At 46.2% G+C, this 228,277-nt stretch overlaps 3 protein-coding genes across 7 annotated transcripts; 2 read left to right on the forward strand and 1 right to left on the reverse strand.

The window, feature by feature from the left end:
- The first annotated feature begins 7,073 nt into the window (after positions 1–7,073).
- CTDSPL (CTD small phosphatase like) lies at positions 7,074–161,563 on the forward strand. Its single transcript, XM_007517063.3, is given in 9 exon segments — positions 7,074–7,679; positions 7,682–7,783; positions 7,786–7,945; positions 120,172–120,326; positions 139,592–139,693; positions 142,447–142,503; positions 146,968–147,060; positions 151,766–151,951; positions 157,752–161,563. Coding segments are annotated over 9 exon segments (1,029 nt in total). The 5' UTR covers positions 7,074–7,631; the 3' UTR covers positions 157,878–161,563.
- A 3,449-nt stretch (positions 161,564–165,012) lies between these two features.
- Positions 165,013–191,835, forward strand: VILL (villin like). Of its 3 annotated transcripts, XM_016185545.2 has the most exons (20): positions 165,016–165,254; positions 173,667–173,733; positions 173,862–173,936; positions 174,464–174,669; positions 176,856–176,964; positions 179,885–179,995; positions 180,280–180,479; positions 181,457–181,535; positions 181,624–181,722; positions 182,265–182,406; positions 182,882–182,982; positions 185,595–185,732; positions 185,830–185,988; positions 187,540–187,719; positions 188,184–188,329; positions 189,506–189,650; positions 190,465–190,650; positions 190,805–190,876; positions 191,093–191,344; positions 191,539–191,835. In XM_016185545.2, exons 1-20 carry the CDS (start codon positions 165,199–165,201, stop codon positions 191,650–191,652), a joined length of 2,637 nt encoding a protein of 878 aa, XP_016041031.1. In that variant the 5' UTR covers positions 165,016–165,198; the 3' UTR covers positions 191,653–191,835. The 3 variants fall into 3 exon arrangements, with proteins under 3 accessions (XP_060036594.1, XP_060036593.1, XP_016041031.1); XM_060180611.1 differs by lacking the exon at positions 191,093–191,344 and having other exon boundaries at positions 165,013–165,254; XM_060180610.1 differs by lacking the exon at positions 185,595–185,732 and having other exon boundaries at positions 165,015–165,254.
- A 197-nt stretch (positions 191,836–192,032) lies between these two features.
- Positions 192,033–212,395, reverse strand: PLCD1 (phospholipase C delta 1). 3 transcript variants are annotated; one of them, XM_007517066.3, is made up of 15 exons: positions 212,085–212,395; positions 204,247–204,411; positions 198,748–198,976; positions 196,468–196,597; positions 196,138–196,369; positions 195,075–195,276; positions 194,604–194,748; positions 194,372–194,521; positions 194,128–194,283; positions 193,738–193,894; positions 193,461–193,577; positions 192,932–193,110; positions 192,707–192,839; positions 192,470–192,619; positions 192,033–192,302 (listed from the first exon to the last, which is right to left on the reverse strand). In XM_007517066.3, the coding sequence occupies exons 1-15, from the start codon at positions 212,116–212,118 to the stop codon at positions 192,217–192,219; spliced, it is 2,265 nt and encodes a 754-aa protein (XP_007517128.2). In that variant the 5' UTR covers positions 212,119–212,395; the 3' UTR covers positions 192,033–192,216. The 3 variants fall into 3 exon arrangements, with proteins under 3 accessions (XP_007517128.2, XP_060036596.1, XP_016041032.1); XM_060180613.1 differs by lacking the exon at positions 212,085–212,395 and having other exon boundaries at positions 198,748–198,869; positions 204,247–204,386; XM_016185546.2 differs by lacking the exons at positions 198,748–198,976; positions 212,085–212,395 and having other exon boundaries at positions 204,247–204,380.
- Between the last annotated feature and the right edge of the window lie 15,882 nt (positions 212,396–228,277).

Consider the following 228,277-nt stretch of genomic DNA (forward strand, 5'->3'; position numbering starts at 1 on the left):
GTTCTCACAAGTCCAAGAAAGTTTCCTTGTTTCCTTCCTTCCTTCCTTCCTTCCTTCCTTCCTTCCTTCTTTCCTTTCTTCCTTTTTTCTTCCAAGTTCATGTAGATGAGTGAAACCATCTGGGAGTTGTCGTTCATCTCTTTACTTATTTCACTAAACATAACCACCTCCAGTCCCATCCATTTGATCCCAGAGGACACAATATTGTCTTTTTAGGATGCAGAGTAGCCTTCCATGGAGAAGATCTAGTTTTCTAAATGGTGTGTAGTCATTGCTCAAGAATTATCAGAGGTGCCAGATGACCCACAGGTTCAAATCCAAGTTCAACCTGGCCTTCTAGACCTTTGCCTCTTCCTCCATCTGTCTGTCCTCCAGCTCTTCAGATGCAGCCTTTTTGGTGGATGTTATGGATAGAAAAGTTCTCTTACTTGGCAGGCTGAGGGCTTGAAAAGTAACTGTTAGGGTTATCTCCTCTGTGAGGACTTGCCAGACTACTGCGAGAAAAAAATCATTTCTACCCCGTACCACTCTCTGTTCAGTCCTCTGTCTCCTCCCTCAGGCTCTGAGTCCCTGGAGGGTGTTATGTAGCTACTGCACTTGACCCAACCCTGGCAGCCTGCAGTCACCCCATCTATACCTGGAAGATAAATAAAAGGATCTCTGTGGGTGTGGCTTGTGCTGCCTAAGCTCCAGCAGGCCTTGGAGGAGAGGACTCCAGATTCTGGGCCTGTTTCCCAATAGGAGAGAGGGGCTGCTGCTTGCTGGAACCGTAGTCAGGGGCCCAGGTGTCTTCAAGAGAGAGAGACACCTGGATGCCCTTCAGTTTGTATCCGCTTGACTCTCTGTCCAGTTCCCACCTTGACTCCTTTCCCAGGTGCATGTCTGAGGTCCTGGAAGACGGGCTTGGGAGGGCTGGGCCTGAAAGCTCAAGTCAGCAAAAGAGTGAGCTGCAGGCCAGCATGTGCTGAGGCAGAGGCTGAGTAACAGACACATAAAATCCCAAGACTCAAGTGCGGGAGAGAAGAGACAAAACAAAGCATGAACAGAGCCTGGAGGACAGAACTCCAGATGGAAGCAGGGTGGGGCAGGCTGGGGATGAAAACAGAGCAGCCCAGAGAGCCATCCACTCTGGCCTGGTGCCCCAAGCCAGTGACATGGAGGGCGTTCTTCCTTGCCCATCTCAAGCTTGGACCTCAGTGCCGGCACTATGAGTCTACTACTCCTGGTGGCCATTTCCCCCCTTTTTCTTTGATAGTACAGAGAGAAATTGAGAGGGGATGGGGAGATAGAAAAGGAGAGAGACAGACACTTGCAGTACTTATTTTACCGCTTGTAAAACATCCCCTCTGCAGGTGAGAAGCGCGGGCTCAAACCCAGGTCCTTGCTCATGGTAACATGTTTGCTAAGCCAGGTGCGCCACCACCCACCCTCCGTCCCTCATCTTTTAAGTGCAACTAACAGGCAAGGCTTCTTCCAAAGTGTACATGGGATCTGGTCTCCACCATCCCCACAGCCAGCATCCTCTCTGGATTAATGCAATATCTTCTGTGGGGTTGGTTCATGCTCCTCCTACTTTCCCTGACCTAGTCTATTAATCAAGAGTAAATTTTTATAAAATCTAATATGTCATTCTCACAGCCCCCCAGAATTACATCTATATTTTTCCTTACAAGGCTCTGCTTGATGTGAGCCCAATATGTCACTTAAGCCTTTAGTTGACATACTTCCCAAGAGTTGATTCTGCTCCCCTTCTTCTTCTCCTTCTCCTCCTCCTCCTTCTTTCTTTTTTCTTTTTTTCTTTTTTTTTGCGTCTAGTGTTATTGCTGGGGCTCGGTGCCTGCACTGCAAATCCACTGCTCCTGGAGGACATTTTCCCCATTTTTGTTGCCCGTATTGCCCTTGTTATTGTTGTTACAGCTGTTGTTGTTGGGTAGGACAGAGAGAAATTGAGAGGGAAGGGGAAGACAGAGAGGGGGAGAGAAAGAGACACCTGCAGACCTGCTTCACCGCTTCTGAAGTGACCCCCCTGCAGGTGGGGAGCCGGAAGGTCAAACCAGGATCCTTAGGCTGGTCCTTTTGCTTAGCGCCATGTGTGCTTAACCAGATGCGCCACCACCCAGCCTCCCTGCTTTACTTCTAAGCCTGGGAACATTCAACTGCCCTTGGTTTTTCCTACTAAAGAGAAATAAAACAATAATAATAATAAATTACCATGGTTCTTTTGAATGTTTATGTAATTAAAAAATATTTGATTCATCTTGATATACTACAAGGATGAAGGCAGATTTGTGTTTTATGCTCCTGTTCTAGCAGTAATTTCTCGACTGTTTCCTTCACCAGTAGAACCAAAATACTTTTATCTAGGCTTATTCAGGAAGGTATTACACAATCACATATAATGGTAATAATATTGACTATTTCACCATGAAAAATCCTCAACACAAAATTATAATCATGGTTTTCTCAAAGAGTCATAAAATTGTATCAACATATAGGCAAATACAGGGAGACTTGGAGAGAGATGGATTGGTTTAAAGAGGATAAGAGGACTATGGGGGTATTTTTGCTTTTCATTCCAATTTTTAAGATTAATTAATTAATTAACTAAAGACCCAGCGCCTCACCATTCAGACAGAGAAAGGTGTACCACAGAGCCTAAGCTTCTGTTGGTGCCTTGGTGTCTACCATGTGGTGTTGTGGCTTGAATGTAGGCATGGCACTTACCTGAAGAGCCTGCAGAAATACCTCTCTGGCCCTGGTTCCTATTTAATAGTACTGCTCTGTATAATATTTAGGAGTCTAACATTAATATCTATTCATACTTATAACATATTGAAACCTTAAATGAATGGAATGTGGAGGGGAAGGACTTAAAAAATAGTAAGCTCGGAGCTGGGTGATGGCACACCAGTTGAGAGCACACACCATAACGTGCAAGGACCTCGTCTGAGTCCCCTGTCCCCACCTGCAGAGGTGGACACTTCACGAGTGGTGAAATAGATCTTCAGGTGTCTCTCTCTTTTTCCCTTTATACCTCCCCCACCCCTCTCAATTGCTCTCTGTTTTATCTAATAAAATGAAAGAAACTAGGGGGAAAATGGCTTCTAGGAGTGATGGGTTTGTAGTGCTGGCATGAACCCCAGCAATAATCCTGGTGGCAAAAAAAAAAAAAAAGTAAGCTGTTTTCTTGCTTGAGGCTGAAACAAAGCCTCAGGTAAAGGTAGGTTTTATCTGGGGGGAAAGAGGTGACCTCCAGAAGCTGAAGACAGTGGAGAATGCAGATAAGAGAAATTGTTACTGGAGGGTTCTGAAGAGTCATTATTATAGGAAAGGCCAAAAGGTACTCTCTCTGAAAATTACTTTCTCTGGCCATGTACCCATGAGTTCTGAGCTCCTTCCCAGCCTAAGCTAAGTGATTAGAGCCTCTGGAAGACCCCTATCCAAAAGGAATCAGAATTCAAGCATATGGGTAGGTGAGCTCAAATGCAGTCATCACACTGCCCCGGCTAAAGGGGTGTTTCATCAACCAGGCATCAGGGATGCTGTTGCCTATGGTTATAAATATGAATTGTAGGGGGAAATTAGGTACGTAGCAATCACAAGACACTCCTTCTCTGACCCTGTAGAATTCAGTAGTTATTTATCCCTGGGGCTTGATGCCTATACAACTCTGCCACTCCCAGTGGTCTTCATTCCTTCCTTCCTTTTTTAAATTTTTCTTTTCTTTTCCTTTTTTAATTGCCACCAGGGTTAGCTGTGGCTCGGTGCCTGCACTGTGAATCCACTGCTCCCAGTAGCCTCTCCCCCCTTTTAATTGATAGGACAAAGAGAAATTGAATGAGGAGAGGGAGATAGAGACGAAGAGCAAAAGGCTTGATACCTGTAGACCTGCCTTTCCGTGTGTAGTGTTCCTCCTGCAAGTGGGGAGTGAGGTCTCTAACCTGGGTCCTTACACATGATAACTTGTGCATTTAACCCTGTGCCCTGTTCTTTCTTTTCTTTACTTTTTTTTTTTTTGATAGTGAGTGGCAGAGGGTGAGCAAATAAGAAAAGAGAAGCCAGTAGTACTGCTCCACTCATCATGAAGCTTCCCTCCAACAGGGAGGGACTGGGGGCTTGAACCCAGGTCCTTCTGCACTATAATGTGTGCACTCAACCAGAAGAGGACCTGTGGCTTGAACTCAGGTCCTCGAACTTGGTACCATATGCACACTAGCAGGTGCACTACCACCCAGCCCCCTTGGCAGTCTTTTAAAATTACATTCAGAGAGCATTTTAACATGCCAGTACCTGAGCCAGCCACACCCTTATAACAAATGTAGAGAACATTATAGTGGGGCTAGGAGAGGCTGAAGAAATAGCTTACTGGGTAGGGCAGGTCCCTTGCTAGGTGCCAACCCAAGCTCCACATGGGAAGTCCTATGGCACGAGAGTAATGTCTGGTGCCTTTCCCTCTATCTGACAAATAAAAGCATGCATGCAATGGGGAGATCTCTGGCTCTGTAGGGGTGGGTAGAATTGGAGCAAGGAAAGGCCTGTGCATCACAGACTGAATCTGTTCTGTGTTTGGGAGGGTTAGGTTGGGTGCACTGTGGAGACAGAGTTACACTTGGGCTTGCCTTTCTTTTTTTTTTTTTTTCCTGATTTTTTTTTATTGGGGAATTAATGTTTTACATTCAACAGTAAGTACAATAGTTTGTACATGTATAACATTCCCCAGTTTCCCATATAACAATACAACCCTCACTAGGTCCTCTGAATCCTTCTTGGACCTGTATTCTCCCCACCCACCCACCCACCCCAGAGTCTTTTACTTTAGTGCGATATGCCAATTCCATTTAAGGTTCTACTTGTGTTTTCTCTTCTGATCTTGTTTTTCAACTTCTGCCTGAGAGTGAGAGAATCCCATATTCATCCTTCTGTTTCTGACTTATTTCACTCAACATGATTTTTTCAAGGTCCATCCAAGATCGGCTGAAAACGGTGAAGTCACCATTTTTTACAGCTGAGTAGTATTCCATTGTGTATATATACCACAACTTGCTCAGCCACTCATCTGTTGTTGGACACCTGGGTTGCTTCCAGGTTTTGGCTATTACAAATTGTGCTGCCAAGAACATATGTGTACACCGATCTTTTTGGATGGATGTGTTGGGTTCCTTAGGATATATCCCCAGGAGAGGAATTGCAGGATCATAGGGTAGGTCCATTTCTAGCCTTCTGAGAGTTCTCCAGACTGTTCTCCACACAGGTTGGACCAATTTACATTCCCACCAGCAGTGTAGGAGGGTTCCTTTGATCCCACACCCTCTCCAGCATTTGCTGCTGTTCCCTTTTCTGATGTATGACATTCTCACAGGAGTGAAGTAATATCTCATTGTTGTCTTTATTTTCATTTCTCTGACAATCAGAGACTTGGAGCATTTTTTCATGTGTTTCTCGGCCTTTTGGATCTCTTCTGTGGTGAATATTCTGTCCAAGTCCTCCCCCCATTTTTGGATGGGGTTATTTGTTGTCTTGTTGTTGAGTTTGGCAAGCTCTTTATATATGTTGGTTATTAAACTCTTGTCTGATGTATGGCATGTAAAGATCTTCTCCCATTCTGTGAGGGGTCTCTTGGTTTGGGTAGTGGTTTCTTTTGCTGTGAAGAAGCTTTTTAATTTGATGTAGTCCCATAGGTTTATTCTTGTCTTAGTCTTCTTTGTAATTGGATTCGTTTCATTGAAGATGTCTTTAAAATTTATGCGGAAAAGAGTTCTGCCAATATTTTCTCCTAAGTATCTGATAGTTTGTGGTCTAACATCCAAGTCCTTGATCCACTTGGAATTTACTTTTGTATTTGGTGAAATACAGTGCCTTTCTAACCAAGAGTACTTCTTCCCAACATTCATGGTTGGGCTGCCCAGGCAAAATCCACTGGACCCCCAAAGATGCCTTTGAAGGGTAGCTACTGGTAAGTGAACATACACAAGAAAATTGCCACCAGGACCTACATACATACACACTGAGCAAGGATGCCACCAGAGGTACAGGATTTGGATTTGAGAACAAAACACCTACAGCTTGACTAAAAGCTACATTTTTTTTTAAGTCTAGGCACATCTAACAACTATATTTAGAGCAGCTCTCCTGTGCTGCTTTCCCACATCTTGGCGACAAGAGCACAGTTCCAGGGACCCACATGTGGATCCACCTGGAAGTATCATAATCAGAGTCACTTCCGGAGATGAACTTAAAACTTTGGGGAGGCTCGCTGCTTTCCCCGGAGAGCACACCAGGATGCGACTAGTTCCAGGCTCCAAGGGAAGTGGAGGAGTAAGCCCTACCCCGCTGGCCTCGCCTCCTGGAAGCCACCAAGTAGCTGGACTGTCCCAAAGGCCAGAAGTGCGCGCGCAGTCGGAGGAGGACGGCGGGCACTGTGTGCAGCGGTCCGCCCTCTCAGACCCGCCCACTACGTCACACTCTGAGGGCCCGCCCACCCACTCCTGATTGGTGCAAGGCGCGCACGAGAGCTTTAGCCCCGCCCCAGAACCGCCCCTGCGGCAATGCCCCGCCCCCTCTCTGCCAGTCCTCCTGGGTAGCCTCCAAGTCCAGCGGAGCCGGTGGGCGCGAAAAAGGCTCGCGGCCAGGAACCTGATGGGGTGCTTTCCCCGCCTGCCCGCGCTCTGGATGTCGCCCCGGGCCGGGCAATGACCGGCAGCTCTTCAGGAGTGCAGTACCTGCCTGGCTTGTCCCATCACAAGCCCCTTCCTCTCCAGTTCTCGACGGGCTTCCCCGGTCTCACTGCAGGGCACTCGGAAATGCCCATTGTCTAGGTGCCTCCCGAGAGCCGGGAGGTCGGTCCTCGAGGGCACAGGGCTGATGCCCCTCCCGCCGGCATCCCACGCCCGGGGGCCTCTGCCCACAGGCGCCCCCTCCCCTATTCATTCCTGGGTCCTCACCCCCGGGTCCCCCCAAACTCTGGGACACCCCTCTCATCCTTGCCCAGAGCACCCCTCGGGGCTCTGGGAAGTTTCCTGGAGTCCTCGCAGCAGCATCCTGGGCCCCTGTGCGGACCGCCGGGTATGTAAGGTCCCTGGCCGCTGCCCCGGGTGCTCGGCTGCTGCGCGGGGCTCCCCTTAGCATCTCCCCCAGACCCACGCCTTAGCCCCCGGGTGACCCCCCATCCCCAGGATCATCCTCGTCCCCACGACCCTTCGTGGGGCTCCGGGCCCCCACACTGTACATCCCACCCGTCTCACCCCACTCAGCTGCCAGCCTCCTCCCCGCATCCCTCATTCCACTCCTTTTCCCCGGGACCCCCGGAGCCGCTGTGCACCCCAGTCCAAGCCCTTCACCCCACTGTGCAGCCGCTAACCCCCCCAAGCCCGGCGCCTCCATCCCACACCCCGCTCCGCTCCCCTCTCCCCCCAGGGCTGCAGGCAGCGCCCGCGGCGGCGGAGGCCGGTCCCCGGGCCGGGACACACCCACCCGCCCGCCCTCCGTTTTTCCCTCGCTCCCTCCCTCACTCCCTCCCTCCGCCCGCGCTCCTCGCTCACTCCTTCCCCCTCGCCCGCTCCCGCTTCCCGCGGCGCTCGGCCTCCCGCTCCGCCTCCCAGTGCGCGGCTCTCCCGGGCGCGGCTCCGGGGTTCATGGTGACGAGGCGGCGGCCGCTCCAGCCCATCCGCGGCGGCGGCGGCGGCGGCGAGAGCGGGGGCGCGGGCCCCGGCTGCCTCTCCCGGAGCGCGGGGCCGCGCGGCGGGCGCGCCCAGGCGGCGGCGGCGAGCGCCCCCCGGGCCCGCGGCTCCGCGCGCCCCCCGCGCCGCGCCCCCGCGCGCCAGGCTTGCGGGGGGCCGGGCCGGCGATCGGCCGCCACGCCGCGCACCCATGGACTGCCCGGCCATCATCACCCAGGTGACCAACCCCAAGGAGGACGAAGGCCGGGCGCCCGGCGCGGGCGAGAAAGGTGAGGAGGGGGCGCGAGCGCCCTGGGCGGGAGGGGTGCACCCTTGGGCCGCGGGAGTTTGCTGCCCTGCGCCGCCCGGCCTGGGGGAGGGGTGCGCCGGGCCGAGGGTGCGTGGGTGTGGGGGGCTGAGCAGAGAGACTGCCTGCGCCCGCGGAGAGCGGGACCGCGAGTGGGTGCTTCTCACTGCGGGGGGGGGGCGGTGCGCGGGCCGGAGTGGGGCGTCAGGGGGCGACCCCGGGCGGGGGTGGGGGGAGACAGGCTGTGAGTTTGTGTTTGCCCCCACCCAAGCCAGCAGAGAAGTTGTGAGAGTGTGTGTGTGTTCCTGGCAGATTGTGAGTGTGTGCGCCCTGGTGAGTTTTGTGTGTGCAAGACATGTTGTCAGAGTGTGTCTGCACCTAGCAGAGGTGGTGTGTTGTGCACAGGAGGGCTTGTGTGTGCACTTAGCAGAGGTGGTGTGTTGTGCACGTGAGGGGTTGTTTGTGCATCTAGCAAAGGCGGTGTGTTGTGCACGTGACGCATTGTGTGCCTTTGCATGTTGTGTGTGCACACTCCAACCAAGAGATTGTAAGAATGTGTGTGCACCTAACTGCAGTCGTGCAGGTTGTGTGTGCGTTTTTTTTTTTTTGTTTGTTTGTTTTGCAAGTGAGGGATGCACTTGTGTGTGGACCCAACAGAAGTTGTGAGTGTATGTACCTGATGTAGTCTGGCTGGGTGGGTGGTCGTGGAGTGTGTGTGTGTGTGTGTGTGTGTGTGTGTGTGTGTGTGTCTGAGTGCACACACTTGTGTATGTGGAGAGGATTGTGTGCCTCCACCACCCTGGCAGATTGAACAGGTCGTGATCATCAGCTGGGAGACTGTTTGTGAGTGGGCACTAACACACAGGAAGACTGTATGCCTAATGGTGAAATGGTGTGTGCAGATGTGCAGCAGACAGTGGGGCTGCATGCTTGGGTGTGCTTTGCTGGTTGTATGGGTGCGGAGCCCTCCCATGATTGGCTCTGCTTCCTCAGGGCAGGCAGCCTGTTAGCAGCACCTCAGGGGCCCACCACTAATGGGCACTCCAGCAGCCCTGGGGTTCTAGGTGTGTCCTTCCCTTCCAGGAGAGCTGAACTGAGCTGACAGGTGCTGTAGCACCAGCTTTGATGTCTGTACACATTGGAGTTCCATGGCTCCCCTCTCTTCTGTTCTCTTCTTATTCGTGTTTGCTTCCTTCCCTTTCTGTGACTTAGTGTCCTCTCTCCAGTGCCCTGCTTCCTGTCATGAGGCACTGACCCAAGGAATTTGGCTTGTTTTATTCTGGTAACTAACCCTAAGTTAGCTCTCTCTCTCCTCTTACAATTCTGCAATGAGGCTCTCTCCTCTCTCCAGGCCTGGCCACAGCAGATCTGGGGGTGGGTGGGTTGATTTTTGTTACCCTGGTTGTGCCTGGAGGAGTGAGCTGTGCAGGCTGGGGGGTGGGAGGAACATGCCTCTGTCTCATCTCCAGCAGAGGCCACTTGGTAGAAACTACCAGAAGTAACTTTAGGTTGGCTCTATGACAACCCATTTGTACCTTTGTAGACCATAAACACTGGGAATCTGTCTGCAGAAATTGTGTGTGTGTGTGTGTGTGTGTGTGTGTGTTAATTGGAATTCAACTGCACGAGGGTGCTTCACACAGCACACCCCTGGGAGAGGTCTTCTTAGGGTTCAGGTGTGCAGTACTTAGGCGGCCCAACCTTCCCACCAAAGGGGCTATTGGTCTTGAGATCTTGACCTGGCTGAGCGCTGGATTTTGTCCCCTCTGGGAGAGGGGGTGGGGGGATGTTGTAAGGAGGCATCAAGGGTCTGATGTTGTGCCCCTCACTTGCAGTGGATCAGGTGTTCTGTGTGGTGTTTTGCTCCAGAGAGCACCTTCAGCTCCAGCGGCAGAGGGAAGGCTAAGGAATCGCTGCTACCCCCTCACTCTGAGCCCCAAGAGCCGCCACCTCTTCTTGCCGCTATGCTTTTAAAAACTAAGTCAAGTCAGTTTATCCAGAATCTGAACTGTGGGCTCAGGGATGGCGCTTGTTCTGTTCAGCTTGTTTACATCATTATGTTTTGCACAGCAATCTCTTATGTCTTTAACAGCTTGTTTTGTTGGTTTCCTAGTGTCAGAGTGGCGGACTGTTAACTTAGTCAGGACATTCCTAACCTGTTGCGCTGGGGTGGGGTTGCTAGCTGGCAGACCCTTCTTTGTGAAGCATTAAAATCCTATTCCACATAGTTTTCCATTTGAAAAATGGAAATGAGTTTTGGTCGACTATGGCGTGGCAATAGACATTAGAGCGCCAGTCTGGAACAGCTTCTTCAGATCCACAAGTCACAAAACAGGTTGAGCAGTGTTTCCAGCTTCAGCTTGTTGATGTCTTCAGATAGGCACAGTGCGTTTTACTTTCAGAGAAACATGTAATCATTTGTTTTAAATATTGAGTCTGGAATGTTGTGTGTTTTGTGGTGGGAGAGAGTTTCTTGTGGTTTGAAAGTTGACCTGCGTCACTTACTCTATAAAGTGGGAATCTGCCTCCTCTTGGCTCCACGTGAGGGTTTCATGAAATGGTATACATTCTGTACATTAAAAAGCCTGCCTGACTCACTAGCGTGTCACTCTTCCATAGAAGTCTCTCTTTCAGGCGTAGATTTGCAAAGGAATGGTGAAGCCTGGGCAGTGGCATTTTGCACAGTCTGGGTTCATTTTCTCTAGTTGTGTTTGAGTCCATGGATAGTGTAAATTGCCCATGAGCCTGCCTTGTGATGTGGAATTTGATTCTTCCCAATCAATAAGAAAAATTCAAACAAACAGAAAAAGCAGAAGACAAGAGATCTAAACAAAACGTAATCAGGGAGGGGGCCTGGCAGTAGTGCAGCAGGCTAAGCGCACATGGCACAAAGCGCAAGGAGTGGCTAAGGATCCTGGTTCGAGTACCCAGCTCCCCACCTGCAAGGGGGTCGCTTCACTAGTGGTGAAGCAGGTCTGCAAGTGTCTGTCTTTCTCTCTCCTTCTCTGTTTTCTCCTCCTCTCTCAATTTCTCCGTCCTATCCAACAACAACGACAATAAACAACAAGGGTAACAAAAGGGAAAAAAAAAAAAACAACCAGCCTCCAGGAGCATTGGGAGCCCCAGCGATAACCCTGGAGGCAAAAAAAAGAAAAAAGAAAGAAAAGTAATCGGATGGTCCAGGAGGTGGCACAGTGGATAAAGCATTGGTCTCTCAAGCATGAGGTCCTGAGTTCGATCCCGGGCAGCACATGTACCAGAGTGATGTCTGTCTGTCTGTCTGTCTGTCTCTCTCCTCCTACCCCTCTCATTAATAAATAAATATTTTTTAAAGTAATCAGGGCCAGGTGGTGGTACACCTAGCAGAGCTGATATGTTACGATACATGAGGATCCAGGCTTAACCCCCCTGGTCCCCACCTGCAGGGAGAACATTAGATGAGGGGTGAAGAAGTGTTGCCGATATCTCTTTTTCTCAATCCATCTCTTTCTCTCCCTTCCCCTCTTCATTTCTGTCTCCATCCAATAAATAAATAATTTAAAAAAAAACAGGAAAGTAATCACAGAGGGCATACTAATGGCCAATAAATATATTAAATGATACCACCTATGAAATAGTTTCACATGTCATCCTAGTTAGATATTAAATGGCTCGCGGTATCAAAGAAAATAAGTTTTTTCGAAAGTTGATAAATACTTAGAGACTTTTGTGAACAAGCAAGGTGAGCACAAGCGACTTTCTATGGAGTGATTTACTCCACAATCAGTTAAGAACTCACTTGAGGGCAGGGAGGTAGTGTAGGGTAAGTAGCACTCCAGAGTTTCTTGTCTGAGGACCCAGGGATTCCAGGTTCAATTCTGGTACTACCTTAAACCAGAGCAAAGAAGCCATCTCTCATGAAAATACAAACTTTATTTATTCCTCCAGAGTTATCACTGGGGCTCGGTTCCAGCACTACAAATCCACTACTCCTGGTGGCCATTTTATTTTTTTTTGGGGGGGGGGCGATAGGACAGAGAGAAATTGGGAGGGCAGAGGGAGATAGGGAGAGAGAAAGACAGACAGACACCTGCAGACCTGCTTCACCGCTGGTGAGGCTAACCCCTTGTCTGAACCCTTTTTTATTATTTAATTTTAATTTTTTTTGCCGCCAGGGTTATAACTGGGAGAGCTCTGTGCCTGCATTACGAATCCACCGTGCTACCCATGACCATTTTTTCCATTTTTTTTTTTATATTTTAATTTGACAGAACAGAGTGAAATTGAGAAGGGAAGAGGAGATAGTCAGGGAGAGAAAAAGATAAGACACCTGCAGGCCTGCTTCACCGCTCATGAAGCATCCCCCTGCAGGTAGGGAGTAGGGGCTCGAACCTAGGTTCTTGTGCACTTAACCAGATGTGCCATGAGCTCTTTTTAAAATTCATTTTTGGGGGCCGGGTGGCTGCACACCCATTTAAGCACACACTATGTGCAAAGACCCGTGCCAGGACCTGGCAGGGTTCAGACAAGGGGTAAGTAACAGAAAGTCAGACTTACACCATGGCTTAAACCATTAGGCATTTCTTCTTTCCAATAAGCAGTCTAGGGGTAGGCTGTGACTGGCTGGTACCAGAACTGACATCACTGTGGTTCTCTTGGTGTGCTTTCACATTGGAAAGTAGCCACCACCCCTCCAAACCCACTGCACCTCCAGACCAGGGAAAAAGGACAATGACTGCCATGCCTGCTACCCCTTTTCCCTGGAAAGCAGCAAACATTCCTACTGGGTTGCCCAGCAAACTTGTGCTGATATGTCATTGGCCAGAGCTGGGTCACATGGCCACTCCAACTGCAAGCAGAGTTTCTTGCCTTCTTAACCATTACTGGGGGGAGGTTGGAGAGGGAAATAGCCTAGTTTGTGCTCAGAAAAATATGTGCAAGAATTTTCACTGATGGCTACATTGCTTGCAGTAGCAAAAATTGGAACTTTCCTGTGTGTCAGCAGGCCAACAGACTATGATTCATCAATGTACGGCAGAATTCAGGGCAGTTGGAAAGAATAAGTGAAATTAGATGTAAACGTATTTAACATGTAGATTTCCGAGACATTTGAAAGGGATGGAAAGGAACCTGAAGAACAATTCAAATAAGAATGATCCTGTTTATATAAGACACACAACTGTGTGCACGTCTAGAAATACACAAAAATAATCTGTGAGGAAATGCTTCAAATGGATGACGTGATAATTATCTCAGAGGAGAAGAGACTGGAATGGGATGTGATGAAACTTTATCTTTCCGAAAATGCTTTCATGTTGTCCAGATGAGTTTTGTTTAAATAAAGAAGTTTCTCATAGCTGGAAGAGAATAAATAAGTGAATTGAACACTAATTAGAAAATCTTCCATTTTTACGCAGTATTAGCAAGAACATTTCAACTCTCACTAAACAGTTTATTTATTTTATTTTTTTGTATCTAATGCACATCCCTTGATAAGGTTTCTGTAGGGAAACCTTTGTTTGGCTAGACATTTTGGCCTCAGATGCTAGGTATGTTCCCACCAAGTGCTTGCAACACGTAAGCTCAACTCAGAAACCTTTAACCTTTGTGCTGCTAACAAAATCATGGCAAACAGAAGACCCTTGGAAGCAGTTGTCATTTTAGATGCCAAAAGCAATCTGAAGTCTAGTGAGACTAGTTCACTTTTGCAAAATGAACATTTTATTTGAAGATAAGTGTACAATGTAATGCAATTATAAGCAATCACACAAAGATCCTCTATTCCCTCTACCCAACTACCCTACACCCCCGTCTCCCATGTTAACATTTTGCAAAAACCGTGGTTCCCAGTCAGGACATTGACCTTGGTATAGTTAGAAAGACAAAGTTCCATTCCTAAGAGGACCCCTCAAAAGGCTCCTTCATACACGTATGATTTCCCTCCTGTCCTCAACCCCCTTGAGACCATGGGCAACTTCTAGTCTACTCTTAATTTCTAAACTCTTTAGCTGTTACCATTTTAGACACATATATTTATACACAGATATGTGTATATATATGAATCAATGATATATATATATATATATATATATATATATATATATATATATATTTAACACAATTCTCTGGAGCTTCTTCCATGTTGTTGCTGCCTTTAGTAGTTTGATTCTGTTTACAAAGTAGTATTCCATGGCATAAGGATACCACAGTTTGCCTAGCCCTCTCTGAAGGACATCTGGATTGTTTCTGGCTTGGGATGTTAACAAATAAAGCTGCTACAAACATCAGTGTACAGGTTTTTGTATAAACATAGCTCTTCAGGCCTCTGGATAAATACTCAGGAATGCAGTCGCTGGGTCATGTGGTAGTTACATATTTACTTTTCCAAGAAACTGCCAGTTTTCCAGAGTAAATGTGCCTTTTTACATTCCCACCAACAATGTGTGAGTGATCGAGTGTCTCCGTATCTTTGCCAGCATTCTCAATGCTGTCATTACATTTTATGTTAGCCATTTTGACAAAAGTGTGACGGCATCTCATTGTGGCTTGTATTTGCATTTCCCTGATGGTCAGTAATGTTGGACATCTTTTCATATGCTTTTTTCCCTCTCTGTTTATCTTCAGTGAGATGCTACTTCATCTCTTTTATTTTGAATGAAGGTTTACCTCTCTGTCTGATCTTTCTCGCCTATTTTTTAAAGACTCATTTGTTTATTTACATACGAAGAGCCTCAGGCTTGCACGGCATGTGCGGTACCCACGGAACCATCTCCCTAGGCTTTGAAGATTTGTTTACTGTTGAATTTTGAGAAGTCTGCATATTTTACATATTAGTCTTGGTTGATAGATATTTTCTTCTTGTCTGTAGTTTGTCTCTTCTCTCTTCTAACAGGTTCATTTACAAAGCAACCGTTTTGACCTTTTACCAAGTGTAATATATCAGTTTCTTCTGTGACTCATGTTATCAGTGTGACCCACATAGTCAACGACTGCTACCTCTCCAGATTCAAAGGAGCTCTCGAAACTTTACATCAGGCTCAACCTGACGCTGACGCTGTTGACTGGCTACGGAAGAAGGGCAAACGCTAGAGGAAGAAGTGTCAACTTGAAGAAATTATTTGCCTAACACTGGATATCAGAGATTTCCTCCTAGATTTTTTCCCAAAATGTTCTGTAGTTTTATGTTTTGCACTTAAGGTCATGATATCATTCTAAGTTAACATTTTGTAGAAAGTAAAGACTTAGGGTTTTGGGAGTCAGGCAGTAGCGCAGCGGGTTAAGTGCATGTGGTGCAAAGCGCAAGGACCAGCATAAGGATTGCTGTTCGAGCCCCGCCCCCCTGCAGGGGAGTAGCTTCACAGGTCTGCAGGTGTCTGTCTTTCTCTCCCCCTCTCTGTCTTCCCCTCCTCTCTCCATTTTTCTCTCTGTCCTATCCAACAACAGTAACAACAACAATAATAACCACAACAATAAAAGCAACAAGGGCAACAAAAGGGAATAAATAAATATTTTTTTTAAATCTTTAAAAAAAAAGACTTAGGGTTTTGTATGTGTTCTGTGTGTGTTTGTGGTTTGCCTTTCATTGTTCATTTGAAAGACCATCCTTCCTCTTGAATTGCTTTTGCATTTCTATCAAATATCAGTTTGGCATATTTATATAGATCCATTTCTGGTTCTTTATTTTATTCCATTGATCTATGTGTCTGTGCCTCTGCCTATACAATGGTCTTGATTACTGTACTTTTATATTAATCTTGAAATAGGCTGGACAAATTTCTCCAACCTTTTGTTCTTTTTCATATATATATATATATATATATATATATATATTGTTTTAGCTATTCTGGTTTTGTTGTTTACTGTATAATTTTACAGCAATCTTGGCCGCAATGGATATCCTTGCTTTGTTCCCAATGGGAGAAAAATCTTTAACAAAAAATTTAATTGTCATCTGTATGTTTTCTTTTTCTTTTTTAAATAATGTATGCATGTATGTATGTATGGTGGATAGAGACTGAGAGAAATTGAGAGAAGAGGTAAGGTGGGAGTGTGAGACACCTGCAGCCCTACTTCACCACTTGTGAAGTTTTCCTCTGCAGGTGGGGACCTGGTGCTCGAAACCAGGCCCTTGTGCATTGTGTGTGCTTAACGAAGTGCACCACCACCCAACCTCAGCTGTGATTTCTTGTAGATATCGTTATCAGATTGAGGAGATTCCCCTTAATGTTCCATTTTTTCCTAATATTTTATTAAGGATGAATGTTGAATTTCACAGCGTACTTCTGCAATTGGCTTGGTTGTGGGATTTTCTTTTCTTTAGTATGGTGGTCTGGTCAATTACATTGATGACTACATCTCCCTTGGTTAAGTCAATTCCTTTCTTTTTTTTTGAGGCAGTTATTCAACATGTCTCTGAATTCATGGGGAGAACAATGTGGAAAGGCTCCCACAGTACAGCCCCACTTCCAGACCATAGAGAAGTATGTCTTCAAAGTATGTCTTCTCTTCACTCAGGAGTGTATGTCTTCTCCTGAGTTGCCCATCAGGTCTTTCCTGCCCCAGCCCCCATGTCAGCACAGGGCCTCCTGGGGGTGCCGCTCCAGCCTCCAAGGGACAGTAGCAGTGGAGACTCACAGCTGCATTGGTGAGCCTTAGGGATCCTCTGCTCCCTTCAGCCATCTATTTGTTGCTAAAACTCTGTCTGGAGGTGTCATCTCAACTGGTAGTCGCTTCTGAGGAGGTACTGGGCTTTTAGCCTTGGGAATCTCCTTAGGCTCCTCTCTGTCTAGAGCCACACGTGTTTGCACTCACCGGTGATTTAGTGGATTCCCAAAGTAATCCTAGTTTTATTTTATTTTATTTTATTGCGTTCTCAGATGATCCTCTTTGATATTCCTAGTTGAACAGGAAAAGGAGAGGAGAGAAGGGGAGGGGAGGGGAGAGGAGGGGAGAGGAAAGAGAAGGGGAGGAAAGAAGAGGGGAGGGGAGGAGAGAGGAGAGACACAGCTGCTGCTACTCTTTTGCCCCACCTCCCAATACTTATTTTCCGTACTGGTGAATTCTGTCTACTAGTATTATGTTCAGGATTTTTTTTCCCCCTCCAGGCTTATTGCTGGGGCTCACTCAGTACCTGCACTACAAATCCACTGCTCCTGGAGGCCATCTTTTTTCCATTGTTGTTGCTGCTGTTATTGTTGCTGTTGTTGTTGGATAAGTCAGAAATCGAGAGAGGAGGGGAAGATAGAGGGGAGAGAGAAAGATAGACATCTGCAGACCTGCTTCACTGTTTTTGAGGTGACCCTCCTGCAGGTGAGGAGCGAAGGGCTCAAACTCCCATCTTTGAGCCAGTCTTTGTGTTTCGCACTATGTACCCTTAACCCAGTCTGCTACCACGCAGCCCCTATGTTCAGGACTTTTATATATTTATTCATCAGATATTAGTCTATAGTTTATCTTTCTTTTGCATTTTCTTTTTTTAAATATTTATTTTATTTATTTATTCCCTTTTGTTGCCCTTGTTGTTTTATTGTTGTAGTTATTATTGTTGTTGTCGTTGTTGGATAGGACAGAGAGAAATGGAGAGAGGAGGGGAAGACAGAGACGGAGAGAGAAAGATAGACACCTGCAGACCTGCTTGCCCGCCTGTGAAGCGACTCCCCTGCAGGTGGGGAGCTGGGGTTTGAACTGGGATCCTTATGCCGGTCCTTGTGCTTTGCGCCACCTGCGCTTAACCCGCTGCGCTACAGCCCGACGCCCTCTTTTGCATTTTCTATGTGGCTTTATATCCTCTTGATAAAAGAAATTGGGAGGTTTTCACTCATGTTTGACTGTGTAAAATTGCTGTTCATTCTCTTAGGAAACCACTTGGTTCTGGAGATTCTTTGGGGGGGGGGGGGTTATTTTAAAGTACACATTCAGTTTCCTCAAGAGTTGTAGAGTTAATCAAATTATCACTTTGGTATTTGGTAATTGATTACAGTTTTTGTTTTTCACGATTGGATCCATCAAAGTTGTCAATGTTGTGATAGGTGTATTCACAAGTATTAGTTCCTTTAATGTCTGCAGTCTTTGAAGCGATACCTGTTTCAGTCTAGATACTGATAGTTTGAGAGGTGGGAATAGTTTCAGCTCCCGCGTGGTCTCACCACCACTTGGCAATGGTGAAGACCCTGATTCTTCCATTGCCTCTTCTGATACCAGCCCAGGGTGAGGGGAGGAAGTGATTACTGTCTGGTTTAAAGAATGAGATTTAAGATGACCATGTGGTTTCCAGTGGTACAGTTGGAAGAGGAGGGGGCCCAAGGGTGGGCACACCTGGTTAAGCACACACACACATTACAGTGGATACAGATCCAGGTTCAAGTCCGTGGTCCCCCCCCCGCAGGGGGAAAGCTTCACTAGTGGTGAAACAGAGCTGCAGGGGCTTCTCTGTCTTTTTTTCCTCTCTACCTCCCTTTCTCCTGTGTTTCTCTCTGTCTCTATCCAATAGTAAATAAATAAATAAATATGTATTTAATTACAGATGGAAGAGGAGGGAACTTATTATTAACTGCCAGGGCTGAAGCGCCCTGCTCTCTACTTGGCTTTCTCTGGCACTGCCCAGCAGGAACAGTGGAGTGCCCGATGAGGATGGAATTCTCTGTGCCCGGCAGATTTTGCTGACCAGAGAGAGAGAGAGAATCTTGAGCAGAGCAGTATCATCTGAAAGTTTTCTCTCTTGCATACAGAGCTCTTTTTGCAGTTCTTTGTTAACACATATTAAGTTTTTGACAGGGACTTTTTTTTTTCTGCCTTGTATTGTTGACTTCTCCCCAGCATCTTCAGCTCCAAGTCTGGATAATAAGAGACTAAAAGAAAACTTGGAGAATTACTGCCATGCGGTTTCAGATCCCAAAGTCCCTAGCTAATCTACTTTCTTCTCTTCACCTTCCAGCAGTGTCTTCTGTTTGCTTTAGAAATAATATCCAGGGGTTTTAATGGCACTTAGTGGAAAGAATGGGAAGAAGGTCAGTGCCTCCCATCTTCCTGGAAGCCCAAGTACCCACATTAACTTCTAGACCTATTCCAACGAAATATTTTACAGAAGACTTGTAAAGTTGGCCTTTTTTTTAAGGTGGATTTCAACATTGTGCTAATGGTCAGTGTAAAAGTCAAGTTGAGTTAGCGTTTTGAGAGTTTTACTTGGCTCCTAAGGAAAGAATGATAACAAATTCAGTGTGACAGTTCGGTTTATTGACAGCTGGTCTTAACACCAACATGTAAGGTCAGAGTTCTTGAGTACCCTGATTTAAATAAATTTTAATGTAATCTTCTGTGTGACTGGCAAGCATGGTTCACCTCACATCCTTCTTTTTATTTAAAAAAGTAAATGCTTTGGGGGGGGTGACAAAAGGTGCTTATCTCTGAACGTGCTTCTTTTTAAATTTTATTATTTATTTCTTGCTACCAGAGTTCTCACTGGGGCTTGGTACCTGAACAGTTAGCTCCCTGTGGCCATTTTCCCCCATTTGCTTTATTTTATTTGATAGGAAAAAAGAGAATATGGAAGCGGGGAGAGAGAAAGAGAGACATTATTTCACTGCTCTTGAAGTATCCTCCCTGCAGGTGGGGGCTGGGGACTTGAACCTGAGTCCTTGCACATGGTAACATGCTCTCAACCGGTTGAGCCACTGCCTACCCCAGATTCAGTACTCTTGGCAGCCAGGCAGGACTCACTGAGCAGTGACAAACAGAGTCTGCTTCCACCTTGTCTACCTTGGAAATATGTCTGAGGGCTTCAGAAACCTACCCCATGCTCAGCCTGATTGCAAAGCTTCAAGCTGAAAAGGACCCTCACTGGGACTCACAGGTCAGTTTTAGGAGGGGTGCTGAAGCTTCTCGATTAAAGTGGAAGTGATATTGGGGCAGAGAAAGAAGGACACATCATGGCCTTAAGTCAGTCAGGAATGGTCCAAGGTCAGGAAACTATGGCCACAGGTGAGTCCTGATTTAAATTACACACACGTGCGCGCGTGCGCACGCGCACACACACACACACACACACACACACACACACACACACACCTTTGACATTGCTATATGATGCTGAGGTCAGCAGCATATAGCTACAAAAAAAAAAAAAAGACTGTAAGGACTGCCTTAGAATATTAAAGGTATAAGCAACACCTTGAGAACTTGTTTCTAAATCATAAAGCTTGATTTATGAGACATTTATAGTTTTTATTTTTTTTTGCTTCCAGGGTTATCTCTGGGTCTTGGTGCCTGCACTACCCCCCCCCCTTTTTGTTGTTGTTGCCCTTGTTGCTACTACTGTTGTTATTGCTGTTGCTGTTGTTGGATAGGACAGAGAGAAATGGAGAGAGGAGGGGAAAAGAGAGAGGAAGAAAGATAGACACCTGCAGACCTGCTTCACCGCTTGTGAAGCAACTCCTCTGCAGGTGGGGAGCTGAGGTCTCAAACTGGAATCCTTACACTGGTCCCTGCACTTCGTGCCATGTGCACTTAACCCACTGTGCTGCCACCTAGCCCCCTATAGTTTAGTATTTTAATGTTATCTTTAAAAAAAATCTAATTTCTAGAGGGTCAGGTGGTGGTGCACTGGGTTGAGAACACACATTATCATGTAGGGTCTTGAGTTCAAGCTCCAATCCCCACCTGCAGGGGGAAAGCTTCGTGAGTGGTAAAACAGGTTTGCAAGGGTATCTCTTTCTCTCTCTCTCTCTTCATCCCTATATCTCCTTCCCCTCTCAGTTTCTCTCTGTCCTATCAGAATAAATAAATATAAAGGAAAGTAAAGGTACCTAAAATAAAAATCAAGAAATGACTTGCCTTTATGATTCTGAAATAGCATCACATGATGGAGTAAGGGCTTAGGAACTGCTTGTAGCACTTGGCTGAGACATGAAGATGTTTGTATTTGGGATCAAGACTCAAAACACTACTGGCATAGTTCTCTGAAACCAGGGCCTAATAAACAGTGGTCTTTATGGCTATTACGGATTATGTAATCACCTCAGTAATAGCACATTTTGATTCTGAATAACTGCTTCCAAAACTCAAGAGTTTCTTTGTGATTATGATTTGTATGAAGGCTTTTTGCCAAAATGCTTTTAAAATCCTGGTACTTCATGCTTTTTAAAAAACTGAAGAGAATTGGCTTAACATTTAGATGACTGATAGTTTTCTTACCTGTCAGAATTAGTATTTAACACAGGTTCTCAGTATTCCCCAGCATCCTGAAGAAAAACTGTACCACCTTGTCAACATGGTTTGAATAAATGTAGCCTTTTAGTAGCAGAGAGAAGCCAGTAATCCAGTAAGAATTCATACTGGACTTTAACTGTATATACCGTCTTTGCATTCTGATTAGACTCAATTTTCATGCTCATCTTATCATAACCTCATTCTTAGTATTTAGCTCACTTATGTTCTAGTCTGGAACAGCCTTTAATTCCATAGACCAGTGAAAGCTGTATTTTCTTCTCCCCCTTTGAGGAAGCAATTCAGCATATTCATTTTGGTTTTGGTTAGAACGACTGCATTTCATAACGGTGTGCAGTTTGAGCTATGAACACAGTCAATTGTATAAACATTTATTTATGAGCATTAAGTTTTGTTTTGTTTTTACTCCACTATCTATCCTGTACTGCTACCCTTAGCTGATTTCTTTCCTTGACTTGTTTAAAGTTGAACTTTAGGGAGGGCAGTTTGCATACAGTAACATCTTTTTGGTGTAATCCAAAGTTAGCAAGTTCTGTGAGGCTTTGGCAAATTCATACTTCTCTGTAACCACTAGCACAGTCAAGAACATTTCTGTCATCCTTAAATATATCTTGTGCCTATTTGCAGTAAGTCCTCTCTCAACACCTCACATAACAACGACAGGCCTATTTGTTCTCTCTCCTGTGTTTTGTTTTGTTTTGTCTTTTCCGGAATGTTATATAGATGGCTTCTTTTACTTATCGTAATGTTTCTGAAATTCACCCTAATGGTTGCATGTATTAAAGCTTGTTCCTTTTTTGATGCTGAATACAGTGTTCAAGTATGTGGATGTGCTACAATTTGAAAATATGTTTAACTTTGTAAAAAAAAAAAAAAAAAGCTACCAAACCGTTTTCCAAAGTGGTGGCACCATTGTATTCTGCCATCAATATATGACCATTAGAGCTGTTCTGTATCCTTGCCAGTATTTAACAATGCCATTTTTTTTAAACCAGTCTGGTGGATACTTAGTGGACACTTAGATTATCTTCCTACTGACTGATAACACTGAGAATCAGTTATATGCTTTTTTGCCATATAAACAGTTTCTCCAGTGAAGTGTCTGTTCATATTACTGCCCAACTTATAAAAATTGGGTCTTTTGATTTCTCACTGAGTTTGATGGTTATTCTTATATTACGGATACAAGCACTTTGTTGAATATGTGTTTTGAAAACATTTTCTTTCAGTCTGTGGTTTTGTGTTTTTATCCTCCCATAACAACATCTTCTGTTTTCCAGTTTTTATTGTGAAATAAACATATCATAAAATTGACCATTTCAACCATTTTTTTTTTTTTGTCTCCAGGGTTATTGCTGGGGCTTGGTGCCAGCACTACGAATCCACTGCTCCTGGAGGCCATTTTTCCCCCTTTGTTGCACTTGTTTATTGTTGTTGTTGTTACTGTTATTGTTGTCATTGTTGTTGAATAGGAAAGAGAGAAATGGAGGGAGGAGGGGAAGACAGAGAGGGGGAGAGAAAGACAGACACCCGCAGACCTGCTTCACTGCCTGTGAAGCGACTCCCCTGCAGTTGGGGAGCCTGGGGTTTGAACTGGTATCCCTCCGCGGGTCCCTGCGCTTTGTGCCACATGAGCTTAACCCGATGCGCAACCCCCCAGCCCCCCATTTTTACCATTTTAAGTCTACTCATGGTTATTGTCTCCCATCCAAGTACTAAACAGGTCCGACCCTGCTTAGCTTCCGAGATCAGACGAGATGGGGCGTGTTCAGGGTGGTATGGCCGTAGACTCATGGTATTGTATGCTGTTGAACCTGAGTGTATAAACATGTTGGAGCCCCTGCTCTGTTTTTTTTTTTTAAAGTATATCCCAGGAGTAGAGTTGATGCATTATAGTATAATTGTATGCGATTTTATTTATTTATGTATTTATGTATTTATTTATTTATTGTTGAACAGCCACAGCCCTTTACAGTCCTATCAGTTGCACCTGGGTCCTGTGTTTTACACATTCTCACCTATACTTGCTATTTTCTGTCTTTTGATAGTAGCCTCCCCATGAGTGAGACATTAGTGATATTCTTGTAAAGAATAGAACTTGAGGTTTATTTCATTGCATCTTCATGTCCAGTTGTTTCTGTGTCATGTATTGAAAAGACTCTTCTTTCTCTATTATACTGCCTTTATACCTCTATTAAAAATCGATTGACTATATACATGTGGTCTATTTCTGTACTCTGTTCTCTCCTTAAATTTTGATCAGCTTCCTTAATATGAAGCAGCTTTGGCTTAATATAGTACCAGTCCTTCCTCAGAAGTAAAAGCTGATCATGATTTCGGCAGAACAGAGAGCCAAGACATTTTACAGTCTGCTAGGACAGATATTCTCTGTCTTTTGCAGTGAGCAGGGCTTTGAAACCCAAGACCTATTACTAGTTCTACTTTTTTTTATTATCTTTATTTATTTATTTATTGGATAAAAACAGCCAGAAATCGAGAGGGAATGGGGGGATAGAAAGAAAGAGAGACAGAGAGACACCTGCAGCACTACTTCACCATTCGTGAAGCTTTCCTCCTACAGGTGGGGACTGGGGACTCGAACCTGGGTCCTCATGCATTGTATCATGTGCAGTCAGCCAAGTGCACCACCACCCAGCCTGTAGTTCTACTCTTAAAAAAGGAAAAAAAAAACTTACTCAGATGTATTTTGTACAGCTTGTTTTAAAATTTGGCATTAAGAGTTTCTTAAAACCTTGAGTATCCTTCTGTAGAAAGTTAATATAAGGGAGTCCGGCGGTAGTGCAGCAGGTTAAATGCAGGTGGCACAAAGTGCAAGGACCAGCTAAGGATCCCAGTTCAAGCCACCTGCCGGAGAGTCGCTTCACAGGCGATGAAGCAGGTCTGTGGGTATCTATCTTTCTCTCCCCCTCTCTGTCTTCCCCTTTTCTCTCTCCATTTCTCTCTGTCCTATCCAACAACGATGACATCAATAACAACAACAGTAGTGACTACAACAATAAAACAACAAGAACAACAAGAGGGAATAAAGAAAGAAAGAAAGAAAGAAAGTTAATATAAAAGTGTGAGATAAGATAAATAAGCATTCCACTTTAAAACCTTACTTCCCAGGTATACAGTAGTATAAAAATTACAAGTAATTTGATAAAGAACAAAAGATTCAAGCTGCACTGCCTTCCAGCTAGAATAGACTATAGGCTCTGTTCTGTAGACAGGGTATGTCCTCTCGAGTGTGGGGGACAACTCCCAGGCTCTCCACAAATGCCTGCAACTGACAGGAAGTGCCACACTACCTTAAATGAGTGAGAAGAGCTGGCTTTATTTATTTCAGTGACTTGAGTTCTTCTGCTAGCAAATAAATAGAGCCGGGGAAATAATCCTGAGAATAACTGTGATCCAGTTTATATAGAGGTTACCATTCTGTTCATCGGCAGTGTTAAAGCGCCCCTTAGAAGACAGTCGGGATACTCAGAGTCCCAGATGTACGGAAGATGAAACAATGGCTGTAATTAATTTTTTAATTAATTAATTAATTAATTTTATCTACTAGGGCTTCATGGCTTTGGGCTGGCATTTTCAGATAGACACACACGCACAAACACACAGAGAGAGAAAGGAGAAAGAGAGATATACATACACACACAGAGAGACAGACGCAAAGAGAGAAACCACAGCACCAAAGCTGCCTTCAGTGTGGTAGGGGCCAGGCTCAAACCTTGGTTGCACACATGACAAAGCATGTGAGTTATTTCACCTGCTGGAGCTGTCATTCTCTTCTGTCCATACTTCTGTCTGTGTTCTATTAACTGTTCTTCTTCTTCTTCTTCTTCTTCTTCTTCTTCTTCTTCTTTTTTTTTTTTTGCCTCCAGGGTTATTGCTGGGGTTCAGTGTCACGAATCCACTGTTCCTGGAGGGCATTTCCCCCCCTTTTGTTGCCCTTGTTGTTTTATTGTTGTTGTGGTTATTATTGTTGTTGTTATTGATGTCATTGTTGTTGGATAGGGCAGAGAGAAATGGAGAGAGGACGGGAAGACAGAGAGGGAAAGAAAGATAGACACCTGCAGACCTGCTTCACTGCTTGTGAGGTGACCCCCCTGCAGGTGGGGAGTCGGGGGCTCGAATCAGGATTCTTACTTCAGTCTTTGCACTTTGTGCCATGTGCACTTAACCCGCTGGCTAGCACCTGATCCCTTCACCGTTCTTCTTTTATGGGGCTACTGGATATAAGTTTCTTTTTTGTCATTTTTATTATTTATTTTATTTATATAAAGGAAACACTGACAAAACCATAGGGTAAGAGGGGTACAACTCCACACAATTCACACCACCAGAACTCCGTATCCCATCCCCTCCCCTGATAGCTTTTCTATTCTTTATTCCTCTGGGAGTATGGACCCAACAAAGTCATTGTGGGATGCAGAAGGTGGAAGGTCTGGCTTCTGTAATTGCTTCCCTGCTGAACATGGGCATTGGCAGGTCGATCCATACTCCCAGTCTGCCTCTCTCTCTTTCCCTAGTGGGGTGGGGTTCTGGGTAATCAGAGCTCCAGGACACATTGTTGGGGTTGACTGTCCAGGAAAGTCTGGCTGGCATCCTGCTAGTGGATGTAAATTTCTTTTTTTAAATATTTATTTATTTATTTTCCCTTTTGTTGCCCTTGTTGTTTTTCATTGTTGTTACAGTTATTATTGCAGTTGTTATTGATGTTGTCATTGTTGGATAGGTCAAAGAGAAATGGAGAGAGGAGGGGAAGACAGAGAGGAGGAGAGAAAGACAGCACCTTCAGACCTGCTTCACCTCTTTTGAAAAGCAACTCCCCTGCAGGTGGGGAGCCGGGGGCTTGAATGGGGATCCTTAGGCCAGTCCTTGTGCTTTGCACCACCTGCACTTAACCCGCTGCGCTACCACCCGACTCCTGGATGTAAATTTCTAAAGCACAGCTCTGCTATCTGATATTGCAGCTGCCATATTCTTTTTTCCATTTATTTATTTAGGTTGAAATTTCCTTAAAACAACAAGAGCAAGATCAGTTTACTTGTGAAAGAAAGAAAGAGCAAGAGGAGGAGACAGAGAGAGAGAGAGATGGAGAGAACTAGAGTGCCATCTGTGGCATATGCAGAGCCAGGGATCAAACTATGGAGCTCATACTTGAGAGTCCCATGTTTTCATCCACAGGCTGCCCTGATCTGTGTTTTCAAGGTTCTCTTGTTGACCCCAAGCTAAACGCAGCTATAGCACTGCACAGACCAGCCCTCGACCACTTGTGAGTGCTGCCTGGGGATACTTTTCCCTTGGATGATCACTTGCTGAGCCCAGACTTGTGCTTTTTCTTTTTATTTTTTTTAAGTTTTTTTTTAATATTTATTTTATTTATTCCCTTTTGTTGTCCTTGTTGTTTTATTGTTGTAGTTATTATTGTTGTTGTCGTTGTTGGATAGGACAGAGAGAAATGGAGAGAGGAGGGGAAGACAGAGAGGAGGAGAGAAAGACAGACACCTGCAGACCTGCTTCACCGCCTGTGAAGCGACTCCCCTGCAGGTGGGGAGCCAGGGTTCGAACCGGGATCCTTATGCTGGTCCTTGTGCTTTGCGCCACCTGCGCTTAACCCGTTGCACTACAGCCCGACTCCCCGTCTTGTGCTTTTTCATGCCACGCTGGGCGTGCTGGTTGCTCTTGCTGGGATGCCTTTTCCCTGTGCACCTGGTGGGTTTGTAATCATCCTCTAAGTTCCAGCTCTCATGTCACCTGTCCTTGACTCCTTCCTGCAGTGCCTAAACAGGATGCAGTGTATAACAGGATGATGATTAAGCATGTAGGCTTTGGCTTCAATCCCATCTGTGAGTTGTGAATTCTGTCACGCTACTTAATTTCTCTGAACCTTGATTTCACAGTGGTGAATATTTTATAGGGTATTTATGAAGACTGAATACGTACATCAGGACAAAGTATATGTTTAGTAAAATTAATAAAAATTTCTTTTAAAAAATATTTATTTGTTCCCTTTTGTTGCCCTTATTTTATTGTAGTAGTTATTGATGTCATCGTTGTTAGATAGGACAGGGAGAAACAGAGAGAGGAGGGGAAGACAGAGAGGGGGAGAGAAAGATAGACTCCTGCAGACCTGCTTCACCGCCTGTGAAGTGACTCCCCTGCAGATGGGGAGCCGGGGGCTCGAACTGGGATCCTCATGCTGGTCTTTGTGCTTTGCACCACCTGCGCTTACCCCAAAAATTATTTTTAATAAAATTTCTTAGTGTAGTTAATATCACCTCAGTTCATGTATTCAGTGAACATGTATTGAGCACCTACTGTGTATTTTTGGTGTGTCCACACAAGGTGCTTGGTAGGCACAGATTAATGTGACCTGACCATGCAGTTGAGGCGCCAGGCCCAGTGTTTTCAGAAAAGGATATGCAGAATGGCCTAGGAGCTGCCATTTACTTAATGACCATGGTGTGTCCTTTGCATGTGAGTCTCATTGCATCTTCCAACAACCCTGGGAAGAAGGTGTTATGACCCTCTTTTTTCATCTATGGAACCTGAGTCTCAGAGAGCTGTTACCTATCTGACACAAATACATACCTATTGAATGGTAGTGTCAAGAGTTAAGTTTGTTTTTGACTTCCTTTAAAGAGAACTTGGGAAATATTTGGGAGCTATCATAAGCTCTTTGAGATTTGCATCTTGAGAGCCAGCAACCAGATTTTTCTAAAAGATGCTTTCAGCTTCTGCCAGAGGCAGCATATTTAGCAGGGTAAATTCTAGAGCTCTCCACATTTTCTTACAGTTCATGCTCTGTTATTTATATAACAAATCCTGTTTCTTGGAGCTCTGTTATTAACTCTTAACCCGCATCCTTTTCACAGCTATGCTGTGAATAGTGAAAATGAGGGTGCTTAGTCTGTGGGAAAGGTCAAGAATCCAGTAGCACCTCAAAAATTTTGGAAGAAGTGACACCCATCATTCTTGTAACTTGCACACTCTTTCTAGGTGTGGAAGAAAAGTGGGGCCTTATGGTGTTTTTAAAAGGACAGGATACCACAGAATTTCTTTTTTTCTTTTTTGCCTCCAGTGTTATTGCTGGGGCTCAGTGCCTGCACCATGAATCCACTGCTCCTGGAGGCCATTTTTCCCCCTTTTGTTGCCCTTGTTGTTGTATCATTGTTGTGGTTATTATGGTTGTTGTTATTGGATAAGACCGAAAGAAATAGAGAGAGGAGGAGAGAAAGACAGACACCTGCAGATCTGCTTTACTGCCTGTGAAGCAACCCCTCCTTGCAGGTTCGGGGGCTCGAACCGGGATCCTTACGCTGGTCTTTGTGCTTTGCGGCATGTGCAGTTAACCTGCTGTGCTACTGCCTGATCCCCCAGAATTTCTTAAAAGATGTTTGAGTACCATTGTATTAGTCAGAGTTCTTTGTTGCAAACCACTGAACACAGTTAATCTGTTGTAGACAGAAAGAGGTTTGTCAAAAGATTTCAGTTACCTATATAACGCAGGTATGTTCCTATTGAATGGTAGTGTCAAGAGTTCAGTTGGTGGTGACTTTGCTGCTCCCACTTGCCAGTGATTCAGTTAGCAGCATTACCCGAACTGTACTTGCTCTCCCTCAAACTTGGTGCTTGTTTTCTAGCAACTACTAGAAGTTAAAAATATATATGTATTTATTTACTCCCTTTTGTTGCCCTTGTTTCTTTTTATTGTTGTAGTTATTATTGTTGTAGTTATTGATGTCACTGTTGGATAGGACAGAGAGAAATAGAGAGAGGAGGGGAAGACCGAGAGGGGGAGAGAAAGATAGACACCTGCAGACCTGCTTCACTGCCTGTGAAGCGACTCCCCCTATAGGTAGGGAGCCAGAGGCTAGAACCGGGATCGTTACGCTGATCCTTGTGTTATGTGTCACCTGTGTTTAACCTGCTGTATTACCTCCCGACTACCTAGAATTTTTTTTTTAAAAAAAAGCTAGTTATTGCAGGTCTAGTTGATTCTCCTCAGGTATGCTTTTATTCGAGGAGCTGGACTGAGACCTACCAATAGTTCAAAAGATCTTGCAAAAAAAAAAATAAAATAAAAAACCTAGATAAATATATCGAAGCATATTGGATGAATGAAAACATACACAGCTGTCAAACATAATAAAGTAGAGCCACATCTTTTTTATTTTCATTACTTTTTATTATCTTTATTTATTGGATAGAAACAGCCAGAAATCAAGAGGGTGATAGAGAGGGAGAGAGACAGAGAGACACCTGCAGCCCTGCTTCACCGCTCACAAGAGCCACATCTTTTAACACAGATTAAAAATATACTGTTCAGGGGCCAGATGGTGGCGTACCTGGTTAAGCACACACATTACAGTGTGCAAGGACACAGGTTCAAGCCCCTGGTCCCCATCAGCAGGGGGAAAGCTTCACGAGTAGCGAAGCAGGGCTGCAGGTGTCTCTTTGTCTCTCTCCTTATCTCCCCTCCTCTCTCAACTTCTCTCTGTCTCTATCCAGTATTCTATAAATATATAAATAAATAAACTTAAAAAATTGTCATTTATGAGAAAAAAAGTACTGTTGAACCCAAACAGGTGGCATGATAACATATGCAATATGATGCTATGCATATACAATTTGAAAGCAGGCAAAAATTGCTTTTATGTAGTAGTATAGGGATATGTGCATATATGGTGAAATTACCAAAGCGTGGTCAGACATGTGAATAGCAAATGCATGATAGTGATTATTTCCGGAGAGGGAGAAAAGGAGTTGGGTCTCGGAAAGGCTTACAGGGAGCTTGAGTGGTATTTTTATTTTAATTAATTTATCTTTTACCACCAGGCTAATCACTGAGGCTTGATGCCTATATGAAGAATCTACTGCTTCTAGTAGCCATCGCTTTTCCTTCTTCTCTTTTTCTTCTTTATAAAAACAGGGAAATTGAGAGGGAAAGGATGGTGGGCTAGAGAGAGAGAGAGAGAGAGAAACCTTCAGCTCTATTGCACTGTCACTCTTGAAGCTTCTCTCCACAGGTGGGAACCAGAGCCTTGAACCTGGGTCTTTGCACATGGTAATGTGTACACACTACTGGGTGTGCCACTACCAAGCCCCAGTTGCATTTTTAACATCTTGATTTTTATTGACTATTTTTTGAGAAAAAATACAACAAAATATTAAGAAGTGCTAGGTTTGGAAATTTGGGTAGTCTCTCTCGTGTATATAATAATTGTCTGTAATATTTATTCTCAGTACTTCCCGGTATATTTAAATATCTTGTAAGGTAAAATAATGACATTGGACTTAAGTATAAAGATATATTTTTAAAAAACTGATGGTGCAAAGCACTAGGACCAGCTTAAGGATCCCAGTTCGAGCCCCTGGCTCCCCACCTGCAGGGGGGAGTCACTTCACAGGTGGTGAAGCAGGTCTGCAGGTGTCTGTCTTTCTCTCCCCCTCTCTGTCTCCCCTCCTCTCTCCATTTCTCTCTGTCCTATCTAACAACAACATCATCAATAGCAACAATAACAAGGACGACAACAAGGGCAACAAAATGGGGAGAAAAAGGCCTCCAGGAGCAGTGGATTCGTAGTGTAGGCACCGAGCCCCAGCAATAACCCTGGAGGCAAAAAAACCCCAAAAAACAAACAAAAAAAAAACTGATATCCTTTACATAAAGATAGACTCAAAAGCAGTGGTAAAAATGCACTCATTACTTGGACTGGAATTGGTGTATTGCACCGAAGTAGAAGATTTTGGGGTGGTTGGTGGGGGAGAGTTCAGGTGCCAGAACAGGATGGCAGAGGACCTAGAGGGGGTTGTATTGTTATGTGGAAAACTGAGAAATGTTACGCATGTACAAACTATTGTATGTACTGTCGACTGTAAAACATTAATCCCCCAATAGAGAAATAAAAAATAAATACAGTGATTGAGTTGAGATGACTCTTTTCTCAAAGGGAGAGTGTGAGGGAAGATATCCAAAAAGGTTACAATGATCCCCAGTGCTAACTAGTTCAGGCTGGGCCAGGTATACTGGCTGGAGCCTGGTCACACCCAAGCCCCATGATATTTTTCTTAAGTGGCCTCCCAAAGGGTGTGAATGCTTGGTCTGGAGCCTCCTTAACTTTGTGCAGAGTGCTGGCCACAAAAAACCATGTTGGTTTACAATGTTCTGTTTACAAATTTGTAGTCAAATGGGCCTGGGTGTCATGTCATGAAAGGGATGCTTTGCTTGATTTGCCATCTCTACTCTGTTAACAGGGGAATTATTTAGTCAAGCAAAGTAAAATCATACTACCAGAGAACAAGGAAATGTGTGAAATTCAAAATCAAGGGGAATCATCTAAAAAAAAAATCAGCAGACATGTATTTAATATATGAAGACCAGTGGTCTTTACCAAGACCCTCACTAAGATATTAAATAACTGGGATTTTAATATGTGAAGATCAGTGGTCTTTACCAAGACCCTCAGTAAGACATTAATAACTGGGATTTTAATATGTGAAGATCAGTGGTCTTTACCAAGACCCTCAGTAAGACATTAATAACTGGGATTTTAATATGTGAAGATCTGTGGTTTTTACCAAGACCCTCACTAAGACATTAATAACTGGGATTTCTCTTTGAACTAGAGTTCTGGTTGTTCAGTAGTCTACAACACTGTTATGTTAAAGCAGGGACTTAAGACTTGGAGTCTGTGGTTCCTGGGGGGAGTCCTGGAATAGAACTAAGGAATCCATCAACTTGATCAGGAAAATATGTTATACCTTAATTTTCACTGATCTTTAAAACTTAGCATTTGTGCATGTTACCATGGGTTCAAGACCCCATTGCACACCTGCAGGGAGGATGTTTCACGAATCGTGAAGCAGGTGAGAAAGTGTCTGTCTTACTCTCTCTCCCTCTCTATATCCCCTTTCTCTCTCCATTTCTCTCTGTCCTATCAAATAAAGTGGAAAGAAAAAAAAAAAAGGAAAAATTGGCCACTGGGAGCAGTTGATTCATAGTGCTGTCACCAAACCCCAGCAGTAACCCTGGTGGTAATAAAAGCAAGCAAACAAACAAATAAATAAGTTTCAGCATTTGTCTCAGTTATAAAGAGGAAAAACAGTCCCGTTACATCTATGATAACTTTGTCACTAAGTCCAGCCGTGCCTGTGACTTTCTTCTCTTTACATGTCCTTTGTGAAGTTTTGGTGTTGAAGTTATTTGAGTCTCAAAACATAAACTGAAAATTTTTACTCTTGAAGACAATTTTAAAAAATTTCTTTATTGGGGGATTAATGGTTTACAGTCACTTGAAGACTATTTATAAGGTTGGTGGTATTTCTCTCAGATATTTAGTAGAATATATTGGAGAAGACCTTTGAGGCCTGGCATTTCTTTTTTTTCTTTTTTTTTTCTTGTTGTCTTTATTTGCATTTCTCTGACAATCAAAGACTTGGAGCATTTTTTTCATGTGTTTCTCGGCCTTTTGGATTTCTTCTGTGGTGAATATTCTGTCCATGTCCTCTCCCCATTTTTGGATGGGGTTATTTGTTTTCTTGTTGTTGAGTTTGGCAAGCTCTTTATATATTTTGGTTATTAGCCTCTTGTCTGATGTATGGCATGTAAAGAGATTCTCCCATTCTGTGAGGGGGTCTCTTGGTTTGGGTAGTGGTTTCTTTTGCTGTGCAGAAGCTTTTTCATTTGATGTTGTCTCATAGGTTTATATTTGTCTTAGTGAGACCTGGCATTTCTTTGTGAAGAGGTATTTTAGTTTTTTATATATATATATATATTGAGGAAGATACATCAATCCATCTCTACATCATTTTATGTGTTTTCAGGGATTGAATCCAGGGCTTCATGCATGAAAGGCATGTAATTTACATTAAGCCAGTTTCCTGGTGGCTTTGTAGTCCCTGGACCCTAAAAATCTTTTAAAACATAGATTTATTTTAATTTTAATTTTTTTTTGGTGTATTGCACCAAAGCAAAGGACTCAGGGGTGGGGGAGAACTTTCAGGTCCTGATGCGTGATAGTGGAAGAGGTCTTAGACTGGGGGTGACAGTGTTTTGCAAAAACAGAAATGTTAACACATGTATCAACAACTATGTTTATAGTAAACTATTAATCTGCCAAGAAAAGAAAAGTAAAAACATAGATTTGATTGATTTAACAGATACAGGACTGTTGAGATACCATATTTCTTCTTGCATAATTACTAGCAAGTTTTTCCCCCTAAGAATTTGTCTGTTTCCTTTGTTGTCAAAATATAGGTATTCCTCAATTTGTACGAATAGGTTCTGAGAAAGTGCAACTTAAGTGAAGCAACATATATAACAAAACGAATTTTGATACAGGCCAATTGATATAAACAAGAATTACATTCCTGCAGCTTATTTCTGATCACAAAACATCACCAAACTTCTAAATGATGCCCCCAAACTTCTAACTGTAAACAACAATTTACATTTATCTGTTCATCTCAGCCTGTTATTCCAGAGCTCAGGGTTGCAGGTAGATGACTGATATCTGCCTTAGAAGCCAGGCAAGGACTAGTCCTGGACAGGACACTTTTTTTTTTTTGATTGTACAAGACAGAACTTTAATAATACTGTTCTAACACAAATGCCTTATTTTTTTAATGAAAGTGAGGGATTATGTACCGAACTACCATGCATGGTTTCCAGCTATGACCATGGACTCTGAATACAGACTGACAGGAATTCAGAAACTATACAGTTTCCTGTGTGAGTTATGGGTTTGGGGTCAGATTGATATGGTAAATAGTTAATTGTCTTAATATATTTTCTTGAAGTTTGAGAGCTACTCTCTGCCCTGATCCAGCTTTCTAGTCCTGTTCTCAACTCTGACACCATTTTCCCAGACAATACTCTCTAAAAGGAGGCTGGGCTACCCTACTCTGCCAGAGGAAGACGGGTCCTGAAATGAGTGCAGCCTAAAATGTTCCCAGCTGTGGCCATGAACTTCGAGCTCAGACTGACAGGGACTCAGAGATTACACAGGCTCCTGTGCTAAATATAAATAGACATGGGCCCTAGGTCAGATCGATGGGGTTTACAGTTAATTGTATTTATATATTTCCTTCAAGTTTGGGAGCTCCTCTCTGCCCTGATTCAGCTTTCTAGTCCTGTTCACAACTCTGACACCATCTTCCCAGACAGTATTTTTAGTCCACCTCCATGTTAGCTATCAAGTTCAAGCAAATATTACTAAAAGTCATGGGCCCCTGGGAACAGACCTAAAATGACTTCTTAGCTTCTTTCCACCCTAAGGTCCCTATTCTCATCTGCTCTATTCCTACTTTTCTGTACATTAACCATTTTCTCCTGCTTTATATCTTGCCACCTTTCAGCCACCGAGTTGCAGATGCTACTGTGATTCCATCCTGAACTCCCTGGATGGACAACCTCACCAATGTGTCCAGAACCTCGCCTCCCCCAGGGCCCTGCCCCACTAGGGAAAGACAGAAACAGGCTGGGGGTGTGGATCCACCTGCCAACACCCATATCCTGCAGAGAAGCAGTTACAGAACCCAGACTCCCACCTTGTACCCATAAAGAGTTTTGTCCATATTCCCAGAGGGGTAAATGTTAGGAGAAGATGACCAGAGGGCTCTGAACCCCAATTCCATCAGGAGCCAGAGAGAAAAGGGAGGACAAAGAAGAACACTCATAAGTGGCAGGTGTGACTTATAAAGGAAGAGAAGACAGAACCATAGAAAAGATAGGCAACCAGGGTTCAAGGCCCAGCTCCCTACCTGTAGTCCGCTCCATGAGAGGTGAAGCAGGTCTGCAGGGGTCTGTTTTTCCTCTCTCTCCCTATCTTCCCTTCTCAGTGTCTCTCTGGCCTGTCAAATAAAACTAGAAAGGAAAAACAAACAAAAATGAAAAATGACTGCTGGAAATGGTAGATTTATAGTGCCAGCCCTGAGCCCCAGCAATAACCTTGGTGGCAAAAATAAAGAAAAGATGGGCAAATATATATAAGTATAGATATTTATAGCAGTAAATCAGCCCATATGGTGACCTTGGGAGAACTAGTGCAGTTTCCACTGGAGAGAATGGGGACATAGAACCCTGGTGGTGGGAAAGGTGTGGAATTATAGCCCTATTAGTTTATGATTTTGTCCATCTAAATTTTATTTTCTTTATTTATTTTTTGCCTCCAGGGTTATTTGCTGGGGCTCAGTGCCTGCACCACAAATCCACTGCTCCCAGAGGCTATTTTTTACCCTTTTGTTGCCCTTGTTTTATCATTGTGTTATTATTATTGTTGTAGTTATTGCTGTCATCGTTGTTGGATAGGACAGAGAGAAATGGAGAGAGGAGGGGAAGACAGAGATGGGGAGAGAAAGAGAGACACCTGCAGACGTACTTCACCGCTTGTGAAGCCACCCCCCTGCAGGTTGGGAGCCAGGGGCTCGAACTGGGATCCTTACCCTGGTCCCTGCACTTTGCCACTTAGTGCCATGTGTGCTTAACCCGCTACACTACCACCTGACCCTTGTATAATTTTGTAAATCACTATTAAATCACTAATGAATTTTTAAAAAGAAAGACCATGCATACTTTTTAGGAGAAAAGAAGCACTCCTGTTTTGTGTAATGTTAAGAGAATAAGGAGCGGGCAGGGGTAGATAGCATATGGTTATGCAAAAAGACCCTCATAGCTGAGGCTCCAAAGTTCCAGGCTTAATCCCCCCCCCACCATAAACTAAACTAGAGCCAAGCAGTGCTCTGGCGAAAATAGATAAGTAAATAAATAACGTTAAAAATAAAAAAGAGAATAAGGAGCACAAAGGGGAGTCGGGAGGTAGTGCAACGGGTTAAGCTCACGTGGCGCGAAGTGCAAGGACCGGGAGAAGGATCCTGGTTCGAGCCCCTGGCTCCCCACCTGCAGGGGAGTTGCTTCACAGGTGGTGAAGCAGGTCTGCAGGTGTCTATCTTTCTCTCCCCCACTCTGTCTTTCCCTCCTCTCTCGATTTCTCTCTGTCCTATCCAACAATGAATGACATCAACAACAATAATAACCACAACAAGGCTACAACAACAAGGGCAACAAAAGGGAATAAATAGATAATTTTTTTTTTTAAAAAAGGAGCAAAAAGAATTTGTAGAAGGCTCAAAAGTGGGGAAGAAATTCCTAAAGGTTATCCTTTTTTTAAACTCCTGTATCTTTTTGCCAGTGTTTAATTCCCTCTTCATAAGCAGAATTCCAGTAGTTTTCACTACTCTTACCAGCCACATTTCTTTTCTTCTTTTTTTTTTAACACAATGCTACAGTGCTACTCAACTTTGGCTCTTGGTAGTTGGATGGAAGGGGTTTGAACCCGGGACCTCAAAGCCTCAGGCATAAGAGTCTGTTTTACATAGCCATTATGCTGTCTCCCCTGCCCTTTTTAAAATTATTATTTTTATTACTACTGATTTAATAATTGGTTTACAAAATGACAAGATAATAGGAATAATCCACACTCTCTTCACTGGAAACTGCAGTGGTTCTCCCAAGGTCACAGATATGGGTTAACTATTATTTCTATAACTATCTGTCTATATTTATATAAATCTGCGCCCCCCCCCCTTTTTTTCTGTGGCAGGACACCTTTTCATTATAGGATGCTTTCACACTCAGGCAGACACCCACAGTCACTCTAACCAGGATAAGTTAGACATGCCAGTGGGCCTCTTATGCACACCTTTGGGATGTGGGAAGAAACTAAAATGCCTAGGGGAAACCCACACAGATGTGGAGAGGATATACCAACACCACAGACAGTGACCTCCCGCCAAGAACTTGTGTTTTCTTATAAACGTTATAATGCTGTAACGAAGCAGTGTTGAATCAAAGTATGTTTTGTGAAGACCCACTGTAATGGATGAAGATTGTCAGGAGTATTTTCTTGTCTTTTTTTTTTTTTTATGCCTGTGGAATCTGGATGCTGTCTTCATTTTAGTTGTCATTTAGGTATTGGGTAAAAATTTTGAACACAAAAGTTGGGGTTTAGGGAAATAATCACTGGTGATAGATGTTAGTACAAACAACCTTCCTGGAGGACTATTTTCAGTACATTGTCAGATATAAAATAGAAGTATGTTTTGTCCACAACCTGTTTAAGAAATTTGCCATATGCAGCAGATGACTGGCTAAAGTTATATATCCATCCATCCATCCATCCATCCATCTATCCCATGGACATTATTTTGTAATCAAAAAAGATGAAATTATGCCCTTTGAGACAAAAGTGGATGTAACTGAAGGTGATGATGCTTAGTGAAATAAAAGTAAAGAGATGAAAGACAGCTTCCGGATGGTATCACTCAGATGTGGAATCTAAAGATACGTGATTTACATGAACTTGCCAAAAAAAAAAAAATCCAAACAAAACAGAAACATGCAAACTCTAAGACTAGTGAGAACTATGGTTCTATCTTTGGGAGGTGGGAGGGTGGGGATTTGGAACTTCTGTGATGGGTGTGGTGGGGAATTATACACTGTAATCTTACAATCTTGTAACATGCTATTAGTAGTAAAAATTATTTAAAAAAATGAAATGTGCCATAATTACTCAAGACTCAGAAAGAAAAAAAAAAAAAGAAACTAGAAACAAACCAACAGGGGGTCAGGAAAGTAATTGTTATTTATTACTCACATTCAATAGAATGTCTTTTATAGATACAGAACATAAGCTATTGGTATGGAAGGGTGCTAAGAAGGTATTGTTAGTTACAAAGAGTTAGTCACAGAAGAGTTTGTAGTTTATAGCCTCTTCCATGCTGAGTCCATGACTTTATATGTGACTGTGTATATTAAGGATAGTTGGAAACCTTGGTCACCAGCTTTCTCACCACGGTTTATCTGTGGATGGTGGGATGCTGGATAATAATTATTTTCTTATTTTCTCTTCTGTATTGTTTAAAACCATTTGCATGAGTATGCATCATTTCTACAAAAATAGCAAAACTTTCTAAAGAGCTTGCCAGTAGTGAGAAGATGAGAGGGTGGCTGGGGAGGGGAGTGTCAAAAAAAAATTTTTTTTTTTGCTCTGATGAAAAAAAACAGCCAGGGAAGAAGGAGAATGTGAATCTATAAGAAATAGGGCAGAATCAATTGAGTAAATCCCTTAGAAAGACAGGAGAATCTGAACTCAGATGCAATGTTAGCCATAAAGGGGCAGGATATTTCTGCCCAGAAAAAAAAAAAGGGGGGGGGAGAAAACTGAAAATATGGAGAAGTCCAAAGCTAAAGAGATAGAAAACTGGGAGTCGGGCGGTAGCACAGCGGGTTAAGTGCATGTTGCGCAAAGCACAAGGACCGGTGTAGGGATCCCGGTTCGAGCCCCCAGCTCCCCACCTGCAGGGGAGTCGCTTCACAGGCGGTGAAGCAGGTCTGCAGGTGTCTGTCTTTCTCTCCCCCTCTCTGTCTTCCCCTCCTCTCTCCATGTCTCTCTATCCTATCCAACAACAATGACATCAATAGCAACAACAATAAGTACAACAACAATGAGAAACAAGGGCAACAAAAGGGAAAATAAATATGAAAAAAAGAGAAAACTAGCTCATGGACACCTTTTCTTTCTTTTCTTGTTTTAAATTTTATTTATTTATTGGACAGAGACAGAGAAATTGAGAGGGAGGGAAGTTACAGAGAGGGAGAGAGAAAGACACCTACAGACCTGCCTCACTACTCCAGAAGCTTTCCCCTCTAGATGGGGACTAGGAGCTTGAACCTGCATCCTCACACACTGTAACATGTGCTCAACTGGTGTGCTGCTGCCTGGCCCCCATGGCCACTATTTAAAAAAAATAATTAATGGCTTAACTAATTAATTTAATTTTTGCCACCGGAATTATTGATGGCAACTGGTGCCTGCACCACAACTCCACCATTCCCAGTGGCATTTTTTTTTCATTTTTCTTTCCTCTTGCTTGCTTCCTCCCCACCCCCCTAGTTAAGAGACAGAATGAGAGAGGATAAGAGAGAGGGAGAGAGAAAGAGAAGCATGTGTAGCACTACTTCACCACTTGTGAAGTTTTCCTCGCTGCAGGTAGAAAGGGGGCATGGAGAAGGCTTGAACCCGTGTCCTCACACAAGGAGGAAAGTGGTGAGGGTGTCTGAACTGAGAGGGAGAGAACAGCTGAACTGACCAGAGCCCTTACTGAAACGTTCGTAAAGATGCTGCTGGGCAGTTTTTCTCTTATGCTACAGAGTAGTTGGTACCAGGTCAGAGGGTAGCTCCCTAGACTTAGCAGAGTGAATGTCTGAGGATGAGAGAATTCAAGATTCTCATGAGGGCACTTTAAATAATTTAACCTTCAATCCAGAGTGTTGGAAGTAAAGTGCATTTGTGTGTCAAGACTGGATATTTCCCTGCAACATGGAAATATTACTAAGAAGTCTGAGGACTGGTGTTTGTGGCCACAGGCGAGGGTGGGATGGGGGGTGGGCTCAGAGTGTGCTAAGTTGCAGGTATTCTGGGGGGACATGCCATTCTGCTTGGTGGCCCGGAGCATGCAGGAGTGGACACAGCAGCAGGGACAGAGACAGGGCTGGGCTCAGTGATAGCTTTCTTCACGAATGGGAGCATTTCCCGGAATTATTCTAGAGAAGAAGATTTGGAGGCTGGGTATTGGTCTCAAGTATAGAAGGAAGGCTGACTCCTCAGTGCAGGCTGAAGAAGAGGGTAGGTGGGGTCCTAATCAGGAGCCATTATGGAACAGAAGGAAGTTTTTTAAAAGCCTTCTCATTAAAAAAAGAAAGAAAAAAGAAAGAAGCCTTCTCGTTTAAACCTTATTTTTACCCCGAGGGTTATCGTGGGGCTCAGTGCCAGCACAAAGAACCCACCGCTCCAGGAGGCCATTTTCCCCCCTTTCCATTTGTTTTACTTTGATAGGACAGAGAGAAATTGAAAAGGGAGGGAAGATAGAGGGGGAGAGAGAAACAGAGACATTTGCTGACCTGCTTCACCGCTTCTGAAGTGTCCATTCTACAGTGAGGACTTGGGGCTTGAACCTGGGTCCTTGTGCATGGTAACATGCACATTCAACCAGGTGTGCTATTGCCCAGTCCCAAAACATTTATTTACCTATTGGTTTGTTTGTTTGTTTATTTTTACCAGAGTACTGCTCAGCTCTGGCTTAAAGTGATGTAGTGGCATGGGGGATTGGACCTGGGACTTTGGAGCCTCAGGCATGAGAGTCTCTTTGTTTTATTCATTTATATTTATTTTGTTGTTGTCTTTACTTATTTCTTGGCTAGAAACAGCCAGAAACCAAGAGAGAAGGGGGTGATAGGGAGGGAGAGAGACAGAGAGACACCTGCAACACTGCTTCACCACTCGCTAAAGCTTTCCCCCTGCACGTGGGAATGGGGGTTCAAACCCAGGTCCTTGTGCATTGTGACATGTGCACCACCACCCAGCACCATGAGAGTCTCTTTGCATAACCATTATGCTAGTTATCCTCTTCCACAGCTTTCCTAAGAACTAGGGCCCTGGGCTTCAGAATTGTCTTCTGGAGGCCGAGGGGCAAAGCCAGGTTTGCGGTACAGGAAGCTGGTAGGAAGGATGGTTCCGAAAAGGAGGGAGGCTTTGCCCTGGGGGGTGGCGTGTGCAGTAGAGCTCTGGTCTTGGCAACGTTAGAGGTCAAGAATGCGAACCCTGGCACAGTGTATGCCAGATGTCTCTCTGTCTTCTCCTTTCCCTTCCTATAAATAAAGTTAATCTTTTTCAAAATAAATAAATTAATTAATTAAATAAAATAAAAAGGCAAAGGAGTGCTCTGCAGAAGCCTTTGAGGAGAGGGACAAGGGATGTGAGATGCAAACGTGGGCTTAAAAAGGTGTGAGAACGAGTTCTCAGGACACACTAGTCAGAGAAAGGACTGAGTCCTAAAGGGTTGGAGGTTGGTTTGCTGGTCTCTTAGAGGAAATGCTGAACTGTCTGTTTCTTTTCTTGTATATCAGAGCATTATCTACTCACTTCAGAAAGAACAGAAACTACAGATAAGCAAAAACAGAAACAAACAAACACAAAGGGCTCCCCATGATCCCAGGGGCCAGCTTTTCCCACTGGCATGCTCTTCCTCTCTGATTCCCACTGCCACAAGTCCAGGTCAAGGCCACGTGTCCCTTAAATAAACTTGTCCTCTCGGTTACAGATGTCTTCCCCTCACTGAGCCCCTGGGCCTACCCAAGTCCCTCCTACTCTTCCCATCCGGCAAAGGTCACCACGGTCATCCTCCCAAAGCACCACTTTCCTGTGTTGCTTCTCTCCTTGGGTTCTATCATCTCTTAAACCCCATCCCTGGTTCTCAAGCTTGCTGCAACTTGGGGTGACCTTGCTCCCCATCCTGGTTTCCAAGCCTTTCCTGTAGCTTTATTTCCCTCTCAACTCACCCTTTCTCCTATCATCTCATCTGGGTCTCTGTCCCCTTCCTCTGATGCCTGCCCTGTTAGGATGGTCACCCAGTCCAGATTCGCCCAGTGTGTCATTTTTAGCCCGTACAAGCTGGCCTTTGCTCTGCCAGGTTCTCACCTGACCGACCACTCGTCTTAAGACCTCATCAGTTTAGGAAACAGCTACCGTTGTAGGAAACACAGGACTTTGTGCTGTGAGGAGCCTCTTCCCACCCTTCCTCCTCTCCCTTTCCCTTGGGTTTTACCTGTGGAACAACCCAAGATTGAGATATGCCAATGGGCAGCCCTAAAGTCAACTAGCAAGCTGTGAGGAAAGCTGAAACCAGCACCCTCATTCTCAGATATGAAAGCTGAATTGCATCGTGAAAAATAAAAACTTCTGCTGGGCTTTTACTCGGGGTTTATCAAAACTCAGGTTTTTTAGGTGCATAAAAGCCATGATGGGAAAATAGGCAGGAGCCATTAGTCCTTAAACTTAGTTCACTGGTGTTTAGCTACAACATGTGCAGGTCCTAAGAACGGCGTTGCTTGGGTCTAGGGAGAAGATCAAACAAGGATGGGAGCAGTGGAAGGGAGGTGAGAAGAGGCCGAAAAAGCTCAACTTCTGCCAGTGGCTTGCTTAAGTAAACTCCTATACCCACAGTCCCTCGTGAATTCACATACATCTGCCATATGCTCTTCATGGCAGCCGTATGCTAATTATGTTCATGTCCCATAATTCCCTTTGCTCACCGTCACTAATACAGTGTTCCCAACAGGACTGAATGTTATTTTTCTGGAAATGATTTACTTTTTTTAAAAAAATACATATATATTATCTTTTATTTATTTGATAGAGACAGCCAGAAATTGAGAGGAAGGGAAAGATAGAGAGGGAGACAGAGAGACACCTGCAGCACTGCTTCACCACTTGTGAAGCTTTCCCCCTGCAGGTGGGGACCAGGGGCTTGAACCCAGGTCCTTGTGCATTGTAACACGTGAGCTCAATCAGGTGTACCACCACCCGGCCCTTTGGAAATGATTTACTTTTAATTTGTTGATTTTTTTTTTTGTGTAGTTGGGACATTATACTTGTGTGGTTTTACCATTCCAGGATGGTGGGTTTTTTTTTTTTTTTTTTTATATCACCACCACCACCATCATTTACCAGAGCACTGCTCAATTCTGGCCTATGGTGGTGCTGTGAGTTGAGCCTGGGACTTTGAAACCTCTGTCCTGAGGGTCACACCCATTCAGCTACCCCCCACACCCATTCAGCTACCCCCCCACACACCCTCCAGGCTGTTTTTTACTCACAGAAAGGGACTGGCACCAAGCACCAGTGTTGGTATGCATGAGACCCCTTCTGTTTCATTTGGTTTAAATCTCCCCTGCTTAACACTATTCTATTTACATAACCACTTCATTCTATTTACATAACCGCTATTAACAAGCACCACCCTCCCTCCAGGGCATTGGTTCAATCCCCACTGTTTCATGATATGTTTTTGCTCCACCCCCTCTCCTTGTCACACCGTGATCCTCTCCTTGTCACACTCTGATTGTCACCGGTCACTTCTCTCCACCCTCTCTATGTCACATCCTATTTCCACCCTACTTGGCAAGTATATATAAAGACAGCATTGTGAGTTTTATAGTACCTTTAGTTTAGCTTAGCTCGGCTTAGATTGTGCTGCGTCCTGCATGAATAAAGAGATACTGCCTACAGCTCAACCATGAGTCCCTGGTCATCTGTTACCCGCCCGTGAAGCCAGCCCGGCGAAAACAACATAACCCGTCGAAAACAACACACCAGAGCTTCTTTCAGTGCCATCACTTCTCCCATATGATCCCAGGGCTCAAACCTAAGCCACATAGATCCTACCCAGTGAGATTCAATATCTTCAATACTCTCCAGCTGTCATCATTGCCTTCAAATCAACAGCGTTCCCACCTATTGACAGAATGTGAGAGCAACTTCTCAGTCAGTATAGGAACCCTGGTGCCCTCTCAGGCAACACTGGTCTAGATCCAAGCTGCTCTCGCCCTGTAGGCTTGACCATTTGACCCCAGGAGCCAAATGGATTTCCAGAACACCTTTAGGTGTACCTGAGCAAAATACTGCGTGCGGTGGAATTCTCGTTGGTCAACTACACTTGCCAAGACATGTCTGATCACTTTCTGAAGTATGGATGTCCAGTTCCAGCCAACTCTTTGTGCCATAGGACGCCCAGGTAAACCAGGCCCAAACATGTGCCTGGAACGTTACAAGTCCTACCCAGCTGCTCCAGGCTGGGGTGGCAGCAAGGAAAAGCCTTTTGTGCAGTGATGAGGGTGAGATTCTGGGCATGCTGCCTACCTGGTCGTGTGGTCTTTGGCAGCTTTGCCTCTGTTCCTCATCTATAAAGTGAAGTAAAAATTACAAAAATTATTATAATTATTTTATTAAAATAAAAACCATTCCTGTCTTGGAGGATGATTAGGATAGCAAATTAATGCATGCCAAAAAAAAAAAAAAAGCATTTGAGCTAGTGTCTGGCACACAGGAAAGGTTCAGTACGAGATTCCCATTATTCTGACTCATGAAAACTGTGAAGAAACAGTGGAAGCTCAAGGGAGAGCTCACTGCTCCGCCGTTATAAATCTTGGAATTATCTGTCCCTCCTTGTGTGTGAGTGTAGATCAGAGCAATGACAACTAGTGTGGTACTAGCAGTTCTCAACGCTTCCTGGTCCTCTGAAGACAGTCACAGTGCACTAGGCATTTCCTAACAGTGAGGCCACGTGTTGCATAATTTAAGAAATATACGCATTTCAGCACGCCGACGCTTTGATAAATTGACGGTTACACAAGCGGCTGCAAGCACACAGATGAGTAGATTCAAAGGTGAGGAAGGGGGCCGGGAAGAGATGTGTTAGTGCTGGGGTGACGGGGGTGAGAGAGAAAGGGCATGGCAGCTTTACAACATGCAGAAAGTTTGGGTCCAGGAGACGATGCATCTATTCCCATTGCTGTTCTGTGGCACATGCTGGCTTGACAAAACATGGCAGGAAAAAAACATGTCTTGACATTTACTGTGAGGCTGACACCAAAGGGAGTTCAAAAAGGTTTATCTTACATTTGCCGTATCGCCAGTGTTCTCTGGCTGTTTTGTCATTAATTTTTTTTTAAAGCTAAAAGCGAATGTTTCAAGCTAAAAGCTCCAGTGACAGAAAGCTCTCCAAACTCATGTCTTAATATATTTCTCATCTGTGATGCATCAGTAGTTCCTCCTGCTTTCCTGTAAAAATCCCAGCTTATACAATAATTCCCTGTTTCACACTGCTGTGATGTACCTTGGTGCTTCAGACTTAGTGGGTCCATGTTCAGCAGAGGCCAGGAAGGGTGCTAGAAATGAGGTTCCAAGGGCTAGGCAGTGGTGCACCCAGCAGAGAACATGTTACCAAGCACAAGGACCCAGGTTCAAGCCCCCAGTCACAAGTGGTGGAGCAGTGCTATGGGTCTCTCTCCTTTCTATCTCCCCTCCCTCAATCTCTCTTTGTTTCTATCCAATAAAATAAGAATGAGAGAGAGAGAGAGAGAGAGCAGGTTCCAGTAATTTCTGTCTGTATTGTGAGGGAGATGCTAGTTCACAGGTGTCGGGCTACGCCGCTGAGGAGAGAGAGGAGATCGGAGTGGCGCGTGAAGCAGGAACACAAATCTTTATTCATGTGGATACCTCAGAGTTGGGTGAGAGCACAGCGGTTTGGGCCACATGGAGCTAGCAGAATGGCAGCCTCCCACTATGCGCAACAACCCTTCCCTGCATCAGGTCACCCAGATGAAAAGCAGGCAAGAGAGAGAGGCAGAAGCAGGAGGGCTTTATAGGGCAAAAACCGGAAGTGACGAGTCAGGACAGGATTGGCTAGGAAACAAGGCACTCTGGGAATAGGGTTTCTTTCGGGAATTGACAATACCCTGAGGGGACAACATGGTGGATGTGACCACATCTGCACAATTTCCCAACACACAGGCAATCATTAAGGAAAGGCTCTTATGTGCTGAAGTACTTCTTAGATAGCCCTGTTGGGTCGTACAATTTTTCTTTCAAAAGGGGACCGACAGATTTAAATACCCTGCTATGGTGTCTCGCCACATAAGGATAAAATTTCTAGAGGCCAGAATTCTAGCCTGCTTGTTTCTGGAATCCCCTAGAGGCCAAGACTCCTCTTTGCAGGAGGAGCCGGGATAATTCATATGGTGCCCAGACATTCTGGAGATTTTGCTCAAACCAGGACTTATTAGACCTAGGATAGGAATGGTGCTGGGGGCAGGCTGGCAGCCAGGCCAGACCAAGAACCTTGACTGTGCCTCTGCATTGGGGAGCCTACACAGCCTTCACAAGAGGCTGCTGTGGACTGAGTCCCTGGGAACAACAAGGCCCAGGAAAGCCTTGCTGGATGTGAATCTGTAATCATACCTCAAGACCTTCTAAGATAAATGTTTAATATTTACAAATAGGGGCAAGATGAGATACGAATACATTTGTTCTCATTGCTGCCTGTCTGAGCAGTGTGGAGGGACCAGAATGTTCTGTTAGCTTTTTGGGTGGGTGGCAGTAGGTCTTAGCTAACTAGGACTTTAACTTATTCGCATAATGTCTGCTCTCTTTCTAGACTGATTGATTTATTAGCATGAGAGATAGGTAGATAGAGGAATAGATAGAAAGAAAGGGAGAAAGAAAGAAAGAAAGGATGAATGAAAGTAGAGCATCACTGTGGCAGATGCGACACTGGGATCAAACCCAGGACCTCATCTTGCAAGTGTAGCGCTCTACCCACTGTGCCACCTCCTGGGCAGCTCACATAATACCTTGTGAGTACGCTAAAGCCAGTGACTGTAAAGTCTCCCTGAGCACATATTTGGAAGATATTGTTTTACTTAGTTAGTTAGTTATGATGCTGAGGTCTCCCACACATGAAATTTTACCACCTCCTACAAGTTGACTTTTTTCATTCTTTTTATTTTAGAGTCAGAGAGAGGGAGAGACATCATGGCACTGCTCTCCCATCTATAACATCCCCTGGTGTTTCCACGTGGCACTAGGACTCAAATCCAGGGCCTGACAGACATTAAGGCAGTTGCTTTACCTGCTGAGCTGTCTGTCACCCAATCCTTATGGAAGGTGCTGCTTTGCATACAGTACTATTATGATTTTTTTTTCTAGGCAAACTAGCGTATTTGAGAATAACTAGATCTTGAAAAACAAAATCATAACTAACTTAAGCATAAAAAAAGAGCTACTAGACCAAGTTGGCAGTTTCAGAAAGGGTAAAATGAAAAGGTGAAGAGAGTAAACATAGGAGAGAAATAATAATTATATATCATTATATATAAAATGTATCATAATAACAAAAATTAAAGTGAGGAGACCATTTCTAAATGACGTGTCCAGAAATTTCAGTAAATGGGAGTTCCAGAGAACACACGAAAATAAATGGAGACTATCAAAGAAGTAATGTAAGACAGAATTGCAAAACAAATGTCAAGGTGCTCTTAGTTGAAAAGTGCTCTCTAGAGTAAAAGTATAACGAGTAAAAAACAAAACAAACAAGCAAAAATATCCATCCATGGCTTCATTGTCATTGACACTGAAAATTCCAGAAATGGTGAGTCATGAAATCTTTGAAAGGGGTAACCTTGTCACAAGTGAGTGAAAATCAGGATGCTCTCAGATTTCTTAACATCAATACTGAAAACTAGATGACAGACAGCAGAAGAAAATCAATACAGTTTAGAAGAAACATTATTTTTCATCGATGATTTTAAAGACTCATTTAGAACTTTCAGTCAAGTGTAAGGTTAAACAATGACATTTTTAAATCCGCAAAAACTCACAATTTTGCTTCCTATGGGTCCTTTCTAAGAAAGTAACCAGACTAAGTACTTCAGCAAAAATGAGGAAATAAACTGTAAAGAAAAAAAAAAAGGTAGAGAAACAGAACTGAGGAGCAGGAAACCAACACAGGAACTATGTCCAGGGAAGCCCAAAGTTTATAAAATAGGTCCAACCATTTTGAAATTCACAAATTATCTGATATACTTGATCATTTAGAAGTGTGTGTGTGTGCGCGCAGCTCAAGTAGTGTTTGAAAAAAACTGAATGTAAGTACAGGAAATCAAGCATATTAAATAGACATGTTAATGCTAAGGAGTTAAATTATACAAGGTGGGCAAATCACAATAAGCTCTTTGGCTTTTCAGTGAACAATTCTTTATCATAGTACTGTAAGGGAAAGGAAAATTATGGAAGGTAAGTAGGTGGTTTGATAGAGCCAATATGTAAACTTTTTATAATAAGAAGTTAATAGGTGAAGAATCAAAGGCATAGACAAAGAAATGGTAATAGTAGTTTATCAGACTAGACAAAGGTAAAAACCATTGAAAGTGTTTGTTTCAGGGTAGTGTTTCCTAATTCCAATATTTTTGACCAAATTGATTTAAACTCAGTTTTTTTTCTGCTCAGATAAAATGAAAAGTGGAAGCTAGGTGATGGCTCACCTAGTAGAGCCCACATACTGGCATGCGTAAGGACGCAGGTTCAAGTCCCTGCTCTCCACCTACAGTGGTGGAGCAGTGCTGCGGGTTTCTCTGCTCTTTTTATCTCTCTCCCTCACTCTATCTCTCTGCTTCTCACCCTCTATAAAGGAGAAAAATTGACCACTGGGAACAGTGGAGTCATGCAGGCATCAAGCCTAATGGTAGCCCTGGTGTGAAATAATTTAAAAATCTGAGTTATGTTTTTACCACTAGAGTTATTGCTGGAAGGAGCCAATTCTTTTCCTTTTTAAAATCTTTCATTTTATTGATAGGACAGAGAAATTGAGAGGGAAGGGGAAGATAGGGAAAGACTCACTCACTCACTCACTCACTCACTCACTCACTCACCCACTCACTCACAGCCCTGCTTTACCAATCATGAAGCTTCAACTAGGATACTACGTGGATACTAGGACCTTGAACCCAGGTCCTTGTGTATGATAATGCTTGATTAACCAAGTGTACCACCACCACACAGCCCCAATAATAATTTTGTCTTTTCATTTTAATTTTTCTTTTTGTTTAATAGAACAGAGAGAAATTGAAGGGGAGGGAGAGACTGAGAAGGGGAGAGAGAAAGCGACACCAGCAGCACTGCCCCAACACTTGTGAAGCTTCCTCCAGCAGGTGGAGACTGGGAACTTAAACCCAGGTCCTTGCGCATGGCAACATGTGACACAACCTGGTGCACCACCCCCTAGCCCCTTATTATTTCTTTTTAATTTTTAATAATTTAAAAACAATAAAAGGTCAACAGGACCATCAGTGGGAAACTCGGGCCTGCATCATCCAACAGCCTTTTGCCACCACCAGCATCAGCAGTGCAGTATGTGACAGCAGTGCAAGTCTTCGTCTGAGCTCCAAATTCTTTGTCACAGGATATCCTCCGTGCCCATTGGCAGGTGACTCCTTGTCACAGGATATCCTCCGTGCCCATTGGCAGGTGACCGGGCTGTTGCCTTCCAGAGTCATACCAAGTTTCATAAGGGGTTATAAGGTTGAATGGGGTTCTGTGCCTAATGGCAGGAAGGGAAGAAAGAGGGAGGAAGGAAGGAGACTGTCCCCTTCACAGATGGATTCAGGAAACAATCTGACACTTGCTATTGAGAGAGCTTCAGGGAAATTCTATCCAAAATGCACTAAGCAGCTGACTATGGCATCAGATGACCGTTCCCCTTCTTTACCACCTGAAGCTTACACAGCAGTGTATCTCTAGGCAAACCTCAAGGAAAAGAGTTAACCTTTAAGCCACTAGGCAACTGCATTCCCATCCCTGCTCCAGGTTGCAGCTGGAATGTTGTTCTCAAGAGTTCTAAGCTAGGCTGACTGAGAGATCTAGAAAACAGGCAGGACTACATTCCCTTCCCTCTCCATCCTTCTCCCAAGGGGAGAGTCTTTCTTTCTTCCCTTCCTTTCTTTCTTTTTCTGCTTTTTTTCCATTGAGGGAGACTAATGGTCTACAGTAAATACAGTTGTTGATACATGTGTAAAATTTTCTGCAAACACTCTGACCCTCAGTCTAAGTCTTCCTCCACCATCATGCACCAGGACCTGAAAGCCTCTCTATCTATCTCTCCCTCCTCTCTCAAATTCTCTATGTCCTACCCAATAAAGAAAAAAAAAAATGGCCACCAGGAACAGTGGATTGTTCATCATGTATATAAAATATTTTTAAATGGATTCCTCCCAGGACCCAGCAGGTGACTCAGTGGTGGAATCACGTCTTCCATGCTTGAGGCCCTAGGTTCTGTCTCTGGCACCATATAGGAACACCATGAACCACACCAAAGACAAAATTTTACAGTGGTGCTTTGTGGGTGGTGGAGTGGTGCCTTGATGTCTCTTTTCTTCTTCATTTCCCTCTCTGTCTCTCTGTTGCTAAAAATGCAGAATGAAAACTGGGCTGAGGAATTGACTCAGTGGCTTCGTCTATGAGCAAAGCCCTGGATTTGTTTGCTGGTACTACACAGAAGGAATGAAACATCCTTCGTAGACTGAAAACATCAGTAGAGAAGGATGTGTGTATATTTGTACAACTTTTTCTGACACGTATCTATGTATGAGTGTTTGAATAAATGTGCATAACATACACACAGCATACACATATCTTTACAATCCCCTATGGCTAGACACATTATGGTTCACAAAAATGATGTCTTACATAGGCAATGCACTTTGTTTTTCTTCTTTTCTTGAGAGATATCATAGATGACATAACTCTGCCTCATTCTCAGGAGTATTCTGTATAGAGATACACCTGGATTGATCTGAGTCCCCTGTGGATAACCATTTAGATTCTCCCAGATGTTTGATATTACTGTAGTATTATGATATCAAATATATACTGCTATTGCTATAACAGCACCTTTAACATTGAAGTCACACATAGTCCTAGTTCACATTCCAATAATCCACTTACTTAATAATCTTCTGATCTTGGGTAAGTGGTTTCAACCCTATCTCAATTACCTGACCTATAAAATGGGAGTTAAATTGACCTCACAATTACCTACCAAAAAAAAAAAAAGCCACAGAGGTAATGCACATTATATACCTAAGCTGTTATAACAGTGATAGCTCACATTTATTGAGTACTTACAGTCACCTGGGCACTATGTGAGTAAACAGATACCAGGGTGTTTGTTTGTTTTTCAAATCATTTTTTGGGTTAATGGTTTACAGTACAGTTGTTGACACATGGGTACAACTTCCCATCTTCCTGTGACAGGCATCTGAAAAATATCCCCACTCCCTGCCTTAAGTCCTTCTCTGACATTGTGCATTGGGCCAAAAGTCCTTCTCCACCCCCTGCCCTCCCTTCCTCTCCCAGAGTCCTTTGCTTTGGTGTAGTACGTCACCCAGTCCAAGTTTCACCTTGTTTTCCTTTTCTAGTTCTTAAGTTCCAACTGTAAGTGGTTACCATTGTTTTATATGTGATCCTTATAACATTTGTAATATCTACAGAATCAAGTTCTACATTATTATTAATAAAATGCCATTAGCTATTCCTATGCATTTACTTCTACAGGTAAGTTTTTAAATAAACTCTCCAACATTTCACCAACATGACAAGTTCCCTTGAAATAAATCCAGTTGGAATTCTGAAGGGCATCTCTACTTTTGAAGGTTGCCAGAGTAGAAAGTCCCTTGGACTTGAGTCAGAGAATTGGATGCTCTTGTGCTCACTCTCTGAAGTCTCATGGCCATGGGCAGCTTATCTAAATACTCATAGAAACTGCTGTAAAATGGGACCAGTGATCCTTTTAAAAGTGGAGAGGTGGTAAGAAGGCACTGGAACAGAGACTGACACTTAATTTAGTACATTAACAAATGTGCTGACTGTTGAAGCAGGTACCACTTTAGTACCACTTTCAGGTTCATCCTTAAGATGACGTCCATTGCAAAAACAGCTGTCCAAAGATATCTCTGTACACCTGTGTTCACAGCAGTACAAACAGTTAAGAGCCCAAACATGGAAGCAACCCAGATGCCCAACAACAGATAAGTGACTAAGAAAGTTGTGAGGTATATATATATATATGATATTACCCAGTAGTTAAAAATGATGAAGTCGTCTCCTTTGCCTTGTCTTGAATGGAATGAGAAGCAGTCATATTGAGTGAGATAAGCCAAAAAAAAAAAAAAAAAGACACAAAGGGAAAACACAATGTGAAACTAGGACTTGGTGTGGCATATTTCACCAAAGTAAAGGACTCTGGAGAAGGTGTGAATGTTCAGGCAGATGGAGAGGGCTTTGGAATCCTGCTTCATGATGGTGGAAAAGGACCTAAATGGGGGTTTTGCAGACGCTTGTCATAGGGAGGGAAGAAATTGTACCCATGTGTCAGCAAGTGTACTGTAAACCATTATCCCCCCCATAAAAGTGTGTGTGTGTGTGTGTGTGTGTGTGTGTGTGTAGATGTTCAGTGTTCAGTGAAGAATGTAAGAGCAGGATGAGGGGTAGGGCCCCCCACTTCCTGTGCAAGGTGAGCTGAACATTATGACTAGTAAAGACCAGCCAAGTGCAAGGAAAAGGCATTGGGATAAACAGAGGCTGTGCTGTGGTGCCAGCCTGTGCTACCAAGCATGGAGTGGACTTCCTGCTGACCTTTGGAGAGTCCCTGTCTGGGTGAAACTGCCCTTTAGCAGAACAGAGCCCAGCTGTTGTTTAGATGTCAGAGGCTAGTTAATAACTGTGTTTGGCAGTCACCTTGGGATGTTAACAGTTCAGAAAAACAGTCCACTTTTCGGTTTAAGGAGGCCAGCATGAAGGGCATCTTTGTGTTACCAACAGGCTGTTTGGTCATCTCTCTTTGAGCAAAAAATTAACACTCAGCAGCAGCTTTCAAAAGCATTAAGAGAACTCATAAAAGTCACAGCAGATGTGCAGAGGGTCACACTTCCAGAGCTCCATTGGGAACTTTTTCTAGACTAACAATTCCAACAAACGTGTTGATTCAGGTTGAGATTGCTAATGCAAATATTGACCCAGTCTCAAGCTTTGCAGTTAATTCTCTTAACTTGAATGAGTCTGTTCAGGATACCTCTGCCTGTCTGTTTTCGTTCCTTGTGCCTCCACGTTTGCCCACCCTTCCTTTTGAAATCCGAGGTGAGTTTTTGATAGTAGTTCTCTACATGCTGTCTCTAGGTATGAATAATGTTTAGAGGAGTCAGTGTAACTTTTCCTTCATCTCCCTAATGGTATAATTATGAGAGAAGAGGGAAGAGAGAGTTTAGACTGAGAAATGTTGGCAGAATGTTAGTGTTTACCAATCCTTGAACAGATTACATAAAGATGAGTTCTTAAGCCAAAATTCAGTATTAAAGGGAAAACTGAAAGCAGGCTGTTTTGTTGATCTCCCTGTCCCTTGGTTTACATGGCATTTAAAAAAAAAAATATTTATTTACTTATTTCCTTTTGTTGTCCTTGTTGTTTTATTGTTGTAGTTATTATTGTTGTTGATATCGTTGTTGTTGGATAGGACAGAGAGAAATGGAGAGAAGAGGGGAGACAGTGAGGGGGAGAGAAAGATAGACACCTGCAGACCTGCAGGTGGGGAGCTGGGGGCTTAAACCAGGATCCTTAGGCCAGTCCTTGTGCTTTGCACCACCTGTGCTTAATTCGATGCGCTACTGCCTGACTCCCTACATGACATTTTTAAGTATTAAGTTTTAAACCTAGATTTTATGCTTGCTTGAATCAGTATGCAAGCTGCAACGTACCTAAGCAACCTTTGGTCTTTAAAAAAAAAAGTTTTGACTACAAGAAAATCAAATTTAGTCCACTTTTAGTCTCAAAGGATGTTTGCACTGGTGTAGATCTCTGGGTTGAAGTTTTTTGTTTTTTTTTTTCCCCCTAGATGCTGTTCTTCAAACTTCCTTGCTTTCTTATTTATTTATTACTTTTTTATTGCCATCTGGGTTATTACTGGGGCTTGGTGCCTGCACGATGAATCCACCATTCACAGTAACCATGTATTCCTTTTTTTTTTTTTCCCACTTAGTAGGACAAAGAGAAATTGAGAAGAGACAGAGAGGGAGAGAGAAAGAAGGCACCTGTATCACTGCTTCACCACTTTTGAAGTTTTCCCCTGTGAGGTAGGTGGGCACCAGGGGTTGGAACCCAGGTTCTTGCACATGATAACATATATGCTCAAACCAGTGCTCCCCTGCCCAGCCCCGTTTCCTTGGTTTCTGATCAGAAAGCCACTGGTCACCAGGTCATTGTTAACTCTGTATATAGAATATGTCATTTTTCTCTGGCTGCGTCCAGGAATTTCTTCTCTTTTTCTTTGGGATTTGTTGAGTTTCTTGAATCTGTAAGTTTAATGCCAGATCTTAAAAGCATATTTAGACATTATTAATTCAAGTATTTCCTCACCCCATTATTTTTTTATCTGGACTGCAATTTCATCTATAGTATAGACTTGTTAATTTTGTACTACAGGTCTGCGATTCTGTTCATTTTACTGTCTTCTCTCTCTCTCCTACTCTGTTCTTTAAGATTTATGGAATCTTTCCTATATCATTTCCTTGCTATTAAGCTTATCCAGTGATTTGTGTTTTAAATTTTACATACTGTATTTTTTTAATCTGGAGCTTCCTGTTGACTCTCTTATCTCTTATCGTTTCTATTTCTTTGCTGAGCTTTCCTATTTATCTCATTTATGTTAATGATGATCATAATAAGTGCTTTAAAATCGTATCTGCTAATTACTGCATGCAGACCGCTTTGGGACCACTATAAGTCCTCTTTTTCTTTTTTTTCTTTTTTCTTGATCATAGGTTGCATTTCCTTTTTTTTTTGTATGATTAATTACTTTTGGGTTGTATTTTGAACATTGTGCTGTGATGTTATATTCTGGATTATATTCTTTTTTATTATATATTTTTAAAATTTCTTTATTTTGAAATTAATGCTTTACATTCAACAGTAAATACAATAGTTTGTACATGCATAACATTTCCCAGATTTCCACATAACAATACAACCCCCACTAGGTCCTCTGTTATCCTTTTTGGATCTGTACTCTCCCCCACACTCACCCCAGAGTCTTTTACCTGGATTATATTCTTATGAAGGTGTCTGTTTTGTTTTGTACCTTAGCCAGCCATTATTTTAGTTGAAAACCACAAAACTCTGTCACCTGAATGGTGCTTCAGTTCATGGCTCACTTATTTTTATCCTTAACTAAGACTCTGCTCCATGCATGAATAATTGAGGAGGGAGCAAGACATGCTAGTATACTTTGGGTCACTCTTTCTTTGCTCTTTACTTCTCAGTTCACTTCCTAGTGGTTGTGATTGTCCTAAAATCTATCCCTGAAGTTTTGCATGTTTTCTATGACGTTTCAGGAACCCAACACAGCACTGTGCCTAATGGCAACTTGAACCAGGCTGAAAGTCATAACAGCACTGAGACAGCTCCAGAGCTGCTCCTTCTCATAACAGCACTGAGACAGCTCCAGAGCTGCTCCTTCTCATAACAGCACCGAGACAGCTCCAGAGCTGCTCCTTCTCATAACAGCACTGAGACAGCTCCAGAGCTGCTCCTTCTCATAACAGCACCGAGACAGCTCCAGAGCTGCTCCTTCTCATAACAGCACTGAGACAGCTCCAGAGCTGCTCCTTCTCATAACAGCACCGAGACAGCTCTAGAGCTGCTCCTTCTCATAACAGCTCTGAGACAGCTCTAGAGCTGCTCCTTCTCATAACAGCACTGAGACAGCTCCAGAGCTGCTCCTTCTCCTTCATGCAGTGTCAGTTCTTCTTCAGAGTCCACCGGCTTTTCATCCTATAGTATCTTCAGATAGTTGTATTTTTTTTAATTATTTATTTATTTTCCCTTTTTGTTGCCCTTGTCTTTTTTTGTTTTTGTTTTAAATGCTTATTTATTTATTCCCTTTTGTTGCCCTTGTTGTTTTATTGTTGTCGTCCACCTGTGAAGAGACTCCCCTGCAGGTGGGGAGCTGGGGCTCGAACCAGGATCCTTACGCCGGTCCTTGAGCTTTGCACCACGTGTGCTTAACGTGTGTGTGTGTGTGTGTGTGTGTGTGTGTGTGTGTGTGTGTGTGTGTGTGTTTTCTTGGAGTGTCAGAGTGTCGACCCAGGATGGGGAGATAGCATGATGGCTATGCAAAAGGACTTTGTAGTCCCAGGTTCAGTCCCCAGCACCACCCCTATAAGCTAGAGCTGAGCAGTGCTCTAATTAAGAGAGGGAGGAGGGGGCAAGGGAGAATATCAATTTAGTGGGAACTTACTAAGTTATACTGGAAGCGGAAAAAAAAAAACACTTTTAAGAAAACATTTAAAATGTGATCTGTTTCTCCCTGTAAGTAATTCAGATTAGTAAATTTTTTTTCCAATTTTTTTTTTTTTTTTTTTACCAGAGCACTGCTCAGCTCAGGTTTGTGGTGGTGCAGGGGATTGAACCTGGGACTTTAGAGCCTCAGGCATGAGAGTCTCTTTGCATAGCCACTATGCTATCTACCCCTGCCCAGATTAGTAAGTTTTTAAAGTGTCTCTAGAGGTAGTAAAGATACTGAATGTGAGCGATCTAGAGGAAACTTGTTTTTAGAGTATTGGGAAATAACAATACAAGGTTCATTGTATATGTTGGATTTTAATGAGAACCTAAAAGCTTCTTTGTCAACATTTTTTATTTCTTAGGAGGCTGGTTGACATTATTCATGTAGCTATGTCTATGCCAGTTCACAGAAATAGAGGGAGACAAAAAATTGCTACATCAGAATTTGAGATTTTTCTACTCTGAGTGATTGATAGGATAATTATTTTTAAAAAGTTAATAATGCCATCAGTAAAGACATAAACCAAATTATAGAACACTACATTCAGCACAGTAGGATACACATTCTTTTTGAATGCACAGTATGCATAACACTTTAGTTCAAATGCTGGACCACAAGATAAGTCTCAGTAAGGCTTAAAAATGTGAAGTTTAGGGGCTTGGGCGGTAGCGCAGCGTGTTAAGCACACATGGTGCAAAGCACCAAGGGCCAGCGTAAGGATCCGGGTTCCAGCCTCTGGCTTCTCACCTGCGGGGGGGGGGGGGTCACTTCACAAGCAGTGAAGCAGGTCTGCAGGCGTCTATCTTTCTCTCCCCCCCCTCTGTCTTCCTCTCCTCTCTCGATTTCTCTCTGTCCTATCCAACAATAACATCAGTGGCAACAATAACAACAAAGGTAACAAAATGGGAAAAAATAGCCTCCAGGAGCAGTAGATTCATAGTGCAGGCACCAAACCCTAGCAATAATCCTGGAGGTAAAAAAAAAAAAGTGAAGTATATTAGAGAACATACGATAGTCTCTGGCCATCATGGAATTAAGTTAGAAATCAATAGAAATATATGTTGGGAAATACAAGGTTTAGAAACTGGACAGCACACAAACATGCAAATCTGTGACTCAAAGAATTCAAAAGCGACTTTAAATGTTTCTCTCTTTTTAAAAATGTTTCTCTTTTTTAATATTTTACTTATTTTACCTTACTGAGAGAGTGATATAGAAAGAGAAGGACAGAGTGAGACCAGAGCGCTGACCAGCGCTGGTGGTAAGGGCACTGAGCCTGGGCCCTCAGAACACCAGGCATGACAGCCTTTTGCATAGTCATTATGCTGTCTCCCCAGACCTATAAAGTATTTTCAAATAAGTGATCATGAAATACCATATATCAAAACAAGATGAGGTGTAGCTAAAGCAGTATTTAGTGGAAATTTTGTAGCTTTAAATGTTTGTATTGGGAGGGGGAAGAAAGTCCTTAAAAGTTCTGATGAAACCTCATGATGGCAGAAATGTTCTGTATCTGGTTTTGTCCAATGTGATAGCCAGGGGTCACTTAGTTAAAACTTAGATGCACATACATGGTTACTGGTTGTCATATCACACAACATGGGTCTAAAATAAGTGACATGGGGCTGGGCAGTGACTGGGTGCACATGTTACACAATGCACAAGGACCCAGGTTCAAGCCTTCTGTTCCCATGTTTTCTTAAAAGTGTTCTTTTTGGGGAGGAGTCGGGCGGTAGCACAGCGGGTTAAGCGCACGTGGTGCGAAGCGCACCGACTGGTTTAAGGATCCCGGTTGAAGCCCCTTGGCTCCCCACCTGCAGGGGAGTCCCTTCACAGGCGGTGAAGCAGGTCTGCAGGTGTCTACCTTTCTCTCTTCTCTGTCTTCCCCTCCTCTCTCCATTTCTCTCTGTCCTATCCAACGACGATGACAAGAATAACTACAACAATAAAATAACAAGGGCAACAAAAGGGAATAAATAAATAAATAAATAATAAATAAATAATAATAAAAAAGCCTCCGGGAGCAGTGGATTCATGGTGCAGGCACTGGGCTCCTGCAATAACCCTGGAGGCAAAAAAAAAAAAGTGTTCTTTTTGGTTCTGCTTCTAGTATAACTTAGAAGTTCCCACTGGACTGACTTTCTCCCTCGCCCCTATCTCTCTCTCTCTCTCTCTCTTTCCTTCTCTCTCTCTCTCTTCTCTCTGTCTCTCTCTGATCTCCCTCTCAATTTCTGTCTCTATCCAGTAAATAAATAAACTATAAAATAAAGAAAGTGACTAAAGGTTTCTTCTTAAGAAAATAGGAAACGAATATATAGCAAGAAAGATATGATGATAAAAACATAAGTCAGTGCCCTGGAAATCAGAGATAAACATAGAGAAAATCCATAAATTCAAATGATGGATAAATTTAATCAAGTCAATAGCACACAAATTTCCAATATTCATTATCAAAAGCGGTTACCAATCCAACAGACATTAAAAGAGTAATAGAGGGATATTATGAATAATTTTATGCATAAAAATATCAGCAACTCAGATGAAATATAAATTCCCTGAAAGATAGAATGTATTTACACGAACACATGGACATACATGTTAAGAAACATGGGAAGCTTGGATGTCCCCATCCACAGAAAGCAGATCAGCAAGCAACAGTATATTCATACAGTAGAATACTATTCAGGAATGTTAAGGAGGAAATTATTAATGCAGCAATGTGTGAAATCAAGGATGCTAAGCAAAAGAAACATTCTGTAAAGAGCATATACTAGGTGATTCTATTTATATGAAATTCTAGAACAGAGAAAACTAGTCTATCGTAGGGGGAAAATCAAAATAATGATTCTCTATTGGGAAGTAAGTGATTTTCAAAAAATATTTATTTATGGGAGAGAGACTGAGGGAAATTAAGAGGTAAGGAGGAGATAGGGAGAGAGAGACAGAGAGAGAGAGAGAGAGAGAGAGAGAGAGACTTGCAGCACTGCTTTGTCACTTGTGAAACTCCCCTTCTTCACCCACTAGTGGGGGCTGGGGGGCTTGAACCCACTTCAATGTGGTACTGTCTGGGTGCACCACCATCAGGCCCCTGTCAGTGATTTTCAAACTTAGGAGTATATATTGATCTAGTCTACTTAATACACATGTAAAATCGGGGCACCTCACTGTAAATTTTACCTTGAAAGACCATGCATGAATGAATGAACTGTATAGGTATGCTGAACTGAGAGGCAGAGTATGCTAGCAGTAGTTTAATTTGAAATAATAAAATTGATGAGATGGATTGAGAGATTGAAAAAAAAGAATTCTGAACCAACACAGTGGCTCCCGTGGATAGTGCTCTTGCTTTGCCTGGTCCCCACTGCATTGAAAGAAATTTCAGTGGGTGGGGTGATGGCACAGCAGCTCTGCAGGTGTCTCTGTTTCTTCCTCCCTCTCCATCTCCTGGTCCCCTCTCAATTTCTTTCTTTCCTGTGCAGGTGGCGGGGTGTGTGTGTGTGTGTTTGGGGAGGGCGAGTGTGGAGGAAATGGCTGCCCAAAGCAGTGGATTCCTAGTGCTGGCACAGCACTGAATTCCAGTGATAATCCTGGTAGCAATAACCTGGATTAATAATTCCAATGATAACCCTGGTGGGGGGGGGGCAGAATCGGGAGAGACAGAAAAAGAGAGAGAGAGAGAGAGACCCTCAGCACTGAAGCTTCTCCAGTACAGTGGGGGCCAGGCTTGATCTTGTCTCATGCATAATGGAGCAGGCACCCTCCTGGGTGAGCAACCTCAGCAATACCCAGATCTTGGCTTTAATTTGAAGGAGATGAGTAAGAGCTGAAAGACCTTCCAGCTCCAGCATTCTGTGATCTAAAGACTGTTTGCAAACGTCATTGCTCAAACAAATTGAATGATATCCTTTTGCAATGTTGTTTTATTGTATTAGCCAACTCTTTCTTCACTAAGCCTGGGTTGTACTGTTAGATTCCATGTTCACAGTGTCAGAGTTTCTGAGCTGCTGTGTGTGGTAATGCTACTTTGCTTATTCTTGTTGTTGTTGACAGAGTTATATATATATATATATATATAGAGAGAGAGAGAGAGAGGACATTTCGAAATACTGTATTGGTAAGCCAGATGATGGTTCTTGGGGAAGGCTTGTCATGCATCTCTCTCTCTCTCTCTCTTCCCCCCCCCTCTTTCTCTCTCGCTGGAGGGTCTACTGGTTCTGCACATGTCACTTAGGAGTCTGAGTAATCCAAATTTACAGCTCTTCAGATGATGAAAGGAAATAGGATCTTAAAGTCAAAATTTCTTTTGTTGAAAAAAAAATCTGGGGCTAGAAGGTGACACATTGGTTGAGTGCACATGCTATTATACATAAGGACCTGGGTTCAAGCCCCTGGTCCTCACCTGTAGGGGTGAAGCTTCACAGGTCTCTCTCTCTCTCTCTCTCTCCTATTTTTCCCACCCCTCTCAAGTTCTATCTCTTCCAATAAATAAATCATTGTTTTAAAAAAATTAAAAAAGGACAAAAATGTATTACCCCATGAAATTGTATTAATATTCATAATGTGGCAGAAAAAAAATTTTTTTTTATCTTGGCCCAGAAGGAAAAGTCCCAAACAATTTATTAAATCACTGGATAGTTGATGAAAAAAGTACATTTTGATCTCTAAGCATTCAGGTTTGTTTTCCATAAGCTGTGTTCTGGGTAGTTCTGCAGAAGAGCATCCGCCTTGCATGCATGAGACTCTGAGCTCTTCATTGGCTCCATATGAGAACTACAAAGGCAAGACTCACAGAAAGCATCTCTCTTGTTAATACAATAAAATATAGTATCAAGGAAGTGACTCAGAACCTAGTTTGATCCTTGGCACTGCATTTAAAAAAAAAAAAGAGTAGAGGCAAGAAGCTAGAAATGTTCTTTGTTTTCAGATTGCTGGGCTCAAATATTTAATATGAGTAAAGGAATGATATAATGGAAAAGACATTAAGATGTTGGGACAAGAAGGGGTGGGAGGCAGGTTGGTGATGGCATACCTCAAAGAGCACACATTACCGTGTGCAAGGACCCAGGTTCAAGTCCCAGGTCCCCACCTGTAGAGAGGAAGCTTCATGAGTGGTGAAGCAGGGCTGCAGGTGTCTCTTTTTCTCTCTCCCTCTCCATCTCCCCTCCCTTCTCAATTTCTGTGTTTCTATCAACAAAAACAACAAAATAAAGTGAGAAAAGAATTGAATTTTTAAAAAAATGATGTTGGGACACCATTTTGAGGGGAGACAAGATGGAAAGGTAGCCCAGAATAGTTCCAGTAATTAGTGTTTATTGCTGCAGTGGTTTAGTGATTGGCTTACACTCAGTTTCAAAGCTCAGTCCTTTATGGACAGCCGGGTACATGCAGAGCACTGCTGCAGAGAACATAGGTTTCTCGGTATTTATTTGCTTTTCTCAGGAGAGGAAATTCTGCCCTGAACTCATCAAAGCTATTTGAACTCTGCAGGTGTCTCAACTTGTTTGTATTCTGTCAACCAGGCAAAGATGGTCCCTGCCTGAAAGGGAAAACCTGTACAAGCCGTGGGGCATTGCTGCAAGTGCCTCTCCTCCTCTCTGTCTCTCTTGCTCTCTTCCTATTTATTTCTTTTACCTTTATCTAAAAAAGGGGGGGAGGGAGGGAAAGTATCTGCCTGGAACAGGGGGCTGTACAGACAACAAGCCCCAGCAATAACCCTCGTGGCTGGAAAAGTAATAACAAAGAAAAAAAAAAAAGCTGGAGGCTAGGACAAGGCAAATGGCAGGTGGTCTGATCACTGACATTTTGGAGAAGGACGATGTTACCTCCACCCTTCATTCCAAGCTGCTGCTCAAGGCTCAGGGCAGTTGTCAGAACGGATGAGGGAGTGTATGTGCACGTGCTTTGAGACAGTGACTCCCCCAAGAGGACTCCATGTTGCTGTTATTACAGCTGCTGGTGCAAAACAACTTTGAACCCTGAAGTGTGAGCCCCACCCTTGGAGTTAGGGACAGCGGGGTGAGGGAATTGGCTGCCAACACAGGACATGAGAGCCTGCTTCCAGTAGATGGGGGAGGAGGAGGGACCGGAGGATTAAGGTCCCTCCGTGTGAATCATGGCTGTAAGCAATCCGTGTAGTCCTTGAGGCAGACACAGATAGAGCACATCTGGGCCTTTGGGGTCAAGAGCAAGAGGCAGGCAGGAATGTCTTTGTTGCCATAGGCTGTGCAGGTGAACAGCCAGCAATGGGTAGATCACGCACCTACCAGCTCTTCTCACCTGGGGCTGTGCGGTGACTTTAGTACAAGCCTGAGGTGTGCTCGGAGCGTCATGGGACAGAGAAACAGTAGCCTGTCTTCTCTTACCCACCCTGCATTTATACTCTCTTCCCAGAGGAGCTAGAGTAAGTCAGGCTGCTACCCCTGCTAGCCAGCCTTCCACTACCATAGCCCCTGGGAAACTGGTTTATTCAACTGGTTTATTTAGCATGTGCCTACCCTCTTAATAATTTAAAAGATAACTAGACTGCCCTGCCTCCTTGCAATATAGCTGCCACACCCTCTTGATGGTTTCAAGACCTTCTCCTGCAGCCTGCGCAGACCTGGAGAGTTATGTGACCTTAACATGAACAACTCTACAGAATCAAGTCGGCCCCATGGGCTCTCTGCCTATTATATGGCCACCAAAACAAACCTTCGCTGAAACTTCCAACTTGCTTCTGCGGCACTTGCATCTTACGCAGAGACGTAAGTCAGATTGCGAAGCAGAACTAAGCTGCTGGGGATTCTCTGGGCAGCTGTTTAGGGGGTAGGTCTTCAGATGAGCCCTTGTTAGAAACCCTGGAGAAGAGGCAGTTGTGCTGTATGTCAAACTTCAGAAGGAAGGACCCACTGTGGGGCCAGGTGGTGCACATGCTATGATGCTCAAGGACCCAGGTTAGAGCCCCCAGTCCCCACCTGCTGGGGGAAAGCTTCCTAAGTGGTGAAGCAGGGCTGCAGGTCTCTCTCTCTCTCTCTCTCTCTCTTTCTCTCTCTCTATTTTTTTCTTCCCTCTCTATTTTTGGCTGTCTCTATCTAATAAATAAAGATTTAAAAAAAAAAAAAACACTCACTGTCATGGATGAAAGGGCCAGGCAGACTATTCTCACCCAGGCTGAGAAAGAATCTCACTGTGGGCATACCTGTGCAGAGGGGAGCAGGCTGGCTCACCCCAACAGGCTTTGGAGATGCCCCAGCTCACCTTTATGCTCACTCAGCCTGCAGCTGTTGGCTCAGCCTGCTTCTCACAGAGAAAACTGCCCTGTGGCCACCAGTCTCTTTCCTTGTCCCCACTCCCAGGACATCTCTCTGCCCCATCATACAGACCTGATCCAAACCTCTGCTGCTTGTTTCTGTGTCTCTGATCTGGGGAAAGTGTCGTTCAGCCATCTCATTTTACATCTTATCTGTGACATTCTAACAGCTTCCTAACTAGACTTCCTGCTTCTCACTCACCCGTACGTCATCGTTCTGTATGCCTTTCCAGCATCACTTGCCAAAACATGACGCAGTCTAATCAGTCCTCTTTTCAGAAGCTTTCGGTGCCACCTCGCTGCCTACAATAGACAGAAGGTGGGAGAACCTTCCTTTGTGATCGGGCTCCCACCTGCCTCTTCTGAGCCTTGTTATGCTTTGTTCTGCCCACACCTCTAAACACAGGGGGGACTCAGGAAATATTTACAGATGGAGCATGAATGAGTATAAGAATCAAGAAGACTAAAAGAAGTTCTCTGGTGGTTTAAATTTGCGGTCGGTGAGCTGACATGTTCATATCTGAGTGAGATTAATCATTAATGTCTTTTCATAGTCTTTTCCCCCCTCCCTCTGGTGATACAGACCTGCTAACCAAAGGATTGAAAATCCTGTACTCATAAAAGGGACAAGGACTATTGAATGTGTAAGGAAGTTGATGTGCACAAAAAGAATCTCAAGAATTTGCTCAGAGGAGATAGCATAGTGTTTAGGCAAAGAGACTCACACAACTGAAACTCCAGAGTCTCATGTTTAATTCCCGGTGCCACCAGAAGCCAGAGCTGAGCAGTGCTGTGGTAAAAAAATAATAATAATAAAATAAAAATAATATGCTCTTTTAGCCAGTCTTTTCTCTAGCCAAGTTGAAAGAAAGAACATCTAATTTGTAAATATCCTGGAGGATATTTTTTCCAGGCCTGGACAACTTGTGGGTCAGTGCACAGCTATTTCTGTTCGTCAGTGGAGTGGGAGAATGTTCGCTTAGTTCTCTGAGGGCCAGCGTCATGGTTATCTGAACTGAGATACCTAGTGGAAGGACTTCTTTCTTTCTCCCCTCGTAGTTGCTGGACTCTGCAGCAGAACAGCAGACTTGCTCCCCTTCCCCATTTCTGTTTCCAGGCTTCTAGTGTTTTATTCCAGGCTGCTCCCTTTTCAATGTGGGAGCCTTGACTGCCTTGTCAAAGGTAGAGCACTCAGGTGTGAAGGAAGGATCAATGGTTCCCAGGTAGTGCAGACTCTGCTGTTGGAGTATGCAGCTCAGTAATGAGAAACAGTTTCCAGACAACTTGAAGGTCTTTTTTTTTTAAACCTCTATTTTATTTTATTTTATTTATTTATTCCATTTTGTTGCCCTTATTGTTTTTTTATTGTTGTAGTTATTATTGTTGTTGTCCGATAGGACAGAGAGAAATGGAGAGAGGAGGGGAAGACAGAGAGGAGGAGAGAAAGATAGACCCCTGCAGACCTGCTTCACCGCCTGTGAAGCGACTCCCCTGCAGGTGGGGAGCCGGGGTTCGAACCGGGATTTGAAGGTCTTTTTAAAAAATATATTTATTTATTTATTCATTCCTTTTTGTTGCCCTTGTTGTTTTATTGTTATAGTTATGATTGTTGTTGTTATTGATGTTGCTGTCATTGTTGGATAGGACAGAGAGAAATGGAGAGAGGAGGGGAAGACAAAGAGGGGGAGAGAAAGTCGCTTGTGAAGCAACTGCCCTGCAGGTGGGGAGCCGGGAGCTGGAACCGGGATCCTTATGCCAGTCCTTGCGCTTTGTGTCACATGTACTGAACCTGCTGCACTACCGCCCGACTCCATAAAGGTCTTCCCCCCCCCCCAGGTTTAACTCGTGCTTATCGGAAGCAAACATACTCACCCACAGAGATCTAGGTGCCTATCTATTCACAGCAACACAATTTGTGATACCCCAAACTTGGAAGCAACCCAGATGCCCAACAACAGATGAGTAGCTAAAAAAGTTGTGACACACACACACACACACTGGAATACTACTCAGCTGTTTAAAAAATGAAATCATCTCCTTTGCTTCATCTTGGATGGAGCTTGAAGGAATCGTGTTAAGTGAGGTAAGTCAGAAAGAGAACACCTGATGATCTCACTCATAGGTAGAACTTTAAAAAGGAGGGACAGAAAGGGCAAACACAAAGTAAGCTTGAACTTTGGCACTGGGTGTATTGTACCAAAACAGAGGACTCTGGGAAAGAGGGGATGGACTCGGCTGGGAGAAGGGGTCCCCTGGTGTCCTGGTGCATGCTGGTTGAAAATGGCCTAAATTGGGGGTGAGAATGTTTTACAGACACCTATCACAGGAGATGAGGAATGGTGTCTATGTGCCAACAACTGAGCTTTAAACCACAACCCCCCCCCAGAAAATGTAAATGAATAAATCAATTAGTTTTCTAAGGGAAAACTAAAAAAGACAGAAAAGAAAAGGAATCCTTGAGTCATGGAGAGCAAAGGGGTATTGGCTGGCACCCAGGGATTAAATTCCCAGCCTAGCTCTACAACTCATCCATTGATTTATGGGCCAGGCTTTTGCCCAGAGGCCTTTTATGTCAGTGGCCAGATTAGTTAGGTCTTGTCCCCATGTTTCTGCTTGCCTCTCCAGAACCGCTCTCACCCTTCCCCAGACTGTCCTGCTCTGGAAAGTAACCAGGGGAGACTGGCCACCCTTGCTCCCTGGCCCCGAGTGTAGTCCTTGCCCTCTTGAGGTCCAAGTATTGGTTCTGCAGGCTCTTCCCTGTGGCACCTCCAGGTCTCGCTCCTGGCTGGCAGCCCATAGGATGGATGCTCTGTCTCAGGGCCTCAGTGCCTTCTCCTCCTTCACCATTTTTTTAATAATTTTTATTTATAAAAAGGAAACACAAAAACCACAGGATAAGAGGGGTACAACTCCACACAGTTCCCACCACCAGAACTCCGTATCTCGCCCCCTCCCCTGATAGCTTTCCTATTTTTTAACCGTCTGGGAGCATGGACCCAGGGTCATTATGGGGTGCAGAAGGTGGAAGGTCTGACTTCTGTAATAGCTTCCCCACGGAACATGGGCGTTGACAGGTCGACCCATACTCCCAGCCTGTCTCTCTCTTTCCCTAGTGGGGCAAGGCGTGGGGAAGCGAGGCTCCAGGACATATTGGTGGGGTCATCTGCCCAGGGAAGTCTGGTTGGCATCACGGTAGCATCTGGAACCTGGTGGCACCGATGGTCAGAAATCCTTCCCTCTCCCGAGAATCCCAGGGTGAAAGCTGCTTTTCTCTGGAGCTCACACCAGGTGTTGTCTCCAGTTCACCATCTTGGCTCCGCCTCCTCTCCTTCACCTTTTTTGTTCTAAGGGTGTAAGTGTAGCCGTGGGGCCCAGGTGGTGGCTCATCTGGTACAGCACACACATCTCAGTGCACAAGGATCCAACTCAAGCCCCCAGCTCCCACTGCATCAGAGAAGCTTCATGAGTGGTGAATCAATGCTACAAGTCTCTCTCTCTTTCTCTGTCTCTTCCTTCCCCTCCCCCCCCCAACTTCTCCATCTCTGTCCAAAATAAATAAATATTTTAAAAAGAAGAGAAAAGAGGGTGCTGGGTGGTGCTGCACCTGGTGAAGCACACATCCTACTGCCATGTGCAAGCACCTGGGCCGAGAGCCCGTTCCCCACCTGCGGGGCAGATACTTCAGGAGTGGTGAAGCAGGCCCACAGGTGTCAGTCATTCTCCGTATCTTTCCTCTCTCAATTTTTCTCTGTCCTACTCAATACAAAAAAAAAGTGGTGGTGCAGAGAATAAAGCATTGGACTCTCAAGCGTGAGGTCCTGAGTTCAGTCCCTAGCAGCACGTATACATAGTGATGTCTGGTTCTTTCTCTCCTCCTAATTTCTCATTAATAAATAAAATCTTTTAAAAAAAGAAAAGAAAAAAGTAGAAAGGAAAAAATAAATAAAGGAAAGAATGGCCACCAGGAGTGGTGGATGTGTAGTGCTGCCACTGAGCCCCAGTAACAGGATTGTAGTCAAAACAAACAAATAAATAAATAAGCAACAATTTTTTTAAAAATGTAGCACTGCTGCTGGTTCTATCCTCCCTACCCTTTCTTTGTTAGTGATCTCATCATCAGACTCTCCTGCCCACTTAGAAAGCGCCATCTATTTCCTGCCAGAATCCTGAAGGATACAGTCCCTAGAAAGAAGATGCCCATCGACAGAGGAGGGGCCAACCCTCTGGGGCTCCCTTTCTTTACTCATGGCTCCCCCGTGGTTCACCAGGATCACAGGTGGTGGAGACTGGTGCAGAGGGTCTCTGAAACACTGATCAGACTCCCAGGATGAGAGTCAGCTCCATGGTAGGCACCAACTATCAGAGCCCCGATTTCCAAAATGTTCATGGGGGTGTTGCCCCACGAGGGCGGAGGGAAGAGAGGAAAGGATGAGCACACTGGTGTACGAGGACCCGGGTTCAAGCTCCTGGCCCCATCTGCAGGGGGAAGCTTCACAGATGGTGAAGCAAGGCTGCAGGTGTCTCTCTCTCTCCCCCTTGATTCCCCCCTCTCAATTTCTCTCTGTGGGTATCCAATAATAAATAAAATAAAAAGATTTTTAAAATAAGGATGAACATACCAGCTGAGGCCAGACTGTCTCCCCTTGGCATAACTGCACGTCCTTTTGAGCCTTGAATTCTCCCTCTCCAAGCCAGAGCTGACAAGACCTCCCCTGCCCCCCCCCCCCACACACAGTTGTCATGAGGTAGAAAGGAGAGAGTCGGCACAAACACTTTGGTAAATGGTGCAGAACTAAAGAGAGTTACAGTCAGAAACAGCTTTTACTGTGGGGGTCACGGGCAGGGCTCAGAACTCAGTAGGTACATTACCCTTGCCCCTGCCCAGGCTAAAAGCCTGCTGCCTTTCACTCTCCTCCTCTGCTCTGGCCACTTGCTGAGGATATATCTCTGCCTGAGTGTTGACTTGAGGCTCAGAGCAGCACCTCAGAGACACTAGGTTATAGGATCACACCACCAAACAACAGTGGCTGCTTTCTGATGTTGCTGGAATTCAGACCTTGGCCTTGAAGGTCTCTGGTGGCCACTTGTAGCCCTTCTGAAAGTTGCTTCAGAATTGGTCTGAGAGGATGAGAAAATAATTTCTTAATGTATACATTCCTTAATTGTTAAAGTTATCACAGAGACTTCACATTTCTGAAAACCGCATGTGTCCACTGCAGTTTGTCTTTAAGAAGGCTAAAGGACTTCAAGAATTTTTTTTTTGACAGAGACAGAGGCAAAGAGAGAGCAACAGAGACCACAGCACTGAAGCTTCCTTTAATGCGGTAGAGGCCAGGCTCGTATCTGCCCTGTCTTCCCCCTTAGCCCTCAGTGCAGCCCCTGAACCACACATGGTTGATGGAGCAAACGTGAGCTTTGCGGAGTCAGGACACAACACAGTACAAACGTGGACTAGAAACCACATGAAAGAAGGGATGCAGGGTGAACCGGCCTCTGTCTCGCTCTTAGGAACAGACCCACCTGGTAGTGCCCACCAGGAGGACAAGTGACTGTCATAATAGTCACAAAAGACTCTTTGCGTTTGTTAAAAAACAAACAAAACAAAAATCTGTCATTAAGTAGAAGATAGAGCCTATCTTATGTGTATAAACCATCATCAGAAGAGCCTGTTTATAATTTTTCTCACTGGAATGTTGTCTTTTAGTCCTCCATCATCTATAACAGTTTTACCAAAGTGGTGCCAGTCAGTCTGCAAACCTCATTTTAGCACTGGCGTCCAAGCAGTCTTTCCTTAATTCTGTGTTTGACATATTCTCCCTTTCCCCCCTCTACATAGATTGTATCATCATCATCATCACTTTTTTTCTTTTTTTAATAGATGAAGAGAGGTAAAGACACACACACACACACACACACACACACACACACACAGGATGAAAGAGTCCACAGCACCAGTGACCTGGGGGCTGCTGGGCTCGAACCTGGGCCGTGCTCATGGCAAAGCAGCACACTATCCAACTAAGCTATTTCACCACCACCCCCTTTTTGTTCCTTCTTTTCTTTCTCCTTATCAGAGGTTTGTGGTCGTGCTGGGGACTGAACCTGGCACCTCCAGTACCTTAGGCCTGGACATCTGCTACTATGTAAACCATTGTGCTATCTCTCCAGCCCCATCATTGTGTTTAATGGCTGAGTGATGTTTTATTGATTATAAAGACATCAAAATATCTTACAGACATTTAGGCTGCTCTCTACTTAACCCCCATTTCTAAGTATTACAGAAAAGGAAGTATTCGTACACATATAGCTCCTTCGTGTTTGAAATCAATCCTTAGGTTAAACTCAGGAAATGAAATTATTATAGGCAGAAGTGTACAAAACTATCTGTGACTCTTGGTTCAAATGACTAAATTGCTTTTTAAAAGTTTATGTTCTTGTACAACACTGTGCCCTTTAAGTTCTTAGTCGCCACTTTAATAGCTAGCGTACTTCCATTTTGCTTTTACATTTCTTTTATTAATAGTGAGGTAGATACCTTTCCAAATTGTTAGATATGATTATTTCTGTTTACATTACTATTGGAGATGGTCTTGGGATTCTCTTATCAATTTGTATGTGGTCTTCACCCAGTATTGACATTTAATCTTTTTAAAAGCAATTTAATTGAATGGAGAGAGGGACAGAGAGTGGGAGAAAGACTTAGAGCAGAGCAGAGTTCAGCTCTGACTTATGTTGGTGCCAGGAACTGAACCTGAGTCCCCGGAGCCTCAGGTATGAAGGCCTTTTGCAAAACCATTATGCTATCTCTCCAGCCCTATTTAATCTTTCTCAGAATTCCCCAATTATATTGTTTCCCTTTAATCTTTTTAAAATGGTACATAAAATTTTTTTCTTTAAAGAAATTGATACTGATTCATTGATAGTTTTGTTAACTTATTTTTTTAAAGACTTTTCTTATTAAAGACATAAAAGAGGAATGAAAGCCAGAGCATCACTCTGGTATGTATGTTGTCAGGGATCAAACTCAAGGCTTCTTGGTCGTGGGCCCAACGCTTTATACCTCTGTACCACTTCCCAGGCCACATAGGTCTTGGTAATTTTGTTGACTCATTAAAAATCAGGATAGCCAGTACTGGGGAGACATAATAAAGTCTATGCAGAAGACTTTCATGCCCGAGGCTCTGAGGTCTCGGGTTCAATCCCCAGCACCACTATAAGCCAGTGCTGAGCAGTGCTCTGGTCTCTCTCTGCGTCTTTCTCTTTTCTCTCCCTTTCTTCTCCCATTAAAAAAAAATTAAATTAAAAAAAATTTTTTTAATCAAGACAACCTGGTGGTTAACTTTGAAAAAGAAATTCGACAGCTTGTCTTTCTGAAGCAAAGGCATTAAACTGAGAGCTTTGGAGGTTGGCAGAAACTAGATTCCAGGCCCCGTCTATGATGTTCTAGACGAGCAGATCAGTCTAAGCCTCGCCATCTTGATTTGTGTTGTGGTACTCAGGATATTCACTCCCCCGCGGAGCTGGGGTCATAAGCAAACATGCCTGCTAGGCACCCTGTGAACGTGGATCCTCTCCTCACATCTGGCCCACCAGACCCTCAGGCCAAGGAAGCTGCTCAGGGCTGACTGGGTAGGAGAAACAAGCCACAGAGCTGACCCAGGACAGACAGCCTGTGGCATGCCCAGCACTGCTCTGAGGCTGACTCTTCCCTTCCAGGCAGGAGGCCCAGGGACAGGCAGTGACTCTGCTTCTTGCCAGCAGCTCCACACACTAGCGTTGTTGTCCTGGTGTATCTGGTAACCAGCTTCCTGTTTTTCCTGGTGTGGTGTTGTTCTCTGAGCCAGCAGCAGCAGGAGGGAACAAAACGGTCCTGCATGGACAGCCTCAGTTCTTTTAACTCCTCCTACAGTGAGAAAGTCTCAGAGGCTCAGGGGTCATGATCACGGGACTGTGTGACCTGGAGCAGGGCCACGCTGGCAAATCTCTGGTGTGGGGCAGAGAGTGGGGACAGCAAGTCACCATTGCTTGGAATTCAGGATTGTGGTGCTCATGACTGACGCTAATGGGTTTTAAACATAGGCTGATTAAATATTTAACTTTTATTTCCCACAAAGTGAATATGTCACACATTCCCATTCTCTTCATGTTCTGGGAAGAATGGTTAAGACGGGAGCGCTGGAGCCAGACTGCTTGCATTTAGATGCCAGTGCCTACCACTTACTTATACAGCCCTGTGACCAGGTGGGTGCCACAGCCTCTCCGTGCCGTCTCCTCATCCATAACACAACAGCAACTTCTTCCTGGGGGGTGGCTGTGAAGGTTAAGTGGGCTAGTGAGAGGATTCACATAATTCTGGGCTACACAGGAGTCATGTGACAGTTAGCCTGAGGTTCTAGGGTTTTACTTGCTGCATGTGACTTGAATCTGTGGCTCTCAGAGGCTGGGCTGCATTCTTTATATCAGAGGTCTGGGAATTCCACTTAAAGGTAATTTGACATTTCTCAGCTCAGTCAGTGTAGATATGTGATCACTGATGTCTGGAGTGGCAGCAAGTTGAGTTCTAGCTCCTGCCGCTCCTGCCGCTCCTGCCCTGTGCGCAAAGTTCTGCCTTTCTGCCTCATTTTTTAACTGTAAGCAGGTTTGTTGGCAATGTTGCCCTGTGTCTTTCAAGCCTGTGACAACAGCTGCAGAGTTTAGAGTGAGCGCGCCTGATAATTTCAAGCACTCAGTGCCCTTGGCTCCCGTCAGAACAGTTTATCCTTGAAGACTAACCGGGTTTATGACTCAGGAAATCAAAGCAGAGGGTGAGCCCTGGGTGTCGTGAGCTCCACAGTGTGGTTTGCTAAGGCTGTGTAGGACTATTTGAGTTTTATAGATTGAAGGCAGTCACTACTTGTGGTGACAATTTGCGGTGCATTTTAGGACTCCAGATTTGGGTGTAGGGTACACAGAGTCAAGGCACCAGGTTCATGAGTTTGAGTTCACTGGTATGAATTCAGAGAAAACCAGCAAGACATGGGAGGGAAGGTCTTTGAGGGTAGTAGAACTGTGAAGTTGAACAGAGAGGCTAAGCGAGGAAGAAAGAATGAAGGTTCTTGATGTGGGATACAGATTAGGTGTTTCTGGTTCAACTGAACACCCAACAAGGCAAACAACTGTGTTTCTTTGGAGAAGAGTGCTTTATAATATCTTAGTGGATTTCCAAGACAGTTTTCCAATTCTCTTGCCGAGAAAAGCAAGAAGAAAGGTAGCGGCAAGAATCAGGCAACTTTCCCATCGCCTGGTGGCAGGTGTCTGGGGAGAGAGGAGCAGGATTCTGGTATGCTTGCACACTTAAAACTGCCGATAAGAAAACCTCTTGAGTTCCTTATAGTTTGGCATGTTCTGTGGCTTGAAAAGCAACTTCATTTATGTTTTCTTACACGTCAGGAAGGCAGGGGACAGGGAACTTGATCTATCTACCCTGTCCCCCGTGGGGAGGCCCAGATGTGACGTAACTGTCCCAGCAGGGAATGACCAGATGATTATGCTACACCTAGGAGGGAAGGAGGCCAACTCCCTCCTGCAGTCAGCTCTGGCCATTCCTCCCTTCCAGGCAGATGTCTGTAGACCCACAGTGTGAATTCTGCAGTAGAGTTTTGTTGTACCCAACCTCTAGTGAGTAAAATATGTCCTTCTTACGTGGTTTTGTATAAAGAGTCTCTGGGTAAAGTAAATCAAGTAGGAATTATCCATTGTGTAGGCTATGCAAGTACAAGCTGACCACAGAAACAGACCGGACCTCCATCTGTGTGTGTGTGTGTGTGTGTGTGTGTGTGTGTGTGTGTGTGTGTACATACAACAAGCCCAGTCCTTAGTAATAATGGAAATAGAAGGCAGAAGTGTGCTAGGAATTCATTTATCATCTCAAAGGAGGTGTGACATTTAACTATAAGGATCTGTAACCCGGGTGAGTTTGTCACTTCTGTATCCCACCAAGGCCAGAACATTCAGCCTTAGTGTCTTTTCTTTCTTCTTCTTCTCCTTCTCCTTCTCCTTCTCCTTCTCCTTCTCCTTCTCCTTCTCCTTCTCCTTCTCCTTCTCCTTCCTCTTCCTCTTCCTCTTCTTCTTCTTCTTCTTCTTCTTCTCCTCCTCCTCCTTCTCCTCCTCCTCCTCCTCCTCCTTCTTTTTTTAATTGTTTAGTCAACAGTAAAATAAAGTAGTTTGTACATGTGTGACATTTCCCAGTTTCCCACATAACAATTCAACTGTCTCTAGGTCCTCCTCTGCCATCATGTTCCAGGACCTGAACCCTCCCCCCACCACCCACCCCAGAGTCTTTGACTTTGTTGTAATATACCAACTCTAGTCCACGTTCTGCTGTGTTTTTCAACTTTTGTCTATGAGTGGGATCATCCCAAATTCATCCTTCTCTTTCTGACTTACCTCCTTATTGTCTTTTCAGTAGTAATGTTTTTGGAGGGTTGGGGGGGTGTCAACTTTTTCTTTTCTTTTTAAATTTTATTTCTTTATTTATTTTAGTATAGTCTTTTCTTCTTTTACCACTCCTGTCACCAAAAGTCCGTGTCCTCATGCCCACCCCCATAGAGAACCACTATAGAATGACATTTTTTCCTCACATTCCTGTGTTCAATTTTCTGTATCCTGTATGAGTGAAACCATTCTGTAGTTGTCCTTCCCCTCGTGACTTGCTTCACTAAGCATCATCTTCTCCAATTCCATCCACTTTATCCCAAAGGACACAGTATCATCTTTTTTTTATTGCTGAATAAGACCTCATTGAGTATATGTCCCATAACTTTTTTAATCCATCTGTTGAAGGGCATTTTGCTTGTTTCCAGCATTTTGCTGTTGTGAATAAAGCCACCATAAACATGGCGGTGCATATATCCCTCCAGATCCATATTCTTACATCCTTTGGGTGTATGTCTAATAGTGAAATTTTTGAATCATCAGGTGCTTCCATTTGTATTTGTACAAGGAGATCTCCATACTGACTTCTGCTCTCCACACTATCCTAAGTGTTTTACAAGCATTAGTCAATTTAATCTCCAAAACAGAGGTACTTTCACAGATAAGTTAAAAGGAGACTCAGAGAGATTAGTTTGATTAGAAACTTTTTTTTCTTAGAAACTTGATAGGTGTTACTAACAGGTAGTATTTTTTTTTACTTTATAATTCTATAGACTATGTTAGGAAAATGCCAATTTTATACAGCTTCTTTATACAATTTTTTTAAATTTCTCTATTGGGGAATTAATGTTTCATATTTGACAGTAAATACAATAGTTTGTACATGCATAACATTTCCCAGTTTCCCACATAACAATACAACCCCCACTAGGTCCTCTGTCATCCTTTTTGGACCTGTATTCTTCCCCCGGCCCACCCCAGAGTCTTTTACTTTGGTGTAATATGCCAATTCCAGTTCAGGTTCTACTTGTGTTTTCTCTTCTTGTTTCTCAACTTCTGCCTGAGAGTGAGATCATCCCATATTCATCTTTCTATTTCTAACTTATTTCGCTTAACATGATTTTTTCAAGCTCCATGTAAGAATGGTTGAAAATGGTGATGTCACCATTTTTAACAGCTGAGTAGTATTCCATTGTGTATATAGACCACAACTTTCTCAGCTACTCATCTGCTGTTGGACATCTGGGTTGCTTCCAGGTTTTGGCTATTAAAAATTGTGCTACTAAGAACATATGTGTACACAGATCTTTTTGGATGGCTGTGTTGGGTTCCTTAGGAAATATATCCAGGAGAGGAATTGCAGGATCATAGGGTAGGTCCATTTCTAGCCTTCTGAGGGTTCTCCAGACTGCTCTCCACAGAGGTTGGACCAATTTACATTCCCACCAGCAGTGCAGGAGGGTTCCTTTGATCCCACACCCTCTCCAGCATTTGCTGCTGTTACCTTTAACAGACGGTAATTTAACACCAAGGTCTACACATCTTACCCACTACTACTTCACAATCCCCTTAATGAGCAAATAGTGCCAGACTCAATAGGCCAAATACCCTTGAAACTCAGACTGCATAGAATATTTGGGACTAAAATTTGGAAAAGGAACAACAAAAGTCATAGAGCCCTGCTTTCCTTTTTTTTCTCCCCTAGAAAACAAGGGGTGGAGGAATGTTTTCTGGGGAAATAGAAGTGAAAACTGGGGAGACCCCCACAAACTAGAAATGTTCATTATTCTGTTCACTTTCATTTAACAACAGAATTTTGTGACTTAGTCTAAACTGTAGAAGGTATGAGGTAAAGAAACTGAAGTCTAGTGAGGGCCAGAGCCCTGCCCATGATGGCACAGCATGTAAAATAGCTGTTCCAATATATATTTTTTTAATTTTTATTTATAAAAAGGAAACACCAACAAAAAACACAGGATATGAGGAGTACAACTACACACAGTTCCCACCACCAGAACTCCATATCCCATCCCCTCCCCTGATAGCTTTCCTTTTCTTTAACCCTCTAGGAGTATGGACCCAGGGTCATTATGGGGTGCAGAAGGTGAACGGTCTGGCTTCTGTAATTGCTTCCCTGCTAACATAGGCGTTGACAGGTCGATCCATATTCCCAGCCTGTCTCTCTCTTTCCCTAGTGGGGCAGGGCTCTGAGGAAATGGAACTCAAGGACACATTGGTGGGGTTATCTGCCCAAGGAAGTCTGGTTGGCATCATCTTAGCATCTGGAACCTGGTGGCTGAAAAAAGAGTTAACATATAAGGATAAATTGTTGACGAAACATGAACCTAAAGGCTGGAATAGTTCAGTTGATGAGTTGGGGGGAGGGGGATCTCCATTTTGTTAGATAGTTATAGGTCTATTTTAGTTATATTCCAAAGGGCCCATGACTATACTAGTTTTTTTTCTGTTTTGCTTTGTTTTTGTTTTTGTTATTTTTCTGAGCCTGATATCTGATATGCAGGTGGATCCAAGTTATTGTCTGGGGAGATGATGTCATGGCTGGAAAAAGGACCAGAAAGCTGGATCAAGGAAGAGAGTAGCTCCCTAATATGGGAAAGGTGTATAAATATTGTTGACTGTAAACCCCATCAATCTGATGTGATCTGGGGCCAGTATTCTGCTTAGGAGTCTATGTGACCTCTGCATCCCTGCAGATCTGAGCTCACATTTTGTGGTCATGAGTAGGAACGTTCCAAGCTGCCCCAGTTTCAAGACTCGTCTTCCTCAGGTGGAACATAGAGTATGCTGTCCAGCCTCCCTTTGGAGGATGGAACATTCTCTGCCGTTGTTGATACACATTGAGTGCAGGGTGCTATGGGGGCCCACAAAGAGGTCTGTTGTGTTGTTCCTGATAGAGATGACCGATAACAATGGAGAGAGGGATTTATTTAAGGTCTAAGCCTATCATGTCTGTTTGGGAATCTCAGGACTCCCCGAATAGGGCCCCAGCTGATGGGATGGCCTGATAGTGACTAAAGAGTCATCATTAAAGAATGCCAGTCTCTTGCCGTTATTCAGCTTTTGCTGTCCTTGCTTTGATAAGGTTAGCTTTGGAGTGACCTAGGGAAGTATAATAGGAAGTAGGTGAGGAGGGTATCTAAGTCTAGGTAGACACTATTTCACTATGAACTTTATGGTGTCTTTTTAGGTCTTTCTACTTGCTTGCTGCATATACTGACTCACTGCAGACTATTGTGCACTTTTGCTTTCAGGTATATATTTTGACCTAATTTATGTATACATGTGAACATATGCCCTATCTCATGGGACCTGGTCTATATCTAGGTTTTGGGACTTCATTAGGAAGTAAACTACCTGAAATGGAATTAAAGAATCCTATGAAGGGAAAGGTCTCACCCGAGTAATGAAGCTGAAAGGTTGACATTCCACACTTGACGTCTCTGGATACAGTCTGAAATGAAGCATGCTGAGGTGGTACTTGATGCATTGATTATGTTGGGATCAGTGGATGCCATATCATTTGGTATGAATTGAGAGAAGCATGCAGGAAAGTGAGCCCCACCCTAGAGGTTCCAGGACTGGGGGAAATACAGGCTCTATAAAGGAATTGGGATGTTCCTGCTGTCTTAGGGTTTAAGAAGGCAATGAATAGTTATTGCTGTACAAATTATTTGGCAATTGGGTTAACTTTGAAAATCCCATTGTTAGGATTTTCTGTATCATACACGTCACCATAATTTATGTCATTTGATTCATATATAGCTGTGTCTTATAGAGTAATGCCATTGGTTGCTTCTGTTCTCCCTGGTCTAAGCTTTTAAGAGAGTCAACATTTCAAAGACTCAGCCTATGTGCATTAGAAAGTTTGAAACATTCAGTCAAATTTTCCCCTCTCATATTATTTAAGTAGTGATTTATATGACTACAATAGGTGTGTACATAAACACCATTCCCACCACCAAATACTGTGTCCCATCCTCCCCCACCCCTTCCCAACCCCAGTGAAGCCGAACATCCGCCCTCATCCTCAACCCAGAGATTTTTCTTTGTTGCCCTACTCCGTGTTCCAGGAATCTTAACATCAGTCTCTCTGTATGCAAATATACGTGTGCCTGAGGCTATTCCTGAGCTTCCTAGTCTATCACACTGGTCTACTTGTATATTCGTCTGCCAAAATGACTCTTAATTGTTGTTGCTCTGTAAAAAAGTTTCATTATCCAGTGGAGCAAGTCTGTGATTTTTGCATTTCCCTATAAATCTTAGAATCAGCATATCTATTTCTAGTTTCCACAAAACAAATAGAAAGTGCTGTGACTCTCAGTGAGATTGCACAGAGACTAGTCTAGGAAGAATTTACATCTTACAACATTGAATTTTCAAAACTATGAGCATACTGTGCCACTTCATTTTTTTTTGAACTTTTGTAGTTACCCCAGATAAGATTTTTTTAATTTTCTGTGTATTGGTCTGCTCTTGCCTATCATTCTCTTTATTCCTATATGTTTTTGCATTTGAATGAATGTTAACATAAATTATGATTTTCTTCTTTTCTAAAATGTTTATTCTAGGAGGTTGGGCAGTAGCTGCTGCTCTTGTTGGATAGCACAGAGAGAAATTGAGAGAGGAGGGGAAAACAGAGGGGGGAGAGAAAGATAGACACCTACAGACCTGCTTCACTGCTTATGAAGCGACCCCCATGCAGGTGGGGAGCTAGGAGCTCAAACTCTGGGATCCTTGTACCAGTCCTTGCACTTCGCGCTATGTGTGTTTAGCTCGGTGCACTGTTGTGACCCCAACAGGATTTTGGGACTATTAGCATACGAATGATGTCAGCCTGAGGCGGGACACACAAAGAAGGAAATGTATAAAGCATGGGAGGCTTGGAGCAGGTCAGTCTTTTTGGCTGCTGCTTCTTTTCCTGGTCAGAAGCATCTTGGTGGAGGTGTTCCAGGTATCTGCCATGACTGCTTCTCCTGGGAACTGTACATGTGTGACTCTGCTAGCTGGTAAACTTTTAGACCCCTCTACAGCTATGAGCAACCTTTACCAGAGCTGATAATTATCTTATGGGGCTAAACTTTCAATAACTATATTCAGACTTTATGGACCTAGCATACTCTTAACCCTTGATGATAATTGCTTATTTTGCCTTTTACCTGTTTCATGCTAATAAACCTTGTAGTGTTTGAACCAGTTGCCAGATCCCCGCTGTGAATCCTTTTACATCCCGCAACAGCCCCACAAACCTATTTTTAAGTTAAATAACAACAAATGGCGCCCAACGTGGGGCACAAACCCACAACCCCGAGATTAAGAGTCTCATGTTCTACTGACTGAGCTAGCCGGGCCTGCTCCAAGTATTCCATTGTGTATCTAAACCACAACTTACTCAGCCTCTCATCTGTTGTTGGACACTTGGACTGCTTCTTGGTTTTGGCTATTACAAATCGTGCTGCTATGAACATAGGTATACACAGATCTTTTTGGATGGGTGTGTTTGCTCCCTTAGGATATATCCCCAGGAGAGGGATTGCAGGGGCATAGTGTAGGTCCACTTTTAGCCTTCTGAGAGTTCTTCAGACTGTTCTCCATAGGTATTGGATAAATTTGCATTTCCACCAACAGTGCAAGAGGGTTCCTTTGTCCCCACAACCTTTCCAGCATTTTTAGCTGCTACCTTTCCTGATGTATGACATTCTCAGAAGAGTGAAGTAATATCTCATTGTTGTCTTTATTTGCATTTCTCTGAAAATCAATGACTTGGAGCACTTTTTCATATGTCTATTGGCTTTTTGGGTCTCTTTTATGGTGAATATTCTGTTCATATCCTCTCCCCATTTTTGGATGTGGTCATTTGTTTTCTAGCTGCTGAGTTTGGTGAGCTCTTTGTATATTTTGGTTATTAGCCTCATGTCTGATGTGATATTTTTATATGCTGCCAGATTGATTTTTTAAAAATATTTTGTTTAGATTTTTTACATATGTATTAATGACAAGGACTGCCTCATTATAAGATTTTTATGTCATGGAGTTTTTTTTAATCATAAAATGAATTGGAAGGTGCCTTTTTTATTGCTGTTTTCCAGAAGAATTTGTGTACGCTTGGTGTCATTTCTTCATTTAAGAATGTATTTATGAAAAAAAATGTGTTTATGATTGGTCTTCTTTTTTACTCCAGGTTTATCATTGGGGCTCGGTGCAGGCACTGTGAACCAACTGCTCCTGGAGGCCATTTTTTTTTTCTATTGAAGGGGATAGAGAAACTGAGAGAGATGGGGAAGATAGAGAGGGTGAGAGACAGATAAACACCTGCAGACCTGCTTTACCACTTGTGAAGCCTTCCTCCTGCATGTTGGGAGCCAGGGCTACTGGGATACTTACATGGATACTTGTACTTTGTGCTGTGTGTGCTTACCTCAGTACACTATTGCCTGCCCCCCTGGTGTGATTCTTTAAACATCTATCTAGATCACTGTAACTCTGACAGCAATAAAAAGTCATGTTATCTGACTTTTCATATTTAAATTGAGAAATCACTTGTCAACCTTACTGCTACCACTTTAATGGCAATCAGTATTTCTCCCCTCTGACTACCTTCAGGGTTTTCACTTTGTCTCTGATGCACAGCTGGTTACCATGAACCTAGGTATAGTTTTCATTTTACTTACCCTGTATGGGGCACATCCATTTGAGTTCTTGGGTTTGTACTTGATATCTTTCTTAAGTTTTGAAAAATCTTTGGCTTACTTCTCTTGTCCAACTCTGTCCTCCCTTCTGACTGATCGCATATAAGCTAGTCCCCCTACGTCTTACCCTCTTGTCTTTATTTTCTACCCTTTGTCTCTCTGAGTTTTAAACTAGGTATTTTCTTTGAACCTATCATTTAATTCACTAATTTCCTCTTCAAGCAGTATTTAAGCTGCTGTTAAAACTACCTATTGAATTCTTAATTTTAGTTAATTTATTTTTAAGTTCCAGAATTTCTGTATGTTGTTTTTGTTTCTACTTCTCTGGGAAACTTTTCCTTTTTTTTTTAACTCTTCAAGCATAAGAGACATATATATTTTTTAATGTCTGTATCTGCAGTGTCCTTGTGTTTATCTCCAATTAGTCTATTCTTCTTACATCCTTATACCTGGTTGCAATTACAAATACCAGAAGTCACAGGTGGAAAATGTATAGTTATAACTTGAGGCTTAAGATGATGTTGTCTTCCATTTGTTTTTCTCATAGAGACAAAGAGAATAGGGAGCAAGAGGGGGAGAAAAAGAGAGACCTGCAGCACTGCTCCACCACTTGTGAAGCTTCCCCCTTGCAGACAATAGGCTTGAACCCAGTTCCTTATATATATGCTCCTCTAGGTGCACCACCACCCAGCCGCCCTGCCCTTTAAGGAGAATTTGCATTTGTTCTGGTAGTCACCTGGTGCTCCTGAATCTCTGTCACTCTAACACAGGTTCAGAGGTCAAGGGGCTTCTATACTGGAAGAACACGTCTGTTTATGGTTCACCTTTACACCTTTACTTTTAAGCCACAGCACTTTGAAATGAATGTAACTTCAGTTTTAGTGTCCCTAGAAGAGGTCCTAAAGATCTGCTTAGCTTCTCAGCTTCTTAGCCAGATGTGTATATGTTTTCAAGATTGTGTGTGTGTGTTTTCCAGATGTGTATATGTTTTCCAGATGTGTATATGTTTTCAAGATTGTGTGTGTGTGTGTGTGTGTGAGAGAGAGAGAGAGAGACAGAGAGACAGAGAGACAGAGAGACAGAGAGAAAGGGGCAGGTGGTGGTGTACCTGGTTGAGCGCACATAGTAAACACAAGGACCTGCGCCAATGACCTGGGTTAGAGCCCCCACTCCCCACCTGCAAGGGGATGCTTCATGAGCAGTGAAGCAGGTCTGTCTTTCTCCCTCTCTGTCTCCCCTTCCTTCTTAATTTCTCTCTGTCCTATTGAATAAAATGGGAGGGGGAAAAAGGGGGAAATGACTGCCAAGAACAGTGGACTCACAGTGCAGGCACTGAGACCCAGCAATAACCCTCAAAGCAAAAATCAATCAATAAATATAAATAAAATATAAATAAAAAGGAGAGAGGGGAGGAAGTGAGAACCAGAACATCATTCTGGTGCATAGATCAAACTCACAACCTCGAGCCTGAGAGTGTAGTGCCTTACTCATTGTGTCCCCGCCCAGGCCACTGTATCAGAATGTATAAACGTTCTTAGAGGAAGAGTGTCCTCAGATGCCAGATTCTCCTCTCTAGATACCTCTCTTTTGTGTTTTATCTCCAATTTTTCTTCTCTGCCTGCTGATTCTTTATAATCTCAAGTAGACTATTAAAAAAAACATTTGTTCAGCTGGCTTCCTTCCTCTCCACAGGAGGGTGTGTCTGAATCACTTAGGTGAACATTACTTCAGTGGTTGTAAAACTCAGTGCTTTTATTCACAGGATATTTGCTGACGATTAAATTGTGTCCCACAATAAGTTGTTGAGTTGTCGGGAAAGTCATGAAAATGGAGGAAAATACATCATGGCTTTTCTAACAGCCCAATATATTTACAAAGAGATAAATACCCTATAATGTGACCTTATTTCAAAATAGGGTCACTGCAGATCTAACTAGTTAAGATGAGGTCATAACTGGAGCAGAATGGGCTCTAAATCCAAACTTCTGTCCTTAATGAGAAGAGACACAGAGACAGAGACACACAGGGAGAAGGTGGCCCTGTGATCATGGAGGCAGAGACCGAAGTAATGTATCCATACGTTTAGAAAAGCCAGGGATCTCCAGCAGGCACCCGTAGTTAGAAAGGAAGTGCCCTACAGCATTCGGAGCCCTCATGTTCCTGCTGGCACCTTGATTCCAGACTTGTGAGGCAGTACATTTCTCTTATGCTAAGCCTCCCAGCTTGTGGTGCTTGGTTATACCCTAAGAAGCTAACGCAGTGATTGACAGTGTACAGTGTGCTTTCCTGTAAACCACCTTGTTTGTTCTGTATTACAATCCTAGCAGGGGGGCAGGAGAGGTGAGATCAGTGCCTGAAAAACTAAGAACTAGAGGGGAGGCATTAACACTCCGTGTTTAGGTGAAGTTTGAGATGTTTCTGGGAGTCCTGTGTCTTTCTACCCCACCAAGGTGCCACATTTTTTTCTCCAGGGTCATCACCTAACTCCCAGGTATAGAGAGGTTGCCAGTATGCCTGAGCTGGCACTAACTGCTGTGCAAGTGAGAAGGGCAAAGCACTTACTTGACTGGACAGTGTGACTTTCATTTGTCTGTTCATTCATCTCTTCTGCAGACGTTTATTGGCCTGAATGGCCACAGGGGCGCAGCACAGGGAAGGGCCAGTGCAAAAGGGACACAGCAAGAACTCAATGCCGCTGAGCGTGGCACCTGCTACCATGAGGCCCAGAACCACACAGAAAGTATTAAGGCGCCGGAAATGGCTCTGGTATCATGGTGTCTCTTCCTCTGTGTGTGTCTCTGCCTATCTGAATGAAAAAAATAATAATCATAACTGAAGGCAGTGAAATTGCACAAGCACGTGGGCCCAATTCCACCAAATAGAAGAAGACCTCAGGGGGCTGGATGGTGGTGTACACATAACCGCAAATGGAGGAAGACCCAGGTTCAAGTCCTCACTTCATACTACAGGGGGAGAATTTCACAATGAAACAGGTCTGCACATGTCTCTCTTTCAGTCTCCCTCTCTATCTCCTCTTCCCTTCTCAATTTCTATCTGTCCTGTCATTTTTTTTTATTATTATTATTTTTATTTTATTTTTTTAATTTAAGAAAGGATTAATTAACAAAACCATAGGGTAGGAGGGGTACAACTCCACACAATTCCCACCACCCAATCTCCATATCCCACCCCCTCCCCCGATAGCTTTCCCATTCTCTATCCCTCTGGGAGCATGGACCCAGGGTCATTGAGGGTTGCAGAAGGTAGAAGGTCTGGTAGAAGGTCATTTTTTTTTTTTTAAGAATGAAAGAAGAAAAAAAAAAAAAGGAAAAATGGCCACTGGAGTGGTGGATTTGTTGTGCAAGCACTGAGCCCAGTCGACAGCCTTGGTGGCAATAAAAAGTAAAAGTAAAATAAGAATAAATAAATAGCTCAGTCCCGTCATCAGAAAACCCCAGTCCAGTGGCAAAGGAGATGCATGTTAACGCTTAGACTGTTGGCAGCTTTTAAGATAAGAGTTAGCAGAGTAGGGCTAATCCAACCCATGTGAATATTTTACTCTAGTTTATCTACAAATGAAATGTAGCGAGGCATTTGTGGAGCCTGGGGGGCGGTGGTGACTCAATGGGTAGAGCGTACACCTTGCCATGTATGGAAGCGCCGTGAACAGCACCGAAGAGGCCTGCATAGATGACGGAGCGGTGCTTTGTCGTCTCTCCCGTCCTTCCGCTCCCCTGCTCCCGCTAAGCATATATATCAGAACATGTTTTAGGGTAGGGCTGAGGAAGCTGCACAGCAGTCTGATGCACACACAGTGCCCGGAGTTCATCACCCCCACCCCGCCCCGCACTACATTAAAATGAAAAGGGAAATGAAGGCATTTGCATAAGCCTGTTTAATATTTATGATGCATCTTTTGCCCCAAAGTGTTAGGCTCTCTTTCTAATTCTTTAGAAAATTATCTACCGGGGAGTCTGGCAGTACCGCAGCGGGTTAAGTGCACATGGTGCAAAGCGCAAGGACTGGCGTAAGCCCTGGCTCCCTACCTACAGAGGAGTCACTTCACAAGCGGTGAAGCAGGTCTGCAGGTGTCTATCCTTCTCTCCCCCTCTCTGTCTTCCCCGCCTCTCTCCATTTCTCTCTGTCTTATCCAACAGCAATAACAACTACAACAAGCACAACAAGGGCAACAAAATGGGAAAAATAGCCTCCAGGAGCAGTGGATTCATAGTGCAGGCACCCAGCCCCAGCAATAACCCTGAAGGCAAAAAAAATTATCTACTGATATGTTGTCCTAAATTATATCCCAATATAGATGAATAAATTTAGACCTTTATAGGCTGATGTCATCTATTTGGAAATGTAGCCTTACAACAAGTGCCAGACCACAGTGTACTAGATACAGTTTTACGACTCAATGTTTCTGTTTGGTACACAGTGTTATTCAGCCATCAGAATTTTATTTAGAACTTTCACAGGAGTGTAAAGGAAGCATTAGGCAGTTTCTGTCCTCAGCTGGAGAAAAACTGTGGTCATTAAGCTAGTTTTTCCTGGCTTCAGCCTTAATCTGAGTGTCACGGGAGTGGAGAATAAGGTGTTGGATAAGACAAAAATGATTCAAGTATGAAGTATAAGGCTAGTGTGCCTAACAGCAGAAATCCAAGAAAAGAACTGCATGAGCCAAAGACTTGGTAGGAGGACTAGGGAGATAGCATAATGGTTATGTCAAAAGTCTTTTATGCCGGAAGCTCTAAGGTCCAAGGTTCAATCCCCAGGCCCACCATAAGGCAGAGCTGAGCAGTGCTCTGGTAAATAAATAAAAAAAATAAACAAACAAATAAGCAAACAAAGACATAGGAAAAGAGCATATGTTGGAGCGTGTGGGAACTCATTCATGTATGACTGCCACTCCTGGGATAGTTTTGTCATTCTTTGTAAAATTTAAATAGACAGAGAAAAATAGAGAAACAGAAACAGCTCTGCTCATAGAGTTTTGTCTAGTGCCATGGTACTGGGACTCTGCACATGATAAGGCATACACTCTACGAGTTTAGCTATCTCCTAGACCCTGTGTTGTAGTCTCTTAGTTAATTTATTTATGCAAGAAAGAGGAGAGAGAGGGGGGAAGGGAGGGAGAGAGAGAGAGCATGAACATAGCACATAGTACATGCAGTACTGGGCATTGAACTTGGAATAATCTCACACTTGAGTTCAATGCTTTATCCAGTGAACCACCTCCCGAGCTGCTGTGCTGGACTTTTTAGGGAAGATTTTCAGAAAGTTTTATGGAACTGGGACTTATAATGTAGGAACATGCTAGTATGCCTCCCAGAGGTAAAGAACAGAAGCAGAGCAGGGGTAGGGAGCAAATGAGAAATATACAGAAGGGTTTGTGTTCAGTGTACTCCCACTACATGCTTGGCCGAATAAGAGAAAAGCCTCTAAGGGCCTGGTGATCTAAATTACAGTCTGTGCCTCTGATCAACTCTGACATTCTGCAGGTCACTTTCTTATTCTTAAGGAACTCCAAACTCACCTAACAGCAGGACATTCCCGAGTCTAATTTGTTAGTGCCCCTTCCACCCCTGCTGAGCCAACCCACACAGCTTGCCTCCCGAGAGGCCCCTGTGTCTGCTGAAGGTGAACTGGGTCCACATCGACCCTGTGTACCAGGCCCCCGCTCTCAGATTGACTCACTCTCTCAAGGGACTCATGGATCATTTTCCAAGTGTTCTAACATTTAATGTATTTCTTGGATCCCTCCAATCTTTAAATATTTTATTTTATTTCAGAGAGAGAGAGAGACAAAGACAGATGCTGAAAGAAAGACACAAAGAAGGAAGAGTAGAGCACTGCTCAGCTCTGGTTTATGGTGGTGTTAGGGATTGAACCTGGGACCTCAGAGCCTCCCTCCCGCCAAGGTTATTGCTGGGGCTGGGTGTCTGCACTACGAATCCACTGCTCCTGGTGGGCCATCTTTTTTTCTGTTGTTGTTGCTGTTATTATTGTTGTTGTTGTTGTATAGGACAGAGAGAAACTGAGAGGGGAGGGGAAGACACCTGCAAACCTGCTTCACTGTCTGTGAAGTGATCCTCCTTCAGGTGGAGAGCCAGGGGCTCGAACTGGGATCCTTGAGCAGGTCCTTGCGCTTTGCACTATGTAAGCTTGACCCAGAGCATACAGCACCCAGAATTATTGTTTCTTTTAAAATATTTTAAAATGTTTATTTATCGAGTAGAGACAGAGAGAAAGCCAGAGGGGTGGAGGTGATAGAGATAGAGAGAGACTTGCAGCACTGGTTCACCACTCATGAAGATTCCCCCCTGCAGGTGGGGACCAGAGGCTTGAACCTGGGTCCTTGTGCACTGTAACGTGTGTGCTTAGCCAGGTGTGACACCGCCTGACTCCCCATTTTGTTTCTAACTCTTACTAGAACACCTGGTATAAAATGCTGAAAGCAAAGAGAAGCTCCTCTGTGGCTGGTTTGGGCGTTGAGAAGGCCTGTATTGGGCCCACCTGGCTGGAGAGGGATTTCAGAGCCATTTACTCTTCATACCACATAGTCATTTTAGCAGTAGTTGTCCTGTCAACACACATCCTTTGATGATAAAAGGTGTTCCTGTTATTCTCGCAGTGCCATTTCGTGTTCTACTTTTTCTCAAGGGCCTACTTCCTCTGCTGGAGTGGGCAGTGGGCAGGGCCTTTTCTTTGTGGTTCTGAGCTGACTAACAGCAGAGAGGGTCCACATCACATAGAGTTCCTAGTGTTTCTTAGGTCAATGACACACGCTGTTTCCAAGCAGGAAAGCAGAGAGTGAATGGAAGGATAGAAATGTGAGCCTGGGTAAAGCTCCTAGGGAGAGACAGATGACATTTAGAGATTGGAGGGCTTGGGGATGGGGAGGCAGGGGAATCTCCATTGATATTTTAAAATCTGAAAACTACTCTTTTCTGTAGAAAATTGCTGGACTGTTGGGCAATGGCAAAGGGTCCTTCTTGTGTTCAGGAGGCTGTTTCAGGATAGATGCTTTTGTCTTCAAAGATCTTCATTTCCTCAGCATAGATTCGTAAAACTTTCTCTTCTCTGGGAAAGCAGTATTGGAATTTTGCCCTGAGTTGATAATTAACACAACATGACAGAAGGACAGGTTCTGTGAATACATTTTCACCTCCATCTTTATTTTAAAAGCAAAGTGTGAGGTAGAAACTGGAACAGGAAAGAATAGGACAGGTACTGAGGACCACTTCCAGGAGGGGTTATTTAATGATAATGGGCAGTTTCTAACACCACACCAGCTCTCAGAGAAGCTGAAGAATTGGGGGCTGGGGAAGGCTGTAGTTCTAAGAATTGAAAAGCTAGTTAACAGGTGGGTGTTGCTGAGGAAGGGAGAGGGGACAGGGTTTCCCTCTGCTTATGGTCTCTCTCTCTCTCTCTCTCTCTCTCTCTCTCTCTTTCTTTCCTTTTGCTCCCAGGGTCTCTTCTGGGCTAAACAGCTGTGCTTGACTGGCCTTGGGGAAGACAAGGAAGGAAGTTTGGTTTACAGTGCGATCTCGTTTGATAAACCAAGCAAAGATGCCCATAACACAGTAAAACAGGGAATGGAAAAAGAGTTGGGGGCGGAGGAAGACAGTTAATGAAGAGGCTGGTGGGAAGTTATAAAACTCAGAGGTTGACTCCTCTCCAGTCTCTGCTGGGGGCTGTATTTGTCTCCTATGACTTCTGCACCAAGTCATCACAAACCTGGTTGCTTTCACAGCACACACTTGGTCTCTTCTAGTGCTACAGGATAGAAACCAGAGCGGCAGCATTAGGCTAAAGGTGCATTGTTGGTGGGACCAGTTCCTTCTGAGGAGGAGAATCTCGTTTCCTCACCTTTCCTTGCTTCTACAGGCCGCCTGCATTCTTTGGCCCATGGCCCCATCACTCCAACCTCTTGCTCCCATCTTGTTTTTTTCTAAGTCTCCCTTCTTAGCATCCTCTTATGACCCTTGTGATTGTGGATAGGGTCCTGTGGATGAAGTGGGAGAATCTTCCCAACTCTCAATTCTTTGTTTAATTGTGTCCACAAGTTTCTTACGCCATACATATCAATGGCACCACACACAGGCTGCAGGGATCAGTGTGTGACTGCCTTTCAGGAGGATCATTAATCATCCTGTTATGTCCTATCCAAAAGGGATCTGGCTAGACAGTGAGAAAATGTCTGGATGTAAGATAGGAATTCATGATCTCTGCTTCAGGACTATGAGGATATGCCACAGAACCTTATTGGAGGCCTAAGTTGACCAGATCTGTTGCTAGAAGTGACATCTCCAGAGCATCCTTCCAACAGATGGAATATTCCCTGGCATGTTCCAGGTCTCAGTGAGACTGAGTGCTATGGGGGCGTGCTCTCCAGATTTGACATGTCTGGTGCTGGCAGCAGGGGTGTAAGCTCCTATGAGCACTTATGGAAGCAGCCTCCTCCTTTTAATTGGCAGCTTTGATGGTTCTGTTGCTCTGCTCCCCCTCACACCCCATTCGCAGGCTTGAATCAGTACTCCTTGGACTCTGATCTCAGGAGTCAGAGCTCCCCTGGCAGCAAGAAGAAAGGATAGAAGGAGCCCTCTACCAGTGCTCATGGTCCTTGTCCTGCTTTCATTTTTGTTTTTTTCTCTGGCGGGGGGAGATTAGTGATTTACAGTAAATATAGTTGTTGATACGTATGTAAAAAATTCTGTTTTCTGCAGAACAACTCTCACGCACCCACACCTAGATCCTCCTCCACCATCCCGAACCAGACCTAAGCGCCCCCCCCACCACTCCCCCTGAGTCCTTTACTTTGGTGCCATACACCAAACCTGGTCAGAGTTCTGCTTATTCCCCTTTCTGTTCTTCCTTTCTCTCTTTTCTTCTTTCTTCCTTCCTTCCTTTCTTCCTTTCTTTCTTTCTTTCTCTCTTTCTCTCTTTTATTGTATAGAGACAAAGAGAAATTTAGAGGAGAGGGGGAGATAGAGGAGGAAAGAGACAGAGAGACACCTGCAGCATGACTTCACCACTCATGAAGCTCTCCCCCCTGCAAGTGGGAACCAGTGGCTTGAACCTGGGTCCTTGCACTCTGTAGTGTGTATACTCAACAAGGTGTGCCAATGCCTGGCCCCTTCTGTTCTTATTTTTCAACTTCTGTCTATGAGTGAGATCATCCCATATTCAGCCTTATCTTTCTAGCTTGTCACTTAATATGATTCCTTCAAGCTCCATCCAAGATGAGGTGAAGAAGGGGAATTCACCATTTTTAATAGCTGAGTAGTATTCTATTGTATATATAGACCACAACTTACTCAGTCACTCCTCTGTTGTTGGGTTGCTTCCAGGTTAAGCTACTAGAAATTGTGCTGCTATGAACACAGGTGTACACAAGTCTTTTTAGATGGGTGTGTTTGGTTTCTTAGGGTATATCCCCAGGAAAGGAACTGTAGGACCATACTGTAGGTTCATTTCTAGCCTTCTGAGAGTTCTCCAGACTGCTCTCCACAGGGGTTGGATGAATTTACATTCCCACCAGCAGTGCAAGCGGGTTCCTTTGTCCCCACAATCTCTCCAGAGTTTGCTGTTATTATCCTTTCTGATGTATAACATTCTCACGGGAGAGAAGTGCTATCTCACTGTTGTTTTGACTTGCATTTCCCTGGCAATCAGTGACTTGGGACACTTATTCATTTATCTTTTGGCCTTTTGGATCTTTTCTTTGGTGAATATTCTGTTCCTATACTCTCCTCACTTTTATACGGGATCATTTGTGGGTTTTGTTGCTGAGTTTGGTGAGTTCTTTGTACACTTTGCTGATTAGCCTCTTGTGTGATGGATGGTATGTAAAGATGGCCCATTCTGTAAGGGGTCTCTTTGTTCGGGTGGTGGTTTTGTTTGCTGTGCAGAAGTGCTTCGTTTTGATGTGGTCCCAGTGCTTTTTTGTCCATTGTCTTTTTTCTCATAATGGTTTCTGGAGGTGGCCTGCACAGAGGACTTCTTCCTTCCTGTCTTCAGGGTAACAGAATTTCTGATTGCTTAACTGACTGGGCTGGGGAAAAGGAGGTTGGAGACTGAATGCTGTCTGGGACTCCTTTCTGGGCTCCCATCCAAGGAGCAGCCCCTTAGTGTTGAATCTCCCACGCTCAAGACAGAAGCAGCTGTGAGGGCCTGAGCCGGCTCTGCTGGGCTCCTGTCATACTTCATACCCACCAGGTTAGACTGAGTTACAGTTGGTTGAATGTCTTCTTCCGCCAGCTTGGGAGTTTCCCATGAGCAGGAATGTGTCCTTATTCAGCTGTTTTTATCTCCTGGTACTTAATTAGCACCTAGCACATAGTTGGTGTGGTAGAGCCATCCCAATCCTACACACTCACAGTATACAATTTTTATACAATTTCTGTCTTGAGCTACAACTGTTAGGCTCTGGAGAGGTCTGTGAGGTCTCACATTTACGATGAAAGGACACATCCATCCATTCCCCCTCCCCCCATCAAGAAAGTGGTCATGGGTTAGAAAACATAATGGTTATGCAATTTATGCAAATAGACTTTCATGCCTGAGGCCCCAGAGTCTCAGGTTCAGTCCCTGAACTACCATAAACCAGAGCTGATCAGCGCTCTGGTTTTTTTTTTTTTTTAAAGAAAAAAGGTCATTAAAGGCTAGGGAAATAGCAAAATAGTTATACAGAAGACCTTCATGCCTGAGGCTCTGAGGTCCCAGGTTCAATCTTCAGCACCACCTTAAGCCAGAGCTGAGCAGTGCTCTGGTCTCTTTTCTATTTATCTTCCCTCTGTATCTCTATCATTAAAATAAATAATTTTTTTTTAAAGAACTAAGCCGCTAGTGATCCTGGGACTCCCTACTTCTTTTCTCAGTGCCCTGCTGTCTGGGGCCTCACCTCAGCTGTGCCTGTGGACTCTGTGAAGTTAGTTGGGGGAGGAGACTGTCTGGGGCCTTACCTCTGTGGAGTTCAGCTGTGCTTGTGGACTCTGTGAAGTTAGTTGGGGGAGGAGAGGTAGCTGGGGAGTTATACCTGGCCTTTTTTTTTTCTTTTTCCCTCCAGGATTATTGCTGGGGCTCAGTGCCTGCGCTATGAGTCCACTGCTCCTAGAGGCCATTTTTCCCATTTTTGTTGCCCTTGTTGTTGTTACGGTTGTTATTGCTGTTGTTCTTGTTGGATAGGACAGAGAAATCGAGAGAGGAGGGGAAGACAGAGGAGGAAAGACACCTGCAGACCTGCTTCACCGCTTGTGAAGCAACCCCCCTGCATGTGGGGAGCCAGGGGCTTGAATAGGGATCCTTTACACTCCTTGTGCTTAGTGCAATTTGTGCTTAACCCGCTGTGCTACCGCCCAGCCCTCCAGAGTTACATTTTTGATTGCTGTGAGCAAACTGAAGGCTCCCAGTGCTGTGGTGCCTGGAGACCAGGGGCTGTTCTTCAGCAGAGCCTGAGTGGTCGGGACACAGGGCTCCAAGGCACCTGAGGCAGAGGCTGTGGTCGCCAGTTGTTATCACAGTCAGGATAAAACAAGAGACACAAAAACAAATAGGGCAATGCGTAAAATACTACTCTGCAGTCAAAAAAACGATATTGTGTCCTTTAGGACAAAATGGATGGGACTGGTGGTGATTGTGCTTAGCAAAATAAGTAAAATTAAAGACAACTACCAGATGGTCTCAGTCATATGTGGAATCTGGAGATCTGATATACAAGAACTTGGAGGGGGGAGAAGCAAGCAAACTGTTTCTAAGACCTTGAGAAAACTATGGGAGTCATCTCTGAGAGGTGGGAGGTGGGAACTCAGAATTTTGGTGATAGGTATGGTATAGAACTATAGCCTGTAACCTTGCAATCTTGTAACCTATTAATGACATAAAAATAGTTCATAGTTATATGTATCAACAGCAACAACAAAAATAGGGGGAAGAACTTCAGCTGCTCCATGCCATGGAGTGATTCACTCCTCCGCCTTCTGACATCATGGGGAGAAGGGGTGAGGGCATTGCTTTGTTCATTTGGTCATTTGTTTTGCCACCAGGGTTATGCTAGAGCTGAGGGTCTGCATGACTCCACTGTTCCCAGTGGCCATTTCTTTTAGAAAGTGAAAGACGGAGAGAGAAGTAGAGATAGGACAGAGAAGGAGAGAGACCCGTAGCACTGTCCTACCACTCACTCATCAGTCTTCCCTCCATAGGCGGGGATAGGGCTACCTGGGCCCTCACATAGGGTGTGTGCTCGACTAAGTGAGCAACCACCTGGCCCCCAGGGTGTTGGTTTGTTTGTTCTTTATGGGGGGGGGGAGGGAATGGTTTACAGTCAACAGTAAAATACAATAGTTTGTACATGTGTAACATTTCTGTTTGCCACATAATAATTCAACCCCTTCTAGGTCCTCCTCTGCCATCATGTCCCAGGACCTGGACACACACACACACACACACACACACACACACACACACACCCCAACCCCAGAGTCTTGTACTTTGGTGTAATACACCAGGCTGGCTTGTTCTTTAAGTTATTAGTAGGCTTCCTTGTATTAGATACCAGGTCAAACTTTGCTAAGTAGATTGCTACTCTTTGTCCTTAAAAAGTGGCTCTGTTGGGTCTGCAGTTTAATTAGCCCCTATGGGGCTAACATGTATGATTTCTGTCTCATTCTTTAATCGCATGGTATTTATGGGAACTAGCTCTCCAGTTCTTAAAAAAAAAAAAAAAAAAACATGGTTAGCAAATGATGCCTGTGAACACAGCCTGCATAACAGCCAAGCCCTTGCCACCTCTTGGCCGGCAGCACTGAAGTGAGTATTTTTGTGGTGGAAGGGCTATTTTCGAGGACGCAGATGAACCCAGGCTCAGTCCATAGGCCTGGCACGACTTGTAGTCCAGCCTGAGAGTGTTTGACAAGCCAGGGCAATGTTTCTGTAACAGACAGTGAGGAGGGGTGGGGAGGGCAGAGGCGAGGGGTTTGGCAACACTTCACCAAACACGTGGCCTTTAAATTTTTCAAATTTTTCTGTGTGAGAATTTATTTATCACTAATAAAATCACTAATAAAATAAACTTATTTTATTAGTGATTTAATATTAATTTATAAAATTGTATGGTAATAGGGCTAGAATTCCATACAGTTCCCACCACCAGAGTTCTGTGCCCTCCATGCCCTCCATTGGAAACTGCAGTAGTTCTCCCAAGGTCACCGATATGGGCTGACTTTATATCTATCTGTATCTATGTATATAAATATTTTTCCTATTTTTTTTCAACTGTCCTGCCTTCACTTCCTTTCTAGTTCACCCCTACACCTGTTACTACTTATGGGTATCTTTTCTTTTTCCTCTCCTCTCTCAGATAAGAGAAGCAGTGCCTGGCTTCCTCTGGTATTTTCCAGATTCTCTTCCTTTTTATTGATGGCATAAAAGCAAGATTCCTGGTGAACAATGCTTTGGGTCCTAGTGGAATGGGGGTACAGAGCCCTCTGGTTTACTTCCCTTATCATTTACCCCTCTGGAAGTATTCTGGGGTGCAGAAGGTGGGTGTTCTTGCTTCTGTCATTGTTTCTCCACTAAACATGGGCGTTGGCAGGTCTATCCACACCTCCAGCCTGTTTCTATCTTTCCCTAGTAGGGTCAGGCTCTGGAGAGGTGAGGTTCTGGGACAGCTTGTTGAGGTGACCTTATAACTTTACAGCAACCCAGCCCCATGCCAGGCAGGGCTGTAATCTGGGAAGATACATACCTATCCACATCTGTTTTTAGAGACAATCACTCTGAAAGAGTGGGTGAAGAGGGAGCTGTCAGTCTCTGTCATCAGTCAGACTGCCACAGAGGTCCCAGGGAGGGAGGGATTGCAGCGTGGGCCTAGGTGATGACTGAGCAGATGGGAGGCAGACCCAGGCCTAGGAGCTGACTGACGGCAGGGGTGCAGGAGGAAGGGCTGAGCAGCCTGGTGTCCACTTTGGTGGTGTTCCTAAAGGAACCCCAAAGTTGTCAAATGGAGGAAGGATGCCCTGAGCTCTTCTTTTGGGGGAGCCATAAAAATGCCGTGAAGACTCCAGGAAAACTACCATCTCGAATTCTAGTTCTGGTGTGTTCTTAAAATATCTGATCTTCGCAGAGTGGAGCTCTGTGTAGGAAGAATCACACGGCACTTCTTATTCTATGTTCGTTCAGCCCCCAAAGGATTGTGTTTATTTTGAAATACATGGTGCATTTTTTTTTCTAGAGAGGGTTCTTGGGTTCATTTGTTAATGTTTTTCCACTTATAAAAGGTTATACACCCTATAAATATTCTGGTTAAGGAACAGGTGACTAAAAACACTTTTCATAAAGCCATGCTCGAGTTCAAAGTTCACAGTTAAAAAAAATACTGGAGGCTGTCAGCAGCGACATTTTATTGTCCGTATTTCCATCTGAATTATTAAACTGTTAGCGAGTGGATATCAACAAGCCTGCTAAGTATTCCTTGGTTTCCTTTGCTTTTTAAAGTGATGTAACACACTTCTTCTTCTAGCGTTTGCCCTTCTTCCATAGCCAGTCAACAGGTCAGGTTGAAACCTGTCAGGAGCTGCTTGTTGCTGGCTTTGATAGTGACTGGGATCCATGTGGATTCAGTCGGCTAAGAAGGATCGTCAGTTTCCCCAATAAATGGGTACTCACGTGATGCACCATGAGAAGGTCGATCCAATGCATCCCAATGTAACACACTTATGAACCAACACAAGCTCTATACGGTAGTAGGTGCCTCTTTCAGACTGTCACAAAACCTTAATAGGAGGAAGGAAACTATACAGACATACAGTGATGGACTTTGCAAAATCAGTCCACGTCTAAGTGCATGAGAGATGATGCCTGTTTTAGTCATGATGTTGCAGGCGTAAATACTTTTGCTGTTGACAGGAGGGAGCTGGGTGTGGGCTCACCTAGTACAGCTCACGCTACCTTGCTCAAGGATGCAGGTTGAAGTCCTTGCTCCCTGCCTGTAAGGAAGAAGCTTCACAAACAGTGAAGCAATGCTGCAGGTGTCTCTTTTTCTTTTTTTTTTTCCTCCAGGGTTATTGCTGGGCTCGGTGCCGGCACCATGAATCCACTGCTCCTGGAGGCCATTTTTCCCCCTTTTTGTTGCCCTAGTTGTTGCAGGTGTCTCTTTCTGTTTCTCTCCCTCTCTATTTCTCTGCCTTTTTAAAAAAATATTTTTATTTATTTATTGGTAGAGAAGATATAGAGGGAGAGAGAGGAGAGAGAGAGAGAGAGAGAGAGAGAGACAGTACTGCTTCGCCACTTGCAAAGCTTCCCCCCTGCAAGTAGAGACTGGGGCCTTTGAACTGAGGTCCTTGCATACTGTAACATGTGCTTTCAGCCAGTGCTCCACCACCCAGCCCACTCTTTCTCTGACCCTTGATTAAAAAGACAGCCACCAGGACAATGGACTCACATAGGCATCAAGCTCAAGCATAACTGTGGTGGCAAAACCAACCAACAAACAAGAATGAGACAAGAATGAGATGGGGAAACCTTTCTGTGTTTGAAAACTGGAACCAAAGACAATAGCTCTTTTTATTTTTTTATTTTAATATTTATTTATTTATTCCTTCTTGTTGCCCTTGTTTTATTGTTGTAGTTATTATTGTTGTCGTTGTTGTTGGATAGGACAGAGAAAAATGGAGAGAGGAGGGGAAGACAGGGGGGAAAGAAAGAGAGACACCTGCAGACCTGCTTCACTGCTTGTGCAGCAACTCCCCTGCAGGTGGGGAGCCGGGGGCTCGAACCGGGATCCTTATGCCGGTCCTTGCGCTTTGTGCCACCTGCACTTAACCCACTGCGCTACCACCTGGCTCCTGACAATAGCTCTTTTACCATATATCATTCAGCTTAGCCCAAAGTGAGATTTTTCTCTGTGCAAAGATTCCCAAGGAAAGAATTCAGAGTTCCTTATGATTCATACTAAAGCTGTTCCTATGACTCCCTCAAAGAGAAATACTATATATTCCACCTGCTTATATGGTGGAAATAAAATTCGCTGGGCCTGCCATTAGCTCTTGTGTCCCTTTTGATTGTAGTCCCACGATTGGAAGGCTTGTTCATCCATGTGGGGGGATAAAAAGGAAATTTGAAAGGGTTACGAAGTCCAGAGATGATATTTGAAAGATTGAAAAACAGTGATGCATTTCTCAAGGCTGACGGCCTTTTCTTTTGACGTGGACTTGTCAGCGTAAGCAGCAGTGTACTCTGAGGAATCCTCCGGGTGGGTAGCACGTCAGACGTCCCATGGCTCATGTTGATCTTCCTGCCTCCACAACTGAAAAATAATAACAAAAGTAAATATTTGGGACCAGGTTTATTTTGGCCAGACAAGTTCCAGTCTGGCTTCTAAAATTAGGCTTTCTGCGGGGTGCACGTGGTGTGGGTCATCCTGCCAGAGAACTTTGTCTCGGGAATGTACAGTTCTCTTATGTGTCGTTGTTTGTGTGAAACATGTCTCTAGACCTCCCTGTCCATCTTTGCTGACCCACTGCTGACAGCTGGAAGGCTCTGCCCACTGATTCTTGTAGGTGCCTTGGCACCCTAGCCCCCGTTCTCACCAGCCTCTGCGTAGGGATCTGACACTGCCCTTGGTTCTTCACGTTCTGCCAGACAAGCCTCCCCATAGCACAGTTCTCATGCTGTGTGTGTGTCCCACCTCAAATATTCACTGGCACACACCCATCTCCTCTCTCCATCTCCCTCCCTCTCTCTCTGTCTCTCTCTCCCTCTCTATCTCTGTCTCTCTTTGTCTCTCTGACTCTCTCTGTCTCTCTGCCTCTCTCTCCCTCTCCATCTCTCTGTCTCTCTCTCCCTCTATCTCTGTCTTTGCCTCTCTCTCTGACTCTCTGTCTCTCTGCCTTTCTCTCCCTCTCCATCTCTCTGACTCTCTGTCTCTCTGCCTTTCTCTCCCTCTCCATCTCTCTGTCTCTCTGTCTCTCTGCCTCTCTCTCCCTCTCCATCTCTCTGTCTCTCTCTCCCTCTCCGTCTCTCTGTCTCTCTCTCCCTCTCTATCTCTGTCTCTGCCTCTCTCTCTGACTCTCTGCCTCTCTGCCTTTCTCTCCCTCTCCATCTCTCTGTCTCTCTGTCTCTCTGCCTCTCTCTCCCTCTCCATCTCTCTGTCTCTCTCTCCCTCTCCATCTCTCTGTCTCTCTCTCCCTCTCCGACTCTCTCCCTCTCCGTCTCTCTGTTTCTCTCTCCCTCTCCGACTCTCCCTCTCCGTCTCTCTGTCTCTCTCTCTGTCTGTCTCTGACTCTCTCTCCTCTTCCTCTCTTCAGGCTACAACCCTTCCTCACTCTGGTCTCACCTTGTGTATATATCCTTTCCCACCACCAGATTGTCTCTGGAGCACACTGACTGCTTGCTTGCCTTTGTAACTTTCCATTTCTCCCACACAAACATCCCCCTTGTGAATCCCCTGTCCATCCTTCCGGGCCCAGCCCCACCTCCACTTCCGTGGGGAGACGGCCCTGCCCAAGGAAAGCCTTTGCTGGCCCATGTGGCTATTACCCAGGACCACCCAGCTCCATGTCTTTCCCTCAGTGCCTGGTGCAGAGAGGGTCGTCAAGAAACACTCCTGTCTGGTCCTTCCTTTTGGTGTCAGATTGCCCTCTCTTGCGAGCTGTAGAGCTGAAGAGCAGGCGGCCTCCCAGCACTGGATCCTCAGCTCTGTCTGTCCTCCTCCACCCAGACTCATTCGGCTCTGTGGAGACTGTAGCAAAGGCTGCCCGTGTTGGAGGAGTGAGGGGACTTATCTCTTGCAAGGCACCTACCTTCTGGGCCTTCTCCAAACCGAATTTTGGTTCTCAGCAAGTCAGGAGTTTTCCTTAAGGACAGACCGCATGGAATCTGACAGGGGCCTTGTTTACGTTCTGTCAGAAGCCTGCCATTTTTGTGGTGCTATTCCGGCAACTTTGCTCTCTCACATGGGGAGTGAAAAGCCAAGTCCTGCCAGTGGCCTGCAGGCCCCACCAGTCCTGGCTCTTCTGACCTGCTCTGCTCTCCTCCCACTGTCCTCTCAACTACTTTGTCAGGGCCTCACTGACCCCCTTGCTGTGCTTGAGAAAACTAAGAAATCCCCTCCTCCCCCTAGCCCACTGCCCTGTTAGGTTGGTATCTGCTATTCTCTAGACCAGAGCCTTTTCCCCAGAAACCTCACCTTCACCTCTCAGGTCTTTCTGCTCATAGATCATTTAATCATGTGATCGTCAGCTCAGACCCCACTTAAAATATCACACACGGGAGTCGGGCAGTGGCACAGCGGGTTAAGCGCACGTGGTGCAAAGCGCAAGGACCGGCATAAGGATCCCAGTTCGAGCCCCCGGTTCCCCACCTGCAGGGGCGTTGCTTCACAAGCAGTGAAGCAGATCTGCAGGTGTCTGTCTTTCTCTCCCCCTCTCTGTCTTCCCCTCCTCTCTCCATTTCTCTCTGTCCTATCCAACAAGGACATCAATAACCACAACAAGGGCAACAAAAGGGAAAATAAATAAATAAATATAAAAAAAATTAAATCACCCACACAGTACCCACTATTCTCACTTTGTTTTCTTTCTTCTTCTCTTTATTTATTTATATATAAGCTCAGTTCTGGCTTATAGTGATGTAGGAAGTTGAACCCGGGACTTTGCAGCCCCAATCAGGAAAATGTTTATTATTATTATTGTTGTTGTTGTTATTATTTAATTTCACTTATTCATATACAAATAAAGAAAAATCAGGAGGGAATAGGGAGATAGAGACAGGTAGAGAAATAGAGACACCTGCAGCACTGCTTTCCCGCTCGAAGCTTTCCCCTTGCAAGTGGGAATCAGGGGCTTGAACCCAGATCCTTGCACTTTTTTTTAATTATCTTTATTTATTGGATAGAGACATCCAAAACTCAAGAGGAAAGGGGGTGATAGAGGGAAAGAGACTCCTGCAGCCCCGCTTCACCACCCTCAAAGCTTTCCCCTGCAGGTGGGGACCTGGGGCTTGAACCTTTGTCCTTGCACATTGTAACATGTGTGCTCAGTCAGGTGTGCCACCACCTGACTCCTCAGAAAAATGTTTTTGCATAGTCGCCAGTATGTTATCTCCCTTAATTTTAGCCTCACTTAAATATATATATATATATTTAACTTTATAAGAGAAAGACCAAAGCACCACTCAGTTAAATGTGAAGGCTGGGATTGAACCCAGAGCCTCACACAGTCACAACCACATGTTGTGTCCAATGAGCAACCTCACCTGCAGCACTCTTGGCTTCTTTACTCTGGCCCACCGTGCTTATCACCGTCTGACGTGCTCTGTGTTCTACGTATGCATGCATCATTGGTCTCTTCCCACTAAAATTTAGTTCAACAAGAACAAAGATGTTGCACGATTCTTCAGCACCAGATGACACATATCGGACACTAAATATAAAGCTTCAACACTGAGGGGCCAGGCAGTGGTGCACCTGGTTGAATGCACATGCTACAATGTACAGGGAGCCAGGTTCAGGCCCTTGGTTTCCACCTGCAGGGGGAAAGTTTTTAAGTGGTGAAGCAAGGCTGCAGATGTCTCTCTTTTGTTCTTCCTCTCCATCCCACCCACCCCCTCAGTTTCTCTCCCTATCAAAAAAATAATTTTTTTTTAAAAAAAAAAAAGCTATGCTGGATGAATTTGCTTCCTGTGGGGGCAGGCAGTCCTGCTACTTGAGACCAGAAGGATTGACTGGTGGTAGCTGAGAGGCTGTGGGAATGGCACAGAGAGAGAGAGGGCTGGCTGACAAGAAGGAAATGAAAAGGTGCTGCCTAAGTCAGTGGGGTTCACATTAGAAGAGCCCACATGAGCAGAGCAGCAGGAGACAGAAGAAACCTTCATTATGCCGCACCGGGGAACTGAGAGGCACTAAGTGGGGAATAAGTCACAGGTTCCCAGCCCACACAAGAAATGCTATTTTCCATTCCTGCCTCCATGCCATAGACCCCATATTAATGCTGTCAGTCCAGCTATTAGGGAACTAATTTTATTTGTTGTTGTTATTAGGTGATAGAGACACAGATAAGTGGCCTTTGATGCCAGTAAGAAATAACTACTGGGGAGTCGGGCTGTGACGCAAAGCAGAGGACCAGCGTAAGGATACTGGTTTGAACCCCTGGCTCCCCACCTGCAGGGGAGTCACTTCACAGGCGGTGAAGCAGGTCTGCAGGTGTCTGTCTTTCTCTCGCCCTCTCTGTCTTCCCCTCTGCTCTCCATTTCTCTCTGTCCTATCCAATAACAGTGACATCAATAACCACAATGTTAAACAACAAGGGCAACAAAAGGGAAAATAAATAAGTATTAAAAAAAGAAAGAAAAAGAAAGAACTACTGGTAGTCACCAGCTTCATGGTTGTCCCTCCATCCTACAGTGGTAGAATGTGGTGTTTGATGAGCAGTCAAGCGACGCTACAGGTGTTTCTCTTTCTCTCCATTCCCCCTTCCCCACTCAGTTTCACCTTGTCTCTACCCCAAATTAATTAATTAATTAATCAGTTAATCAGTTAATTAAAAGGGGGCCAGGTGGTAGTACACTGGGGTTAAGCGCACATGCCATACGGATCCCATTCGAGCCCCCAGATCCCACCTGCAGGGGGGTTGCTTTGCAAGCGGTGAAGCAGGTCTGTCTGTAGGTGTCCATCTTTCTCCCTATCTTCCCCTCTCCTCTCAATTTCCCTCTCTGTCCTATACCAAAAAAATTTTTTTTAAATGACCACAGGAGCAGTAATCTTGGAGGCGAAAAAGAAAGAAAGAAAGAAAGAAAGAAAGAGAGAGAGAGAGAAACCACTTACTTCAGTGACCTCTGAGAACCCTCCAGCTCCAGCAATCAGATAACCCTGTGAGCTAGCTCAGCACTGTCCTTGGCTAGGTGAAGGGCTAGGCAGAGTTGTGGGGCTGTCTTCTGATGTCAAGTCCCATCATGGCAGGTGGGTATGGGCGGGTCCTCCCACTGATCCAAAGGAACCCTCTTGGCAAAATAACAGTGAATCAAGACAGCTTGCCTCCTAGACAGCAGAGACTTGAGGTAGATAACATACATAACATACATAGGGTCATACCTGACCAGTGGCTACACTGGGGTATGAATACTTAGCAACAGACATGAACTTTTTAAGTTTGCCTCTGGCCTAGGGAAATGTTAGTGCTGTGAGGACTCTTCTTTTTTTTTAAAGTCATTTTATTTATTTACTTATTTTTATTTTATTATTATTATTTAATCTTTATTTGCTGGATAGAGACAGTCAGAAATTGAGAGGGAAGGGGGTGATAGAGAGGGAGAGAGGCAGAGAGACACCTGCAGCACTGCTTCACCACTTGTGAAGCTTTCCCCCTGCAGGTGGGGACCAGGGGCTCAAACCTGCACCAGGGGTCTTTGTGCACTGTAACATGTGCGCTCAACCAGGTGTGCCACTACCTGGCCCCCACTTTGAGGACTCTTGCGGCGTTATTTCAGATTTCTCCTTTTTTTTTTTTGTATCTGGTGTGATTGAGCAGAGAGCAGAATGTAGATATGATTACAGTTCATTGTAGCACCAATATAGAAATAAAATATTTTGGGGGCCAGGCAGTAGCACACCCAGTGAATTGCACAGACTACAAGTGCAAGGACCTCTGTCAAGCCCTTGCTACCCACCTGCAGGGCATCTGCTTGAGAGAGAGAGAGAGAGAGACAGAGACAGAGAGACAGAAAGAAAGACACCTCCCAGCCATGTTCTTTAAATTTTTTGATAAAAATTTCCAGTGGAGCCATTGGACTTTGCTTTGTTGGAAGACTTTTGTCACTGATTTAATATTTTGTTCAGTACTGGAGTAGTCCAGCCTTCTCTTTCTTAATGACTCAGTTTGGGTAGATTGTGTTTCTATCCACTTCTAGGTTACCCAATTTGTTAGCGTGCTTCCCGGTAACCTCGTAATAGTCTCTCTTTCTTTGGCATCAACTCATGTCTCCTCTTTTGTTTCCTTATTTGATTTTTTTTTCCCTGTTGTTGTATGCTTTACATTGGGTTGTTCTAGCTCTCCCCCTGCCAAGAAAATTGGTTCAGTCCTGCTAGTTTTGCGGGCCCGCTTGTCCCCGCCCCAAGGAACCCCAAGAGAGTTCCAGAGTTCCAGAGTTCGAGGGTGCTTGGCGCCGCTGCAGGGGAAGGAGGCAGGAGAGTTCTGTTTGGTGATTAGTTTGTCTTACTTTATAAATCGTTGTTCCTGAATAAAAAAAATACAGCTTCCCTGCCCAGCCGTGTTACCCGCCCGTGAAGCTAGCCCGGACAGCTGGAGCCTCCGAATTTTAACAACACCCTGTTAATTAGCGTAGCTAATGGTTTGTCAGTTTGTTGATCTTTAAAAAAAAGAACTTTCCCCCAATGTTTTATTTTTATTTATTCTGCTGTAATCACTATTGTCTCCTTTCTTCTATTAACTCTGGCTTTAACTTTGTTCTTTTCCTAATTCCTTGAGCGGAGGTTAGTTGGTTTATTTGAGTCATTCTTTTCTAGCATAGTCATTTGTCACTATAAACTTTCCTCTTTGCATTGCTTTTGCTTCAGCTCATTTTCATTTCATTTTCACTCAGAACCTTCTGTTTCCCTTTTGATTTCTTCTTTGATCCACTGGCTGCACAAGAGTGTATTATTTAATTTCCACACACCTGACTTTGGCAGTTTTCTTTCTCCTGTTGATTTCTAGTTTCATTCCTTTGTGGTCAGAAAAGATACTTGGTATGATTACAATCTTACATTTGTTAAGACTTTTTTTTTTTTTTTACCTTATATGTCCTGTATCCTGAAGAATGTTGTGTGTGTGCTTGAAAAGAATGTGTACCTTACTGTTTTGGGGTGGAAAGTTCTGTAAATGTCTGCTATGTTTATTTGTTATAATGTTATCTAAGTATTCTGTTTTCTTGTCTTCTCTAAATGTTCTACCTATTGTTGAAAGTAGAATATTGAAATCTGTTATTGTGTTGCTCTGTTTCTCTCTCTCTCTTGTAAATTTCTTACTTATTTACTTCTTTATTGGATGGAGACAGTCAGAGATCAAAAGGGAAGGGGGTGATAAATAGGGAGAGAGACTGAGAGACACTTGTAGCCCTGCTTCATCACTTGTGAAGCTTTCCCCCTGCAGGTGGGGACTGGGGGCTTCACCTCAGGTGCTTGCGCACTGCAGCATGTGAACTCAACTAGGTATGCCGCCAACAGTCCCCTTGCTCTCTGTTTCCCATATTTGCATGTTTTGCTACTGGATATATATATTATATATTATCAATATATATTGATTATGTCTTGTGATTTGACCCTTTTATCGTTAAATAATGTTCTTCTGTGTCTCTTGTGAGAGTTTCGACTCAGTCTTTTATCTGGCATAAATATGGACACTCTTCTCTCTTTTGATTACCAGTTGCATGGAACATTTTTTCTCCTGTCCTTTCTATTTCCACCCATTGTGTATTCTTAAATCTAAAGCAAGTCTCTTATAGAAAGCTTATAGTTGCATTTTTTGTTTGTTTGTTTGTCTTAACTTTATGGCTGTCTTAGGGGTGATTATTGTCTCAGGGTCATGACGTCACATGTGCCCAAAGTATGTGCCAACACACCTGACCTGTTCTCTCCCCTTCAGATCACAGTTCTTCCAACCCTGCTTACCATTACCCTCCTCCATTAGTGTCCTTAGACCTGCTGATCTAAACCAAGAGCTGATTCATCTTTTACACCACTGTTTCCCTTGCTTTGCTTCTAAATCCCACATAGGAACAAAATCATCCAGCATTTACCTTTCTCCTCCTGACTTAATTCACTGAACAGTTTGTTCTAGTTCCATCCATGTTGTGGGGAGGGGGAACCTCATCTTAACAGTGGAGTAATTTATCATTGTGTATATTTTTCCTTGGGAAAAGTCATGATGCATTTTTGTATAGAAAAGCATAGAGACCAGGTGGCGCACCTGGTTGAGCACACACACCACAGTGCGCAAGGACCAGGGTTCAAGCCCCTGGTCCCCACTTGCAGGGGGAAAGCAGAGTGGTGAAGCAGGGCTGCAGGTATGTCTCTGTCTCTTTCCATCTCTCTCTCTCTCTCTCTCTCCCCCTCCCCTTTCAGTTTCTCTGTCTCTACCCAATAATAAGTAGATAAAAATTTTAAAATAAAAAAAAATACATCATAACTTTTCTGGCAACTCAGTATATCTTTTTGTTTGTTTGTTTTTTCCATTCAGCCACTCTGTCTTTTGACTAGAACCTTGAATCTATTTACATTTATAGTAATTAATGTGGGGGAGGACTTCTAGTTTTATTTGGTAATTTTCTTTCTTGTAACTTTACTTTATCCTTTTTTTGTTCTAGATGTCTTCCTTCCATTTTCTTGATTTTTGTATGGTGGCATGCTCTCATTCCTTTCTCAGTCTTTGGTGTTTGTTTTACAAGTGTTTCGTTGGTAGGAACCTTGAGACTTACATAGAACATGTTAGTTATAACAATCTATTTTAAGTGGACGATCAAGGCCACTTTTAATCTTGGCACAATTTTTAGGAGCAAGGTATAATGAATGGTTTCTTTTTTTATTTTAGCCTTCCTTTAATTACTTTAATGGAATTAACTAGAATTAATGGATCTATATTTTATGAGCTTAATGCAACTAAATCCCAATGGTACTTTTTTTTTAGAACTTGATAAACTGATTCTGACACTCATCTGGAAGCATAAAAAGTTAGACTATCCAAGAATTTTTGGGGGGGAAGAAGAAAATAAAAGGATTAGTGCAATTAAATATAAAGCAATAAATTCATAGTAGCAAAGCTGTGTGTTGCTGGCACAAGCAGAAAATTGGGTTGGAGTAGGAAGGTAGAATGGATTGGACTAGAATAAAATAGGGTGCACAAATCAGTATGTGAGGTTGAACTGCTCACACGTCATTAGGATACTTAATTAATCTTTCAAGAAGGGGAAGATAGGTTCATATCATCCTACCAGAATGAACTCTAAACACATAAAATACATACTTCATTTAAAATTTTAGCTTCTTTATTTCTTTTTTTAATTTTTTATTATTATGTATTTATTTATAAAATGGAAACACTGACAAGACCATAGGATAAGAGGGGTACAGTTCCCACCACCAGAGCTCCGTATCCCATCCCCTACCCTGATATCTTTCCTAATCTTTATCCCTCTGGGAGTATGGACCTAGGGTCATTATGGGGTGCAGAAGGTGGAAGGTCTGGCTTCTGTAATTGCTTCCCTGCTGAACATGGGCATTGATGGGTAGATCCATACTCTCAGCCTACCTCTCTCTTTCCCTAGTGAGGCGGGGCTTTGAGGAAGCAGAGCTCCAGGACACATTGGTGGGGTCATCTTCTTAGGGAGGTCAGGTTGGCATCCTGGTAGCATCTGGAACCTGCTGGCTGAACTTCCCAGTTTTGAAGCAGCCTCCTTGCTCAGGCCATGCATTGTCTCTGAATTGCCATCTTGGCTCCACCCCCCCATTTAAAAATCTTTATGTACTTTATTATTTGTCAGTGCTGTGTCAAAGAAGGAACCCAGGATCTCACACTTGCATGAATATTGCTGAGCCATTTCCCCAATCCTAATTTTATTTTTGTATTTTTATAAAGGGGCCAAGGGGGAGGGTAAAAGAGAGGAAAATGAAAGAGAAACGAAAGAACTGTGCTAATGTCTGCAAAGCACCATGGGTGTTGTCTGTGGTGCTCCCATGTGGTTCCTGGGATGGAACCCAGGTCCTCATGATGGGTGAGAGATGAGTAATCATAAAATGATTTTTTAGTTTCACTTCCTAAAACTGTAAACCTTCTACACATCTATAGACACTATAATCAAAAGTAAAAGACCTCAGACAGTTTCCAACATGCAGAACAGTCCAAGGACTATATCTTACCCTGTGACGAAGTACCTCTCATAAATCAAAGAGAAAAAGCAGACTGTACAAGCACGCACACTCGCACACTCATGCCTAGACCTCAAGATAGGTAGAAGTGGCCCAAAAGCATACAAGTGATTGCAGAACTTGAATGGCCATCAAAGAGATGCAAATTAAAGTAACAGTGAGTTGCCATTTTCACCTGCCAGGTTGGCAAAGGCAGTTTCAAGTGTCAGTGTCAGCACAGCCACCAGCCACCCTGGAACATGCCAGGGCACTGCCTCTGAATGGCAGTGTCCATAGGTGTCAAGAGATTTGTCGTCTTTTTCAAAGACTCTGGTTCCAGCAACCACACATCTAGAAGTGTCTTCTAAAAGGATCGTCTGCCATGTGATACAAAGATAGAGTATGATTTGCAGTATTTTACTCTTTTAAGTATGATGCATGATTCACAATACAGAACTATTAATTCTGGTACAAATGTCAATACAAAAAGGAACACAGTGAAAAATGGAGGCCCTCCCACCTCCACCCCCCATTCTGTCCGCCGTTTCTCTCCTGTAAAGAATCTAGTTATTTATAAACCTTCCCAAAGGTGCTCTTTGCCCTTTTAGGAATATACATGGGGCTATGGCTTTGCTTCTTGCTAGTTTATGTAACATTTTTTATGAGAGCAGTACAATAAAAGAGGTGGTGAAGAGAGACTGACAAGACACCCCAGAACACTGCTCAGCTCTAGTTTGTGTTGGTGCTGAGACCTCAAAGCCTTAGGCGCGAAAATCTTTTGATGTAACCTTTATGCTGTCTCCCTAGCCCCATGATTTGTTTAGTTTTTTTATTTGGAGGTTGGTGGGTGGCGTGATGTATATACCAGGTGTACCTTGCCTTCCTCATTTTACAGATCTAGAGGCCATGCTCTATTATCAGCAGACAGCATAGCGAGGAGGTTAAGGGCACAGACTACTCAGGTCTGAACGAACACTTCTAGCTGGCTATGTCTCCATGAGCGCATTCCTTTTAACTGCTCTGGCCCTGTTTCCTTATCTGTAAAATGAGTAGAATAATAGTCCTTAAAAGATTTCTCAAAGGACCAAATAAGTGGTTGTATGTAAAGTACATACAGTGGGTGCATCTTACACAACCGCTGGCTATTATCAGAAGTGGGATGGAACCGCAACTTTCTCTCTAACAGCTGTAGTACTCCACAGAAGGAATCTATTACATCTTGTCCTGTGCTGATGGGCATTCTGTTGCCAACACATTGTAGCACTGGTTATGACATGTTTAGTTAAAGGAAACACTATAGTGCCCAAAATTAGCTAAATCATTATACAGTGACCATCTGTGCTGTGAAATATAATAAAGTTGTAGGTTATCTGGTGACATATGAAAAAATATTCACATGTATTGTATTAAAAACAAATATTTTAAGAGCTTATTATGTGTTTATGAGAGAGGTGGGAGAGAAGGATAGAGGGGCCAGAGCACTGCTCAGCTGTGGCCTAAGGCGGTGCCAGGGGTTGAACCTGCAGCCTCTGGGGCTTCAGGCATGAAAATTGGTGCTTTAATTGGCTGAGCAATCTCCCAGATCATCTCCCTTTTTTTTTGTTTTGTTTTTAATATTCATTTTTTCACATTACAAACATGCTGTGTATTATAGAAATTTAGAAAGGATAGAAAAGCCGGGTATAAATCAAAAAACAGCCTTTGAGGGTATAGATGGGCTTGTCGACATCCACGGCCAGTGGAGATGCAATTACAGAAGCCAGAAGCCAGAACTCCTTTCTGCACCACAAAAAGAATTTTGGTCCATATTCCCCAGAGGAGAGGAAAAATACAGAAATATGACCAGAGAGCTCTGGACCCCAATTCCACCCTGATCTGAAGTGTTTGTCACCAGGGATCTTTGTTTTTATGCCATCGCTAAGAAGGAAGTGAATCTGGAAAACACCAAAGGAAGTCAGGCACGGTTTCCTTTATCTGAGCGAGAAGAGGAAAAAGGAAGGACACTTGGGAGTAGTAACAGGTGCAGGTGTGACTTAGAAGGGAAGTGAAGACAGGACTGTAGGAAAAAAATAGGCAAAAAGAAATACTGGTGTAGATCTATAGATAACATATAGACAGATAGCTATAAAGTCAACCCATATCTGTGACCTGGAGAAAACTATTTCAGTTATCGCTGGAGGGGGGTGGGGAACACAGAACTCTGGTGGTGGGAACAGTATGGAAATTCACCCTTATTATCTTATAATTTTGTAAATCACTAATTTAAAAAAAAAGACTACTTCATATACTCTAAAAAATGTATAGCCTTGTTCTGTGATCCAGAAATACCCATGATTGTTCAGAATGTTGGTGTATTTTATGTAATCTCTCTTGCTGAAAGCTTACACGAATTATTTTATAGTAACCAAGGATTGCTGTCTTTGCTTAAAATAATAGAGTAGATGATGGCTCACGCATTAGAGGAAATAAATTGCCACACACGAGGACCTGAGTGTAGGCCCCCGTTGTCACCTGCAGGGGGGGAAGCTTCACAAGCAGTGGGACAGGGCTGCAGATGTCTCACCTTCTCTTTCTGTCTCTCACCCTCTACTTAAAAAAAAAAAATCACTGCTAGGAATGGTAGAATCAGGGCAGGTACTGAGCCCCAGAAAACACTCTGGCGGTGAAAAGAAAAAGATAGTGAGGCCTGGTAAATGGCTCAGCACGTAAAGTACAGGCTTTATCTTGCAGCATGTCCTGGGTTCAACCTCCGTACTACATGGGAGAATCATGGACACAACAGAGGACCCTGTGGATGTTGGGGCAATGCTTTAGTTTCTCCCGCTCTGTCATTCTGCCTTCCCTGCTCTCTCCCTCAAACTAGTTCATTAATTGAGACAAAGATGTCAGGGAGCTGTCAGTTGGACTCCCCAAATGAAGGGTTGACCATATGTGGATGACTTAGGTGACAGCTGCTTACAGGAGGGAGGCTTCCTGTGAGCAAGAGGGCATCCTGGGAAAGCAACGCTGCTGAAGGATCCCAGGAGCTGTTCCTCTTTCGTGTGCAAGTCACTTTCTCTTTTTTATTTTTTAAATTTATTTTTTTTCTTGCCAGCATGGTTATCGCTGGGGGCTCAGTGCCAGCACTACAAACCCACCACTCCCAGTGGCCATTTTTTCCTTTCTTTCTTTCTTTCTTTCTTTTTTTTTTTCTTCTTCTTCTTTCTATTTTCACTTGACAGAACAGAGAGAACTTGAGAGGGGAGGGGCAGATAGAGAGGGAGAAGGAAAGACACCTGCAGACCTGCTTCACCACTTGTGAAACTTGCCTCCTATAGGTGGGGTTTTGAACCTGAGTCCTTGTTCCTGGTGATAGGTGCACTTAACTGGGTGTGTCACCACCCAGCCCCACCAATCACTTTCATTCTTCAGAGTGTCCTTTCAGACTTCTATTCATTCATTCACTCATTCATTCATTCATTCATTCAGTAAACATCTAGTATGATAGGCCTACTTTATACCCACAAGTTTCTAAGCCTTCAGGACTCAAACATGAGCAAGAATTGTTGCCCTGGAGCTGGCCTTTCAAGGATGTCCAGAATGTCCATTTATGAAGTCACAAATACTCTCCCATGTAGCTTCTTAATAGTCACTTCTTGTGACTGCATGGTGTTCCCTGCAGATGCTAAGCACTGATTTAAATAGCCATCTCTGCCCATTGACATCCAGAATCCAGACAGTTTGCATGAGTATTTCATGGTGGGACATAGCGCCCGTCTCCTTTTCAAATGCATTAATTGCTGCTGCTGCTGCTGCTTCATCTTCCTCTTTGAATTAGAATAATCAGCAATGTGTGAATTAATGGGCCGCTGCCTTCAAAACATTGTCACCTTTGGCTGTGTATTTTTTTTTAATTTTTATCCTTTCTGTTGATTTAATGGAAACAAAACCCGCCCTCATTGTTTAAGCAATAATGTATTTGACTACCGTTAAAGTTTAACATTGATTTCCTCTTGAATGCATTACCTGTTTGAATCTTTTGTTATGTTACATGATTTTGGCTCTCAGTGTGAAAAAGCAGACTCTACAATGATGTCACATTCTAGACTCACCCAGAGCTGGTTTCTACCCAGCTCTGCTGCTTAGAAGCTGTGACTGTGACCTTGAGCACAATTATCTGGGGGTCTGGGTGGATGCTGAGATAAGGAAGGCCATTCTCAGCGGGGGGGGGGGGGGGGGGGAGGTCTACAGGGAAACGGAGTCACACAGTTTGGTGCACATTTGGGATACCACTGTATCAACTTCATGTAGTAAGGCTGATGTGAATGCCATCAGTTCGTTTTGGAGTTCTCAAATGTGTGGCTATTACAATGAGCATAAGACCTCATAGGGTTTCTCCCTGGGAATAAAACTCAAACCCAAAAGTGCTGGGGTGGGGACAGAGGATGGGGCTTGGGGGACAGGACCAGGTGCCCTGCAGAGATGCCTCTCTGTCATTGGACCCTAGCACATGATTTATGTGTCCTCCATGTCTGAGCTTCCACATTGGGAAACAGGGGGTGGCCATGCAGGCCCTGAAGCCTGTGAAGACAAGAGGTGATTGATGTCAGAGACCTCACAAGACTGAGGCCTTCAACTAATGTGAGTTGTTTTAAGTTAAGCCAACAGTGAGCCAGGGAAGCTGCCATTCAAACTGCTCCAGCCCCTGTTTGAGCCACCAGACGCCCTTGCTCCTCCCCCCTCCCTCCCTTCCCCCATTGACTGCTAGCTGCTGGAGAAAAGCCACTGTCCACTCCAGGCCTCAGGGAGAAAGTGAGTTCTCACAGGTACATTTCTTTTAAATGGAATCCCCTAGGTGGGGGGTGGGGGGTGAGTATCGCCAGAGAAACAGAATAGGGACTGGCTGGAGATCTCAGAACAAGGACTCCATAGTAAACAGAGTCCTTTTTCCAGGCAAAAAGGGTTTGGGGATTCTGGTTTGCCACATCTGCTTTTGAGCTCTGTGCAGTCTCTGCCTGGCTCTCTCCCCACCCCCGGTACCTCCCTTTGGTTCACACAGTGCAAAGTTGTATTTGTTGACCACTTTTTTAGGGTGGGAAAGGAATGTCATGTATGCACACACTGCCCAGAATTTCCTGTCATACACCCATTCCAAACCACGGCTGGGAGGCATTCCAGAGATTGCAGCCCAGGTTTAGAAGAGAAGAAATGGTGCATTCATTGCAGTGCTGACCTTCGAGGAGAATGCCCCTCCTCCCTTTAATAAAAGTGTTCTGCTCTTCCCGTAGTAATGGAGTTGTGAATTCAACTGCAGGATCTCATCAGAGCTGTAATGTGTACCAACAGCCCCACGTGTGGAAACGTATCTTTATCTTGGGAAAGTTAAGCGCAAGTTTACGACATTTAATAGGATTGGATGCTCGGGACAGGGCTTCCTTTTAATGTCCTGCTGTAAACACTTGGACAGTCTACACCCGCCGTGAAATCCCTTTCTCATTTCTGCTCTCGAGACGAGAAAGACGCTAGTATTGAGGGCAGATTTTGTTGTTTGGACACCTTGGCAGTAGTGTGTTAAGTCGGCTAGAAATTCTTTTATGCTAGTCGGGTCTTGGCAGTCTGGCTGGCTTGGCACCGGGGAAATTCGAGGCAACCTCCTTTCATCCCTGTAGCTGCCAAGATGCAGTTTCTCCGCTGGGGGAGAAACTTGAATGATAGGGGTTGAATTTATAGCAAGTGGGTAGCCAACATTTCCACCTACATTTCAGCTACTCTCCTCTACCACAAATTATCCCTCTGATTGTGTGTGAGACAGGAGTTCGAGGTCTGACCAGACATTAGGTGGGGAGAACACAGGCTTTGCAAGCACACGGCCCTGGGCTCCATCACCAGCAGCACATGTGACTGAGAAGTATTCTGTCCTCTTGTCTCCCTCTCTCATAAAATAAATTAATTTAGGGGCCAGGTGGTGGCACATCTGGTTCAGCACACATGTTATAATGCGCAAAGACCTGGGTTCAAGCCCCCAGTCCCCACCTGCAGGGGGAAAGCTTTTCAAGTGGTGAAGCAGGGCTGCAGGTGTCTCTCTGTTTCTCTCCCTCTCTGTCTTCTCCTTCTTTCTTGGTTTCTGGCTGTCTCTATCCAATAAATAAAGATAATTCAAAAATTTTAAATAAATAAAATAATTTAAATTTATCTATTTATTTTGTGGGGCTATGTGGTGGCACACCTGATTGTACCTGTTACTATTTGCAAGGACCCAGGTTCAAGTCCCAGGTTCCCACCTGCTAGTCCTATACACCCAAGTCTGCTCAGAAAAATGAAGAATGTTCTACCTTCAGATCAAATCTCTTGCCAGTAGCAGAGATTTCTCTTTCCTCATCCTATGATGAGCCATGTTCTACCACCTGTGTAGAGAAGGAGGAAGCTGGGACTGGCCAGGGGTATGTCCTTATTAGCAGGAGAAAACTGAGCCGGCCATGTTGGCCTGCTTGTGGAGACCTCATGCAGTCCTCCACACGTCAAAGGATACTCCCCTTTGATACACAGCTTAGGACAGGGAGCCCTTGGGTCAGATATAGACTTGAGCTGTGCAGTGCTCAGAAGAGAGAGATAAGCTGCAGTTCCAGGTAGATGAGAAGTAAGGAGGGATACTTCCTATCCTCAACTTGAAAGCATTGTTTTTCTGTTGTTGTTTTTTTTGTTTTGTTTTTCCTTCAGGGTTTGTGCTGGGGCTCAATGTTGGCACTATGAATCCACTGCTCCTGGTGGCCATTTCTATTTTTTTTATTGGACAGGACAGAGAGAAATTGGGGGGGGGAGATATATAGAGTAAGAAAGATAGACACCTGCAGACCTGCTTCTCTGCCTGTGAATCATCCCCCCCTGCAGGTGGGGAGCGGGGACTCGAACATAGATCTTTGCACTTAGTACTATGTGCACTTGACTGGGTGCACCACTGCCAGCGCCCTTTGTTCTTTCTCTAAGGGGAGAAAGCAGATAGCACATACGGCCCAGCTTCATTGAAACTTCTCTTTTCTTGCCCAATCTCTGCATCCACTTCTGTTCAGGACTGATTTGATTGATTCCCTGAGTGACCAGAGAAGTTCTCTAGCACATGTGGTGCCAGGGATTGAACCTGTGGTCTCAACTATGTGCTGAGGTCTGTATTCTTGCCTACCAAGCCATTTCTCTGCTGCTCTGCATCTAGTTTCTAGAACAACTAAGTAGAAATCACTTCCTGAGATTTTTCTAGTTTCACTTTCTAAATTACAGTTTATGTAACAGAAGTCTGTTATAGTAAGTTATGCCTCCTCCTAGTCAGATGCCAGGAAAAAAAAAAAATCACATGCCCACAAAATTCAGCCTTCCTTCCAGGACTTATCTGTAGAAACTCCATTCCTTCTGAAGCTAAAACTTGTAAGAGACTAATGAGGATAATAAGAACAACCATTTATACATACTTACCTTGTGCTGGGCACTATTCTCAGTATTAATCCTTACAATAAGCCTAGAAATGAGTGTCTTTATTACTCCCCTTCCTACAAATAAGGAAATGGAAGCATAGCGAAGTCACATAACGTACCTGGGTGCCTTAACTATTGCTGGTCCAGCCAGCATTTACACCTAGGCAAGCTGACTTCAGTGTTCACACTCCTAACTCCCAGTCTCCTCTCTTGTTGGGCTTCACGTAGGTGAGTCCTATCCATAACTAATTAAGGCATGCAAAAATTAAGAGAAAAGAAACTAGTTAAGAAGCTATTGTGTTGCTCCAGAGGTAGACTAATGAGACTCTTGGCTGGGGCAGGATAATGGGGGAGGCAGTTTTTTTTTTAATAATTTTTTTAAAATATTGATTTATTTATTCCCTTTTGTTGTCCTTGTTGTTTTTTATTGTTGTACCTATTCTTGATGTCGTTGTTGCTGGATAGGACAGAGAGAAATAGAGAGAAGAGGGGAAGACAGATAGGGAGAGAGAAAGACAGACACCTGCAGACCTGCTTCACCGCCTGTGAAGCGACTCCCCTGCAGGTGGGGAGCCGGGGGCTCAAACCGGGATCCTTACGCCGGTCCTTGCGCTTTGCGCCACTTGCGGTTAACTAGCTGCGCTACCGCCCGGCTCCCAGGAGGCAGTTTTTATGGTAAGCTAAGAGCTCTTTAGGACTTCAAAACCAACGACTTAATGAGAGGGAGAAGAAGAGATGCTTAGACTAGCAGACTCGGGCCCCTGATGGACAGTGTGGAGATGGATAGTGATGTGCTGAGTAATTGGCTCTGGGGAATATCCCAAGGACAGACAGACTGGCCTGGAAGTTCAGAGAAAGGTCTGAGTTACAGATACACCTCATTTGTACGTACACCTGCTTGGGAGTTCTTGGGGTGGCTAAAGAACAAATCTCTCCCACCGGAATGGACTTTCTCTGGGAGGCGGGCTCTGAAACAGGTCCTGGAAAACAGGACTATCTAGGAGTGGGCCTGTGAGGACAGGGGGTTGTGTGTATTTGGGGACTGGGCGGGGGTGTCAGAATGATGGGAATCCTGTCGTGGAGGAAGCAAGAACGAGGTGCGCAGGTCTAGGTGTGGATGAGAGCAAGGATAACAAGGAAAAGCAGCAGAAAGTTCCCAGTGACTTTTTATGACATTTCTTGCTCATCAGCCTGATAGCAAATGAAACTTCAGCTGACGTTTAAAATTCCTATTCCCTCCTTGACTCCTTCGAGGGATTCAAAACCAGTGTCACCAGAGGATATGTGAATAAACCGTCTCAAATCTCCTGCTGTTAAGCTTCTGAGGAAGAACTTATTCCCGAATACGAGGCCTGCAGGAGGCCTGTCAGATGTTTCTTAGCAGCCTGGAAAGCCACGGGGAGCCTGAGAACAGAAGGAGAGAGACTCAGTCTTCAGTGATAACAGTGGAAAAGCAGGAGTGAGCCTGTGCAGGGAAAGGAAGAGGTCCAGAGCGCTGGAACTGCTGAATGAGAAAGCCGAGGAAGAGTGTCCTCTTGCAGAGACTATGCCTGCTTAGCGTACCTTGTTCTCACACGGGCCGAATTGGCTTCTCAGTGTGACGGAGATGTCCTATCTTGGTGACATTGTAGGCCAGCAGTGAGAGAGACCATCACAGTAGTAACTCTACATCCTGCCAGGCTTGCAACACTGCTTTTGCCTGGTTAGTGCTTTATAGATAGAGAGTAAGCAAGAATAAGGAGAAGCTGAAGTTTTAGATTCAGAAGTAGAATAAGGGGGCCGGGTGGTTGAGTGCACACATTACCGTGAGCAACGGCCCAGGTTCAAGCCCCCAGTCTCCACCTGCAGGGGAGAAACTTCACCAGTGATGAAGCAGTGCTGCTGTGGGTGTCTTTCTCCACCTCCCCTCAATTTCTCTCTATCAAAAATAAAATAAAATAAAATAAATTAAAAGAGAAGTAGAATATGCTTTCTCCAGAGCTTCACAAGAGTTACTGAAAGAAGGCTCAGCAAGACTGTTTGCTTTCCCCCACTGTTGGAGTAATATAAAACTGGGAACTGGAAAAATATAAGGAGGAAAAGTAAACACCCACTGTCTGATAGCCCTGTTCATGTTTCGATGTATTTTTTTCTCTGCTATGATCTGTTTTAATTAACCTTGCACAGTTATGCTCAAGTTAGCTATATAATTGTATGTCTTATTTTTAAAACCAAGTGTTACAGACATCTGTCCACTGAACCATAGATTTTAATTTTTTCTTTTTTATTATTGGGATTAATGGTTTACAATAAATGGGACATGTGTCAAATTTCTCAGTTTTCTGGAAAACACTCTCACCCCAGCCTATGTCCTCCTCCACCATCTTGCACCAGGATCTGAATGCTCTCCCAGCCCCCGAAGTCCCTTACTTTGGTGCATTACCCCAAACCCAGTCCAAGTTCTGCTGTGTGTTTCCCCTTCAGTTCTTATTTCTCAACTTCTGTCCATGAGTGAGATCATCCCATATTCATCCTTCTCTTTCTGGTTTCTCTCACTTCGCATGATCCCTTCATGCGTTCAAGGTGAAGTGAAGAAGCTGAATTTATCTTTCTTAACAGCTGAGTAGTATCCCATTGTGTATATAGACCCCAACTTGCTCAGCCACTCATCTGTTGCTGGACACCTGGGTTGCTTCCAGGTTTTGGCTATTACAAGTTGTGCTGCTATGAACATAGGTATGCACAGACCTTTCTGGATGGGTGTGTGGGGTTCCTTAGGATATATCTCCGGGAGAGGAATTGCAGGATCATAGGGTAGGTCCATTTCTAGCCTTCTGAGAGTTCTCCAGACTGTTCTCCACAGGGGTTGGACCAACTGACATTCCCACCAGCAGTGGCCTCACACATGCTCAGTCTCACCACTCTGGGCCGCTAGTTCATTCAGAATGAAGCAGAGAGAAAGGAAGAGATTGGGGGAAAGTGCAGAACCAGAGCTTCCTCTGTTGCCCAGCACCTCTGTGGAGCTGAACTCAAATCTGAACACGTGGCAGTGCAGGTACCCTCCCAGGTGATCTGTCTCTCTAGCCTTGGATTTTAATTTCCCATGTCAACCAAAACCCTTCTTCAGGTGCTTTATAAGTAAATCAAAGGCCTTGGTTGTAGCTGAAGGAGTGGGATGGGAGGCAGACATTTACTTAAACCCAGACAGCCTCCATCTTGAACCCACCAGGAACAAATGAATGCTGCAGGTGGGTAGAGACTCATGCTGGTCTTGTGGGAATCTTCTCAATTCCCCAGCCAGCCTGATTTTGAAAGTGCCAGGCCACCCCCACCCTCCTGGAGATTCCTTCAAGCCTGCAACTCATTTACTTAGTGAGAAGAGGTCTGGACCCTCCCAGCAGTAAGACCTCTTGAGCTGCTTCGCCTCTTCACACAGAGAATGGAGACAGTGCCTAAGCTTCCATTTCCCAGTCAGGGAGAGTTGGCCTCCCAGCTGACTCTGTGTCTCCCACAGATCTATTTTTGGCTCTATACGTGGTAAGTCATCATATGGCGAAGATTATAAGTAGCTCACCAACTCCAGGTTTGGGATGCTTCTTAGCATATGAATCACTTAGTTGTGGGGAAGATGGGTGTGTGGTGTTGGTGATGAGGAAGATGGGTGAGGATGAAAAGAGGACCTGGGGAGGCGCTTTCTGCAAAGCTGTTCACAGCACTGCCTGGCTATTGACTTCCCATTGTCTCTGTGGCACGAACAAGTAGCTTATTTATTTGCAGAGATAATGTGCTGTTTGCTGGGGAATAGCCCATTCTTTTTTTTCCCCCTCCTCAAACTAAATTTAATATCAGTTGAGTGTAGAATAAAGACAAACACCCAAAGAACCAATGGGGCTATTTATAGGACCATTGATGAACTGAGTTCACTGCAGTGCTTTCGCCTCCTCCGCCTAGCACCCCCTCCTCCTTTATCTGTCCTAAATCGTTGCAGATTGTCTTCAGTGTGGCACCTGTAGAGAGCACACAGTTGGCAAACAAGCCTTCTGGGCCCAGATCCTGGCACACATGGTGACTCGGTATGTTTGCCGAGCAATAGGACGTAAGCACCTCCCGTGGTAGTCGGGAGCATGACCTGGGTAAACAGTGACCGTTATTGCTTCCCGCCACAGCTGCTCTGGAAGGTCTCTGGACCTGAGGTGTGTGAGGCCTGAAAATGAGAAGGCGAGTACCTTGTGACGTGCACCCAAAGATTCACAAGAAAGACAGAGACAGCCAGCTTTTCCAGGGAAGGGTGGCTCTAAAGCACACTGACAGTGAGTGGGGCTCTTCCGTTCACACTGAGTGGGCTGTTTACCTGCACCCAGGCTAGAGGCCATCTCTGCCTAGAGAGTGGCTGGCAAGGGCTGGAGAGAGAGTATAATGGCTATGCAAATATTTTTCATGCCTGAGGTTTTAAGGTCCCAGGTTCAATCCCCTGTGCCACCATAAACCAGAACTGAGAAGGGCTCTGGTACAACAACAACAAAAGCAAAAACAAACAAAGCACAGAATGGCTGGCAAACAGCATTTCAGTCCTTCTCCAGAATTTCTGTTCAAATGCATTTGGCTTTGTAGATGGAAGAATCCCAGAACTTTAGCTTGATGATTTTTTGTACTCAGGGATCACAGCAGAGTTGCTTCTGGAAAGAGAGAAACTCTTGGGGCTGGGCTGTGGCACACCTAGTTAAGTGCACATAGTACAAAGTACATGGATCTGGGTTCAAGCCCCCAGTTCCCCACCTTTAGGGGAGATGCTTCACGAGAGGTGAAGCAGGTTTACAGGTGTCTCTCCTTCTCTCTTCTTCTCCTCTATCTCTTCCTCCTCTCTCGGTTTCTCTCTGTCCTATCTAATAAAATGGAAAAATGGCCACCAGGAGCAGTGGATCACTAGTATGGTACCAATACCCAAGCCCCAGCAATAATAACCCGGCAGGCACAAAGAAGAGAAAGAAAAGAAAAGAAACTCTTTAACAGTGATGGTGGAGAATTAACTCATTCCTAGCATTGGTGCGACTCCCCTTCACCCTCAAAGTGGCCCCTTTGTCTGTGACCTTGGCTCAGAGCATGATGGACCCACCCAGCCCTGGTATGTGGTGGGGCAGTCCTGGCTGCATTCCCAGGCAGAATGCCCCAGCACTTGCAAGTTGTCAGTCTTCTTCTCCCTTGAGGAGTGTTTCTTATGACACTCACTCATTTTTGCCCTGTATCTCAAACTTGTGGCAGCTTGTCTGAACTCTGGAATTTTGGTTCTATCACGCGCTCCAGAGCTTGGCTAGGCCAGGGGATGAGTCCCTGGCACAGTACTTACTGCCCCAGGTCTCATGAAGATGGGCTCTGCCCTGGCCAGCCCTGTCCTGGCTGTGGCACATCCTGCATCTCCTGCTGTTTGTGTTTGATGTTTTAAACAGAATAAGAGCCTGCACTTCTGGGCCCAGGCCCCCATCAATTTCTTGATGAATGGCAAAGTTGAACAAGGGAGCTCTTTTGTGCTCCTTCATCCATTTTATTTTTAAAGCATGAAATGAGTCATTTCCATGGTGATCAAGAAGTGCCCTAGCGGGAGTCGGGCTGTAGCACAGCGGGTTAAGCGCAGGTGGCGCAAAGCACAAGGACCGGCATAAGGATCCCGGTTCGAACCCCGGTTCCCCACCTGCAGGGGAGTCGCTTCACAGGCGGTGAAGCAGGTCTGCAGGTGTCTATCTTTCTCTCCTCCTCTCTGTCTTCCCCTCCTCTCTCCATTTCTCTCTGTCCTATCCAACGACGACAACAACAATAATAACTACAACAATAAAACAATAAGGGCAACAAAAAGGGAATAAATAAATAAAATAAAATATTAAAAAAAAAAAAGAAGTGTCCTAGAGGGCTGGAGACATGGCATAATGGTTATGCAAAAAGGATTTCATGCCTGAGGCTTCCAGTTCCCAAGTTCAACTTCTCAGTACTACCCTGAGAGAGAGAATTAAGCAGTACACTGGAAAAATAATAAAGTGTCCTGGAACCTAGTCTCCAAATCACTCTTTCTTGGTCCCCTTTTCAAAGAGATGCTTCTCGGGAGTGTCATGTCTGACTTGTGGCTGAAAGGGTCTTTGTTTGGAAGTAGTGCTTGCTGCAGGGTCAGGAGAGGTCGTCCACTGGGTTCAGGAATGCAGATGGTGCCTGACCCTGAGGATGGGTCAGTTAATGAGCAAACAATCCCAACTGGGCTGAGGTCAGAGGAATTCTGTCCAGCCAGCAGGGTTGGACTCCATGGAGCAGCTAGCCCAAAAGCAGTCACATGCTGAAGAAACAATCCTCTAGAGTAACTTCCTGGGGTCCATCAGCTTCTTGCCTGGCGCCTGTCTCCTGGAGTCTGGGTTGGTGATGGCAGCAGTGGCTGCACTTTGAGGTCATCACATTGCTTTGCAGCCCGTTCCATGCTGCAGTTGGCCACAGTGTGCTCTGTTTCCTTTCCAGCATCCCAGTGCAATGTCAGCTTAAAGAAGCAGAGGAGCCGTAGCATCCTTAGCTCCTTCTTCTGCTGCTTCCGTGATTATAATGTGGAGGTCCCGCCGGCCAGCAGTCCCAGTGTGCTGCCGCCACTGGTGGAGGAGAATGGCGGACTGCAGAAGGTCAGTGCTGACGGGGGAATGGTGCACTCTGCCAGCCTGCGGGGACTGCGGGTCCCATCGCTTCATCAAGGGATGAAAATCCATAGGGAGCCTGGGACAGCTTTCCTTGAGGATTATTGGAAATAACCAAAAGAACCACCTCTTTTGTCTTTGTTGTTGTTTGTTCAGGGATGTTTCGACCTTTAACAACTAAAGAACATGTCTGCTGAAAGTTTTAGTAGTCATTTCACAATTTCATGGTGTCCTTCTGGGAAAGTTGAAATACATGGGATGGAGTTAGAGAACCAGTAAGCAGACAAGGAAATGGACTGAGAAAAGGAGAAACAGAAACATGAATAAAAACAGATAATAAATACAAGAGATTCATCATTTAAATATATATTTTTTTTAATTTTTATTTATTTATGTATTTAATTATTGGTCTCCAGGGTTATCGCTGGGGCTCGGTGCCTGCACTATGAATCCACTACTCCTGGAGGCCATTTTTTTCTCTTTTGTTGACCTTGTTGTTTATTGTAGTTGTTATTGCTGTCACTGATGTTGTCCAGTGCATTACCATAAGCCAGAGGTGATCAGTGCTTTAGTTAAAAAAACAAAGATTAGCAAGGAGACACCATATAAATGTAAGCAAAAAAAGAAACATGTTCCAATATTAATCTTTCAAAATAGAATCTCAGGTAAGAATCACTGCAGAAGGCAAAGGGCTTTATCCTTATGAAGATAGTCAATATTGAGGACACAAAAGTCATAGAATTTCATATTCTAAAGAATGTCAGCAAAGGACATGAATACACATTCTACAGAATAAATGTTATAGGCCAGTTGGTAATCTAAAGATGCAAACTTAAAAATAGATATTCAGACTGGAGAGACAGCATAATACTTATACAAAAAAAACTGTCATGTCTGAAGCTCTGAGGCCCCAGGTTCAGTTCCCAGTGCCACCATAAACCAAAGCTAAGCATGTTACCATGTGAGAGGACCTGGATTTAAGCCCCTTCCTCTTCCTACAAGGGCAGAAAGTTTCATGAGTGATGGAGATCTCTTTCCTTTCTGCTTCCTCCCCCTATTCCCTGTCTCTCTCTGCTCTTCACATCTATCAAAAATAATAATGGTAATAATAATCGCTACCAGGAATCATGGAGTCATACAGGCACTGAGCCCCACTGATAACCCTGCTGGGGAAAAAAAATAATTATATATATATATATATATGTGTGTGTGTGTGTGTGTGTGCTTTTTCCATCCATTCAATATCATTTTATTGAAGATATTTTTAAAAGTAATGCTTGAGTTTGACATTTGCGTAGGTAGTGAAAGGGAAGGCAGGGGTAGATGATTAAATTGGTTATTGGTCAGAGTGTTTTGTTTATTGGTTACCCCCTTTCTGTAGGGAACGTTAGCCCTGTGATCTTAGAATCTTATAAATCTATCTGTTCACCAAAGAAGTTCCACCTAATTATTACAATTATAGACGTGCAAAAATGTAACTCTATGCTTAGATTATAATACTGCAAGATTGTAAGCATCTGATAATAATCATACAGTTGAACAGTTTGCAGCTATTAGAAATTACCTCACAAATATTAAATGATGGGAGAAAATGTTCACAATATATCACTTAAGAAGAGGAGGCTACAATGTAGTCTGTGAGTATATGTATAGCATAAATACAGTCATGCACACATAAACAGTGATTTTTAAGACTAAATGGATTCATATCAAATTACTAAAAGATTATCTCTGGCCCTCTGTCTGGCTCTATCTAAAAAAAAAAAAAAGTTTCAAAATTCATGAAAGAGAAAATGAACAGACATGTGAACACACTGTCAAAATGGAGGCAGGTTAAAAAAAAAAAAAGAACAAATAGCATAATACATAGCAGATTTGAGTATGTCTAAAGAGTAACCATAAAATCAAGTATAATAAACTTGATTCTCCTAATGAAAGACCAAAACTATATCAGATTGGCTTGACAAATTCATCTTTATGCTGTTTGCAAGAATATACCCATATCAGATAGAAATGATGTTGGCAGGAAATGAAAGAGCACTGAGAAATACGGCTTAAATAAATGGGGGAATTATTTCTCTCACATAAAAAGCCCGAGTCTGGCACTTAGTGGGCTGAGCTCCGATGTCCAGTGAAGCCATGAAGGACCCAGACTCTTCTGTTTCTCCAGCTTTTCCAACTGTTCCACCAATCTTGGCAGGTTTGCCTTCTTCCTCAGACTTGGTAGTTGGCCATCACAAAGTCACAAGTTTTGTATACATCATATCCACACTTCAGGAAGGAGTGTCTTTCATGATGCCTGCCCCTCTCAGAGAAACTAAATGCTTTTACAGAACACCTCAGGCAACTTCTACGTATGTCTACTGACCAGAACTTTGTCTTGTCTGCTATCCAGTAGCAAGGGAGGGCTGAAAAGGGAAGAAGTTAGACTCCATTCTTCTAACCCCAACAAAATTGTAGCTCTTCTCACAAAGGACAGGAATGCTAACTAAGTGAATGTAGTAGTCACTGTTAGTTCAGCTCTGTTGCACTTAGAGTCCCAAAATTAGGGGGCCAGGTCATGGTAGAACACACGTGACAGTGCTCAAAGACCTAGGTTCAAGTCCCCGATTCCCACCTGCAAGGAGTAAGTTTCATGAGCAGTGAAATAATACTGCCCATGTCTCTCTTTCTCTCTCCCTCTCTATCTCCTCCTTCCATAAGATTTTTTTTTTGCTCTCTCTATCCAAATAAATAAAATATTTGTTTAAAAAGTCCCCAAATCTCAGAAGCTATAAGAGCTTATTTCTCACTCATGTTACATGTTTATCAGGAATTGACTGGACCTTCTACTCTGGAGCACAATTCAGAAATATAAAGTTTAAGGACTGAGGAGACAGCATAATGGTTCTATAAAAGACTCTCCTGCCTGAGGCTCTAAGCTCCCAGGTTCAATCCCCAGCACCACAATAAACCAGAGCTGAGCAGTGTTCTGGTCTCTCTGCATCTCTCTCTCTCTCTTTATATATGACAAAATAAAGAAAAAATGCAATTTTAAGCATATATGTAATTTTAATTTTTCTAGTAGACACTTTTTTTATTTGAGACTTAGTGGTTGAGATTGTGATACTTCAGGGTATAGTTCTGAAACACCTAGGAAGCATGTACTTTAAAATGTCTTTTAAAAGATGAAATAAATACTGATGTTTTGCTTAATCCAATGTGTCCAAAACATTTCTTCAACATGTAATCAGTAGAAACTATTCTCAATGAGATGAAATTTGCATCTCCATTTTACTAATTCTTTAAAATGAGATGTGTGTGTTATACTTGTTAGCACATCTCAACTTGAACTAGTCACATTTCATAGGGTCACTGTGACTAATCACTACCATTACTGACTGGCATAACTTTTCTTAGTATTCTATTTACTCATTTATTAGATACAGACAGAGAGAAATGAAATTGGAAGGGGGGAGTAGAGGGGGAGAAGGGAGAGAAACAGACACACACCTGCAGCCCTGCTTGAATTGGGAAAGCCCAATGAAGCTTTCCCCCTAAAGGTGAGGACCGGGGGCTCGAACTTGGGTACTTGTACACTTTAATGTGTGTGCTTAACCAGGTGTACCACCATTCGGCCCTCACTGGCATAACTTTTATCCTCATTCTTGAGCCTAGACTGACTGAGAAAGGCCCCAGCTCTTTGAGCCCATGATTTTCACAGCAAGAAAAACACTTGCTATGAAAGCATTGGCTGTGAAAGTTTTCATTCAGTAGTTAAATTGCCTCTTATCAACTTACATTCTGTTGGTCAGGGCAAATCACGTGACCACACCTAGCTGCAGGGCACATAAAGTATAATTCTGCTATGTGCCCAGAAGTTAAAGTGAAACAATTTAACAAGTAGTATGGATGACTGTGTAGTAGGTGGCAAATAGTGTCTGAGCCAGCATGTAAGGTAGTAATCTCTCTAAATGGAAAATAAATAAATGAAAAGCTATACAATGCAGATAATATAAACTAAAATGGCAATCTGAACATCAGACATAACAGAACTCAAAGCCAGAAACATTAAACAGGAGAAATAAGGTCGTTTTATAATGGCAAATGTCTAACACATGAAATATTTAATAGTCATATATACCTTTCCAAACAGTTAACAGTACAGCAAGATTCATAGAGAAAAACCACTTAAAGAAGCTAGAGGGGCCAGCTAGATGGTGGCATACCTGGTAGAGCAGACACCTTACTCTGAGCAAGGACCCTGGTTCAAGCCCTTGGTCCCCACCTGCAGAAGAGAAACTTCACAAACAATGAATCTGTTATGCAGGTGCCTCTCTCCCTCTTTATCTCTCCTTTCTCTCTCAATTGCTCTCTGTCCTGTCAAAAAAAAAAATTAAAAAGAAGATAGAGGGGCTGGGTGGTGGCGCACCTGGTTGAGTGTACATGTTACAATGCAGAAGGACCCAGGTTCGAGCCCCCAGGCCCCACCTGCAGGGGAGAAAGCTTTGTGAGTGGTGAAGCAGGGCTGTAGGTGTCTCTCTGTCTTTCTCCCTCTCTATTCCTCTTCCCTCCCTCCTGCTTTAACTTCTGGCTGTCTCTATCAAATAAAGTTAATACAAAAAATAAAAAAGCAAAAGAAGATAGAAAGTTCTCTTCTAAAAGCAAATAACAACAAGAAAGTCACTGGCCAGTTCTGGCTTAAGTAATAAAAAGACAAATTATTGGTAGACAGAGGAAAAGATACAAAATTTGTTTTAATTGCTAATGGCAGTGTTTACATAGAAAATCCAAAATGCTATAAAAAATTAAAATATGAAATCTCTTATTAATGAGGAAACATGTTTTTGTTCCTGGATAAAAAGACTTAAAATTGATACAAAAGGAGGAAAGAAATCTAAGAATTAAGCTAAGGAATTTGGGGCAAACTATGAAGAGAGATGACTGATCTCCCCAGATATGAAACCTTTCCTCTACTTTGGTGTGAAAAGCCTCTTGGTAGAATATATGTCAGGACAGTCTGTGAACTTTGCTAGCCTCCCCCCACCACCACCAGTCTAACATCTCTCCTTGGTGCTGTCCTTGTACTTTTCCTCCCTCCCCCAATTGACCTATAAAAATCAGTGCTGGGAGTCCGGCTGTAGCGCAGCGGGTTAAGCGCAGGTGGCGCAAAGCACAAGGACCGGCATAAGGATCCCGGTTCGAACCCCGGCTCCCCACCTGCAGGGGAGTCGCTTCACAGGCGGTGAAGCAGGTCTGCAGGTGTCTGTCTTTCTCTCCTCCTCTCTGTCTTCCCCTCCACTCTCCATTTCTCTCTGTCCTATCCAACAACGACAACAACAATAATAACCACAACAATAAAACAACAAGGGCAACAAAAGGGAATAAATAAATTAAATAAATATAAAAAAAAGATTAAAAAAAATTTTAAAAAAATCAGTGCTATAGGGAGCCAGGTGGTAGCACAGCGGGTTAAGTGCAGGTGGCGCAAAACACAAGGACAAGCGTAAGGATCCCGGTTTGAGCCCCCGGCTCCCCACCTGCAGGGGAGTCGCTTTACAGGCAGTGAAGCAGGTCTGCAGGTGTCTGTCTTTCTCGTGCCCTTTCTCTCTTCCCCATTTCTCTCTATTTCTCTCTGTCCTATCCAACAACAACAACATCAATAACAACAACAACTACAGCAATGAAACAACTAGGGCAACAAAAGGGAATAAATAAAATAAATATTTTTAAAAATCAGCACTAGGAAGAGAATCACCATTAGTGAAGGAGACATAGTTTATAGTTAGACCTGTAGAGGAGGAGGAGGAAGAGGGAAGAGAAGAGATACTTCTGTCATAGTAGAAATTTTTCAAAAATAATATCCACCTAGTGAAATGTCGTCAGAAAATGGGGTGACCCCATGAAAAGTTTCTGGAAAAACTTAACCGTATCTGTCAGAATTTATATACTATTTTTTTTTCTGAAAGGATTGGCATCCAACGGTGGCAGAGCTGAGCTCACCTGATCTCAATGTTGATTCGTGGACTTCAGGTTAACTCCCCACAACAAGTGACTTGCTTCTAGCAAAATGCCAGAGTTGGGATTTTTAATATATATATATATATATATATATATATATATATATATATATATATATATATAAGTTCTTGAAAACTTAGCTTTGTTTCAGTTGTGCCATCATGTTAGAGAGCAGGATAACCCTACTTTGAATAACAGAAGACAGCTAAGAGTCCATTAGATAAGCCACCCATGTCCTGAAAAGAGAAATGGCCATAAGGATCACCTCAAGAGGAAACAGTAGTTGCTATTATACTGCAGATGTCTGGAAATAATTACAAAGTTGTTAAATGGTTCTTACAGTCAGAGCAGAGTTCAGAAGGAAGCCACACATCTGCCACTGTTGACAGTCAAGTTTGGCACCTGTCTTGTGAGACCCCTGTCACTGGTGCCCCCCCCCCCCCGCCACCACCAACCCCACTCCCTAATCAAGATAGCCACATCCCTTCATAGATCCTTCCAGATGCCTGTGTGGCTCCTTACCAGGAACAGTGGTGCTGCTATTGTTTCTGTTTCTGTCATGTCAAAAATTAGAAAATAGAAACTGAAAATACTAAGAAGATCTTGTTCTTATTAGTACTTCTTTTTTTGATGTTGTTGTCTGGGACTTCAACACTGCAAGCTGAATTTTTTTTTTTGGGGGGGGGGGACACTGCCCTTAGTTCAGTGGGGATCAGGCTTGAACCTGGATTGTGCCCTTATTCATATTTCCTAAGGAGGCTAAAATGAGGCATTTCCATTGATGGGCGAGCATTCAGCTACTGAGGAACACTGGAGGCCCTTCCTTGGAACCTGAATCTTCTCAACATTTCCTACAGATTCTGTTCCACTTGAAGAGAAAGTTGTCCTCATGTCTGTGACCTGGGAGAGAACTTTGTGTAGCTTGCTTTCTCCTCTGCCCAGACTGTCTCTAGAAGAACGGGCAGAGGGCCCCGTGGTATCTGATAAACTTGTCTTTCTTTCCCATCACATTGATTTAAAGTTGAAGCCTTTTTAGGGAAAAAAATTTACATGAAAGAAGAAACAAATCAGTTCTTGGCAGAATGTCTGGATCAAAGTGTGTATTTTCACTTTTGTTTTTAAGAGAAGGGTTACTTCTCAAGGAGTTGAACAATCTCCTGGGTCTTCAGAATGAAAGAAAATTTTCCAGGGTGATTATTTTTTCTAATTTTTATTTCAATTGTTATTTTTTAAATTTTATTAGTGATTTCAAATTGATTTACAGAATTGTTGCAATTCCACACCATTCTCACCACCAGAGTTCAGAATCCCCACTCACTCATTTGGAAACTTAAGTAGTTATCCCCAAGTAACAGATATGGGTTGACTATTATTCCTATAACTGTCTATATTCATATATATTTGCCCTATTTCCCTATGGCCCTGCCTTTTCTAAGTCACACCTATACCTATTATTACTACAAAATCTTCTTCCTTTTTTCCTCTTCTCTCTTTGGATCCTGATGGAATTAGAGTTCAGAGTCCTCTGGTCAACTTCCCCTATTATTTTCCCCCTCTGTGATTATGGATCAAAATTTTTATGGGGTGTAGAAGATGAGGGGGAACTCACAAACAGTTCTCTTCCCGCTTACTTCTGTTTAAAAAAAATAGAATAGTGTTGGGGAAGGTCACTGGGAGTGATTAAGTTGTTAAGACACCACCAGGGTAGCAAGTAACTAAATATAAAATATAAATATATAATATATTAATTAATTAATTAATTAAAATAGTAATTGAAATGGGATATAGATTGACCTGTCAAATATTATTATTATTATTATTAATTTTTAACAACCAAGGTTATCTCTAGGGCTTGGTGCCTTCACAGCTCCATCATTACCAGTGATCTTATTTTTTTCCTTTTCCTATTTGTTTGTAGAAGTAAGTGGGGGAAGAAGTGTTTGTGTTCTCCCTCATCCCTTTAGTTGGGCTGGGGGACTTGAACCAGGGTTTTTGTGCATTAACAGTGTACACTGTAACTGGTAAACCACCACCAGACCCCCCTCAGTAATTTTTTCCATATCTTATTTGTTTTATTTTAATGAGAGAGACAGAGAAAGAAAGGCTAGAGTAGTGCTCAGCTCTGGCTTAGGGTGGTGCCAGGGACTCAATCTGAGACCTCAGTTCCTCTGGCATGAATGTCTTTTGCAAAACCATTATTGTATTTACCCAGTCTTCAATTACTTGATAAATACTACCTTTTCCAGAAACTCACAATTGTCTGTCCTTGGTGCAATAAAACAACAAAGTTGAAAAAAAAAAAGAGAGAGAGAGAGAGAGAGAGAGAGAGGGAGAAGGGTTAGACTCCTAGGAGTCAGGGAGGAAAGGAGGTGATTGATGAACCTCAGGAACGCAGACAGGTCTACCAGGGTGTGTCTGGGAGGCATTTTGAAGCTCAGTGCCCTAACTATACAAAGTCTTAGAGTCCCTCCTTTTCAGTGCACACCAACAGGCACAGAGAATGGGAGATCTTGTGGCTGCTGTTTTCAAAGAAGGCTTTGAAATTTCTTTTGAATATGTGATCTTCTTCTCTTCAAATCTGATGACTTTTTTTTTCTTTTTCCTCAGGGCGACCAGAGGCAAATCATCCCCATACCAAGTGTATGTATATCTAGCCACTTTTATTTATACAAGCTTCTGCCACAGACCTGCTAATTTAAAAGATTTTCTTATGGGGGCTGTGTGGTGGTGCACTCTGTTAAGCACACATAATACTGAGTGCCAACACCCACGCATGGATCCAGATTCGATCCCCCAGCTCCCCATTGTGGCAAAGCTGGTCTACAAGTGTCTATCTTTCTCTCTCCCTTTTTCCCTCCTCCTGTCTCATTCTCTCTATCCTATCCAATGGGGGGGGGAAAGATGGCCACCAGGAGCAGTGAATTCATAGTGCCAAGTGCCCCACCAATAACCCTGGAGGCAAAAATAAGTAAATAAAGAGTTTTCAATTATTATTCTTGTATAGGTCAGATTTTTATCATATGCATAAACAGCTATGTTCTATTAAAACAAAAAGAAAGCTATGTATTTTGAATTGTGAGAAAGAAGTTCTGTGCAGAAAGAAATTCTCAGGAACAGGAGGGCTACCAAATTCTCATCAGATTCTCATCCTCTCTCTTTTTATGAAGGGTCTCCAATTTTTTTTTTTTTGCCTCCAGGGTTACTGCCAGGGCTCAGTGCCTGCACCATGAATCCGCTTCCCCTGGAGGCCATTTTTCCCCCTTTTGTTGCTCTTGTTATTGTAGCCTTGTTGTGATCATTATTGTTGTTGTTGATGTCGTTCATTGTTGGATAGGACAGAGAGAAATGGAGAGAGGAGGGGAAGACAGAGGGGGAGAGAAAGATAGACACCTGCAGACCTGCTTCACTGCTTGTGAAGCGACTCCCCTGCAGGTGGGGAGCCGGGGGCTCAAACCGGGATCCTTATGCCGGTACTTGCGCTTTGCACCATGTGCGCTTAACCCGCTGCGCTACCGCCCGACCCCCAGGTCTCCAAATCTTAATAAACGAAGGCAGTTTGCCACACTTTCCAAGCCTAGCACAAATTTCCTCCCAGCCACAGACTCCAGAGCACGTTTTTTGCCCAGACCTGGTGCTTTACAGCAGGCTGTGCCCCACTGGAGCTGAGCTTCCCAAGCCCACGTCCCACATGTGCATGATCATGTTCAAAACTCGCTCTAGTTTGGCTGTAGCACTGAAACTTAAAAAAAAAAAAATCACCCCCGCTTGTGTTGTTTGAACTTGTCACTTGTTCTCCCACAGGTCGGCCATACCAAGAATAACCACTTGAGTATGGATTCTGCATCCTTCCAGAAAATCTTCTATATAAACAGAAGTATATTTTCACAGATGAGAATTTAGCCTCAACCCCATTTTTTTTTCTTTTAGCAAAATACCTTGAACGTTTTTCCAAATATCAGTACATGGAGAGCCACCTCAGTGTCGGCATTTCCCTTGTCTCCACGTCTGTGCCATTGCAAATTCCATGCCGTTCCTGTGCTTTTTATGCTTATGGGTTGTAGTGATACTATGTGGCTGGCTCCTAGCTGTGAAAATACCAAGTCAAGGACGTCTCTTTACATTTTTGGTGGACTCAGGCCAAATTGCCCTCCAGAATCTTTATTTACATTCTCACCAACAGTGTCTTAAGGTTGCTCATTCTCTTACAAGAGAGTGACTTTTTTTTTTTTTTGCCTCCAGGGTTATTGCTGGGTTTTGGTGCCTGCATTATGTATCCATTGCTCCTGGGGGCCATTTTTTTCTTTTTTTTTTTTTTGTTTTTTGTTGCTGCCCTTGTTGTTATTGTTATTGGATAGAACAGAGAGAAATTGAAAGAGGGGAAGACAGAAAAGGGGAGAAAAAGGTAGACACTTGCAGACCTGCTTCACTGCTTGCAAAGCAACCCCCTGCAGGTGAGGAGCTGGGGGCTCGAGCCAAGATCCTTACACAGGTACCTGTGCTTTGTGCCATGTGCGCTTAACCCGCTACACTGCCACCTGGCCCCCAGAGGGTAACTTTCTAATGTGCTTATCTATGCTAATCTGATGGTAAGGAGTAGTGTGGATTCATTGCATCTAGGAATTGAATTTTGCTTGCATTTCTTTATGAATGAATTTAAGCATCATTTATAAACATATTTTAATATACAGAAGTACTAACTAATCTTATGGCTTATGACTCCTGAATTTCTTTTTTTTTTAATTTCTTTATTGGGGAATTAATGTTTTACATTCAACAGTAAGTACAATAGTTTGTACATGCATAGCATTTCCCAGTTTTCCATATAAAAATACAACGCCCACTAGGTCCTCTGTCATCTTTTTTGGACCTGTATTCTCCCCCCACCCACCCCGGAGTCTTTTATCTGTTGTTGGACACCTGGGTTGCTTCCAGGTTTTGGCTATTACAAATTGTGCTGCTAAGAACATATGAGTACACAGATCTTTTTGGATGGATGTGTTGGGTTCCTTAGGATATATCCCCAGGAGAGGAATTGCAGGGTCATAGGGTAGGTCCATTTCTAGCCTTCTGAGAGTTCTCCAGACTGTTCTCCACAGAGGTTGGACCAATTTGCATTCCCACCAGCAGTGTAGGAGGGTTCCTTTGACCCCACACCCTCTCCAGCATTTGCTGCTGTTACCTTTTCTGATGTATGACATTCTCACAGGAGTGAAGTGGTATCTCGTTTTTATTTGCATTTCTCTGACAATCAGAGAATTGGAGCATTTTTCATGTGTTTCTCGGCCTTTTGGATCTCTTCTGTGGTGAATATTCTGTCCATGTCTTCTCCCCATTTTTGGATGGGGTTATTTGTTTTCTTGTTGTTGAGTTTGGCAAGCTCTCTATTTATTCTGGTTATTAGTCTCTTGTCTGATGTATGGCATGTAGAGATCTTCTCCCATTCTGTGAGGTGTCTCTTGGTTTGGGTAGTGGTTTCTTTTGCTGTGCAGAAGCTTTTTAATTTGATGTAGTCCCATAGGTTTATACTTGCCTTAGTCTTCTTTGTAATTGGATTCGTTTCATTGAAGATGTCTTTTAAATTTATGCGGAAAAGAGTTATGCCAATATTTTCCTCTAAGTACCGGATCGTTTCTGGTCTAACATTCAAGTCCTTGATTCACTTGGAATTTACGTTTTCATTTGGTGAAATACAGTGGTTCAGTTTCATTCTTCTGCATGTTTCAACCCATTGTTTCCAACACAATTTGTTGAAGAGACTCTGCTTTCCCCATTTAATAGTCGGGGTACCTTTGTCAAGGATTAGATGTTCATAGGTGTGGGGGCTTACTTCTAGGCTCTCAATTCTATTCCACTGGAATGACTCCTGAATTTTATGTCATGCTTAGGAAGTTCTCCCCAAAACTTAATGGTTATGCAAACGATTTTCGTGCCTGAAGCTCTGAGCTCCCAGGTTCAGTCCGAGCACCACCATAAGCCAGAGATGAGCAGTGTTCTGGTCTTTCTCTTTCTCTCTGTATCTGTCTCCTGAAAATAAATAAAAATAAAATAATTTAAAAGAAGAAATAACTGGGGACCAGGGGGTGGTGCACCCAGTTAAATGCACATAGTATAAAGTGCAAGGACCCTGAAATGATCCGGGTTTGAGCCCCTGGCTCCCCAACTGCAGGGGGGATGCTTCAGAAAGAGGTGAAGCAGGTCTGCAGGTGTCTATCTTTCTCTCTCCCTTTCTATCTTCCCCTCCTCTCTCTCAGTTTCTCTCTGTCCTATCCAATAAAATGGAAAAAATGGCTCCCAGGAACAGTGGATTTGTACTGCTGACACCAGGCTCCAGTGCTAACCCTGAAGGCAAAATAATAATAATAAAGTCTCCCTGCTATATAACTGTGACCTATCCTTTTGCACACCTGTTGGAAATAAGGTCTTTAACTAAACAGAGGTGTCAAATAAATCTTTGATGTTAAATGTTCTATTTAATAATGTAGGAGCTGGGATTTGGAGCCCTCTACACATGTTATTGGAAAGCCTCAGGGGCAGTCCAATAAGAGTCAGATATTTGTGGGTAAGAAAAAGATGTTCAGGGGAGTCGGGAGGTAGTGCAGCGGGTTAAGCGCAGGTGCGCGAAGCACAAGAACCGGCCTAAGGATGCTGGTTCGAGCCCCTGGCTCCCCACCAGCAGGGGAGTAGCTTCACAAGCAGTGAAGCAGGTCTGCAGGTGTCTGTCTTTCTCTCCCCCTCTCTGTCTTCCCCTCCTCTCTCCATTTCTCTCTGTCCTATCCAACAACGGCGATATCGATAGCAACAACAATAACTACAACAACAATAAAAAAGGGCAATGAAAGGGAACATAAATAAAAATTATTTAAAAAGAAAAAGAAAAATATGCTCAGGGGGCCAGGCAGTAGTGCACCCAGTTGAGCACACATATTACTATGCACAAGGACCCAGGTTTGAGCCCCTGCTCCTCACTTGTAGGGGGGACACTTTACAAGTGGTGAAGCAGGTCTGCAGGTCTCTCTCTCTCGCTCTGTATCTACTCCTCCTCCCCCTCTCAATTTCCTTTCTATCAAATAAAATAGAAACTAAAAAAACAAACAAACAAAAAAAAGCGGCCAGGAGCAGTGGATTCATAGTGCCGGCACTAAGCCCCAGTGATAACCCCAGTGGCAATAAAAATAAGTAAATAAAGAAGGGAAAGATGTTCAGGGACAGAATTAGAAACCACTGCAGTTTGGATGATAGTAGTGACAGGTGAGCACACAGGCACTGTGGCCTGAGGAAGGAATGCTATTGGGACTGCGACCCAAGTCCTTCCCTTCTCAGACTCATTTCTTGCCCACAAATGTGAGGTTGGTGGTGCAGCCCAATGCTAAAAATGCTGAAAGAGGAAAGATGAAGTTTGTTTTTCTAACTGTTATCTTTCTGTGCTGTTTGTTTAAACCCTTTTGTAATCACCAGTGTAGTTTTCCCAGCCAGACCATATAGAGACCATAAACAGGTCAGTTTTGGCTAGAGCCAACCTGAGGCCTTCTTTGCCTTTAGCCTGCAGATTGCCCTTAGACCTCTCCCCTGAGCTCTGAAGCTTGAGGAGCAGTGTGCAGACCCTGAACCTGAGAACTTTCAAATATGGATCGACAGCCTGAGACACTCCCATCTACTGTTTGTCAGGGTAGATGGCGTGGGGCTGGATAGTCCAGTGGGAAAAACCTTTGAGTTAACTATGGCAGCCAGCTCACTACCAAAGATAAGAGAATCTCAGATCTACTCCCAGAAAAAAAACTGGAATGAGTGTCTGCCCCAGACTTTGGGTGGTAAGCCATGGTAAGCTCCCTCCTCCTCCCTTATCCCCTTCCCGTGCTTTTTTATTGATTTATTTATTTTTGTTTTTTGAGCAACTGATTTTTTTAAGGGCTCTTCTTGCTATAATTGGTGTTTCCCCTATTTAGCTTTATGATGGCCTGAGAGAAAATTTGATTCAGGACATTTTTTAGTTAATGATTCAAACATTGCTTGAATAGATCAATTGAAGTAACAAAGCACTATTGCAAGTAAACAGCATCCTGGCATGTTCCAAGGACAGAGCTGTCCAGAAGAATTCTTACCACTGGCCTAAAGAATTTGTATTAGTCTAAAACCATGTTCTAGGTAGGTGTGTGTGTGTGTGTGTGTGTGTGTGTGTGTGTGTGTGTGTGTGTGTTTAGGGCTGAGGATTAATGGAGCCCTCCTAGCCCATTGCTTGAGTCTGGCCTTGTTCTTTGTAGCACAAATGCTAAATCAATACCTTGTTTAATATAAGGCTCACTTTTCTCATTCTTTTTTCTCTTAGAATAGTACAGCAAGACTCTTCCTACTGTTAACTCAGAGAATGCTTGTAAAGTATGAATATGTTAAGAAAGTAGTTTCTGGGGCAGGGGTAGATAGCATGATGTTTATGCCAAGAGACTCTCATGCCTGAGGCTCTGAAGTCCCCGTTCAATCCCCTGCACCACCATAAACCAGAACAGAGCAGTGTTCTTGTAAATAAGAGAAGGAGAAGGAGAAGGAAAAGAAAAGGAAGGAAGGAAAAGTAATTTTTATGGCCCGACAGTAACACACCCAGTTGAATGCACACGATACCATGTGCAAGGACCCAGGTTTAAGCCCCCGTCCCCACCTGCAGGGGGTAAGTTTTACAAGTAGTGAGGCAGGGCTGCAGACCTCTCTCTCTCTCTCTCTCTCTGTCTGTCTTTTTTTTTTTCCTTTTTCTTTTTACCAGAGCACTGGTCAGCTCTGGCTTATGGTGGTGCCAGGTATTGAACCTGGGACTTCGGAGCCTCAGGTCTGAGAGTTTCTTTGCATAACCATTATGTTATCTATACCCCTGCCCCAAATGTCTTTCTCTCTCCCTCTTTCTTTTCCCCTCTCAGGTTCTTTCTGTCCTATCAAAAAGGAAGGAAGATTAAACCCACAGGGCGCAAAGCCCAAGGACCGGTGTAAGGGTCCCGGTTCAAGCCCCCAGCTCCCCACCTGCAGGGGGGGGTCACCTTACGAGCAGTGAAGCAGGTCTGCAGGTGTCTGTCTTTCTCTCCCCCTTTCTGTCTTCCCCTCCTTTCTCCATTTCTCTCTGTCCTATCCAACAGCAATGACATCAATAAAAACAACAACAAGGCGACAACAACAAAAGGGGGAAAAAATGGCCTCCAGGAGCAGTGGATTCATGGTGCAGGCACTGAGCCCCAGCAAAAAAAAAAAAAAAAGGAAGGGAGAAAATTTTCATTCTCAAGTTTGAAAAATAACGGAGCCACTTTTTTTGAGATCTTTGATGTTTTCAGATATACTAGGAAATGAATTTCCAGATCCTTGTTTTCCAGATTAGCAATTACATAACCATTAAAATGTTTTCCTATATAAACACATGAAGAAATGGTTGGACAGATATACACCAAACTAAAAAGAGGGACATCTGGGGGAAGGAATGGCAGACACAGAAAAGGCTGTAGTTGTGTTTTATGTGTCTATATTTTTACAGCGAGAATGTGTTTTTATTACATAATTATGTAAGAAAGTTAAATTAAAACAAATTTTATTCTCATTATAAGCATTTTTCTGCTATGGCCCAAAGAAGCCAGAATATCTCAAATCCTCTCTTATTTTAGTTTGCTCCTGAGTTAATCATCCTTGTGTTCTCTGGAACTCTGTGTTTTTTTAATTTTTTAAATTGTCTTTATTTATTGGCTAGAGACAGCCAGAAATCAAAAGGGTGGGGGGAGAGAGAGAGAGGGAGGGAGGGAGGGAGGGAGGGAGAGAGAGGCACCTGCAGCCCGGCTCACCACTCAGGAAGCTTCCCCCCGAAGGTGGGGACTGGGGACTCGAACCCGGGTCCTTTCACTCAACCAGGTGCGCCACCAACCAGCCTCTGGAACACTTTTTGTTAACAAAACTTCTTGCAAGTTATTTTAATTATCTTAGTAACTTGCTTACTTGCTGATTTATAATGAAGAGCAGTGAACTTTTCAGGCTCTCAGATCCCATCATGCCCCATGTCTGAGGTACATCTATCCCCAGTAGCCCAGGGTTAGAGAAAACTGTCTGGTGAGCTTTCCTTAGAACCAAGAGAGTTGGGGGGTTATAAAGGCTCCCCCACCCCCTCCCCATCTGGATAATGTCGGAGCCCCCTCTAGAGTTAGAAATGTTCACAGCCCTACATAAATTTCATGCTGGTCAGCATAGGTGGTTTCTCCCTGCTGATGTGGATATTGCATTTGCAAGTTTACCTGACCCGTTGACCACTGGAATTGCATCACTGTTGTGCCACGTTAAAATCCAAAGGAGCTCCAGATCCTAGAGTAACACTCAATTAAAACAAAAATAAAGGGCTGGGGGGGGGGGGGGGGGCAGGCAGTAGCGCAGCTGGTTAAGTGCACATGGCCCAAAGCACCAGGACCAGCATAAGGATCTCAGTTCCAGCCCCTGACTCCCCAACTGCAGAGGGTCGCTTTGCAGGTGGTAAAGCAGGTTTGTTGGTGTCTATCTGTCTATCTTTCTCTACCTCTCTGTCTACCTCTCCTCTCTCAATTTCTCTCTGTCCTATCCAACAACAGTGGCAATGGCAACAATAACAACAAGGGTAACAAAATGGGGAAAAAATAGCCTCCAGGAGCAGTGGATTTGTAGCGCAGGCACCGAGCGCCAGCAATAACCCTGGAGGCAGAAAAAGGAAAAAAGAAAACTTCAATTTAAAAAGGAATAAATAATATAAAATAAAGGGCTGGGAAGACATCACAATGTTTTGCAAAAAGACTTCAGGCCTGAAGCTGCAAATGCCCTGGGTTGAGTCCACAGAGTCAGAGCAGAGCAGTGCTCTTGAAATAAACAAAGAAAGAAAACCGGTTGGGACAGGGAGCAAAAGGAACTAGACATCTAAAAGGGAATGTCTCTTGTTTTTTTTTTTCTTGTTTAATTTGATAAAGTATCAATAAATTGTTGATTCTTTAGTGATCATGGGCCGATATTTTCTTTTTTTACCAAATAATTTTATTAGAAGAGTAATGGTTTACAGCTCAGTCATTGATTCATGGGTCCAGTCTTATCTCTCCATGATGAGCATTTGCACACCAACTCATTTCTCTTCATCATCTGTACTGGGTATGTACTGTCTGTGACTGGGATCTTCCCACATTCATCCTTCTCTTTTGGGCTGATCTCACTTCACATGATTGCTTCAAGCTCCATCCAAGATAAGGTGAAGAAGGTCAATCTCCCATTTTTAATAGTGGAGTAGTACTTCACTGTGTATATAGACCACAACTTACTCAGCCACTCATCTGTTGTTGGACACAAGATGCTTGATTTCAGTGCTCCTGTATTTAGTGATGCTGTCTTTGTGGCCTAGCATACGGCCTGTCCTTAAGAATGTTCCATGTGGTCTCAGGAAGAATGTGTATTGCACTTTCTTGGGATACAGAGCTCCAATGGTGTCTAGTAGTTTCAGCCTACCCATTTATTTGTTTAATTATCTTATTCATTTCTTTATTAATTTTCTGCCTAGCTCATCTGTCTTCTTGAGAGATTGGGTGTTCAAATCCCGTAACATCACCATGTTTCCTCTGGATGTATCTCCTCTGCTCTCTCCGTAGATGCTTGGCATAATTAATGCCCTCTCACTGAGTGTATAGATGTTAATTATTATCAGGTTCTCTTGGTTGGCTGATTCCCTGAGCATTATATAATGTCCAGGGACAACTATTTCCTCATGTTTTGTTTTGCATCAAATATTAAACAGAGCCTGACCTTCCAGGACAGAAAATTAGCTAGTTAACCTTGGACACTGAGCATGCCCCAAAGTAAACAAAAATACTTGTAATCATTTCTAGAATTGAGGCATGTCTCAAAAAAATAATAAATTCTGTAAATGAAGAATAAGGTTAACTGAAGATATCTAGCATGACCTCTTTATCACAAGATTGGAGTCAACTATTACAGAGATAAATAAGTGGTTTTCTTGTTTGTTTGTTTTGCACAGTATGTGGATTAAACTATAACTCCCGCTGAGAATTCATGCCATAAAAGTACCACATTCACTCACCACTACGCCACAGTGGGGCAGGCAAGGCAGGTCTAGTATCTGGACCAGTTTTCTTTCCTCTTTTGGGACTCACTCTGTTTGCTTTTTTTTTTTTTTTTTGATGAGCTCATAGATCTTTTCCAAGTTTTTCAAAATTTCAGACACACGTGACAAAACCATAACTCTGAAATATAATTATGTGCTCCAGTGAATTTTAGACAAGGGGGCCAGGCAGTGGTGTACCCGGTTGAGCACACACATTACCATGCTTAATGACCTGGGTTTGAGCCGTTGCAGGGAGGACGCTTCCTGAGTGGTGAAGCAGATCTGTAGGTATCTATCTTTCTCTCTCCCTGTCTGTCGCCCCCTCTCCCTCTCAATTTCTCTGTGTCCTATCAAACAAAATAGAAAGAATCTGCCAGGATTTGTAGTGCCAGCACTAAGCACCAGGTGGCAATACAAAAAATTTAAAAAAAAAAAGAATGTTAGACAAAATATGAAGCCAAGAAATGGGCCTGCATGGAGTAACTATAACTAAACTTTCAGCTTTGTGTGGTCCAGTCTGGTACTAACAGTCACCATCATGTCAGTGCCAAGTGGAAGATATTTATTATTTTCTCAGTTATCAGCCAACAAAGTGGCAGAGTTGATATTCAACCTAGGTTGGCCTGACTCTGAAGTCTAATCTTTTATAGTAGCCCTTCAGTTAATGGGGGGGGAGGGGTGTTTAGGGTGGGAGAGGCAAAACTTCAGTTGTGAACTGCCTATTCTTTTTTTTTTTTTTTGTCCCTCCAGGGTTATCACTGGGGCTTGATGCCAGCACTACAAATTCAGTGCTCCTGATGGACATTTTTTCCCTTTGTTTTTGTTGTATAGAGCAGAGAGAAACTGAATGAGATGGGGAAGATAGAAAGGGAGAGAGAGAAATAGACACACACCTGAAGACCTCCTCCACTGCTTGTGAATCTACACCCCTGCAGGTGGGGAGCTGGGATCCTTATGCCAGTCCCTGAGCTACTGTGTGTGCTTAGCCCAGTGCACCACTACCTGGCCCCCTGCAAACTACTTATTCTTATTGTTCTTAATAAAATTCCATGATGTGCTTGGCTTTGTTTCATGTATCTCCTCACCGACAAAGTATAGTATGCTCATAATGGAATTGGCTTGCTTCTTACATAGAGATAATGATACTGATTTTTTTTCCCTCCTTTAGCCACCAGCTAAATTCCTCCTTCCAGAGGTGACGGTGCTTGACTATGGAAAGAAATGTGTGGTCATTGATCTCGATGAAACATTGGTGCACAGTTCATTTAAGGTAAATCCACATAAAAATAATAACGTGTGGTTGGTCATGATTGTCATGGAAAAGGTTTAAAGAAAAAACAAAAAGTATGGAAGCTTGTGGTTTATAACTCCACTGTTCATAAAGAAAATGCAATAATAGCTGTTTATTAACTCAAGTGAACATTAAGTAGTTGTACATTAACATAATTACTTTGAGGAGAAAAAAAAACTAGGTTTCTGGTATCACTGAGAGGTTTGAGTTTGCCCACAGTCCAACCGCTGAAGGACTCTGAGGTGGCAGGTGACAGAGGTGCGCCGCCCCCAACCCCAGGACATCCCTGTGCCCTTGTCCAGGTACCCAGTGCTTTATCTTGTACTGCCAGCGAGCGCAGGGGAGGAAACACCACTGAAAACTGTCAGGCAAGCTCCGAATCCTGGAAGTTTGCCCAGAGCAGGTTTTGAAAGGAATCCAAGGCTAAAGACTCCAGAGCTCGGATCTGAACAGATTCAACTTTTTATTTTGACCATCCTCCTGATAGGATGAAGTTATGGGGCTTTTTCTAAGCTTTGCAGCTAGATGCTTACCTCCCTGTCTCACTCCCCTCCTGGGAGGCTCAGTGCTGCCGTGACGGGGAGTGGAGCCTGCCTTCACCATCCTCACTCCTCCTCTTCATGAAAGTAGCAGCAAAAAATTATAAACTGCCAACAGGCCTCTCTTATGCACGAACAGCTGCGACTACACCATCAGGGATGAGGTCATCATTTTTGTTCCACTTTAGGGAATGGAATAAATTATTGAAAAGAAGCACATGATGTCAAGGTTTGGAAATAGAGGATTGGTGTGTTGGAAAAAGCAGTGGGTGTCTAAGGTCCTGGTCCTCATTTCCTTTGGTTATTTCTGGTGGTAGGAGATCACTCTGTGAGGCCACATTCCTCTCTTTATCCACAGCCTGGGACTCCTGGCTTGTCTAAGAGACGTATAAGGCTACACCCATGATAGGACACTTGTCTCACATGATCCTAAGCTATTCTTTAATGATACCACGGGAAGTGGAAGGACCATCAAACCTGCCAGAAGATCTTACTGTGAGAAACATCCTTCCTTGTACCCACTCATTGAACAGAGACCTTTCTTGACAGGACAAGGCCAGGTGTTTGTCTTTAAGTCCTTTAGGAGAATGGAAGAGGGACCACATGGAGCTCTTGCAGTGAGAGGTCTGGTCATTGGACACTGGGCTTCACTTCATTCCCCATCACATTGAAGTCTCTGCCAGAATTGGTCCTGGGGCTACGGCAGCCTTAAGTTCAAGTTCAACTCTGAACAGCACTGGAAGCCTTTCTTTCCCCACATCTCCCGTAGTGCTTCTTCATTGTCTGTCTGGAGGAAAGCCCTTTAGAAAAGGAGACACAGGCCGTCATCAGCTTCCTCCCAGACAGCTCTTGGGGTGTGGACAGCACTGGCTGCAGGCTGCTGAGGCTTCCTGGCTCTGAGGCAGGACATTGGCAGTTCATGGTGTTTCCAGGGCCTGCTCAGAGGACACTGCTACAACGATGATCTCTTCTAAAGCTGCAGAAATATCCACTACTATATAATTTTTTATTTCTAGGCACATCGAAGCCCTTGAGTATCCAAAAACTATAAGCTCCCTGAAGGTTTGAAAACTATGTACTCCTTGAAAATTTTTTTTGATTGTTTGGTTTTTGTTTTGTTTTGTTTTGTTTTGTTTTGCCTCCAGGGTTATTGCTGGGGCTCAGTGTCTGTACCACGAATCCACTGCTCCCGGAGGCCAGTTTTTTTTTCCTTTTGTTGCCTTTGTTGTTTAACGTTGTTGTGGTTATTATTATTGTTGTCATTGTTGTTGGATAGGACAGAGAGAAATGGAGAGAGGATGGGGAAGACAGAGAGGAGGAGAGAAAGACAGACACCTGCAGACCTGCTTCATCACTTGTGAAGCGACCCCCTGCAGGTGGGGGTTGGGGGCTCAAACCAGGATCCTCACTCCAGTCCTTGCACTTTTCACCATGTGAAACTCTTTGAAAGTTTACAGTGACATGCGGCACACAGGCTCCTGGCCCCAGGTTGATCACTCTGGCTTTTGCATGGCCTCCTTTAAGCCCTCTTGAGAGGTGATGGGAACTGGAGAATGGTTTTGCTTTTACTGCTCCAGACTATGATCTGATCTCTGTGGTAGAGAACGGACCTTGGACCAGTCTTTTGATTCTTAGTATCATTCTGTATCTTCGGTGTGACATTATAAAATACTGAACTCATCCTTCCAGTCACAGGAATAAGTAGACTAGAATCTGAAGCTTTTGGTTATTTAATCAATAACCATTTGGGAAAATAAAGCCAGATGGCAGAGTTTTCCCTGGGTGCTGGCAGGCATCCTTGACTTCACTCACCATGGGTAGATTGGGCACTGCCCAGCAGCTTGTCAGAGGCTGCACTTGTGAGCCCAAGTACAAACTGTTTCGCCCCATGTAGCATTGTCTGCAGTAGTTCCCCATCATTGAGATCAGACAGGGGATGGAGTCTTTAGACCAAGACTCTGAAGATGTAACAATATTCTGAACAGGAAATAATGTGCTTTTCTCCTTGTGCCTATTTTAAGGAACCAAAGTATTTTTTCACATCGTTCTCCTGAACCATTGTTGTTGTTGTTGTTTTTCCCTCAATAATAAAAACATTGATTCAGGCAACCCTTTTCTTCACCCCCTCTGGCCAAAATTTCCATTCCATTTTGTTCTTTCGGACATATTAATTACAGTTTCTTTTCTCCATAGCCTATTAGTAATGCTGATTTTATTGTTCCGGTTGAAATCGATGGAACTATACATCAGGTAAGGAATCAGAACTAGCTCTGAAGGCAAGGAAATTGCATAGTGGTTGTTATGAAAGATTCTCATGCCTGAGGTCTCAGGTTCAGTCCTTGTATAGCACCACCATAAGTCAGAACTGAGCAGTGAAAAGAAAAAAAGAAAAGACTTGCTCTGACTTATTTCAATTAATTTTTTTTAGTAATTACATTTCCTACTATTTTGATTCTAAACTCTCATTTCAGTTATAGACTTGGATACAAACACACACACACACACACACACACACACACACACACACACAATGGTTTTCTCCCCTTTTTTCCCCACACAGATGAGTTTTGTTTATTTATTTATATTATTGGATAGAGACAGAGAAATTGAGAAAGGAAAAAGAGAGAGAGAGGGAAAGAGACAGAGAGACACCTGCAATTCTGCTTCACCACTTGTGAAGCTTTCCCCCTGAAGGTGGGAACCAGGGGCTTGAACCCTGAGGCCTTGCACACTGTGATGTGAGCACTTAACCAGGTACACCACCGCCTGGCCCCCAAATGAGTTTTACTCTAAGTTTATAAGGAAAGCTGTGATGTATTTGGAAGTATTAGATGTGGTTTAGATGTGGTGGCAGTTCAAACAACTCTTTGATTTGACTTTGAGAAGTCCTGTGTCCCCCACTGACTTATCTTGAGGGTCTAATTAACTTCCTCAGGTAACTGCGTCTCAGTTCCTCTCCTAGCAGGCAACAGGAAAATGCCACAGTGTGGTAGATCCTCGGGAAGAGGGGTCCGTATTCAGTGCCAGCCTCTCCAGGCTGATCTTGTCATTCCTGCATTGCCTCTTCCAATAAATTGTTAGGAAGAAAGAAAAAAAAAAATCCAATGCAAAAGAGAAAAGGAGAAGGTTTTGAGTTTTCAGATCAACAAGCAGTTTTGATTATGACAGATGCCCTAGTCATCTAGAATAGATCTGACTTTTTTAAGTCCCTTATCTGTATGATGCTTCACTGGGAATACCTTTTGGGAATGTATAGTTCTGGGAATACACCCCCCAGAGGTTCAGGCATTCTGTAAAACTAGCCTCAGAAGTTGAAGAATGGGCAACTTTTGTCAGGTTCTCCACAGAGAATCTCACTGCCACCTTTGTCAACCCCAGGGTCTTAAAGAAAATGTCTTGCCTGATGTGTGTTTTTGTGTGTGTGTGTGGTAGCTTTTTTGTTTTGTTTTGTTTTTTCTTTTTTTCTTTTTATTCTCTTTATTTATTGGATACAGACAGAGAAATTGAGAGGAAGGGGTAGAGAGGGAGAGAGAGAGAGAGAGAGAGAGACACCTGCAGCACTACTTCCCCACTTGTGAAGCTTCCCCCTGCAGGTGGGGATGGGGGGGCTTGAACTTGGGTTCTTATGCATTGTAACATGTGCGCTTAACCAGGTGTGCCACCACCTGGCCCCTTGCCTGATGTGTTTATATTCCAAGAAGGAAATTGTCTTTGGGTGCTTGAACCAGGAAAAAAAAAATGTCTTTTCACTTTTTTTTTAATGGTTTGACCCTTGAAGGTAGACTCTCAGAGCTTCCCTGATACTCAGGTCCTTCCGTCCCTGGCACTTTCTTTCTCACCTGCTCTCAAGGAGGTCCTGCCAGGAAGATGTCCCTGGAAGAGAAGACTCTGTCCCCAGAGTCTGCACACTTCATGCTTTCAAAAGCCATCAGGGAGCATAAGAGGCAGACGCTGGTCATTTAACATTTGCAGGGCATAAACCGCAGTAACTCAGCATCTGGGAAGCAGTTAAAGCGTCTGCATTTATTACCTTGGCTTGTACAACAAAGTAATGAGGCAAAGGGGAAGCTGCCCATTGGTGTGGCAGTAGAGAAACTAGTAGAGAAGTCAAGTAGCCTTTGTGCTATGTGCCCATGAGCATGACCCTCCTGGCCTTTTGTTTTGTTTTGTTTTATTTTGTTTTGCCTCCAGGGTTATCACTGGGGCTCCATGCCTGCACTGCAAATCCACTGCTCCTGGAGGCCATCTTTTTTCCATTGTTGTTGTTGTTGCTGTTATTGTTGTTGCTGCTGCTGTTGTTGAACAGAGAGAAATTGAGAGGGAGAGGAAGACAGAGAGAGGGAGAGAAGCTACCCCCCTGCAGATGGGGGAGCCAAGGGCTTGAACCAGGATCCTTGAGCCTGTCCTTGTGCTTGGTACTACGTGCACTTAACCAGGTGTGCAACTTTGTTTTTTGTTGTTGTTTTTTGTTTGTTTGCTTTTGTCACCAGCGTTATCACTGGGGCTTGGTGCCAGTGCTAGGACCGAGAAACTGAGAGGGGAGGGAGAGAGACAGACATACAGCAGACCTGCTTCGCTCCTCATGAAGGAGCGGGGGCTCCAACCTGGGTCCTTGCATTTGGTGATGTGCGAGTCTAACCAGGTGTGCCACTGCCCGACCACCTGGCCAACAAAAGAGCAGCCCTAAACCCTTCCAGACTTGTCTACAGAAGCCCCAGGCCACAGCACTGGGGTCAGAGAGTCTCTCCTGAGGGAATGAATCCACTGGCGCCAAGAGGAGGACCAAGGCCCTGGCGAAGGCCGTGGCCTCGTTCAAGTAATCCAGGATAGGCTGTGCAGGTCCCTATGGGCCTATTCTTGGTTACTTGCATGGGGACGCGGGCCTGGACGCCGGCATCCAGGCCCAGAGAGACCCTCCTCTCAACACCAGAGTTCCCAAACCCATCTCCACCCTTTTGCATGGAGCAGAGCTTCCCATGCCGTGTCTTCCAGGGAGACTGGGTACTGTAGGCACAAAAGGAGTCATGGGGGCAAAGTGGGGGCCTAGAACTACTGAAGCCTCAGTCCCTCAACTCAGCCCCTCACCTCCCATATCTCAGGGTCCCCAACCCAGGTGACCTTGCTCCTCTGGCCCCTCACCACCCCCTTAGCCACAGACCCTTGCAAACTCCACTCTTTTCACTTGGTTATATGTTACCCTCCATGTGCTAGAACTTCTCTGCCAGAAGCACATCCTCCAGGCCAATGAAATAGCTCACTTGGGTAGTGTGCTGCTTTGCCGTGTGTGCAACCCAGATTTGAGCCTGGCGTTGAAGGAAGTTTTAGTGCTGTGGCCTCTCCCTACCTCCCCCTCTGCCTTTCTGTATCTGAAGAAAAAATTAAAAAGAAGTGTACCCTGCACGTGCCCCTCTGGCTTCCCTCTGCTCAGCCTCTTACGGGGTGTCCAGTGCTCCCTTCTCCCCATTTGCTACTCACCCCTCTGCTTCTCCCCCATCCCGTTTGGCACCGGGCACACAGACTATGGTCAGTCTTTGATACCCAAGTATGTGGGCACCACTTGCCCTGCCTGTGCTGTTTCCTCTGCCTGGAGGTTCACTTCCCATCCTTACCCCCTGTGGACTCCTGCTCACTCCCCAAAGGTTCAGCTAAACTGTTTCCCTCTGTCATTTCCCTCCCCTGGATCGGGAAGTGAATTGTCCTTAACCCCTTCTTCTAATCGCCATTTTATTAGGCAGGTCTGTTTTTCTAGATTTGTGTGTCTGTCTGCCCTAGACTGTGAGCTCTTCAAGGGCAAGGCCTGTGTTTTGTTGGGCTTGGTTAACTGCTCCAGGATGTGCATAGAGCCAGCGCTCTGTGAAGAGGGATTGAGTTGAATTTTAACAAGTCAGGTTTATTTTAGGGAAGTGGCTAATTTCAAATGGAATTTATTCAAGTTTTAATGAGTTCTTCCCTCCTCCCACCTTCTCTGCCTTCTCTCCCCAGCTCTGCTTTCTCTCTCATCTCCCTCTGTCCTCGGGTGTGTGCAGGCTCCCTAGTCAAGCCACTGGAGCTAGGAAAGGCTCCTCCCTGACTCCTCTGTCAAGACTCCTCCACTTACCACCATCCTGTGGCTGGACTCTGGGACTTCTTTCCCTGAAAATTGGTTTCTGTAAGGAGGCCAAGCAGAATAGGCTTTGTGGGGTCTCGGAGACTGGTTCCCCAGCTAGCAAGTAAGGCGCTTCGTGCAGCTTTGCTGGCCAGGACTTCACCCAGGCCTTCCTAGGTGGCAGCAGCTGGAGCAGTTCCAGATGTGCCAGGCAAAGGCTCAGGCATGCACCTGAGACTAGTAACACTCAGACTATGGCAAAGCCAACACAGGGCCTGCCCCAGAGCGAGCACGGAGAAACACAGGTGAGACAAATGAGTCATTTTGCACAAGCACAGCTCACCCCTTCTACGCACTGGTCCCAAAAGCTCCCGAGGTCTTCTCCTTCTCCCTTGGGTGGGGCCGTCTGAGCCAGAGTCAGAGCTGGAGCCTCATCTGAGGAATGTAGCTGGCCTCAAATGTCACACCTGGCTATTTCACACACCCCCCACATCTGGGTCTCCACGCCCCACCTAGGCAGGGGCCAGAGGCAGGAACTTGCATAGAATCCTTCCTGCAGTGGGTGCTGGAGCCGTAGGCTTCCCCAGCAACTGCTGTGACTGACCAGCTTGCCGCTCTGTGCTTTGCAGGTGTACGTGCTAAAGCGGCCACATGTGGACGAGTTCCTTCAGAGGATGGGGCAGCTCTTTGAGTGTGTGCTCTTCACTGCCAGCTTGGCCAAGGTGAGCCAAGCTCGCGGCCCAGTGCCCCAGCTCCTCCCAGGCCCTCCAACCCTCCGTCCGACCTGTCAAGCCACAGTTTGTTAAGGGGGGGGAGCTGTTTCTATGGTGACAGGTTCCCACCCCAGATGGGATGGATGCGGGCCATGTGCGAAGCACCAGCCTGCAAGGCTTCTGGGTTGCTATGGTGATGGGGCACACTTAGAACAAATACTCCCTGGATTTGCTGCACAGGGCTGCCAGAAGCTGGTTGTCCACAGGCCAGGAAATCACAGAGGTGTCTGTCGGAATAGAGAAAGGCCATCTGCATCTCATCTGTTGACAGGCAGCCGTGTGCCTGCATCCCAGGCCTCTGGGCCCTTGGGTTTGGCTTACACAGATTTGAGGAAGAGACAGGTGTCAGGGACTGAGCTTCACGAGGGTTCTGACGACCACCAGCCCTACCTGTCATCACAGGCAGGAGAGTCGCTTCACTTGTGTAGCCTCAACATCTCTATATAATTGAGGGGGCGGGGGGTTTCCATCTACCTTGCAGCGGGATGGCAAGTAGAGCAAATGAAACAGTGCTTGCAGAGAACATTCCTGACTCATAGAAAGCAAGAGTGCATAGAGCACTTGCTGTTTTCTTTTTTTTTTTTTTTTTTTTTTTTTTTGCTGCCGCCAGGGTCATTACTGGGGCTTGGTGGCAGCACTAAAATCCATCATTCCAGCAGCCATTTTTCCTCCCCTTCTATCGTTTTTCCTTAGATAAGACTGAGAGAAATTGAGAAGGAAGGGGTAGATAGAGAGGGAGAGACCCCTGCAGATCTGCTTCAGGCATTCCCCTGCAGGTGGGAAGTGAGGGCTCAGACCATATCCTTGCACCTAGTAATGCATGTGCTCAACCCAGTTCGCCACCACCCGGCCCCTGTTTTCTGTGTGTGGTGCTGGGCCCTGTCACTTGGGAAGTGCTACTGTGATGACAAAGTAACCCCCTCATTCCAGTCCTCTAACTTGGCGTGACTGTCTGGACCTGCATCTTTAGTGGCTCCGGCCATAAGGGTTTCTTTGCCCCCTCCCAGTGGTACAGAGAGGGCTGGGAGATTGCAAAATGATTATGCAAAATGACCTTCATGCCTGAGGCTCCAAGGTCCCCAGGTTCAGTCCAAGGCACCGCCGTAAGCCAGAGCTGAGCAGTGTTCTGATTAAAAAGAAACCAAGGAAGAAAGGAAGGAAGGAAAAGTCCAGTGGAGACTAGTAGGGTCATAGAGCCTCTCCCATGGCCTCGTCCGTCCTGTCACTGCTGTGTTGAAGTGTCTATGCTGTCACCAGGCAGGCAGGGCAGGCCCCGTTCTCAGAGGAGAACTCTGGTGAGAGCAGCACTGCCCCTTCACTGCTGGCATCAGCGGCATCTCCATGGCACCTAAGGGATGCCTAGTCACCCAGAGATGATCCTTGAGGGGCCTGGATTAGCTCTCTGCCTCTCCAGACCTGTTCTCGCTTCCCAGTGTCCACGACTCCCTTTTCATGCTAAGGGAGGACCCTGCCTCCAGGCCCCCAGACATACTGCTTTCCTGGTTCAGCCTGTCTCCCTAGCATGGCAAGGTGAGAGGCCCATCAGCACAACCAGGCTCGTCACTAGGCCTTGGAACATGAGTCTGCTGGGAGAGAATCCAAAGCCCAGGCCTGACTTTCACGTTCTATAAAGAGAACAAGCCTGCGGGAGAAACACAACCTTTTCCAGTGGGTCCTGTTGCTTGAGAAGGAATGGTACCAAGACTAATTGTGTCTGCAGTGGAAATGGCTCTTCTGACAGTGCACTGTGATGCTGAAGGAACCCGAAGTGATCACCAAAGAAATAACAAGCAGGAAGATGGCACCAGTGGTGGTGACGGAGAGCTGTTTGTTCATTTGCAAAATTGAAAACACTCTTCCCTGGCATTGTCCCCAGCACTCACTTCAGCATCCTTGTTTGATCTCTCTTCCTGGACTGCTCCCACCTGCCCCTCCATCTGTCCCTCCAACGCTTTCTCGCTGTTGTGCCAGCCTGACTCGATCAAATTAGCACCCAAGTTCAGTGTGACAACCTCGCTACTCCCTATTGTACGGGTTCTGTGGACAGATGGCCCCTGCCCAGTTCTTGGCTCTGGGTGCTCAGCGCCACCCAGGGACCTGCAGGAGCCCTTCATAGCTGCTTCCTCATCTGTGATCCATTCATCCATCCTCCCTTCCTTCCTTCCTTCATCCTCCCATCCCCAGCAAACACTTACTTAGCATTTTCTGTGTATCTAGCACTGGATTAGGCACTGGGGAAGCAGCAGAGACAAGAGAAAGTCTCTTCCCTCATGGCATTTCCATTCCCTGGAGCTCACACTCACACTCCCTGGGAAGATAGGTCTGACTTCCACAAGGTTTAATTAGGAGGAAGGCATTCATTTATTTTAGTGATTTATTATTCAATATCAAAATTACAAGATAACAGGGGTACAACTCCACACTATTCCTACCACCACAGTTCTGGATCCTTAATCCCTCCGTTGTAAGCTACAGAAGTTCTCCCAAGGTTGCAGATATGGGTCAACTATTATCTCAATAACTGTCTATTTGTATATATATTTACTGCTTTTTTAAAGTTTCCATCTTCTCTTCCTTTCTAAGTCACATATACACCTATTATTACATCCAAATGCCCCCCTCCCTCTTTCCTCCTCTCTCTACAGTTACTGATAGAGTTGGAGTTCAGAGCCCTCTGGTCATCTCTTCCCCCTATCATTTCTCCCCCACTGGGAGTATGTATAAAATATTTTCGGGGTGCAGAAGATGGGAGTTCTGACTTCTGTAATTGCTTCTCCTCTGGATATGGGTGATCCATACCCCCAGCCAAGCAGTTGTTTTTTTTCCATCTAAAGTCAGCCTGTGGGGCAGTTGGTCATCCTGGCAGGCAGAGAGCTACCTGCTCCCAGGCTCTCCTGTCCCCTGGAGGTCTCTGAGGAGGAGAGAGCTTTCCTGTGGAAGAAGAGCCACTGCTTGTCCCCTGGGTCCCTGGATCCTGCAGCGTTCACCCTGCACCCAAGGTCTTCTTGTTCTTCCGCTGGCCTTACCATCATGACCAGCCTTGGGTGCTTTCTACTACCTCTCTGGTAGAGTCCCTGAGTCCTCAGTGGCATTTGGCTGTGACCTTCACCTCGGCCTTGGTGCTGACCTAGCATCATCAGGCTTGGAATTGCCTCCAGTCCCAGCAATTCCATCTGGCCCTCATCTAATATATAAAGATTTTGCCTCAGAGACCTCTTTCTCTCTCCAGTCCAGCCTAGTCTGGGGAAAAACTCTTCAGGCCATGAGAGGAAACCAAACAGCATGAGCTCTAACAGTGAACTGAGCTCCAAATCCTTCCCATAAAAATCCCAAGACTGGGGGACTAGGCATTGGCGCAGCAGGTTAAGCGCACATGGCGTGAAGTGCAAGGACCAATGTAGGGATCCTGGTTTGAGTCCCCGACTCCCCCCCTGCAGTGGGGTCACTTCACAAGTGGTGAAAGGGTCTGCAGGTATCTTTCTCTCTCCCTCACTGTCTCCCCCTCCTCTCTCAGTTTCTCTCTGTCTTATCCAACAACAATAACAACAAAGGCAACAAAAATGGAAAAATGGCCTCTAGGAGCAGTGGATTTGTAATGCAGGCACTGAGCCCCAGCAATAACCCTGGAGGCAAGTAAATAAATAAAAATCCCAAGACTGACTAAGCACACATGTTACCATGTACAGTTGCCTCAGGTCAAGTCCCCACTCCCCACCTGTGGGGGGGTGAGTTTCATGAGTGGTAAAGCAGGTCTGCAGGGGGCTATTGTCTCTCTGTCCCTCTGTCTCCCCTTCCCCTCTCAATTTCTGTCTATTTTGCCAAACAAAATTAAAAAAAGAAAAAATGACTACCAGAGTAGTGGATTTGTAGTGCCAATGTGAGCCTCAGAAATAAACCTGATGGAAAAGAAATTCCCAAGGCTTCAAGTAAATGGACAAAAGGACTGAGTAACAGAGTGGGTAATGGGCAGCATCCCTGACAATCAGGACTGTCAAAAGTCTGGTCCAGTTCCCCAGAGGGCCTCTAAGGGGCAGTGTGGCTTCATGCCATTCAAGCCAGATTCTTTAGTCATCTCATTTATTCTCTGATGAAACTGCTGCAAAGTGAGCACTTTGCAAGGTGTTGGGGACAGTGGAGCCAGTGATGTGGGGCAGGACAGAGGGTGCGCAAGTCAGCTGTAGCCACCTGGGACATGGCAGTGAGGAGCTTGTGGGCTGTGTAGTGGGCGGGCAGTTCTAAGCAGGGGAGTGACACAGTCTGACAGGCCTTTCCCAGCGGCCACTGTGATAGCTGTGAGGTGAATGAGCTGGAAAAGAGGCCCAAGAGATAGGAGACTTATACAGCCAGCCCGGATGGAAGGGTAAGTGCAGAGGCTCCGCTAAGGGCAATGGTGAGATAAAGGAGTAGGTAGATGGAACGTAGTTTTGGAGATGAGACAGATAGGAATTTCTGGTGGATTTGGATATGAGAAGTGGGAGAATCCAGAGTATCTTATATACATGGAGAGGAAAATAGTAGCCAGGGTCATCGCAAACCATCTCCCACAATCTAAATTCCTTTTTAAGAAAGTGGTGTGGCTGTCATTCGCAATAGCTCAGGGGTTCTAGACTCTTCCAAGCACACGTCTTCATTCACGTCCACACCCACTTTCCAGTATGCAGACCCTGTGGCTGACCTGCTAGACCGCTGGGGTGTATTCCGGGCCCGGCTCTTCAGAGAATCCTGCGTTTTCCATCGCGGGAACTACGTGAAGGACCTGAGTCGTCTTGGACGGGAGCTGAGCAAAGTGATCATCGTGGACAATTCTCCTGCCTCGTATATCTTCCATCCTGAGAATGCAGTAAGTATCCCCAAAGAAAAAGCATGCAGGACCCTCTGAGCCACGTGACCAGGCAGGCACCACCTTGGTACCTTCAGGTACCCGTGCAAGGTCTCTTACCCATTTCCATGGTGAAAACCCAGCCCCAGCTGTTTGACACTGGCCAAATTTTCAAACCTCTGGAACCTCAGTTGCTCCATTTGTCAAATGGGGATTTTTGGGAGAGCGAGTTCCCAGGACTGCTGGAGGATTCCACACATGGAATCCAGGGCAGTGTGTGGAAAGCTTGGGGAGGGGTGAATCCCCCATGAGCCTCCTTCTTCTTTGTGTTTTTTAATAATGCTATGGGGGGAAAAAAAATCTGTCATTGGCCTCCTAGATGTGGCAGCCGCCCAAGATTTCATGACCCCTTGTAGACCCAGAAGGCCTAGAGTTAGTTCCTTAAAAGAATGAGTAAGAGGGCTGGCTGGTGGCTCACCCAATCGAGCGCACAGTTGCCATGTTCAAGCCCGTGTGGGACAGGAGGCGTTCACGAGTGGTGGAATGGTGCTGTGGTGTCTCTCCTCTCTGTGTCTCCCTCTAAGGAAAAAAAAAAAAAAAAAAAAAGAAATGGCTGCTATGGGCGGTGGAGTTGTGCAGGCACCAAACTCCAGCGATAACCCAAGGGGCACAAAAGAAAAAGGTTGCCTAGAACACTCAATAGAATCTCCCCCATTGGGCTCTCAGGCTTTACTCTCTCGCACGCTGAACCGTCACCACTCTCTGTGCTTGTTCATAGTGGGCAGAGCAGGAACTCAGAGCAAGAGAGAAAGGGGCTCAGCCTACAGAAACTGCAGACCTCACGGCAAAGGGACGCCAACAAGACCCTCAGCTCAGGCAGCCTGTGTTGGGAAGGAGGCTTCCTCCCAAACTCCGGCTTCTCAGACAGAGCAGGAGCCTAACCCAAGATCCTTTCATGAGTCCAGAACTCTGCTGCTCCACATATAGCAAAGATGAATACAACTGGATTCAATTAGCATGTCACCACTATTTAAATAGACATTCAAATGTTATTATATTTAAATACACCCATGTGGAGGAGTTAACTAAATTCACTATAATGCATTTTGTAACATGTCGCAGACAGATACAGATTCCTCACTGTGATCACAATTCCATTATCAGATATAATAGAACTTAATAGTGTTTAATATCCTCTAATATCTCTACTGGTTGAATTTTCCTTCTCATCTGAAGACCTTTATATGTTTGGTTTTTTTTTTTAAATTCATTTTATGTATTTTATTTATTTATTATATTTATTTATTTTCTCTTTTGTTGCCCTTGTTTTATTTATTGTTGTTGTAGTAATTATTTTTGTTATTATCGATGTTGTTGGATAGGACAGAGAGAAATGTAGAGAGGAGGGAAAACAGAGGGGGAGAGGAAGATAGACACCTGCAGACCTGTTTCACCACCTGTGAAGTGACCCCCGCAGCAGGTGGGGCTCAAACTGGGATTGTTACGGCAGTCCTTGCACTTTGCGCCACCTGCGCTTAACCCGCCATTTTATGTATTTTATATGAGATATAAAGAAAGTTTCCCATGAAAGAATGAGAGGAGCTAGCCATCACTTCTGTATAAGTGATGCCAGGGAGTGAACTGGAAGCCTGCAAATCCTGTGCTCTGCTGTCTGGATTGTTTGATGCAGAATAGGAATGTGATCCGGGCGTTGCTTTGGTTAATATGTCTCTCAATTCATACATGTATGTATGTACGTATGTATGTACGTATGTATACATATATATGTATAATTTATTGGATAAAGACAGAGAAATTGAGAGGGAAGAGGGAGATAGAAAAGCAGAGAAAAAAGAGACTGCAGACCTGCTTTTACCTCTCACCAAGTTTCCCCCACCCCTCGCCTCTGCAGGTGGGGACTGGAGGCTTGAACCCAGGTCTGTTTGCATAGTAACATGTGCACTCAATCAGATACACCACCCTGACCTCTCAGTTCTTCATAATCTTTTTTTTAATTATTTATTTATTTTCCCTTTTGTTGCCCTTGTTGTTTTATTGTTGTAGTTATTATTATTGTTGTTATTGATGTCATTTTTGTTGGATAGGACAGAGAGAAATGGAGAGAGGAGGGGAAGACAGAGAGGGGGAGAGAAAGACAGACACCTGCAAACCTGCTTCACCACTTGTGAAGCGACTCCCCTGCAGGTGGGAAGCTGGGGGCTCGAACCGGGATCCTTATGCCGGTCCCTGCGCTTGGCACCACGTGCGCCACTGTGCTACCACCTGACTCCCTAGTTCTTCATAATCTTAATACTTCTGCTTCTTCCTCTTTCTTTCATGCCACTTATTTGTTGAAGAAATCCTTCTTATTTATCTTAAAGAAATTTGCTACATTCTTGATGTGTCTAGTCACAACCTCATAGTGATGTGTAATGTTTTCATAACCTAATTTCTTTAGAGATCATTTCTACTTGATTATGTTCAGGTTCAGCCTGTCTTCCCCCTCCCCCCCAGGAATATGTCATAGGAGCCAAGAGATAGCTTTCCTGGCTAGGTCTGTACCTCTGTGTGAATGGCTCAGGTTCAAACCCAGCCCCACACAGGAGTGCTGTGGCACGAGGGAAAGCTCTGGTTGGTGTCTCTTGCTCCTTCTTTCTCACCCTCCCTCCCTCCCTCCCTCTTCTTCTCCTCCTCACTCCTCTTCCTTCTCTTCTATCTTTATCTTTCTTGGAAATGCAATAATCTGCCTAGGAGAAGTAGAATGACACATGTATATACCCCAGACACACTGAGACACACACACACACCCCATAGGTGGTTGTGTGTACTTCCTATGGTAGAACATCAAAGGATACATAATGCCAGGTCGTACAACTTTAAAGGTTTTTAGTTGACTTCAGATTCAGATATTGTCAGCCAGATCCATTCATTATGAAATTCCCTATCAACTTCTCACCTAAAAAATTGAGCAGTAGGGGGCAGGGTGGTGGTGCACCAACCATGTTAAATGCACATAGTACAAAGCACAAGGACCCACGCAAGGATCCTTGTTCGAGCTCCTGGCTCCCCACCTGCGGGGGGGGGGGTCACTTCATAAGTGGTGAAGCAGGTCTGCAGGTGTCTATCTTTCTCTCTCCCTCTCTATCTTCCCCTCACCTCTCAATTTTTCTCTGTCCTATCAAAAAAAAAAAGCTTCCAGGAGCAGTAGATTCATAGTGCAGGCACCGAGCCCCAGCAATAACCCTGGAAGAAAAAAAAAAAAAGGAACAGTCGTTGACAATCATTACCAATATCCTCTGTCTCATTAGGAACTGCAAAATGGTGATTTTTACACACTGTCACTCTTCATTTATTCCCTCATCAACCACTCGATTACCTTGAAATATAGTTTGAATAGAGAAAGCAGGGCAAAGCCTTCTCTCTTTTTTCTTAATTCAACAGTTTTCAGCATAATGAGGAATTGTGACAGTCTCCAAAAGTAACCAGTGAATTCTCAAGTACTATCCTAAGTTCATGGAGCTTTTATTGTTACACTTTAATCTGTTTATTATTCTTCCATGTACCCCAATGTTCACCTTTGACCAGTGTCTATCCATCCATCCCTTCACAGAATAGTTTGTGGTAGTTTCTTCCTGTGTATATTGTCCATTTCTGGCTTCAGCCTTAGAAGCAGCCATTTTTCTGTGGACTCTGGTTCCTATTAATGAACATAGCATTTAGTGTCTACAATTTAAGTAGGTTCTTATTGCTACTAGGTTGTCTTTTACTTGTAGACTTTTTACTAGACAAGCCTAAAATATACATATTTTAGAACAAAATTAAATCACAAATTCATAGAGATTTTCCAGTTCATCATTGAGATAACAATTTCAATGTCTTTGTATCTCCTTGTATACTGAAATTCTTTTTTTAAATATTTATTTACTTACTCCCTTTTGTTGCCCTTGTTTTATTGTTGTGGTTATTATTGTTGTTGCTGCTGGCGTTGTTAGATAGGACAGAGAGAAATGGAGAGAGGAGGGGAAGACAGAGAGGGGGAGAGAAAGATAGACACCTGCAGACCTGCTTCACCACCTGTGAAGCGACTCCCCTGCAGGTGGGGAGCCGGGGGCTCAAACCGGGATCCTCACGCTGGTCCTTGCACTTTGCGCGCTTAACACGCTGTGCTACTGCCCGACTCCCTATACTGAAATTATTAACTCCTGGGCTGAGGTAGATAGATAGCTTGCATAATGGTTATGCAAAGAGTCTCTCATGCCTGAGGTTCTGAAGTTCCAGGTTCAATCCCCTGCTCCACCATAAGCCAGAGCTGAGCAGTGCTCTGGTTAAAAAAAAATTCTTGACTCCCCAAGATATCATTACCACCTTTGAATTATTCTATAGTATGTGTTTAATAGTTTTTAAATAGTAGTACTAACATTATTACTAATGATAAAACAATTGAATTCATATTGGGTTTTTTTTTTTCCTTTGAGAAATGTACATACAATACTGTTTTAGAATCACATGAGAAAATGTATTTTGTCTGGGTATGTCACCAAATTCAGGTTCATTTCTATTTTTTTGTTTGTTTGCTTAAATACTATAGTGTATTTACTTTTTAAAAAATATATGTTTTAATCTTTTTATTTATTTATTATTGGATAGAGACAGAGAGAAATTGAGAGGGGAGGGGGAGATAGAGGGAGAGAGACATCAGTTGCCCTGCTTCACCACTCCTGAAGCTTTCCCCCTGCAGGTGGGGACCAAGAGCTTCAGCCTGGGTCCTTGCACACTGTAATATGAGTGCTTAACTAGGTGCACCACTGCCTGAGGGCCCCCCCCTTCTTTTTTATTTTTTTTAACTTTGTAAGGGAAGGAGAGTTCAGATAGTACTGCTCAGCTCTGACATTATGGCAGTGCCAGGAATTGAACCTAAGACCTTCAGGGCCTCAGGCATGAAAGCCTTGTACTCTTAAGCCCTGTTGCTCTTCTTCTTACATAATTTTATTTTAATTATGTAATGCACTTACATTATCCCAGTGTCAAAGCTAGCAACGGAGTTAACTCAAGAGTCTTCTTTCTACCCTGTGTCTGTTCTTCCCCACTGTTCTCTTCTCTTTTTTTATTCTTACCTTGTTTCTAAATTACCTTTAACTTTGGTAGGGGAGAGAGGATCAAAATAATTACACTTAAAACATTTTCGGCTTCCCTAAATTTATTTTTAAGTGTCTCTGTGTCCCTTGCTCACCACCCATTACCATCTCTTCCCCTCCCTACTCCTCTGTCTAAAACTAAGGGGGAACTCTGTTGTTCCCATAAATTCATAATGTCCTGAAATACCATGCTCCACTTTTTAACTTAAGTGGCTTAGTATTGGATAAAACTCCCAGTCTCCCTGGTGTGTGCCATGAAGTGAAGGATGGCATGGTGACCCCCTAGTGGAAGCCCTCTGTGCCCTTACACATGGTTCCCTAAGTACTGTCTACTTGGCAGGTGTGTACGCCTGGCTCAGATGCTCTGAGCTGCCAGAAGCTGCTTTGATGCAGTAGAAAGAGGTTTGTTTCTTAATTGACAGGCAGAAAGGCTAGCTCTCATAGTTTCTACACTGTGTGGCCCCTTTTCTGCAGCAAAACAAAACGGGCAAATATATTCAAAACTGGGTAGCTTTGTTTTCCAGAGCCCAAACCCCAGCTAGCTTTGGATTGCTCTTAGCCTTCCAACATAATGACAGTACTGATCAAGACAAAGAAGATGGTGTCCTCTTGAGTGTGCAGGCAGGGTAGGAGCAGCCCCCAATCTTGGGGACGGTTCTGCCAGCCCCTGATGCACTGTCTTCCAGGTGCCTGTGCAATCCTGGTTTGATGACATGGCCGACACGGAACTGCTGGACCTCATCCCCTTCTTTGAGGGCCTGAGCCGGGAAGACGACGTGTACAGCATGCTGCACAGACTCTGCAATAGGTAGCCCCGGCCCCTGCCCGCCTCTCGCCTGCGCACGCTGGGACTTACGACCTTGGAGACCCACCTAGCCTCTGCTTTCCGGAAGCCGGAAGTGAGGACATTTTGTGCTCTAGGCCATAGGGTGAATGTGGCCATACCTGCCTGTTTCATTTTTTTTAAGAACAGAAACAACTATTTTACAGAAAAAGAAAAAGAACTCTTTTAACGATTTTCACAAGGGACATGCATTTTACTGGATTCACTTTTCTTAAAACATACCAAAAAAAGAAAAAAAAAAATGTAGGGGGTGGGGTTAACAAAAAGCTTGATATCTCCCGGACTTCCTTCAGCTGTCCTCCCCTCCAAGTAGACAACCTATCCCATTTTGTCCCAGCTCAGAGCAGCTGACCCAATTCAGAATCTCTTTCCTACAGGATGAAGTGCCTTTTTGAATGTTATTTTAAGCTGAGAGTTAATTTTTCTACGCAACCTATTTCCAGACATCTTCTAGTCTTGTATTGTCTTAGATTAAGCTCTAAGAAGATAAATATGACCGTTTTTCTAAAATCTGCGGGGGGGGGGGGGGGGTGAGGGGTGGGAGTGAATCTTAGGAGTCTGCCTCCTAACAAGTATGGCTGCCCTGATGGCCTGTGGCAAACAGCAGGGGCAGGGGTTTTCTGGCTGTAGGTGTCTCCATTCTCTTCACATCCAGTTTGGAATGTATCTGCAATTGTATAGCTCAACCCTTGAGGAGACAATAGATTCTTTCACCCTATTATTTCTGACAGGTGACAAATTTGTCTGGAGGCTACATTCCCCCCCCCTTTGAAAGGTGGCACCAGGTCACTTCTGCTTTCACACGACTGCCATACTTCTGTGTGTTTTTGTGTTATTGTTGTTGTTGTTGTTTTGGGTTAGAGCAGTTACAAGAAACCCTAAAGCCCTTCAGGATATATAGATAGGTAGATATCTATCTATCTATCTATGTATATATATGAGACTTTTGTTTATTTTATCGAATTTTAAATCTTTCCAAAAGTTGGATACACATGTTTGGGAATCTCTTTGCTGCTACTGTGCTGCCACCAAATGGAATTGACCAGCGGCTGTTACACTGTTCTTTGCCACTGTGCCTATGCTCAGAATCTGCTCACTGCTAAGCTGCACACCTGGACAAGGTCAGAAACACAGGCGTCCTGCCCGACTCCAGACCACTCCAGCTATATCCCTTCCCTGGCGCCAGCCATGGGAATCCCTATGGGGATAAAGGCAAAGGGGCCGGCACAGCACACCAATGAGGCGTGAATCTGGAACTGCAGTCACCATCAGATCCTGTGATCAGTTGACTATCCTCTCTTGAGAACCTCTGGCCTCAACCAGCCACCACACCGATGTGACCCAAGTCCATCTCTTGCTCTTCTCTTTTGAAGCACAGCCTGTTTCTGTCTAGGTGTGGAACTTCATTTCTCCTAGCCAGGGAGAGTGAGGACTCCCTCTCTCTGCTGTCCAAGCTAGGGCTCCCTGTGCAGCCTTGCCCAGTGAGATGTTTTAAGCAGTGCCATGTTCCTTGTCGGGCAACAAGATAGACGATAAAGTATTGCTTTTAATAATAATTTAAAAGAACCCTTTCATGTTGGCACCATTGCCTTAATCCTCTGTGGATTGGGCCTCTGGCAGAGTTCTGTTAGGAGTGACGGGCACTACAAAAGACTGGAAATTGGAGGGGGGGTTGTCAATGTCAAATTTCATTTCTTTGCTCTGACTCACAAAATAATGAAGCCAGCTGCCCATCATGACCTCCCAACAGCACTTTGGTCTGATGGCCAGGCATTTGGGAGAGAGGAAAATCTTCAAAGGAACCAGGTCTCCTGACATGCTAAGTGTTTGGAACCCAGTAATTCACATGCCAGTGGACATAGAAGCAGTCCCTTGGCGGGCGTTGCCACCAATCCTAACAGCTCTACCCGCAGATGCACACACGCCATCAACCCTGATTTGGAAGACCAGTCATTTAACGAACCTGCTGCCTTAAATGTATTGAATGTTACAGTCAAGTGTCTGCCGATGTGTTAAATCCACACAGGCCTAGTGAGAGCCTTCACTCCTCAGCTTCACCCCCTTCTTTGTTGGCATTATAATCTCTGGAATAGGGGGCAAAGAGTATTGGAATTCTAGAATATTTCGGGGAGGGGGGCTAGATCTAAAAATTGTAACCCTCTTCTGAAAGGTGAAGGCACTTGGTAGGCTTGAGCCAGACAGTTCATCTAGTTGTTCCTTAGACCGTGAGCACCCTTGCACTGATACAGTGTGGAGCTGTTGGTGGGGGTGAGGGGTTGAGTTCCAGTTCCTGCCACCACAGACACAGAATGTCATGGGAGGGCCAGCAGACCCTCTGAGAGGTCTGTGCACCTTATCTAGCCACACTCCAAAATTTCAATTTTTTTGTTTTGTTTTAAGCCTCAATTCTGTGTTATGTACCTAATCAAAATGCCAATGTCTATGTCTATTTTTTTAACCGTCTACATGTAAATTAAGCAATAGAATTCTAATCTTAAGGCCAAGAAATGAGACGAACACTTGGGGGTTTCTTTTTTTTTCTTTTTTTAAGGTCAATACGGGTATTGCTTTTAATTATTACCTATTATTACACCGTGGGCTTTAAACCTAAGGAAACGTGTTAACTATCTCTCTGTGCCATACCTTTCCGCATATTACCAAAATACCCCTCAACTTTTTAGCCAAAAAGAGACGTCTGACCTCCTGAATTTTCATGGTCCTTTCTGTACCAGGTTAAAATGCAGTCTCCTGGATAAGGATTGAAACAGAATGTTGGGGTTCATGAACCCTGACCCCTGCATGCTAGGATATCTCTGGCCACCCCTTGGGTAGAGGTGCACCCACACGCACCTGATGTTATTACTACTCTGCTATTCTGTCTTCCATTGCTCTGGCACCGTACGTGTTGGTCTGTGATTTCACCCATTAGCTGTTTGTGAACAAAGCGTTTGTACACTGAAAAGGAACACCACCTGTCACGGCTGATGGTTGGTGGAGAAGCTCCTTTGACAAGGTGCAGTTTTGAGGAAGAGACACAGGTGTCCTACTGACACTGACTTGTCGTGGTTGACAGTGTCTGAACTTTGGGTATACAGAAGAAATCTGAAGTCTGTTGCCTGGCAACATTTGACCACCCTGTATTTTTACAGATGGCTGTCTAATAAAAACCACACAGCCCTATGGTCAAACACTCATGACGTTTGTGCCTCTGCTTTCTAAAGGTGCTGTGATGGACAGTTGGCATGCCAGGGTCTGAGGAGAATGGGTGGCTTGAAGTGTTTGCAGTTACCTGTGCAAAAATGTCTGGCTGCCTCTGCTCCTATTTTACTGTAAATCAGATGATATCTTGTTCCTGTTCCATTCTCCAGGGAGCTTCTCTGCAAACTAACATCCACCCCCAATGTGTGCGCGCGCGCGCACACACACACACACACACACACACAAACACACACACACCCTTCCCCATGTAGTGGAGATGCTGGTGTCTCGATAGTCAAAAAGATTTCCGTTGAACCTTTGAATGTGAGAAACAGCCCAGCACTGCTTGGGAAATACTATGTGAGAAAAATCTGCACGTTTCCAGGGGCGAGCGTTGTTGGTCAAAGAGGTTTGCAGTGATTTCCTTCCTGCCAAAAATAAACACGTGAAACTTCACTCTTGTGAATGGACTCCTTCTCTGGCAGCAGTGACTCTCTCTCACTTTGTTCTCTGCTCTCTCTTTCTCCCCCCCCCCCATTCCTCCGACAGCACCTCTGGCCTTCTTATTCTCCAACCATACAGCCACGTGCTCCCATGATGGGTGTTTGCTCCCCACATATTCACAGCACCTCAGCCAGTCACAAGCACCACATACAACACCTGGCTCTTATAGCACCAGGCATTTGGTTCTCATATGTTATGTTTGGAAGCCTGCTGGTAGGGCTGGGGGTTCTTGTGGGAGGATGGTGAGCCTCCGGCACTGTGTCTGTCTGTGGAGATGGAGCCAGGGACCCTGAGAGTTTTGACCTTTGAGGTGACTGACAGCGTCAGCTGGGGACGCAGGGGCCCACCAGCTCCAGGTGAAAGTTGCCGGCTGAAGGCACTGAGATGGGAAGAAGCAAGCAGCCCGTGGCCAAGGTGGCTGAGGTGACTGAGGAAGAGCATTGCTGTAGCAGAACGGTCAGGGAAGACCCCTCTGGTGGTTGGGGGTGGGGGCAGCCATTTGGCCATAGCTGGGGAAGGGAGGGTGCTTGGGGGACTGGGACAGAGGCTCCCCCCAGAGGAAACCACAAGTAACCACAAGTACAGGGGTCAGAGGGCTAGAACAAGCTTGACATCTTCAAGGGACAGAAAGAATTGCTTTGCTGGGATGTGAGCAGTGAGGAGAGTGATGGAGTAGGCCAGAAGGACTGGGGGTGGGAGGAGCCAAAGTTTTTTTTTTAAATTAGTGATTTAACAATGATTGATAAGATTGTGGGATAAGAGAGGTACAATTCCCACCACAAGAGTTCCATATCCCATCCCCTCCATTGGAAGTGGCCCTGTTCTTTATCCCTCTGTATGGATCAAAGATCTTTATGGAATGCAGAAGGTGGGAGGTCTGACTTCTGTAATTGCTTCTCTGCTGGACATGGGTATTGACAGGCCAATCCATACCCCCAGCCTGTTTTTATCTTTCCGTAGTGGGGAGGTGGGGTTCTAGGACACATTGGTGAGATCATCTGCCCAGGATGGTGTCATGGTAAAATCTGCGACTTGGTGGCTGAAAAGCATTAAGATATAAAGCAGAACAAATAGTTTGATGATCAGGAGCCTAAAGGTAAAGGTAGAGCAGATGAGATTTGGGGTCTTCGTGTTGGAAGGAGCTGGGACGTCTATTGTAGATGTGTTCCAAGGGGCCCGTGACTTTACTAATTTTTGACTGAGGCCAGCAGCTAACATGCAGGTGGATAGGAGTATGATCTAGGAGCATGTTGTCAGAGTTGAGGATAGGACTAGAAAGCTAGATAAGGGCAGAGAGAAGTTCCCAAATATGGGGAGGGTATATATACCACTAACTGTAAACCCCACCGATCTGACCTAGGGCCTATGTCTATTCATATTTAGCACAGGAGCCTGTGTAATTTCTGGATCCCTTAGGTCTGAGCTCGTGTTCCATCATTACAGCTGGGAACATTCTAGGCTGTACTCATTTCGGGACCAGTCTTCCTCGAGTGGCAGAGTATGTTAACCCAGCCTCCCTTCGGAGAGTGGGCAGTTTCTACCACTGTTGTTCTACACTGAGGGCAAGGTCCTATAAAAGCCCACAAAAGGGTTTATGATGCTGTTCCTGATGGAGATGACCATCGATGGTGGAGAGAGGGACCTGTTAGAGGTCTAGGCCCATCACGTCTGTGTGAGAATCCCAGGATTCCCCAAAGAGCTAAAAGTTTTAAAGCGATGGAGTGTTGTGATTGACCATTGAGAGGCCCTGTGGCTCCTGTGTTTGGTGACACACATTCCTCAGCCTACATAAGATCCTGGCTGGTGGGGGCTGGGTGGTGGCACACCTGGTTAATGCACATATTACAGTGCACAAGGACCCAGGTTCGAACACCCAGTCCCTACCTGCAGGGGGAAAGCTTCACAGGTGGTTAAGCTGGGTTGCAGGTCTTTCTCTCTCCCTCTCTGTTACCCCTTCTCTTTCAATTTCTGCCTATCTCTATCCAATAAATAAATAAAGATAATTTAAAAAAAATTTTTTAAGATCCTGGCTGGTTTTAGGATCCTGGGCAAAGCAGCTGTGAACTGACCAGTGGCTATGGTGGACGGAAGGGAGGGAGGGATGAAAGAGAGGCCAGAGCAGCTCCCAGGTTCAGCAGCAGCCAGCTGCAGCCCTTTGCAGAAATTCAGAGGTCAAGCAGGAGGACAGATGTCAGGGGAGGAGGGACCTGACAAGCAGGTAAAGGACAGTGAGGCTGAGCTGGAAGTCAGGGTCAGAAAAGACTGAAATTTCCATGGTATTTTCAGCTTGTAGACTGGAACTTGGAAAGAAGTTAGAAGAGACAAAAGCTAAGGTCTGTGCTCTGTACCCACTGGCATTTAGAAGCCCAGGACTGGGAGAGGTGGGGAGAAGACTCTGCTCTGGGCGGCTTGAAGGAGGGCAGGTGGCCAGCAGGGCCCCCTGGGGCTGGGGAGAGGGCGAAAGGGAGCCCAAAGCTCAGGCCAGAGGGGGACACTGACCACTTGTAAAGAGACTGCAGAACAAAGACCAAGGACGGGAGCATCTGAGACGAGGAAGTGGGGGTGGGGGCTGGGTTCAGGGACAAAAGAAAGCAGGTATGCACGGGGTGGGGCCAGACAAGGCCACAGGCATCACATGTGGGAACAGAGGATTAAGGAAGCATTCACCCTCACAGGAGGGCAGGCACACAGACGATGACCCAAGTATGGCAGTGGGACCACCTCACCCCATCTGTCGCACACTGGCTGTAGGTCTCCCTGGATTGTAGAGCACCCAGATGGCCCACAGAGCCCTCCCCACCCTGACACAGGGTGTGTGAGGATTGGACATAAGGACGTGGTCTTGGGGACAGTGGGCAAGTTTTATCAGAGTAACCATAAAGGGCTTGGACTGAGACCTGTGGCCTAAGCTAAAGAATGACCAAGACCCTTCAGTAGCTTCTGGAAGGCTCTATGCCAGCACCTCACCCCTTTCCCTACTCACAAGCAGAAAGGAGCAGGGCACTGCTCCAAGTGTGGGAGAGGCGGGTGCCCTGCCAGGGCTCTACTGGCCTCTCCCACGATGGCTATCAGGGCTCCCCGGGGAGGACTGGGCCAGGCAGCCAACCCAGACTGGCAGTGGGGATGCTACGAAATGCTGGAGGACACCCTGGCCGCCTCCCTGCACCCACATCTCCCAGAGCTAGACTGCCCCCTACCCACCACCCCCACCATCAGCCTCATCCCACTTCCTCTGACAGTGTGCTGGGTGGCCTGGCCCTCTCAGGCAGCAGGATTCCAGGGTGCCAGAGATCACCCATCCTGGCTCTAGGAGACCGGAAGTCACAGTGTAGTCCACCCTCCACAGTTTGGCCCTGGCCAGGCCTCCCTGCCCAGTTCTCTTTGTGCCGGTACTCAGGAGGCGAGGCCTGGCAGGCCACCATGGCCCTGGGGAGCAAGGCTGGCCCTCGAAAGGGGTGTCAGTGTTTGTAGACTGACTAACTGATTGACCAAGTTTGGAAGGCCAGCCCTCTGAAGACTGGGGTGTGTCCTACAGGGCCGGAGGAGGGATTGAGTTACAGTGGGGGGGGGGGGCAGAGTCTGGCCCCATGCCAGGCCCAGCACTGCCCTCAGGCAGGGTGAAGGCGCCAGCAGTTTGTGGCAGGTAAGCCTGGCAGGGAGGGGGCTCTGAGGAGCCGGTGAGGAGAGGAGAAGCTTTTTTGAGACTTCCTAGTGGGGTCACAGGGTTGGGAGGTACCCAAAGACCAGCAGGATGGGGAGCAGGGAGCTCAAGAGAGAACACTGATTAGGGCAGGAAACCATGGGGGCTCCCCGGAAAAGAAAGAGACAGATCTTGTACTCCCCATGGGGGTCCCCCACAGAGTCGGGGGGGGGGGGTAGGGGGCAGGCGGTCGCAGGCCAGGCCTTCCCTCCCTCTTTCCCACCCAGAGGGCTCACAGAAGTTGGGCAGAGTGATCTCAGTGTGCTCCTCACAGGCACCTGAGGAGGAAGCTGTACCCCTTGAGAAGACAGGAGACATGAGGCACTGGAAGAGGAAGGGGATCCCTGAGACAGGAAGTCTTTTGGAGCCAGAGGGGAGTTGCCTGGGGGTAGAGAGAAGGAGCAGCCAGGGGAAAGAAGGTGCTCCTGCTCTGGAGCAGGAAGGAGGGACACTGGAAAAGAGGGGGCATCTGGAGGAGGAAAGGGGGTACTCAGAGTGTACTAGGAAGGGAGTCAGTGAGAAAGAAAGGGGAGCCCCAGAGGCGAAGAGGTATCTTCCAGTAAAAGGGGAGGGTGCTGCTCAGGGAGGTGACTGAAAGAAGTTCCTCTAAGGAAAGGGGGCATCTTCGAATGGGAGGGCTTGGAGGGCTGGGGAGCAGCTCTGGGGAAGAAGGGGACCCCTGACGAGGAGGAGGAACCTTGGGGAAATGAGATCCTAAGAGAGAGACCCCACTCTTTGAGCATCCTGTTTCCACCCCTCCAGGATATAGCTGGATGGCAGCAAACACAGGGCGCCTGGGACAGGGGTCTCAGACATTAGGAATCTGAGGATTTAACCCCCCAAACTAGATATCAGGGCACCCTCCGTGTCCCATGAGGGTGATGCTGTCCCCTCTTTTATTTTTAATTTATTCCCTTTTGTTGCCCTTGTTTTATTGTTGTAGTTATTGCTATTTTTGATATCGTCGTTGTTGGATAGGACAGAGAGAAATGGAGAGAGGAGGGGAAGACAGAGAAGGGGAGAGAAAGAGACACACCTGCAGACCTGCTTCACCACCAGTGAAGCGACTCCCCTGCAGGTGGGGAGCCAGGGGCTCAAACCGGGATCCTTATGCCAGTCCTTGTGCTTTGTGCCACCTGCGCTTAACCCTCTGTGCTACCGCCGCCGAGACTCCCAGATGCTGTCCCCTCCTAATGAGAGCCAACTTTCTAGCCACTTGTTTGACTTTTCTGTCCCCACCCCCCATGAGTCTTCCCTGGCGACCCCTGCATTGGGGGTGGGGGGTGGAATACAGTCAGTGCTGCCTGTCCCTCTGTCACTGTCACAGCTTATTCCTGTTTATACCTCTGGCCACTGCCCGCCTGTGGCCTTAGTCCCTGTCACCAGTCACCACTGCATGTCTCTCTACTTATCACTCAGTGTCCTTTCATGTCTCCTGTTGCTCAGGACCTGCATGGCACTGTGTCTGCCTGTCACTTACATTGTTTAACACCAACGGACAGCCAAGTGCAGCTTGGGTGCAGTTAGAGCCGGTGGTGACCACCCTCCCCCTTCTCCATCCATTTTTGCTCAGTCACAGGTGACAAGGCCATTCAGTGAAAGCTCCTTCACTGAGCACCTGCTGGGTGGGTGTCGGGCAGCTTGGGAGGCAGGGGTAGAATCAAGGAGAGGACGCACTCTCAGCCACAGGCTCCTCTGCTCCAGTGGGAGAACGATGCAGCCCTGCCCCTTAGTGGCACCACACCCTCTGCCTCCTGGTTGGCTGGAAGTCGTGACTCAGCTCCGGATACTCCAGCCTGCTCCTCCCCACACCCTGCCAGGGCCACCCTGACCTGCTTTGAGAGGGGTTGGGTGTTTCCCACAGTAGCCCATGAGCTCACTCTCGGGGACCCTGAACAAAGGGGTCAAGGAATGCTGGCCTCTCGGGTGCCATCTGTCACACTCAGCCTCTGACTCTGTAACTCTCTTATCTCTCCTCCCACTTTGTTTGTCCTGGTCACACGGGGTCAGCAGAGTCCAGCGTGTTTCCGCTGCTCACACAGGGCTGGAGTGTAAGGGAAGGGTTAGCTTGCCAGGAGGGTCACTAGGAGGGAGGTGTGCAGAAAATGGTGATTTCTAGGTCCACTGAACAAAGCAGCAGCAAGTAGAAAAAGTTGCAGCTGGGGCGGGCGGTGATGCACCTGGCTGAGCACACGCTTTACCATGCACACGGCGGGGCTTTGAGTCCCCACCTGCAGGGGGCAAACTTCACAAGCAGTGAAGCAGGTCTGCAGGTGTCTTTCTCCCTCTCTATCTCCCCCCTCCTCTCTCAACTACTCTCTGTTCTATCTAATAATAAGAAAGAAAAAGAAGGAAAGAAAGACAGAAAGAAAGAATGAGAGAAGGGGCCGGGTGGTGGTGCACCTGCTTGAGCGCACTATTAAAATGCACAAGGAGCCAGGTTCGAGCCCCCGGTCCCCACCTGCAGGGGGAAAGCTTTGCAAATGGTGAGGCAGTGCTGCGGTTATCTCTCTGTCTCTCTCCCTCTCTATCACCCCTTCCCTCTTGATTTCTGGCTGTCTCTATCCAATAAAGATAATTTTTTTAAAAAAAGGAAAGAAAGAGGGAGGAAAAGAAAAAGGAAGAAAGAAGAAAGAAAAAATAATAAAGGACAAATGGCTCCTGTGAATAGATTCATAGTGCAGGCACCGAGCCCCAGCAATAAATAACCCTGGTGACAAAAAAGAAAGGGGAGGGGAGGGGGAAAGGGAAAGAAAAGAGAAGGAAAGGAAAGGAAAGGAAAGGAAAGGAAAGGAAAGGAAAGGAAAGGAAAGGAAAGGAAAGGAAAGGAAAGGAAAGGAAAGGAAAGGAAAGGAAAGACGGAAGAGAAGTCGCAGCTGGTAGGATCTAAGTTAGATGCTGAAAGAACTTCTGTGGATAAAACGATGACCAAACCTCCCACTGTGAACAAGTAGCAGGGAATCCTGGGGGTAGTTCAGAGATGTGACAGCCCTCAGAGTGTACCCCTGCTGCCAAACGACTTCGTTCCACACTTCCCTCCCTCCTCTGAACACTCCAGAGCACAGAGCATAGTTCTCAGTGAGCTGAGTCACTGTTTGCAGAGCCTGTGGCTGTTTGCAGAGTCTCTGTGTGGATGAAGACTTGTTCAGTTTCAGGGATTTGAGAGGCTTCTTTCTTCACCTGCTCATGTTAGCTTAGGCTGTGAGTTGCAGTCTGTCACTACCTTCAGTGACAAACCTCGAGTACAGTCTACCCTGGCTTGGCAGCTTTGACTTGTCTGCCGCTTGTTTCTGTCCCGCACCTGTGTTGATTTTTCAGCGTCTGACCTTTCCTTCTCTCCCACCCCCCTATTTTTCTTCCTTTCTACACTTTCTTCTTTTTGCCACCAGGGTTGTTGCTGAGGCTCGGTGCCTGCAAGACAACTCCACTGCTCCTAGCAGCCATTTTCTCCTCCTCCTCCTCCTCCTCCTCCTCGTGCTCCTCCTCCTCTTCTTTTTATTATAGACAATATAGAAATATAGAACTAGGGAGAGAGAAAAGGGGGGGATAGAGAAGGAGAGAGAGAGAGAGACACCTGCAACATTGCTATACTGATCATGAAGCTTCCCCTGAAGCCCCAGGGAGCAGGGGCTTGAAACATGCTTCTCGGGCATAGTAGTTTGTGCATTGGACCAGGTGAGCGAGCCATCACCTGGCACTACAGAGTCAAATTTTTATTTATTTTCATCTTTTTTTTTCTAAGAAGCTAAGTCTTTTTTAAAGGTTTCTCCCATTTCCCTGAGTCAAACTCTGCTATTTTTGAGGAATTTCCCTACACAAAAAGCCTATTCTTTCTTTTTAAAATGTTTTTATTGTCATTTATTTATTTGCTAGGTCAAAGAGAAATTGGGGGGGAGGGAAGATAGAAAAGGAGAGACAAAGAGAAACACCTGTAGTACTGCTTCACAGTTTATGAGGCTTCCCCCTGCAGGGGGGCACTGCAGGGGGGGGTGCTGAACCAGGGTCCTTGTAATATGTGCACTCAACCAGATGCACCACTGTGTAGGCCCAGAGCCTGTCCTTGTATACAGTGCTGGTCTGGCACCTTGATCAGGGATGCCTCTTTCTGCCTGAAAACCTTGTCCCTGTTCCCAGTGCTTTGTCTGTTTGCAGCACCTGCCCCCACCAGTGAAAGCTGCTTCCTCTGCAACAAGTGTCTGTCTCCAGACCATGCCTCTGTTTACAGTCTGTCCCAATTCCAGAGCCTGCTTCTTTCTGTCTGCGGAACCTGAGTCCCACATGGACAACTTGTACCATTTGTCCAGGTCTTTGCCTATTTGCACTGCCTATCTGAAACCATCCACATGTGGTATCTATTCCCATCAACTGCCTTCACTGTCAGGAGCCTGTATGTCTGTGTGGGAGCACCTATGTCTGTCTGCAGAGCCTAAGCCCCTTTGCACACACAAACTGGTCTTCATGTGTGCCTGTGAGCGGAGGACGATTCTATTTACAGGGCTGTTCTCTGTCTCTTGGGCTCCTCCTTTTCTTTTCTTTTCTTTAATTTTCTTTCATTTTTTCCCTTTTCTTGCTCTTGTTTGTTGTCGTCATCATTATTGCTGTCATCGTTGTTGGATAGGACAGAGAGAAATCAAGAGAGATGAGGAAGAGAAAGACCTGCAGACCTGCTTCACCGCCTGTGAAGCGACTCCCCTGCAGGTGGGGAGCCAAGGGCTCGAACCGGGATCCTTACGCCGGTCCTTGCGCTTCACGCCATGTGCGCTTAACCCACTGCGCCACTGCCCAACTCCCGGCTCCTTCTTTTCTAAGCCCTATCTGCAGAACTCAGGCTTTCCACAAAGCCCATCTCTGTTTCAAAATCTTACCCATGTCATGGACATCTGTGCTTAAACATAAAGGTGATCTCAGCAAATCCTGTCTTTCCCTGAAGAAACTCAGGGTTGACTGCAGACTTTGCTTTCCTCAGCTCTGGTTTATGATAGTGCTAGGCACTGAACCTGGGGCCTTTGGTGCCTCAGGCATGAAAGTCTTTTTGCATAACCATTATGCTGTCTCCACTGCCTTGCAGAGCTTGTGTCTTTTGTCAGAGTCTGGATTGCTGCTGGGCTTGCGAGATTGTTTACCCAGCTTGTTCCCATCGCCCTCTCTGCAGGTTTAGAGCCTATTTCCAGAAACTGGCCCTCAACCAGGAGGGACTGAGCATGCCAGAGAGCTTTGGCCTGTCTGCAGACCCTGTTTCTGTCTGCCAAGTGCTCCTCTGACTGAAGAGGCTGTACTCATTTGCAGAACCTCACTTATCTTGAACTTGTCCACATCTGCAGGCTCTGGCCCTTAGCAGAGGCCCTGACTTAAGAATGTGTCCCATCCATATCTGCACACTCTTCCCCAATCTGCAAAACTCCTCCACGCCTGAAGAACTTGTAACTGTTTGCAGAACCTGTCTGTGAAAAGTTCACCTGCTGGGAGTCGGGCGGTAGTGCGGTAGGTTAAGCGCATGTGGCGCAAAGCATTACGGATCCCGGTTCGAGCCCCTGGCTCCCCACCTGCAGGGGAGTCGATTCACAGGCGGTGAAGCAGGTCTGCAGGTGTCTATCTTTTTCTCCCCCTCTCTGTCTTCCCCCTCCTCTCTCCATTTCTCTCTGTCCTATCCAACAATGACAATATCAATAGCAATAACTACAATAAGAAAACAAGGGCAACAAAAGGGAATAAATAAATAAATAAATATTTTTTTTAAAAGTTCACCTCCTTCCACCTGCTTCTTTGCCTGTTTGCCCAGTCTGTCTGAATTCCCCTCAGCTGGTGGAGTCTATCTCGTACAGGCTGTCTTTTTATGCAGAGGGCTGCTGTCTATAGAGCTCACTTTTGTCCAAAGAAACTGTGACACTGCTCTTGTTAGCCTGCGGAAATTGTCTTTGAAGAGCCTGCACCTATTTGCAGATTCTGCTCTTGTTTGCAGGGCCTGTCTGTGGGTGCCTAATGTCTTTGCATGGCCCTTTCCTAACTGTCAGGAACACCCACGTCTATGGACAGCTCTGTCCTTGTGTGCAGAACCTGTTATGATCTACAAGAGACACTTTCATTTCCTTATTTTATTTTATTTTATTTTATTTTATTTATTTCTATATAGGAACAGAAATAAATCAGGAAGGAGAAAAGAGGAGGAGAGAGAATGACAGAACTGCAGCACTGCTACACTGCTTATAAATCTTCCCCCTGTAGGTGGAGAGCAGGGACTTGAACCAGGGTCCTTGTGCATTATAACGTGTGTGCTCTACTGGCTGCACCACCACCTGACTCCCAGTCAGTTTCATTTCTAGAGTCTGCCTGCAGAATCTGTCATTACTAGCAGAGCCTTTGCCTGCCGGCAAAACCTGTTACTGTCTGCAGCGGCTGCCTAGCTGCAGGCCCTGTTTCCCACTCTCTGCCCCTCCCTGCAGGGGTTAGCCCTGTCTGCAGAACTAAACCTGTAACTAATATACAGGTAGAGAACCTTAGCCAGATGTCAGGACCCTGAGATCCAACTTGTCTCAGAGTTGGGAGAAAATAACTTCAGTCACCATATAGTTAATCTGAAGAAGTCTGGAGCGACCCCCTAGACACACCCCGAGATGGGAGATTGTCAGGTGTGGCCCTGATTAGAACTCCTGGCAGGGTATATATTGGTAAATATATATCACCTCAAAAGGAAGAGGAAGATCACAGGTGTTTTTAGGTAAACATGATTCAGGAGCAATTGTCATGGCAAAATAACCTTTAGGGTCGGGGAGACATCGAGAATGTGTTCAACCTTAATTACAGTATCTTGATCTGAATGTCATTACACCAGGTGTGCTTCTTTGATGCCCCCAAATATTCGTTTACTCGGGTCAGTCTATGCACAATCCCCAGACTTTTCAGGGAAGGAACCAAATGTCAAGTTACAGATGAATGCGCTTTTGCGTTCTCTCTCAGCCTGTGGGCTGATAACTCTTTTTTAAAAATATTTTTATTATATTTATTTATTTATTGGATAGAGATAGCCAGAAATTGAAAGGAAATGGGAAGTAGAGAGGGGAAGAGACAGAGAGACACTTGCAGCCCTGTTTCAAGTTTCACTCATGAAACTTTCCCTCTGTGGATGGGGACCAGGGGCTTGAACCCCAGCCCTTATGCATTGTAACATGTGCACTCAACCAGGTGCACCACCAGCTGACCCCAGTAGTTAGTTTTGACACTCTCCATACATCTGCCTTAAGGGGGAGGGAGCTGTGACTAAAGCAATGCCTGAAGTCTTTCTTACTGGACAGGCCTGTCAACCAGACATGTTTTGTTAACATGGAGGTTTTAGGTAAGAAAGTATCAAGTAATCTGGGATCAGGAAACTTCTTCAAAAGAGCCCTGTTTGAAGAGCATTGTCGGGCTAGAGTCGTAAGGGAGACAGATAACCCAGGGACTAAGCTCGTGACGGCAAAGCAATACAAATCTTTATTCATTTGTATGCCCCAGAGTCAGGCGGTAACACACCTGGTTAAGCCACATGGCACCAACCGCAATGGCTGGCATCAGCCTCTCCATCTGTACGCCCGCCCTCCTCCAGCTCGGGACATGGAAGAGACAAGACAGAAACGGAAGTGGCTTGACAATACCATACATGGTTAAGAAAGGGGTGGAGAAAGGCAAAAGGGGGCCAGGAATGGTATGGACCGCCCCAGCAACTGTTGCTAGGGGTTCAACTGGTAGGATTAATAATAATGCCCTGGAGGCAGGGAGTGTCTTGAGAGTAGAAAGAAGATAGATCAAAGGAATGGAATGGGTGGGGATCTTTCAGGCCAAACAATGATTATGTAGATAGGCCATAGTATCAGGAATGGAGGGTGCTTTGTGAGCCCTTCCAAGCTCAACCACATCTGCACAATTTCCCAACATCTCCCCCTTTCTTTTTATCTAATGGCCATAGTATCAGGAATGCAGGGTGGTTTGTGAGATAGGGAGTCTTATAAGACAGGGCAAACCTTTGTGGTTACTCCTGTCCCTCCTTGCTCAACTTCTCGGTAGAGAGAGAGACTGACAGAATAGACGCACTCCTCAGGTTAAGCCCTGCCAGGCTCCACCACATCCCCACAACCTCCCTACAGAGCACAACCGCAGACAGGCTGGGCCCCTGTATGCAGAGTTTCTGCAGGCCAGGGGCTGGTTGGCTCCCTTTCAGTTTTGCTGTCCAGGTTTGCTGGCTTGGCTCTAATGAAAGGCGTTGATTCTCATGAGGTCGTCTTGGAGAACTGGAGGTGGGTTGATCTCCTCCCTGGAGCCCAAAGCACAGGCTCCAGCCTGAGCACTCTTGTCCCCTCCCTCTGTCCCTCCTGCCTGGCCTAGCATGGACATCGACAAGCTCCTCCACGCGATCCAGAGCCACAGAGACCTCCACATCTGGATCATTGAGGTGTGTGAGGGTGACAGAGTGTGTGGTCCCTGAGAAGAAGTTCGCTCCCCAATTCCTCTGCTCGTAAGTTTGGGGGTGGGAGTGGAGGGGTGGTCCCTGAAGCTTTACCAGGTGCCCACCCCTCCCAGGATCTGAAGTTGGTGCCGGTACCCGAGAAGGCTTATGGGAACTTCTTTGAGGAGCACTGCTACCTCGTCCTCCATGTGAGTACTGGGGAAGTCTGTGTGGGAGGGTGACATCCTCTGGTCCCCACTCTTGATGATGCAGATGAGCCTTCCTTCATCTTGAGAGGAGACTGGGAGTCCCAAGAGAACTGCACCCCACCTGAAGAAGTATGGGCATTGATCTTTCTTCACACTTCCCTCCACCACCCCCACCCTCACCATCCATCTAGTCCCTGTCCCTGGAAGCACCCAGTCACCCCAAGGCCATTAGTCCATTCATGACCTTACCTTTGAACCCAGTCCCTTCCTCGGGTCTTTAGAATCCTTCCCCCAATGTACACACACACACACACACACACACACACACACACACACACACACACACCATCCATCTAGTCCCTGTCCCTGGAAGCACCCAGTCACCCCAAGGCCATTAGTCCATTCATGACCTTACCTTTGAACCCAGTCCCTTCCTCGGGTCTTTAGAATCCTTCCCCCAATGTACACACACACACACACACACACACACACACACATGCACGCACGCACAAAATCCTGGGCCCTAGGTCTCACGGAGCCCGAAGGCCAAGAAGGGGACATCCAGCGACCTGCATTACTGGGTGGGGAAGGAAGCAAGCGCGGAGGAGCAGACCGTCCTGGGCGCCTTCATGCAGCGCCTGCAGGAGGCGCTGTGTGACAGCACCGTGCAGCACCGCGAAGTCCAGGGCCACGAATCCGACTGTTTCTGCAGCTACTTCCGCCCAGGAATCATGTGAGTGCCAAGGACCGAGCCCTGGGATCCTGGGCGGCCTGGGGTGACTGTCTTTTATCCCCAGAGGGTGGGTTGTGTTTCTTTTTGCCATACACGTCCCGTACCGTACAGCTCACCCACTTGAAATAGACAGGCCAGTGATCTTCAGTGTATTCAGACTTGTGCAGCCATTAATATCATTAGCTTCTTTAGACAGAGACAGGCAGAGAGAATGAAAGAAACCACAGCACTAACTCCAGTGCACTATGCAAGTGCTATTTCGCCAGGCCTCACCATCACTTCTGAGCACTTTTTTGTTGTTCGTTTATTTTTTTTAAAAATTATAATATAAATATATATATATATTTCCGGGCAGTAACACAGCGGGTTAAGTGCACGTGGCATGAAGCGCAAGGATCCCAGTTTGAGCCCCCAGTTCCCCACCTGCAAGGGGGGTCACTTCACAAGTGGTGAAGCAGGTCTGCAGGTATCTTTCCCCCACTTTATCTTCCCCTCCTCTCTTCATTTCTCTCTGTCCTATCCAACAACAAACATAAGGGCAAAAAAATGGGAAAAATGGCCTCCAGGAGCAGTGGATCCACACAGAGCCCCAGCAATAACCCTAGAGGCAAAAAAAAAAAAAAGTATTGGGATCAATAGCTTACAGTTGACAATAAAATGTGGAAGTTTATATATGTGTAAATCTTCTTAGTTTTCCATATAACACTCTAACGCCCACCTAGGTCCTCCTCCACCATCATGTTCTAGGACCTTAACACTTGCTCCACCCCACCCCCATCCCAGAGTCCTTTACTTTGGTGCAATACACAAAACCCAGTTCCAAGTTCTGCTTTGTGTCTCCCCTTTCTGTTCTTAATTCTCAACTTCTGTCTATGAGGTAGATCACCCCATATTCATCCTTCTCTTTCTGTCTTCTCTCACTTCACATGATTCTGTAATGCCTCATCCAAAATGAGGTGAATGACTTAATCATTCTTAATCGCTGAGTAGTATTCCATTGTGTATTAGACCACAGCTTTCTCAGCCACCCATCTATTGTTGGACACTTAGGTTGCTTCCAGGTTTTGGCTACTACAGATTGTGCTGCTACAAACATAGGTATATACAGATCTTTTTGGGTAGGTGTGTTAGGTTCCTTAGGAATTCTGACCACTTTTATCACCCCCAAAGAAGCCACATTCCATTTAGAAGTACTCCCCACTTTCCTGTCCCCAACCCCAACATTTTTTCCACTAGTCTGGGCTTATCAATTTACCTGTTCTAGACATTTTATGGGAATGAATCAACAGGTCTTATCACTTTGTATGATGCTGTCAAGACTCATCTGCTGTTATTGCATTCATTGCCCCTTAACTTCTTATTATTGGCAAATAACATCCCACCCTATGGATGTGGCACACTTTACTTACCTACACATCCTTTAGTGGACTCCTGGGTTCTTTCCGCCTCGAGAGCTGTTGAGGATAATGCTATTGTTGACATTTATATTCAGGTTTTGTATGGACCTGTTTTTTCAGTTCCCTCAGCTCTATAATCAGGAGTGGATACCAATGTCATTTTGAGTTTACCTCTGTGTTACTGTGCCGGGTAGAAATATGTCTTTTGCTATAAATTGCTGCAAATGCTTTTGGAACGAAGTAACTGCAATATGTTTAGGACGAGTCACTGGCAATCTCCCACGTTCGCTCACCTTGGTCTCACGTAGTTGAAGTGCATGTGTGCACCTGCTATCTGTGTGAACACATGCATACATATCTACGTGAACGTGCAAGAAACTCACCGCCCTACGCCTCCAGATGGGTACTCCCTCACACATACATGAATATGCATGTCCACACTTGTACATGCTATTGCCAGAATGCCATGCACTCACAGAAATGCTCACAGGAAGGATAAACAGATGCATTTAGGCCTCATTTATATACATAAGTATATATCTGTGCCCATACATGCCCACCTGCACACGTGTTCACAGCTCTGTGTGCAGATAAAGTGATACAGGCTGTACCCCAAATGGTGCATGAATGTTGAATACATGTTGAATAAGCCCATGCACACTCCTAACCTCTCATGCGCCTGGGTGCACATGTCCACACATGTTTAACAGGCACAGTGTGCCCACACACCTGTGCTCACTGCCACACATGCAACACGTGGCCTCACACTGGATCCCCTTCCCTCCGCAGCTACAGGAAGGGAGGCCTGGCCTCTGCCGGCAAGCACATGGAGACCAACATATACAACATCCAGCGGCTGCTGCACATCAGAGGCAGGAAGCACGTGTCTGCCACGGAGGTGAGGGCCACCCCTTGATCTCTGGACTCAGCTGGGCCTGCGTGCACTGAAGTACAAGGCAGAGGGGTGACTGGGGGCATTGTCAAGGGGCCATACCTTGACAGAGGACAGAGAGGGGAGGCAGAGCCAGGCTTGAAGCCCATACCTGCTGGTCTGAGTGTGTGTCCTTATGAGGCAGACAAGATGCTACAGCTGGCAATTCCTATCAGCAGCACAACGGGGGGGGGTGGGGGTGGACAGGACACACACAGCCGTGCACACTTACTGTCATTGTCACCCACTGGTGTGCACGCTCTCCCACTGTTACCCTCAAGGCCACTGTAGGCCGAAGAGTGGATCACAATTTCCATCCATCAGGAAAGCAAGTAAAAAAAAGCTGATCTCGTTAGAACCAGATACCTGCTACCCTCTGGCAAGAATCCAGTGGCATAACCATTCAGGTCTTTGACGTCTGCTGCAGGGATGGTGATGCCTGAGGCATGCACACTGCTGTCTCCAGAATGTGTGGCAGCCCTGGGACTCACAGACAGACTCCCATGCTGTCACCCCCAGACTCAGTGGTCAGCCCCCCACCCCCCGGCTGTTCTGCTGGCCAGGTGCTGTGGAGTCCCCATTCGCACTCTGGAGTGCCTGTGAGGCCAGCTGACAGCGCACGAGGAAAGACAATGGCTTTGCCATGCACCTTGCCCAGGTTCAAGCCTGGGCCCCAACACACTGGGGGAAGCTTTGATGCTGTGCTATCTTTCCCTCCCTCCCTTGATTCCTCCCTGCCTCCCTCCCTTTGTCTCTATGTCTACCTCTTTTTTCTTTCTAGCCAAAAAATCAACTCAGACCACCACCACCACCAACAACAACAAAAGAATGTGTTTACCCAGAGGCACACCCCCATAAGCAGACATTCACTTGTCACTCATAAGCTCACACACTTACTCACATTTGATACTCTGCATCATATATGTATATATATGTATATACATATATATACACACACACAGAAAAACCATCCTGTGCACCCGACGTGTGTGTGTGTGTACTTGCAGACAGCTGTAGACGTGCAATGAGTGAAAGATGTCACAGGGCTGGTGGTAGTAACTCAGTGGTAGAATGCATACTTCGTGTGTTTAAAGCCCCAGGCTCAATTCCTAGCACTGATTTTTTCCTTTCCATTTTTTATTTGTGATTAATAATGAGTTACAAGATTATAAGATTATAATGTCTAGTTCCACACCACAACCACCACTAGAGTTCTGTATCCCCATCCTCCCACCTCCCAAAGATAACTACCATAGGTCTCACCAATCTTAGAAACAGTTTGCTTGCGCGTATGTGTATGAGTGTGTGTTTTGCAAGTTCAGGCATATCAGTTCTCTCTATTCTATATATTCATCTTTATTCATTCTCTATTCATCTTTAGTTGTCTTTCATCTCTTTACTTATTTCTTTAAGCATAATCTCCTCCAGTTACACCCATTTTGTCCCAAAGAACACGGTATCATCTTTCTCGATTGCAGAGTAGTATTCCATGGAATATATATCCTATATCTTTTTTTAGCCAGTCACCCATTGATGAGCATTTAGGCTGCTTCTACTCTTTGGTTATTGTGAATAATACAGCTGTGAACATAGGGGTGCATACGACCCTTCTAGTTAGTGTTTGAGTGTCCTATGGGTAAATCCCTAAGAGTGGTCATGCAGGATCGTAAAGTCATTCCAGTTTTAGTTGTTGAAGGACTCTCCATACAGTCTTCCAAATGGGGCTGCAGCAGTTTGCATTCCCACCAGCAGTGAAACTAAGCTCCCTTTTCTCCACAACCTCTCCAACACCTGTCATTTCCTGGTTTGCTGATGCAGGCCATTCTCTTAGCGGTGAGATGAAGCTCGCTGTAGTTTTAATTTGCATTTCTCTAATGATGAGTGAAATGGAACATATATCTGTGGGCCATGTGTATCTCTTCTTTAGAAAACTCTGTTTAGCACTTTGGTTCACTTTTTTACTGGATTAGCTCTACCTCTTTTGTAGCTCTGTACCAATTTTGTATCAATGTCTAATATTAGTCGTTTGTCAGATGTGTGAAGTGTAAATATCCTCTCCCATTTACTGCATTGCCTGGCTATCCTTGTGTAGTTTGCTGTCGATGTGTAGAAACTTTTTAGTTTCATGTAGCTCCATTTGCTTACTCTTATTTTTTTTAATATTTTTTAAATTTTATTTATTTATTTATTTTCCCTTTTGTTGCCCTTGTTTATTATTGTTGTAGTTATTATTGATGTCGTAGTTTTGGATAGGACAGAGAGAAATGGTGAGGGGAAGGGAAGACAGGGGGGGAGAGAAAGACACCTACAGACCTGCTTCAGCATTTGTGAAGTGACTCCCCTGCAGGTGGGGAGCCAGGGGCTTGAACCAGGATTCTTACATGGGTCCTTGCGCTTTGCACCACATGTGCTTAACCCGCTGTGCTACTGCCCGACTCCCTGCTTACTCTTATTTTTATGTCCCATGCCCATGGAGTGGAGTATCCACATACATCTTTGATGTGAAGATCCTATAAAGTCTCCCTGACATTTCTTCTATAAATTCTGGAGTTCCTGGTCTAATATTCAGATCTTTGATCCATTTTGATTTGATACCAGTTTGATTTTTTTTTTTAAGAAAAGGAACAGCACTAGCTGTGGTCACGTGTATAGAGATGCACGTAGCCACACCTGTGGGGTTGCCCTCAAGATTTCACATGTTGGCACAGGTACATGCCCGCATACCTGACGGCAGGAGCATGGGAACACATACACCCAGTTGCACACAGCACACAAGTGTCATACTCAGCTGTGCTCACAGATTCGGGGACAGTCTGTGCTACCCTTCTGCCTGGGTACCAAGAGCATGACACCCCACCTTCCTCCCTGCGCCTCCTGGCCCTGACAGGTAGAGCTCTCCTGGAATAGTTTCAATACGAGTGACATCTTCCTGCTGGACCTGGGCAAGGTGATGATCCAGTGGAATGGCCCTAAGACCAGCATTTCCGAGAAGGCACGGGTTAGTGTCTGCCCTGACGTGGAGGTGGAGGTTACCCCACGGTTACCCCCAGATCTGAACCTGGCTCTCGACTACAGCTTAAGAAGCACCCTTGGGGTGTAAGCTGAGTCCAGATGCCAGAAGGAGAGACACTGGTGGCCATGTCCTAGATGCCAGAAGGAGAGACACTGTTCCCTGTCCTCACCCTCTGGCAGTGGGACAATGACTGGAGGGATCTGGGGTGGGTTATTTATGAGTGGGGTGTGTGCTAGGGAAGTATAGACTGCCAGCTTTCTCTCCTTCAGGGGCTGGCCCTGACCTGCAGCCTCCAGGACCGGGAGCGTGGTGGCCGTGCACAAGTCGGCGTGGTAGATGATGAGGCTGAGGCCCCCGACCTCGTACAGGTCATGGAAACTGTGCTGGGCTGCAAAGGAGGCAAATTGCACACCGCCTTGCCCAGCAAGACTGTTACCCTACAGCAGAAATCCAATGTCCGCCTCTACCAGTGAGCAGACCGTGGAGTGGGCATGGGAGTGGGTGTGGGAGGTGGAGTAGCCCAGCCTGCATATTCCTCCTGACTACAGCTACTCAGAGAAGGCTCATGGGGTCCAGCCCTTACTTTTGTAGGGCTGCCCTTCTGAGAAACCATTCTACTGGCAGAGCAGCTGAAGCTCTGAGAGGGACATGGCTGCAGAGGAGTTAAGACTCAACTCAGTTGGCTGGGGGATGGCACACCCAGTTCAGTGCACATATTACCATGCACAAAGATCCAGGTTTGAGCCCCCACTCCCCACCTGCCAGGGCAGGGCAGGGGTGGGAAACACTTCACAAATGGTGAAGCAGGGCTGCAGGTGTCCTCTGTCTCTTTCCCTCTCTAGCTTCCCCTCCTCTCTCAATTTCTGTCTCTATCTAATAATAAATAAATAATTTTTAAAAAAAAAAGAAGAAAATACGGAGTCGGAAGGTAGTGCAGTGGGTTAAGCGCAGGTGGCGCAAAGCGCAAGGACCGGCGCTAAGGATCCCGGTTCGAGCCCCCGGCTCCCCACCTGCAGGGAAGTCACTTCACAGGCGGTGAAGCAGGTCTGCAGGTGTCTGTCTTTCTCTCTCCCCTCTGTTTTCCCCTCCCCTCTCCATTTCTCTCTGTTCTATCCAACAATGATGACATTAATAACTACAACCATAAAAAAGTAAGGGCAACAAAAAGGAGTAAATAAATAAATATTAAAAACATATACAAAAATTTTAAAAAATTGAAAAAAAGAAAATAATAAAATGGAACAAATGGCCACCAGGAATAGTGGATTCATGGTCCTGGCGCCAATGCCCAGCAATAACTCTAGTGGCAATTTAAAAAAGAGAGACTCAACTCAGGGCCCACGGGACCCCCTATCTTCTGCCAAGGGGTGAGGGGCAAAATGAGGCAAGAGGGCATCCAGGCCAGGTAAGGGCTGACCTGCCCACATTAGGATGCCCACTCCCTAGTGTCCGTGAGAAGGGCAAGGACCTGGTGATCCAGGAGTTGGCGACTCGTCCACTGACCCAAGACCTGCTACAGGAGGAGGTGAGGCAGGCCGGTCCCCTTGCGCCCCCCACTTCACGGTCCCAGCTCAGTCTGGATCACCCTTGACCAGCTCCACTCTTGCTCCCAGGACTGCCACATCGTGGACCAGGGCGGTTTCAACATCTACATGTGGCTGGGACGCAAGTCTGGTCTCCGGGAGAAGGAGGCCGCTTTTGGCAGAGCGCTGGTGAGACTCCCAGCCTGGCTCAGGAGGGGCTGCCCTGGGCTTGAGGGGGTGGCAGCCCTACCCTGGGGTCTGACAGAGAACACTACCCCGCCTTGAAATCTGAGCAGGAAGGTGTCCTGTCCTGGAAGGTGTCCTGGGAAGCCCTGTCTAAGGGAGGTGACACTGCCCGGAGCCTGAGGCCTCAGCCTATCAGAAGAGACACAAATCTTGTCTACATGTGTGAAGGGGAACCCAGGGCCCCTCTCTGGGGCACAGGGGGACTGCCACCTTGGATAGCACCCAAGAAATCATGTGCCAAAGGGAGATATTTGGTACTAGGTGCCCCTCCTTACAAGAGTGGGAGTCCAAGTCTGGTCCTTCCAGAGAAGCAGAGCAAGGGACCCCGGGGAAGTCACTAGGCAGCATGAAGTGGATCGTGAGCAGGCTCCCTTAATTAATGTGGCCCGGGCTCAGAAGGCCTTTGCAGGCTGGGTGGAAGGTGCCCCGGTGGAGCTGACTGTGAGCCCTCGGGGCTGCTCGCCTGACAGAGCCGGGGGCCCCAGGGCTTCATCCATGCCAAGGGCTACCCGACCTACACCAGCGTGGAGGTGGTGAAGCAAGGCGCCGAGCCGGCTGCTTTCCAGCAGCTCTTCCGAAAATGGTCCAAGGAACCTCCTGGGAGCAACCACCTCAGTGAGGCTACGGGTGAGTAGCAGATGCGGGTCCTGAGTGGGGCGGGTCCTCCCTGGGTGGAAGGGCGTAGTCCAGGCAACGTGGGGGCGTGGTTAGGGGGCAGGACAAGCCCTCCCTAGGGATAGAGGGGCGTGGCCTGGTTTGCAGGGCCGGGACTGAGCTAGGGGGGCGGCGCTAGTAAGGGGCGGGGCCTAGCCCAGCAGGCAGAACCCGGGCGGGGCAAACTCGCTCGGTGGGCGTGGCCCAGTCAGAATGGGGCGGGGCCTCCCTGGGGTATCACCCAGGCCCGCCCTGAGCTGGGGAAGGGGCAGGATTGTGGCGCGTCCTGCCCAGGGCATTCTGCGACTCCACCCAAAGACAGGAAAAGGATCGTAGCTGAATGTGGACAGACCTGGACTCAGAACCTGTGGCCACACAAAATTGTTGAGTGACAGGCCATGAGAGGCCAGAGTGGGTGGACTGGGCAGTAACACCTTTTTCCTCACAGGTAAACTGAATCAGGTGAAGCTGGACGTGGCCAAGCTGCATGTCCAGCCTGAGCTAGCAGCCCAGCTCAGGATGGTGGACGATGGGTCCGGGAAGGTGGAGGTGAGAGGCGCAGGCTTGGTACCTGGGTGGTAGGCTTTTTCTTTTTTTCTTTTCTTTCTTCCTTGCTTCCTTTTTTTTAAAAAAAATTTTTTTTGTAAGAGTTTTTCACTTTAATTTGATAGGACAGAGAGAAATTGAGAAGCAATGGGGAGAGAGAAGAAGAGAGAGAGAGAGAGCGACAAAGAGACACCTGCAGCAGTGCTTCACCACTTGTGAAGTTTTCTGCTTACAGATGTGGACTGGGGGTTTGAACCTAGGTCCTTGAACATATGAACATGTACACTTAACCAGGTGTGCCACTGCCTGGACCCATTGCAGTAGGCTTATTCTTCAGGTGAAATAAATAGCTGCCCTAGTGTTCTAGGTACACACAGGTGCTTATCTACCCACAACCAGGGATCTCTAAGGATACACATATACATGAAGAGTCTTATATACTATAACAATATGTATAATATTTAAATACATATATACACATATGTATATTCTCCTGACTGCTAACTCATACATGCCACCTCTGACAGCACACATGGCCACTCACATCAGTCAAGGCACACGGGACACAAGTCATACACCTAGATTACATGTATGGTGATACAGACACACCTTCTCACACCTTGTTATTACCACTGCAAACAGGCAGCTGTACATGTGATCACAGTCCCTCACAGCCAACAGCCCATATACTCAACCACAGCCCAACACACCCAACCCCCAACAGAGCCACACACTGTTTTCAGCCAGAAAATGGTGTTTGGTGTCAGACTGATGGGTTCTGCAATATTGAGAAGCTAGGGCCTACTTCCTAGCTTTGTGCGGGCCAATTGTCCATCTTGATATGGCGGGCAAAGCCTTGTATTCCTTTGAGTCTCCTTTTTTTTTTTTTCTCAATTTCTTTCTGTCCTATAATTAAATTAAACTAAATTAAATATAACTAAAATTTTAAAAAAGGAAGAGAGAGGAAGGACAGAGAGAGGAAAAAAGAAAAAGGTTTGGGAAGAAGAAGATGGGTGGCGAGCATGGGGACACAGAGAAAGATAGAGGGACAATAGGGAGGCAGAAATGATAGGATAAGGAGTCGGGCGGTGGCGCAGCAGGTTAAATGCACGTGGTGCAAAGCGTAAGGACTGGCGTAAGGATCCCGGTTTGAGCCCCCGGCTCCCCACCTGCAGGGGAGCTGCTTCACAAGCAGTGAAGCAGGACTGCAGGTGTCTGTCTTTCTCTCCCCCTCTCTGTCTTCCCCTCCTCTCTCCATTTCTCTCTGTCCTGTCCAGCAACAGTGACATCAATAACAACAACAATAATAACCACAACAATAAAACAATAAGGGCAACAAAAAGGAATAAATAAATAAATAAATAAATAAATAAGAAATGACAGGCTAGCAGAGAGGAGGGCAAGAGGGAGGCCTCTGTGGCCCAGGCCTTAAGTACAAAAGCAGGGAGGGGAGCCCTTCCAGCAGACCAGCTTGGTCACCAAGTGAGTGCTGCTCCTTGGTGGTGTGAAGTCAGAATCAGTGTCCTCTGCAAAAGGCAAGATTCTGGATGCACTCGTCTCCGGAGCTTTTCCAGAGGCAACTGTCTGACTCTGTGGGGGGCACTGGAAGCCCAGGCCCACCTTATAGGTGGGAAAAACCAAAGCTCAGACAGGTCTCTGCCAATTCAGGGCTGACCCAGGATCAGACTAGGGCCTGCCTGGTTCCAGAGCTCAACCCTATCGATAAGTGTGAGGAAGTGTTTTTCCTTTTAGTCTTTGACAGTCTTTTCTTTTTTTTTTTTAAAGCAATCTTTTTTATTTTTATTTATTTATTTTTTTATTATTTACTATTGGATAGAGACATAAATTGAGAGGGGAGAGAGAGAGAGACTTTCAATCCTGTTTTAACACTTGTGAAGCTTTCCCCCTGCAGGTGGGGACCAGGGGCTTGAACCCAGATCCTTGTGCACGGTAATGTGAGCCCCTAACCAGGTGCACCACCACCTGCCCCTTAAGCAATACTTTTAAAAGAGCCTGAAGGGGCTGAGCAGTAGCATACCTATTAGAGGCACACACCACAGTGCACAAGGACCCCGATTCAAAGCCTCATGTCCCCCTACAGAGGGAAGCTTTATGAGCAGTAAAGCAGTGCTAAAGGCGTCTTTCCCTCTCTCTTCCCTCTCCATTTCTCTCTGTCTCTATTGACAAATGGCCACTGGAGTGAGTGGTAAATTCGTTGTGTAGGTAGTGAGTCTCAGTGATAACCCTGGTGGCAAAAACCAAAACAAACCTGAGGCCTTGTTTGTGCCCGGCTTCTTCTGCCCAGGCCTGAGCAGTGAGCAGCTGTGCCAAGTCTGGATGCCCGCCCTTCACCTGAGCTGTGACTAGTAGGGCCAGGGCTGGGGGTGGGGGATTGTCAGAGGCTGAGTCTCCACCACTGGCTCATTCCAGACACCAGCTCGGCATCCTGACTGAGAGCTGAAGGGGTGTATGTGGGGTGGCCCTGGAGTGCACAGGGGAAAGGGAAATTGCCTGCAGGTTCTTGCACAAGCCCAGCACACGGTGTGAATGGCAGAGAGCAGAGCCTTCTGCCAGAGGCAGGGTGCCACCTGATCCCAAGGGCGTCCGTTCCCCAGGTGTGGTACATCCAGGATGTCAGCAGGCAGCCCGTGGACCCCAAACACCACAGACAATTATGTGCAGGCAACTGCTACCTTATCCTCTACACGTATTTGCAGATGGGCCATGTCCAGTACATCCTGTACCTGTGGCAGGTGCGCTGGCCTGGGGGTAGGAGGGACGGGTGGCTGGCACCTAAAATCCCAAGCTGAGGACCCAAGAAGGGCCCCTAAATACTGCTCTCACCTGCAGGGTCTCCAGGCTACCGCACAGGACATCAAAGCCCTGAGCTGCAACGCCGAGGAGCTGGACCTCACGTACCACGGAGCTCTGGTGCAGGAGCACGTGACCATGGGCAGTGAGCCCCCCCACTTCCTTGCCATCTTCCAGGGCCAGCTGGTGGTCTTCCAGGTAGGACCCAGCTTACTGTGGTGGCTACAGCCTCACCACCTTCTCCCTCTGTCCTTCATCTGTACATTCTCTCCTGGCCAGGGGCCCAGATTACCATTTGCCAGTCTTTTGGTTCTTGTCTGAAGTCCAGGAACTCCAAGGGTAACTCCTGCCTGGGAGTCTTCCCCTGTCTCCACAGTTAGTGATTCACAGAGAACGGAGAGGGAGCCAGGGCTTTGCCTAGGGTCAGATGGGCAAAGCTACTTCCTTTTTTTGTGTGTTTTCCAGACCTTGATGGGGCTCATGCCCTGACAACCACCCCTTCCCAAGGGACAAGAGGCTCCATTAAAAAGGTGCTGGAGGGGGTCAGGCGGTAGCACAGCAGGTTAAGCCCACGGGGCGCAAAGCGCAAGGACCTGCATAAGGACCCTGGTTGGAGCCCCTGGCTCTCCACCTGCAGGGGAGTTGCTTCACAGGAGGTGAAGCAGGTCTGTAGGTATCTATCTTTCTCTCCCCCTCTCTACCTTCCCCTCTTCTCTCGATTTCTCTCTGTCCTATCCAACAACGAATGACATCAACAACAACAATAATAACCACAAGAAGGCTACAACAACAGGCCAACAAAGGTGGGGGGGGTGGAAAATGGCCTCCAGAAGCAGTGGATTCATGGTGCAGGCAATGAGCCCCAGCAATAACCCTGAAGGCAATAAATAAATAAATAAATAAATAAAGAGCTGGAAGGGCAGGCCACATGGCTAGTGTTCTACTTTGCCACGTGCAGGACCCAAGTTCAAGCCTGGCCCCACTGTATTGAAGGAAGCTTTGCATCTTTCTTCCACACCATCTGTTCTTACCTTTCATCTGGTCTTCGTACCTTTTATCTAGGGAGATAAAAGAGTCTTCCAAGAGCAATGGAATTATACAGGTGCAGGGTCGGGAGGTGGCACACTGGTTGAGCACATATATTATCATGTGCAAGGACCCAGGTTCAAGCTCCCATTCCCCACCTGTGGGGTGGGGGTGGGGTGCTTCACAAATGGTGAAGCAGGCCTGTGGGTATCTAGCTTTCTCTCTCTTTCTGTATCTCCCTTTTCCCTCTCAATTTCTCTGTCTCTATCCAATATTTAATTTGATTAAATATATATATTTTTATAATTTTAATTTATTATAACTAGATAGAGACAGAGAGAAATTGATAAGGAAGGGGGGATAGAGAAGGAGAGAGACAGAGAGACACCTGCAGCCCTGCTTCACCTCTTGTGAAGCTTTCCCCCTGCAGGTGGGAACAGGGGGCTCAAACCCGGGTCCTTGCACACCAAAAAGTGTACGCTTCACCAGGTGCACCACCGCCTGGCCCCGAATAAAATAAAATATTTTTTAAAGAATCATACGAGTGCAAAGCCTGATGATAGCTCAGGTGGCAAAAATAATCACAATAATAAAGCTAAAAGGGCCTATTCTCCACTATCAAGACCCTCACCCAGTGGTGCCTCTTAGTGAGGGTCCTCCAGGTCCAAAGGTGGTCTGTCCTCTGCAGCTCTTGCCTCAGTCTGAGGTTCAGCACTCTTGCAGGGGAGCACTGAGCACAGCAGCAAGGAGCAGCCCAGCCCCACCATGAGGCTCTTCCACGTGCAAGGAACTGACAGCTACAACACCAAAACAATGGAGGTGCCAGCCAGAGCCTCCTCCCTCAGCTCCAGTGACGTTTTTCTGTTGGTCACACCTGTTACCTGCTACCTCTGGTTTGGGAAGGTACCCACCCTCAACACTGACCACAAAGGAGTGGGGGGCAGTGGGGTCAGGTTGGGGGTGGGTTCAAGCCTCGAGGGATGCAGACTTCACAAGTCTAGCCTCAAGTGGGTTTGGTAGGGCAGAGGGAGGGTCACAGCGGGTCCCCTCTGGAGTCGGGGAGTCACAAAGTGACAGGTGGACCTGAGAGACTCATAGTCCCGTCAGTCTAGGCCTTTTGGGGAAAAGGAGAAGGCAGTTTTCAGATATTTCTCTGAATGTATGGCTCCCAAGCCTGGGTCCCCTTGTCCCTGTGTCCTTGAGAAGCTGGTGAGATTGAGGCTGGGGCTGCAGAGGTGAGGAAAACAGACCCCTTGCTCAGGATTGCCCTGCCACCAATGACTCCTTTCCAGCCTCCCCACCAGGCCTTAGGGGGTGGGACAGAAGAGCCTCCCCCAGTGGACCTGCCTCTGTTCTCTGCCTGACAGGGCTGCAGTGGTGACCAGCGTGAGATGGCCCGCATGGTGGTCGCTGTCATTTCTGGGCAGAACAAGGAGATGGTGCTGGAGGGTCAGGAGCCCCCCCAGTTCTGGGAGGCCCTGGGAGGCCGGGCTCCCTTTCCCAACAGCAAGAGGTAACTGGGTTGGGAAGAGGGTGTCCCCCACCTCTGGCACTGAGGAGGAAGCTGAGGCCCAGAGAGGTGGGCAACTAAAGACCACACAGAGTGCTCAGAAGTCAGAAGGAACTGAGGCCCTTTTCTGCTCCCATTGGCTTCCCAGCCCACTGGAGCACAGCCCACGCTTCCCCTGGGGGCACTTGATCTAGAAGATGACAGTGCGCCCTCTGCTGGGAAGACTTGCTCTCTGCGTCATCCCTGCCCTGGACCATCACCCTGATGCAGGATCTCAGTCTCTAGGAGAAAGAGAGAAGGAGGGGGCGGGGAGAGAGGAGGAGAGAGAGAAGGAGAAAGAAAGGGAGAGGAGAATATGCGAATGCTCACACCTTGGTGTCCAGGGTGCAGGTGTGTGTGTTCTATAAATGGACGAGGCAGTGGGGAAACAGCATACTGGCTCTGCAAAATCACTTTCATGTCTCGGGCTCTGAGGCCCCAAGTTCAGTCCCCAAAACCACCATTAACTAGAGCTAAGCAGTGCTCTGGCAAACTAAAAAACAAAAACCTAGAATTGGATGGTGGTACACTCGGTCAAACATACATGCTACCTGCACAAGGAACTGGGTTCGAGTCCCCACTCCCCCCTGTGGGGGGAGCATCACAAGCGGTGAAGCAGGCCTGCAGGTGTCTGTCTTTCTCCCCCCACTCTTTGCCTTCCCCTCCCCTATCAATTTCTCTCTGTCCTATCCAACAACAGCATCAACAACAATGGAAAACAAAAATGGCCGCCAGGAGCAGTGGATTCATAGTGCAGGCACCGAGCCCCAGCAATAACCCTGGGGGCAAATTAATTAATTAATTAGGACAAAGGTGCATGTGGGAGAGTAGGGCACAGTAAGGCCTCAGAGGGAGGGTGCTGAGTCCTGGCCTGGGTTATGCATTGCACTGCCCTCCACTCCCCTGTGCCCACTCCTGGGGAAATTCCTAGGGCAGCTTGTGCCCCAGCTGGCTGGGTAAACAGATCCAGTCTAATCTTTCCCCCAGGACAGACCAGCCCAGAGAGGAGCAGGGTGCTCCTCAAGTGAACCATGAGATGGATGGAGCTCAGAGGGGGCGTCTCAGCTGAGGGGCAGCTGGGCACATCCTGGTGAGGGCACAGGTCTCTCTGTGCCCCTCATAGCTTGTGCCCACACACAGGCACCCTGAGGACAGCTCTGACTTTCAGCCACGGCTGTACGAATGTTCCAGTCACGTGGGCAGCCTGGTCCTCACGGAAGTGGCATTCTTTAGCCAGGACAGCCTTGACAAGTATGACATCATGTTACTGGACACCTGGCAGGAGGTGAGTTGGCAGAGTGGGGACAGGTGTAAGCATGTGATCATGTGTGCTTCTGGCGGTCTGGCTGCATGCAATGCCACAGCACAGTGATGGCCGTATAACGGGACTGTGACCTTGGATGACCCCTTGTATGAGGCTGTGGGTGACTGTGTCTTGGGACTTGTGACTGTGACCAGCTTCGTGGCTGTATGTGACTCTGTCTCTCAAAGGTGTGTGTGACTCCAAGTGACTGAAGGCCTATACCTGACATATCAGGGCTGAGTGAGGGAGTGTAATATGGATGATGGGCCCCACGGGTCTGTGAATGCCCCATGGGTCAAGTGACCATCTGTGACTGGTCAGGCCTGCTGAAACCGTGTGAAGGAAGGACACTGCATCAGTGGTGGAGCGCTGGAGAGTATGCTGGCTGGTTGCAGCTGTTTTTCAGGCTGGCTCTGTGCAGTTGTGTGACCACATACAATTACTTACGTGCCCTCCTGTGACCATGCAGGTTGTGGGGTAATGGTAGAATCTATGTCCGAGTCGCTGTGGTCTTACGTGTTTCTGCATGTGTGATGTGGATCTCGTGTGCTTGAGGGTGTGGGTATGCTCTGATTGGCTGGGATGTAGAGGGGATTCTGAGGCCAACGGACAGACATGGGTGGGAAGGAAATGGTCAGCTGCCCACAGATGCTCCAGCTTCCCCAGACGCAGAGATAGGCCAGCTCCAACAGCCCTGTACGTACTGTTGGTCTAGGGTAGGCCCCAGAGCTGAGGACCTGAGAAGGGCCTCTAAGTACCGTGCCAGCCTCTTGCCGCTTCCACCTGCCCTGTTCAGATCTTCCTGTGGCTTGGAGAAGCTGAAAACCCGTGGAAGAAGGAGGCAGTAGCCTGGGGCCGGGAGTATCTGAAGACGCACCCCGCAGGAAGGAGCCTGAGCTTACCTATCGTGCTGGTCAAGCAGGGCCATGAGCCTCCCACCTTCACTGGGTGGTTTCTCAGCTGGGACCCCTACAAGTGGACGGTGAGTGAGACCAGATCTCCCAAGGCCCCCCTAATCTGGACCAGAGGAATCGCCAGTGTGTGGGGGGTAGGGTGGGGGGGGCTGGTCTTATCCTCCGGCCCTTCCTGGGTTGCACTGATGCCCCATCCACAGCTCCTCTGATTCTTCTCCCCAGAACAACCAGTCCTATGAGGAGGTGGTGGAGGGCAATGTGGGAACTATAGCCACCATCACTGAGATCACAGCTGTGAGTACTGGAGTCCCCTACCCCGGCTTCCCCAAGGGGCTGGCCTCAGATGGCTACAGATGGGCAGAGAAGGGGCCCCAGCTGTGGTAGGTTTCAGGCTTTGCAGTTGGGGCCAAGAGGACCAGTAGGCTCAGAGTAGGCTCAGAGTAGGCTCCTTGGGAGGGGTGGAGAGCCAGCCCCCCATTCCCAGCAGCCTGAGTCCCCTTCCCCTGGCAGGAAGTCAACAGCTTCCAGCTGCCCAAATGGTCGAGCAATGGCAGGGCAGGCCCCTTGGCCCTGAAGGCCTTCAAGGGCTCCCAGGACAGCTCCGAGAGTGAGCTGGAGCAGGGCTCCAAGGCCAGAGGCGGCAGCAGCAGCCCCAGCACCAGTAGTTCCAGATCCACCGTCAATGGCTGCTGGCCCCGAGAGCAGCTAATGCACCAGCATGCTGAGGACCTGCCAGACGGCGTGGACCCAAACCACAAGGAGGTGGGTCCATGAGCCCCCCGTGCCCACTGCCCCAGCATCAGGGCATCTAAATGGACAGTGGCAGCTAGCAGACTATTCCAGGGGGCTGTCTGTCTCAGGTGGGGTCCCTGGCAGGGAGAGGAAAGGGAGCCTTGAGCCCTGGGCTGAATAGGGTTGTAGAGTCAGATAGTGCTGTTCCCCTACTTCTTCCCCAGGCCTATCTCTCAGACTCCGACTTCCAAGATCTCTTCAGGAAGTCCAAGGATGAATTCTACAGCATGGCTAAGTGGCGGCAGCAGCAGGAGAAAAAGCAGCTAGGCCTGTTCTGAATGCAGGTCTCACCTGGCAGTGGTATCTCCCTACCCTCATCATGGTCAAGGCCTTCACAAGTCCCTCCCTTCCATTCACACCCCTGAACCCTGGGGAGACCCTGTTGGAACCCCATCCTCAGAGACTCCTGAGTCACCATCGCCCTCCCCACTTGTGAGTAAAAGCTAGTGGCTTTCACAGAATGTGTTGTGTCTGCTTCCAGCCTGGGCCCTCCTAGGGCTAGTGGTGGCTGTGACACTCTGGGGCAGGACAGAACTCCCTGCACTGCACCCTCCTTCACAGAAAGGGGGGTGGTGGCTTTCATGCTGGTCCCTCTTGCCCAAAAGGACAGTCCTCAGACAGGGGCTTTCCCTGACAGCCAGGTAGAGACGCCACATGGTTTAGTGTTAAGACTTTTATAAAAACCCTCAACCTGGGGCTAGCCAGAAGGTGGAGAGTGTTGCAGTGTTGTTCTTAACGGAATTGAGGATGGCTCCAGAGACTGGACCAGCTCCTGGGGCCCTGAGAGGCAGCAGCACAGACAACGTGTTGGAGCTGAAGGCAGCTCTCCAGGCTCCCCAAGTCTAATCCTGGAGGGACACCTTCACGAAAAGGGTAGCAGATGGGAACTGGTCTCCATTCTTGGACAAGAGGTGAATATGACGGTAACCTGGCAGGTGGATGGGGTGAGAGGGGGATAAGCACAAAGGAAGAGTTCAGGTCACCCAGGGGCTTTAGGGGCCAGTTGGCCTCAACCCAAGAGATGCCAGGCCCTGCGCCTCCCCCACCCACCACTCCATGTCGCGGACCCCTCCCCTCCTTTCAGCAAGCACTCACCCTGCTTGAGGCAGCTCAGGGGGATGGTGCACTGGCCAATGAAGTCGTTCTTGGAGGAGGCGTCATAATCCTCCACCATGAAGCGCACGAGGGCAAGTTCAGGCACAGTCACTTCAAACTGAAACTCCACATCCCAGTTTGGGTTGAAACCTATGGGTACAGGCACCACATGTCAATGGCATTGGCCGCCGGCTCAAGAAGCTGGGAAGCAGGGCCCAGTCCAGTCCCAGCACATACCGTTATTGGTCACTACAGATGTATGGCGACTGGCCACGTCCCGGCTCACCCCGTGAATCTCCACAATCACCTTGGGATCCACGATGGAATTCTTGCTCTTGTTGACTTTGGGCAGTTGCTGCCCTGAGATAACCTGGGAGAGGCAGGGGATAGTGAAGGGCTCAGGCACGGTAGTGAAAGGGAAGGGAGGCCCAGGGCACCAGTCCCGGCTGTGGCTGGCCTTACCCTGATGAGGAGCCGCTTCCGGGCCCACCAGGGCCCCTCCTTCAGGGCTTGGGAGTTGAAGGTGGAGTTGGGGTCCCGCAGGAAGGCTGGCTTCAGCACATACCCACAGCCCCCATTGTCCTGAAAGCGGCCCAGGTACACATCCATCTCTGGCCCAGGTGTCTGGAAGTTCAGGGCCACTACAGGCAGGACAGAGCAGTCACAGGCTGTGGGCCTCAGGGGACACTGAAGCCTGGAGCCACCCAGTGAGGCAGAATGGAAGAAGTCCAGCATCACCCCCATGTATTACCCTCCCGTTACTCTAACAGGCCCACTCCATCAATCTCCAATTCAACGTCTAGTACAAGAATTCAAAGGATTTCCTTCTCTTGCTGTGGAGAGGATATGTCTAAATGGAGCTCACACATCCCTGCATATGGCAGTGTGTGTGTGTGTGTGTGTGTGTGTGTGTTTTCCTGGAGATTCCTGACCTCTGGTCCTCTGAATTGGAACCCACAGCCAGGCTACCTCCCCTGCTGACTGCCCGTACCGATCTGGCAGCCCCCATTCCACATCTCCACCGGGTTGTAGTTGGAGGAGTCCGTTCTCCTTCCGGCAGGGTAGATCCTACTCAGGTGGTTCACATTGTGGCGGACAAAGCTGTTTCCTGTAGGCAGTGAAAGTGGGTCAGGAGGCGAGGCCTCTGGGAGAGCTATTTCCTTGAACTCTCCCTAGGAACTTCTAGGAGTGACAGCTCTGGGTGTGGTCTGCAGGGGTGGGAGGCAAGCCTGGCTGGGGCCAGCCCAGGCGATCAGAGCCAATCTCACCTGATTCTTGGAGCATCCGGAGCACGCGGTTCTCAGAGAAGGAAGCCATCTCATAGAAAGCCATCTCGGGGCTGCCAGGGCTGGAGAAGCCTGGGAAGTGGACGCTCTTACAGTAGATGACCAAGTCAGAGAGCTCCTGCGCTAGGCTGAGCTTGTCCTGGGGGCCATGGGGAGGCCCGGGTTAGATTCAGAGGCAGGTGGGCACTGAGAGAGCCAAAGACCCAGAGACAGAGACAGACACAGGAAGACAGAGAGAGGGGAGCAGAGGGTCTGAGTGGCGGCCACAGAGAACCAAAACAATACCAACACTCCATGGGGGTGAAGGAGGTAAGTGATGGGGTGGGGCTGCAGGGCTGCTCCCCACACCCTCCCCAAAGCTTCCCCACAGACCTTGGGCTTGTGCTGCACTCGGCTCCTCACTGCCTCATCCTCCATCTCAGCAGCCTCGTCCTCATCTAACACAGTGGCCTCAGGGCCTCCTTCCACTCCCTGGGGCAGGAGCCCCCCAAGTTTCTTCCCCTTCAGCAAGATCTTCCCCTTGAGTTGCTACGGATGAAGGAGCCGTAGGTCAGGACCCAGCTGAGCTCCCAGACAGTCTGCTGACATCTCTGGACACCTCCTTCCCTCTGCACACCTCAGGGGAAGGCAGGCTGGTAGTGACACCCTCCAGCGGTTGGTCCAACAGCAATGGGCCCAGGATGTTGCGCAGGTGTTTCGCCATCACTCGCTGCTGCTCCAGGCTGCAGTGGTTCTCCAGGGACAGGATGACCGGGTAGGGGGAGGCCTGAGGACCCCAGAGCAGGTTAGGAGGGGCGGGCCACTCCCTAACATTGCTCTCGCATTCCACCCCATTGGCAGGTGCCAACCTTGAAGGCATAGTCCCGAATGGCCCTGAGCACATCACAGAGGAGGATCTTGGAGGTGAAAGTGTAGCCGTGGTATATTATAGGCTCCAGGTTGGGCCCGTCCCAGCAGTCGAGCTCCAGGCAGCGACAGCCTTTGCACAAAGCCCTGCGGGAAAACGGATAGTAGCTAGGACTTCTGGGAACTAGTCATTCTGTCCTGCTGCGCAGGCGAGGAGATGGCCCCACCGGCCCCAGATGGCTCTGTCCCCAGACTCATCTCCACCTCCAGGCACGGCTCCACCCACTCCAGATGGGTCAGCCCCCAGACGAGGCTGCAACATGGCTCCACCTACTCCAGGTGACCCAGCCCGATTAGGCTCCACCCCCACCGAGGACCCGCCCGTTCTAGATGGCCCCGCCCCAAACTAGACACCACCCGACCACAACCCCGCCCCTCCTCCGTGTGGCTCCGCCCCCAGACGCCCCACCCACCGAATGTAGGCTTCGGTACTGCTGGGGCCCTTGAGCTGGTCTTCCAGCAGATAGGTGTTGTGCGAGGAGGACATCAGGTAGTGGCTGAGCGGCTGGCTCATGTCCTGGTAGACCCGTCGGTTCGCCAGGCTGAAGGCACTACCGTCGGCCGACAGCAGGTACATGAGAAAGCCGTCCTTGGTCATCCGCCGCTGTGCCTTAGCTGCCAGGGAGGAAGACGGTCACCCTGGCACCACCAGCCCGGGAACAGCCCCCCACCTCCTGTACGGAGCTGGGACACCGAGACTCTTGGAAGGAGGTAAGGTTGAGTCTCCCTATCAGAACCAGCCCAGTTGGGGTCTTGGTTCCTCTGCTTGGGGTCCCCACACTGTGAGGCTTCCTGGAGGCAGGACTTCCCCTCCTCTGTGCCTCCAGAGTGGACCTCGCCCCAGGACAGGGCCCTGTCTTCCCTGCTCTGTCTCAGCTCAAGAATGGGTCCAGCAAGGGCAGAAAGAGACAGTAAACAATGGAACAAAACCAAGCATCGACCTGGGGCCAACCTGGATAAAAACCTAACAGCCTGGAAGCTGCAGAGGGTAGGGCACTGGGCGAGCCAGTCCTCTAATCACACCCAGGTGCTGCCACTGCAGAGACAAAGCCCACACCTGCTAGCCAGAGGCTCCTAGGATGGGTCAATCAGTCTTGACGAACTTTCCCCCAAGCAGAACCACACTTGCCTGAAAGCTTCATTTGCATAAGTGGCACCCCCCCCCCCTTTTACTCATATAGACATGCCTTCCAGGGTTGTTCATGCACACAGGTCTGCGGTTCTAAAGCAGTGAATAAACACTGGATCACACACATGAGTTGTAAAATGGCAACTGCTCAGCTCTGCTTTAACTCGACCAGACTTGGGTTTTCTGGTCAACAGAAGAAAAAGAGCAGTGATGCTGAAGCCCTGTCTGACAGGCACACATTGGCCTGGGGCCTTGTGGCCCTATCTTCCAGCTCCAGCACCTGGGCAGCTCTCCCAGCCCTGTGTGGCCCTGGTACTGCAGGTCACAGGTCCTGGTCAGGTCCTTACCAGTCTCACTGGGCTCATAGCGCTCAATGAGGGAGAGGGCCAGTGCAGGCCCTGCTGCCTCCTCCCTCTGCTGGTGCTGTAGAAACTTCACTAACTGGTCCACGGACAGGGTCTCCCCAGAGCCCACAGCCTCGGCAAAGGTGCGGTCGATCTCCCCCCGCTTGGTCAGAATCTTGTAGAAGGTCTCGATCTCCTCGTCCTCCAGGGAGTCTGTCTTGGAGTGGTCACACTCCTGCAAAGCCAGGGCAGCCAGCGGGGCAGGGTTCTGATCAGGCCCGGGCTGGGGACCAGAACCCACTGCGGCTCTGCCCCGCCCTCTGCCTGCCTCACCCTGAAGATCTTGCGTGCGTAGCTGTCATCCACCTGGATGTTGAGCTCCTTCAAGAAGTTCTGCAGTTCCTTGAAGCTCATCTTGTTGTCCTTGTTTTTGTCAGCTTTTCGCAGGCAGGAGTGAATCCAACTGGGCAAGAAGTAAGGAAAGAACTCGAGAGCCCTGGTACCCCAAGCTCCCAGCCAGAGTCCAGGGTCTGTTATTGGGTTCAGGTGGGCTGAGCTCCATGCAGGCCTGGCCTAATGCATGTCCATGTTTCAGCGATGAGGCCTGGTGACCTATCAGAGGAAAACTGTGCATCCTATTTAAGGGGTCTTTTATCTATTTGCTGATTATGAATCTTTTCAATTAAATTCTTTTAACTATATAGATTTTTGCATTGATTTACAGTATTACAAGATTTTAGTAATATAATTTCACTCACACACACACACATATACACCAGGGAAACGTTTATAACATGCATACTCCTAAATGCTAGGAGTTTCTGTGAGCACCGTTCTTTGCACTGTAATGTAAAGTGGTAAAATTGAGCAGTCAAAAAGTTGATCACTAATTTGCAGTGCATTCAGTCACTGGAATTAAAAGCTGCTTGTGGAGACTGTACTAACTCAGAGAAATAATGACCCAGTATTGTAGTAGAAATAGATAAGAAGTTCCACTGTTTTTGGCTACTAAGTAAATTGAAAGGGGGGAAAAATGACTAGGGGGAGAAACCAAATATTAACAATATGTTGAGGAGATACATCTTTGTGAACCTTTAAAACTTTATCCTAGAGAGTCAGGCGGTAATGCAGTGGGTTAAGCGCACGTGGCACAAAGTGCAAGGACAGGCGTGAGGATCCTGGTTCGAGCCCCTGGCTCGCCACCTGCAGGGGAGTCGCTTCATAGGCTGTGAAGCAGGTCTGCAGGTGTCTGTCTTTCTCTTCCCCTCTCTGTCTTCCCCTCCTCTCTCCATTTCTCTCTGTCCTATCCAACAACAATGACATCAATAACAATAGCTACAACAATAAAAAACAAAAGGGAGTAAATAAATATATATTAAAATTTTTTTTAAAACCTGCATCCTAACAGGTTCCTATTTTCCAAATTTAAATATGTATATACATATGTATATGTTTATGTATATGTGTATATATTTTATTATTATTATTTTTAATATTTTATTTATTTATTCCCTTTTGTTGCCCTTGTTGTTTTATTGTTGTAGTTATTATTGTTGTTGTCGTCGTTGTTGGATAGGACAGAGAGAAATGGAGAGAGGAGGGGAAGACAGAGAGGAGGAGAGAAAGATAGACACCTGCAGACCTGCTTCACCGCCTGTGAAGCGACTTCCCTGCAGGTGGGGAGCCAGGGTTCGAACCGGGATCCTTATGCCGGTCCTTGCAGTTTGCGCCACCTGCGCTTAACCCACTGTGCTACAGCCCGACTCCCGTATATGTGTATATTTATGTGAAAGATAAGATTTATTTTTTTATGGGGAAGAGAAACAGGGATTAGAGCAGTTCTCAACTGGGGATGTGCACTATCAGGGAGTAAACCGGAGCCTTGGGCATACAAGCCTGCATTCTACCACTGAGCAGCCTCCCCAGCCCCTACATGAGGGATAGTTAATGACAATGCCAGGCTTAAAAAGAAAGTTCAGGGCAAGGGAAATAGCATAATGGAGACTCTCATGCCTGAAGCTCCAAAGTCCCAGGTTCAATCCCCAGACCACCATAAACCAGATTTTTTAAAAAATCAAGTTCAGAGTGGTCCAGCCAAGCATGCTCACCTTCTGTTGGTTGCTACTCACCATCCAGGAAGCCTTTGTTGTCTCAAGGTCTGGAGGTCTTGGATCTATCTGTTGAAACCCTAATACCAGTGTGATGATATATGGGGATGGAGTCTTGGGAAGTTTAGGTGAGATTGTGAGGGAAGGTCTTCACGATAGCATTAGTGCCCTTATCAGAAGAGACACCAGAACTTACTTTCTCTTGCTCTCTTTCTCTCTCTCTTTCTCTCTCTCTCTCTCTCTCTCTCTCTCTCTCTCTCAGGTAAAGTCACAGAAGGCCACCAGCTACAAGCCAGTAAGAGGATCCTCACCATCATCCAACCCTGATCTTGGACTTCCAGCCTCTTGAACAGTGAGGAAGTTCATTTCTTTTCATTAATCTACATAGTCTGTGCTGTCTCATTATGCTGGCCTGAGCTGACTGCTCCGTCCACGGGTTCCCCAGGGAACCCCGTCAGCCAGTATCCACAGGCTGGGTCTGGACCCGCTGCCCCCAGAAGGATACTGCCGCAGCTTCTGCTGCTGGTTCATAGTTCCCGAGTGGTGGATGATCTTGCGGAGCCCCTGTACCCAGTGCTGGGCATCTGCTGGCGAGGGGGCAATGAGGTCTAGTGTGTTGCGCTGGTCCTTAAAGACAATGGAGAAGCAGCGGTTCTCGGGCACATCGCGAGCAAACTTCTCCAGGCCCTCTGTGCGGTGCCCCATCCGCACATCCTGAATGTCCTCAATGGAGACTGTGAGGAGGCATGGGTTGGGGACAGAGAGCGGCATGAGATCAAGCCCTGCACTGGACATGGCAGATTACAGCTAGAGCTCAGGCCTTGGGGGGCAGACAGTATGAAGAAGGCGGTAGCGCAGCGGGTTAAGTGCACATGGCGTGAAGCGGAAGGACAGTATAAGGATCCTGGTTTGAGCCCCCGGCTCCCCACCTGCAGGGGGGTCACTTCATAGGCGGTGAAGCAGCTCTGTAGGTGTCTCCCCCTCTCTGTCTTCCCCTTCTCTCTCGATTTCTCTCCGTCCTATCCAACAACAAGGACAGCAATAACAACAATGATAAACAACAAGGGTAACAAGAGGGAAAAAAATAGGCTCCAAGAACAGTAGGTTTGTAATGCAGGCACTGAGCCCCAGTGATAATCCTGAAGGCGAAAGTTAGAAAGGAAGAAAGAAAGAGAGAAAGAAAGAAAGAAAGAGGGGGTCGGGCGGTAGCATAGCGGGTTAAGCGCACATGGCGCAAACTGCAAGGACCGGCTTAAGGATCCCAGCTTGAGCCCCCCGCCACCTGCAGGGGAGTCGCTTCACAGGCGCTGAAGCAGGTCTGCAGGTGTCTATCTATCTCTCCCCCTCTGTCTTCCCCTCCTCTCTCCATTTCTCTCTGTCCTATCCAACAACAACAACATCAATAATAACTACAACAATAAAACAAGGACAACAAAAGGGAATAAATAAATATTTAAAAAAAAGAGAGAGAGAGAAAGAAAAAGGAGGATATATGGGGGGGCATAAAGGAGAAAGGAAGACAGACTGAGGTGGAGAAAGGATGAGAGACAGACCAAATGACTGGCTTTTATGTTTATGGATTTATTTATTTTTTTAATTGCCACCAGAGTTATTGTGGGAACTCAGTGCCAACACTATGAATCTACCACTCCAGGTGGCTTTTTTTTTTCTCTCTCTCTCTCCTTTCTATTTTATTTGACAGAAGAGAGAAATTGAGAGGGGAAGGAAAAGAGACGCGCTGCACTGCTCATAAAACAGCCCCCAGCTGCAGGCAGAGGAGTATCCCTGCTGAGTTCTTCTATCCTGCACCCCACCACACCCCAGTCCAGCCAGGGCTAGCCCCAGGCTGGGAATGCAAACAGGAAGCTAAGCCTTAGAACTCTTGACCCAGCATCCCCACCCCACTCCACCCCACCCACACACACAACAGAGAGAAAGACCAGACGCCCTCATGCTGATAACACCTGGGCTGCCTCTGGGAGGCAGAGTAGGGGTGGAGCCAGTGGTGGCAGGATCTGGGAGACACAGGGAACAGGGAGAACTGAGAGGTGAAGAGGAGGGTGCTGCTCCATTCCTCCTTCCCCTGGCCTCAGTTTCCCCAGAAGTAGGTTACAGGTAAGGACAAAAGTCTCACTGTTCACCCAGAGAAGGGAAGCCCCTTCTAGGCATGCCCACCCAGGAGCTGTGTCTTTTAGGTCACATGCCTCTATGTGAACCAATCTGACACCCTGGTCCTGGATCTGATACACCCCTCAGTCCCTCTATCAGGATGTAGGCTCTTCACTCATACCCCTTCATTTTATTTTTTCTGCCAGTGCTTTTTTTCTTTGTTTGTTTTTAATTGCCATCAGGGCTACTGCTGGGGCTCAGTGCCAGCATGACAAAGCCACCATCCCCAGCAGCCATTTTTGTTGTTGTTGTTGTTGTTGTTTGTTTTCCTTTTTTCTATTTTATTAGGACAGAGAAATTGAGGAGGGAGAAGCGATAAAGTGAGAAGCACCTCCCCCTCACTCCGTGGGAGGGACACGAGGCTTGAACCTGGGTCCTTGTGCTTGATCATGTGTGCTCAACCAGGTGTGCCACCGCCCAAGCCCTGCTGCCAGCACTGTTTTTTTTATTAGTGATTTAATACTGTTTTTAAAAATTGAGATAACAGGTATGATTCCATGGTTCCCGCCACTAGAGCTCTGTCCCCATTCCCTCCATTGAAAACTGCATTAGTTCTCCCAAGGTCACAGATAGGGATTAACTATTATTTCTGTAACTACCTATATTTATATAGATTTGCCCATTTTTTTCTACGGCCCTGCCTTCTCTTCCTTTCAAGTCACACCCACAGCCATCTCTGCTTCTGGGCATCCTTCCTTTTTTTCCTCTTTTCTCTCTGGGTCCTGATAGGAGTTCAGAGCCCTCTGGTCACCTTCCCCTATCATTTCTCCCCCTGTGTGAGTATGGACCAAAATTTTTATGGAGTGCCCAGTGCTTCCCCAGTGCATTATACCCCTTTGTGATTCCACCTTTCCCAGTGAATTCTTCTCCCCCCCTTCCCCCAGTACTGTAGGGAGAGGGAGAGGAGAGACACCAGCACACCACTCCACTGTGTATGAAGCTTCTGCTGTGCACAGTACTTCATGCGCTGCCAAGGGCTCAAACCCAGGATCTAGCTCGTGGTAAACTGCACACTCTAACGGGAGCTCTGTCCCAGCCCCCGCCTCCTCCACTCTTCCTCTACATCTTTCCCCCCAGTTGGCCCCCAGCCTGTAATGCGCTTTCTGCCCTGTGCTCACAGCTGTCCCAAAGCACACACAGTGTCAGTTCACCAGCCTTGCTTTCTTTCTCCGTCAAACCCATGCCCCCAAATGTTGGATGCATACCAGGCGCCATGCATCCACACCGACTGCCCTGGAAGCCCGGGGATTCCCCAGGGAATCCTAGGGAGTGTATGATGCTCCTATTCCCAGGCACCAGCTGCCAGTATCTACCAGGAAACCCTGTATCAGGGCAGAGCCTAACTGGTGCCCCAGATAGTGACAAAGCCTCAGCTCTCCTGTGCAGTGTGACGGGCTGCTTTTCTGCAAGCTCGTCAGACCCCAGTCCCTCTGGCCCTGCTCAGCTCAGACACCTCCATGGCTCACAGCCCCACGGACCCAGCTGGGCTCTTGCCATGTAAGCTGCTCCTCTCCTCCTTCTCCTCTGCCTGGCACTGGCAGGCTGGCAGGCCACACCTTCTCAGATTACCAGGCTGTGTCCTGAGGCTCTCTGAACCCTCCCTGGGTTAATGGCATCCTATCATGGCACCTTCGATGGGCTGACTTACCCCTTTTGCTGGGGGTCTGTGTTTGAACTCAGTGGACTGACACTGCCCACACTCTTCCCCCCAATGGCTAAGGATCAGTGAATGAGTGGGGGGTTTTTCAGGGACAGGGGTGGGGTGGGGTGGGAACCTAGTTGCAAAAATCTCTTTGCTACTGCAGCCTTTGGGGGTGTGTGACTATTTAGATTTAAATTAGTTTGGGATCATCAGAATAACTCGCTTGGATAGTGCTAATTTTCCAAGTATACAACCCAGTTTTGAGTTCCGCCCCTACCAAGGGAGCTTCAGTGGTATGCTCTCCTCCATTCTTGCTACTTCTCTGTGTCTATCCATGAATAAGGGGCCAAGGAGATAGTATAGTGGTTATATAAAAGGCTTCCTTAGCTAAAGCTCAGAGCTCCCAGATTCAGTCCCTGGCACCACCATAAGCTAGTCAGTCTCTCCCTCTCCCTCCCCTCTCCCTCTCCCTTTCTCCTTTAAAAAAAATTTTTATTATATTTATTTATCGGATAGATATAGCCAGAAATTGAAAGGAAGGGGGAGATAGGGAGAGAGATGGACAGACACCTGCAGCAGTGCTTCACCACCTGTGAAGCTTTTCCCCTACAGGTGAGAACCAAGGGCTTGAACCCAGGTCCTTGCACATGGTAATGTGTGCACTCAACCAGATGCACCACCACCCGCCCCCCTCCCTCTTTGCACTCTTTTTCTCAGAAAATAAAATAAATATCAAAAAATATTTGCAAGGCCAGAAGAAAGCTCACCTGGGTAGAGCACACACTTAACCATGCTGGGGGACCTAGGTTAAAGTCCCTGGCACCACATGGGTGCGTCACACAGCACCAGGAAAAGCTTCGTGGATGGTAGAGCAGTGCTCTGTGCTATCGCACCTTCTTTCTCTGTCTTCCTCTCCCTCTCTGTCTCTCCCTGAAGTTAAAAGGAAAAAGAAATGCCCACTAGGTATAGTGGAATCACACAGGTGCAAAGCCCCAACACACACACACACACACACACACACACACACACACACACAGAGAGAGAGAGAGAGAGAGGCTAATTTACATTCAATAAAATTAAGAATCCAGCACCTCAGTCACACTACCTACATTTCAAGTGCTCCCTGCTCACAAGTAGCTAGTGGCTGCTGTGTCAGACAGCACAAATGTAGATCCTTTCCACCAACACAGAAAAGGCTTTTCGGTATCATTGGTCTAAAATGTGCTCACCAAATAAAAGCGCAGAAGGAACCTCTTACTTTCAGAATCCTTAAGGAATTCTATGTTAAAGCTGTCTCACAGAGTTTTCTCCCTGAGGCCTCTCAAGTGGACATTCAATTAGTAGCCGTGAGCCTGGGGGTCCTGGGCCTTTTCTGAAGTTTCCCTGAGCCCTCAGACCCTCACCCTGCAGGCAGCTCCTCCTCTCTCAGGCTCTCCCTCTCCCTCTCCCTCTCCCTCCCTCTCTCTTTCTGTGCCCCAGCCCTGCTTCACCTCAGTCTCCTTACTGTGGTTCCAGTCCCAGGGAGGAGCTGTCTCCTGCAGCCCCACCTCACATCCTGGCCTCTGATACCTGGAAGGGCTTTATCTGCCCCGGACTTTGGGCCTGGCTTTTGTTCCTACCACACCTGAAGTTTTTTTTTTGTTTTTAAATTTTTTTATTATCTTTATTTATTTATTGGATAGAAACAGCCAGAAATCAAGAGAGAAGGGGGGATAGAGGGGAAGAGAGACAGAGAGACGCCTGCAGCACTGCTTCACCACTCATGAAGCTTTCCCCCTGCAGGTGGGGACTGGGGATTCGAACCTGGGTCCTTGCGTACTGTAACGTGTGCTCAACCAGGTGCGCCACCACCCGGCCCCACCCCTGAAGTTCTAGCCTACAAGATTTTCTCCTCCTCATAGCTGTCTGAACAAACACCTGTGAGCTCAGACGACAGTTCAGCGTCCCCCACACACTTCTGAGCCAAGTTTTCCCCATCTGCCCTCCTGGTTTTGAACCTTCACCCCCAAAGGTATAAGCACCTCCACCTGTGGTTCTCAGCCCATGACTGCCCCCCTCCAGCCAAGCTTGGGCCTCAGTTTCCCTGTCTGTCTGTGGTTCTACCCCTGGTGGGCCTCTACCCACAGCCAGCATCGATCTCGCCACCCAAAACACAGAGCCGCAGCCCCCCACCCCACAGCCCTGGGCTCTCACATAGCTGAGACTCTGGGCTCCGCATGACCTTGCGGGACTCCTGCCAGATGGTCTTGCAGTCCTCCTGCAACTTGTAGAAGCGTTCTCTCCGCCAAGAGTTGGACTTGACCTTCAGGAGCTGGCTGCCCTTCAGCAGAACCTGCAGGTCCTCATCATCCTGTAGACCTGAGGGACAGAGCCGGATAAGACGGCTGCCTCCTCCAGCAGGGCCACCCCAGGCCCCATCGATGGCCACAGCCATTCGGAACCCTCAGCAACCTCATCCTCAGCCCTCTGTGTGCTACTTTCACCTTCACTCATGCTCTCACCTAGTTCTGGAGCCCTGCCTCCTCCAGGAAGACATCTCTGATTGCCCACTCAGAGCCACACTTTCTGCACTGTGGCCTGCTACCCAAAGCTCTGCTGCTGCTTTCACAGACCCAGGCCAGCCTGAGGCATGGAGTCCCAAGGACGCAGTGCCCAAACAGGAGGCACCAAAGTGTACCAGGACTGGCTACCCAGGAGCCCTCAACCCCAAGCAGACCCCGGACCACACGAGACTATAGAGAGAAAGCCCCACTGTCATGGCCCATCACTGAAACACAGCCCATCTCTGGCACCCACTCTGCATCTCCACTCGTCTCCCTAGGAGTCAAATGCCCACCTCACCTCACCTCAGGTCTACCCCCCAGGCCTAAACCTGTTGACATGACCCTTCAGCCATCTTCTTCCTTCAGCTCCTGCAGAATGGTGGCATCGGTGACCGTGTGAGTCCAGTCTGAGGGGCCTGGGCTTAGTTCCATAGACATTTCTTTTTTGAGGCCACATCCTTCACTCCCTATAGCCTCTCCCACCTTACCCATGACACCCCAGAACCAGCCAGCCTCTCACCCCCACAAGACCTACAGAGACTCCTGAATCACTCCCCCAGGCATCAGACACCTATTTCCTCTCTGTTCCTCCCCAGCCACCCACCTCCACTGGTGACAGGGCACAGGGGTACAGGGCCAGCATCCCTCTCCCCTGCCATGGCCTCAGGCAACTCCTTTCCCTCTCTATGCCTCTGTCTCCCTGTCAGCACTGGGTAACAACAATGCTGGAAGAAGTATCTGTGTCCTCAGAAGTGATGGTCTCATGTGACCTCCCTCCAAATTTGTCCCAAGTGTCACCACCATTTCCAGAAGCCCCCTTTATCTTAGTGGTGGCATTTTATTCTTTTTTAATTTAATTTAATTTTAGTTATAGGCAGAGAGGTAGAGAGTGTTTGTGACAGAGGCCACAGCACTGAAGTTTCCTTCAGCTTTGAACCTGGGTCATACACATGGCAAAGCAGCGCACTATCCGTTGGAGCTATTTTGCTGGCCCTTAGGGTTGTGTCTTCCTCTGTTAGCTGGGACCTGGGGGCTCAGGACAGAGGAAAGTGCCATTTCTGCTGAGGAGGGGGGATTCCACTGTCCTTTCCAAGTTGGGGGGCACAGTTGGGAGGGACATCTCTCCTCCTTCTGCCTGCACCCCACCTCATCCCATTCCCCAAGCTGGGCACATAGATGGGAATGTGGGGAGGGGGGTTGGAAAGCAATAAATGAGCCCCACCCTTGGGTTCTGGAAAACACTGTGGGGAGATGGCAATGTCCATCCTGTCCTGGAGCCAGACTGAGGCCCTGTCTGCCATCAGGCAGAGATAAGTCCCCCATCCCCACCCCCGGCTGTCAACATGGCTTCCGGAACATGGGCCTCGGTCCCCCAGTGGCACTGATTAGAGCTTTGTGTCAGGGCCCGCTGGGAAGCCTGGGCAGGCAACTCCCACTCAGCCTCACTTGAAGCCCATTTGCTCCTCAGGCTTCTGGCTTGTCTACCCCTCAACCCCCCTCCCCCACCGCCATCTCCCTATTCTTAGACAGTCTCTGGGCACCCGAGCCTGAACCCCATTCACTGCCTCCTCCCACAGAAGTGTGGCAGTGGGTGAAGGGTCTCTGGGCTCAAGAGCCTGTAGGGTTGAAGCCTCCCCAGTCTGCTCAGGCGGGCTTCATACACCAGGCAGCTGTCCCAACCTGGGACACAGTGAGCTCCAGACTGCGTGTCACAGGGACTCACTTGACGCCATACAAGACTGCAGTACAAGAACCTCAGCACAATAGTGACAAGAGAAGCCACCCTAATAATGATAGTTGACATCTGAATAAGATACTGCTCCTAGCACATGTATTTAATCCCCCCTTCAACAACCCAGTGAAGAAGGCACTATCATTATTCCCATTTTACAGATGAGGAAACAGAGCCTCTGGGAAGTGGCAGGGAGGAGTCAGGACTCAGAAGTCAGAGCTAGGAAGCTTTTCCTGACGCAGCTGCCATTCTGTCAGAAAATGACTGAGGAGACAGCATAAATGGTTATGTAAAAGACTTTCTTGCCTGAGACTCTGGGGTCCCAGGTTCAGTCCCTAGTACCATAGTAAATCCAGAGCTGAGCAGTGTGCTCCCCCCTCTCTTGTTAAAAAAAAAGTTAAATATATATTTAAATATTTTTTAAATTCTTTACAAATAATGATGTCACAAAGAGTGATGTTAGAAAAATCCACACCTCTCTCTCTCTCACACACATACACACACTCATAACAGGATGACAGAATCACTGTCATCCGGGTCCCCCACTATCACATCTGTCACCCATAGTGACAGGTGATTGCACAGCAGCACACCTTATCACCCACTGGCGCCACAATGTCACACACCTGGTTACACAGCATTAAATAGTGTCATTGCTGCGCAGTGTTCCCAAATACCACCCAAGTGACAATCACCACCGGGGCAACCACTGACTTGTCACATACAATCACAGATTTGCACATCACGGTGCGCCACACGTGTGTCTTGGTTTACACAATCATACCAGACACATATCCAGTTGTCAGCAGGAGGGGCTTGGGGTGATAAGGGGGAGGGAGCTTTGAAGGGGTCCCTTATGTCACCCTGCGTTGTTACCTGGGTAAAAACAGCCCCCACACACTCACAGAAAGACTAAGCACGTCCAATCAAAGGTAGAAGGCCAGGCCCCGAGCTCAGGGACTTTAAAGTCTGCGCCCCGGTCCCAGCAGCCTTCCTGGTCCCAGCATATTCAGTGCCTGCTACGTTCCTTACCCAGACTCTGCACATTCAGCGCCACCTCCTGGAGGTTCGGCTCCTGCAGGCAGTGCGCTCTGGAGCGGTTCCGATTCCAGAACCCCAGACACTGGGTCTGGACCCCCAGGCACTGCATGACGCTCTGCAACGTGCGAGCAACCTGGGGAGCAGAATCTGAGACTGGGCTGCCTCCAGAAAACCCAGCTTCGGGGGCAGAGTCAACGGGCGGGCGGGCGGGGCTAGATCCCGAGTGGGGCGTGGCCTGTCTGGTGGGCGTGGTTTAGAGGGTACCTCGGGCCGGAGGTCTGAGAAAGGGGGCGGGGACAGTCCTAGAGGGCGGAGCCAGTCACTGGTGGGCAGGACCCGACACCGGAGGTAGAACCAGAGCAGAATCTGGGCGGGGTAGAGGAAACAGTCTAGCAAGGGGGACGCCCAGGGGGTGGACACAAGCTCGGGAAGGCTGAATGGGATAACCCAGGAAGCAAATCTGTGCCCCAAATCAGAGTCTAGAAAGTGGTTGGTGGAGGGGGGCCATGAAGCTAGAGCCAAAAAATGTGGGGAGAGGGAGGTGTCAGGACTGGAGGTGACGTGGAGGCAGAGCGGAGGTGGGGAAGGGTGTGGGAGGGACTCCTCAGTGGAAAAGTGGGGCGTAGGGTCAGGGAGGGGGCGGGGTTAAATCAAGGGGCGGAGTGAGTCAGGGCCACGAATTCTGAACCACAACTACCAGACTGAGCAGGGATGTCTGGAGAGCTGCAGCACCTCCGCCGTCTGGGTTACAGGGTCTGGGATGGAGCCTGGGCCAGGCAACCGAGGCCACCAACTTTTTTTTAGCTCACTCAACGAACATATTGTCATTCAGCTTGCTGTTGCCTCACTTGTGAAGCCCAGGACGGTCTGCCCTGCTACTCTTCCTGAGTGGGGTAGTCCCGGAGGTTCTGCATACGAATGGAGTTCATAAAAAAAAAAAAAATGCTGTTCTTAAAATGAATCTATGGACCACTCAGGCTCGTTTTGCTAGATAGATGAGAACAGCTGCAACTTTATACAAAACTGTGCCACCAGTGTGCTGGAGAACAGTGAGTCCTTTCATGTAAGTTACAACTTCCCTTTCATTCGCCCAGCAAGTATTTATTGAGCCCCTACTGTGTGCCAAGGTCAGGCCACCACCCTGAAGCCTGACTCACTCCTCTCTAAATCTGCCTCTGAATAGTTCCTCCATTGGCCTCAGCAGCATCACAGTGAGTCACTGGACAAGCTAGTTAACAGCCCAGTCAAGCACAGTAGTAATAACAATAAACCAAGGCACAGACTGACTTGCTAAACTCACATCACAGAGAATAAGTTAGGTGTGAGTGTGATTAGCTGAAACATGGACAAACTGCTCTTCATTTGACGAGGGAGGAGGCAGAATAAAAGGAGGCCTCTGTCCTAGGGAAACTTCAGGGGGTTTAACTAGAGGAACAAGGACAGAGTGACACTTCAATATATTGTGCTTTGAGTTCTTGTGTTTTATTTTATGCATCTAAAAACAGGATTCTGGGAAGGAATCTACAAGTCTCATCTGATGACCAAAGTGATCAATGTGTGTATAGTATATAGTGTGTATAGGAACCCCGGGAACAGAGCACTTTGAAACACATCTGGGGTGAGCAGGTGGCTGGCCTCCCTAGCCTGCTGTGATGGCATAGCTGGTGTGTGGGTGGGTTGGTGCGGTGTTGTTTACTGGATTTTTAGCCAACCTACATCTCCTGTGTTTTTCGTGCTTAATCCTTAGAAAATCCCCTATGAAGTAAGGATTGGGATCCCATGAGTGAGAAAACAGGCCCAGACAGGCAGAGGGACTAGCTCAGGGCCAGGCAGTCTGTAGAGGCAAAACCAGGACTGAAGCTTAAGTCTTCAGGAGCCAAGCAGAGACTTCTCCTGCAGCTTCCCTGCTCTGTGACAAATGCCAGTTCTTACAATGAGGCAGGAAGGGTGAGGAAGAGGCGGACACCCTTAGTGAAAGGCAGGTGGTAATGTCCCTTGAGACACTGCTGGAGAAGTTAGAACTGGCTGAGGAAGTGGGTCAGAGGGAGAAAGCTGGGGAACTAATGCATCAATCTGAGGGCTTCAGAGTCACAAGAAGGAGGTTCCTAATTCTTGAGCAGTGGCCTGTAGATAACTTGTGGGGCATGACTGTGTGAGTCCGCCAGCTCCTATAGGAAAGTAGCCACCTGCTGGTTCAGATTACCTTACAACTATCACTTCATTCAACCCTCACAGCAACCCTATAGGTTGTGCTCTTATTCCCTATTTTACACATGAGGAAACTGAGACACAAAGAAAAGTGATTTGTCTGAGGAAAAAGTCAAAACTGGGGCTGGAGAGACAGCATAATAGTTATGCAAATGACATGCATGCCTGAGTCTCTGAGCTCTGGGGTTCAATCCCCAGCACCACTACAAACCAGAGCTGAGCAGTGCTCTGGTAAAATAATAACAAAGCTGAGACTTGAACTCACGTCATCCGCCTCCAGGATCTATGTGTATGCTGCTTTTGCATATATCTGGGGTAAGGGAAAAAAAAAAAAAAAAAGACAACCCACAGCTTGGTGGGCCCACCCCAGGTCATGGAGGAGGAGGGATATTTCTACAGTAGAACCTTAAATGCTGAGGCCAGATGATGTGGTCTTGTAGCACATGCCCAGTGCAGCAAGACCCCAAATGAGAAAGGGGTGCAGGCTCTCCTGTGGATGTGTAGACAGCCCAGAACAGCAAAGAAGACAGCGACAGTCACCTCCCACCACCAGATCTCTTTGGGGGCTTCTTGCCTCCCCATCAGGTTTATGGGAGAAAAAGGAGGATGGCTGAGACAAACGACTATTAAAGAAAGTAGTTGTGGATGATGGAGTGGTAGGGATTTCTTGGCAGTGTCTCCCAGCCCTGTGGCATGGCCTCTGCTCTCCGGGGCCACCTGTTAGACACCTGTCTCTGAAGTCCCTCACTGAGCCTCTATGAGCTTCCTCTCTGGGGATGATACCAAAGCTGCCCCAGGAGAGAAAGGAGAGAGAGAGAGAGAAAGCTGGAGAGTATGAATGAGAGAGTTCCATGGGGCAGGTGGCAGTCTAAAGATGGGACAGCACTAGCTAAGGGGTGATGAGAGAGAGAGAGAGAGAGAGCAAAGGTTTCCATTGTGGTCCCCTGATCCCCTCAGCCTCCCTTCTCACCAGTCTGGCAGGATCACTAGGAACACCTCTGACCTGAGAAGGGAAGAGGGAGCACTGGCAGGGGCAGGCTAGACAAGGCTGTCTTGGGGAGCCCAGACTACTGGCGTGAGGGGGACAGCTCTGAGCACTAGGCAGTCTCTCTGGTCTATGGGAATCAAGGCTGAGCCAACTGGGAAATAAGAGACAGACTGAGGGGCTGACTGATGGGAACATCTCTGAAGCCCCCTGAATTCAGGGAGTCTCAGTTGAACAGCTGTCTTCCTCTGCCCTCCCCATCCCCAATCTCTGTATACAGTCCAGATGGATAGGTCAAGGACACTAAAATCTCCAATTCTGAGCATGTGGGGAAGACAAAGGAAAGCAGCAGAGTTAAGCAGCAGAGACGGTTAAGCAGCAGAGTTGTGATAAGGTTAAAGATTGCAGAGCTGCAAGACAGCCTAAGAGTGGTGGGGCTGGATGTACAATGCACTAGGACCTGATTCAAGGCCCTAATGCCCATCTGCAGAAGGAGAGGAGTTTCACAAGAGGTGAAGCAGTGCTGCAAGCAGGTGTCTCTCTCTTCGCTCTGTTCTCCTTCCTGGTTTCTCCCTATCTCCATCCAATAAGAAAGAAAGAAGAGGGAGAGAGAGAGAGGGAGAGAGAGAGAATGAAATGATCTAGGGAATCCAGGATCTCCTTAGAGTGGAGAATTTCCAAGGATGGAGCAAAATAAATAAATAAAAGAATATATATATATATATATATACATATATATATATATATATGGCCCAGATTGCCACACACACACACACCCGCCCTCCACACTGCCCCGTGGAGCCAGATGACTCCCCAGAACCCGCAGCGCTGAGTCTCCTGCTGCCCTGTCTGGAGTGGGGGGCAGGTGTACCTCAGAGCTGGCCCCAGATTTGTTACTCTGGTCAGAGGAGCCGGCTCCGCAGGACAAAAGGAGCAGCCGCGGGCAGGCGGGGCTGACTATCGGCATAGAACCACATAAGGGTGCGCACATAAGGGTGGGTGGCATCTGGTTGTGCTCCCAACCCCGTATGGGACCCCGGCCAACCTCGCTCACCTCCCGGTTCTACCTGGGTTCCACTCGCCCCCCACCCCCCACCCCAGCCCGCCACACCCGCGGCTGACGCGGTCCAGGCATGCCCAAGCTTTGAGGAGCTTCTGGGGCGCAGCAGGGAGAACTTGCTTCTAGGTGGATGCTGGTTCCTCGCCCCCCCCCACCCCAAACCAGAGTGACGACGGGGACAAGGGTAAGGGGGAGGCGCCCCAGCGGCAGAAGGCCAGAGTGCACCCAAATCTTCCGACCTGCACTCCTCCATTCCCCCGATCTGGGGGTGAGGAGCCTGGAAACCCAGGATTAGCATTGCAGTCCTTCCGGGGGCCTGGGGCCGAAAGCCCCACCCCACCTCTTAGGGGGTGACAAAGGGGTCGCAGGGCGGAAGCTGAAGGAGTTGGGGGTCCCCTCCAGGGCCCCCCAGCAGGAGCTCCCCTCAGCGCTAGTCCCCCCCCACTCCCCAATCCCACTCACCGTGCAGGATCAAGAAGTCCTGGCCGGAGTCCATGCCCTGCAGGAACCCGGCCCCGCGTGGCACACGTGCGCCCCGGATACAGCACCCGCAGCCTCGGGTCCGAGCTGTGGACTCCGGAGGCACTGGGACTCTAGGGGTGAGTGGGAGGAGGCAGGAGCTGGGCGGTGGGGGGGGGGGGTGTGGCGCTCCGCCCCCCCCCCCAGGCCGCCAACCCCTGTCTGACCCCGCCCCCTTCTGGGGGACCTAGGCAGGAGGACCGTGGGGGGGGCCTCTCCCCCGGAGGCTCAGCCAACCACCGCCTGGGTGGCCGGTGGGCGCGTCCCGGCCGGCAGACCAGAGAGGCCAGAAATAGCTGAATCCCTCCCGCTTCCTCCTGCTCTGCCGCCACCCACAGGCCCCGGCCCCTGTCATTACCATGGGCGACCCGGCCCCACGCCCTGCCTGTGGGCGCCTCCTCTCTGGGCTTGGGGTGATGCTTGAGCGTCAGTCCCAAGAAGGGACCCAGTAATCTCAGTTAGGCTTCTTCTCTGCGGTTTGCTTTCCGTCCAGCAAAAATGGGCTCCTTCCTTCCTCCCTCTCTCCCGGCCCAGCTGAAGAGTTCCCCAGCCCTCGCCCTAGCTGAGAAGTTTCTAGGGGGAGGGCGACTAGGAGAGGGGTCAGCGGGCAGCATTGTGTCGTGTGAAGCTTGCTTTTGAGCCTCTCATACCACACGCCGCTGGTCATCTCTGCAGCACAAGGAGGGACAGCTGTGGGAGTCAGAGTCAGGTGACTGAGCAAGTGGGCCCTGCTTGTACCCCAACTCCTGCACTCATCTCTTGCAACCCAGATACTAACCCCTTCTCCCCCCAAGCCAGGAATCCTGCTGCCCACCCCCCTTTGAAAAATATCCCCTTAAGAAAACTGGATTTTGGGGCCGGGTGGTGGTGCACCTGGTTGAGTGTACATGTTACAGTGCACAAGGACACAGGTTCGAGTCCCTGGTCCCCACCTGCAGGGGGAAAGCTTCACGAGTGGTGAAGCAGTGCTGCAGGTGTCTCTCTGTATCACCTCCTTCCCTCTCAATTTCTGGCTGTGTCTATCCAATAAATAAATAAGGATTAAAATTTTTAAAAAAGAAAGAAAACTGGATTTTTGTTGTTTATTTTATTTTACTGCCACCAGGGTCATTGCTAGGGGTTGGTGCCTGCATGACAAATCCACTGCTTCCAGCGGCCATTCCCCACCCTTTTGTTTTTTTGATAGACATTGAGAAATTGAGAAGGAAGTGGCAAGATAGAGAGGAAGAGAGAAACAGAGCTGCCTTCAGTACTGCTTCACTGCTTGTGAAGCTTCCCTCCTGCAGGTGGGAACCAAGGGGGCTTGAACCTGGTCCTTTCTCTTGACGACACGTGAGCCCTACCAGGTATGCCATTTCCCAGCCCCAGGGGAATTGGGTTCTTAGTATGAGGTGCTCTCAGATGGGCGGGTGGGGGGGGGGACATCAGGGCTCCCCAGGAACCAGCCAGACCTCTTAGCAAAAGAGAAGCTGAGGGAATCAGGCTGTAGCGCAGCGGTTAAGCACAGGTGGCGCAAAGCACAAGGACCAGAGTAAGGATCCCAGTTTGAGCCCCGGCTCCCCACCTGCAGGGGAGTCGCTTCACAGGCGGTGAAGCAGGTCTGCAGGTGTCTCTCTTTCACTCTCCCCCTCTCTGTCTTCCCCTCCTCTCTCCATTTCTCTCTGTCCTATCCAACAATGATGACAACAGTAATAATAACCACAACAACAAAACAAGGGCAACAAAAGGGGATAAATAAATAAATATTTAAAAATTAAAAAAAGAGAAGATGGGCCCCTCCTGGATAAGGAAGGATGTCTCGATAAGGAAGGATGTCTCAACCTCCCCCCTCCACCCCACAGTTTCTTCAGAGCAGCCAGGCCTAGGTGACCTCAGACACCTTGGGCAGGGTGGGAGAGACCTTCCAGCTGTGAGAACTGACAGTAGGCCAGGATTTGGGGGGTTGGGAGACCCCTCCACTTCCTGACTGTCTCCTCTATACAGAACAGGGTTGGCCAACCCTTTCTCTGGAGCTCACTGCAGTCTTGACCTCCAGTGCAAGCGCCCTACTCCTGGTGGACCTGGGAGAGACCTCCTGGCTCCCCTCTGGATCAGGGCTGGGCCAGTCCACACAGGCAGGCCTCACTCTGGCATCCAGACCTGGAGGCAGGAAGGTTGAGGGGTCCTTCCCTGCCCTCATCTCTCCCTCATTCTCTCACTCTCTCTCTTGCTGGATGCGTGTGTAAGGTCCGCCTTCTGGAGGCCCCCAAGCCTTGGAGCCTGTTGCCTGCGCTGCCTTATCTGTGAGTGCCTGCACACCCTTGTGTTCCTCAAGCCCCTCTTCCCAGGTACAGCTACAGCCAGGCTGAAGTCCTGACAGCAACTGACTCAGCTTCCTCACAAGCTCTGTTCCTATTGGTTCATATCCTTCCAGGCTCTGACTCCCAGGTCCCAGCCAGAGGACTGTATCCCCTCTTCTTCTCTGCCCCTGGTGGGCACCTGGCTCTTCCGTCACACCCCCACCCCCACCCCCACAAGGCACCCCACATAGACCCTTGTCTGGCCCTTGGCCAGGGCAGAAGAGCCAAAGCCTGCTATTCCCTTGCTTGGGGTAGTTGGACAGGATGGGCAGGCTGACTCAGAGTTGGCATAGGCAACCAGGTTCTGCCCAGAAAGAGGGCTGGGCCCCGCCCTCAGCAGAGAAGCCAGGCTCTGCTTTGACCTGGGGGTCAGCCACATTCCAGCTCTCTCATCTCTTCCCACCCATCTGTGTCTGTTTCTCGGAGCCTGGGAGGGGCCCTGCTCCTCTCTGCTGGGTGTAAGCTTGTGTGGAGAGTACATCTTGGGAACCCTAGCAAGAGGCTTTGTAGCTAACCACAGCATAGCTGGAGTCTACCCCTCCGTCCCCAGCCCTGGCCAAGAGCTGATGTGACCCTCCTTCATCCCAGGTGGCAGGTTGTTCTAAAAGATGCCCTCTGACCTGGTGCAGGCCTAGACCCCTGTGTGCCTGAAAACAGAGAGGGCAGCATGGGGTACTGAGATGCCTGAAACCCCATTAAGACATTAGTCTGTGTGTCCCCACTGTGCACAGTGTGGGGGTGAGTTGGTGGGGTGAGGAAAGGCCTTTTGGGGGTGATCCAGGTCAGTGTGAGCTAGGGTACTTGCCTACTTTAAGTCCATTCTTTGACCTCTTCACTGCCTAGAAATACAGGGCGGGGAGGAGAGCAAACCAAGGATGTTAGATCTCAGGATGGGTGGGCTCCAGGTGCTTTGGGGCTGCCCCCACTCCCCTCCTCCCCCAGAAATGTGTATCATGCCAACCTGGGCCAGGGAGGTGGGCAAGCTCTCTTTAGTCTGGGCTAGTACTTGATGAACTCCCCACAGCTGCCACCTGCCCAGCCTCCTTCACCAATCCTGGAATTCCTGGACCCTGCCAGAGGCTCCCATTGTCCTGATACATTGGAGAGCTGGAAAATTCCAGCTAAGTTCCCTCCAGAAAGTTGTTGGGGCACAGAAGAAACCCCACATCCCTTAGAAGTCTTCAGAGACTGTACAAATAAACACACACCAGACGGATTGGTAAGAGGAAAAATAAAGAGAAATATCTGAATAACACCCACTTTCAGGGGGCCAGATGGTGGTGCACCTGGTTGAGTGCACAAGTTACAATGCACAAGGTCCTTTCCCAGGTTCAAGCCCCCAGTCCCCACCTGTAGGAGGGAAGCTTCACAAGTGGTGAAGCAGAGCTGCTGGTGTCTCTCTGTCTCTCTCCCTCTCTATCTGCCCCTCCCTTCTCAATTTCTCTCTGTCGCTATCCAATAATAAATTTTTTTTAAATTAAAAAGGGGCTGGGTGGTGGTGCACCTCACTGAAAGCGCATGTTACAGTGTGCAAGGACCCAGGTTCAAGCCCCTGGTCCCCACCTGCAGGGAGAAAGCTTCACAGTGGTGAAGTAGGGCTGCAGGTGTCTCTGTCTCTCTCCCTCTTTACCTCCCTCTTCCTCTCAATTTCTGGCTATCTTTATCCAATAAATAAATAAAGATAAAAAAATTAAAAAAAAAACATACACACCTCCTATATAATGAAGGAAACCCGGCAAAGCTGAGTAACTTCACATGTGGTCTAAAAACATTTTTTAACATTTCTCATTTTAATACAAAATAGATAGAAACCAACTCTCTGCTGAGCTCTGGTTTACAGTGGTGCCAGAAGATTGAACCTAGGACCTCAGAGCCTCAGGCATGAAGGTTTTTGCAGAACCTGTTTCCCTGGTCTGACAGCATTTTCCCCCCATTATTGGGGAAATAATGGCTTACGGGACAGTTGTTGCCAGGTGAATAAAATTTATTATCTCCCTGTGATAGATGTCTGAAAAGACCAGCCACTTAAATCCTGTACCACCATACACTAGTATTGCCAACCCCCTTTCAACACTTCCCTTCACCTGCAAGAGTTCTTTTTTAAAATTATTTTATTATATTTATTTATCTACTGAGACATCCAGAAATCGAGAGGGAAAGGAGTGATAGAAAGGGAGAGAGACAGACAGACACCTGCAGCCCTGCCTCAACACTCGCAAAGCTTTCTCCTTGCAGGTGGGACCTACAAGAGTTCTTGACTTTACTGCAACAGGCCACACCTACACAACATTTTTATACAGCACAGAAAGCAAAATAAAAGGAAAGGGGCTTGGAGGTGGTGCACCTGGTTGAGCACACACAGTGCAGAAGGACCTGGGTCCAAGCCCCTAGTCCTCACCTGCAGAGAAAAACTTGATGAGTGGTGAAGCGCGGCTCCAGGCATCTCTCTTTTCCTCTTCCTATCTATCTCCCCCTTCCCTCTCAATTTCTCTCTGCCTTTATCCAATATAAATAAGTAAATAAATGATATTTTTACTTTTTAAATTTGTTATTATCTTTATTTATTGGATAGAGACCGACCAGAAATCAAGAGGGAGTGGGGTGATAAAGAGGGAGAGAGACACCTGCAGCCCTGCTTCACCACTCATAAAGCTTTCCCCTTGCAGGTGGGGATGGGGGCCTCAAATCCAGGTCCTTGTGCACTGTAATACATGTGCTCAACCAGGTGCACCACCACCTCGCCCCAAATAATATTTTTTAAAAAGAGAAATATAACTTTTTAAAAAGAAAGACAGGCCAGTTAGAGAGATTACCATGAAAAGCACAGTAAAACAGGTTTTTAAAAAATATGTATATTTTATTTTAATGAGAGAGAGAGAGGGAGAGACTACTCAGAGTACTACTCAGCTCTGTTTTGTGGTGGGGGTGGGTTTGAACTTGGGACCTCAGAGCCTTGCTCATGGTAATGTTCATGCTCAATTAGGTGTGCTGTCCAGCCCCTAAATATCTTTTGTTTCAAAGGTGACTCTTGTGCCTTCCAGTCTCCTTCCATGAAATCGGCCTTCTGCCAGGTACATTTGGCATGAGGGCCTCATACCTGTGTGGTTTCACGGCTCCAGGGTGGACCTTTTCACTTATTTTCATCACCACCAAGTTTATTGCTGGGGTTCAGTGCCTGTGTGATTCCACTACTCCAAGCAGCCCAGCCATTTTTATTTTTATTTTCTCTAGATCAGAAGTGGGGCCTTTTTTTTTTTTTTGCCAAGAGCCATTTGAATATTTATAATATCGTTCACAGGATATACAGAATTATGAACTTAGAAATTAGCACTTGGGGGCAGGCAGTAGCACACATTACCATACACAAGGACACAGGTTAGGGGCCCCACTCCCCACCTGCAGAGGAGAAGCTTCATGAGGAGTGAAACAGGACTGCAGGTGTCTCTCTGTGTCTCTCCCTCTCTATCACCCCTCCCCTCTCAGTTTCTCTCTGTCCTATCAAAGAAAAATGTCCCCAGGAGAGCGGTGGATTCATAGTGTTGGCACTGAGCCCCAGTGATAACCCTGGAGGCTGATAATAATGATAATAATAATAATGGAGAAGAAGAAAAAAATAAAATAAAAAGAAAGGGTGGTCCGAAGATGGCACAGTGGATAAAGCATTAGACTCTCAAGCATGAGGTCTCAAGTTCAATCCCTGGCAGCACATGTACCAGAGTGCTGTCTGGTTCTTTCTCTCTCTCTCTCTCTCTCTCCCATCCTATCTTTCTCATTAATAAATAAAAATCTTAAAAAGAAAGAAAGAAAGAGGGCAGGGGTGGATAGCATAATGGTTATGCAAAGGGATTCTCATGTCTGAGGCTCCAAAGTCCCAGGTTCAATCTCCTGCACCAACATAAGCCAGAGCTGAGCAGTACTCTGGTAAAAAAAAGAAAAGGAAAAAGGAAATAGGAGTTGGGCAGTAGTGCGGCGGGTTAAGCGCAGGTGGTGCAAAGCACAAAGACCAGAGTAAGGATCCTGGTTCGAGCCCTCGGCTCCCCACCTGCTGGGGAGTTGCTTCACAAGTGGTGAAGCAGGTCTGCAGGTGTCTGTCTTTCTCTCCTCCTCTCTGTCTTCCCCTCCTCTTTCCATTTCTCGCTGTCCTATCCAACAACAACAACAACAATAACTACAACAATGAAACAATAAGGGCAAAAAATGGAGTAAATAATTTTTTTTTGCCTCCAGGGTTATTGCTGGGGCTCAGTGCCTGTACTACGAATCCACTGCTCCTGGAGGCTATTTTTTCCCCTTTTGTTGCCCTTGTTCTTTATCACTGTCATTATTGTTGTTGTTGTTGTTATTACTGTCATTGTTGTTGGATAGGACAGAGAGAAATGGAGAGAGGAGGGGAAGACAGAGAAGGGGAGAGAAAGACAGACACCTGCAGACCTACTTCACTGCTTGTGAAGCGACCCCCCCTGCAAGTGGGAAGCTGGGGGCTCAAACCGGGATCCTTACACCAGTCTTTGCATTTTGCACCATGTGTCCTTAACCTACTGTGCTACTGCCCAGCCCCAACACATAAATATTTTTTAAAAATTAAAAAAAAAATGGGAAGAGGAAAGGAAGAAATTAGCACTTGATGTTGCTATGAAAAGGGCTCCATTTGTGTTGGTAGGGCCAGAACAAATGATTCTGTGAGCCTTCCTCACCCCTGCTCTAGATAAAGGGTGAAAAACAGAGAGACACTAGGGAGTAGAGAGACGCTGTAGCCCTGCGCTACCACTCAGAAAGCTCCCCCCTCCCCCGTGTAGGAACTTCCACATGGTGGCCCATGGCTTGGACCCAGGTCTTCAGACATAGTAATAGGTGAGCCACCTGCTGGTCCCCCTTTCCATACTTTTTTTTCTTAAGATTTTTTTTAAATCTTTATTTATTGGATAGAGACAACCAGAAACCAAGAGCATAGGGGGAGAGAGAGAAAGAGACACCTGCAGCCCTGCTTCACCACTCACATGGCCATTATGCTATCTCCCCAGTGACCCTCAACTTGAAACCTTCTGAGCAACACCCACTTCTCCCAGAGTAAGACTGGAACCCCTTCAAGAGTCCCCATTGATCTCTCTGCCCTCTCCCACCATCCTTCTTCACCTGCTCTGCTCTGCTCCAGACACTGGTCTTGCAGCCATGCACACAGTTCTGCCTCCGGACCCTGATACCCGCCTCCTCTGCCAGAAACCCTCCTCCCCAAATAACCTCTGAGGGGCCCACTGTGTCACCTCCTTTAAGCCTTTGCTCAAATGCCACTTTCCCACAAGATCCAGGCTGGCCAGACTATTACTTATTTATTTACTTATCACCAATTATATTTAGCTTTATTCCTGCAAAGAGCACCACTCAGAAAATGCTTTGTTCCCTAGTTTATCGATGAAATTTTATCCAGATTCTTTAGATAGTATTTCTTCTTAAAGGGATATTTTAGTTTCTTGGTTTTTTGCTATTTAGGGGACATCTTATTGTTTGATACTTAAACTCAAAAGGCACAGAGTTTCATAAGATATCTGTTGGGAGCAGATGAATGGCTGAGTAAGTTGTGGTCTGTATATACAATGGAATACTACTCTGCTATTAAAAATGGTGAATTCACCTTCTTCACCCCATCTTGGATGGGGCTTGAATAAATCATGTTAAATGAGATAAGTCATAAACAAATGGATGAATATGGGATGATCTCACTCAAAGATAGAAGTTGAAAAACAAGATAAGAAGGGAAAACACTAAGCAGGAATTGGTGTATTGCACCAAAGTAAAAGACTCTTGGGTAGGGGTGGGGAGGGGGAGGGGGAGGGTTCAGGTCCTGGAGCATGATGGCAGAGGAGGACCTAGTGGGGGTTAAATTGTTATGTGGAAAACTGGGAAATGTTATGCATGTACAAACTATTCTGTTTTGCTGTCAACTATAAACCATTAATCCCCCAATAAAAAAAGAATAATAAAAAGACATCTTTTGGGTTGGCTTTGGTTTCCTGCCTGTCTCTTTAGGACTTCACTGTCTCTCTCCCATTCCTGAATCCCCTTCCTCAGCCTTTCACTTGTTGCCACTGTCCCTGCACCTAATAAACTAAACAGTTTACATATGTTTATCACAATCTCTTATATTTTTCCATTTAAGCTCCATGAAAGCAGGGGCTTACACTTTGTCTTTTTCTTTTCTCCTTCCTTTCTTCCTTCCTTCCTTCCTTCCTTCCTTCCTTCCTTCCTTCCTTCCTTCCTTCCTTCACTACCACGCTTATCACTGGGTCTCAGTGCCTCCACAAAGAACCTGCCATTGCCAGCATCCATTATTTTCTCCCCTCCCCTCCCTCCCCTCCCCTCCTCTCCTCTCCTCTCCTCTTCTCTCTTTTGTTTTCTTTTCTTTTCACTCTCTCTCTCTTTCTCTGCCTCCAGGGTTATTGCTGGAGCTCGGTGCCGGCTCTATAAGACCCACTGCTCCTGATGGTCATTCTTTCCCCCTTGGATAAGACAGAGAGAAATTGAGAGGAGAGGAGAAGATGGGGGGGAGAGATAGACAACTGCAGACCTGCTTCACTACCTGTGAAGCAACCCCCTGCAGTTGGGGAGCTGGGGGGTTAAACTGGGGATCCTTGAATGAGTCCCTGAGCTTAATACTATGTGAGCTTAACTCAGTGAGCCACTGCCTGGCCCCTATCTTCTTTCTTCTTTTAAGTGCTATATGGTATCAAAGCTAGGCACTCTTACACCCTTAAAAAAACAAAAACTGGGAGTTGGGCGGTAGTGCAGCAGGTTAAGCGCATGTGGCTCAAAGCGCAAGGACCGGCACAAGGATCCCGGTTCGAGCCTTCAGCTCCCCACCTGCAGGGAAGTCACTTCACAAGCAGTGAAACAGGTCTGCAGGTGTCTGTCTTTCTCTCCCCCTCTCTGTCTTCCCCTCCTCTCTCCATTTCTCTCTGTCCTATCTAACAATGACAACATCAATAACAACAATAGAAACTACAGCAACAATGAAAAAACAACAAGGGCAACAAAAGGGAAAATAAATAAATACAAAAGATTATTATATAAAAAACAAAAAACCCCAAAAAACTATTATATTTTAAAAGACAAAATGAAATTGAGAAGGGAGGGAAAGAGAGAGAGGGAGAGGGAGAGGGAGAGGGAGAGGGAGAGGGAGAGGGAGAGGGAGAGGGAGAGGGAGAGGGAGAGGGAGAGGGAGAGGGAGAGAGAGAACTGCAGCACTAATTCACTGGTCACAAAGCTTTCTTCCTACAGGCGAGAACCGGGAGCTTGAACCTGTGTTCAAGCATGGTCATAGGTGCTCTCAACCCAGTGCACTACTGCCCAGCCCCTTGGGGGTATATCTTGTTCTCTGGTAACTCCCACTACCCTTAGACAATGTCTGCCTGACAGCAGGTGCTCCAGTGCTGATTCAGTCAATTGAGCAGAAAAACAGTTTTCAAGTCAGAGTTTGAGTGTCATAAGCCCTTTGGGGTGGCTCTTCTCTTCTAACTATTCCTCACCCCAAATACTAGTCTCTACCCCAGCAGTGGGTAGAATGGTGACACTCATAGGGATTTGGCCCACAGTGAAATGAATACCTTGGTAAAATTCATATAAGAACACACTACCAAATGTCACTAACAGAACTATGGAAAAATAACCCTGAATTGTCTCAGAATTCTCAGTGGGTCCAGATAGTTGGGGTCCACTGTGGCCTCCTGATCTCGTGCACTGTAATGATTTGAAGCCCCTCATTTTGCTTTAGCTACTCCCGGGGGGGAGAGGCTGCTCTCTCTTTCCCTCTTGATGCATCTAGACTTGGGTCTGTGTCCTTATAGGGAAGCAAATATCTGCCACTCTAAAACATGTCTTGGGAGGAAGGTGGGGGTGTGGTGGCAAGGAATAGCTCACCTAAGCAGAGTGTGTGCTTTTCATGCATGTGACCTGCATTCAAACCCTGGTACCACACAGGAACATCAAGGCACCTGGGGAATCTTAGGTCCTGCACTGTCTGCACCTCTCCCCCCATTCTAAGTAAAAAGTATGGAAAGGGGCCCTGGGTGGTGGCACACCTGGTTGAGTGCACATGTTACAATGTGCAAGGACCCAGGTTCAAGCCCCTGGTCCCCACCTGCAGGGGGGAAGCTTTGCGAGTGGTGAAGCAGGGCTGCAGGTGTCTCTTTCTCTCTCTCCCCCTATGCTCTTGGTTTCTGGTTGTCTCTATCCAATAAATAAAGATTTTTTAAAAAATCATAAGAAAAAAAAGTATGGAAAGGGGGACCAGCAGGTGGCTCATCTTTTACCATGTATGAAGACCTGGGTCCAAGCCATGGGCCGCCATGTGGGAGTTCCTACACGGGGGAGGGGGGAGTTGCAGGTGGGGAGCCGGGGGCTTGAACCAGGCTCTGAGGTACTAGGTTCAGTCCCCAGCACCACCCTTCAGCCAGAGCTGAGCAGTGCTCTGGGGGGGGAAATCAAGTTGAGGAAGGACTAGACCTGACCTGTGTCTCCTTCCTTCCTTCCTTCCTTCCTTCCTTCCTTCCTTTCTTTCTTTCTTTCTTTCTTTCTTTCTTTCTTTCTTTCTTTCTTTCTTTCTTTCTTTCTGGTGCAACCCCACTGCTTCTGAACCAACTTCCCTCTTTATTTCTTCCTCCCTTTCTTGTGCTCTTTCCTCTCTTTCGTTTTTACTCTCCCTCCCTCCCTTCCTTCCTTCCTTCCTTCCTTCCTTCCTTCCTTCCTTCCGGAGAGATAAAGAGAAAGAGAGGAAGAAATATCACAGCACTGTTTCACCATCTGGGGAAACTTCCCCTGGTTGGTCTTGATGCTCCCATGTGGTGCCAGGGCTCAAGCCTGGGCTTTTGCACTGGGCAAGGTAGGTGCCTTGGCCCTAGGAATATAGTAACCTTTACTTATTTTGTCTTGGTGGAACTAGGTTTCAATCCTAGGCAGTTTCACTGCTCCAGGCCACTTTGTGTGTGTGTGTGTGTGTGTGTGTGTGTGTGTGTGTGTGTGTGTGTTTCCCTTCATTCAGATAGAGATAAAGAAAGGGGGAAAACATCATAGCACCAAAGCTTCCTTTGTTCCCACAGTAACTCCTTTGTAGTGCTGGGGCTTGCACCTGGGCTGTAAATGGCAAGGCAGCCTCCCTACTTGGTAAGCTATCTCTGTGGTCCCAGTAATCTTTATTTTTGAAGGGAGTTTTTTTAATTTTTAAAATTATTTATTTATTTATTTTCCCTTTTGTTGCCCTTGTTTTTTATTGTTGTTGTAGTTGTTATTGTTATTGATGTTGTTGTTGTTGGATAGGATAGAGAGAGGAGGGGAAGACAGGGAAGGGGAGAGAAAGAGATACACCTGCAGACCTGCTTCACTGCTTGTGAATTGACTCCCCTGCAGGTGAGGAGCCGGGGGCTTGAACCAGGATCCTTCCGCAGGTCCTTGTGCTTTGTGCCACATGTAGTTAACCCACTGAGCTACCGCTCGATTCCTTGAGTGGAGTTTATTTTATTTTATTTTTGCCTCCAGGATTATAGCTGGGGCTCGGTGATTGCACTATGAATCCACTGCTCCTGGAGGATATTTTCTCCCTTTGGTTGCCCTTGTTGTTTATTATTGTTATTGTTGTTGTTGTTATTGCTGTTGTTGTTGGATAGGACAGAGAGAAATAGAGAGGGGACGGGAAGACAGAGAGGAGGAGAAAAAGACACCTGCAGACCTGCTTCACCGCTTGTGAAGCGACCCCCCTGCAGGTGGGGAGCCGGGGGCTCGAACAGGGAAACTTATGCTGGTCCTTACGCTTTGCGCCATGTGCACTTAACCCACTGCGCTACTGCCCAGTCTCCTGAAGGGAGTTTTTAAGGGGTTTCACTTGTACTCTGGGAGAAGTGGGTGTTGCTAGGAAGGTTTCAAGTTGAGGGGAGCTGAAGAGATAGCATAATGGCCATGCAAAGAGGACTTTCATGCCTGAGACCCTGAGGTCCCAGGTTATTGTATTTACTTCATATACATAAAGGAGAGAGAGCGAGCGAGCAGTCCGAGCACTACTCCAGTGCACATAGCTCTGCGGATTGAACAGGGAACCTCAGGCATGAAAGGCCTGTGTCTTCCCATTTGAGCTGGTCCCAGCTTTTGGATCTGACTCGTGTTTTAAAAGATTCTATGGGATATGGAGTTCTGGTGGTGGGAATTGTGTGGAGTTGTACCCCTCTTATCCTGTGGTTTTTGTGAGTGTTTCTTTTTCATTTTAATTTTTTAATATTTATTTATTCCCTCATGTTGCCCTTGTTGTTTTATTGTTGTAGTTATTATTGTCATTGTTGTTAGATAGGACAGAGAGAAATGGAGAGAGGAGGGGAAGACAGAGAGAGGGAGAGAAAGACAGACACCTGCAGACCTGCTTCACCACCTGTGAAGCGACTCCCCTGCAGGTGGGGAATCAGGGGCTCGAACCCGGATCCTTACGCCAGTCCCTGTGCTTTGCGCCACCTGCACTTAACCCATTGTGCTACCACCCGACTCCCGTCAGTGTTTCTTTTTTATAAGTAAAAATTAGTAAAAAAAAAGATTCTATCTGACTGTTGGAAGAAATATCACAGAGGGACCGGAGAGGTGGGGAGCCCAGTGAGGAGGCTCTTGCAGTAATTTAGGTGAGCGTAATGGATTGCTGCCCTACCTCTTGCTCCTGGAGGCCCCTGCATTATAATGCTTGTTACTCCCTGGGACCAGCTTACACTCTTGATTTTCTCAGATTCCATTTCCTCAAGTGCTGAGAGCTATGTATGGAACAAAGGCATGCTGGCCACCTGCAGTCCCTCATGGTCTCCGTTGGCTACAGTTCCTGCTCTCTGATGGGCATCAGATGGGTGACATAGTTAACAAACAGCTAGGTCAACAAGCTCCCAAGGCAAAAGGCCTAAACTGCATGGTCTGACAAACACCGCTGTCCCTTGCAGACCATAGAACCCGGGCTAGAGACACAATATATATACTTACCGTATAGTCAAAAGGCTACGTGACCGTGCTCTGGTCGTCTAACATTCACTGTCAAAATTTGTGTGCCCTGCAAAAATGCTTTTGTTATCCCTCACTCCATGCTCTGACGTGATGAAAACTTTTGTTAACAAGCGCCACGAGGGAAGTGACACTTAGTAAATCATACTGGTGCGGTCATTTTCCGGATGACTCTTAGACTTGTCTGAGTTAAACTTTTCAATCCTGGGTCATAACATCAGAACCCTGGATCCCAGCAGCCATGTCTGCCACAATGGATGGTGGCTTAGAACTCAGTGGTAGCGGGGAAGGTTATGAGCAGTACTGGGGTGCTGTCGAGGTCCTGGGAGAAAGAGCAGGGGCTGGGGTAATGCCAGGTTTTTGTCCTGGGTCACCGGCAGGAGGGTTTCTTTCTTTTTTTTTTTTTTTTTTTGCTTCCAGGGTTATTGCCGGGGCTCGGTGCCTGCACCACGAATCCACTGCTCCTGGAGACCATTTTTCCCCCTTTTGTTGCCCTTGTTGTTTTATTATTGTTGTTGCTGTCGTTGGATAGGACAGAGAGAAATGGAGAGAGGAGGAGAAGACAGAAAGGGGGAGAGAAAGACAGGCACCTACAGACCCGATTCGCCTCCAGTGAAGCGACTCCCCTACAGGTGGGGAGCCTGGGGCTCGAACCGGGATCCTTATGCTCGTCCTTTCACTTTTCACTACGTGCACTTAACCCGCTGTGCTTAACCCAGGAGGGAGTTTCTAATAAGCAGCATGGCAAGAGCTGAGGGAGAACAGGTGCTCCAAATTGGTTGGATACAGTGAATTTCAGGTACTTTCAGGCATCCAGCCTGAGAGGTCAAGTGCAAGGTCGGCAAACAAGGCTGGAGTTTAGGAGACCACATGGATCAGGGGTACAGTTTGGGGTACGGCTTAAAACATGCTTCAGATGTCCACAAACTCTCTTGTAATGCTGGCAGTCTGCTCTGGAGGACAGTTTGACAATTTCTCAGCTATCAAAATGTATCTGATCTGGGGTCTGGGTGGTGGCCCATCTGGTTGAACATACATATCACCACAAACAAGGATCCCCGTTCGAGCCCCCACTCCCCACCTGCAGGGAGAGAGCTTCATGAGTGGTGAAGCAGAGCTGTAAGTGTCTCTCTCTCCCCTTCTCTGTCTTCCCTCCCCTCTCAGTTTCTCTCTGTCCTATCAAATAAAAAAGAAAGAAAATACATAAAGTGTGTCTGATATAGACAAGAAATTCTGTATCGTTATCCAGTTCTTTTTTATTTATTATTTTATTTTTATTTATTATTTTTAAAGAGGTACAGAGAGATAGATACCCACACAATAGAAAGAGAGAGACCAGAGCACTGCTCAGCTCTGGCTTAAAGTGGTGCTGGGGATTGAACCTGGGACCTTTGGTCCTTCAGGCATGAAAGTCATTTTGTATAACCATTATGCTATCTCCCCAGCCCCATAATCCAGTTCTATGACGTTATCTGCATTTTTTATTTTTGGTGTGGTAGGACTAGTTCTCATGCACGCATGATTTCACCACATCAGGCCTCTTTTTTCATTCAAATGAAGAGACAGAGAGAGGCAGGGATAGAGAGGCATTGTACACTGAAATTCACCAGGGACCTGGTTATGTAACTTATATTACTGCTGACAATATTGTTTTTTTGTTTTGTTTTGCTTTTTTAAAAATTTTGTTTATTAAAGAGAAAGATAGGAGGAGAGAGAAAGAACCAGATATCACCCTGGTATATGTGATGTTGGGGCTTGAACTCAGGACCTCATGCGTGAGAGTTCAGTTCTTTATCCACTGAGTCATCTCCCAGACCACCACGTGTCTTTTTATGTTTTCTTTTTTTTAAAATATTTATTTATTTATTCCCTTTTGTTGTCCTTGTTTCTTTTTATTGTTGTAGTTACTATTGTTGTCGTTGTTGGATAGAACAGAGAGAAATGGAGAGAGGAGGGGAAGACAGAGAGGGGGAGAGAAGGATAGACACCTGCAGACCTGCTTCACCACCTGTGAAGTGACTCCCCTGCAGGTGGGGAGCCGGGGGCTCGAAAGAATCCTTATGCTGGTCCTTACGCTTTGTGCCACGTGCACTTAACCCGCTGCACTACAGCTCGACTCCCCCCACCCCTTTTTTTTGTTTTCTTAAAGGGCCAAAGAGATATGTAAGCCTATTGGAGCACCAATTTACCAGCTTGAGACCACAGAAGTCACAGGTTCAACCTCCAACATCATCTTATAAACACCAGAACTGAACAGGTTGCTGACCTCCCCACTTCCCCATAGTAAATACATAAATCTTTTCAAAAGAGTAAGAATATGTTTCAAAAAAGCAAATGACAGACAATATATGATATATAAAGCATAATCTATTAAAATGTCCTTAGTGCCTTTTTAAAAATTGAAAAAATGCTCTAGAGGAGCAGAGAAATAGCTGTGATGGGTGGTGGGGGAGCTTTGGTGCGGTGATGTCTCTCTCTCTCTCTTGTCTCTGAGTGAGAAAGTCAGACCCAGAGCTGTAAATCCCAGCATAAAGGGATACCGGTATTTGTATAAGCAGAAAAATAGTTGGAGGAATATCGGAGGAATCTAAAGAATGGAGTTGAGAGGACACTTTTTTTTTTTGTCTTTCTCTTTCTGTCATTGCCAGGGTATCACTTCTCCATATCATCCTTTTCAGAGAGACAGAGACAAAGAGAGAGAGAAACATTAAAGCATCGAAAACTTCCTCCAGTGCAGTGAGGGCTGAGCTCAAACCTGGGTCACCCACATGGCAAGAATGCACTTTG

The sequence above is a fragment of the Erinaceus europaeus genome, chromosome 21 (genome assembly GCF_950295315.1).
Source record: "Erinaceus europaeus chromosome 21, mEriEur2.1, whole genome shotgun sequence".
In the NCBI taxonomy this organism is placed as follows: domain Eukaryota; kingdom Metazoa; phylum Chordata; class Mammalia; order Eulipotyphla; family Erinaceidae; genus Erinaceus; species Erinaceus europaeus.

What these genes read in the sequence shown, in the direction of transcription:
- VILL (XM_016185545.2), top strand. Translation starts at nt 165,199, where the DNA reads ATGCCAGGCCCAGCACTGCCCTCAGGCAGGGTGAAGGCGCCAGCAGTT. An exon ending in CCACCTCAGTGAGGCTACGG is followed by an intron (nt 182,407 to 182,881) that starts GTGAGTAGCAGA and finishes TTTTCCTCACAG; the next exon opens with GTAAACTGAATCAGGTGAAG. An exon ending in ATGGGTCCGGGAAGGTGGAG is followed by an intron (nt 182,983 to 185,594) that starts GTGAGAGGCGCA and finishes TCCGTTCCCCAG; the next exon opens with GTGTGGTACATCCAGGATGT.
- PLCD1 (XM_007517066.3), bottom strand. Translation starts at nt 212,118, where the DNA reads ATGGACTCCGGCCAGGACTTCTTGATCCTGCACG. An exon ending in GAGCCCAGAGTCTCAGCTAT is followed by an intron (nt 198,977 to 204,246) that starts GTGAGAGCCCAG and finishes GCCTCCTCACAG; the next exon opens with TCTCCATTGAGGACATTCAG. An exon ending in GGAAGCGGCTCCTCATCAGG is followed by an intron (nt 192,840 to 192,931) that starts GTAAGGCCAGCC and finishes TGCCTCTCCCAG; the next exon opens with GTTATCTCAGGGCAGCAACT.